Raw genomic sequence first — 248,852 nt, 5'->3', positions numbered from 1 at the left:
TCTGGTAAGGTTGATATATTAGCAGACTAGAAATACATCAAAGCTGGACATATGCTCAGGATACGAGTTTCAGGTCTGCCATAGCAGCTTGGCAATTTAAATTTACTGAATACTTCTAAAAAGAGAAATTTTTTTGTTTAAAATGATTGAATGGTGGAACAGACTAAATGGACTGAAGGGCCTAATTCTGCTCCTATGTCTTATGGTTTTATCCGTTAAGGGTAAGCACAAAATATTGAACCATTATTAGAAACCTATCTGCTTTAATTATTCCATTTAAGCAAAGAGGGATTACGCAGGTAGGAGAACTATTAAAAAAAATCTTTGACCCTCCGATTCACAGTTGGGAAGCAACCAAGGAGAACATCGAGGAGTTCTTCATCCTCAAAGGTGTTCAGAAAGCAAAGCAGAGCCAAATATAGACAGGCTTGCAGCAGCCTGTCCTTGTGAAGGCAAGGGGATGGATTGAGAGAGGACAACTAGAGGTGAAGAGCCAGCAAGCTGCATTCTTTGCTTCTGAATCCTCCAAGATCATCTTCAGATAGAGTCTGAATTGTGGAGCAAGATGAGATGTGTTCATGCTTCTTCTAAGATGTTCACAGGGGACCTTTGAGGGCTAAAACCACAGCCCCAAGGAAGAAGATCGCTCAGTAACATACTCACAGGCTGATATATTGAGGATCTGCAGATCCTCCTATGGTGCTCTGTACAACACTAAAGACCACAGACATCACAGTTTCCCATAACTTCTTGTCCTCCATCATGGAGGTGTTAGATGATAGCAAGTGAGAGAGTCAGGATTAGCCACTGACCCTGGAGGAGCTGACTGGCTCCATCTGTTCCTTCGGCACGAATAAAACTCCAGGAAGCAATAGCTTACTGGCAGAGTTATGCTCGGCTTGATGAGACTGGATGAGCCTGAACCTTCTGGAAGTGTATAGCACTATGCTTCTGGCTGGCAGAATGTCAGTCTCTATGAGCTAGGGCCTCATTACCCTCAGCAACAATCTGAAGCGGGAGAAAGAGGACATTAGGAATTGGAGACCCATTTCACTGTGGCATGTGGATTATATGATCCTGTCAAAGGCCATTGCCAACTAGGTCAAGTCTACTTTCGGACTTGTGACCCATCCAGGAATTTCTGGAATTGTCTCGCGCTATTCATCACCTGTGTGCAGGACAAAGGGGTGGAAGCTTAGACAGCATAGTTCGGGAGAAGACTTTTGGAAGGAAATCCTACACATACACGATGTTCTCCAAAACTGGGAGGGAATCAGAAACTGAATTCAACTGCTCTATACGGATATGTGTAATTCAGTCCAAATCGGTGGATCTGAGATAGATAGTTTCCTGTCAAGTCGAGAGTCAGGCAGGGTTGTTCACTCTCCTCTGTCTCACCTGTGCATTGTATAGAATATTTTGCCAAACCCACCAGGAAGAATGAGAGCATCAGAGGGCTAATGTTGCCAGGTAATGGAGGCACATGTGTCAAGATCTCCCTGATGTTGTTGCTTTCTGCCCACAGATCAGCATCTATGACCAGTTTGAGTTGGCTTTAGGGATCAGAGTCAACCACATAAACAGCGAGGCCATGTTCCTGAGCAACTGGCTCAACTCATCCAACGTCCCCTTCATTATCAGGTCTGACCATCTAATAGTCCTGGGGATCTGGTTCGGAGGGGGCTGAGGCGTATAACAAAAACTGGCTGGAATGACTGGCAAGGTCAAGCAAAAACTGGAACTGTGAAAATGGTGTTTTCTGTCAATAACTGGGAAGAACATAAGGTGCAAGTTATTTTCATGGCTGTAGTACTTGGCGTTTTTGTGGCCTGCCCCCTGTTCCTCTGTCTTAGCAATCACGTAGAATGTCTTCCAGTTTATCTGGGGGCTCCAGGATGGGTTGAAATGCACAAAATCCCTGTGTTCTGGGCCAAAAGCGTACCTAATGTGTACCCATGTGTCAACAACAACTCTTCCCACCCTGTCACTTATAAGGATGCTATCCGTCTCTCTTGATTTCTCCATTTCTGCCGCATCTGCTTTCAAGATATTCTGTTTCAGGACATTTGAAATGTTTCTTCTTTGTCAAGAAATATGGCTTCCCTTCTGTTGTGTTTGATGGGACCACTCTCACATCTCCTCTGTTTTCATACTTCTGCTCTCACCCCACCTCCCAGTCAGAATAGAGACAGAGTTCCCCTGGTCCTTTTCTTTCACCCAATGTGTCTCCATGTCCAGTATCTCATCCTTTGTCAGTTCTGCAACCACATCTTCTCCACCCACTCTTTTCCAACTTTCCAACTTCCACATGGACGATTCTTTCCATGTCTGCCTGGTCCACTCATTCTCCCCCCATACCCATCCCTCCCTTACTCAATTGTTCCTGCTCTTGATGTCCTTTTCCTTACACCCACTCCCTCACCACCATCCAAGGATCCTAACAATCATCCAAGTGAGACAAAAGTTCAGATACATCCCCTACAACCTGGGCCAAGTCCAGACTGTTTTGCAGAATACCAATACTCAGTCTGCAACCAACACCCTGAGCTTCTAGTTGTCAAACATTTCAACTCCCCTTCCCATTGCCACACTGACTTGTCCAGTCTCGGCTTTTCTCCTACCAGGGTGAAGTCTGAGCCAAACTGCCTTATATTCTGCCTGGATATATTGAGTTTTCCAATTTTAGGTAAATTCCCCCTGCCCCACCCCTTTACCCCCTTCTTCTGATCCTTCCATTTTTGTCCCCCTTCCTACCCACCCCAGACCCCTTTACCCATCTATCCTTCTAACTTCATCCACCCACTTCACACACAGGATTCCCCACCCCCTCACCACCCTTTCTGCTCCAACAGTAGTTCACCTCTCCCTTCTCCTCAAAAAGATCCCATTCTCAACTCCTCATTTCCATTCTCAGCTCTGGTGATGCTTTGTGTTCCTGCTTCTCTCCAATCTTCGCAACTACACCCCCACCCCCGCTCAACCCCACCTCGGTCCCTCTGCTTTTTTCTCTTTTTCCTCTCTCTCTTCATCCTCTCCATCTATCATTCACCTGCCACAGGTTTCCAAACCCCACTCACCTCCGCACCTAGCACTACCTGCCTGTTATCTTACACGTCTCCTTAGTCCCTTCTTGGCACTCCCTTTCGCTCTAAGCTGGTCATCTCACCTCTCCACTCTCAGTCCTGATGCAGGGTTTCAACCCAAAATATCACCAGTTTCTTTCCCGTTCGACCTGCTGAGTTCCTTCAGCAGATCTGTTGTTACCCTCTTCATGAAGACTGCCTTTGTGTGCGGCTGTGCCAGATGGTGTGTGGATCCAAAGTACGTGGGCACCAAGAGCCTGTATGTGCCGAGGCTCGACCTGTCTCTGGAGTTGTGGAGGAGGATAGTTCTAGCTCCATTACTGCACAACGTCCCAGTCAGCTGGATGTTGCTACACTATGTGTTATTTTTGGAAGAGTACTTCCAAGTAACGCACACAAAGTGCTGGAGGAACTCAGCAGGCCAGTCAGCATCTATGGAAAAGAGCATAGTCGATGTTTCGGGCTAAGGCACTTTGGCAGAACTTCCAAGTAAACACCTTTGACCTCAGGTCCATCAGGCAGTACTCAGCACAGAAATCCTTTAGCTACTGTGGGACAGGGACTCTACAGATATTGTGGATGGTTTCCTGAGCAAACTTTGCAAATCATCTGGCAATCAAATATGTACTATTAATAATAAAGCCAAAGATCCTGATGGGAGTTGTATACAGAGCCCCCTCTCCCCCAAAAGTAGTAAGGGTATGATCTACAAACTACAATGGGAGATAGAAAATGCATGCCAAAAGGGCAATGTTGCAATAGTCATAGGGGATTTCAATATGCAGGTAGACTTGGAAAATCAGGTTGGTGCTGGATTCCAGGAGGGGGAATTTCTAGAGCGTCTATGAGATGGTTTCTTAGAGCAGCTCATCAGTTCACCCCACTAGGGGATCAGCTATTCTGGATTGGGTGTTGTGCAATGTACCAGAAATGATTAGAGAGCTTAAGCTAAAAGAACCCTTAGGAGAAGTTGATCATAATATGATCGAATTCACCCTGAAATTTGAAAAGGAGAGCCTAAGATCAGATGTATCAGTATTATAGTGGAGTAAAGACATAGAGAGGAGTTGGCCAGAATTGAATTGAAAAGTACACTGGCAGGGTGATGGCAAAGCCGCAATGGCCGAAATTTCAGGAGGCAGTTTGGAAGGCCCAGAATATATACATCCCAAAGAGAATGACGTATTCTAAAGGCAAGATGATACCGTGGCTAACAAGAAAAGTTAAAGTCAACATAAAAGCCAAAAGGAGAACATATAACAGAGCAAAATTTTGTAGGAAGTTAGAGGATTGGGAAGCTTTTAAATATCTAAAAGCCCATGGTATTGCAGGAAAGATTCTAGTATGGATAAAGCAGTGGCTGATTGACAGGAGGCAAAGAGTGGGAATAAAGTGAGCCTTTTTTGGTTGCTGCTGGTGACTAGTGGTATTCTACAGGGGTCTGTGTTGGGGCCAATTTTTTTCCATTATATGCCAATGATTTGGATGATGGAATTGATGGCTTTGTTGCAAAGTTTGCAGATGATAAGAAGATAGGTAGAGTGGAAGGTAGTTTTGAGGAAGTAGAGAGGCTACAGAAGAACTTAGACAGACTCGGAAAATGAGCGAAGAAATAGCAGAGGAGTGTATGGTCATGCACTTTGGTAGAAGAAATGAAAGCTTTGAATACTTCCTAAGTGGAGAGAAAATACAAAATTGAGGCACAAAGGGACTTGGGAGTTCTTGTGCAGAATCCCCTAAAGGATAATTTGCAGGTTGAGTCTGTGGTGAGGAAGGCTAATACAATGTTAGCATTCATTTCAAAATAACTAGAATATAAAAGCAAAGATGTAATGTTGAGACTTTATCAAACACCGGTGAGGCCTCACTTGGAGTATTATGAGCAGTTTTTGGCCCCTTATCTTGGAAAAGATGTGCTGAAACTGGCGAGGGTTCAAAGGAGGTTCACGAAAATGATTCCAGGATTGAATGGCTTGTCATATGAAGAGCTTTTGATGGCTCTGGGCCTGTATTCACTAGTATGCAGAAGAATGAGGGGTGACCTCATTGAAACCTATTGAATGGTGAAAGGCCTTGATAGAGTGGATGCGGAGAGGATGTTTCCTATGGTTGGAGAATCACCTATGGTGGACACAGCCTCAGAATAGAGGGGTGTCCATTTAGAATGGAGATGAGGAGGAATTTCTTTAGCCAGAGATTGATGAATATGTGGAATTCATTGCCACAGGCAGCTGTGGAGGCCAAGTCTTTATGTATATTTAAGGCAGAAGTTGATCAATTCTTGATTGGTCAGGGCATGAAGGGATACAGGTAGAAGGCAGGAAATTGGGACTGAGAGGAAAATTAGGTCAGCCATGCTACAATGGCCAAGTGGACTCGATGGGCCAAGTGGCTTAATTCTGCTCCTATATCTTATGGTCTTACATTCTTAATAGTTTTCCTACATCACAAATTGCTAATATGTGGTTGGTATACTGATTTATATACTGATTTACCAGTGGCATTAAAGCAAGAACCTTTTAGCAACAGTTTTCTCTCTCCCTTTTCCCATTGGGCAGAAGATTTGAAAGCCTGAAAGCACATACCACCAGACTCAAGGACAGCTTCTACCCTATTGTTATATAACTATTAAGTAGCTCCCTAGTACAATAAGATGGTCTCATGACCTCACGACCTACCTCATTATGATGTTGCACTTCATTGTCTACCTGAACTACAATTTCTCTGTGGCTGTTCTACCTTATTCTGCATTCTGTTATTGCTTTACCTTGTACTACCTCAGTGCACTGTGTAATGATTTGACCTGTACAAACAATATGCAAGGCAAGCTTTTCACTGAGCATTGCTACATGTGAGAATAATAAACCAGTTGCAATTCCAATTCCAATTTTGTTCACTGTAAAGTCCTGCATTTGAATAGCTTTCACTGCATGGCTTAATTTTATGTATGATTTATATATAATTTATATTCTGTGTATCATCTGTGCCTATATGCCTGTGATACTGCTGTAAGCAAATTTTTCATTGTCCTGTACCTTATCATACTTGTGTACATGACCATTGACTTGATTAGAAAATATTAAAAACAATGACAATTAAGCTGTTGATGCCTCTCAACATAATCTGAAGTAACACATCAGTTGCCAAAAGAAGCCTATCAGAAGACAATTCTTGGCATGGCTCTCTTTCACTTGAAGTAGCATTTTGCAAGAGAATTGTGTTTGACCCAGCTTAAGTAATAAAAAGCTCTTTATTGAAATTAAGTGTCACAAACCAGATGACGTTTCCCTATCCAGACCCATTCATTTTGTAAAAAACCATGAATAGAAGGATGTAGTAGCATAACTGTGTTGCAATTTTACACATTTGAAATAATTCAAAAATCACATAGTAAACTTATGCATAAGGCATTAAAAATGTCAGCTTGGCCAAGCTTCGTGGACAGCATGAATAGTAACACACAATATTCTCTGGAGTGAAGCTTGAATCTCCCTGTTTTGTTTAAAATGTTGTTTGTAATTTTCTGTGGAAACAGTGTAGTCCACCAGGAACCACACCTCTTCCTGGATATTGTTTGTCTTTTCTCTTGCTTGTCTAGCGCCCCAGTGACGTCTGAAAGCAGGAAAGCTGCAGAATTTTCCGGTGAACAGCACAAGACAGAATATCATTTCCACCATCAACAATTGCATCAAGACGGCAACCTATTTTAGACTTTACTTCACGTTTATGTTTAAATTTCTAGAAAGTTAACAGTGTTCAGTTTCTGTCTATGGATTATGAAATCCATCTCTACCTCTTTGCAAACACCATTAATCCCTCTATTCTGTTGCACTGCTTGACTAGAGCAAAGACAAATTCTATAACAACACAAAGAAAGAAAAGTTGGTTAAAAAACTCCAATTATAATTATATGTTTTTGGGATCTGAATAATTATCTTTATGTTTTCCTTATTCTATTGTATAATGAAACTTTGATTTTTGTTCAAGCGATTACATACTACCTTTAAAATTTTAAGGAGGTAATAAACTACCTTACACCCAAGTTAACACCATATTTATCTGCAACATCAAAGGAAGGAATTTGGTTCCCATCAAGTTCATGTCAATGCACAGATCAAAACTGTTCCTTATTACTTTTGCCCAAAACCTGTTCTTTACACATTCATATCTACTCTCTGCAGATTCTACCACTCGAATCCATATTAGAGGCATTTTGCAGTAGGCCACTAATCCACCAACCCACCTGTCTTTGGGATGTTGTGGGTGAGGGATACTGGAATACCCAGGAGAAATCCTGCAATCACATGGAGAACATATAGATTCCATATTGGCAGCACCAGAAATCAGGATTGAACCCAGGTCATCAGAGCTGTGCGATAGCAGCTGAGGCACCTTACTGTCGATGCCATAAATAGTTCATATTTGATACTAAGATTGCTACTGTTTTTAATTCAGATTATCTGCCACCAAAGACTTTGCTCATAAAATATCATCAGCAGTCCCAGCCACTTCACCACCCATCATCCACAGTCTCACCTTTGAACTTATATAGTTCCAGCTCCCCAAAGGTTCTGTTTAGATTCATCCTGTCTTCATTCTACCCTGTGTATACAGTAAATGAAGTCAGTCAAAACTCTGCAGCTATTTGTTACATTACATCATTCTATTCATCCAATTTCTCTTCGTTTGCTAACCAACATTGGTTCCTGCCTAAATATTCAATTATAAATTTCTGGTTATTATTTTCAATTACCCCCATAGTCTAGCCCTTCCCTATCTCTATAATCTTCTCCAGCCACGGAACTTTCCAGATTTCATTTAACTTTCCAATACAGTATCTTGCACACCTTCAAACTTAATCATCGCTTGTGGCATGTCTTCAGTTGTTTGTGCTCTAAGTTCCCTCCCTAAATCACTCCACCTAAATTAGTCATCTTTGTTTTGTTGAACCTGTGAGGAACCTTGAAGTTTTTGTCAGTGATTATCATTAAGGTTCTCTGTTATTGTCTCAGAATTGCTGTCAATTATATTGTGTTTTTGTGTAATTGTGTTTTCCTTCACAATTATTGTAACAATTTCTGTCACAAACAGAATTCTCACAGCATTAAATATCACTTCCTCAACCCCAACATCCATCATCTCCCCCCACCTCTCCCACCAAAACTTAACATGTCTCTGATCCTTAACCCCTCATTTTTTACACATTACAGCAAAGTTGTAATTAAACTGAAGGATTATGAGGACCAAAACCAGAGTAGATAAGAAGATTCTGTTCCCCATGGCAAAGGGTATCAAAGCAGGAAATACTGGTTTAAGTCAATAGTAGGAAGAATAAAAAGGAAATGATGAAAGAATTTTCTACCATGGATAAAGAAGGGATTTAGAATCCAAGAAGAAACCTTCATCTCATTAAATCCCAATGATGCTCAGGTTTACAGAGTTAGTGCTGCCACAATTCCTCATTGAAGGATATGCAGTGGAAAGTTGAGCAATGTCAGGTCCCTGGGTGTCAACATTTACTGGGCCCAGCACAAAGATGCAACCATGAAGATGGCATGTCAGCATTCATACTTTCTTGGAAGTTTAAGGAGATCTGGTATGTCATTAAAGACTCTGGCAAACTTCTATAGATGTACAGTGGAAAGCATTCTGACTGGTTGCATCACAGCCTGATATGGAAACTCGAACAGAGGAATGACAAAAAGCACTTAGAGTGATGTACTCAGTGAAAGGATAAGGATCAGCCAGTTGTACTCAGTCATAGGTACAAATTTCCTTATCTCAGAGGACATCTACAAGAGGCAATGTCTCAAGAAAGCAACAACCATCATTAAAGACCCCCACAATTCAAGCCATGCCCTCTTATTGCTGCTATTAGGCAGGAGGTATAGGATCTTGGAGACCCACATCTCGAGGCTCAATAACATTCTCTCCCAATACCATCAAGTTCTTGAATTTTCTGAAAACCCCTCAATTTAACTATTTCTCCAAAAGTGTTTTTGTTTATTGTGTCATTGTATAATTTATGTTTGTCATTTTAGTAATATAGTGTACTGCTGCTACACAATTTTCATAGAATGTATACCCGTGACAATAAACTAGAACTTGAACTTAAATATTTTATAAAATGTAGTGGCAAAATTCAGAGCAACGAGTTCCATTATTTCTTTTTTGATCTTTAGGGCACTTATGACATGTGGCTGTGAATCTGGTGGTAAGACGTCCCCTGTAATTTCATTTAATGGGAATATTGTTGCAGCAACCGATTTGTTTCCGTATCTTTTTGTTTCATGAGATAATATTTGACAGATGACAAGAAATGATTATTTTATAGCAATAACATTTTCATTAGCAGCAACTTTGGGAAGTAGAGAGTTTGTACTGTGATTGTAATTATAATTACTCGCAGTTATTATTTTACCTGTGAAACAAACCATTTTTAGATTTAATGATGAAAGATGTAATTAAACGCATGTGTAAACAAATTATTTCTTTTTTGTTTTACCTTTCCTTAACCAAAATTGATAAAATAAACAAAAAGAATACTTCAACAAATAATTAGTAATATTCTGTCTTCAATTTTGGCATTGGATAGATTATCATTATTTTCCAAGTAAGGTGCCATTTCTAAATCCTTGAATCATACTTATTATGATTTTTTAAAATTCTAGTGCATTAAAGTTTGTGTATGCTGACATTTTTCTGTGGTTCTGAGTGACTGCTGCACTAACAGGATGGCAGTCCTTCAGTGAGAAGGCCCAGATAATACTCTCAAGAGGACCTAAACATCTACCACTTTAAAGAAGAGAGAGACGTATTGTAATAAACTGTAAGACCACACAGAATGGGTGGAAAAGTGGCAATAGTGGTTTTATACAAAGGAATGTGAAATTTCCTAGAAAGAACACGGAAACAAAATATTACTTCAAAGTCTAAAGAGTGTGCAATAATACCTCAGTTTTTAAACTGAGAAGTGCATGTTGCAAGTCCGTTTAGTAAGGCATGTGGGATCCTGCATTTCATAATTTAAAAAAAATTCACAGAATACAAAATCAGGAGGTTCATTTAAAAACTATTTAAGCAATAACTACAGTATTCCATCAACTTACTCTGTAAGGATCTGAAGATCCCAGAGAAAATGAGGAAGAGGTTTGTTTCCAGGAATGAGGGATTTCAGCTGCAAGGTTGCACTGCAGAAGCTGAAGCGCATGTCACTGGGGAAAGAAACTTGATAGGTAATAGACACATAAGGTCATGGAAGATTTACGATGGACAGGGGTTCCCTGCCTTTTCTATGCCACGGACTAATATCATTGACCCCAGGTTGGGAACTCCGGGAACAGAGAAAAACAGACCTCATTAGCAGAAAGTTTAAAAGAAACAGGGGACATTTGACTAAAGTGTATTTATGAAGTAAACCTCAATGGAAACAAAAGCAATGGAGATTTTAAAAGGTAGTTGGGTTTCCGCTTAAAGGTAAAGTTAAATAATTGTAAAGACGATGTGGACAGAATAGATTAGGCTGTGAGGAGCTATCATTGGGCCTTAAGAGGTCGAATTGCCCCTTTCTATGTTATGATGATTCTGTAATATATCAAACACTCAAAGTGAATTATCTTTGAAGATTAATTTGGAGAAAATATTCATTTCTACAGAGGAAGATAACTAATAATGAACAACAGTTGAATGCATAATGTCGAGCGCTCTGGGAACTAACCACGGTTGAATACAATGCATCATTAACTGATTTTGTTTACCTCATTGCTTAATTAACTCTAAATATTTTAATCTGTTGTACAAACAAATCGCATTGAAAAGGGTGTATCGGGTTTGATTTGTGTGCAACGGCAGCGGCTGTCTTACATTTGGTGGTACTGTCACCTTTTGTATTGGGAGGTTGCTGGTTCAAGCCCCGCAAAAGCCGAGCGAGGAGTCTATGCTGACACGGCTCCGCGGTTCTGGGTGATTGTTGCACTAACAGGATTGCAACCCTTCAGGCGAGAAGTTAATTCTCTCAGGAGAACCTAAAAATCTACAAAGACAAGCAACTGAGCTATCTTCGTGTCCTGTCTAATATTTATCCTTAATTCTTACTGCAACAAATAATCTGGTCTTTGCCACAGTGTTGTTTGTGGCAGCCCGCTGTGCATAAATCGTCTGTTGGGGCTCCGATTAAACAATGGGGACAATGTTTATGGAATCCCGAAACGGACATAGAAGTCCGGTGTCATCGGTGATTTGTCGTTGTTCACTGCCATTTCCGAGCTAGTCCTTTAAGCACAACAGAATTGAACATGTTCATGCAAAAAAAATCACATAAGCCATTTGTGTAAATATTTCCCATAAAAAGACAATAATTTATTTTCAAGTTTAAATGATGTTTTATTTGTATTTTTCCCACTGCCGTTGTTGCTACGCGGTTGAATTAATAGCATCAGTAACATTAGCGACGTCCGCATTGTGGTGGTTATTGTATTATGGGATTCGTGGTCTTCAAATGTTATCTACAGTATTTTGGAACAAATTTATCACTTTGGTTCATTGAGCGTTATTTTAATATCCCAGTAAAAAACCATAAGTGTGATACAAATATGAGAGCGAGAGAGAGAGATGTGATCTGCAAAGTAATTTAACAGGGTAGAATTCGCCTAGGAAGTGAGGGCTCGCTATAATATGAAGCGATTGAGTGGAAAATGAATGCTCAATATATTGTAGCTGACGCGGCTGTTGCTTATTTTGAATGGCTCTTCGTCTTTTAGGAAAGGATGTTTGCGGAGAAAGACAAGGCCGGCGGGAAGGCGATAAATGCGGAGACAAACAATATGCACCGTCTGGGAAGGAAGAGAGGGAAGGTCCTAACTCCGACTGGCGGAGCGCGGGGACGAGCTTCACCAAGAGATGAGTGGGGACGCGGAAACTTCACACGCCCAGGACGTTGACGGGAACGCGCAGTGCGTGGGGTGGAGCTGGGAGGCGGCGGCAGCGGATTCCCGGTGCAGCAGCCGGAGCCCAGTGACAGGAGGCGGAGGATGGGAGCGGTTGGCCCCAGCTCCTGACCGTCACTCATCCGTACCCGGAGCAGCGGAAGGTTGCGACAGGAGCAGACTTGTCACTATAGAAAAGAAAAATATCCGAATCTTCCACATAAATTCACCCCCCCACCAAAAAAACTGGTCCGAAGCAGTCGACACTTTCCGCGCTGCGGGGATGCCGTAAATCACGCAGGATTTTCCTTGCGGCAGAGCCAATTTTGAGGACGGAGTGAGCGGCTGTGGGCGCCGGGCTTCAGTGATGGGCGACACGATGGATCCGGGCAGAGAAATGAAGAAGACGTTCATTGTCCCTGCCATCAAAGCCTTCGATCACTATGATTTTTCCAGAGCCAAGATCGCATGCAGCCTCTCGTGGCTGGTGGCGAAGGCATTTGGGACAGGTAGGTGGCGCGCTGTGCGCTTCCGAGATGGGAATGCAGCAGAGAGAGAGACAGACGGCCGGCCCTCTTTCCTACGACACATCAGCACACTGTAAACTGCCGTGCCTTCTCATTACACGCGGCTAGTCTCCGCCACCTTCGAATTTTAATTATGTTAAAACATCGGACGTTTTGTTAAAAGAACCGTATAGACATTTGGCCGGTTCTGACTTAATAGGAAGGTTGCTGGGTCCTTATGCCCCAAAGTGAAGATCCCATTTGATCCTTTCCCATGTGCTGTATTCGTATGTTTTAGGAATGCATAACTAGTACATGGATATGTTGTTTCTATACAGATCAATCAACAACCGACACAATGTGTCCACAATTTTTCTTCTGAGATGGTGGTCGAGTACTCGATTTATTGACAAGATTATAATTATTCTTCTCTATGCCTGAATTTTGTTAATTGTTTGCTTTTTAATTTATCAAAACGCATGACATGTTAACTCTATGGCATTAACATGAAAATACGGTTAACATTTATTTATATATAAGTGTTTTAACTGTGCTATGTTTTATTGCAAATGCCTAAGGGCAGGTAAGACAAGGCCAAGGACGTGTAAAGGTAATGTTTCTGTATCATCTGCAATGAACATTCGCGCAGGAAAATTCATCTGCGTTATTTGCACTCATTGTTGTAAAAGTGTATGGCTATCTTGAAAATCAGTGAGGTAGAGCACTAAGTGAGAGCGAGTAGTGCCGATGTTGACCAAAAATAGGGTCAAGATTTAGTTACTTTGATGGGTTTCTTGATAAGCCTTGACAATTCAGGGCAGTGTGGACACTTCCTCCCGTAGAACTATTGTTTGGTGATCAGCTCCGCGTTGAGCGTTGCCTGATGTGGGTCAGGAGAGCTCTCTGACATGGGACTCCCTGCCACACCAGCTGCAGTTGAAGGCTGTGAACTGCAAAGCGCAAAGTTCGATGGATTTTGTTTCGTCTGGGTGGCTTTCTCAGCTAGTCAGGCTTTCCATTCTTTCTTGTCTGTTCTGAAGCTGTCTTGAATAGTTAGACTCTGGAGGTCCAGGTCATTGACAGCCTTCATATCCCTAATGACCTTGTTCCCAGGTGTCTTCATCATCAAGGTACTGAGAGGAGGCCATTATCTAGTGGTCAGTTCAACATACAGGGTATGTTTGGAATGATCAGAACTTTGTTCTGCCAAGAGTTGCCAAGAAAGTGTCTGAAACAGCAGAGGTGGACACTTACTTACAGTGTGAAGTGGTTCATTTTGGTAGGTCAAATTTGAAGTCAGAATATAATATTAATGGTAAGACTCTTGGCAGTGTGGAAGATCAGCGAGATCTTGGGGTCCATGTCCATAGGACACTCAAAGCTGTTGCACAGGTTGACAGTTTTATTGAGAATGCGTGTGGTGTGGTGGCCCTCATCAACCGTGGGATCAAGTTCAAGAGCTATGAGGTAGTGTTACAGCTATATACAGTTCTGGTCACCTCATTACAGAAAGAATGTGGATACCATAGAGAGAGTGCAGAAGAGATTTACAAGGATGTTGCCTGGATTGGGGAGCATGCCTTATGAGGATAGGTTGAGTGAACTCGGCCTTTTCTCCTTTGGAGGATGAGAATTGACTTGATAGAGGTGTATAAGATGATGAGAAGCATTAATTGTGTGGATAGCCAGAAGCTTTTTCCCAAGGCTGAAATGGCTAACACGAGGGGACGTAGTTTTAAGGTGCTTGGAAGTAGGTACAAAGGGGATGTCAGAGGCAAATTTTTCACACAAAGCCTGGTGGGTGCATGGAATGCACTGGCAGTGAAGATGGTAGAGGCGGATACAATAGGGCCCTTTAAGAAACTCTTAGGTAGGTACATGGAGCTTAGAAAAACAGAGGGCTATGCAGTAGGGAAATTCTAGGCTGCTGCTAGAATGGGTTACATGGTTGGCACAAGATTGTGGGCCGAAGGGCCTGTAATGTGCTGTAGATTTCTGTGTTAAGTCTTTTCCAATGTCCTGTATGCCAGTCAGTGGTGTAGTGGCATCAGCACTGGACTGTGAGGTCATTTGAATCTGGCTGGCTCCTTGCACCCTTTCCATCTAGTGCTGGATTGAGTGTCAAGCTAGCAACTAAGCCTTGTTTTAAAAAAAACAGACAAACTGCTGAAGAAATGGCAAGGTTGCCACCACCCAGTGTGCCACAGGGCGAGGAGAGGAATAACAACAGCTTGTGCGCTGTGTGCACGGTAGATGCTTGTACTAAAGTCACCAATTTGGTGAACTTGCAGTGCCGTTCTCTTAGTCATTTATGATCAAAACTGTATATTATCAAAGTATCTGTACTGTATACAACCTTGAGATTCATCCTCTTGCAGGCAGCCACTAAAGAAGGAAACACAATTAAACCCCTTTTATTAAAAAAAACACCTTTTGTGTGGGGGGAAAAAAGAATAAATGATGCAAACAATAGAAAAGTAAGCAACTAACAGACAGAGCATTAACCACGGAGTTGCTGAAAGTGAGTCCACAGTCATGGAGCCAGTTTAGCCCTGTGGTGAGTGCTGATGGTTGTAGGTCACGGTTGTAGAGTCACTTCAGCACTGAAACCCCTTGATCAAATTGTGCAAATAGTAAAAAAGAACACATGGAACATGAACGGCAGTGACTCCACAGCTGTGGTGCCCGTTCAGCGCTGGGGCGAGAGAAACCAGCGCAGCAGCCCAGTGGATGCAGGGCAACAACTGTTCCCGAACCTGGCAGCATGGGACCCAACACTCCTGGCACCTCCTGCCCGATAGTAGCATTGGGAAGAGATGGAAACCAGTCAAACACAGGTTCTCAAAAAGGAATTCTATTGTGTTTCCTTCCTTTGTGGCAGATGGCAATCAGCACCTGTTTGTTTTCCTCTCTCATCCTCGACGATTCTAATCTTGCTTGACGCTTTAATTGGTGCAAGGTAATGGAGACTACCACGGGTTTGTGCTCTGTCATCTGCATTGACATAGCGTCCACCCCTAGCAATGGCCACCCTGGTCCTACCTATATTCTCTGGAGTCTATAAATCATTGAATCCTTAGGTTGCTGTTGTTCCAAACTCTTTTGGAATGTGAATGGTTTAATTCATGTCACAAGATGATCCATAAATATCTTCACTTGAATTTTTTTCTTGCATAGGTAGGCTTTTCAAGGAAATTTATTGATACAAAAGTTTATTTGCTTCCAATACAGATTTTTGTGTTGGGTTAGGTGACTGTGAGGACATAATGTAGTATAACGTTTATGTTGCCATAACGTTTATGGCAACATTAATTCACCGGCTGGGTTTTTGGTTACTTCCCTTAATATCTCCTCTTTTGGTGGATTGGTGACAACTTTTGTTTCGTAATGTTTCTATGAGGTTTCATAGGAGCAATCTAGTGTTTATTTGAAAACATAAAAGAACTGCAAGTGCTAGAAATACAAAATAAAGAGAAAGAAAATGTGCTGAAATCACACAGCAGATCAGGCAGCATCTGTGGAAAAAGAACCGGAGTTAATGTTTCTGCTTGAAGCCCTTTCATCATAATCAGATTTGACCAGACTCTGGATTCCTTTCTACAGATGTTGCTTGCATTCAATTCGGTGAATGCCTTTTGTGACATGTATGAAGTTTCCATTTTCAGAACTTCTAAACTCCAAAGAGAATTCCTTTTATGGGTGGTGGGGTGGAGATGCCTCTCTACCAAAGGAGGTGTAAGGTGCCCCTTCCCTCTCCAAGTGTGTAGGTCACCCTTGGGCAAGGTGTAGCACCTGCTTAGCCCCCTGATCATGGTCACGTGAAGCCAAGGGAACAGGTGGTGGATGGTCATATCAACAACTGGTGTATATCACAAGTCCTGGTTACGTGACCACTGAAGCCAGGTAAGCTATCTCTGAAGCATGTTGATAATGGCTGGGTCACCCATCTTGCCATTGCCTTCATCAGGGCAGTGTTTTTGCAAACCACTTCTGTAGAAAAAAATTGCTAGGAACAATCATGGTCATGGAAAGGCTATGATTGCCCATGTTATACAACATGGCATGTAACAAACAAACAAATTCCTTTTTAATAGAATTTAACTATTTGTTTAAAATTACCAAAGAAGCTTGATGAATATAAGTATCCTTCAAAGGCAGTGCCCATCCTTTCCTCGATTGCCTTGTTTAAAATTTTCTTGTTACATTCTTGCTCCTCCCACAGCACTGTAATGCCTCTGATTAAGGATATAGTGTTTGATTATGATCATCTCATTTCTCATTCTTGATCATTATGTAACCAATAAGATGATTAAACCTAGCATGCTCTTTCAGTTCCTCTACACTGTCCATCCATCTGATAAAATTAGAGAATCATTTCAACCGTTCCTCCAGTTAGAGAATCATTTCAACCATTCCTCCAGCCACACCCATTTTATTTCCTCTGCCTCCTAGGGATTTTTCCTTGGCCTCTTGCTGTATCTTGTCTAAGTGCTATCCATTGTAATCATGTACATGGGCAACACCCAGTTCCACTGTACCATCCCCAACTTTGACCTTTCACTACTCACATTATTTGGCAAACACCCAGTACTGACTTTCTTGATCTTGCCAAAAACTACCTGAATGTGAAGCAATTGCTCACAACTTTCATGGAATAATTTGTTAAGGTTCAGATTTTGTATCATTACCTATTTTCCATTCTGTGATGCTCTAGACCATGGCTCTTGCTTTAGCTTATTTGCTGATGCAACCATCATCCATTGTTTTATTACATTGTTTTATGTTTTATTGTTTCCAATGGAAAGTTTATTCCAATGCAAATCTGACCAATCTCCCTCATTTCACATTCTGTTATCAAAATTTCTACTTCCCTGGTCCTAACACACTCATGTTTTATTCAGTTGTCTCCCATATGCTTGCTGATCTGTGTTGGCTCCTAGTTCAATGATGTTTTGAGTTTTAAAATTTTCATCTTCACTTGCATATCCTTTGATACATCTATCACTGTGGTTTGTTCCTCTTCTAATTCTGGGTTCTTGGTCAGCCTGAAAGTTAATTGCAGTGTTATCTTTAAGCTCTCAAACCACTCTGCTAATGGTTTTTGATTCCTCAACCTCTCTTTCCTTCTTTCTCTTTATCCCTTTAGAATTTTCACTCTGTCCAAGCACTTAACCATCTTCCACACTATTTCCATGTGTGGATTAGTATTCAGATTTGTTTGTAAAGCATTGTAGGATGTTCTGCTCTATTAAAGGAACAAAGGCTATCAATTGTTTCATTAAAATAAGAGAAATTATTTTCAATCTGTCACTCAAGTGCAACCTGATTAAAAGGTTGTATGAAGGTTGTAAAATTGGTGTTATACGTGCATAAATATGTTTGCATAAAACATTCCTGAAACTGTAATCAAGTAGGTTTTTTTCTCCTTTGCTGATAATGTTTTATTTTGCTATTTTAGTACACTTCTAACAAGTTTCTTTTCTTTCAGCAACTTGCCTGACAAATTTCAGATCACTGCATTTCCAGCCCTTGATAAACATATAATCTTCTTGATTTCCATCATCTCTGGAGTCCACATTTGAAGCAACCTCCTTTGATGGGATGGTTTTGTACCAAAGTTCTTGACTCACTAAAAGTTTAAATATTCTCAGGTTAGATCCTGAACCTAGTTCAAATTAAATTAAAAATAAAATAGACATAATTTACCATGAAGGCATCAAGTTCTGATCTTCATTTGTAGATGATTTAAAAATGAATGACTGGAAGCTTGCTTGCATTTCTGGAAATACTTTTACTCGGCAGTGTTCTTGCTTCTGAATCAGAAGACTGAATTAGGTTATTATTGCTCTAGATTCTTGAGTACAAATATGGGTTCACAGATGAAAGTGGCATTTTTCAGATGTCATTAAAGCAAGATCCGTCTGTTCTCTCAGATGGACATTAAAAGATGCCATGGCTTTAATTTGAAGGCCAGGAGAATTAATTCCTAGTATTTTAACTGATGCCTTTCCTATGTATTCGTCATTACAGATTATCTGGACTTACTGCTTGTAGAAGATTGCTTTGGGTAATTTGGATGCCTATATCATAATGTGTTGTAGATTTCTATGTTCTATGTGGAGCCTGCACGTCAGCAGTATTTCATTGGATTGAAAACCCATTGGGCATGCTGAAAATATTTTTTTTCACCTTATGACATTTTTGTTTTGTTGTTCTCCAAAAAAGTATCTGAAGATGAAATGATAACTTACTTTAATCCTTTTCGCTCCTTATGGAGCATAGGGCCTCAACAAAAGTCCTCCACTTCCTGCGATCTCTAGCAGATGTTTTTGCAGTCTCCCAAGTTTGGCCGGCGGCTTTCAGTTCATCCAAAAGCCTACACCTCCAGTTTTGCTTTGCGCAACCTCTTCTTCTCTTCCCTTGTGGATTCCATTCGAGTGGTTGTCGAGTGACATTCGGCTGGCTCTTCCTCAAGGTGTGGCCAACCCATCTGCACTTCCTCCTCCTTATCTGGAATACAATGGGCTCTTGGTTTGCTCTCTTCCATAGGTCTAGGTCCACCCTCTTTCAATGCTTCTGCGGGAATGTTGTCTTCTCCAGCAGCCTTGCTGTTCTTCAGGATTTTCAGGGCTTTTTGAATTTCTTGCTTGGTGATTTCACCTATATTGATGTTGAGTGGGTCTCCAGGCTCCAGGTCAGGTGGGTTCTGTGGTGGTGGTCTATTCAATACTTCCTGGAAGTGTTCCTTCCATCTCGCCAGCTGATCTTCAACTGAAGTGAGCAGATGGCCTGTCTTGTCTCTAACAGGTCTGTTGAAATTGCTTTTCTTCCCTCTCAGAAGTTTAGTTGTCGTGTAGAGTGCCTTGAGGTCCACTTTACTGGCTGCTGTTTCTGCTTGCTCTGCTATTTCATTGAAGTATGACCTCTTGTCCTTTCTGAGCTGTTTCTTCACCTCCTTGGCCATCACGCTGTACCTGTTGGTGGTGATTTGTTTCTGTTTCCGGGTTCTGGCCTGATTCAACTCCTATTTGAGCTTTTTCCTCTCCTCCACCTTCTGCCATGTCTCGTCCCTGATCCAAGGTTTACTGTTGACTGGTGGTCTACAGTGGCCTGCTTGAAGGTAATCCAGGCGTGTTCTGCTGTTCTCTCATCTTGTTCCTCTATTTGAAGAGCCCCAAAGTGGTTTTGCAAGGCGATGTGGAAATCTTTCTTGTAGTTTTCTAACATCAAACTTTATTTGCATGTTCTGTTGCTTCTTCTTGGCTGACAGCTTCATCTTCAGCTTTGCAACAACAATATCTGCTCCTCTTTTGGCTCTCACATCTTGCATTGAACTTCTCCAGTGCTGGTGGACTATGACGTAATCAATCTGGTTCTCTGTTTGATGGTCAGGCGAGACTCAGGTTATCTTGTGGCAGCGTCGGTGATGAAAGAGGGTTTTTCCAGAGGTCAGTTCGTTGAAGGCACTGAAGTCGGTAAGGAGTTCTCCATTTTCATTCATATTCCCCAAGCCATTCTGGCCCATCTCTCTCTCCCTGCCAGTGTTATCGCTGCCTACTTTGGCATTCAGATCTCCCATGACGATCAACATATCTTGGTTAGGTACCTTTCCAACTACTGCTTGAAGCTGGGTGTAGGAGATCTTTTTCTTCTTCCTCTGCGTTGTTAGTTGAGGCGTAGCACAGGATAATGGATACCTTCTGGAATCTGGACTCGAACCTGGCTGTGATGATACGGTTGGACACTGGTTCCCATTCTGTCAAATTTCTGGCTGCTTCTTTGGACAACATCAGGGCCACACCAGCCTCATGCGGGTCTTCCTCTTTTTCTTTGCCGGAATAGAGCAGAGTTTCTCCTGTCTGCAGTTTGGTCTCACTAAAAGTATTCCGCCTTGCTTCGCACATGCCCAGGAGTGTGAGGTGGTATCGGTTCATTTCCTTCACTGCCTATGCGCATCTACCTGTCTCCCAAAGCGATCTCACATTCCATGTTCCGATGAGGATAGATTTCTTCTGTGAGAGCAGCTTTGGAACCTCCATTATGGTTTTCCTCAGGTGAAGGAGGGTTGTCAGCCCTGCAGCTTCCTGACGGGTTTGGTTGCAGCGCGTCATCAGCCTCCTGAATGGGGCCCTGCTTTTCCCAAGGTCTGGGTTAGTGGTTGACAATCTGTTGACGGTTTCTGTAACAATTGCTTGTTTTACGTGAATGGGTTGTTAGCCCATTGCACAACCCCCAACCTGGAGGACCCGGGGTTTCTGTCGGGGTCACCTTCCCCATGAAATGATAAACATCTTCCTTTTTCATCTCAGCAACATGGTTATGTAAGACAGATAGAGGTCAATATTAGTTTTCAATTTGGTGGCTTTTTATGTATGCAAATTTTTATAAAAATGATCTTGAAAAATATTTCATCTTAGTTTTTTATATAACTGTCCTTTTGGAAAATGAGCCTCAATTTCACAGTTCTAAAAGCAACATTAAAATGTGTGATGTTTGTGAGAGTTCGTCAGTATTTCAAATATATTTAGTTATTAAGGCTCCAAAAATGCAGGTGGTAAAAGAAGCTTTGGTGCCTAATTTAACAGTAATAAATCACAAATTAACTAGGATATATTGGAACAGGATACATTGCTATATATATCTCAGATTATGTTTGCATGATATTTTTTGTTATGCTGATTAGAGAGAACAGTTGAAGGTTTATGTCCTCCCTAATCATTTGAAGTAAATTAAAGGTGGGAGTTAACAGCCTCTTTCAGATATTCTACCGCATGGAACTAGAGTTCAGGAGAGTAAAACCAGAGTTTGAAAAATTTAAAGCGGAAATATTCAGAGGTGTACATTTTAATTGCAGTAATAGAGTTATTTAATATCTTTAAATCCAGTTTAAAGAATTAACACTTCATAAGAGCTGTATCAAACAAACATATAATTCAGGAGAGATATTAGAGCAGCTGAACAAAGCCTGGTGCAAGATGTAGATTTGAATGAACATCTTAAAGGACGAAATGGGTGAAGAAGCAGAATGATATTGGAAGTAGGAGCTGGGGGTTCAAAGTTTTAAAAATCTTAGCTGCTGAAGAAATATCTCCCACTAATAGACCTATCAAGTTCTAGGAAACACAATAATCCAGAATTGGAGGAGCATAGATGCTGTGTGCTGTGATAAACTTTGGAATTGTCAGTGTTCTTGTGAAAAGTTACCTGGTGTTTGGGTGTTGGTGCAGCAAGCATATGAAAATAAGAGGGAGTCAAAGAGGAAGTGAAGGTGTGAGCAGGGGAAGTAATTCTCTGGCTATGACTGGATAGATAAGAATCGAACGAGAGAACAGACCCATCCAGCACGGTGCAAGTAGAGCAGCTTTTTTGGAGGATGGAGTGGTTGATGTGTTAAAAGGCTGCATACAAGTGCAGAGAGGGGTTATTACTGTCTAAGTTCATTGGATGTTATCAGCTCCTTTGATCAGAGCTGTACAGTAGCAGGGAAGCTACCTGTTAACAAGTGGTTCAACAAGGAGCTCTTTAACATGAGTACAAAATTGGGACACTGCGGGATGTAGGTTAAATAGTTACTCTGCTGAGCAAGTGAGACTAGCACAGCAAACAATCTGCTGCAAGACCTCAGCAGATACCGTATTTGGGAGGAAATAAATTATTAATGTTTTTTGTTGAAATGCTGAATAGTACTTTTGCAGGATTTCAACCTGAAGCCTCAAGTTCAAGTTTAATTAACATTCAACCATACATGAATATCCAGGAATACAGCTAAATGAAACAGCGTCCTCCGGGGCCAAGGTACAAGGCATAGTACCAACAGTCATACACTGCACTAAGCAGATATAAAGTGGCAGTAAACATAGTCACACAAAAACGTATATAGCCAAGTTCCTGAGTGACATGTCCTGCAAATTGACGGTGCATGGGTGTTATTGGCAAGAACAAGCAGTTCTGAGCAGCCTGCAGACGAATGTATGCATGCACACATTTAATGCAGCTTGTCTTCAGCTGAGTGAACACTGGAAGGCAGCAATGATGGGAGAGGCCAGCCGCCAGCTCAGCATGAAATCCATGCTGTAGCTCTGACATCTCCTCTGGTGGACTGCTGCAACAGGCAAGACTGCAGCTTGAGCCCTAGTCCTGGTGACAGTCAGCGCCATGCGGCTCCTTTGCCTTCGGTCTCACCAATGAACAAGGGAAACAGATTTGCAGTATTTTACATTAACGAGCAAATGCAAGAGAAATGCCCAAGAAAATCACTTGTTGTTTGACTGCACACCACCTTGGTGCACCAGCTCTGATGCCTTTCTGTAACAGGCAGTAAAACAGTCCAGCTCTCCTGCCAATAAGCAGCTTGTTAACGGGGTAAAAGCTGCTGTACTTGAAGTTCTTAATGTCTGGCACTGTCTTGTGATCATAAAAAAGACGAGAACACTTTTGGTTGGTCCTCAAGAGGCTGCTGCTTCCGACCATGCCTCCACCTTGCACATCAGCTCTTTTCCGCCAGTAATGCTGCTCATCCTGTTCAGTTTCTGCAGCAGATTGCTTGTTGACTGCTGAGTTCTGCAGGTCGTGAGTTTTTTTCAAATGTTAGTGTGACGATTATGAAATATTCAGCAAAGATAAATACCAAGAAACTTGCACTACTGGAAAGTCAAATGATTGACTTTAAGAACAGTGAGTGCTTGGATTCATTTGCTTGGCAACGTATTGAAGTCTTTTATACACTTTAGATCAAGATGAATACAATGAAGGGAAAACTAAGAGGATGAAGCTAATTGGGTTACATAATCTTTCCTTCTCTGTGACCTCTAATACTGCTTGTCTGCACACCCAATTGCAACAAATGTGCTTTAGCCAAACTGACAGGGATAAACAGGAACAAACAGATAGATTTTCAATTTATTAACAAAAAATGTAAATGGCATCATTTTAATCTCAACATTGTAATTAATATATCCTGTGAATAATTGTTCAGAAGCTCTTTTTTACAGAACATTTTGTGTGAAAATGCATTTAGTTTTTAGCAGCATATGATTTCACATTTTTCAGTAATGAACAGAATGTCTTAAAATATTGCCCTTTTTTAATATACTCTAAGTAAAATTAAGTTGGAATAACATCTGATACATTGATCACATTTGTAACTTTTGTATTCATAGAAAAGAGAAATTAGCTCATCTGGAACAAATAGGGCAGTTTATAATATGGTGTCATTGCAGTTATTGGATATTAGCAATTATTTCTTGTCATAGTTAGTCCCGTTTGAATGCAATTTTATTCTTCCATTATGTTAAGCTTCTGTATAATTGGTTTTGGCTAACTTTTCAACCTTATAGTATTTCTACATAAGGTACTGTATTTATTTTAGTTTTCAAAGTTTGCCGATGGACTTCACTTTCTCAAGACAGATTTATAACATTATTTATTCTGTTTCAAATAATTTTCAAACTCTGATGGGACTGCAACTTTCTATTCCTTATATTGGGCCTGAACCTACTGGGAAGGGCAGTAGTTCAGTCTGGAACTGCTGAAGTTTCTCCACCCACTTCCCTTTCCCTCTCCCCATCCTCTTAAGTTTCGGGAAGTTCAAATCTCAGCTCACGCACAAAAATGCAGAGCTTGCTGTCTATTCTACACTGGGGCTTTAGCCAACTGAAGTGCAGTGTGAGAGAGCTCAACTTCCTGCAACATCTGATAGTTACTTTGTGGAATTTTCCTACCAAATTTGAGCCAGATTAGATCTGCCACAAGGGAGTATCAAGTCATTCATTGTGATGCAGAGAGTAAGAATTTGGCTTGATAATTTCGTGGATTAATTGAGTTTGTTTTCAGTTGTTTAAGAGCATTATAAATATTTTAATGTATTTTTCTTAAACTGTTCAATCAATTAATTAAGTTTTACATAGGCTTTTAATGCCCAGAACTTTCAGAAACATTCATTATCTTCAACAGGTTTGGAAGTCGATTAAGCCTGGTATACGGTTACCTGGTGGTTCTGGACCTCTTGTATGATGGCATTGGGTTGATTCATATAGCATTTGACCCAGCAGTTCTGTAGAAGGTGCTGTTATTGAATGAAGTGCTTTAGGAAAATGCCATGCCCAAAGCAGAAGTGTGGAAGAATTTCACCAAATAGAATGGGAATTTGTTATTTTAGGAAAAAAACTGGAATAATTTTCAAATGAGTTGAAATTAGAGGAGATTTGGAAAAAGTCTTGAGTTTATAAATATTTTTGTCAGTAAATGTCAAAAAAAATTCTTCCCAGTGATTGTAAGTGTTGAATGTTCTTGACATTTAAAATTTACTTAAATAATTTAAATGGTTAAAGAGTTCTAAAATAAAAAAAACACAAAACATTGTTGAATCAGAGAAAATAAAATGCTTTCCAGCTTTTTTGAGTCCTTTATGCAAATTACTGATTATGTCTTTGTTTTTATTATTAAGATCATGTACCAGAGGAACTTAGAGAGCCATTTTACACAGACCAGTATGAACAGGAACACATTAAGCCACCTGTTGTCAACCTGCTTCTTTCTGCTGAGTTGTACTGCCGTGCTGGGAGCCTGATCTTGAAAAGTGATGCTGCCAAACCACTACTAGGTCATGACGCAGTTGTACAGGCGCTCGCACAGAAGGGTCTTTATGTCACAGAGCAGGAGAAACTGGTGACAGAGAGAGATCTTCGCAAGAAACCTATTCAGATGGTAAGTCTTTGAAAGAGATCAAATTGCCTTTGAGTTGTTATGACACAAATGTACTTCTTTCTTATACTCTTTGTTATCTTAATTTGTCTTCAGAGCTAAGATTTGTATGAAAAATGTTATACAGGATTTGAAGCTATGGTGTATTGTATTGTGTGAAATTAGTTTATTCCATTTGCTTTTGTTTGTATTGTTGAGCAAAATGGATTATTTATTCATGTGCATGAAATTAGACTTATGTAGTTGTGGTTTTCAGACACATGCGGAGGCAGAAAGGTTAAGGCAATGGAGATACACTTCAATTATGATGATGGTACCAGTGAAAGAAACTGCATGTGGAAAAATAATTATTTTAACTCTTTTACTGACAAAGGGTTCTTGATTTTTTTTTCAACCACATGAATGAACCATATTGCTATACTCTTTGTATGCCACCTGGTCCTCCACCTTTGGCAGAAACCCAGAGTTGAGGAAGGGCCTGCCAAAGCTTATTCAGGAGAGAAGATGGTAAAATATTGTTGCTGTCCATCATTCTTGTTTTAAATTTCTTCATGGCTTAACTATCCTGTGATTTCTTTAGGCCCTCTTTTTCTTCAGGGTATCTTATTTATGCAGTTCTGTTTACTTAAGTATCCTTAATTTTAATCACTTCATGTTGGGAGCTGTGCCTTTAGCTGCCAGGGCCCAATTCAGATGCCCTATACTATGATCCTTAAAATGTGTCAATCTCCAACCTGCCCCAAGTGGACTGGAATAAAATTCTGCTTGATGACTGTCTTGACAAATGGCTCAGGATGAGCAATTACATTCAAGATGTTGCACCATGCTTTTATTAGCACCTATGAAGCTGATAGTTACATGCTAGAGATGTAAATTCCCTATTCAGCAGGACTCACTCTGGGTTCTGTTTGAAGATCTGGAGATTTCAGTTTAACCTTGATTCAGTTGTAAATGTAAGAATTCACTTCCAGGGGTGATGTAACAGCAAGGCTGTGAGGTGTTAAGGACTCCTAAAGATAAAGTCACTGTATTAAAGGATGATATCTGGGTGTGGGAGTGTTTTTGTTCAAAGCCAGTCATTTCAGTCGAAGACACTGTAACAGATGTTTTTTAAAACAGTATCCCAGGCCCAATTATCATCAGTTGCTTCATCAAATGTTTTAACATAAGGTCAGACCATTTTAAGCTCCCCCTATAATGAAATCTAGCGAGATCTGGATAAGTTTCAGGGCAATAAATGAAAAGATATTGTTACAAAAGAATTAGACATAATCTTTTAAATAGTCATCTCCTACAGTGTTCAGCAACATAATCATCACCAGGTCTTGCATCATTAGCAGGTGCCATCATTTAATTGAAATTTAGCCATTGGACTGCAGATGTAACTGAACTTGAACATCTACAAGTGAAACTGATAAATAATATTTTCATTTATTTCTATTGTGCACAATATTTGTAAATAAATGCATTACAAGATGGTTATTTGTTTGACAGTACGTTTTATATACTCCTGTTCTGTGGATGGAGCATATTGATTCTTTGTGAATGCCTGTGCAAACCAAGCCTCCTTTGTCAGAAGTGTCATACAGCAATAGAAGATTCATACACTGTTTTACAATATTTGTGTTTGTGAAATTGTTTTCTGGTTGGTGAAGTAATCAGGTTGCACTTGGCTTATGATATGGCAGCACTGAGTGTACTAGGAAGGAATGGATCATGAAAGATTCATCTCCTGAAACATAAAGGGATTAGCATTTTATTTGCTGGATTGATTTTTGTCGTCTGTGACTGGAATATACCCCAAATAGAAAGTAATTTTGTCTTGCCGTTGTTTCATGGATTCTCATTGATTCTTATTGATTCTTTGATTCAACAGAATTAAAGACTCCAGCACAAAAATCAAGTCAGGCGCAGCTTAATTCAATCAAATGATATTCTTTTCTGTGTCACTTTAGCTAAAGTGCTGAAACCAGTGTTAAGATAGGAAATAACATCTTATATAAGTCAATTGTTTATCTGTTAATTTAGCAAACAGTAATCTTTGTAACTTCCTAGAGCCAGCAAATTAGAGGTGAAGCCTATTGAATCCATGAAGATTGTTAATAATAGTGGTCCAGTTTATACCATTCTCTTCTTTTTTGTATACCTTTCAAGTGCTGTTTTAAGAATATAATTGAATCTGCTGTTACGTATTCAGGCAACAATAAATATATGAGATCGGCAAGGGTTTCTTATAACAAACAACACGTTTATTAAACACCGAAAACAAACCCCCCAAAAGTAAACAAACACTACCGTAACCGGAAACAGCTGCTGAGCGGCTGTTCAAACAGTTCGTAAAGTGATATTCCAAAACAGTTCTTTAAAGTGGTATTGCCAAAAGTTCGATATGCTCACAGTCCATTTAAAAGGAGAGACTTTATAGGACGATTTAGGTTCTCTCTCACGTCGCTTGCTTCGATCCCCGACGTCGAACTTCCCACGAAGAATTCACGAAACAGAACGGCTTAAAGGCACTGACCTTTTCTTCTCCACTATCCTCAATCCTTTCTAGTTAAACCTAGGGATTAACACGAAGATAGTCAACGAAATCCTTCCAAATATGGATCAAACAAAGGTCGCCCCCGTTTCACCGTAGAAAGCGATTCTCCTCGATCTTTAACTTCCGAACTTCCAATCTTCACTCTCCACTAATTCTCAAACTAACAGAATCATAAAGAACCTGCTGGCAATGACCTTTTAAACTTTAGGCATTAAATAAAAACTTCATCCTTCAACTAAACTGCGTCATCACTTCAAACACGCAGTGGCATGAAGTCAACTTGGCAAATCCAGCCACGAACTGCCCCTCCTCACAGGGTGGGGTCTACCTTTTATAACCTGTAAAAAAAACCCGTCACATGATCTCTACTGGCGGGAAAATGACGTCATTCCACCATCACAAGACCATCACCTCAAGTCCAGTACAGCTTCAACCCCAGTCACATGACAAGGGCTCCACTGTCATGTGTCACGAGTACGTAACACTGCTTTCACCCATATTTATCTTATCCCATGACGTCGGGTCTCAGTAGTAGTTATAGGTGACCAAACATAACATTGGTGACGAGGTGCTGTATTACATCGATGTGACAATTTCAGAAGACTTGCATGCAATTCTACAACAGCAGCAAGCTCAATTTGAGGCAGCCCAGCTGAAGGAATTGAAACCTTGACCAGCAGGTCACCAGTGAGTCCAACAACATCGGTGTCTTAACAGTGAGCAGAACTCGTGTGAGTCAGTGGTGCATCCGTTACCAACTTTCAGTTTGATGCTGCGTTGGGAGTTATGTTTGAATCATGGTTCAAATATCACAAAGATATATTCCAGGTCGAATTTGGCAGTAAAGGTGACTCATGGAAGACACACATTTTGCTCCGAAAACTGGGAATTCCTGAACACAAGCATTATTTCAAATTCATTCTGCCTAAGAAACCACTTGGCCTTTCATTTGACGAAACTGTCCAACAACTCCAAAGCATTCTTGGAGAGTGGTCGTCTCTCTTCAGTGTTCACTACCATCGCCTGAAACTCATCAAAAAAGATACTGATGACTTCATCACATATGTATGCTGGTGTCATCAATCACAAATGTGAAAAGTTCAAGCTGGGTAACATGATGGAATTACAGTTCAAATGTCTGATTTTTTTTTTGTGTGTGGACTTCAGGCACCTGGTGATGCAGAAATTTGCAAACGGCTCCTGGCCAGTCTGGAGCAAGTTCCTGATATGTCTCTGCAAGCTGATACTCGAGAACGTCAGCATTCGATCAGCTTGAAATATGATTCCAACCTGGTCGAACAGAATCATGTCAGTGCTGCTTCTGATGATCCAGACATCATCACTCATCAGCTCTCCAAGCGGACAAACACAGCTTGTTGGAATTCCGGTTCATGGCATTATGCAGGAAACAGCCAATACAAGAAACACTTTTGCAGCAAATGCTAATGGTTACAAAGAAGGCTTTTGCTATCCTTCACTGTCTTCTAGGTCAGTGAAACACAAGGACAAGAAATTTTAAAAGCCAGCAAAATCTACAAGGAATTTAATGGTCACATTCAAAGTTGACTTTGCCCTCCCAGGAGAAGTTAAATCAACTATTTATGAACAGTTAATTAGTCAAGCTACAACCTGATATGACTTTAGACATCACCATTATTTCCAAATGCACGTGGTGGGCAGTAGGGTCCCACTAGTCAAATCAGAATCAGGTTTATTATCACTGGCATATGATGTGAAATTTGTTAACTTAGCAGCAGCAGTTCAATAATCTAGCAGAGAGGGAGAGAAAAATAATAATAATAAATAAAATAAAATATAATAAATAAATAAATAAGTAAATCAATTATATACATTGAATAGATTATTTTAAAAATGTGCAAAAATAGAAATACTGTAGATTAAAAAAAGTGAGATAGTGTCCAAAGCTTCAGTGTCTATTTAGGAATCGGATGGCAGAGGGGAAGAAGCTGTTCCTGAATCACTGAGTGGGTGATTCAGGGTTCTGTATCTCCTACCTGATGGTAACAGTGAGAAAAGGACATGCCCTGGGTGCTGGAGGTCCTTAATAATGGACACTGCCTTTCTGAGACACCACTCCCTAAAGATGTCCTGGATACTTTGTAGTTTAGTACCCAAGATGGAGCTGACTAGATTTACAACCTTCTGCAGCTTCTTTTGGTTCTGTGCAGTAGCCCCCACCCCCATACCAGACAGTGATGCAGCCTGTCAGAATGCTCTCCATGGTACAACTATTGAAGTTTGTGATCAACTCATCTCACCACCTACAATCGTCGTGGCTATCTCTCAAGGTCGAAGATGATGGTCTTCGTTCCGTTTCCATAGAGCGAAGACACCTGTGTGTGTATTTGTTTAATGTGTACTTGATGTTGCATTCCAAGAAGCACACAATACTTCACAAATCAACCAACTGATTCCAATGGCATGGAAACCACGACGATTGGAGCTGATGGATTTGTTGCAGCCTTTCTCCACTTTCACAGCCGTTGAGTTTGAAGTAACTTCGTTCTCCTGTTCCACCATTGAGGTCTTGGTTGGATTGTTCTTTGGCAATAATGTTGACCTCACCCTCAACCTTACCGCCATGGGTGACCCTACCAGGAGCATAGCTCCAGAAGGCATCTTTCTTGAGATCTCAGGACCACGCAAGCTTCTCCTCCACAACAAGGTGACAATCCACGGAGATGCATCAGTGGAACACTCCAGCTGATTGGCCAGTTGCACTGCATGGTGAAGCTGAAGAGTAACCAAGTCAATGTGTGTGTTACCTAACGGACCAGCCAGATCTGAATGTCCTTGGTATTGACTGGATGGACAAATTTGATCCCTGGAGCATTACTCTGGATGAGGTCTGTACGAAGATATTGGCCATTTGGATCATGTCATTTGATGCCATGCTACCATCAATATGTGAGACTGTACAACGATTACAACAGCACAGTGCAGCAGTGTTTCAAGAAGGTTTTGGTTGCTATACCAGACTGCAAGCAGAACTCCATCTCTGTCCAGGCACAAAGCCAGTCTTCTGTCCCAAAAGACCCGTACCATACACAGCCTTACCAATCGCGGTGCACGAGCTGGGCCGCCAGCAACAAACCGGTGTGATCAAAGCTGTCAGCTACTCGTGTTGGGCAGCTCCAATAGTCACGATAAAGAAAGCCAACAGTACTGTGAGGTTGTGTGCAGGCTTCTCAGCTGGTCCTAGTGTAGCTCTGGAGACACAGCCGTACCCATTACTGGTACTGGTAGAAGTCTTTGCCAAACTGAATGGTGGTCGCTATTTTGTGAAGTTGGATTTGGCTGAAGCCTACCCCCAGGTAGAAGTGGGGAAAATTCACAGGAGCTTCTCGCCATTACAAGACATAAATGGTTGTATTCAATCCTCCTTTTGCCTTTTTGGGTAAGGCCAGCTCCTTCAATTTTCAAGCAGCTTATGGACAGTGTTGCTGCTGACCTCCATGACTTCATTGTGGTGGGCATGGATCAGGCAGATCTAAGCAATGCCTGGTCTACACTTCAAACAAACTACAAAAGTTTGGATTGTGAGGCAGAGAAATGCAGCCTCCTGATGTCTTCAATCAGGTATCCGGTTGTCGCCCAGAAGCCGACAACATCCCTGCTATCTTAAAGATGTCTCCACCATCAGATGTCAGCACCTTATGATCAGTTTTGAACACCATCAGTCATTATTTAGCATTTCTCCCAGCAATGCACCCGCCACGTGGAAATGGTCCGTACAATGCCAAGAGGCTTTTGATCAGGTGAAGAATATGCTGTCATCCAACCTTTTGGTGCATTTTAACCCAGAGTTGTCAATCATTGTCGCAACAGATGTGTCCAGCTATGGGGTGGGAGCTGTTATATCCCATATCTTTCCTGATGGTTCCAATAAAGCTGTTATGCATGCAGCCCAATCACTGACCACAGCAGAAAGGAACAATGGACAAATTGAGAGGGAAGCTCTGGAAATCATCTTTGCTCTGAAGAAATTCCAAAAAATGTTTTATGGCAGACACTTCATTCTGTTTATTGATCACAAGCCACTGTTGTCCATCTTCGGGTCTAAGAAAGGCGTCCCACTGTACACAGTTAACCATTTGCAAAGGTGGGCAATGATGGAATTGGCCTAAAAGGTTGAAATCAAGTACACATCAACCCAGGAACTTGGTCAGGCAGCTGCCCTCTCCAGACTGACGAATCAGCATAAAAGCCCTGGCAAGATATTACGTCCTTATGCAATTAGTGTACTCAGTGCTCTATGGCAGCAAAGAATGCAAGCAGAACCTCAAGCTACCAGATCTTGGAATTGAGTACATATTGACTCCATTGGCCCAATCATGGGTGTACCTAACTTGTCCTGGTTGACACCTATTCCAAATGGCCAGAAATATTATCTATGAAGTCAACATTGACAGAGGCTACCATTCAACAGATGCTGCAGATCCTCAGTGCTTTGGGAGGTCAGAAACACCTGTTTCTGCCAATGGCACTCAATTCAATTCACAGCAGTTTTCTGCTTTCTGCCAGAACAGTGGGATTTTCTGCATTCATTCACCCCCATATCATCCACAGTCCATAGGCAAAGCAGAGAGGTTTGTAGATACCTTCAAACTGTTGCTTCCAAAACCAGGAGGGGAAGGAGCGTCCACCAAGGCTGTCAACACATTTCTGCTTGCATACTGAATTACACCGTGTCCAGGCCTCGAGGGGAAGCCATTGGCTGAAGCGCTTTTGGGAAGAAAACTGCACAGTGTTGGATGTAATGCTGCCACAGCTGCCAACATCTGAGGCAGCAGATGGTCAGGTGCACAAAGGTAGCCACACAGACCTTGGTCAGTGGGTGAAGTCATTCAGGCCTGGAGCTGCAGTGTGGGTCAGACAGTATCGCAATGGGCAAGACTCCTGGGTACCAGGTCAGGTTGGCAAACGAAGGGGGTAAGTGATCTACAAAGTTATCATAGACGGACATCACTGGCGTTGCCACATCAACCAGTTGTGACCACTGGGCACAACAAGCTTTTCAGACACATCATCAAACACAGAGCTGGATCTTCATCTCCTCCAGGAAGGGTTTGATTTAGCCCAGCTGAACTGATCACCAGCCCCAGCACAGTCGTAAGCAACATTGTAACAAGGAAGTGACAGCCTGCAACTACTAGGAAGATCTGGTCACCAGCATAAGCCGGTTGTTCCTATCCGTTTTAGCCCTCAGCTCAAATCCATCTTCAGGAGGTTGGTATTGGGGTGAGCTGGCTCAACTAACACCTATTGGTCAGAGACGACCAATTTCAGTCTGACTTTCACCGATTGGTTATTGTTTGTATCAACATTTTGAATGCTCTTGGGTAAACCATTTAAATAGTCGCGCTTTGGAATGTACTGTTGAGTTCTGGGTTTTGAGATTCTTGTGGCTTTGTGGCTTTACTGAATAAAGGTTATTTCATGTTCCAGCTTTGTTCTGTCATCTGGCTTCGGGTCTCATAAGTCGTTATAGGAAAGTGAACACAACATATAATTAGTTTTGTTAGAATAGAGTAATTTCCTGTCTTTGGATACAGGTACTCATTAGGGTGACGTGACTGCATGCCTCACCTCAAACTTCTTTTGAATGACCTTTTATCTTTATGCACGTCCATGTTGAGAAGCCAATCTTGCCTGTTTGAACTGATCAGTTTCCAGACCACTTGTCAAATGCACTGTCTTGGTTTTCACATCAGCGCCTTGTGATTCCAAAGTTGCTCACTCAGTGTGTCAGTTCATTCATTCGAATGTTAGCCAATATCATTTCCTTTTATGGTAAGTATTTAAACGTGTATGCGTAAAGATGCCTATTAATGTTTTTAAAACATTAGTCCTATTATTTAATTGGGCAGAATATTGGTTACAAAAGAGATCTTTTGTATTTCATGGGTGCTCCATGCCTTTATCCCTCATGGACAATGTACTGTTATTGCCTCATTCCGTGAGATTGCCTCTAAATATTACATACACTTTGTGAATAGCTGTTTAGTATGAAAGTGCTCGTGTGCAACTGTGCCTTACATATAATGTGAGGCTGAGACAATTTCATTAATGATGACATTCATTAGTAGCAAATGCAATGGAAATCTAAAATGGAGAATAAAGAACTATTGAAGCCAATTAAAAAAGCAACTGATACAAGTCAAGTGAATAAGTACTTGATGGGAAAATAAAACAGCATGAAACTGGTTGGACAGCTTTACCAAAGAGACAGCCGAAATATCACTTGAGAATCAGAAGCAAGAAAATGTGCTTTGCACATTCTTAAAATTAAAGTCATCTTTGCAAGCATTCTTGGCCTGAAGCTGGAATGTGGCAGTGTTTTCACTTGTAAAGCAAACTGCTGATTGAGCTGTTTGCATGAACTGATTTATGACTGCCGAGCGTACCTACCATGGATCATAAATGTGTAATGAAACCTTTTTTTTTCAAAGCATTTTAAGTTAAAGGTAACTGATCAGGGTGCTAGGGTTGGAAAGATGAATTGTGTCTGGTTAAAACAATGGCAGCTGATAAAATATTCATTCTTGGGAATTGGGTGGCCCCAGGAAAGGCACCATTCACTCTCCAGCCCTCAGTACAGCCTATGTGCCGCAGCACTTCTGATGAACAGGAGCGTGACTGACTTTGAGGAAGAGATTAAAAAATTTCCATGCCCCTTGCTTTTCTACATACAGGTAGTCCCTGAGTTACTGACATCTGACTTACAGACAAATCATACTTACGAACTGACGAAGGAGAACGCCATCCGCCATTTTAAGTCATTGCCGTTGACACTGTGTTGAGTGTGTAACTTTGTATTTGGTTAAATTTTTCTTAGCAAGATTCACCCTGACCCCGGCCCCCCATTCCGGTCGGCTGGTGGCGCAGTGAGATCAGTGCTGGGCTGGAGAGTGGAGCTTCCCGAGTTCAGTCCAATGACAGACTGCTCCCGTGCCGGGTCGATGTCGATCCAGTGACTCCCGTACCATCCGTGCTGGGTTAATGTCAAGCGCGCAACTCAACCTCATAAAAAAAACACAGCCACCTCCAGTGTAAATTCCCACGCGGAATATTGTGGAGGATCAAATACCCAAACCCAGCACAGCCCCCACTTGTCCCATTTAACCTGTTTCATTGCGGTGGTCTTTTGGACCCAGGGAATTCAGTGAGGTGGTCCTTAGGACCCAGCGGACCTCGGGAGCCGGTGCAGCTCTGGACCTGCTGCCCGCAGTGTTTCTGTTCCATTGATGGGAAGCGATCGAGATTGAAAATAAAGTGGAAATAATAAAGCGTTTGGAAAGAGGTGAAACGCCATCGGTCATTGGAAAAGCAATCAACTATCAGAACAATTTTAAAGGATAAAGTGAGAATAATGAAGCATGTGAAAGGCCCTGCCCCAATGAAAGCTACAATTATTACTAAGCAACGCAGTGGTTTAATTATTGGAACACATACGTTTCTTAAGTTTTTTTTATATGCATAGAAAGGTAAAATGTATACTGCAGTATATACTAAGACAAATGTTTGACTAACTGGCGCTAAATAATACCGGATGTACTTGTTCCGACGCGTACAAATCCGACTTAAAGACAGACTCAGGAACGGAACTCGTACGTAATCCGGAGACTGCCTGTAGAAGAGGTTGTAAACTTGAAAGGTGGCTTGGCTGTCTACTGCTGTGCATCTCGTGGGGAAAAAGTTGGTATTTTTCAGAGAAAGCACACGTATTTTTATCATTCTTGGCACAGGGCATCAAGAGGTGGTTGAGGTTTTTTCTTGATCTGTTGCAGTCCACATGGTGAGGATGTTCTGGGAACACTATGGGTAAGTAACCTTAAGGTATTGCTGTAGTAACATAGAAGGACATGTCTTCTGATTAACATGAAGATGGTTACATTATGACATTCGGGCAACGCATTTTGAAACAGCACCACAGCAGCCATTCAGACCATTGGGATTTGCTGGCTGATTGGCAAAGCTGTCCAGTTGGTTCCATGATGTTTTGTTCCCCCATCAAGGAGTTATCCAATTCACTTGTCTCAGTTATTTTTAAATTAACTTTAACAGTAGTTTGTTTCCTACTTTAGATTTCTATTGCGTTTGCTACTATATCAAGAGTCTTGTGTCCCTAAACATCATCTTTCCTTGCTTTTGTCCCTACATTTTTAATACAGTGGATTCTGGTTAATTGAGACACATTGGGACCAGTATATTTTGGCCCAGTTAAGCAGTTGCCTCAATTAGCCAGTTTCATGGAAATAGTTAAAAGGATATAAAACAAACGGAGTAACAAATTATGTAACTATAAAAACTTTGTTTGTTCCTAATAATTATCAATGGAGGAATTCATTCAGCGTACACTACCGCGTTCTTTTGATTGACCATAAATGAACAGCAGTAGTGCAGACACCCAGTACGGATGATGGACTGCCTTCAGACAATGCTCTCAGTGATTGCATCCTCCAAGTCTTCATTTTCATTGTAACATTCAATTTGGTTGTCGATACCTTCAAATTCTTAATAGTTCCTAACTTGATGAAGTGGTGAAATCGTTTCATTTTCACTCCCGGCCTTTTTTAAAAAAAAAACTTTTCCAAACACGAATGCTTGAAACCGCAATGAGAAAAACAGTTCTGATTTGTCTTGCTGCTTATTTTGTGCTAATTACGAGACAGAAGTCACTGATTTTTTGAACACAAATACACACAACTGATGCTATTTAACAACTGTTTGCTCTAAGCACAGTGTAGTGTCTAACAGTCACACAAGTGCACATGACTGATGCTAGTTAAAAACTGTTCAACAAATGTGCCCTGCCCTAATTAAGCGGAACGGTGTCCCAAATAAAGGAAGGGTATCCCGGTAATTTTCTCCATTAGCTTTTGTTCTCTTAAGAGTTTTTATAAATATTCGATTTCCCTGATTAGTTGACAGCCCAGTTAACCAGAATCCACAGTGGAATTTTGAAGGAATGGTGGCTTTTATGTACTTCCTCCTTCCCCCATTCAGTCACATCACGAGAAGGTAATTACTCAGTGAACTACCTCATTTTTCCCAAGTTCATATTTTGGATAGTGGACAGCATTGCCAAAGCCACTTACCTATTGGCCATTCCTAATTACGCCTGAGAAAATCTTGGTGAGTTGCCTCCTGAACCACTGCTGTTCAACACAAAAAGATATACTAACACTGGAGACAATCCAAAGGAGATGAACTAAATTAATTCCTGATTTAAGAGGATTGCCTTACACCAGTGGATGAAGGAATTTCATACCAAAATTCAGGATCACTTGTTCGATCATCAATCTCTTTTACATCTAAATCTGCTTATAAGAAAGCCATTTGTTTTCTTTTAACCATAGAGCGTGAAGTAGGCTCTTCTGGCCCTTCGAGCCATGCTGCCCCAGCAACCCCTGACAAACCTGATTAATCTGCCTGGTGTGTCTCTAGACTGTGGGAGGAAACCAGAGCACATGGGGAAGCCCTCATGTGCTACGGGAAGAATGTACAGCGGCTCCTCTCAGAATGACGCCGGAGTTGAACTCTGAACTCCAGAACGACGCAAGTTGTAATAAAGATAATCACGAAGCTACCACAGCGCCCATTTGGTCTATTGGTCTTTGCCTACTCTGAGCGGAACACTCCCTTCAGTTCCATTCCCCCTCTCTCTACTTTCCCGGCAGCCTTGCATCTTAGCTTCTCTCTCAACTGCCATGGGATCAAGGATGACTTCAGAATCAGGTTTAAAACCGCTGGCTTATGACATGAAATTTGTTGTTTTGAGCAGCAGCAGTAAATTACAATAGATAATTAAAAATATAAATTATAATAAGAAATATACAGTGGGTTCTCGTTACTTGGGACACATCAGGGCCAGTACATTTTGGCCCAATTAAGCAGCTGCCCCAACTAGCCAAAATTTTATGGAAGTAGTTGAAAAGGCATAAAAAAAGACAAACTACCATTTAATTGGGTAACAAATTGTGTGTTTAAATGAAATACAGAAAAGTTAGAACATTACCAGCGCTAACTGGTGGTTATCTGTAGTATCCGATGATCTGTGCGGGAGAGTTTTTAAAGTGGAAGAGCTGTAACACTGGGGCAGTTCTGCTTCCTTGACCTCAAAAGTCCGGGTCCAGTGAGATGGGTAGACGTCACAACTGGGATCTTCTCTGATTGCAGTGGATGACCATGACTACCTCTGCACCTCGTCATGCTCTTCGCTCACCGTGTAATGTTGCAGAACCACCTTCCTGGCCATTGGATCTCACTGTAGATCTCTTCCACCCAGTCCGTCAGAGCTGACCTTGCATGCTCGGACCAGCCTGTCCCTGTCTCACTGGAGTATGAGATCTGCTGGCCTGGTTGCTGTTGCATGCAAATGGCTACTTGGAGCCACAGGTGAGAGCTAGGTGTCTGGTGGGGAGTAAAGGTAACATTCAAGATGATTGTCGACACATTCAAGATCTTTGTAGTCCCTAACTTGTTGAAGTAGTGAAATCGTTTGATTTTCACTCTCAGACATTCCTAACATTTCCAAGTCTGAATGCTTGAAACCATAGTGATCAAAACAGTTCTGAATTGTCTTCATGCTTATTTCTTGCCAACTATCAGTGACACAAATGACTGCTTTTTGAACACGTAGATGCACAATTAATGTTCTTTTAAAAACTGTTCACTCGAAGCACAGTGTAGTGCCTAATGGCCACAGTAGGTGCACGCAATAGATACTATTTAGAAAATGTTTGGTAACTGTCTCCTGCCCCGGTTAGTGGCATATTGTCCCAAATGAGCTGCTGCCCAATTAACCAATGGTCCAATTAACCAATGGTCCAATTAACCAGAATACAAAGCATATATAAAAATTAAATAGGTAGTGCAAAAAGAGAGCAAAAAAAAAAGCAAGGTAGTGTTCATGGATTTATTGTCCATTCAGAAGTCTGATGGAGAAGGGGAAGAAGCTGTTCCTGAAATGTGTGTTTTCAGGCTCCTGTGCTACCACTTCAATGGTAGCAATGAGATAAGGGCACGTCCTGGATGATGAGAGTCCTTAATAACGGATGCTGCCTTTTTCAAGGTATTGCCTTTTGAGGTTGTCCTCTATGCTGGAGAGGATAGTGCCCATGATGGAGCTGGCTGTTCATAGCTTTCGGTAGCCTTTTCTGATCCTTTGCAATGACTCCCCATACCAGATAGTGATGCAAACAGTTATAGTGCTCCCCTTGGATGATGAACAGACAGGTCCATCATTCTCTCTCCCAGTCCAGCAGCATCTTCACAAAGTTCAATGAATGAGTGTACTCCCCCTCCCCAAGTCCTTAAATCATTCATAGGTCCCCAGCTCCTTGTGATCCAGTGCTGGCATGTGTTGGTGCACCTCGAGCTTGGATATTTAGGAGTCAGGAAAGAGGTGAATGGGACCAAACCACTGCTGGAGGCTCTTCCTGGGAAGGAGCGGTCTGTGACACCCTGGGGAGAGAAAACAGTAGTGTGCAGTTGGTGAGTATGACTGACTTGTCAGTTATTGCGATATCTGCCCAATTAGTATTCCCAGGACAGCGAAAGTCATTGCATAAGCAATGTCATTCCAGCTACCAAACAGCTGCTTAACTTCAAGTTACATCATTCATATTCTGTGTGTTCTTTAATAGTCCATCCATTCAAATATATTGGAACAATGTGATTATTTATCCAGTGCCTTGCCATTTACATTCAGTTGACATTAGCTGTTTCATCTTCAAAGAGAGATGTAATCAGTCAACTCTTTTAATGTTTCAGCACCTATAACATCCCCACAGACTTTATAGTTCAAAGTAAATTTATTATCAAAGTTCATCTATGTCACCCTGTACAACCCTGAGGTTCATTTTCCTGTGGGTATATTCAGTTAATCCAAAAACCATAATAGCAGACATTCCACCCTGCAAAAATTCATTTCAGGGAGGTAGCACCACCACCACCCACAATCCCATATCCCCTCCCCCATCAACCTCCAAGGGTGTATGTATACAGGACATTTGATTATGAAAGAACACAACAATTTATGTCATCACCTGTTAAACTCACCTCAACATGTCTTTTACAGTCATTTAACCCACCACAAGCAATAGAAAAGTCACTTTTGCAAACAGTGCAGCGAGCAACACTGTCATTATTTTTGACCCCTATTAGGCAGGGGTTCACTTTAGTGTAGTCTGGGGTGAAGTACATTTTATATTTTCTTTTTTTGGAACACCCTGCCATGGCGCTGCAGGACACTAAACTGAACTGATGAACAATGAAAGAGAGAGAGAGGTTGACTGTAAAGCCCGCCCACAGAGAAAACTGATAGGTCTACTTAGCACAAAGTGAGACCAATCAGGATGCTCTCTCCCTCTCTCCCCCCCCCCCCCCCCAAAAGTCAATTTCTGGGATATTGTATATAGTTTGCAGGCATCAGGGAGCGGTTATCAATATGCGGGAGACTTCTGGAACTTACGGGAGAGGTGGGATGTCTGTAATAGAAACAATAAAAGTGCACCGACTGGGCGTATAACCAATGTGCAAAAGACCGCAAGCTATGCAAATAAAAAAAGAAAAAAGTAATAATAAATAAATACGCAATAAATATTGAGAACATGAGATGAAGAGTCCTTGAAAGTGAGTCCATAGGTTGTAGGAAAATTCCAGTGATGGGCAAATGAAGTTGAGTGAAGTTATCCTCTGATATACTTTAAATGTTGTTTTTGAAATGGCATTCAATGCAGAGAGAAAAATGAACAATCATAGTTCTGGTTTTGAAGAAAAAGTGTCAGTGTACAAATGAAAACGATCAAGGAGTTTAATAATAGCCGCCAAAAGTGAATAACCATGAGCAGTTGGCATCATCTAAGAACCAACACTATTATAACTTCATGGTAGCATATCATCCTTTGAACAAATAGCTCAGTACAGGGAACATTACAGGCTCGTAGGAATGTTCAGGAGTAAGCACAATCCTTTGAATACTTTTACAACCATCATGTAATGCTGAAAAAGCTTGGCCTTGGCTGCAGTTTGGTTGATAAAATTCTCCTCAGTCCAATGGTGGAGGGTTCGAAGCTCCCTCTAGAGTTTTCAGTTCAAAAATGATTAATTTGAGGGCCTATCTGCTCTCTTGGGCAGTGCAATTTTGGAAAAAAGAGTAAAATGTTGTTATCTCTAGTGTTTTAGCAGCTGTTTTAAAATCTGTCTTTAATTTACTTTTCTAGTGTACTGTATTTGGGGAGAACGTTCAGTAAAATTGCCTTGGCTGTTTTGTTGCAGCTGAAGGAGATGAAACTACAGTGACCTTGTAGATCGATTGAATCTGCACTTTGCAGTACAAATGCTCAATACAGTTGTATTTTTTGTGTTTTTACATACCTGGAAAATCTGGACCACGGTTAGAATTTTCTTTCAGAAATATGGCCTCCAAATTTTCTGTGTTGTGAAAATAATACTGACATTTCTATTTCATCCAAATTTTGATTGCTTGTCAAATTGTTGTTAATTAAGATACTGGTGTAGAATACTAAGCTTTTGCAGAGCACACTTAGCAGTATAGAATGCATGTTGGATAAGTAATTTTATTCTTAATTTATGTCATAAGATTTCCAAAATATGTCACACATCCACTTATTCAGTGCCTTTACAATCTAAGGGTTATTTAGATAGCATTCATTCAATATGTTGAACGATGTATTGGTCGAAGGTACAGTGCTATTTTCCCAATAGATCAAAGGTTTGTTTATGGTTGTTGATTGTTGTCCAGATGCACTGGGTAGCCTATTCTGATCACTAGCTTCATTTTGGCATGAATGCCGATCACAATGCTTTGGTGATTTTATTACATCATTTGATCCCTTTTGTTGCAGGCAGCTAAGTGTTTTGATATCCTTATGGTGAAGGGAATAAGTCTTGAATCAGTACTGGAGACAAGGGAGAACAAAACTGCAAACTTGGCAGTTTGTAAACAGTTTTAACTCTCATCCCACCGCCACCATGTTTATATCCACTTTCAGGGTGCCACAGAAAGTTGAAATGGCTGACTTCAAGTGAATCTGGAAGCTCTTTGCCAGAGCTGGTGCCATGAATTTGCAGTGTTATCCAGGTCCAGAAGAACTTGATTAATTCTTTACTGTTCACTTTTTGATGGTAATGAAGGTTATAAGTTTGTTGTACTGCAGGTGCTGAGTGTGCCAGTGCCAGAGGTATTTAACACCATTGACATAGAAAGGCCTAAAACTCAGAGTGGCAGGTCTTCGCTAAGAATAGAGGTTGAATGAATTGGGAGAAAATGAGGGAGCAACGCCACAAGATAGTGAGGGAGAGGATGATAGGCCAGAGCAGAAATGCAAGTCAAAATATAAAAAAGCAGAATGTATCCAGAGTGGTAATTAACTGTAAAAAAAATGAAAGCTAAAAATTCTTTATTTTAATCCACCTAGTATTTGCAACAAAACAGAAGAGTTGACAGCCCAGGTACTAACATATGAATATGATGGAGAAGATATGGTTATAGGGTGACCAGGAGCAGATGCAGTATATTCTAGGTTATATACTATTGCAAAAGGACAGCCAAAGGGAGAGGAAGTTAGGGTTAATATGTTAATTACAGAAATGCACCTGAGCAGTGCTAAGAAATGCTAACATGGAAGTATCTCAATAAATAAATACGTAACCAAAGTAGGTCTGTGTTAACATCATGAATAGCAGGGAAGGAAGACAGCTGGGAGTAGCCTATAGACTTCCCATAATTTGATGTCTTAGTTGGTCAGAGAATAAATGGGGAAATGCCTGGGTCATTTTGAATTGAAGTGAACCGCAATTATCGTGGGAGGTTCCAAACTCATTGGATGAGCTAAATTGGCAGGAGTATTTGAGATGAAGAGTTTGCAGAATGCATCAGGAATTGCTTTTTATGGCAGCGCATTGCAAAGCAACCCAGCAATGGGCTATTTTACATTTGGTCTTGTGTAATGAGGAAGCATCAATCAGGGAGCTTGTGAAAGATCCCCAAGGGGATAGTAACCACAACATGATAGGATTCTAATATAGTTTGAGGATAAACACCATAGCTCCATAACCCATGCCTTCAATATAAATAAGAACAATTATAATGGCATGATGGAGGATTTTTAAGATGGAGTAAATGAGCTACAAGGGGATGAACACTGGCTGCTATTCAAACAGCTGGCCTGCACTGCTCATCAAGCGCTTATCTGAGACAAGAAGGATCCCATGAGAAAGAGACACAGTGATAGTGAACGAAAGAGGAAAAGGATTATGTTAAATTGAAAAGTGGGATGCCAGTTTTTTTTAGGATCTAGCACCAGAAGACGAACAAGCTCAAAATGGGAGAAAATGAAGGAATTATTAATCCAGTATTACAGGAATCAATTCTTGACCCAAAATAGTTCACTATTGACACTAACCTGGCGGAAGGAACAGTATATCAGGTTTCCATATTAGCCAATGATATCATTGAACATGTTGTGATAATGCTGTAATTCATCTATAGTATATAGATAGATTGAGTATGTGGGCAAAAGACTGGCAACTGGAGTTTAACACGTGCAACTGTGAGGTCATACACTGGAAAGAGAAATCTCAGTGGAGAGAAATTGCAGATGAGTGAAGTGCAGAGACATCTTGGTGTTCTGGTGCATGAATAGCAGAAAGCTAGGAGACATTCAGCAAGCAGTTAAGGTAATCAACATTTTGTCTTTGTTGCAAAGGGGTTGGAGTTTAGGAAGAAAGGAGGTTTTAATGCAGTTGGAATACTGTACACAGTTTTTGTCCTCTTAACTAAAACAAATACATAGTAACAATATAGGCTGTACCAGAGATGAGAAATTGTTTGGGCCTGTATTCCTTGGAGTTTAAAAGAGTGAGGCATTACCTTATCCAAAAGTATAAGATACTTTACAGAGAAGATGTTGGGATGTTTTCATTAATGGGAGAGTTTGAAAGAAGGGGAGACAATTATCAGAGAAGGGGCAGATCATTTAAAAGAAAGGAGTTGAATCTGTGGAATTCTCTGCCCCAGAAGGTTGCAGTGGCTAGATCATAAAAAAAGTATTTTAAAATAGAGGTAGGTAAAAATGTGATAAATTGACAAATAAAGGACCAAATGCCATGGAGAAGGAATTGAAACAAAGATCAGCTGTGATCATATTACTTGGTGGTCCAAGCTTGATGGGCCTAATGGCCTACCCCACTCTTATTTTCATGTATTCTTGTCTACTTATTGTATTCATTTCAAAACCAGACCACGTGGATTTAAGGTGAGAAGTTAAGGGGTTAGAGGTGATCTGAGGTAATTTTTTTCACCCAGAAGCATTCTGGAGTGCATGCCTGCAAAGGGAGCGACCAAGGACTGTCACAATATTTATGTAGTATCTAGATGAAGTCCTCGAATCAACACGGCAAAGAAGGTTGCTGATCAAATTCTCACAAATAGCATTAGTATAGATGGGTACTTGGTGCATCCAAAGACCTGTTTCTATGTGGATGACTCTAATGTAAGAAGTGGAAAATGAGTATGCAAAATTAACCTTGCTTGCTCTTCTCAATGATTGCATATGGTGTGAAAATGTAATATGCCTGCTTGTACTTTGGCTCAAGAAGGGACCGTAAATTGATCTTTCACACTACTTCCCATTACCAGCACAACGTAATTGCAGTTAATTATGCTGAAGTGATTCATCTTGCAGAACTCTTGCGATAATTTCAAACAAGGGAGAACTACAGACACTGGAAATCAAAAAATGCTGGAGCAACTCAGCAGGTCAGAGTAAGAGTAAACAGTCGACATTTCGGGCCAAGGCATTTCATCAGGTCGCATCCAGACACATCATCTTGGCCCGAAACGTTGACTGTTTACTCTTGGTATAATTTATTGAGTGACTTTCACATCACTAGCAAGCCAAACACCGGGTGGTGTTCTGGTCCTGTAAAGACCCTTACAAGGGTTCACACAGGCCTACCACGTAACTCGCTGGCCTTAGAGTCAATCTCTTTCTTGATGATATCAAGAAAATATGATCCTTGAACTGGTCGTAGTTTCCATATTAACCAGACTTATTAATGGAAGGAACAAAGCTGATGATAAAATGGTGATAGTACATGCTTAGATCTTCCAAAAACATCTTGCTTTTGTAAGGTCATTGCTTATCAGTTGTCAGGAGTGGGCACTTGATTTTACTTCCATAGCACCTGGGCCATACTTATTCAATCATCTCTCCGATCTGAATTACGGTCCTTGGTCTAGACATTAGATTCTGACTGCGTTGTCTTTTTTTTTTACAGTGCATTCAGATCAACTGTAGATTGGTAAACCAGAAAACAGGCAGTTGAAATATTTTATGTCACATTTAGTGCTACAGCGAGAATTTGAATGGCAATTTCTGGGATTCGATGTGATTTCCTGCACAATCGGAATTATTCTCCAGCCTCCATTAATCATTAGTCTGTTTTCATTCCCACCGTGAATATGTTCTGTTAAATTATGCTGGAAGGGTCCTTTAAATTTGCCTTTTTTATATACATCTATCCACATATAGAAATGAAGACCTTCCCCCCCCCCCCCCACAAACTCATGACCATTTCTGTTTCCTTGCTCCCAACTTCAACGTCACACCCTCCTGAGCATTCAAGCCTCTAGCACAATTTGTCCCGAGGTCTGCCCCATTCCTTATCTTCTCGGATGCCTGGTCCTACCCCATGATTCCTGGTCAACAAGTTTCTAATCACCTAATCTGACTAACCTCCACTTTCCTGCCATGCAACCCCCAATCATCATGATGCTCCTGCCCTGGCTACATTCGAGCTGCAGCTGTCTCTGCTTATTTTGATGCAGGTACTCTATAAGGCCTGAATAGTCCCAGGAACAGTATTCGCAGGTGCCATATGAGGTTGGACTCTAAGACAATGCAATGTTTTAATGATGGATCCATGGCCTAAAGATTTTATTCTGGTCATATACCATTGTAATGAAGTTCTCCAGTATTAGGTCCCCATTTCCTGGATCAGTGATTTGAGGAAATGTTTTTTTTTCCCACCCAGAAGAAGGTTGCATTCAGGAATACAGAAGATTCTGCGGAAGCTGAAAATCCAGAGCGACAAAATACTGGAGGAACTCAGAGGGTCAGATAGCACCTATAGAAATAAATAAACAGTTGACAATGCGGGCCGGGATCCCTCATCAGGACTGGAAAGGAAGAGAGAAGAAGCCAAAATAGGAAGGTGGGGGGAGGGGGAAGGAGTACAAGCTAGGAGGTGATAGGTGAAGCCAGGGGAGGGGAATGAATTAAGAAGCTAGGAGATGATAGGTGGAAAAAGTAAAGGACTGAAGAAGGAAATCTGATAGGAGAGGAGAGTGGGCCATGGAAGAAGGGAAGGTGGAGGGGCATCAGGGGGAGTCAGTAGGCATGTGAGGAGAAGGGAAGAGGTAAGGGAGGACCAGAGTGGGAGTCTGAAGAGTGGGAGGGGGGAGAGAGAGAAATCAATGGAAATTAGAGAAATCGATGTGTGTGTCAATCAGGTTGGAACCTACCCAGATGGAATAAGAGTCGTTGCTCCTCCAACGTGAGTGTGGCCTCTATGTGGCAGTAGAGGAGGCCATAGACCAACATGTCAGAATTGGATTGTGGATTGGAATTAAAATGGTTGGTCACCAGGAAATTCTGCTTTATCCAGATGGAGTGAAACTGCTCAACAATCTATGTTGGGTCCCCCAATCTATGTCAGGTCTTATCAATGTAGAGGAGGTCACATCAGAAGCACTGTATATAGTAGATGACCCTAGCAGGCTTGTAGATGAAGTGTTGCATCACCTGGAAGGACTGTTTGGGGACCCCAGTGGAGGTAAGGGAATAGGAAAAATAGGCAATCTAGCACTTTTTATGAATAAATGCCGAGAGGGAGATTAGTGGGGGGGGGGGGGTGGAAGATGAATGGACAAGGGAATTACAGACAGAGCGATCCCTGCAAGAAGTGGAGAGGTGGAGGGAGGTAAAGATGTGATTGGTGGTAGGATCTTACTGAAGATGGCAGAAGTTGTGGAGAATGATGTGTGGATGTGGAGGCTCATGGGGTGGTAGGTGAGGACAGGAGGAATTCTATCCCTATTAAGGCAGCGGGAAGAGTGTGGATGTCCAGGAAATTAAAGCGATGTGGGTGAGGGTAGCATCAATAGTGGAGGAAGGGAAATCCCGTTCTTTGCAGAAGAAGGATATCTCTGACATCCTGGAAAGGAAAGCCTCATCTTGGGAACAGATGTGGCAGAGGTGAAGGAACTGAGAAACGGGAATGGCATTTTTACAGGAAACAGGGAGGGAAGAGGTATAGCATTCTGGAATGCTGTGCCTGAGAATTTAGTGGAGGTAGGACTATCGGTGATCCACAGAGAGGACCCTACATTTCAGAAGTGAAAAGTCTCCAGGCTCTATTAGCATATTAGAAATATTTAAAAGTCAAAGTCAAGTTGATGTATGCATAGATACAATGAAATACTTACAGCAGCATGATAAGCACAATGTCAAACTCAAAAGCTATTTTCTGGATCGTAAGATGTTTCTTTGGCTGGTGGGGGTGGAGATACCAAAGGAGGTGGAAAGTGCTCCTTCCCTCTGCTAACCCGCAGATTGCCCTTGGGTAAGGTGTAGTACCTACCTAGCCCCCCAATCAGGGTTACATTAAGCCACGCAAGCAGCTGGTGGACGGTCTTATGAGCATTTGGTGCATGTCATAAGTCCAGGTTATGTGACCAGTGACACCAGGCAGACAATCACTGAAGAGCATTGATACAGTTGGGGTTACCTGTCTTGTAAATGTGCAGAATATAATATCAGGCCATTCATAAAAATAGGAAAATCAAAAAGTTCAGGACATTGGTATTGTTTTTCTTTGAGTATTCTTAACTGTGTTTAATATATTGTATAAATACATATATACAGCCATTGTACTTCATTTGGCAATTGTAACATAGAAGTACATCAGTGTATTTACAACTCTGAGCTACTGTATTCTGCTTATTCCCTGATCCTTTTTATTAAACCTCTGTGTGAACAGCCAGTTATAATTCCCTTTACTTATCCTCTTTTCATTTCATTCAACCATTTTTTAAAAAACTTCATTCATCCATATAGACACACGACACTGACTACAAGAATTGGAATATCATGTTGCAACTGCACATGTTGATAGAAATATATGGTCTTGTTTGTCAGAAATATATATGAGTTTGCTTCTATGCTGTATCACTCTATGAGCTGCTGAATATTTAGAACATAGAGTAGTATAGCAGAGTATGGACCTTTTGACACACTGTTGTGTCAACCTATATAAGCATACATCATAGTCAATCTAACTCTTCCCTCCTAAACAATCCACAGCCCTCCATATTTTCCACATCCACATGCCCTATCTACCAGCCTCTTAAATATCCCATTTATTAGCCTGTACCACCAGCCCCAGCGGTGCATTCCATGCACCCACTACTATCTGTTAAAAAAAATCCGCCTCTGACATCTCCCCTAAGCTTTCCCGAACTCACCTTAAATGGATGTCATCTAGTATTGGCCTGGGAAAATGGTACTGGTTATCTACTATGTCTCTCATAATCTTGTATTCTAATATCAAGTCGCTTCTTGTCTGTCACTCCAAAGAGAAAAGCTCAAGCTCGCTCAACCTTTCTTCATGAGGCATATTCTCTGGCATTCCAGTAAATCTTCTCTACACCCCCTCCAAAGCTTCCATATCCTTCCTATAATGATGTGACCAGAAATGAACAAAATACCCCCAAGTGTGGTCTAACCAACTGCAACATTATCTTGTGGCTCTTCGGAGTAATTTATTTATCACAGGTACATTGGAGCTTCATTTGCATTAACAACTTACACAGCCCAGTGTTGTGCTGGGGGTAGCCCGCATGTGTTGCCATACAGTCCAGCTCTTGAACACAATTGCCCAGTGAAGGAAGGCTAACACATCGCTGATTCTCTTAACCACCCTATCAACTTTCACAGCTCCTATGAGGGGTCTTGCACCCTAAGATCCCCCTTCTCTTCCACACTGCTGCGAATCACACCATTGACTTTGCCTTTTGAACAATTTCTAATTCTATTGGAGATTTTCAGTGTCAGTGATCTTTTATCATCACACAACAATGCTGAAAGAACTTTAACTTTCTATTCGATTTTGTAAGCTATGATTCCTCATCCTAGATCTGTCTACTGTAAAAAACATTTTTTTCATTCCATCATGTTCAGTTTTCCTTAATTTAAATATTTGTGTTACAAACCATAACTGGCTCATTGTTCTACAGATAAGAAAACAGGTTTTTCAAGTCACTTTTTGTCTGATATGAAGCTACACAAGAACAATGTTAAAGTAAATTTCTTCTGTATTAAAATGTAAATATCCTTCCCAAAGTCTGGATTACATGATTACAGGAGGTGCTCTTAAAATCAGTTTAATCTGAGGTGTTGCCCTTATAGCCTATACATTTACACACCCAAATGGAACTCAGGATTCAGAGATTGACATTCTGCAGTGCAAGCCAGTTCTGTTAGATTATGGTAGATCTGAGCCAGAACTCCATTCTCCACCCACCCACCCCGCTTCTGTAGCTCTTAGTTACTCACGCCTAAATGAAAATACACGTATCATAGTTCTCAATTTTGTTTTTGACAGAACGTTAATGTTTTTGTAATTTTCATTTCCCAATCTGGCTCTTTTATACATGGTACCCCAGAAATGAATTTGTGTGCACACCACTATCTGCATAGAACTTCTGTGAAAAATTGTCCTTAATTTTTATTGTCTGTTTCAGGCTTGCATTAATTTTTTAATTCAGTTTGCCACCATCATCGTTCTCACCCCATTCAGTATTCTCACCACTATAATGACATTCTCATTATTCTTATCAAGTAAACCATAGTTAGGAATCCACACAGTCATTTCTACAGACTATTTCATTATGCCATTTATCATGTATGTTATGCCAGGCAGGCAAATCTACTAAAAGAATGGTCCCAAATGCTGAGACATTCTTCTGCACCAAATGCAAATGCTATCTCCTTGGCAATGCTGTTAGTACCAAATTGACGTGAGTAGACTTGTTCAGAGTGAATGCTGTAGTTTGCTCAATTGCTAAAGCTACCAGATTTCATATTAGTCAGTGAACATGTCTATAAGATAGATCAATGAAAGTAAGTTCAGTGAAAAATTATCCATGTTGTTTCAAGGCAAGATTTTTTTTGTACAGTTGTTTCTACCTGGAGACCTTTATTATAGTTATGTTCAGCATTTCTGTTCTTTTCTCGTTACTTTACTCAGCCTATTCTTCTCCAAACTGCTAAGGATGTGAAAAGGAAAATGATACGTGGCCTTTATTAATTACACTCAGCTGTTCATGATGAGTCACTGCCTTCTTTTCCCTTCTTCCAACGTGTGCTTCACCAACTCACCTTCCCAGACTACTCTTTGCTGACATGAGAATTTAATCTTAAGTCAAGACATAGGTAGGATTTTAAAGTTGCCCATAGCACATCACAGTTTGACACATTGCAATCAAATCCTCAAAAAATTTCTCTTTCCTATTATATATTTTTTGTGACTTAGTTTTGAAATCTACTGCAGTGGCTTTGGCAAGGTGATGGACATTATATAAAATGTCTACTTTAAATATTTAATTGAATGAAATGTAGAGGTCTGTGTATCTGAAGGCAGAGCAGCTTACAGTAACCTGAGTACAGTACAGTCATTGTCAGACCAATGGTAACAGAATTCTGAAAGTAATTTATTAGTCTCCCTTGTATATGTATGTATACAGTATGTGGTATTTATGCACCTTTGGAATTTTATTCTGTGGGTGTCCCATTTTTCAGCAGAGAGTAATTGTAGGTTTATTTTTATAACATAGTCTGAGGTTTTAAACTGGTTACTGGGTGGAGATACTTGTCAGATTTAGTTTAAAAACAAAGAAAGGATCTGATAGGAGCTAATGAAAACATGTTTGCTTAGAGAGCTACCAAGTGCTGTTAAAATTGAGTGGTAATTAGTGAGAGGGAGGTGATTTGAGAACAGGGCAGTAATTTTGCTATGATTAAAAGATGTCCTTGTGCATTGTGCTGCCACAGCCACCTCTGATGTTTTTTTTTCTTTCAGACCAAATAAGGACACATTTGAGCTTGGCTGGGGTAAAATGAGCAATTACACTTCCTGCATGAGAAACGAGAAGGTAGATAGTATGTGTGGAAGCAAAATCTTGTGCTGTGCAATTTTTTGCCCAGTGACGACAACATGTGCACACTGAATAATTTCTTCAATAAAAACAGTATAAATAAGCCAGTTCTAAAATCTGCCTGACAAATCATCGCAAACTCCACGTTGTCAACTCTGTCTGCTTCAGAAACTGGAAAACGAAATGTGATTGTGCACCATTGTGAAACATACTTAACATGCCACTGAGATAGAGAGTGACAACCTTTTGTGCACAGTCTAAATTCCTTTGTGTGTTGGCAGCAAAAGATGTGTTTGCACGCACACCTTAGAGGGAACATTGTGTAGAACTATAATGCTGCATGAAACCAAAACTCAAGAAGAGGCGATAAAGAGAGTGTTTTTTATATATGAAATCAGATGCATCCAACTTCGTGAATCAGTGTCAAATCAAGCTGATTACAATACACAACAAGCAAGAAAGACATGTCTTGACAGACTAACCCATTAACATGCTATGGAGTACTGTACTATATGTATAAAGTTGTTTGAGTGTCTGTGTGTTTGTGTATGGGGAAAGAGTTGCTATGTGTGTGTGTTTCATATGGGATTCTTTAATTTCAGTCCATTAATTTGCATGTTGAAAGTCAACTCAGCCATGAAGTTTTGACAGTTAAATTTTTTAGAATTAAAACTTTGCAAGGTGAGGATTTGAAAAAAAGTTTAAAGAAGTTTCCCAGTTTTCCTGTCTCACAAATTAGTTCTTCACCAAAGCAGACTGCTGGACACGTGCCAGGCTGACAGCCCCATCCAGAAAAGACCTGCTTGGGTGATATAAGTGGTGGGTCTCTCAGCAGTTTTATTTGTGTGGAGAAGGCATAAAAGTTATTGCTAACCTTCCAGTCCTTCCCCACTGCATAGTGGAATTGTTCATTAATTGTTCATTATGAAATAACCAGAGAGGTTTTGAGGTGGGGGTGAAGTTGCTTCTCCAGAGAGCCAGAAGAAAACTCAGGGAAAGGGGCAGAAAATACTTTGTGAACTTCTGCGTAGCCAAGTTAGGGGATAGGATTAGCAGATGCTGTGAAACAAACTTTGGAGCCTGCATTTAGAAGCAACAATTTTAAGTGGGGGAGCAGTGGGGGACAGTTCCTAGTCTGAAGAGCTGTGAATTTTTTAAATCTTAATTCTCTTCAAATATGTATCTATCCAATATATGTAGGAAATTAGAACTGCTTTCATGTGACATAGTTACCAATGCTCATGATAGCTGAGGGAATACCTTTGACTGAAAGTAGATTTCTACATGAAGACCATTAGTAGCTGACATGCATTGGCAAAGTTGGTATGGTCAATCTGAAGATTTGAAGTACAGTGGATTCCAGTTAATTGGGACACATTGGGACTAGTACATTTTGGGTTAAATTAAGTGGCTGTGCCAATTAGCCAAAGTTTCATGGAAATAGTTTAAAAGGTATAGGTAGGAAAAGGGAGGAGGTCCTGAAAACAAACTACAGGGAGTTAGTAAAGAAGCTGAGAAGCAGGACCTCAAAGGTAGTAATCTCAGGATTACTGCCTGTGCCACGCGACACTGAGTATAGGAATAGAGTGAGGTGGAGGATAAATGCGTGGCTGAGGGATTGGGGCATGGGGCAGGGATTCAGATTTCTGGATCGTTGGGACCTCTTTCGGGGCAGGCGTGACCTGTACAGAAAGGATTGGTTGCACTTGAATCCCAGGGTGACCAGTATCTTAGCGGGGAAGTTTGCTAAGGCTATTCGGGAAAGTTTAAACTGGAATTGCTGGAGGGTGGGGAACCAAACTGTAGAGGAAGATGATTTGCCTCAGGAATTCTGCCAAGCTACTGTTAATCTGAATTACGCTGTGCCGAGTAAGAGGACATATTATATCTGCAATGACATTTCCTCCAACCTCATTATATTTCCTCCAACCTCATTGTGTGAAACTATAAGAAAGTCTTCACATCACATATGCCTCAATATGAATAGGCACCCAAAGGTCTTCTCACCTGTTCCACCCATTGTAATTAACTGCAACAGCCAATTCATAAGGAACATTGCTGGTCCAGAGCATTTTAGCTCAAACAAAATCAACCATAACCTTGGGCACTAAGCAAAAGCAGTATGACATCCAGAGTATATTGTAAGTTATATCTATCTATTGAGTCACTTTGTCTCGTGGATTTTACAAACACCACGGTGTTGGTAAAGATCTCAAGTTGTGGTGAGGAGGCGTTTGGAAGAGAGATGATTAAGCTGGTTGAGTGGTGTTACACAGCAGCCTTACATTCCATGTCAGCAACACCAAGGAATTGGTTTCAGTACTTAAGGAAGGGGAAGAAGGGGAAAGGCACACCATTCAGAGTTCAGCAATGGAAAGAGTGAACAAGTTCCTGGATGTCAGCATCTCGGTAGGTCTATCCTGGACCCATCACGTTGATGGTAAGCCAGCACCCGTTCTTCATTAGGAGTTTGAAGAGCTTTGATTAATAACCAAAGATTCTTGCAAAAATCTCTAATGTATGGCGGAAAGCATTCTGATTGGTTGTATTACAGCTTGGTATAGAGGCTTCAGTGCATGGGATTGCAAGAGGCTACAGAGGGCATTGAGGACATCTTTAAGAGATGGTACTTCATGAAAGCAGCCTCCGTCACTAAAGACCATCACCATATAAGACGTGCCCTCTTCTTTTAGTACCTTTAGGGAGGAGGTACTGTAGCCTGTAGACCCACACTCAACTATTTAGGAGCAACTTCTTTCCCTCCACCATCAGAATCAGATTTCTGAACAGTCTATGAATGCTATTTAATTATTGTTATGTATATTTATTTAGTAATTTTTAGTCATTTATGCCTTTGCACTGTACTGTTGCTGGAAAAAAATACATTTCTCATTCTCATCAGCATCATCTGTTTAGCAGTATCATGAAGGATCTCACCCGTACTGCTTATGGACTGTTTGTGCCTCTCCCATCAGGGAAGAGGCTACGCAGCATTCATGCCAGTACCACTAGATTCAGTAACAGTTACTTCTCCAAAGCCATCAGCTGATCAACACCTCCACCCATTAATTCACCCCCCAGCACTATATGCTCTATGTATATAACAGCTACTTGTACATTGTGTTTTATAACACTGATTTCAACATGTTATTTATGCTTTTTAATTGTGTTTATGCTTATTGAGTTTTTTTTAAAGTTGCATCGGATCCAAAGTAACAATTACTTTGTTCTTCTTTACATCCATATGCTGAAGAACGACAATAAGCAATCTTGAATGTTACTAATCAGTGACAATAAACCTGATTCTGATCTATGACAGAATTTTCACTGTTTATGAAACAGTATATAAAATTACTTTTTCTTCACAGTTAACTCAGAGGTAAACCATTGAGCTGCATTGATGCCCTTTCAGTTGCCTGTTTTATTAATGAACATTTTTAGCTACTGTGGTAGAAGTACTATATTCAGAATCAGGTTTATTGTCACTGACGTTAGTTGTGAAATTTGTTGTTTTGTGGCAGCATTACAATGCAGGCCCAAGTTACTGTAAATTACAAATTAAAAACAAGTAGTGCAAAAGAGAGAGAGTGAATATTCATTAATTTATGGGCTTTTCAGAAATCTGATAGCAGCTGGGAAGAAACTGTTCCTAAAGTGTTAACTGTGGGTCTTCAGACTCATGTACATACTTCCTCCATGAATGTGATAATGAAAAGAGGTTTCTGAGTGGTGAGGGCCCTTCATAATGGATACTGCCTTTTTGACGCACTCTTTTGAAGATGTCTTCATTGGTAGGAGGCTTGAACCTGTGAAGGACCTGCCTGAATCAACAATCCTCTGCAGAATGTTATGATCCTGTGCATTGGCTCCTCCATAGCAGCCAGTGGTGTAGTTTATCAGATTGTTCTCCATGGTACATCTGTAAAAAGCTGAAAGAGTATTTGATGACATACCTGATCTCCTCAAAGTTGGAATGAAGTATAGTCACTGGCATGCCTTCTTCACAATCGCCTCAATATGTTGGACGCAGGATAGTTACTCTTGAGACAGCTAGGAGCTTGGAACTGACCCCTTGATAAGAATTGGTACATGCTCACTCAACTTCCCCTTCCTGAAGTCTACAATCAGTTCTTTAGTCTTGCTGACATTGAGTGCAGGGTTATTATTGTGACACAGTTCAACCAGCAGATCTGTTTCACTCCTTATCACCACCTCGACATGATTATTCCAGTAACAAGTAATTTCTTGAACTTGTTTCATTCTGCTAATTGTATCAAATATGCATCTCTCATTTCCACTGACCTTACCTGTTTTGCATTAAGGAATCTTTGTAAAATAAAAACTTAAGGAACTTAAAGAGAAACGTCTCTGCTGGCCAGAGTCAAACATGACAGAAAAGGGTGGCTCTGGTTGTTGGTGGCTAATCAACTGTGTTCTGAATTAGGCCATTCGGGCCATTGAGTCTGCTCTGCCATTCCGTCATGGCTCAGCCTCATTCTCTTGCCTTCTCCCAATAACGTTTGACACCCTTATAATAAAGAGCCTGTCAACCTCTACTTTAAATATAACTGGTGATGAGGCCTCCACAGCCATCCATAGCAATGAATTCCACAGATTCACCGTCAAAAGCTCCTCGTATGTTGCTATCATTATCAGCTTCTGCCACCATCTCCTCTGACAGTCTATTCTGGGCCAAAAAATTTCTTCTTTAAACTTTACTGCCACAGCTTAAATCTATTTCTATTAGTATTTGCCACTTCCATCCTGGAAAAAAAGTTCTAATTATCTACTGTATCCCTCTAATAGTTTTTTATACTTATGACAGGCCTTCTATCAGACTCCAATGCTCCAGAGAAAACAATAGACATTTGTCCACCCTCTCCTTGTAGCAAACACTCTTCAATAAGCAACATCCAGGTGAACCTCTTCTGTACCACCTCCAAAGCTTTCACATCCTTTCTGTAGTGTGATGACCAGAAGTGCACAAAATGGTCCAGTAGTGGCCAAACAAAAGTTTTTCACCACTGCACCTTGATTTGCTATCTTTTTTATACTCCATACCTTGACTAGCCTTTGTAAACAATACAAAAATAGATTGGGGGATGGGTAGTGTTGAGGAACCAGGGAGCCTGCAGAAGAATGTTGACAGATTAGGAGAAAGGACAAAGAAGTGGCAGTGGAGGGTCATGCACTTTGGTAGAAGGGAAAAAGGCTGAAGGTATTTTCTAAATGGGGTGCAAATTCAGAAATCAGTGGTGCAGGATTCCCTAAAGCTGGACCTATAGGTTGAATCAGTGGTAGTGAAGGCAAATGCAATGTTAGTATTCATTTTGAGAGGACTAGAATATACAAGCAGGAAGTATTACTGAAGCTTTATTAAACTGTACTTGGAGTGTTGTGAGCAGTTTCGGGCTCCTTATCTAAGAAAGGATGTGCTGCCATTGGAAAGGGTCCAGAGAAGGCTTTTGAGAATGATCCCATGAATGAAAGGTTAAATGAGGAGTGTTTGGTGGCTTTGGGTGTGTACTTAATCGAGTTTAGAAGAATGAGCAAGGATTTCATTGAAACCAGTTGAATATTGAAAAAATTAGTGGATGTGAAGAATAGGGTAGTCTACGATTAGAGGGCACCGCCTCAGTATATAAGGACGTCCCTTTAGAACAGAGATGAGGATGAATTTCTTAAACCAGAGGTGGTGAATCTATGGAATTCATTGCCACAGATAGCTGTGGAGCCAAGGTAGGTATATTTAAAGAGGAGGTTGAAATGTTCTTGGTTAGTCAAAGCGTCAAAGGTTAGGGGAGAAAGCAGGAGAATAGGGTTGAAAGGGGTAATAAAGCAACCATGATGGAATGGCATAGCAGAATTGGTGAGCCAAATGGCCTAACTCTGCTCCTATGTTTTTTTTTGGTCAATGAAGACAAGCATGTGGTAAGTCTTCTTAACCGCTCTGTCTACTTGGGTTTGAGGGAGCTGTGTACGCTCGCCCCAAGATCCCTCTGTACATCAGTGCTCCAAAGGGTACTGCCATTTAGTGTATTTACATTTGACCTCCCAAAATACAACACCTCACATTTGTCCAGGTTAATCTCCATCAGCCATTTATCTGCTCACATTTCCTATTGATCTATATACTGTCATATCCTTTGACAACCTTCTTCACTATTTATAGCTCCACCAATTTTCCTGTTATCTGTAAAATCACTAATCAGGCCACTTACATTTTAATTCACATCATTGTACAAACAACAGATTTCTCAGTATTGATCCCGGCAGAACACCACTGGTCATAGACCTCTAGTCAGAATAACATCTTTCCACCACTGACAACTGTTGTTGTGACAAAGACCATTTTGCATCCAATCTATGAATTGCTGGGAATCTCATGTAATTCAATCCTCTGGACCAGCTCAGTATGAGTCCATGAACCACAGCTCTTTTAAACTCTGGTTAGACAACAGTTGGAGTATTGTGTTCAGTTGTGGTCACCTCATTACTAGAGAGGAATCAGAGGAGATCCACCAGGATGCTATCCAGACCAGAGAGCACACCATATGAAGAAAAGTTGTACAAGCCAGGGTCCTTCGCAGAGGATGAGAGGTGACCTGACAGAGGTGTACAAGATGATAAGAGGCATCGATAGAATTCACAGTCCTCAGGTGATTGGAAGAAAGTGTAGGGGGAGATTTCAGAGGCAGGCCCTTCCACACAGAGAGATACTTTAAGAACATTTAACAAACTCCATGACTATAGGCTTCAGCCATCAGGCTTCTGAATCAACTTCTCATTCTTGTGGCTGAGGACGCACTCCCACAGACCCTGCGGTTAATGTTCTGTGTGCTAATTACTTTTTCTGTTGTTGGCACGATTTGTTCTTTTGGTTTCACACATTTGGTGTTTGACAGTCTTTTGTGTCAAGTTTTTTATATGGGTTCTATTGTGTTTGTTCTGTGGCTGCCAGCAAGAAGATGAATCTCAAGGTTGTATGCAGTGTACATACATTGATAATAATTGAACTTTGAAACTCTTAGATAGGCTACGTGGAGGGCAATGTGGGTGGGAAATTTAGATTGATCTTGGTGTAGGTTAAAAGGTGGGTACTATGTTGTTGGTTGAAGCGCCTGTACTGTGCTGCATTGTTTGGTGTTCTGTGACCCTAATCACTGACTCAGGACGTTAAGGAATTTCGACTTGTCACTGAACACTCTCAGAATCATGATTGTTTGCACCAAATGAAGTTTATTGTCACCTGCACAAGTCCATGTGTGCATTGGTGCTGGAAGGGGTCGATGTCCACCCATTGACCCCCTCTGGTGCTCCTCCCCATCCCCTTTTTTCTTTGTTCGATGGCCTTCTGTCTCTTTCACCAATCAACTTCCTAGCTCTTTGCTTCGTCTCTCCCCCTCCCAAGTTTCACCTATCGCCTGGTGTTTCTCTCTCCCCTCCTGCCACCTTTCAAATCTACTCCTCAGCTTCTTTTCTCCACTCCTGCCGAAGGGCTTTAGTCTGAAACATCGACTGTGCTTTTATCTCATGGATGCTGCCTGGCCTACTGAGTTCCTCCAGCATTTTGTGTGTGTTGTTCAGATTTCCAGCATCTGCAGATTTTCTCATGTTTGCAACCCTTATTGTGCAAAGTAGTCACAATGTTGCTATACTGCTATAGTGATTAGGGTTGTGCCAGTTGGTTCAAACTGAATGGTTGAAGGGAAGAATCTGCTTCTGAGCCCAGTGTTGTGGGACTTTGGGCTTCTGTACCTCCTGCCTGATGGGAACTGGTCATTTTCTAGTATGGCAATTTGTATGTGCAGGAACACAAGACCCTACAGAGAGTAGTGAACTCTGCCTAATATATCACGGGCATATCCCTCTCTCTATCAATAGTATCTATAGGTGACGACACAAGAAGGCAACATCCATTATCAAAGCATTATACAAGCCATGTCATCTTCTTACTGGTGCTATTAATTCCTCTATTGAGGGTAACTTAATATAAATTATCCTTTGCATATGATTCAAGAGTTTTTTAAAATTAAAAACTGGAACATCTGCAAGAGAAGATGTTGTAACCAGTTGACCAGCTTAGAAGTCACTATTTAAAACTTTTCACTGCTTCAACAATGACAGCACATGCATATGAGACTCCTCTAGTGACTGAATTTCAGAGACCGATTGGTAGCTAGCCTATTGCATCTTCTCCATGTGCAGAGTGCTCCAGGGGTTAACATTGTTCTTGACACTTACTTCTCTCAATCAATAATAATGGCAATTATAAAATACATGTAATTGAATTTTAATAGACTGAGAGATGGAAGCCACTTTATCTGTTAGAAGCAATCCTTGTTTTGTTTCGATTCACTCCACATAAAAATGATGGGATATTTTGTGTGTTTCAGTAGTGATCATTAGGCAAGCTCAGTAGAAGTTGTGCAATGCACTGAGTTAGTGTTGTCAGTTTACCCGGTTATGGAATGCTGTGTAACTTGTGTCATGCCTACCTTCCTTATTGGAGCAGTTCTAATCTGAATCTGCTTCTGAAGCACTGCCCAAGATATCATCAATGACATGAAGCAATAATCTCTTAGTAGTGTCTTCAATTTGTTAGAACAATTATTTACACATCCTTTGAAACAGATGCCATCAAAATTGTGGTTTCAAGCCCATACTTAAAAAGCCAAACCTTGATGATGAGATACTAGCTTACTACAGGCCTATATCAAGTCTTCCCTTCCTGGGCAAGACCAGCTCAATAGCTTTCTGAATGAGAATAATATTCTAGAAAAGTTTTAACCTGGTTTCATAGCAAGCTGCAGCACGGAGATGACCCTTACCAGAATCAGCACTGATGCCAGCGGTGATCTTATTCTCCTTGATCTAAGTGGTGCTTTTGACACAGTTGACCACAACATTTTCCTAGGTCGCCTCGAGAATCGGGTTGCCCTCTCTGATTGGTTTATTTATATATCTTAGAGAGAATTTATTTTGTCAGTCTTGGAGAACAATTTTCTAAGAGATAGAACATGCCTTTAAGTGTTGCTCAGGGAAACTGTTTTGTTCTCATACTCTTCTTGTACACGGTCCCCTTAGGAGATATCATTAGACTTCTAACACAAACCAGGATGAGAGAGCATATCACTCCCATCCTAACTACTGTGCATTGGGCTTCCTGTATCATTTAGATTTGATGTTAATGTTACCTGACTTTTTAAAGCTCTCAGTGGTCTGGGATTGGAGTACATCACAGGATCACTCTTTTTATAGTCCTGTTTGAGCTTTCAGGTCTTCTGCTGATCTCTTAAATTTAAAAGAATCTCCCTCAAAAGAAAATTGGCAGGTCAGCTTTTTTTTAACTATGCTCCTAAACTGTGGAAATTAATACTCAAAATATAAGGGATACAGACTTAGTTGACGCTTTTAAACATCAGCTCAAAACCTATTTATTTAACCTTGCTTTTAACTAATGTTTTTTTTGTCTTTTATTTTCATATTTGCACTCTATCCCATTGTAAAGCACTGTGTGTGAAAAGTATTCGATAGATTAGTAATAATAATAATAGATGTTCTTACATTGTGAAAGGAGGTCATTTGGTCAATCCTGTCCTTGCTTGGATTGGAAGAAGAAGGTGCTAGCAGACAACATGATCAAGGGTGACATTCTTAAGACGGTGCACGAAACTACATCTTGTATGTCTTCTTTTTATTTCAAATGTGGTCCTGTTACTGTTGGAGCCTGTGATCTACATTTTGGTGCTGTTTTTTTGGGCCAATTGAGCAATCTGGTGCTTTGCTTTCTCTGAGAGGGTTCCATGAGATTTTGAGTGAAGCATGTGGCCTAGAGGCCAAGAATCCTGGACACTGGGTGCAAGCCCACAATCGACTTTATGTCTTGCCAATCTCATTGATTAAAGCACCGGGGAAGTTTGAAATTGTTGCGTGAGCAGAAGTCGAGCTGGTGTTCAGCATCGTCCAGCGGCCTCTTGCTAGCTGTTGTTGGAGGATGGTGTCTGTGTGTGATGGCGTCTCCCCTTCACTGTGGCTCACTGCTCCCAGGAGAAGGGCCCCGCATTCAAACGGTGTGTCTCTCCCTCGATGCTGTCGGAGGATGGTGCTGGAGTGCTGGACCTTGGGCAAGGTTTAATTGACAGGGTTTGTGGATTGGAGTCTGTAGTTCACGTTATGATGTGTTTCTGACATCTGGCTGCTCCTTTTTGTTGTTGCTATATTGGGTCATTTTGAATTGGGGTGGCCTACACTGAGCTGAACTCAATATGCCTAGACTCTTTCGATTTTAATTTTGTAGTCTGTGTTTTTTGCTCCTTTTTTTAACATTGCCATTTGCACAGTTTTTGTTTTGCAAGTGGGGGGGGGGGGGGTTGATGTTTTTCTTTGATTTTCATTGTTTTGTGCCTGTCTGTGGGGAAGAAGAATCTCAGGGCTGTATACTGCAATACACACTCCGGTATTAAATGTACTTTGAATATTTGAATCTGAGTTGCAGAAATAACTTCTGATTCATTGTTAGTAGAAATAACTTGGACATTGTTTTATCCGGGCTTTATTTCCAAAAGCAGTCCACTTTTTTAAAAATCTCTTTCTTCATACCTGCCAAAAGCTTATGAATGTAACAACAATAAGTGCACTGTCCAATCTAACAATATCAGACAGAGTGATAGAATTATGCAGGATAGAAATGGGCCCTTGGGCCTCCTGCCTTGCCAGCCGTCATGCCTACCTATACTATTTCCACTTGCCTGCATTAATTGCACATCCCCGCTGTGCCCTGCTCAGTGAAATACCCGTCGAGAAGCCATATACATATTGTTACTGTTCCTGCCTCCACCACCTCCTCTGGCAGCTCATTCCCGATACTAACTACTTTCTGTGTGAAAAATTTAAATTTCTTTTCCCTCTATGTAAACAGATGTTCAGTCAGTTTAGACACCCCTACGGACTCTGGCAATCTATCCTTTCTCTGCCTCTTGCACATACATTTTCATTCCTGATTTTAACAGTGGAAGTTCTGGTGGTGGTGTCCATTTATGTACTCGCATTAGATATTTGTACAATGCCAGCTATTGATGTTAGGTGTCATCTTCTGCTGGTATGAATTGAATGTTCAGCTTCTTCCAGTTAACAGCTCGTGAGGTCACGTGAATGGGTTTTCTTTGTGGAAGATTGAAGGGACAAGATGGGGGAAGCCGACATTGTTTATCCTATTGAATTTGCTGGAGGAACGTATGTACAAATCAACTGAATCAAAGATCAGGCAAGTTGAAAATGAGCACTGATTTTTTAAAAAAAATGACAAAGACCTGCTTCAGTATGCACTCATCCCCACAGCAACAGAAACAACCCTTTCTGGTGTTTCACAGCCCTAAGCTGAATGGGTTTGTTTCCATGGTGATTGATTTCACTACTATGAAGGAAGGCTGCCCCTAGAATCCATCACTGATGGTGTTTAACATTAAAGATGCTGGCATGTCGCACAATATCACTGTTGTTAAAGTAATACTGATTAACATTGCTTCGAAAACATAGGTTAAATTTGATTCCATGTTGTATTTTTATACAGTTTTTTTAATGTCATATTTTCATATTTCTGTGGGTAAAATGTATTTTTTGTCATTACATGTAAATCGATTTCAAATCATTCTCAGTTCATTAGTGTGGGAACATTGCAACTTCCAAAAATGTTTAATACATGTTAAAATAATTTATAAAGTTGAGATGTATTTCTGAAGAATTGATGTCCTCAATTCTTGATTTTTGTTTCATTATTGTACATCACATAACTATGAAATATTCCTTACATTTTATGTTATATAATCTCTGTAGTTTGGTTATCTCAACATATTCCTAGTTAATATAAGGTTAAATCTATTGGCATGATGATTTTGTAGCTCCCTGTTTAAATAACATATGTATGTTTTCAAAACCAAAAAAATCAAAAATAGAAATTATAAATTGAGTTGAACTCTCACTGTATTCAGGGATTTAATAGCCACTTTTTTTACTGATGTGTGACTATTTCCATTAAGATTACCAAGTTATGCTGGCAATAGCTGAGATTGGAATAAATCGCAAGTTAAGATCTCCTTATGTCATCATTGCATCTGCTAATCAAAATCGAGCATTAGGCAGAGCAGAAATCAATTAAAGTATTGCTCAAAGTAGAGTAGAATAGTTTTTACGTATAGTATGGCAGCACAGACAGCAGTCCTAGTGACGTGTAACTGCTTGCAATCCATAATGTAATCTGAGTTGTTTTTCTGTATGTGTTATAAATAGCCTTCTGTGTTTCCTGATCCAAGTTCTGAACGGGCATGTGCCTGTTAATGAAACAGCTATGAATTTGTTAATTATTGTTATAATTATTTACACAAAATTGTCTGAGTGCGTTTAAGTTAGCTGTCAGCAAGATAGAACAGCTACAGTGTCTGGAACTCTGGAAATATTGGACACATGCAGTAGTTATTCATAACCACTCCTGTATTATGTTTTAGGAGTACTGTTTGTAACTTTCCATCTGGGTAAAGAACTTTGGAATGATTATTTACTTAAAATGAGCTACGCAATTTGTTATAAATACAAGAGCTTCAATTCAAGCTGATGCTGAAAGTCCACACATAAGCTGCTGGAGGAACTCAGCAGAATGTGTGGAAGTTAATACATAGAGGATGTTTTGGGCTGAGACTCTGCATGAGGATGGGAAAGGAAGGGGGAGGGGTAAGAGTACAAGCCGGAGGTGACAGCTGAAGCCAGGTGGGTGGGGGGAGGAAGGACAAAGTAAGATGGTGGGAGGTGATAGGTGGAAAAGGTAAGGGGCTGGAGAAGAAGGAATCAGATAGGAGAGGTGAATGGGCCATGGCAGAAAGGAGAGGAGGAGGGCCACCAAGAGGAAGTGAAATGTAGATGAGGAGAAGAGACTAGGTTAAAAAAATGGGCCAGAGTGTGGAATTCAAGAAAAGCGAAGGGGAGGGGGAAAGTTACTGGAAGTTGGAGAAATCAGTGTTCATGCCATCATGTTGGAGACCACCGATGCTGAGTTATGTGAATATAGCAGTTATGTGAATTCAAGCAAGAACCAGACTTCAAAGTAAATTTAGTGTCAAAGTACCTATATGTCACCATATACAATCCTGAGATTCATTTTCTTATGGGCATTCTCAATAAATCCCTAATAGAATAATATCCATAATAGAATCCATGAAAGACCGCACCAACTCAGGCATTCATTCAGTTTGCAAAAGACAATGAACTGTGCAAATACAAAAAGAAAGAAATAATAATAAAGATAAATAAACAATAAATGTTGAGAAATGAGATGATGAGTCATTTAAAGTGACTCCATTGGTTGTGGGATCATTTCAATGATGGGGCAAGTGAAGTTATCTCCTTTGGTTCAAGAGGCTGATGGTTGAGGGTAATAACTGGTGGTGTGAGTCCTGATTCTTCTGTACCTTTCTTTCTGATGGCAGCAGCAAGAAGAGAGCATGTCGTGGATATTGGGGTCTGTCATGATGGATGCTGCTTTCCTGTGACAGCGTTTTGTGTAGATATGCTCAGTGGTAAAGAGAGCTCTACCTGTGATGGACTGGGCAGTCCCCTCTACTTTATGTCGGATTTTCCATTCAAAAGCACTGGTGTTTACATACCAAGCTGTGATGCAGCCAGTCAGTACAGTCTCCACCATCAAAGTTTGTTGAAGTTTTAGATCTCACACCGAATTTTCACAAACTCCTAAGGAAGTAGAAGCACTGCTGTGCTTTCTTCACAGTTGCACTTACATGCTGGGTCGAGGACAAGTCCTCTGAAATAATAACACTGAGTAATTTAAAATCGCTGACCCTATCTGCCTGTGATCCTCCAATGAGGCCTTGCTTATGGACACCTGGTTTCCTTCTCCTGAAGGCAATAATCAGCTCCTTGGTCTTGCTGACATTGAGTAAGAGGTGGTTGTTATGACACCACTCAGCCAGATTTTCAATCTCCCTCCTATATGCTGATTTATTACCAACTTTGTCTTGTCCAGTGACACTGGTGCCATCAGCAAACTTGAATATGGTATTGGAGCTGTGCTTAGTCACAGTCATAAGGGTAAAGCGAGTAGAGCAGGGGACTTAGCACACAGCCTTGTAGTGCAACTGTCCTCATGGAGATAGTGGAGGAGATGTTGTTGCCAATCCTAATTGCAGAAATCAAGGATCCAATTGCACAAGGAGGTATTGAGGCCAAGGTCTTGGAGCTTGTTGATTAGTTTTGAAGGGATGATGGTATTGATTGCTGGGCTGTAGGTGATACTGTTTGGTGTCATTATTTCGGATGACCTGTCTTGGGCAGTTGCGAAGAAAGCACGGCAGCACCTCTTACTTCCTTAGGCGTTTGTGTTGATTCAGCATGATATCTAAAACTTTGACAAACTTCTATAGATGTGTAGTGGAGAATATACTGACTGGCAGCATCACAGTTTGATATGTAGATACCAATGCTCTTGAATGACAAACCCTACAAAAAGTAGAGGATACAACCTAGTCCATCACAGGTAAAGCTCTCCCCACCCATGAGAATACCTACATTGAATGCTGTAGCTGGAAAGCAGCATCCATCATCACGGGCACCCACTACCCAGGACATGCTCTCTTCTTACTGCTGCCATCAGGAAAAAGGTACTCCACCAGGTTACTACCCCTGAACCACCAGACTCTAGAACCAAAAGAAACAACCTCAGTTGATCCTTCATTGAAATGTTTCCACAACTAATAGACTCACTTTCAAGGATTCTTCTTCTCATGTTCTAAATATTTATTGCTTATTTATTTATTTATTTATTTATTTATTATTATTTCTTTCTTTTTGTATTTGCACAGTTTGTTGTCTTTTGGTTGAATGCCCAAGTTGGTGCTGTCTTTCATTGATTCTGCTACGGTTATTATGATTTATTGAATATACCTGCAGGAAAATGAACCTCAGGGTTGTATATGGTGACATGTATGTAGTTTGATAATAAATTTACTTCTCATATTCAACTTTTGAACTTTAAAGTGCACCCTGATGTATGCATCTTTATTGTCCAGATAGAACCATAGAATACTACAGCACAGTACAGGCTCTTCAGCCCTCCATGTTGTGCTGACCTATATAATCCTTAAAAAAAAGCACTAAACCCACACTATCCCATAACCCTCCATTTTTCTTTCATCCATGTTCCTGTCCAAGAGGCTCTTAAATACCCCTAATGTTTTAGCCTCCACCCCATCCCTGGCAAGTCATTCCAGGCACTCACAACCCTCTGTGTAAAAAAACTCACCCCTGATGTCCCTCCCTTAATCTTGTACATATGCCCTCTGGTGTTTGCTGTTGGTGCCCTGGGAAACAGGTACTGACTATCCACCCTATCTATGCCTCTCATAATCTTGTAGACCTCTATCAAGTTCCCTCTCATTCTTCTACGCTTCAAAGAGAAAAGTCCCAGCTCTGCTAACCTTGCTTCATATGACTTGTTCTCCAATCCAGGCAACATCCTGGTAAATCTCCTCTGCACCCTCTCCATAGCTTCCACATCCTTCCTATAATGAGGTGACCAGAATTGAACACAATACTCTAAGTGCGGTCTCACCAGAGATTTGTAGAGTTGCAACATGACCTCTCTACTCTTGAACTCAATCCCCCTGTTAATGAAGCCTAGTATCCGTAGGCCTTCTTAACTACCCTATCAACCTATGCAGCGACCTTGAGGGATGTTTCAGGGTTGAGTGAGGAGCCAATAAGATGGCATCACCTGTGAACCTGTTGCCCTGATAGGAAAATTGGGTTCATCCTCTTGAAGGTTGCTTGCACATAGGCATCAGTGACTGAAGTCACAGGATCACTGGGGGCTTTGGGAGTTCGTGATGGTTCCTCCATTTTTTTGATGGTCAAACTGAGCATCGAAGGCATTCAGGCAAGTAAAACCCTATGTGGCTTGATTTAACTTTGTAAGAGGTGATGGTATTTAAGTCCTGTCACAAATCTCGAGCATCCTTTGTTGATTCAAGTTTAGCTTGCCACTTTGCCTGTGAGATGGCTTTTGATTTGGCCCTCAGCAGATTGTGGATCTGATGGTTCATCCAGGGCTTCTGGTAGGGGAAGACTGAATGATTTTGTGGGCCACACTCCTGTACAACTATCTTAATAAGGTCAGTAATAACCATGGCGTATTCATTCAGATCCATAGATGAGTCCTTGATCACAGCCCAGTTCATTGACTCGAAGGTATCCCATAGTTGCTCCTGTGCCTCCGATGACCTCCTCTTTGACCGCTAGGAGAAGGATAGCCGTGTGATCTGATTTACTGAAATGCGGGCTATGCATAGAATGGTAGGCATTTGTTATCTTAGCATAACAGTGGTCTAGTGCATTGGGACCTCTGCTGCTGCAGGTTGTATGCTGATGGTAATGGACAATTCAGTTCCCATTGTAAATTGCAAGCAATAAATTGAAGTTAAAAGCACAGGCTGTTCCACAGACCAAGAGATACAGTTTGCAAAATGGCAACCATGAGACGTTTATGTATGCTTCAGCCAAGCATGGATTGTGTTAATTGGCCTGTATCAAACAGGCAACATTGCATCATTGTGACTTGTTCAAGCTGGCAGACCAGACTTAGCATATCAAACAACATGGTCACAGTTACAGGCAATCAGTAGTATTTCTGTGTACTCAGAGACAGTCTTGACAACATTAATTTTGACCGTCTGGAATTTCTGTACCCAGAAATTTGTAGACTATTTGTGTGAATTACTTTGTGACAAAGTTATTTGAACATTAAGGGGTGTCTGTCACTGTAAATATGTAATTCAAAGGAAGCATTGTCAACCTGAAATATTGAAGTAAATGATATCATAGTAGCGACTGAAATTGTATTGAATCACCTTTCGTCTTAAGAGTATAAATGTGTAACGTACTTTTGAATTTGCGAGACTCTGTACTGTGCCACTGGAAGAATGCCTGCTTGTTGTGCTGAATAAAGACTTCTGTATCACCAGCTTCAGTGTTTCGCCGTGACTTTGTTCACAGTCACATTTAGGAGCTCATCTGAGATACATTTATAACCTGTTGTGTGTCCAGCAACTTCAGCATTTTATGGGGATGAAATGACCCCAGCAGAGTGCTACACCCACCCATTCACCACCTCCCTCACCTTCATTCAGGGTCCTAAAGAGTGCTTCCAGGCGAGGCAACACTTCACCTGTGAATCTGTTGGGGTTATCTGCTGTATCTGATGTTCCCAATGTGGACTTCTCTAGATTGATGAGACCTGGCATAGATAGGGGGACTGCTTTGTTGAGCACCTTCACTCCATGTGCAAAGAGCAGGATTTCCTAGTGGCCAACCATTTTAATTCCCATTCCCATGTTGGTCCATGGCCTTATCTACTGCCATGATGAGGCCACCCTCAGACTAGAGGAGCAACACCTATTTGGGTAGCCTCCAACCTGACAGCATGAACATCGATTTCTTCAACTTCTTCTCTGAAGAACACAGTTTTGCTTGGTGTTCCCAAATAAATTTCCTTCAAAAATAGGTTTAATATCACCAGAATATGTCATATGAAAATTTGACAACCAAAACAATGAAACAAAATCAGATTAATTGGTTGCTCATTTCATTATAATTTACAGAGTTGTCTCTTCCTCTCACTTGACTATCCCCTCCCCCTGGTGCTCTCCCCACTTCCTTTTTCCCGTGATCCACTCCCCTTTCCAATCTTGATGAAGGGTCTCGGCCAGAAACATTAATTATTTATTCATTTTCATGGATGCTGCCTGACCTGCTGAGTTCCTCCAACATTTTGTGTGTGTTGCGAAGTGATTTATTTTGACCCAGTGGTAGTTATACGTAAATCTGTATGTTTCTATGTTATACATTAATCCCTCTGCTCCTTTAACTATATTCCAAGATTCAAAGTATGTATGGATTTTGTCTTCCCCAGACAGTCTCGAAACAAAGAACCACAGAACCAACCTATAAAAGAAAAACATGGTAGTGCCATTCTCCCACCATGTGAAAAATTGCATAAATGGTAACAAAAATGAGCAAAAATAAAGCACAAACTTAAAAGGCATATTTCAGTTCTGTTCAGCTCAGTGTTCATTATCTGCAGGCCACCCCCCTTTCAAAAATTGACCATAAGTAGTAACAAAAAAGAACAACTATAACTGTAAGAACTAGAGCACATTATAAACCTGAATTAGTATCCAAGTGTACTGTCTGCATCAAGTACACTTGATGGGGTCCACCAACATCCACCATCGAGGGAGAGAGAGATCACCTGAATGCAAGGAACAAGGGAACTTATACGCAGGAGCAGCAAGAGACACCTTCTCCGGCACCAGAAAGTGAGAGGCTGATAGATGATCACCCACCTTGATGATTCCAGTCTTCTTTGGCACTTTAATCAGCGAGAGATGGAGTCGATACATGGGCTTGCAACCCCATCTCCTGGTTTCCTGGGCACCATGCTGTGCATTTTGATAAGAGCCTCGTGGCACACTCTTGGAGACAGAAAAGTGCCTGATCACACAACCAGGGGGTACATAACAGGCTCTAACAGTAGCAGAGACATATCTGAAATAAAAAGATGTAAAAAGAAGTGAAAGGAATTGTTTTGTGAACCTTGAGGTTTTTGGTAGCATTGTTCACTGGCACCATCTTCTGAATAAGAAGTAAAAATAAGAGTTACCTCTTGCCTCAAAAGCTGAAGAAAGCTCATTTTCTAATCTTGTATTAACAGATTGCTCCAACATGCAGTCAGTTTCTTTTTTAGAGAAAATGTAGCAATCATTGCATTAACACCAACTTGAAAGAAATGAATAATCAATTAATCATTTTTTTTATTTAGTTAAAGGAAAATTATTTGGGGACACCATGCAATGCTGTGCTTAATGATTATTTAGCATGCAATTTAATCAATAGAACAGAAAGGTTGGAGTTTGGTTTAGTGCTTCAGGCACATACATTTTCAACAGGGTGAAGAGATTGGAATTTGGCATAGAGGTGGAAATTGTTTTGTTATTTATGTTTTTTTAAAGGAAGATAAATACGTAAGAAACAGTGGCAGCAACCAAATCTAGAGTTTAAAGTAAAAGTAGGGAAGAAGAAGTATTATGTTACTGGAACATTGGAAATGAGGAAGTTATTTAGATGCTGAATAATGTTGATCCCATTTCTCTCTAAAGGTGAGTTTGTCCTATTTTGTACTAAAAATAACAGAAGACCATTCAATCCATTATGTTATTGTCAGCTCCTAGGCAATCATACCCTCAGTTCTCTCCCCTCATTCATTTACCTGTTCCTCTGCATTTTATTCTCCTGCACATATGCTCATTTACTTTGTTTTTTGCTCCTAACCTGTGCTAGAAGGTAAATTATTGTAGCCTGAATGCAGCATTTGTATCAAGATGGAGGAACTGATGACACAAGTAGTAATAATGAATATGATCTGACTGCTTTACAAAAACATTACTTAATGATATTTTGAAATACAGTTAATGGGGGGAGAGGGGAAGGATGACATCAAGACTAAACAGAGAAATGATTTTGAAAGATCAAGCTGTAGGATCAGTTGGGAAGGAGGCAAGGGATGCTGGGAAAAAAGTCAACACATGGGATGGTCTGCATCTCTTAATAATGGCTATTATATAACACAAACCATAGGCAAGAAATAATGTGTGGCTTTAATCACATATGCTAAATTGGCAAAGGTAATTATGTAAACAAGTATGCTGTGCATTTATGACAGATTGTAAGAATAATGCATTGTAGAGTGTATGAGAGTAGAGACTATTTTAGATCTGGTTGTGGATATAATAGAGCAGAATTTATTAATCATTTAATTTGAAGGGCTGTGTAATAGAAGATCATAACATTTCAGAATTTCATAGTTAGTCTGAAAGTGAGAAATTATGAAAGCTGTGACCCAAACTTAAATTAAGGCAGTTACCACGGTTAGAAGTCTGAGATGAATAAACTGGCTTGGGAAGATAAAGTATTTATAGAGTATTTTATAATTCACATCAAAATTATTTTGCACTGAGAACTAAAGGAATGTACGATCCATATGTAGTGAAGCTAATAAAGGAAGAAGTCATGAGATAACATTGAAATCAAGGAGAGATGAGTAAAAAGGTAACTAGGAAGGAAATAGATTTTTAGAGTAAACTGGCAAGAAATCCAAAATCAACTGGTAGTGCTTCTAAAAGCCTCTTAAAAGTTAGATATTAGCTAAAGTAAATTTTGATTCCTTTGACACTGGGAATTTAAAAAAAACTATAAGGAAGGAATAGCAGACATCTCGAACAAAGGCTCCAAATACACCTCAATGAAGCACAACACCATGGAGCAAAAGGGAGAGAGGAACTTAAACCATGGGATCCAAGGTGAATTGCAAGTTTGGATTCAGATCTGGCCTGCCCATAGAAGACAGAGAGTTGGGCTATCAGGCTGTTATTTTGGCTGGAGATCTGTGACCAGTTGTGTTCTGCAAGAAATGGTGCTGTGACCACTATTGTTGGTAGTGTATATCAATGATTTGGAAGAAAATGTTGATTGCTGGTTTGGCAAGTTTGCAAATGACACCAAGACTGGCAGAATTGTGGACAGTGTAACGGACTATCAAAGAATACCATGGGGTATACAGTAGTTCTGTTACAGAAATGGGCAGAGAAGTGGCAGATTGAATTTAATCAGGCAGTTTTGAGGTATTGAACTTCAACAATGAAAGGAGAAAGTAAACTGTTAATGGTTTAGTAGATTGAGGTATAGAGGGATCTTGGGATCCAGGTCTATAGTTCACTGAAAGCAGCTGCACAAGTGAATAAGGTGGGAAAGAAAGTGATTGCTATGTTTGCCTTCGTTGGTCAGGGTGATAAATATAAGAGTAAGGAAGTTATGCTGCAGCTGTATGAAACTTTAACCAGAACATCCTTGTAGTATTATATACATTTCTGGTTGTCCCATTATAGAAAGAACATAGAGTCGGTGAAGAGGGTGCAGAAGAAAATTACCAGAGTTCTGCTGGGATTAGAGGGTTTGAGCAATATGGGAAAGGCTGGTCAAACTTCTACCTCTTCTTATTTGCCTATCACTTTACCCTGGGCCCCCTCCTCCTCCCCCTTTTCTTTTGGTGCACTCTACTCTCCTATCAGATTAATTTTTCTCCAACCCTTTACCTTTCCCACCCACCTGGCTTCCAGGACAAGAGGTCACAGTCTTAGAATTAGTAGGTACCCATTTAAAACAGAGATAAGGAGAAATTTTTTTTAGCCAGAGAGTCATGGATTTATGGAATTCAGTGCCACATACAGCTGTGGAGGCCCAATCATTGAGGGTTTTTAAGGAGGAGATTGACAGGTATCTAATTAGTCAGGGTATCAAGGGATATGGGAAAAAAGCTGTAATTTGGAACTAGACGGGAGAATAGTTTAGCTCATGGTGGAGTGGCAGAGCAGACTCGATGGCCTGAATGGCCTATTTCTGCTCCTTTGTTTTGTGATCTTGTGATTTCCATTGATGCTGTCGGACCAGGGTTTCTCCAGTGTTTTGTGTGTGTGTTGTTTTGGATTTCCAGCATTGGCAGACATTCTCGTGTTTGAAGATAATGTTGTTACCTGTGGAATGGATGGGGCACATGGTCAGGATCTTTCCCCTGGGTAGAAATGTAATGTTGGAGTGGGGAAGTTTAAAAGTGACCTGAGGGACAAGTTTTTTACGCAGAGAGTAGGTTACCAGGGGTAATAGTGGATGTAGGCAGTTTAGTGAAGTTAAAGAAGCTTTTAGATAGACACATGAACGTGAACGGGACGGATATTGATACACAGGCAGAAGACATTTGTATGAATTGGCATCAAGGTCAGCATGAGATTATGGGCCGAGTGGCCTGTCCAGTTCTTTCCTGATCTATGTTCTCAAACTAATTATTCTCACCAAGGAAAATGCCAGGACAACTCATTGGACTAAGTGCTGAAGAGTTCCATGTTTTAAGAGAATTAGCTAAATTGTTATCTTTCAAAATGTTCTTGATTCTGAGATGAATTGATGTTAATCCTTGGCTCTCTGACCATGTCAGATTCATAGTACTGCTGACATTTCAGCAGCTCGTTTCTTCATTATTTTGCTTTCAGAACATGCTTTCCTCTCTGATTTTATCTAGTTTTCTCCAACATCATCTTCACTTCCAATATTTAAGCTTTGTTGCACAGAATTGTATAGTACGTACTGGGCAGAAACAGGCCTTTCTGGTCCACATTGCTGTTTATCCTGTAAGTGAGTTACTTCACACCTTCTTCTCAACAATTACCATAATCTAATACACCTTCACTGTCACATATGTCTTCAGTTTCCCCTCTAGTGCAGCTGCGATGTTCATCTCAAGCACAGCACCACGTTCCATATTCTCACCACACCTTGAGTTTGTCTGTAAGTTCTACTCTGATTGAGGAGAGTAACTCAGAAATTGTGGGGCAAGGGAATCCATTACTTATATCCTCAAAGGATATCCTCGAAGTACAAAAGTAGCATGGTTTACCTCACATCTGTGTGGACAAGCCTCAAGCCGATGGTGTATTACAAAATTTCTACAGGGTACATGTTCTGATTCAATGAAAATTCATGTTGGGCTTTTACCCCAGCATGGTATTTAGAGTCAGTTCACTGATGATACTGCTCAATAGCACACAGCACAGACCAGTGAATTGCTGCAGATCCTGTAGGCTTTTGTCTCATATAATGAGGTGAGCATGTTTGGAATCTCAGCAAGATTCTTTCTACGCCCATCCTTGTTGTATAAATAAGTATACTTGTTTATGTAGGCTGTCTTCCAGTATTTAACACTGTTACTGTCTCTGCAAAACTTACCAGGAAAGGCAACAGATTTAAAAGTGGAAGTAACAGCTGCACATTCACCTTCTCAAGCTCAATTCAGGACTTTTGCTGGAAGTTTCATTGTTCTTCAGCTGGTGTGAGCTGCTTTTCCTGCGCGTGCTTAAAGATGTTAATATACTCCAGCTTCTAGTGATCTCGGAACTCTGAGTGTCCTGCTGAATATTCTGTTTTCTCCAGGCTTCCCTTCAGTGATAATTTATTGATGCTTGGGAGTTATTACCCTGGTATGTTCTACCTTCTCATCACATATCAAGTTGTTTGTAATAAGGAGTACCTCTGTTCCTTCTGCTAAAAGCAGAGCTTCCCAGTGGCCAAACATTTTAATTCCCATTCCCATTCCAATGTTGTTCCATGGCCTCCTCTTGTGACAGGATGAGGCCGCCCTCAGTGGAAGAGTAACACCTGGTACTGTTTTCTGTCTAGGTTGTCTCCAGTCTGATGGCATGGATATCGATTTCTCCTTCTGGTGAACAAATTTCCTTCCCCCTTCTCTATTCTCCACTCTGACCTTTCACTTCTTCTCACCTGCCTACTTCTTCATCCTGGGTCCCCTCCTCCTTCTCCTTCTCCTATGGTTTACTCTCCTCTCCAGCCCATTAGCTTTCCTACCCACCTGCCTTCACCTATCACCTTCTAGCTTTCCTCCTTCCCCTCCCCCCACCATTTCATTCTGGTGTTTTCCCCCTTCCTTTCCGGTCCTGAGAAAGAGTCTTGGCCCAAAATGTCGACCGGTTATCCATTTCCATAGATGCTGCCTGACCTGCTGAGTTGCTCTAGCATTTTGTGTGTGTTGCTTTGGAATTCCAGCATCTGCAGGATTTCGTGTGTTTACTTATACATACGAGAAGCTGACAGTACAATATGCAGATTGATTTTTATTAGTGGCTAGTAAATATTGCTGTAAATGTGCAGGACTGGTTCAAACTAGTATAGTTATACAGTACGCATTTTAACAATATTTTACTCAGAAATACAAATTAGTTCTTGTTTTCTCACAAAGGACTAGATGTTTCATTTGATGAACATTTTGGCCAAACTCATTGTGATAGCATTTAAATGTACAAGGTCCTGTTGCCATTAGGGATTCTCAATTAACGATTACTTATGCTTTGCGGGTTAGCCTTGGGGGAATTGTGTTAAGGGAAAGATTAGATTTTGTGTATTTTCCACAGGTTTGTGGACACTGGAAGAAATTCTGGGCCACAACCACTTTTTTATGTTTCCAAATCTTCTGCTTCAGTGTATCTACAGTATTTTCCTCGTGTGATACTGTCTGAGTGATGTCTAATGTTTCCAAAACAATTTTGATGCATGCAAGTCTTCTGATCTTTAAGGTATTAGGTCAAACAAAGTACCCGAAAAGTCTAATCCTAGTGGTAATCTATTCTGGAAATAATAATGTGCAATCTGTACCCTGTAAGGATTTTGTTTGTTTGTGTGTGCGTGCGTGCGTGTTTTCTTCTTCTTCTTGGAAGTCCGTCGGGAACGATGATGACATCAGTGATGCCTCTGATGAGAATGAAGCCTGAATTGGGAAGCATAGGTGTGTGCCCACAGATCGGTTACGTTATGGCCATTGAAGGGTCAGATCATCTCTTCTTGCGGTCCTGGTGCTTTTGATTGAGGTCCTTTAGATGCTGCTCTTTGAATGTGCTGGTGCCTTTGTAGATTGCCAGGCGTGGGGTGTTGCAGTCTTTGGCCAAGACCTCCCGACCAGTCACAGGGATACCACTTGCCTTCACGGACACTTTCACACAGTCTTTACAGTGTTTTGTGGGGCCTCCCTGCTTTCTGGTGCCAGCTCGGAAAAGAATACCATCTTGGGAAGGTGGTTGTCTTCCATCCGGACCACATGTCCAGCCTATCGAAGATGAGCTTTCATGATCAGTGTCTCTGTGCCAGAGCTTTCGGCCCTTTGTAGCACTTCTGTCGTGGGGACGTTGTCTTGCCACGAGATGCCCATGATCTTGTGGGTGGAACTGGTCAAGCACCTTGATGTGCCTGTAGTATGGGATCCATGTTTCACAGCAATACAGCAGAGAAGTCAGGATGACTGCTCTGCAGACTGCCACCTTGGTTTTCAGCCAGATGCCACGTTCTCCCCACTCACATGCCCATAGCCTGCCAAAGGATGCCCCAGCTTTTGCAAGTCTGTTTGAGATCTTTCGATCTAGACTGCAGGAGGAGGTGAGGCGGCCCAAGTAGCTGAAGGCTGCCTCATCTAGCTGAGGTAAAACTTCTGCAGGCTGATGGTTAGGCTAAATTTTCTTGCTGCCACAGCGAGGCAGTCAGCGAGCTGATGCAGGACTCTTTCACTGAGCGCTGCAAGAGTGCAGTCATCTGCAAAGAGCAAGTCTTGTACTATTGCTCCAGCACTTTGGTCTTGGCCTTGTGGTGTTGCAGATCAAAGAAGTGTCCATCAGTCCTATAGCAAATTGTTATTCCCGCATCAGTCTGTGAGAGAGCTGAGAACAGCATCATGACAAACAGCAGGTTGAACAGAGTAGGCACGAGGACACAGCCCTGCTTGACTCCGTTAGTTACTAGTAAGGGGTTTAGAGGTGCAGTCGTTTTTGATGACCCTGGCCATCATGCCGTTGTGGAATGACCTGACAATGCTGACCAGCCTTGGGGGACAGCCTGACTTAATAAGGATGAGCCAAAGGTCTGATGGGATCAAACGCCTTTGTCAGGTCCACAAAGAGGATGTTGAGATTCTGGTTCTCTTCCTGGCACTTCTTCTGGATCCATTTGACAGCAAAGATCATGTTCACTCTCCCTCTGTTAGATCTGAAACCACACTGGCTCTCTGAGACAAGGTCATCATGGAGGTGAGAAGTAATCCTGTTCAGTATGAAACAGTCATGATTGTCCCGGCTATGCTCAGGAGAGATTTGCCTCTGGTTGTCACAGGATGCCCTATCCCCCTTGTTCTTATACAGGTGGTTGATGTTTGCATCCCTAAAGACCTGTAGTAGACAGGTTTTCTCCCAGAACTGCTGCATGACTTCTGTCAGCCTCTGAAGAGGGGTTTTACCACCATCCTTGAAGACTTCTGGTGGGATCCCATCCAGGCTTCCTAGCTTCTAATGTGTGGGGACCATCAAGGGCCTCTAACAGTGGGTGCTGGGGCATGTCTTGTGTGGCCTGGTCATCTATCTGGTCTTGTTCAGCAGTTGGTTGAAGTGGTCTGCCCAGCTTCGGACAATGTCGCCTTTGTCAGTGAGGAGTGATCTATCCAAGGAGAGGACTGGTGCCATGATGTTGGAGGAAGGTCTGTACACTGCCTTTAGACCATCAGAACACTTCTTTGTGTTGTTCTGGGCAGTGTAGTGCTGAAGCTCTGCCGCCTTGGCCTCCCACCACTGATCTTTCATCTTACGTAGCTCAGCCTGGACATAACTACGGTGGTGCTTCAGGCAGTCATGTTTAGAGGTTCACAAACATGAGGAAATCTGCAGATGCTGGAAATTCGAGCAACATATACAAAATGCTGGTGCAATGCAGCAGGCCAGGCAGCATCGACAGGAAGAAGTATAGTTGGTGTTTTGGGCCGAGACCCTTCATCAGGACTGTCCATACAGGATTAAAATGTATGGACAGTAGAGGAGGCCATGGATTGACATATCAGAATACATTTTAATTTCACGTCCCATTCCCATTCTGATATGTCTATCCATGGCCTCCTCTACTGTCAAGATGAAGCCACACTCAGGTTGGAGGAACAACACCTTATATTCCATCTGGGTAGCCTCCAACTTGATGGCGTGAATATTGATTTCTCTAACTTCCGTTAATGCCCCTCCTCCCCTTCTTACCCCATCCCTGATTTATTTATTTATTTATTTATTCTTTCATTCATTCGTTCCCCCCTCCCCTTTTTTCTCTCACTCTCTGTCCCTCTCACAATCACTCCTTGCCTGCTCTCCATCTTCCTCTGGTGCTCCCCTCCCCCTTTCTTTCTCCCTAGGCCTCCCATCCCATGATCCTCTCCCTTCTCCAGCTCTGTATCCCTTTTGCCAATCACCTTTCCAGCTCTTAGTTACATCCCTCCCCCTCCGGTCTTCTCCTATCATTTTGCATTTCCCCCTTCCCCTCCCACTTTCAAATCTCTTACTGTCTCTTCTTTCAGTTAGTCCTGACAAAGGGTTTCGGCCCAAAACATCGACTGTACTTATTCCTATAGATGCTGCCTGGTCTGCTGCGTTCCACCAGCATTTTGTGTGTGATGTTTGGAGGGTGACTGCTTGTCACTGAGCCAGCTTGTAAAAGCTTCCTGTTTCTGCTTGAGATGGATGACGATATCAAATTTGTTCTCATCAAACCAGTCCTGATGCCTCCTCTTGGGGTGCCCAAGAACAGCACTTGCAGCACTGTACAGGGGGTCTCTGAGGACAGCCCATGCTGTTTTAGGGTCTGTTTCCTCAGACCGTTGCTCAAGTTGTTCCTCCAGTCTGCTGATCAGCTTTGATGCTGGGGTCAGTGAGCCATTGAATATTCGTTTCTGCTTAGTGTCAGCTTGCTGGTGCCTGTATGCCTTGCCAATCTGAAGTGACAGCTTGCTTCTGAATGGGATGTGGTCAGTCCAGCAGTCTGCACCCCTCATCGCTCTGGTGATGATCACATCCCTGATGTCCTGGTGCCTTGTGATCATATTATCAATCAGGTGCCAGTTGTTGGAGCGTGGGTGCATCTAGGTTGCCTTAGGAATGTCTAGAAGCTGAAAGAGGGTGTTGCTGATTGTCAGCCATTTTCTGCGCAGAAGGTGAATTTGAATTTCTCTTTCCAAGGCCATGCTTGCCAATGACTTCTGGTCAAAACTGATGGTCACTGCCTACTTGGTCATTAAAGTTGCCAAGTAGCAGGATCTTGTCGTCTTCGGGGACAGAGTGTGGTAGCTGGCTGAGCTCCTGGTAGAACAATTCCTGCTGTTCAGAGGTGTAGGTCATGGTGGGCGTGTAGACCCTGGTCAGAGTCAGATGAGTCTTGGCTTTCAATGGCTGCCATCGTTGATGCCTCTGGGGAAGGACTCCAGGCTCCTGACAATTGTGATCCAAGAGACAAAGCCAACTCCGGCTTCTCTAGCCTCATCCTTTCCCTTGCCAATCCAGAAAAACGTGATGGGGCCCTACTTCTGTGATTTCAATAGTTTAGGCCAGATGTGTCTCACTGAGTGTGGCAATGTCGATATTGTACTTCTGAAGCACGTGTCCTACAAGTGCAATTTGCCTCTCTGGTCTGTTATTGCTCTTGCCCATGAGTGTCCTGGCATTCCAGGCTCCAACACAGTGTTTGCTCAGCTCTCTGATGGTCCTTCTTTCTTTTTGAGGTAGTTTGATCACAGAATAGATGTCCAGTCAGCTGTGGTATGATGACAGGATAAGGAGAGGCAAGCTCTCTTTAGGTCACCTGTTGCAGACCCTTTCCCGTGAGGGGGGAGCAGTGCAGTCCTTGAAGAGGGTTGCTCCGTCACCGAGGTGGCTGCCAAACACTGCCCTTGCCTCGTGAGAAGAAAGCGATATCCTACCTAGCAGCCTGAGAGCAGGTCCGTGACTAGTGGCACCCAGCACAATCTTGTGCCTGTAGCTGTCACCCTTCACCCATCGCCCCAGTTGGTTGTGGAGGTTCCAAGAATCCAAGATGGCAGCATGACGCAGATTGCAGCAGCTGCTCCGGATCTGATTATCTGTTACTTGTGAAGCAGGGTGCCGTGCGCAATCATAATTGGATGAAAAATGAACGTGGGAGCACGGAGGAACATCTAGAAATCTCCAGGAAGACCCTCTTTGTTGCTGCTGCTGCTGCTGTGAGGTCCGGGACTCTGCTGGGAAGAACAGGCCCCCAGTCCTCGGGGTCGCATTGTTGATGGCCATTGGCGGGGGGCGTCTTAATACGCTCGACAAAGGATGGTGCTCAGAGAAGCTGTGCCGGAGGGGATGGTCGGAGGCTCGGAGGTTCAACGGACTCGGAGTCCGCTGTGGTCGAAGCACTTTCACTGTGTGCTGTGTCTGCGAGGCGGGTTCAACGGAGCTTTCATTGTGTGCTGCATCTGAGAGGCTGAGTCGGGCGGCACCATGGAAGTCCATTGCGGGGTATTCCCTTCTGCCGCCTGCGTGGGATGATGAGTCTGTCGGGACCCTGGGGACTTGTGGAAAGTGTGTGGTGATTTCTTTTGAACTTATAGTCTTTTAACATCTTTGGACTGTTTTTACTGTGCCTATGGTCTGTTTTTTTATCAATTATGCTATTGTTTGCTCTGTTGTAACTGCAAGTTGTGACTATGTGGTTTTGTGCAAGTCTTGTAGCTTTAGTTTTTGGTCTTGTTTTGTCTGGTGGGTTTGGAGCTTCTTTCCGGGGAACGCGCTAAGATGGTAGTGCGATATTAATACGCAGCAGCCTCTCTGGACTCTGGATTGGGGATTGCCAAACGTTATGTGGATTTTCTGGTGTAGTCTGTTTTGTCATGTGCTTTTGTGATATTCTGGGGGAACATTGTCTCATTTTTTAACTGCTTTGCATTTGTGGTTTCTAAATGACAATAAACTCAATCTGAATCGAATCTGAGATTGGCATCACAGAATCTGGGCAGGAGATGTTTGAAGACCATGAGTTGCCCAAGCATCATGATCCTCTTGGTCCAGATGTTGGTGTCAAAAAGGACGCCACGCATAATGTTTTGACGACGGCTGAATCAACATCAGATTGCCCTAGGGGCTCCGACTCCGGATTTCTTCTGGGTTTACTCCCGAAGCCTTTCCCATGAGTATAGGAAAGGTATGGCTGCAAGGCAGCGGAGGTTTTAAATCAGAGTTTTCCTTCTCCTAGGTGTGCTTCCCAGGCTAAAAAGCCCCACCTGCCTGAAGCAATTGATTTTAAAGCGCCAGTGACCCATCTTCGCCTCATCTCCTGTCCATGTAAACAGTTCTGCCACATGAAGGCCAGGGTATGAAATTGGTTATCAGAGAACACACACAAAATGCTGGTGGAACACAGTAGGCCAGGCAGCATCTATAGGAAGAAGCACTGTCGACGTTTCTCGGCCTGAAATATCGACAGTGCTTCTTCCTGTAGATGCTGCCTGGCCTGCTGTGTTCCACCAGCATTTTGTGTGTGTTGCTTGAATTTCCAGTATCTGCAGATTTCTTCGTGTTTGGTTATCAGAGGCTCATTTGAGACACATGCATTTGGGAGCACTTTATCGAATGTTGGAGCTTATCCCTACTACCACCCTGGCTATGATACACACACACATATATAATTTATTAATGAATAATTTATTTGTTTATTATGAGGTCTATAAATGATACATACAAAAGTCATAGGGAGAGAGTAAGAAAGTGGTATCAAGATACAGAATCAGCTGTTGTCTTTTTGAAAGGCAGAAAATGCACAAAGGGCTAAATTTTCCACTTCTATTTCTCTAGCTTTATTTTGTTCTAAAGCAGAGCAGGGATATCTTCCAAGAAAGAGGCACCATCAGTGGTTATCTTTGATGTAGTTTCTCCAAGGTCTCTCACATGCAAGGGATCCTCCACAGATTTATAGGTCGTTTCATAAGTTTTGTTTTTCTAACCATCTCTGCCCTTTGTGCCTCTATTTATAGAGTATACAAACAAAGAACCATTATCAATCATTGGTCAGAACTTGAATGGATATTGTGTCCATTTCTGGGCACAACGTTGTTAAGGAATGTAAGGGTGGAGAGGCTTTGTGCTGAAATGTTTCTGAGGGTAGAGGACTGGAGTTCTTTTGGGAGATGGGAACAACTGGAATCGCACTCCTTAAAAACAGAAGAGTTTATATGATCTGAGAGGAGTGTTCAGAGCTGAGAGGGGTTATGAAATGTTCAAGAAGTTATTTCCATATCATAGTGACTTCAGAACCAAAATTTAAGATGGCTGGACATAGAGAGTAAGTAGAAAGAGTAAATGTTGGTGGTCTCTAATGTATTGCCTAAAATATTGCAGAAGCAGATTCTGTTATAACTTACAAATGAGAACTGGGTAAATACTTAAAAATAAAAAAATAAACTGGCTGACTATAGAGAAGGGAGGAAATGGAAGCAGCTGTAATTTGGTGAGAGTGACCAAGTTGACAGAACTTTGTGCTAAATGCAAGTACCAGTAGGAATTTCTGATGCGTACAAGTCTTCGTACGTTAAAGATGTCAGAAGAGATAATGCAGCAGATCAATCTGTGCAAGACCATATACTCCTTGATTGTGACTCAAGGTAGCTGTACTCTTGTTTGATGGTAAAGTCTGAACGCTTTCAATGTGTCAAGATGGTCAGCTGTGGTTCATTGGTGGCATTCTGCTATGGGTTAACCATATTTATTTATTCAGGCACACGGTCTTATCTGGCCTTTCATTGCAACGCTGACGCAGTGTGCTCCACTGCCTGAGATGCCATCATCTGACTGGGCTGTTACATAGAAGCCCTGCCAACTTTCTCAAATGAGCATAAAAAGTATCCTTCTGCATCTGATAGTTGTACTCAAATTAGAATGAAAATATTGTTTTGACACGGATGAAAGACATTTATGCTACTAAGTTTGTGCCAACCCCGAGTATGAAAACCTTTTCAAAAGAAGACTGTCAACCACCCAATGTGAAGGAAAAAATTCAAATTGTGCAAACAGCAGAAGAAAGCAAATAACATTCAAAACTGAAATTCAGAAAAGAGAGTCCACAGCCATAGCTGACCCAGGAGCCCATTAGTTGCAGGCCACAGTTCAGCACCGAGATGAGTAAACCTCATGAGCAATGAGTCGAACACTGGCTTGTCCCTTGCCTCCAGCCCCAATGTACTAGCCTTTGTAATAATATGTCAAGTGGTTCTCTACCATTGTATGAATTCCCTTCTTACCCTCTGCACTTGATGGAAGCTTCATACTCTGTTAGTGGAACTCTTGTTCTGTGAGAATCTCACATTCTGACTCCACGATAGTAATTCAGCTTCTTGCTAATGGCCAGCCTAACTGTGAAACTCATTGGCAATTTATCATTAGTAACTTAAGGCTGAGAAATTCTAACAGCAAAACTTCAATCAATCTGGTAACAGATATCTTGCTCGTAAATTTCCTGTTGGTAGGTACTGACCTCCATAGAAACTGAAACCTTCACTCTGCTTAAACCTCAGATAACAAAAAAATATTCACTCACAAATTGCATTTACCTTTTGGGATCTGTAATCTCAACTAAGTCAAAATAACATTTAAAAAATCCTTGGGTGATTTGCAGACCTGTTGATCTATATTCAAAGCTACATGTGTAAGTTGTGCTATGATCTGAAGTAAAGTTTACCTAATTTTAGATGAATGCATGTGCAGTACCATTTGAGAGTTGTTAAACCGAAAGATGGAAACTGGCATCAACTCTGCTGCTATTATGGGATGTGTGTTTTTCATCATTTTTGCCGATGCTTTATTCAAACATTTGGGGCAGTTGAAACAAACCTAATTTGCAACCTGCCAGGAAATAGTACCAAAATTAATCCCATGAGTCACTGTTTCTTAGTTTTCTTTAACTGACGCCAACAGCTGCTGAATTGAATATTGGGGATTACTCAGAAAATTTTGGTGGGGAATATGATGAAATCTCACAAATTGAACAACAAGAATTTAGTTTTCCTGCCCATTCTTGTGCATTCCTTATTTGGTTTTCTCCATTTCTCTGTACATTTTTAATACTCCAGTGTCTTCACCACTGTCATACCATTGAGCAGAGCAACCAAAATCTGTTCTGCATGCATGTTTTGAAACCTATGTTCAGCATTCTGAAGACAAAATATACTTTTGCAAGACTGTCATTTTTAATAGAGTATTGTCTTGAAGGATAAGTAAAACTAAGCTACTTTTCCGAGTATACTTCTGTAATTATTTTTACCTTTATTATGGTAAACTACAAAATAAATTTAAGCTGTACATTTTGGAAATAGAGTGAAGATCCTTGCTGGAGCTTCAGTTTTCTTTCTTAGTAATTGCAGTTTTTATCTTTATTGTTTTAATGGGTATCCACATACACAAATATCACTTCATTAAAAGGCTATAACACAGAAAATTGAGAATTCTTGTTTAGTTTTCCTGGGTTTGAGTGTTTATAATAAATTTCTGTTGCAACAGATATTCTAATGACTAAATCTTTTAAACAAGCAATAAGGTGCACAGTTTAAGAACAATAAGAGTCCTGAAGAAGAGTCTTGGCCTGAAATGCTGACTGTTTATTAATTTCCATGGATACTGTCTGACCTGCCGAATTCCTCCAGCATTTTGTATGTGTTGCGTTGGATTTCTAGCATCTGCAGTCCTTCTCGCATTAAAGATAAGATTGTGACTTTTTTACTGCTCACTTTACTTCACAAAGGTATACTTTATGTGCAGAAAATACTGTACTAACGGTCTGTGTTTTTACTGTTAGTCTCCCACTATTGAGTTCTAGTTCTTGATACAAGTTTATCTGAAGTACAGCGTAGATACTGGATTGATACCAATCCTGAGGGGAATATTGGGAAACAATTTAAGAGTTATACCAATTTATGCTGCCCAGATTTGGACTAATCTCTCTGCATTCTAAATGAATGCTAGTGTGATTCTGTTTTTCCTAGTCTTATTGAAGATTGCTTTGACCTTTTATCTTTCTGTGGCTTTACTGAAAATTTATTGACATTTTGCCAGAGTTCCTGCTTGGAATAAAGATATATATTTGAATACTAAATACTTTATATTGAATATTGAAATTAAAATACTTTATGGAGGTTGTCTCTGAAATTGAATTATGCACAAAGAAAACAGAGTTGTAATGACATGGGGAAAAGTTGAGAATCAGGTTCACTAACTTGCTCTTTTGAATGGCCACGAACTGACCTACCTGATGGACTGTATGTTTTTATTTGGTGTTCTACTATGCAATGATTGTATTTTGTGAGCCAGCTTAGAGTTACTTTTCTGATTCGTACAACATAGGAAACCGGTAGTGTCACTGTAAACCACACATTAAAATCCAGCCTAAAATTTGTTTATTGGCTATTAGTTTGTTCTTAAGCTTAGATTTCAGCCAAATAAGAGCAAAACTAATAACTTTTGAAATGTAATTGATAAGAGTTGGATAAAAATTTTTTGACAAAATTAGTGAAATCAAGAGGTAACTTGCCCATTTCTGGAGATCTATGCTTGTCTATCAATGGCAGCCTATTCAGCATTAAAAAAACAGCCCACTGTTTTTCCTAAGCTACTTCCTGTCAAAAGTGTAACTTGGCTATGTTTCAAAGCAGGAACTGTCTATAGCTTGTTCTCAGGTAGAACCCGTTTTTTACTTGAGAGAAGGTAGTGTTACTGAAACTCCACCAATGCCAGGATATTTGCCGTTACGTAGTGCTGATATTTATTTTAGCTTTAAGTTAACCTTGCAAGTCTGAAGCAGAGGGAGCCCACATTCTGCTCCCTGAATTGCTGCAGGTATGGATATAAACCTGCTGTTGACTTTACTAAAGCTTTATAACCATTTGTTCACAGGATGTCATTTTTGCTGGCCATGCCACCATTTATCCTCCTTCATGGATTGACTGCAAAATTTATTGGCATGCTAGGCTCCTTCACAGGGAATCTGTCAACCACATTGGGGAACTCTTCATTACTGAGATTTATCCAGATTTAGTTCATTAATTGAACCTAAGTTCCCTGGTTGCTACATCTTTGTTTTTGATCTGTTCTGGTACTGTATCTATAGTGTGTCACAGTGTGTATTCTGAACTTAAAGGAAAAAGTTAGTAGGATAAGTATTGACATAGTTATCAGTTTGGCCCATTTGCGACTTTCGGAATTAAGGATGCAGGAAGTCGCCATTTTTTGCCTTTTTCACCATTTTTGTTTAAAATACATTTTTTTGAATAGTTGTATGCATACATCAATGGTAATGTTACTAATGTTGCTACAAGCTCCTGTGGTAGGCACATTAAGCGTGCATTGTGTGACGGGGACTGGGAGTACAGATAGATCATAAAAGCTTAAGAAATATGAAAGGGAGTGTGCCATTTGGCACTTCCTTCACAACCATTCATCAAGACCATGGCTGATCGCTTACCACAGCTCTGTTTTGCTTTACTCTCCTCATCGCTTCAATAACTCTTAACTTGCTGAAATCTGTCAATTCCTGTTTCAAATAAATAACTCGATGACTGAGCCTGAGGATAGAGAATTTCAAAGATTCACTACTTGGAGAAGAAATTACTCAGCTGAGTTTGGTAGGTTTCTGCATTTTCTTATTGAAATACTCTTGTTGTTACCTACTGATATGGTTCTCCTTCTAAAACTTATTGTATGACATACGTATGTTATTATCATGTCCCGACAATGAAGCTTTAACAGCAGTTACTATTTATCTTAATTCTGTCTGGTTTTAGTGCCTTTGCTTCCTGCCTTTATACTTATAGAAAGTAATAACCAACTGCATCAATTGTCAGAGAGTTGAAAGTTTCTCCTACCTTTTCATGTGGAAGTCTTAATACAGCAAGTCTTCAAAGGCCTCATCAATCGTTTAGGCCTTAGCCATAGATTCTCTAACCTACAGTTTCTTCTTCCTTATCTGTTCCCCTTACTGTCTTTTAAACCTCAGCTGAATCATCTTAACTTTAATTCAGAATCAGAATTGGGTTTAATATCACTGGCATATGTCATTAAATTTATAATTTATTCCTATTGGAACCTCTGTATAATCTCCAATGCAATCCATGGACTCCACTATCTCTCTGGTATATGTATGCATTCCCTTCAAAGTCATAACATCCTATCAGAGATCTGTTGTCCAAAACTGAATACAAGGAAGGGAGAGGACTTTCAAAGTAAGGAAGTATTTTGAGGACATAAAATCTAAGGCCCTACCTGCCATCCTACTAAATCTTCACTAGTAATACAATTCTGACAATATTTTGCTCTCAGCAGATTTTTGATTTTCTGTTTCTAACTCAACTTGAATGATTTAATACAATAGAGAAAAAATTAATCCTAGAAACAAGTTATTTTTCTCTGATCTCCCTTGTACTGACATAAAGCAATCATAAAGATCCAGCAGTGACTGCAGATGCTGGAGAAATGTAATGAGTCAAGCAACATCTATGGAAGAAAATGAATAGTCGACATATTGGACCGTGGCTCTTCATCAGGAAACTAGTGGGGGCAGAAGCTAGTACAGAAGAATAGAGAGAGGGGAGGAGCAGGAGCTAGGTGAATCCAGGTGAGAGGAGAGATGGGGAGGGAGAGAGTAATGTGAGAAGCTGGGAGGTGATAGATGGAGGAAGGCAAAGGGATGAAGAAGAAAAAATGTGGTAAGAGACACCAGACTATGGAATTATTTTGAAACCACTTCTGAGCAAAAGCTGCTGCTCAATATTTTCTGGGTTGATTTTGAAGGAGCAATGTAATGCTTAGCCAACTTGTAATTTCAATAACTTAAAAATTAAAATTAAGATGAAATGAAATTGCAATGAATGGTCTGTCAAGACATTGTTTTCCATTTTATTCACAGTTAATCCCCATCTACATGGCAACTCATGCACCGCTCTCTTCCCCTCCTTTAATCACCTGATTGTAGCGCCTCATTTCCTAGCGTATCCGAACCGACTCACAATTAGATAGCCTACGGGGGTTTGCGAGCACAGAGCTTTGGAGCCTCTTCGCCATGGGGGGCCGGTTGACAGAGGCTTAAAAGTGAGGCTGAAGTTTTCGAATAAAGTTTTTTCCTTCGACTGCAGTACCGACTCCGTGTCGTAATTTTAGCGCTGCTTGTAGCACACCGCTACAATTGGTGACCCCGACGGTCCAAACGATTTTTGGACCAGAAATGACCGACGCCGCCTCTGTTCATGCGGTTTCGTTGAAACTGCCGGGTTTCTGGACACAGCGCCCGGACCTATGGTTCCAGCAAGCCGAAGCCCAATTCCACGTTCGCCGGATCACCTCAGAAGACACCCGCTACTACTACGTGGTGGGCTCCCTCGACCAGGACACAGCTGCCCAGGTCGCGGAGTTCGTGCAGTCGCCCCCGGCAGACGGCAAGTACACGGAATTCAAAGCCCTGCTCCTCAGGACTTTCGGACTCTCACGGCGCGAGCGGGCTGCCCGTTTACTGCACCTGGATGGCTTGGGCGCCAGACCTCCATCGGCTTTAATGAATGAGATGTTGTCTCTGGCCGAGGGACACACAGGCCTCATGTTTGAGCAGGCATTCCTGGAGCAGCTGCCCGAGGACATACGCCTGCTGCTGTCCGACGCGGATTTCAGTGACCCCCGGAAGGTGGCAGCCCGGGCGGACTTGCTGTGGAACGCCAAAAAGGTGAGCGGGGCGTCCATCGCACAGATCTCCCAGCCACGCTCCCGGCAGCAAACCAGTCCAGGCCCGGCCGCAGAGCCCACTAACCCCCGGCCCAATGACCACTGGTGCTTCTACCACCAGCGGTGGGGCGCAGAAGCCCGCCGTTGCCGCCCGCCCTGCAAGTTCCCGGGAAACGCCAGGGCCAGCCGCCGCTGATGGCTACGGCGGCTGGCCATCGGGATAGCCTCCTGTATGTGTGGGATAGAAGGTCGGGACGCCGGTTTTTGGTCGATACTGGGGCTGAGATCAGCGTTTTACCTCCGACGAGTTACGACACCCGCAGCAGGGCACCGGGTCCCCCCCTGAGGGCCGTGAATGGCAGCACAGTAAGGACCTATGGCACCCGTCAGGTGCAGCTACTGTTCGGCCCCAGCCAGTTCACGTGGGACTTCACACTGGCCGCCGTAGCCCAACCGCTTCTGGGTGCGGATTTTTTGCGAGCTCACAGCCTGTTGGTTGACCTGCCCAGGAAGAGACTGGTACACGCCGAGACCTTTCAGACGTTCTCCCTGGGCGCGGCCCAGTTGCCAGCCCCTCACCTCGGCTCCATCACGCTGTCCGACAACGATTTCACCAGGGTCCTGGCGGAGTTCCCATCGGTTCTGGCACCGCAGTTCACAGCAGCCATGCCCAGGCACGGCGTACAGCACCACATCCCGACACAGGGACCACCCCTCCATGCCCGTGCTCGGCGGCTTCCCCCGGACAAGCTCCGACTGGCGAAGGAGGAGTTCCAGAGAATGGAGGAATTGGGGATCGTCCGGCGGTCCGACAGCCCCTGGGCTTCCCCCCTGCACATGGTGCCCAAAGCGACGGGGGGCTGGAGACCGTGCGGCGACTACCGCAGGCTGAACGAGGCTACCACACCGGACCGCTACCCTGTGCCGCACATTCAGGACTTTGCAGCAAACCTGCACGGCGCACGGATCTTCTCCAAGGTCGACCTTGTCCGAGGGTACCATCAAATCCCGATGCATCCTGACGACGTCCCCAAAACGGCTCTCATCACCCCGTTTGGCCTCTTCGAGTTCCTCCGCATGCCGTTCGGCCTGAAGAATGCCGCACAGACGTTCCAGCGGTTAATGGACGCGGTGGGACGGGACCTGGACTTCGCGTTCATCTATTTGGATGACATCCTCATAGCCAGCGGCAGTCGTCAGGAGCATCTGTCCCACCTCCGTCAACTCTGCGCCCGACTGAGTGAGTACGGTCTTACAATCAACCCTGCCAAATGCCAGTTCGGACTTGATACCATTGACTTCCTGGGCCACAGGATTACTAAAGACGGGGCAACCCCTCTGCCCGCTAAGGTAGATGCGGTCCGCCACTTCCCCCGACCCACCACGATCAAAGGCCTTCAGGAATTCGTAGGTATGGTCAATTTCTACCGCCGCTTCCTCCCTTCAGCTGCCCGGATCATGCGCCCCCTGTTCGCCCTGATGTCGGGTCCGAGCAAGGACATTACCTGGGACGAGGAGTCCGCCGCCGCTTTCGTTCAAACGAAGGAAGCTTTGGCTGACGCCGCAATGCTAGTACATCCCAGAATGGACACCCCTACCGCCCTCACAGTGGATGCATCAAACACGGCAGTCGGTGGGGTGCTGGAGCAGCTCATCGCAGGTCGCTGGCAACCCCTGGCGTTTTTCAGCAAACACCTGCGGCCACCCGAGCTCAAGTACAGTGCTTTTGACCGGGAACTGTTGGCGCTCTACCTGGCAATCCGGCATTTCAGGTACTTCCTAGAAGGTCGGCCCTTCACCGCGTTCACGGACCACAAACCGCTTACCTTTGCGTTTACGAAAGCATCCGACCCCTGGTCATCCCGCCAGCAACGCCACCTGTCCTACATCTCTGAATACACAACGGATGTCCGGCACGTCTCGGGTAAGGACAATGTCGTGGCGGATGCGCTCTCTCGCCCTACCGTTCATGCCCTTTCCCAAGGGGTAGACTTTGAGGCACTGGCAGAGGCACAGCAGGTAGATGAGGAGATTCTGAGTTACAGGACTGCAGTCTCTGGTTTGCAGCTCCAGGACTTCCCCGTGGGCCCAGGTGAGAGGACCCTACTCTGTGACGTCGCCACCGGCCAGCCCCGTCCGGTCGTCCCCGCAGCCTGGCGGCGACGTGTTTTCGACTCCATTCATAACTTGGCGCATCCCTCCATCCGGACGACTGTCCGGCTGGTTTCCAGCAGGTTCGTTTGGCACGGTCTCCGCAAACAGGTCAGTGAATGGGCCAGAACGTGCATGCACTGCCAGACGGCCAAGGTTCAGCGGCACACCAAAGCCCCACCGCAGCAGTTCCATCCCGCCCACCGGCGTTTCAACCACATTCATGTGGATATCGTGAGCCCCCTGCCAGTGTCGCGCGGAGCGCGTTACCTCCTGACTATCGTGGACCGGTTCACAAGATGGCCAGAGGCGGTCCCGCTCACCGACACCACCTCCGAATCTTGCGCCCGAGCCCTGCTCGCCACCTGGATATCCCGCTTTGGTGTACCAGCCCACATTACCTCCGACAGAGGCGCCCAGTTCACCTCCAGCCTGTGGTCAGCTATGGCCAGCCTTTTGGGGACTCAGCTGCACCATACCACTGCCTACCACCCACAGTCGAACGGGCTAGTGGAGCGTTTCCACCGTCACCTGAAGTCGGCCCTCATGGCCCGCCTGCGAGGAGCCAACTGGGCGGACGAGCTTCCCTGGGTCCTTCTCGGCATCCGCACAGCACCCAAGGACGACCTGCACGCCTCGTCGGCCGAGTTGGTATACGGCGCGCCCCTGGCCGTCCCCGGGGAGTTCCTACCAGCCCCGAGGGGGCAAGAGGAAGAACCCGCTGCAGTCCTGGGCAGACTTCGCAAGAAGCTCGGTAACCTGGCCCCCATACCCACTTCACAGCATGGGCGGCACCCGACCTGCGTACCCAAAGACCTACGGAACTGTAAGTTTGTGTTTGTGCGAAGGGGCGGGCATCGGCCACCGCTGCAGCGGCCATACGAGGGGCCGTTTACGGTGCTCCGGAACAACGGGTCCACGTTCGTGCTGGACGTTGGGGGGAAGGAGGAGGTTTTCACGGTGGACCGCCTCAAGCCGGCCCATGTGGACCTGGCGCAACCGGCCGAGTTTCTGGCGCCTCGGCGCAGAGGCCGACCCAAGCAGGTTCTGGCCCAGGCTGTGGACATTGGGGGGTGTATCACCGGTTCTGGGGGGGGGTTATGTAGCGCCTCATTTCCTAGCGTATCCGAACCGACTCACAATTAGATAGTCTACGGGGGTTTGCGAGCACAGAGCTTTGGAGCCTCTTCGCCATGGGGGGCCGGTTGACAGAGGCTTAAAAGTGAGGCTGAAGTTTTCGAATAAAGTTTTTTCCTTCGACTGCAGTACCGACTCCGTGTCGTAATTTTAGCGCTGCTTGTAGCACACCGCTACATGATTAAATTTTGAGCTCTGCTCAAGACACCATTAGCTTTAATGATTTCCAAACTATTTAAATACAAGGTGCGATTTGGGACATGGCTATCAAGGTATACCCCTCCTGCTCTTTTATTAGGCAATGCAAAAGGATCTTTTTACTTTTGGTAAATGGGTCATCAAATTGAGGTCACAAATGTGAGACGTTACATACAATTGTGAAGAGATTTGAACCCATAATGGTCAGATTTAGAAGCAAGAGTGTTACCAGTTGAGCTGAAATAGCATCTTTACTGTTACCTTAGCTTACTAACTTCCCCCTGAGGATGGCAAAAAATAGTATATTGAATAAATTCACCATTTATTGTGATTCTGCAAGAAGAATACAGGAATAGATGTAGTCTGTTCCACCTTTCTTTCAGTTTGGCTAATTGAATCGTATCTTGAAGTTCGCCAGACAAAAATTTCAATTGACACAGCCTGAGCAATTTTTGCTGTGGTGATTTGGATCTAATTTTATACTGCTTTTTGTGTGAAGGATTGCTTATCTCTAATTCTATGATTATGTTTCCTTGCTCAAGATTTCACCAATATAATTGTTTCTCCCTATCTAGAAAAATCAGCTCCTTGAAGTACTTGACAGGTCTTGAGACTGCAGTCCTGGAGCGAGCAAAGGTCAACGTTACATCAAGGCTTGCAGCATAGTTGTCCTTCATATGTCCAGCCGAGAAAGGGAAAACTTGTTCAAGTTCAAGTTTGTTATTGTAGGCATACATACCCAGGGCAAAAGTGCCATGAAAATTCACTTTTTGCAGCAGCAACACGGTACTTTATAATGATTAGATTATTTTTAAAGAAAGACATTACAAAGATCAATTACATAAATAAACATAAAAACTTATGCAATACAATAAACAAAAATAACATAATTACATCAGTGCAAGTTGAGGGAAATATAGACCAAGATAGAATCAAGAGTTTTCAAGTCTGTTCAAGAACTTGATAGGAGTGGGAAAGAAGTTACTGTTGAACATTGAGGTGTGGGTCTCCAGGTCACTGAACCTCCCGCTTGGTAGTAGCAATTAGAAGAGGGCATTGACAAGATGGTCAGCATCCTTGATGATGGATGTTGCCTTCCTTAGGCATTGTCTCTTGTAGATGTCCTCAGTGGTGGGGAACGTTGCACCTGAAATGGATCTGGTTGAGTCCACCACTCTCTGTAGCCTCTTATTTTCCTGTGTATCGTACCAAGCCGCGATGCAACCACTCAGCATGCTTTTCACAGTGCATCTGTGGAAGGTTGTCAGTCTTCAATGATGTGTCAAATCTCCCAAGAAAATGGAGGTTCTGATTTGTCTTCTTCATGGTTGCATCTATGTGTTGGACCTATGATAAATCCTCCAGAATGTGACACTCAGGAACTTGAAGCACTTCACCCTTTGCACCATAAGCACTTCAGTGAGGATTGATACAAGTTTACCTGACTTCCCCTTCCTGATGCCCAGTCAGCTCCTTATTTTTGCTGATTAGTGCAAGGTTATTGTTACAATACCATTCAACTAACTGACATATCTTAATCCTGTATGCTTTCCAGATGCTATTCCTATACATCTGTGATGAACAAGAAAAGCTAGATGCTAGATCAAGGTTCATCAAATTCATTTGTATGATTAGTGGCGTATGCAAAATTTCAACTTTTATTCTGGAACTTAACTTATTAAGTAGAATTAACAAGAAGGTTTGACTGAAGTGATGGTTAATTGAGCAATAACACATAGGCTATTTGTGAGAATGTTGTCCAGGGTATGCTTTTAACTATTTGCTGGCTGCTGTGTGCCATTAGCGTTGTATGTAGTGTTGCTTCCAAACAGGTAAAATTCATTAGAGTAAGTAAATGGCAGAATGAAAATACCAAGTGGTCTCTGGTTGTAAAAATGTTGAGAATTATTTCTGTCAGAAATACTTAGATCAGATTGCATCTGAAATATGTTGTCCTTTATTAAACAGTGATAAATAAATATGCAGTGATTAGTTGTAGAGATTTTGACCTGTGGCAAATTTGAGTCATATGCAGGGCTGCAGAATCTTCTCCCACCAGTGTATCAGCTCACTTTGTTTCTCTAGTGGCAGTAAATGGCCAGTGCAACAGATTTTACTTGCCTCCAGATTGGTCACCATGGAAATTACAAGATATATTTTCTTCATTGTTATTACAGATATAAAAATGTGAAACTTGGAGAGATTGGTGGGGGGGGGGGGCAAAGCATAATTTATATAAATATTTTTACAGCACAAGTTAATTTAAAAATAATACCAATGCACAGGTTCAATATGGTTGAGAAACTTACATTGTAGTTTTCCAACATTCTGTGTTAGTTTGTTCTCTTACAGAACAAAAACTAATTGAGAAAATTGTGGTGACTCCCTACATTTACTTGGGACACTGTGCTGCTTAATTGGGGTAGGGGATTGTTGCCAAACAGGTTCTAACTAGAATCAGCCACGTGCACTCGTGTGGCCATTATATGCTACACTGTGCTTGGAGTGAACAGTTTTTAAATAGCAATGTGTGTTGTGTCCAAAAAGCATTGATTTTTGTCACTGATAGTTGGTGTAAAATAAGCAATAAGACAATTCAGAGAAGTTTTATTCACCGCGGTTTCAAGTATTCTGGCTTGGAGATGCCAGAAATGGCCGGAAGTGAAGATGAAGAAGTTAGGAACTACAAAGAATTTGAAGGTATCGACAATCATCTTGAAGGTTACAACGAAAATGAAGATTTGGATGATGCAAAGAAAGTACTGTACGAAAGCAGTTCATCATCTGCACTGGGTGTCTGTTCTGATTTTCTTAATTTACAGTCAATTAGAAGAACATGGCAGCATACAATGGATGAATTCCTCCATCGATAACTATTAGGAACTATACACAGTTTTGTGATACTGTAGTGGTATTGTTAGTGTTCTGATTTGTTTTGTATGTCATTTAAATACATAATTTGTTACACCGTTTTTCGTTTTTGTACCTTTTTAACTATTTCCATGAAATTTCAGCTAATTGTAGCAACTGCTTAATTGGACCAAAATATACTGGTCCTGATGTGCCCTAATTAATTGGAATCCACTGTACTAACTTCAATTGAACTGCTTTTCACAGATCCCAGTTACATGAATATCAGTGACTTGAGACAATACCTCCCCTCAAGTTTTAGGCCATATTTTTACCAATACAGTCGGCCCTCCTTTGGGACCCGGGGGAGCTCCAAACCTTAATTAACCTGTCTCAATGCGGGTGGACTTTAGGACCTGGGGAAGCTCAGGACCCGCCGCCCACAGCTGCTGCTGAATCCGCAGTGTTTCTGTTCCCTTGACGGAAAACGATCACGATTGAAAATAAAGTGGAAATAATAAAGCGATCGGAAAGAGATGAAACACCATCGGTCATTGGAAAAGCGATAGGCTACAGTCGGTCAACGATCGGAACAATTTTAAAGGATAAAGTAAGAATAATGGAGCATGTGAAAGGCCCTGCCCCGATGAAAGCTACAAATATTACTAAGCAATGCAGTTGTTTAATTATTGAAATACATATGTTTCTTAAGTGTTTTATATGCATAGAAAGATAAAATATCTACCATATACTAAGACAAACATTTGACTAACTGAGGCTAAATAATACATACCAGATGTACCTGTTCCAACTTACATACAAATCCGTCTTAAAAGACTGCCTGGACTTTAAATCATCTCTAGATTTCTTATAATACCTAATACAATGTAAATGCTATGTAAATAGTTGTTATACTGTATTGTTTAGGGAATAATAACAATAAAAAAATGTCTGTATATGCTCAAACAAGTGCTGGAGAGAGAGCTTCTGGGTTTTCTGGATCCGTGGTTGGTTGAATCTGCACATGCAGAATCCATGGATAAGGAGGGCCGACTGTATATTACCAACAGTGTGAATTGTGTACTTTTTTGTATACTCAATTGTTTGAACCCAGGGAAGTCTTGATGTAATAAACCTTCACCACTGAAGCCAATTATCTAATTGTTCAGTTGGTGAAAATGTTGGTTACTGTTATTTCTTAGCATGCCATGGGTTGGCTCACTTGGAAGGCAAATTTTTGACAGAAACCTTATAATATTGTTCTAGCATAAAAACAAAAAAATACAACTGCAGATGCTGTGGATCAAAGAATACATACACAACGCTGGAAAAACTCAGCAGGTCAGGCAGCATCCGTGAGAAAAGAGTAGCCAATGTTTCGGGCTGAGACCCTTCATCAGGAAAGAGGGTCTCGGCCTGAAACGTTGGCTATTCTTTTCTCACAGATGCTGCTTGACCTGTTGATTTCTTCCAGCGTTGTGTACGTAATATTGTTCTAGCATCACTGCCTGTAGCATTCCTTAACTATAATAATTAATCCAGTTCATGAATTGATCTCCTTTTGATCATATACTATAGAGACTCAAATGCAGAATGATGAAAGAACAGAAAATCTGAATTGAAACTATTAATTAAATCGTTAATCATCATTTTGGCTTTAATAACACTATCTTCTATTTAGGTTGTTCTGATACCAGTTCAAAAACAAATCTACCTGTCAACATTGCAAAATAATTTGTTGCTTTTGAAACAGTATACCATTTACAATGTTCTCAAGAAGTACTTTCATACTTATATTTGGTGGCTAAGGTGTCACTCATACAATAGCCACAACAAATCTTGTAGGATGAATTTTTAATTCAATAAAAAGAGTTACCAGAGGTTTCAAAGTGTGTCTGTGTAAATCTAGCAGGTACTTATAAAGTTGAAACTGAACATGTCTTTGGCACAACGGTGACATTTCTTGCAGGTAACTTAGAATTGTTTCTTTTTTGCAGTCTGCCCATTTGGCCATGATTGACACACTGATGATGGCTTACACTGTAGAAATGATCAGCATTGAGAAAGTGGTCTCCTGTGTCCAGCAGTTCACCAACTTCTTCCCAGCCACAGAACTTCCATATGACATTGAAGATGCCATTGTCTGCTGGATAAATAAGGTAAAATGTCACAAATCTGATTAAATAGCAATGGAAAATGTGATAACTGTAAAAAGTTTGGAAATGTAATGAACGATATGAGTTGTCAACAGCTGGCTATGCCATAGCTTACAGCAGTGTACAAACAGCATACAAATCTACACTTACACTTGTATCTCAATTTCCTTCTCACTTCATGAATTCCTTTCTCTCTGTTCTTGTGCCCCCACTTCCGTTATCTTTCTCCATTGTTCTCTAAATGTATTTCTTTCCTTTCTTCCATCCCCAGTGTTAGTGTGTACCAAATTTTTGTTGAGACACCTAGAACTCTGGCACCAAGGTGTGAAGTTCGTCAGATACTTTCTAAAACTGATTTATGAAATGAGGTGAGAATTGAGCTTGAAATTACCTTGTGTTGATTAGTTCACACAAAGAGTTCACAAATTTGGGTAGCAGTCTGCCGGAGAGTGTGAGGGGACAGAAGTGTGTATAATTGCTATTACTATAGAGAAGGTGCTTGGGAATCTGAAGGTAGAAAAGCCACCTGAACCAGTTGTATTTGACCCTGTATTCTGAAAGAGTTAGCTGAAGAGATCGTGGTGGCATTAAGTGGTGATTTTTATAGTATCACTGGATTCTGGAATTTTTAGCCTAATTGGCAAGATGTTGGAGTCCATTATTAAGGATGAGGGTACTTAGAGGCACACAATTAAACAGGATGAAGTCAACATGGTTTACTTAAAGGGCAATCTTGACTGACAAAGTTCAAAGTTGTTGAAATTCTTTGAGGAAATAACAGACAGGATTGACAAAGGAGAGTCAGTGAATGTTGCTTTCTTGGATTTTCAGAAGGCCATTGACAAGGTGCCATGCATGAAGCTGCTAAACAAGATAAGAGCAAATGGCATTACAGGAAAGGTACAAGTGTGGATAGAACATTGGCAGAAGGCAAAGAGTGGGAATAAAGAGGACCTATTCTGGTTGGCTGACAGCGACTAGTAGTGTTCTGCAGGGGTTGGTGTGGGTCTGCTACTTTTCACGTTATATGTTAATGTTCTGGATAAAGGAATTGGGAGCTTTGTGACCTAGTTTGTGGATGGTACAAAGTTAGGTGGAGGGGCATGTAATGTTGAGAAAGCAGGAAGTCTGCAGAAGTTATGAACTGGTTACGAGAATGGGCAAAGTACTGGCAGATTGAATACTGTGTAGGGATGTGTGATGGTCATGCACTTTGATAGAATAAAGCTTTAAATTACTTTCTAAATGGGGAGCAAGTTCAGAAATCAGAGGTGCAAAGGAACTTGGGAGTCCTTGTGCAGGATTTCCTAAAGATTAACATGATGGTTGAGTCAGTGGTAAGGAAGAAAAATGCAATGTTAGCATTCATTTTGAAAGGACTAGTATATAAAAGCAAGGACGTAATGCTGAGATTTTATAAGGCATTGGTCAGACTACCTTTGGAGTGTTATGGGCAGTTTTGGGCCTTGTATCTAAGAAAGAATGTGCTGGCATTGAACCGGGTCCAGAGGCGTTTCTCAAGTATGATCCCAAGAATGAAAGGGTTTACATATGAGGAGAACTTGGAGGCTCTAGACCTGTACACTCTGCAATTTAAAAGAATGAGATCTCATTGCAACTTGCCAGATATTGAAAAACCTAAATAGAATGGACATGGAGAGTGTAGGACCAGAGGTCACAGCCTCAGAATAGAAGGACATCTTTTTAGAACAGAGATGAAGAGGAATTTCTTTAGCTAGAGGGTGTTGCATATGTGAAATTTATTATCACAGACGGCTGTGGAGGCCACGTGATCGGTATATGTAAAACAGAGTTTGATAGGTTCTTGTTTAGTAAGAGCATCAAAGGTTATGGAGATAAGGCAGGGTAATGAGGTTGAGAGGGAGATTAAAATTAGCCAAGATTGAATAATGGAGCAGAGTCAATAGGCTAAGAGGCCTAATTCTGCTCCTATGTCTTTGACTTATGAACAGACCTGTGTTTGTGACACAATGTCCTCATCCAAATTAATGATATCAATTGTGAATAACTGATTTGTGCAGCACCTTATAATTACATCTTCCCATCCCAAAACGACCCTACTTTGATTTCTGTCTGCTAACCGATCCTCAGTCCATGCCAGTATCACACAGTGTCCAGATAATGTTTTCTGTGATGCTTTAACCAAAGCCTTCTGAAAAGTCCAAAAGAGATCGTCTCCACTGGTTCTCCTTACCTGTTCTGCTAATAACAACCTCAAAAACTTGCGACAAATTATACATTTCCGATGCTACATGTTGTGTGTGTTGCTCAGGATTTCCAGCATCTGCGGAGTCTCCATGTAACAGATTTGCTCAAATTGATTTTTCTTCCAGAAGCACATATTGACTTTGCAGTCCTATTGTTACTTTCTGAGTGCTCCTTAATAATAGTTTCTAGCATTTTCTCTACTGCTGATGTCAGGTTAACTGTGGTCAATGTTTTCTTTCTCCTCCATTTCTATGATTAAATATGACTTCCAGTTTGTGAGGATCATTCTAGAATATTCAGAAATTTGGAAGTCTTCTCAGTACTATTAATTTATCCCAAACAATTTTTTTGATTTACAGTTATCTTTTTAAGCTGTTAATTGATTTTAGACTAGTTCTGTGCTTTTACCAGGAGGTCCTCTGTGTCTTCCATGAAAATAAATATAACATCTGTTTTAATTTCTCTGGATTATTATTATTATTATTATTATTATCATTATTCCCAATGTATTTTCCACTGTCTCTGTCTACAAATGTTCCATGTTAACTTTTGCCTTTTCTTGCCTTTGTACCTATCTATGGAGATTTTTTCTTGCTTACTTTGTGTTTCTCTATGCTTTTCTCTGACATTCTACTTTTCCTTTCCTTGTTTATGTCATGTTGAGTTCTACCATGCACACAGATCTCAGATTTAATGACAGTTCTAGTGCAGGACTGCACCATTTGTGTAATTGGTCCCTGGGTCGCATGAAATATTTCCATGTTTCGTGAAAGTAACATGTGTTCTTCATTCAGTATCTTTCAGAGATCCAGTTGATACAACAAAAGTTTAACGTAGTTGTAGTTCTTTCTAGCAATTATATCACTCTGTGAAAGGATCATAATGTTGTTCTGATTTGATACATCCAAGCTCAGTCCAAAATGGAAACCCAACAGACAGGGCTCTGAAAATCAAAGAAATCATAGCTTGCATGTAAAATATTTACATGTTCTCATTGTTTCTCTGATACTGCAGCCTTTTAACACGTTCTAGTCACGTTCTTTGTACTGTTCTTAACCTAAAATTCTCAGAACATAAGGCTGTTCTGTGTTCAGCTGAGCAGAGTTGAAAGCAGGTTTCAGACTCCTTTTTCCAAAAAAATTTGTAAGGGCACAATAGGCATTGTATAATTCACAACAGTATAAGTATTTTAATAATCATCAACTAAATACTGGTCATAATTATCGCCTTTTTAAATGCAGCTTTTCATAAATTGAGAGAGATGTTCTTGAGTTCCTCTGTGGTTATCTGTCTTTTAGTAGTAAGCAATCAGAGCTGTTTACATATTCTGCTGATAATCAGGTGAAATAATTAAAGGCCATTTGCTTAAGAATTTACTTTGAACTCAGAGTAAGAGAAAACATCTACTCTTGAGCTTAATGCAGGTTGATTTTATAAAGCAAAGAGCCTCAACAGTGAAATGATCAAGAATCTGTTTATTTTTCTCTTTGCTTCTCCTCCTGTTGCTTCAGCCCACTCTTTCTCCATTTGCTATCAACATTAATTCTGGCATTGGCCTGCTACAGTTGTACCTGAAGACAGGGCCTTTCTGAAGTTTAAGATCAGTATTCTGGTACAAAACCATAAGACACAGGAGCAGAATTAGGCCATTTGGTCCATTGAGTCTGCTCCACCATTCCATCGTGGTTGATTTATTATCTCTTTCAACCCCATTCTCCTGCCTTCTTCCCGTAACCTTTGACACCCTTTCTAGTCAAGAACCTTTCAACCTCTGCATTAAATATTCCCAATGACTTGGCCTCCCCAGCTGTCTGTGGCAAAAAAAAATCCACAGATTCACAGGCCCATTGGCCAAAGTAATTCCTCCTTATTTCTGTTCTATTGGGACGTCCTTGTATTCTGAGGCTGTGTCCTCTGGCATCACAGCTAACAGATACTGATGCACAGTGGGAACTTTGGAGACTGCACATATCAATTCAGATTAGAGCACCACTGAGCTGGAGATGAGGTCATGCCATAGCCTTTAGAGGACAAAGCAGCCTTCAACTAAAACTTATTTATAGTATTGTAAGACATAGAAGTGCATTGCAGCTTTTATATATCACTCTGATGGAACCAGTGCATTACAAAAGCACTTCCAGGGAGCACTTCCAAATAAAATTTGGCACAGTCATAGCGATATGGCAAGGCTGTAACTGCAGTCAGCAAAGAAGAGGGGTTTAAGGAGGAAAAGAGCTGAGGGCAGGGAGGGTCAACAATGGAATTCTAGAGATTGGTTCTTTGGCACCCAGTAGATGAATGACTAAGTCTGAGAAAACTCCAGAGGCCAGACCTCGCCCAAAGATTAATCGGCCGGAGGACATCGTAGAGACTATAAGGGCAAGGCCATGGAAGGACTTAAAAGGAGGATAAGAATCTCAAAATTCACGTGTGGTTCACTTGAAAGTGTTTACTGCATAATTATTTGAGGCTTGTATTGTCTTGCAGGACGTTTTCAACACTCGAGGTTCTTCACTCTGGCACAGACTTCAGAGGACCATCCATGTCATGTTATTCTTCTGCCCTTCTTTCATCTGTTGCATTTTTAACAATACTTTAACACTAATGATGAGACGGCTAGCAGCATTTGAAACATCAACATGCAGTTGTGCATTCTTGCTAAGTCATTTGAATAGATAGTCTGGACCTAATTTATTGATATTCATAAAGGAACTTACCTGGTATATATGCTGCACCGTGCTTTGAAATCTCAAACCTTCATTTCATATAGTAAATGAAACAGGAATATCAATACTTGCTGAACTTATTACCTTAAAGCTAAAGAAAATATCTAATTTCTTTTTAAAAACTGTAGCATCTGTGAATGATTGTAGAATTGTGATTTTAACTCCAACAAGTTACAACAGTGATAGCATTTTTGTTGCTAACAATCTCATCTACTTACTAAAGATCAGTCTTTATCATACTCCTTTGTTTGGTTGTAGACTATCCTGACTTATTATAACTTCTTGATTGTGTGGAGTCTTTTGTGCATGAACCTTAGTATGTGTTCAGATTTACTTTTAACACTAATCATGAATATCAATTTTAAGCTTAATTTTGATGACTTATCTAAAAATATATCTGACTCTAAGCTGTTTTATTGCTGAATTCTCTATATGTACAAGACACGCTTAAGTAAATGCAACTAGAATGTTCTTAAATTTACAAAAACAAAACATGCAATATACCTTTACACAAATATAATCAGGTAATATCAAGGGTTATTGATGCTTGAATGTTTAGAAACAGACTGGAAGAGATTATTGAAATTCAGTTAAGATATATGACACAAGAATAAATCATCTGCCTCCCCCTATGCAAGGAGAGACTTTTTTAATTTCAGGTCATAACTTGTTCAGAAGCATGACTTTTAAAAAAGAAGTGCTATTGTATATCAGCAGCATATTTAAAGAAATCTATCTTTTCCAAAGAAGGCATCCTAATCAGTTTCATTATCGTGACAAAGTTAGCTAATTAGACTTCCTGCTATGATTTGCAAAGAAAGTTAGCCAATAAAGAAATTAATTTAGTCTTTGTCATGAACTCAATTTGCTCAAGCTTCTTTACAATTGATTAAATTATTATGAAATGTACTCACTTCCACATGAAGGAAACTCAACAGCAATGTGTGGATTACAGGACAAACAAACTGTAGTGTAAAACTGTTAAGACAATTTAGTGATGTTGACCTGCTCTTCTTCAAAACTGTGCATAGGATATTTTCTGTGCATAGATGAAGTGCCAAGTGAGATCTAAGGCTCTGATTTCTAAAATATACATCAAAATTGAAGTAAAAGGTGAAAGAATAAAATGCAGCATTTATGTTTCTATAAATGTGAGGTGTTATCTACAACAACTGTACTCTGATTCTGCATTGCCTGTTAATTTACCTTGAAATCTTACCTGCCAGGAAACATGAACTTGTCAGATCCTGCAGTGTTTCTTATTCTCCTATAATGAAGCTAATTGCTGCAAAAATGTGCAGGTATTTTACATGAATTTAAAACCTAGAATTGAATCTTATACCTTCATATCAAAAGATAAGATAACCACCATTGGAGCCAAGCTCAAAGTTGCTGAGGTCCTAAACCTAAAACTTCAATGCTCTTTTAATTTTGTAGACTAACTTGAAGAAGCATCTATGAAGTAAATTTTCCAAAATAACGTGACTTAAGTCCAGATTGATAAAACAGGATTTGAGTTTTTAATACGTTTGACGGGGTAATTTCAATGTCAATAATTCAATTCAAATTTTAATTCAAAAATTCAATAATTACAATAACTGAATGAATGAATGAATAAATAAATAAATAAATTTGTGTTATTTGTATCTCCCCAATGCAGCTTCTAATTTAGAATTTGACACAAAAATACAGGCTTCTGAACAGCACACTTTGAATTTCAGAACTAATTACACCCTGTTCCCCCTTGCCTCATGAGCAGTAACTGTTGTGTTTTAAGTACACTTTTCAAGATAGTTATGCAACAAGCATTTTTGTCAAGACGAGAGGCTGCAGATGCTGGAATCTAGAGCAACAAAGAAAAAATGTTAGAGGAACTCACCAGGTTGAAGGAGAATCTGTAGAAGGAAAGGCATTTTCTATGATTCAGGTTGAAGCCCTGCCTTTCTCTCCGTAATCTTAGTTAATGGGTCAAAATTTCCCTAGGAGTTTCACAAAAATGAAGCTTGAATTACCTCATTCCATTTCCTGCTCGTTAATGAGCCCACAGGAGCAAACTGATAAAATAATTCAAGGGTCTGTAAAGGTAGTCTTCACATCAAATAGGCACATAAGGGATCTTGTCTTGAAGCTGAGGTAGGTTTTTTGAGGACAATTCAAGACTAATGAGGACACAGTCTAGGCAACTTTACCAGTTTCTAATCATTTTGGAGGATTCTGATTGCAGACATAAGGTGAATAAATAAATACAGACCATGATTTTGAGTATATTGGGAGAAAAGTGGAAGAGAATGTTGAGAAAATTGGTGAAACAGCAGAAATATTTCATGAGATCTGTGCTGCAGTCTTCTGTGAGGCAGACCAAATGGTATATAATTAATCACTATCTGATTATTAATTGGATATTTTTAGAAGTCAAAACATGGGTAGACCAGAGATATAACACTGATACACTGAAGCAGATACATTCTCTTGAGTTTATATATTTACAGTGCATTATTTGTCATGGCAGCATGAAAAAATGGCTCCTTTTCTTATGTGGACCCCTCCTCACCATTTCCCATCCCCTTTTCCCTCTTGTCACCTAATCTCCTTGCCCGCCCATCGCCTCCCTCTGGAGCTCCTCCCCCCTTTTCTTGCTTCCATGCCTTCTGTCTCTCTCAGTAATTAACTTCCCAGCTGTTTACTTCATCCCTCCTGCTCCAGGTTTCACCTATCACCTTGTGTTTCTCTCTCCCCTCCCCCCACCTTTAAAAACAACTCCTTAGCATTTTTTCTCCAGTCCTACCGAAGGGTTTCGGCCCAAAACGTCGACTGTACTCTTTTCTATAGGTGCTGCCTGGATTGCTGAATTCCTCCAGTGCTTTGTGTGTGTTGCCTTGGATTTCCAGCATCTGTAGATTTTCTCTTGTTTGAAATCGGTTTCATAATGTTTTAGTTTCACCAATGCTGTTAACGTTTTGACTACATTTTCCCCATGACAAATGTGTTCAGTGAAATCCTTACAATTCAGTACTTAGTCTTGAGTGCATTATTTAAAATATTAAAAAGAATGAAACTTCACCCTCCACTTGCTCCCCCCTTACGTGTTGCCTTTCACTTCCTGTTAGATATGAAATGAACATGAAATCACAGAATAATGGTGTAAATGACACAAAGAGTCAGAAGTTTAGAACATAGAAAACTTACAGCATAATACAGGCCCTTCAGCCCACAAAGCTGTGCCAAACATGTCCTTACCTTGGAAATTATCTAGGCTCCATGTATCTATCCAAGAGTCTCTTAAAATACCCTATCGTATCCGCCTCCACCACCATCGCCGGCAGCCCATCCCACGCACTCACCACTCTCTGTGTAAAAAAAACACCCCTGACTTTTCCTCTGTACCTACTTCTAAGCGCCTTAAAACTATGCCCTCTCGTGCTAGCCACTTCAGCCCTGGGAATAAGCCTCTGACTATCCAATGCTTCTCATCATCTTATATACCTCTGTCAGGTCACCTCTCATCCTCCATCGCTCCAAGGAGAAAAGGCTGAGTTCACTCAACTTCATAAGGCATGCCTCCCAATCTAGGCAACATCCTCATAAATCTCTGCATCCTTTCAACACACACAAAATGCTGGTGGAACACAGCAGGCCAGGCAGCATCTGTGTGTGTTGTTTGAATTTCCAGCATCTGCAGATTTCCTCGTGTCTGCACCCTTTCTATGGTTTCCACACTCTTCCTGTAGTGAGGTGACCAGAACTGAGCACAGTATTCCAAGTGGGGTCTGACCAGGGTCCTATATAGCTGCAACATTACCTCTCAGCTCTTAAACTCAAACTCACTATTGATAAAGACCAATGCATCATATGCCTTCTTAACCACTGAGTCAACCTGCGCAGCAGCTTCAAGTGTCCTATGGACTTGCCCAAGATCCCTCTGATCCTCCACACTGCCAAGAGTCTTATCATTAATACTATATTCTGTCATTATATTTGACTACCAAAATAAACCACCTTCACACTTACCTGGGTTGATCTCCATCTGCCAGTTCTCAGCTTAGTTTTGCATCCTATCAGTGCCCTGCTGTAACGTCTGACAGCTCTCCACACTATCCACAGCATCCCCAGCCTTTGTGTCATCAGAAAATTTACTAACCCATCCCTCCACTTCCTCATCCACGTCATTTATAAAAATCATGAAGAGTAGAGGTCCCAGAACAAATCCCTGAGGCACACTACTGGTCACTGACCTCCATGCAGAACATGACCCGTTTACAACCACTCTTTGCCTTCTGTGGGCAAGCCATTTCTGGATCCACAAAGCAATGTCCCCCTTGGATCCCATGCCTCTTACTTTCTCGATAAGCCTTGCATGGGGTACCTTATCAAATGCCTTGCTGAAATCCATATACACTACATCTACTGCTGTACTTCCATTAATGTGTTTATTCACATCGTCAGGTAATCCAATCTGGCTTGTAAGGCACAACCTGCCTTTGACAAAGGCATGCTAACTATTCCTGATCATATTATACCTCTCCAAATGTTCATGAATCTTGCCTCTCAGGATCTTTTCCATCAACTTACCAACCACTGAAGTAAGACTCACTGGTCTATAATTTCCTGGGCTATCCCTACTCCCTTCCTTGAATAAAGGAACAATATCTGCAACCCTCCAATCCTCCGGAACCTCTCCCATCCCCACTGATGATGCAAAGATCATCACCAGAGGCTCAGCAGTCTCCTTCCTCGCCTCCCATGGTAGCCTGGGATACATCTCATCCAGTCCCAGTGACCTATCCAACTTGATGCTTTCTGAAAGCTCCAGCATGCCCTGTTTCATAATATCTATATGCTCAAGCTTTTTGGTTCACTGTAAGTCATCCCTACAACTGCCAATATCCTTTTCCGTAGTGAATACTGAAGCAAAGTACTCATTAAGTACCTCTGCTATCTCTTCCAGTTCAATACACACTTTTCCACTGTCAAACTTGATTGGTCCTATTCTCTCATGTCTTATCCTCTTGCTGTCCACATACTTGTAGAATGCCTTGGGGTTTTCCTTAATCTTGTCCGCAAGGCTTTCTCATGGTCCCTTCTGGCTCTCCTAATTTCATTCTTAAGCTCTTTCCCGCTAGCTTTATCATCTTCTAGATCTCTATCATTACCTAGTTTTTTGAACCCTTCATTAAGCTTTTCTTCTTGACTAGATTTATAGCAGCCTTTGTACACCACTGTTCCTGTACCCTCCCATCCTTTCCCTGTTTCATTGGTATGTACCTATGCAGAATTCCCTGAACATTTGCCACATTTCTTCTGTACATTTCCATGAGATCATCTGTTCTCAATTTATGCCTTATGTTTAAAAATGTGTTGGATATTCTGGGCATGATCTGAAATTTCTCTGTTTTATGATTGATTTAGGTAAATGAACATTTGAAGACAATAGTTAGCCAAGAGCAGAAGTCGAGGCGACTACAAGGGCCAGAAATACCTGGAAGTCAAAGGGTAGGAACTCAGAATTAACTTTGTCTCTCAAAAATAATTCAATATGTGAGAATATAAAAATATGGGCTTTATAGTGGTCAGAATGTGTCAAATAGCAGAATGAATATTTATCTCTTACATTTAACTCACTGACAAGTCATTTTCTCGAGGTTGCACTTTTCTGCGGATAAAAATGTGAGACATGTTGACAGTATTCCTTGGTGTCGTAAAACATTACCATACGATCAGGCTGATGGTAAACTAACTACCAAAATGGAAGGTAAACTGTGCACTTGAAACAGCACAAAATCAAAGGTGCAAATACCAAGAAAGACTTCAATATTTCATTAAACAAAGCCCAAATGTCATTGATGGAATGCAAAAAATGTAGGTCGTTTCAACTGAATGATCTGGGTTGGAGTATTTGGGTGGATTCCAATTGAGTTCGTGATATGAATTAGATTGCCATCAGAAATAAATAGTTATCATTTTAAACCTATTTCCTGAAGTCACTTTTTTTCATACCAGTTCAGAAGCAAATGTAGAGTTTATATCAATTTATATCATCTTGGTCTAGTATTCTACAGTCAACTGGTGAAAGGCCTCAAATTTTTGACCAAGATATAAGAGTTACATTTTCCCAGCCAAAACTCCACGGCATTTAGCAGCAGATCATACTGGTGAAGATTGGCTCTTGTTGACTTTGTAACAGCTGTAATGGTGTGTAATACTGATTTGCATTCAAGAAATCGACCTGATACAGATTGTAGTTACTTAAAATGCATAAATGAAGATTATATGACAGTGGTGCACAGGACTCGGAAATGTACAGAACTGCCAAAGATATCAGAATCAGGTTTAATATCACCAGCATATGTCATGAAATTTGGTGTTTTACAGCAGCAGTCCATTGCAATAATTGGAAATGAAAAGTATAAATGAGAATAAGAAGTGTATGTATGTGTGTATGTATATGTGTGTGTGTGTGTGTATATATATGAAATAGTGCAAAAAGAGAGGGAAAATATTTTGGAAGTGTTCTTGGGTTCATTGACCATTCAGAAATCTAACGGCGGAGGAGAAGAAGCTGTTCCTGAAATGTTGAGTTTGTGTCTTCAGGCTTCTGTACCTCCTTCGATGGCAGCAATGAGAAGAGGGCATGTCCTGGGTGATGGAGATTTGGCAGACAAAAACTGTGTAGTCACTTTTAAGAATTTATGATTTTTGAATGGAAGACTTTTATATTTAACAGTGGAATGTGAGAATGACAGAGAAAGCAACATGTTGCAGAGCTATGTGACAAGCACAGATATTCTTGGCCTTACTGGTTTTTGCATTTCAATAAACCCATTTAGCTGCATTCCTTGTTTTCTTTCAAGATATCATTAACTGACAGTAAAGCACGTTAGCCCTAATTTTAGTTGCTGCCCACCGAACCACAGAAACATGATTTATAGATGGAGTTCTGTCCAACTAACCCTCTGCACCAGAGTGTCCTCCTAGAAAGCAGGCAGCGAATCTTGAGACTCCCTTCTTTCCAGCTCCCAGAACTCTCTGATGATCTTTTGACAGTTTGCTATTCAATGTCCCGAGCTAGTATGAGATGCCTCCAATGAGTGGATACATCTAAAAGCACCTCAGATAGGCTTGAGTCATCAAATGAAACATATAAAGTAATTCAGAGCATTTTAAATTCCAAGAAATATAATTGAAAAGATAAAGAAAGAATAAGTAAACCACTCAGAAGTTTGGTAGGAGTTAGTATCTCCAATTAGGTGAATGGGGTTGGATGACTTTTGCCTGTCTTGAGAGTTAGAAAGCTGTGAGGCCCTGGTGTAGGATGGTCAGCTCAGCAGTGGAGCAGGAATCCTATGCACCAGCATCTTTGTTATGGGAAAGGTCAGGTGACAGGGATTGACATCTGTTTCTGGCTAATCCATGTTTTCCACATTTCAACGCAGTCCTAGAAATCTGAGATGAGCAAGAATTGAGCAAAATGTAGTCTGCTAATCAAGAGTTACATCCTGCATTCTTGCCTTTATTTAGAGCTTCAGTTTGTATTTTATTAGAGAATAAAGCATACTCAAATTCAGGTGTGCACAACTCTTGTTATGGTTAGTTTTGTTGGCATCTGGTTATGTCAGATTGTATTTGTTGCACTTGTCATTCACGTCAGCAATTGCCAAGAATTAAAGTGAATAAACAGCTGGTCGGGCAACATTGTTGGGTATCAGGTCCGTCATTAGTGAAGCTGCTTGACCTGCTGGGTTCCTCCGGCAGTTTTCTTTTGCTCCAGTTTCTGCGGTACCTTGTCTGCCAACAATTAAATGGGTACTGAATGTAGCTAGTCATAACTTGCTTCACTAATAAATTAAAATTTTGCACTGCAGTGCCACTCATCTGCATTACAACTGAATGGGAAAAAACAACTCAGCTGGCAGTTTATGATTCTGAGTAATTGAAGGGAAAAATTATAATAGGTGCATTTCATGTGCATGTATTTTGCATTTCTTGCTCATCTCTTATGTGTTAGGTATAATCCTGCAAATTTTTTTGCAAACAAAGCCTGCTAATTCCTGTTTTGTTCTCTGAATTATTTGTTTCTTTTTGTTTGCCAACTTTAAGGCATATTTTGTTTGATGTTCTTCATTTGATTGTTTTGTGCAAAAGTACATTATGTAACAGGACAGGTAAATCTGAGTTCCACCATCACAGTCCTATTTGAATCATTGGGAGACAGACTGGCAAAAAGGATCAAGTAAAATACTCATACACTAATCTTCAGTTTGCAAGCAAATGAAACTAAAAGTGTTGATAGACTTTATTAATATTAAGAGTTTGAACTGAAATTGAAAATTATGGAAATTCTCAGCAAGACATTCTGGAAATGTGAAGAGAGCAATGAATTAATGTTTCAGAACTTTGCACATGCCAATCTGTTTCTGTACAGCTACAACAATGAAATCTTCCTGACCTGCCAATGTAGAAAGTTGCCCAAAGTGCAGAATACAAAATTGTGATGTTCAGTGACGTGTACGATGTTCAACAGCATTCGTGACTCCCCAAATAATAAAGAGTCCACAACCAAGTGCAGCAAGACAAGCCAGGACTGATAGGTGGCAAGTAACACAGGTTCCAGGAAGTGATAGTAACAAGAAAAATCCATCTCTCACTTATTGCCATTAGCATCACTGTATCCACCACTATCAATATTCAGGGATGTGATGGGGGGGGGGGGGTGTTACCAATGCACAGAAACTAAATTGGAGTATCCATACACACAGTGTGACAGGTAAGAGGCTCGGAATCCTGTGGCAAGTAATTTGCCTCCCATCTCTCCTAATCCTGTCGATCATCTACAAGGCTCTAGTCAGGAGTGTGATGGAACACTTCTCACTTGCCCTGATGAGCACTGCTTCAGCAAGCTCAAGAAGCTCCACACAGGGCAGAGCAGCCCACTTGATAGGTATCCCATTCGCAATTGTTCATGCACTTCACCAATGCACAGTAGAGGTGGTTTGTACCATCCACAGGGTGCACTGCAGCAACCTGCCAGCACCTTCCAAACAACTTCTGCAAGCGAAAAGGACAAAAGCCTCAAGAGCAGAGGAACACCACCACATAAGCCACACACCATTCTGACTTGCAAGAATGTTGTTCCTTCAACATTGCTGGGTCAAAATCTTGGAACTCTCCTTCAGAGCATTATGAGCGTGCCCATACCTCAAGCACTGCGGCGGTTCAAAAAGGCAGTAGACTGCCATGTTCTCTAGAGCAACTAGAGATGAGCAATTAAATGCTGACTCAGCCTGTGAAGTGCACATCCCTTGAATGAAAATATATTTAAAAAGCTGTCATTTTAATGTTTATGTGTAATTTAATGATGTTTACTTAATACTTAAAAGAACTGTTTTAGAGGTTTCATATGTTATAGGTGCAGTATAATAATAATATCTTGGGATTCAGATCTTAGGCAAATATAATGGGTAAAAAATTCAGTGACATTAATGACTGGATGTGTATTTTCTGGAGACCTTGATTGGTTACACCTGGTCTGTATTTACTCATTCCTTCTGTTTCTGAAATCCTGCTGGTGTACATGGAATCCACCATTACAACCACATTGTTGAATTTTAACAGCATGTCATTAATTAAAATTCATTTGTTTATTTATTAAAAGCATTATTTTCCTTAGGCAACATTGCGCAGGTGTATTGTTTCCCTTGCCTGTGAGGGCATTTATTGGTGCAACAAGTAACAGAATATTAATTGTTCCCAACTATTTTTAAAGCGGTTGAATACAATCGTTCTGTTTTGAAGAAATACTGTCAGATGAATAGTTTCTCTCCTGATATTGTAGATTTTGAGATAATTGCTGAATTATACTGAAAATGGTCTTTAAGTGTATTTCTGAAAACAGCTGGACAGCACCTGACAATCTCTGTATGTGAAGTGATGCATTCTACATTGGAATTGGACTGCAATCTTTGTGAGTCCATATTTAAAGCCCTACATGTAGATGCAATGCTAGTAATCTGGTGTGATTAAGATGTTTTGTTATGAATGTTGTTACTAATTCATAATAAGATCATGAGGTATTACAATTATTTTTGCTTTTTGGGCCTCATTGGAGTTTTTAATCTCCTCAGTTAACAAGGCTTTCAAACACTTCAGTATTCCAGATGATAGTTTTTGATCTGTGTCTGTAAATTGGCAGATGGTGCAATGTTACCTGCTCTTTATGCAGTCGTTCCCCATGGTATTTCCATTCCATACAGAGTCCAGCGAGTAGATACACTTTTTAATGTTTCTGCAAGTAGGCCAAACTAGGAAAGGCAGTTTTAAGAAACTAAATTCAGTGGTGCCTTTTTACATATTTTTACTTAAGATTTCAGAAAATACATTTCTGCCCAGTTTGCCTGAATTTCCTTCAGCAAATGTGTCATTGCAGGAGCTCTCTCACTCAGCAATATCTGTGTAGTTTAGTTTTGGAAATACGGAGGTCACTTATTGTAAACAAATATTTTGTAAATTTTACATTTTCATTTGCATTCAAAGCAAGAACCAGCCTAAGAGCAGAAAAATATTTAGAATTCCCTTGGCGGGAAAAAAAAATCGTTGGCCATCATATTAAAACATGTTACAGATGTTGCAACAAAGTTAATGTTTCAGTTTAAAGACCAGTCAGTAGAACTGGGAAAGAGAGAAAACAAGTCATACCGCATTTCAGAGGAGTGAGAAGGGAAAGGAACACAAGGGGAATATTTATGATAGGGTGAGAGCAGGGTTGCTATAGGGATAAGTAGTGATTTATTGTCGATGGTGGCATTAATAATAAAGACAGAGTAAAAGAGAGAAAAATATTGCAAACTATGTGGCTGCCAGCAATGTTCATGCAACTGCAGGAGATGTCAAGACCTGTTCTTTCACCGTTTTCCTTCCCACTTTCCAGGGACCTCACATTCCTTCCAGACGACACAGAGATTCACCTGCACTTCTCGTGTAGCACAGTCATGTTCAGAATTTGTTCTCCTCCAACACCCAGACTCTGACCGCTTTGCAGAGTAGCATATCAGCAAAATTGAGTGTCTTGTTGCCTGTCACTAAAGTTCTCCATCACACTCCACTTGTACATAACCTGTACATAACACCATAAGGTATAGGAGCAGAAATAGGCCATTCAGTCTATCGAGCCTGCTTTCATCATGGCTGATCCACTTTCTCTCCCAACAGCATTCTCCTGCCTTCCCCGTAACCTTTCACGCCCTGACTAATCAGGAACCTATCAACCTCCACCTTAAGTACGCTCAATGGCCTGGCCTGACCCAACAGCCACCTGAAGCAACAAATTCCACAGACACACGACTCTCTGGCTAAGGAAATTCCTCCTCATCTCTGTTCTCAGTGGACGTCCCTGTATTCTGAGGCTGTGCCCTGTGGTCCCAGCTCCCCCACCACAGGAAACATCCTCTCCACATCCACTCTGTCTAGGCCATTCAACATGAGATTCCCCCTCATTCTTCTAACTTCCAATGAGCATCGATCCAGAGCCATGAAATGGTCCTCATATAATAACCCTTTCAATTCCTCAATTTTTCTCATGAATCCTCTCCAATGCAACACATCCTTTCTTAGATAAAGGGCCCAAAACAGCTCACAATACTCCAAGTGAGGCCTCACCAGTGCCTTATAAAGCCTCAACATTATACCCTTGCTTTTATATTCTAATCCCCTTCAAATGAATGCTAACATTGCCCTTGCCTCCCTCACCAGCAGCTCAACCTGCAAGGTAACTGTAGGGAATCTTGCACAGGATCTCCCAAGTCCCTTTGCACCTTGGATTTTTGAATTTTCTACCCAGTTAGAAAATCATCTACACTTTTGTTCTTTCTACCAAAGTACATGACTATACACTTCGTGACACTGTATTCCATCTGCCACTTCTGTTATCCATTCTCCTGCTTGCTCAACACATCCTGAGCCTCCACTATCTTTATATCGTCTTCAAACTTGGCCACGTAATCATAAATCCCATCCACATCAGTGACAGAAAAAAGAAGTGATCTCAACACTAATCCCTGCAGAACACCACCAGTCACTGATAGCCAAGCAGAAAAGGTTCCCTTTATTCTCACCCTTTGTCCGTGGCTTTCTGCACTGTTCCAGAGCATCCTCTATCCATCTGAACACCTTTAATGCCCAGTATTGAATCTGACATCTCTGGTAATGCTCATTCTCTGCCTGTATAAATACTCTCCAATCTATGCTGTAAGTCATCTACCTAAAATACAGTTTCTGTTTTTTTTCTCTGTCCATGAGCAGACTGGTCTGCTGGATATTGCACAATATTTTACATTCTTTTATCTGTATTATTGCTCTCTATCTGTGGGTATTAACCCATCAATCACTACTTATCCCCATGGTAAACGTGGCCTTTTTTCACGTCTATCCCAACTTATAATTAATTTGTTCAATTTTCCCAGTTCTGACAAGAAACTCTGTTTCTGACCTGCTGAGTGTTTCCAACATTTTCTGCTTTTCTTATAGTTCATTTAAACCGTGTAACCATTTCTTCCTTCATAGTTTTGCATGTATATGCAGTGCATTGAGAGACAGAGTTATACTTAAAATTGTGAATGAGACAAATGTACCTGGAATATTTCACAAAACTGTTCAAATCATTTTATCTTTTCATCATTCAGTGAAGAACAGTAAAGGATTTAGAAATAATTCATATGAATCTTGACAAAATTGTGACTTTCTTTTTTTTCCCCCTCATTGCTTCCATCCTTTCTCTCTCCTTGATGCTGCTACGTGTGAAGTCTCCAACCAAATGGTATTGGAAACTGGTTCCTGTAAGTTAATTCAATGAGTAGTGATCCATTATATTTGTGATTTTTTTCACCATATTAATAACCCGTGTGGATTAACGCTCTTATTTGCTTTCTGTCTGCTGTGATCCATTATCATTTTCTGCCATTTACCTTCCTCTCTGCTATTCACTTGTTTAAAGATGAATCATTCAGTTTTACCACTTACATTCCTGTCTTACCCTTCCATAGAATGTTTACTGTTTAAGGAGCTGCCTTTGTTTGTGTGAAAAAGTTAGCATTGGGCATGTACAGTATGGGTGTGTGAAGAATTAGTTATTTGATCATTGGGAGCTCCATTCCTGTTATAAATGGAGTGCAGGTGATAATCAGGGTTATTTTAATCATCACTGACACATGGATATGTCGCATATGCTCAGTCCAAATGTGGCCCACAACATCTCAACTTTGAGCAGAAATATCATGATCTAGCTTCAAGATGGGAAGAAGGCTTATGCCGTTTTCAGTCAATTGCTTAGCAAACAAAAATACATTCAGTCTGGGGAAGTATTGCATCGTCTTTTTTATTCCTGTATTGATTCTTGGAAGATAATTTGGAGAAGCAAACCCTGTGGTATATATAATTCAGCTGCATCGTTGGTAGGAAGCACCCTCTTAGTAAAACTGAACTAAGAAATTATCAAGTGTGACGTTGAATGAATGTTGAAGGATAGCCAGCAAATTTACATAGGAAGCTGCCATTATGATTGTAACTAAAATTTGACATTGTCAAGGTATCATAAAGGCATCCCAAGCTCTTCGAGGCCAGGAAGGAGAATATTTGCAAGAAGTAAACAGACATGTTATTTTGGAAATATTATAAGGGGATGAAGTGAGTTGTAGGCATTTTAATAAGTTACATACAGCTGGTTTAACATTTAATTCAAAAGGCATGTTCTTCTACAGTGTAGTATTTGCTCAGGTCTGTTACACAATACCAATCCAGAAGGCATCCCAAGTCCCCGAACCAGTAACTTAAAATCTGTTGGAAGAATGAATCTCACAGCCTCAACATTGGTAAGATGTGTCCTTGCCTAAGTTGCTGGAAGTGCAGCTGAGGGCATCATTGTAAAATGAACAATACCCAGGACTATATTGAACAAACTAAGCCTGCTGGTTTACCACTGGGGGAAGATTTTTTGATTAACAGCACAAGGCAGAAGGTAGAAAGGAAAGTGTAAATTGAAGTGGAACAAATCAAATCAGACACAGAAAGTGAAATCAAGAAAGAAAAAAATGGTTGGATTAGGAGAGAATAATAAAAAGGAAAAAGCTGCAAAAACAAAAGTAACAATTTAAATAGTCAAAACAGAAGGAAGGAGAATATTTCTGCTTAAGTAGTTTAAAATAATTAGCAACAGTTATTTTAACAAACATTATTTTTGAACTATTATAAAGTGATGGTAGCGTTCAAATGATGCTGTACAGAACAATAGGTTTGGTTCTTGTTTAGAGCTCTTAGCTGTAGATCGTACTACTTATAGAGTCATAGCATCATGACAGCACAGAAAAATGCCATTATTTTCATTGTATCTGGTACATATGACAATAATAAACCAATTCAAATTCAAGTTCATGTCAGTTCTGTGCAGAATAATCCATATATCTTCTTTAAGTTTATTTCCCTAAGATGCAGGTGTTAAATGTAATATCAGCAAGGGAGGGAAATCTTGTGGCAGCAAATGGTTGCAAGGTTGTATGCATCTTATTGTTAGAAATAATGAAATTATAACACAAATGACATTGCAGTACAGTAATTTAACACTTAAACTTTGGAGCAGAAAAAGAAACAGATGACCATATGCAGGAATGACTGGTAAAGCTTTGGAGAAGGTGCTATTTCTGGTTGGAGATGCCTGGGTTGAAACATCTCAGGCTGAAAGATATCATCTAGAACTCATCTTGTCCAGTGGAAAAAGTTCTAATTTATCAGGAGGCAGCAATCAGAATGTGATAGAATTCGCCCTGCAGTTTGAGAAGGACAGCTGAAATCAGATGTAATGGCATTACAGTTGAGTTAAAGGTAACCAGAGGCTTGAGGAAGGATGTGCCAGAGTTGATTGGAAGGGAATTCCTCAAGGGAGGATAGTGAAGCAACATTCTGGGAGTAATTTAGGAGATGCAGTAGAATTTCATCCCAATGAAGAAGAAGCACACTAATGGGAGGACAAGGCAACTAGTGTTGACAAGTGAAGTCAGGGACTGCATAAAGTCAAAAGAAGGCAGACAATATGATCAAGGTTAGTGTAAAGCCAAAGGATAAGAAGCCTTTAAAAACCAATGAAGGACAACTAAGGAAACAATAAGGGGTGGGGTGGGTAGGTGATGAATGAGAGTAAGTTATCCAATAATATAAAAGAAGATTGCAAAAGTTTTTTTTAATAAAGGGTACGAAAGGGCAAAGTAGATATTGGATTGCTGGAAAATGATGCTGGAGAAGTGTTAATGGGAACAAAGAAATGGTGGGGGAACTGAATTGATAGTAGAAAATACCAATAACATGTCAGAAATTCTAGAGCAGTGTTTCCCAACCTTTTTAGCTCATTGCCCCCTGAAAGCACCTTCATACCTGCCAATGCCCCTCTTAGGCACAGTATACTTTCCAGCATCCCCATAGTGTAAAAACATGTCTACCAAATGCTAACATAAGAAAAATGATTCTGCTTTAAATTTTTATTTGTCTTTAAACCTAGCTTATGCAGTACCTTTATGCGGTGTAGCAGCTTTGATATCAGTGTAATCCTTGAGCTTGACGGTTTTTGGGAAGAGTTGAAATATCTGGTTCAAGTTGTGACAGTAAAAGACTTAAGTCCCCAGGCGTAACACAGTCCAAGCAGTTTCTGTTTTTTGTGAGCCTCTTTCAACAAATTAGGAAATGCAACAAAGAGCAGCTTGGCTCTTCTCCAAAGACCAGGAAAATTCGTATGATAGTGTAGGCACATACCACTAAAGCCAACGTTTTTGAAAAACATTTTTGCTTTTTCATCATTCTGTATTTCAATAATTTCTTCTTGCAAGCTCTCTTCCTATTCTTCCACCTTCCAAAGAAATGGGTTAATTACTCAGTCCAGAATTTCCAGATCATTCAAATTCTGAAAATCCTTCTTCAGTGACTGTAGGTGTAAGCAGTACTCTTACAAATCTTTGCCTTTGAAAGAGTGCCATACTTCCCATGCAGGGAAATTGTGAGAACATTTTTCTCCCAATGGTTTGTTTATATATTTCTAATTTTCCAATAAAAGTGGACACTGAACTTTCTGCCTGGATTAAATTGAAATTCTCACCCTGCAGGTTCATACTTGGAATTTTCATTCTGTCATACCAATTGGCTAGGTTGCCACATCTCCACGTAGAAGTTCAGTCTTGTTTCCCAAGCTCTTGTTGACTTAGAGCAAAAATTCAATCACAGTGTCAAAAAGATCAAAGAAATGTTTTAAGTAGCAGCCTTTTGACAGCCAAGCTCATGAAGAAGCAAGAGTTCAAACTATTCATTGTTACCTTGGCATAACTGGCAAAATATTCTGCTATTTAATGGATAAGCTTTAATTTTGTTGACAGCAGATACTACAAGGGTCATGCTTGAAAAAAGTCACTGGCTGAGGTTTTTAGCTGTGAGATGTTGATGATGAATTATGCAAAAAGACTCAGAATTTCTTTTTTCATAAATGCTACTAAACCAGCATGGCGACTTGCTATATATGGCACTCCATCTGTTACACAAGAAATCATATTCCTAATCACAATACTTTTATGCTCAATATACAATTTGAGCTTGTTGTAGATTGATTTTCCATTGATATTTGTTTTTAACTTTTTACAAAAGAGGACCTCTTCATAAAATTTTCCATTTTTGCCAAATCATATATATGCCGTTAGGAATGCCTCATTGTCTCGCAAAGTTGACTCATCCAATTGTATCCCAAATTCTTTTTTTTTTGTAGCTCTGTGCATAGTTGATACTCAATGTCTTCACTCAATTCATCAATATGATAAGCTACAGAGTTATTACTCAGAGGAACTGATCTTAAAATACTGGTATCCATTTTGAGAACAGTGGTGAGCACTTCTGATACAGCAGACATTATTAATCTTTCACCAATTGTATGAGATTTTCCACACCACTATCATTTTGGAAATGTTATAAGAAGCATTGAGATCACTATCAAGGTCATTTTTAGCTTTCATGGCAAATGGCTCGAGTGTGCAATGCTTTTCAAATGTTTCTTTCACCTTCTGGAACTGAATAATACCATAAGAAGCCTTTTCAGGGTGTCTTTTACAGAAGTGTTCCTGCAACCTTGACGGTTTCGAGGCTTCATTAGACAGTACAGTATTACAAATAAGACACATGGGGTGTAATATCTGTAATATCATGTAATATACCTGTAATATCATGAGCTCATATAAGCAGCCTTGTGTAACACCTTGTCCCAATCCAAGTACACAACATCAACTGATTCTCTGTGTCTATCCTGCTTGTTAATTCAAAGAGTTCCAACAGAATTTCCCTTGTGGAAACCATGCTGACTACGGCCTATTTTATCATGCGTCTCTAAGTACCCCGAAACCACATCCTTAATAATCAATTCCAACGTCTTCCCAACCATCGGACAAACTGGCCTACGATTTCCTTTCTTCTGCCTCTCTCCCTTCTTGAAGTGTGGAGTGATATTTGCAATTTTCCAGTCTTCTGGAACCATTCCAGAATCTAGTGACTCTTGAAAGATCATTACTAGTGCCTCCATGGTCTCTTCAGCCACCTCTTTCAGAACTCGGGTGTACACCAGCCCATCCAGGCAGCTTGTCCTCCATCAGATCTTTCAGTTTCCCAAGAACCTTCTCTCTGGTTATGGTAACTTCACACACTTCATTGCCTCTGACACGTGGAATTTCCACCATACTGCTCATGTCTTCCGCAGTGAAGATAGGTTAGGAGAGTGAACAAAGAAGTAGCAGATGGAACACAAGATAGGGAAGTGTAGTGTTATGCACTTTGGTAAGAAGAATAAAGGTGTAGACCAATTTCTAAATGGGGAGAGAATTCAGAAATGGGTGGTACAAAGGAACTCGGAAGTCATAGTTCAGGATTCCCTTAAGGTTAACTTGCAAGTTGTGTTAGTGGTAAAGAAGGCAAGTGGAATGTTAGTATTAATGTACTGCTATGGTTTTATAAGATGTTGGCAAGACCACATTTAGAACACAGTGATCATGTTTGGGTTTTGTATCTAAGCAAGGTGTACAGTATTGAGATTGATAGTTTTCTGATTGGTTAGGGGTTACTGGGGAAAGGTGAGAGAATGGGGTTGTAAAATAAAAATCAGCCATGATTGAATGGCAGAGAGACTCAATGGGCTGCATGGCCAAATTCAACTTCAGTATATTACAGCCTTATCAGCTTTTCCTGAAACTCATCTGAATTACCCCTTAAACCATGACAATACTAGCCTAATTTGTACAGAATATTTTTTTACTTTCCAAAATAAATGATCGGAAAATTGCACAAGTTTTGTCAATCATCCAACCAGTGCTTTATAAGGTTGTATAAAATTCCCCGTTGTATCCCAGCTTTTGAGTTTTAAAGGCTCCTTTTCATTTGCTATTTTGATTTGTTTTTATTTGATTGCTACATTTTGGGGGGGGTGAAAGGTTGGGGATGTTGTGGATAGTGTGGAGGGCTGTCAGAGATTACAGCGGGACATTGATAGGATGCAAAACTGGGCTAAGAAGTGGCAGATGGAGTGTGGGGTAGGTCACTTTGGTAAGTCAAATATGATGGCAGAATATAGTATTAATGGTAAGACTTGGCAGTGTAGAGGATCAGAGGGATCTTGGGGTCCGAATCCATTGAACACTCAAATCTGCTGCGCAGATTGACTCTGTGGTTAAGAAGGCATATGACGTATTGGCCTTCATCAACCGTGGGATTGATTTTAAGAGCGGAGAGGTAATGTTACAGCTATTTAGAACCCTGGTCAGACCCCACGGAGTATTGTGCTCAGTTCTGGTCACCTCACTACAGGAAGGATGTGGAAACCATAGAAAGGGTGCAGAGGAGATTAACAGGGATGTTGCCTGTATTGGGAAACATGCCTTATGAGAATAGGTTGAGTGAACTTGGCCTTTTCTCCTTGGAGCAATAGAGGATGAGAGGTGACCTGATAGAGGTATATAAGATGATGAGAGGCATTGATCATGTGGATAGTCAGAGGCTTTTTCCCAGAGCTGAAATGGCTAACCCGAGAGGGCACTGTTTTAAGGTGCTTGGAAGTAGGTACAGAGATGTCAGGGGTAAGTTTTTTACGCAGACAGTGGTGAGTGCGTGGAATGGGCTGCCGGCAATGGTGGTGGAGATGGAAACAATAGGGACTCTTAAGAGACTCTTGGATATATACATGGAGCTTAGGAAAATAGAGGGCTGTGGGTAACCCTAGGTAATTTCTAAAGTAAGTACGTGTTCGGCACAGCTTTGTGGGCCGAAGGGCCTGTTGTGCTGTAGGTTTTCTATGTTTCTAAACTTGACTAAATTATTCAGTTCAAATGTTTTCTAAGGTCAGGCCCTTGTGGGACACAGTAAAGCATTTCCTATCCATTTCTAAATAACCCATCACAAACAATGTGATACATATCCCTAGCACTCTCCACTGAAGTAGGTGTTGAAAACCTTGTCATCATGGTGATTTTTAATCGGGAACCCAAATGTACTGAGGCTTGTGGCACCTCAGTGGGATTGATTAATTTACAACAGGAAAGGGGTTCTAATCAAGCCATCCCATTTGTTGTTGCATGGAGTCCATTTACCCAGAGTTATCTGTGATTGAAATCATTCTTCTCCTGCACCCCTCAGAATGTTATCAGAGCAAAACAGAAGAGGGTTTCATTATCATATATTGATTGCCATCACTGTGTTGTAGAACCCTAAGAATACAATGATTGTCATGAATTCTTATGTCATAATGTACACAAATGTATTTTATGCTCATTAAAAATGTTTACTTTCATTCAAGAGTATATTTTGATTCTGCATCAGGTTCTAAGATGTACAGAAAAGTAAATCTGAAATCCTGTGGCAATTTGTCTCATTCTCTAGTATTGGTTGTGTGGATCTACAGGAAAGAATCATTTCTCATGTACATAGGAAAAGAAGTGCGTGGAAATTCTCTTTGGGAAGCATTTCATCAAGTCTTTTTTAGCCCTGCATTGGTTTTTGGCAAATAATTTGGAGGAGTGAACCTTGCAGTGTATATAATGTGCCTGCATTGTTGATGGGAAATGCCCTCATTCGGACCCCAATCATTTGTTCACATAAATGAGTATTTCAACCAGGGATTTTGATCAATTTAACTGAGAATTTTTATTTGTAAATCACGTGCTCTTTTTTCACAGTAGAGCCAAAAAAAAGAGGAAAATTGTAAAGTATGAGAAACTAAAAATTCAAAAACCGAAATGTCAGCAGTTCAATAGTCTTCATCTCCCTTAGTTCAGGACTTAATTGAACCAGCTCTCGCAGCTATTACAGCCTGTAGTCTTTTTGGATAAGTCTCTATTAGCTTCACACAATGGGATGGAGCAAGATTTGCCCATTCCTCCTGCATTGCTCAAGCTGTGCCAGGTTAGTTGGGGAGTGACAATGGACAGCAATCTTGAGGTATTATCAGAGATTTTTGATCAGGTTAAGGTCAGGACTCTCAAGTCAAGGACAATCAATTTTCTTCATTTGAAGCCGCTCCATGGTTGCTTTGGGTTGTGCTGCTGAAAGACAAACTTCCTCCCCAGTTTAAACTTTCTGGCGGAGGCTATTGTCGTGGTTTCTCGTGCCCCACAAACGACCAGGAGACACAGAAGATTCTTCAAGAAGTATTAAACTTTAATTTGCAAATCAAAGCTGAGACAGTCATTGAGCTAGTTGCTGATTGTCCACCGATCCTTGTACATAGCATTTTTTATAGCAATCTCCTGGTTTAGTTGTATTAGCATATCCAATCGGTCTATAGGTGCGTATCACAAGTACATCAGCCACTATTGTTTCTACCCATTGACTTAATCATGTTCTAATCCACATCACTTAGCTACCTCTCATTAACACACCATTGTCTTCTACATTCTTAAGATTTCATTCTCCTACTAAATTGGATACATGTATAGCAAATAGCAAACTCAAAGCTGACTACATAATCTACATCTCTTCTTCCTCTCATTAACACACCATTGTCTTCTACATTCTTAAGATTTCATTCTCCTACTAAATTGGATACATGTATAGCAAATAGCAAGTTCAAAGCTGACTACATAGTTTTGGTTACACAGCAAACAATGCAACTTTTAAACTCCAATACCATCAGGTTTTATCCAGGATCTCTCTGTATTTAACAGTATTTCCCATCAGTCCTGACCAGATATCCAGTCCCTGCTGCTGAAAAGCATCCCCATAACATGATGCTACCTCTACCAAACTCTACAGTAAGGATGTTGTTACCTGGCGCTTGTGCAATATTAGATTTACGACATGTAAAGCTTAATATTGAGTCTAAAACGTTCCAGTTTAGTCTTATCCGACCACACGACCTTCTTGCACAGCTTTATCTTCTAAGTGAGGCTTTGCAAAGTCTTTATAGGCATGGATATACTTTTCTTTAGCCTAGACTTCTTCCTTTTCACCCTTAAATAAAATACCTGTTTTATACAAGGCCTTAGAGATAGTGGAGTCATGAACTTCATCTCCAGTTGCAGCCACGGACTTTTTGCTGCTCATTCAGAGTGACTGCTGGCATCACATTAGCCTCTCTTCAAGTGTCATTTTCCACTAGCGACTAAATTTAGGGGTGTGACCTGATGTGACAGTGTGGCTGTGGTTTTGTATTTTTTCCACTTTTTTTTGATGGACTGTACTAAGCTCTGAGGTCTGTTCAGTGCCTTTGAGATGGTCTTGTACCCTTCCCCAGATTTGTACTTCCCTATTATCATTTCCCTCACTTGTTTTGAATGTCTTTTGTCTTCATTTTGGTTTGGTCTGTTGAAAATCTACCAGATCGTCGGACATTACAGAGAGAGGGGGTATTGATTCAGGCGATGCTCCAGTTTTTCTACATCAACAAACTGGATGCGTTGGTAAGGTAATAAACAGTATTGCACCTGAGGGAAGTTCACATTGTAATTATCAAGGGGATGAATACTTTTTCAGCCTCAGAATTTTGGTTGTTAATTTTCAGTAAATTGTGGACAGGTTTTGCAATTTTTCTTTTGATTTGACATGATACACAATGCTTTACAGATTAGATCAAAACTTCAGTATATTTTAAGTTTAGAAAATGTGGCAGTAAAATGCAAAAACAGTTGTGGGGCTGAAACCGAGCTAAGAGAGGATGGAGTGTGACACTGAATAAGTAGTTCTTAGTTACCTTCCGTGTCATAATGAAGTGTTCTGTAGTGTGCGGGTTATTTTAGTAAAGGAACTATCAGATTTAACTATTCTTCACAGTTAAAATTCTTAGTTATTTTAAACTAACTAAGGGAAATATTGTGGATATTTTAAAACATCAGAAGATTCTTCTAAAATGCAGTTTGTTCTGGCAAGTGGGAGGTGTGAATTTTGAGCTGTCATATGCAAAAGCCAAGTGAACAATAAACCGATATGCAGAGGAATCTTGGAGTGCTAGTCCTTAGCTCCTGAAAGTGGCAACACCAGAAGTAAAGAAGGTGTATGGCATGCTGGCCTTCATCAGCTGGGGCACTGAGTATAACAATTGGAAATCATATCTGAGTAAAACTTTGGTTAGTCACAAATGGAGTATTGCAGAAAGGATGTGGAGACTTAGGAGAGAGTGCAGAAGAATTTTGCTTGGTTTGGATTGGTGTAGCTATAAGGAAAAATATATGGGGCAACAGGGTAGCCTAGTGGTTTATACAGTGCTTTACGGTACCAGTGACCCGGGTTCATTTCTCACCACTCTTTGTAAGAAGTTTGTATGTTCTCCTTGTGAAAAAGTTGGTTTCCTTTGGGTGCTCTGGTTTCCTCCCACAGTCCAAAGACGTACGAATTGGTAGTGATTAGGCTATGATTACATCGAGGGTTGTTGGGCAGCATTGCTCGAAGGGGTGGAAGGGCCTATTTCACACTGTATCCTGATAAATAACTAAATAGATGTTGTTTCTTTGGAACACCCCAGGCTGAGGGGCATCCTGATAGAGGTAACTAAATTAATGAGAAACAGAGATGAGGAGATTGTCAGAGACCTTCCCCCCCCCCCACTGAGAATATCAAACACCAGAGGGCACTGATTAAAGATGGGGGCGGTGGGGAAGGTTAAAGAAGATGTGTGAGGCAGTTTTTTTTCATAGAAGAGGTAGCATATTACCTGGAAAGTGGTGGAGCAGGTGTGATAACAACATTTATGAGATATTTAGACCAAACGATGAACCTGGCAAGGAATATCAGGGTGTGGACCACGTAGTTTAGTTTGGAATTATGGTCAGTACAGGCGTGATGTCCCAAAAGGCCTGTTCATGGCTATACTGTTCTGACAACAGAGTTTACTGGGAAACAGTTATGCACTCTGTGTCACTTCTTTTTAATGTGTGGCTGTGTTTTCACCACCCTCACTGTATGTCAGTGTTGGGACTGTGATTGAAACTGGCTGACCTAGGTCAGTGTCAAAAATCCACAGAAGATATTGAAAATTAGGATTTTATTTTACCTCTACACATGTCTGTCTCATTTTTGCCTATTTTCCATTAGCAAATGCAAAATCATGTGTTGGTGTAAACAAAGCCAAATATTCTATGGATACGAAAGTTATTGCTAAAGAAGTTACAGTGGTAATTTACAAGAGTTTAATAATAAATAATTCCCCATTGGAATAATACTTTCTCAGATGTCATTAAATTAGCAGATTATATAGCTTCATTAAGGTTATTATCCTCTAGGTTTTAAAACAAATATTTTATCCTTATATTCTTTATAACGATAAAATTATTTCTTTTATGTTGTTGAGGGGGTGTTGTCACCAATATATTTATGCAATCTAATTTGAGAATCTTGTTGTTGCGGACATAATTTGCACTGAATAATTTGCTATGGAAATTATGTCAACACTTGGTAATAGATGCAACTGTTGAGCGCAGTGCCTTGCCAACAAAATCTGTTGAGCTGCTTTGGTTAGCTATCAAATTAGGCAATTTAAGTTTTCTATGTTGTTTCTAAATCTTTATGACATTTTTGATTTATTCATCTTAAAATATCCAGCATTTCTTAACCTGTTCTGGGGAGCAGGTAATATGAGGAGGTCATTTTCTCTGGTACCCAGGCAACTTTTCCTTCAAAGTTTCCTTGCTGTTATTTATTTTAGCAATATTCTTAAATAGGATTGGGATCTTACAGAAAACTTTTATCTCAAACCACTTTAATATATGTTCATATACAGTAGATTCCAGTTAATTGGAACACATTGGGATCATATGTTTTGGCCCAAATAGATGAGGTTTTATGGAATTAATTTAAAAAGGTATTAAAAAGACAAACTGAGTAACCAATTATGTATTTTAATGAAATACATAACAAATAAGAACATTACCAATACAACAGTAGATTAAAACTGCATAATAGTTCCCAATTGTTATAGTATACAGTATTGCTATTTTCTTTTGATTGTAAATTAACAAAATCAGTGCAGATACCTAGTGCAAATAATGGATTACCTTCATACAATACTTTCAGTGGTTGTATTTTCCAAATCTTTGTTTTCATTGTAACATTCGAGATGATTGTCAATACCTTAACTTCTTTGTAGTACCTAAACTTGTTGAAGAAGTGAACTTGTTTCATTCTCACTCCCAGCTGTTTCTGACATCATCAAACCTGAATGCTTGAAACAGCAGTGAGCAGAACTGAATAGTCTTATTGCTTATTTCTTGCCGACTATCAGTGACAAAAATCGCTGCTTTTTGAACACAGGCATATGTAACTGGCGCTATTTAAAAATTGTATGCTTTAAGCACAGCGTAGTATCTTAACAGCCACAGCAAGTGCACATGAATGACACTATTTAGAAACTGTTCAGCAACAGTCTCCTGTTCCATTTTAAGTGACATAGTGTCCCAAATGAACAAAATGAATCCCAGCTATTTTCTCAATTCATTTTTGTTCTTTAAGAATTGTCGCAAATAACTAGCTGCCCCTATTACCAGCGGCCCAGTTAACCGGAATCCACTGTATTGAAATACTGTACTCAACAATATTGTTGGAAAGACATGTTGAGAAGAAGACATTGTTTTTACAGATCTGCAACACTTCCACCTCATATACCAACCGGTATTGAGCCTAACCCAGCCAGCATTATAGTGACCTCAATGAAACACATACTGCAGTTCATTTATAGTGAGGAATTGTCATCCATTGATCAATTGGGAAATCGGGCAGTTCTCAGCAGGCATGTAATAGACTGGTTCATTGCAATTCATAATCTGATCCAGAGAGAAATAACAAGTTGGTAGGCCTCTCATGTCACAAAATGGAAGCCACTGGCGCAATCGAAGTTCTGCTTGGCACTATATTTCTGTATCAAAGTGCACTTAAGTCATTCTCAGATCCCAGCTTTCTCAAACATTTGTGCATTTCAGTGATTGACTAGATAGGATAATAAATGGTGAATGAAAGAAAGCCTGTGTCAAGTTAGAAGTAAACATTTCAAAACATAGGCCTGCTGGATGAGTATTTCAGTTTAAGTTTTATTTCCAGTTTGTTTTTTTTTAAAGTTGGATACAGGTTTTATATTGCTTATATCAATGAAATTCTGCTTCCTTTACATAGATTTTTATTGTTTATTTAATTCTCAGTGTAATTTTGTACATCTCAGTGTGCGGATACACTTTAAAAAAATATATTTCTGTTTCGGGTTCTGTACCCTGTAGCAGGTACATTGGATTGTATAATGGGACGTATATTATACAGTTAAAACAATACTTTCTGATGCCAGGCACTTAATGATTATGATTTGCCTTGGATACTACATTATATTAAACCATTAGGTAGGGTTTAAACTTATCTGCAGGATGACTGAATACAAACTCCTGTATTCCTGTCGGAACTCTCCACCAACTTTTTCTACAGCTCACATTGTCATGTATCATATCAAAATTTGCTTATACTGTAATACCAGGTGGTAATGTTGTTGATGCAACACTAGGTGGCAGTGTTGACTGTGAAAAGGATGCTGTCCTTTTCAAGCTGAAGTTTATTGTCATGTACACAAGTACCATAAGACATAGGAGCAGAATTAGGACTTTCTGCCCATCGAGTCTGGTCCGCCATTCTATCATGACTGATTTATTATCGCTCTGAACCCCATTCTGCTGCCTTCTCTCTGTAACCTTTGACACCTTGACTGACCAAGAACCCATCAACCTCCAATTTAAATATACCCATTGATTTGGCCTCCACAACTGTCCACAGCTATGAATTCCATAGATTCACCAATTCTAAGGCTGTGTTTTCTGGCCTTAGACGCCTCCACTATAGGAAATGTCTTCTCCACATCCAATCTGTGTAGGCCTTTCAGTATTTGAAAGGCTTCAGTGAGATCCTCCCTCATTCATTGAAACTCCAATGAGTATTGCTGTCAAATGCTCCTCGTGCGTTAACCCTTTCATTCCCAGAATTATTCTTGGGAACCTCCTCTGGAATCTCCCCAGTGGCAGCACATAGAATCTTTTAAGAAAGATAGGGTCTTTCAAGAGCCTCTTGGACAGGTACACGGAGCTTAGAAAAATAGAGGGCTATGGGTAAGCCTAAGTAGTTCTGAGGTAAGGACATGGTCGGTACAGCTTTGTAGGCCAGAGGGCCTGTATTGTGCTGTAGGTTTTCTTTGTTTCCTTCACATCTTTTCTTAGATAAAGGGCCTACAAACCTGTTCACAATACTCCAAAAACAGTCTGACCAATCGTTCTAAAGCCTCAGCATCCCATCCTTGCTCTTGCATTCTTGTCCTCTCAAAATAAATGCTAACATTACATGTGCCATCCTTACCACCGACTGAACATGCAAGTTAACATTTAGGGAATCCTGCACAAGGACTCCCAAGTCCCTTTGCACCACTGACTTTTGAATTTTCTCCCCCTTTAGAAAATAGTCTATGCCTTTATTCCTTCTACTCATGACTATACTCTTCCCTGCACTGTATTCCATCTGCCTCTTCTTTTCCTGTTCTTCCAAAACCTTCGAGACTTTCTGCAGACTCCCTGCTTCCTCAACACTACCTGTCCCTCCCCCTATCTTTGTTTCATCTGCAAACTTGGTCACAGAGCCTTCAGTTCTGTCATTGGCAGCGAAGCATACTAGGCCACCTTTATTCTGACTCTTTGCCCCCTGCCAATCACCAGTCTTCTGTACATGCTTGTATTTTTCCTGAATACCACAGGCTCTTATCTTATTAAACAGCCTCAAATGCGGCACCTTGTCAAAGGCCTTCTGAAAATCCTGCAGCAACGTCACAGTCGCATGGATTCAGACAGCAGCACACGGAACAGAAGTTATGTGTAAATTATACATGACAGTGAAGAAGGAAAGGAAGTTGCAAAACAAGGCAAAAATGCAAAACAAAAATACATTCATGGGATGCACAGAGGCCATGAAGAACTTTTAGACAAGTCAAAGGGCAGATGGAATATAATGCAGTTGGATGCGAGGCCATCCACTTGGGCAGGGAAAAAGGAAAGCTGGAATGTCTTTTTAATTGGTGAGAAATCAAGACGTTTGTATTCAGAGGGACCATGTTGAATTTGTACATGAAATACTAGAAGTTAACATCCAGGTGTATCAAGCAATTAGAAAGGCAGACAGTATGTAGAGAATTTGAAAACAGAAGTTGTGACTTCTTGCCAGATGTCAAAGTAAGCCAGCAGAGGCTGGTGCAGCTTCTGTTAAGAAATTGGCCACCCATACAAGTGGGTTAACGCATGGATGTTGACAATGTAACTGTACCAGTAAAATTTTGTTACTTGCATTGCACATGTTGCTCTAATTATAGAATGGTGGCTAGTCTGCCTGTAGAATATTGTGTGCAGAAGGATGAGGAGAGATCCTTCCAAGTACCTGTCAAGTACTGAAATGTTTGCAGAGTGGACTTGGAGAGGATGTCTAGAATCTTAAGTCAAGGCCTCAGAGTAAAGTGGCATTTTTCATTCTGACAGTGAAATGAGGAGGAATTTTCTCAGCTAGAGAGTGATGAATCTGTAAAATCATTGCCATGGAAGCCAAGTCACTGGGTGTATTTAAGGCTGAGATTGATAGGTTTTTGATCTGTAAGGGTCTTAAAGGGAGAATGGGGTTATGAAAAAAAATCAACCATAATCAAAGAGCAGGGCAGATTCAAATGGTTTAATTCCGCCTCTGTGTCTAATGACTTTTGTCCTTATGGTGTATAAGTCTGGAGTTCCTGTTCAAAGGAAAGATGTAGTGAAGGTTCACTAGTTTAATTGCAGTGTTTGACAGCTGAATCAGAATCAGCTTTAATATCACTGGCATCTGTCCGGAAACTTGTTGTATTGTGGCAGTAGTACATTGCAATACATATTATTTTAAAAAAACTATAAATTACAATAAGATTTATCTATAAAAATTAAATTGAATAAATAGTGCAAAAAGAGAGGAAGAATACTGAGGTAGTGTTCACAAATTCATTATTCATTCAGAAATCTGACAGTAGACTGATCCTGAAATATTGAAGAAGGATTAAGCAGGTTCTGCCTGTAACAGAGTCTAAAAGGATGAGAAATGTTCACGTTTCATAAGAGAGTTGACACATCAGATGTGGGTCCCCCTTTCTATGGATTTCCAAAACCAGTTATCACAGTCTCAAAACTGGGGATCGGCTACTATAGACAAATAATTGGAAATCTTTTCACCCAGTGGGTAGTGAATCTTCCAAATTCACTCCTAAAAGAACCTTGCTCAGTTGTTTAGCTTATTCAAGAGGACAGTAGGTTTTTATACATATTCAGGGAATCAGCAGATATGGGCCAATGTAGAAAAGTGTTAAAATGAAAGATCTGCCAACAAGCAGAGCAGCCATTTGACCAACTCCTGTTTCTGTTTCTCATGTTCTTGTGTTATCCACTGCATTTGTTAGTCCCTGAAAACTTTGTATAATAGGTGATAAATGCTGGGGAATTGCACTGGAGTTATTGTGCCAAATGACAAGAAGTACAAGCATGGTTTGCAATAAATCTTGCTAATTTAGGAAAATGCACACTTTATTTTAAATACCTGCTCATTTGCAGTATGACTTAATTGACTAATGCCTCTATTTGGTGATAGGCTCGCTACAGGAAAGACCAAATGTTACCCAAGCAACTGCCCTGCATCCCACCAGTGGAAAATCTGCTGAAGGATACCACCGATGGCTGTGCACTGGCTGCCCTGATCCACTTCTACTGCCCTGATATTATACGAATGGAAGGTGAGGCTTTGTTTTGATCAAGGCATTTATCCTGATACCTGTAATGGATTCACTTGGGAATCAATGCGTTTGGAGACTGCTGTAATCTTGCTTACCGAAACTGTTTTTTCTCATCTGGGATCCACATCATCGGATTCATAAATAAAAGCACCAGTGGCCACTGGAGATCTTATTTGTCAGTTCTATCAACATCTAAGCTCCTGCTCTAAGAGCCAATCTGAATTCCATTTTTAAACAGTTTGGGTATATCTTTGTAGTTCAGACATTGAAGAGTATTGGAGAAATTGTATACTACACTTATCATAAATAAAGACAGAATGTCTGTGTGAGCAAGATCGGATGATTAAATCACATGGCAACAGTGAACTGGTTTTGTTCAGTGGTGTAAAACTCCAGGTGGTGTGAGGATTGGGGTGAAGGGGAGGTTCTCAATCCTGACATGTCTGTAACCACTCAGGAAGTCTTAGCTTCTACCTTTTGAATTTCAGCCACATCCTCTAAAGCTTTTACAGCAAAGAAACGGGCCCTTCATCTCGTACTTGCTGACAAGTTGCCTTGCTGAGCTAATCCCATCTTCGTGCATTGGGCCCACATCCCTTCAAACCTTTCCGCTCCATGAACCTGTCCAAACATCTTCTAGGCAACGTAATTATATTCACCCCAGCTACTTCCTCTGGTTGCTCACTCCTCTCTGTGTAGCAAGACCTCCCCTTCATCGCGTCTTTCAATCTTTCCCCTCTCACTTTAAGCATACGTCCTTTGGTCTTAGATTCCCTGACCCTGGGAAAAAGACTATGACCATTCACCCTGCCAGTTCTCCTCATGGCTTTATAATGTCCATCACACCAATCAATCACCATTTATCAATTCCACAATTCCTCAACCTACTTTACTGTAAGCCCCAGCCTATCCTTATAACTCAAGCCCTCCAGGCCTGGCAACAGCTTTGAATATTTTAAACACATTTTATTGTTTCATCACCTTTGATACAGGGTTTCAACCCAAAACATCAATTCCTTTTCCTTCACAGCTGCAGTTCCACCCACTGAGTTCCTCCAGCAGACTGGGTTTTACTCCAAATTCCAGCATCTGTGGTTTCTTGTGTGTCTCATTTATTATCCAAGTTGCTAACTCACCTGGATCCTATGTGATTACATCATTAGAACAAGCCTATCATGCGAGACTTTGTCAATGGCTTTGCTAATATTCATGGAGCCAAGACCTACCTGTCCTATCCTCATCAATCCTCTTGATCATCTATTGAAAAAACTCATATTAATTTGTGAGACACTATTTCACACACACACGAAATCATGCTGACTATCCCTAATCCTTGTTTTTCTAAATGCACATGGGGTCCTATCTTAGAATCCCCTCCAATAACTTTTCTACTGCTAATGTTGAGCTCACTGGCCTGCAGTACTCTGGCTTCTCCTTGCAGCCCTTCTTAAATGAAAATACAACATTAGCTACCTTCCAGATTTCATTTACCTCACCTACAGTGGAAGAAGATACAAAACTTCCCACAGGACCCTAATTGTTTCTTCCCTATTTCCCACAAAGTCCTAGGATTCACATGGCCAGGCCCCAGGATTTATCCTCTTTGCTCCTCAGGTCACCAACACCTCATCTTTAATAATACCAATATGTTTAGGATATCACTGTTTCCTCCTTTCATAACCTATTCCACAGTACGTATAGATAAGAAGAATTCTTTTAAGATTTCACCCACCCCTTTTGGTTCTACACATAAACAACCACACTGATCCTTAAGAGGATCTGTTCTCTGCCTGATTACGCCTTTGTTTTTAATTGTTTATAGAATCTTGTTGGATTTTTCTTTCCCTTTTCTAGCAAAGGTATCTTCTGTCCCTGATTTCGTAACTGTACTCCTAGATCTCTTGTAGCCCTCAAGGGATTTGCCAATTGCCTATTCCCGATAATGCCTTAATTTTCCTGATAGAGTCTTGATATTCCTCTTCAGCTAGAGTGTCCTAATCCTGCCAGCCTTGCCCTGAACTCTTCAACTCTCAATGTTAAAAGCTGCCCACTTGCCAGACAGCCCCTTACCTGCAAACAGCCTCTTCCACGGAACATTTATGAATTCCTGTCTGATGCTATCTAAATTAGCCTTGCACCATTTTAGGATTTAACTTGTTGACCAGTATTACTTTTTTTCCCCACTGCTATTATAAAACTAATAGAATTATGGTTACTAGTCCTAAAGTGCTTAACTTAACAATATTAGGAAACCTGCCCCATCATTAAAAAAATTCTGCCTTGTCTAAGCCTGTAATGCTATGTCTCTCTGTCCCTGTAAATATTAGTGAACTTAGAATCACTACCATTACAACCCCGTTAGTAATACAGTTATCTACATATGTTAACTTCTCTAATTCCCATTGATATTGGGACCTTTCATACAATCCTATCAAAGTGATGACTCCCTTCTTATTTCTATGCTCTGTTCATGTAGTTTCACTGGCCATTCCCAAGGAATATTCCCTCTTAAGTAATGTCGTGATGTCCTCCCTAATTTAAAAAAGCCCAACTCCCTCTCTTTTGCCTCCATGACTATCCAGCTTCTGTAGCCCAGAACGTTGAACAGCCGGTCTTGCCCATCCCTGAGTCATCGAACACTGAACAGGAACAGGCTTACAATGTCAATGTCACCTTTGATGCCACTCCAAATTAATCCCATCTGTCTGCTTATGGTCTACATCACTCCGTTTCGTTCTTGTTTATGTGCTGCTTAAATACTTTTAAAAGGTTATTGTTGTATCTCTTCCACCCCTTCCCCTCGCAGCACATTCCAGGGCTCCTGCCACTTTGTGTAAAATCTTGCCCCTGATCTCTTTTAAACTTTCACCCTTCTCACCTTAAAACTATGCCCTCTGATATTTTAAATTTTTACACTGGTAAAACGACTGTTATGCCTCTCATAATTTTATATACTTCTATTAGGTCATTTCTCAGCCTCTGATACTCCAGGGAAAGCATTCCACATTTGTCCAAGCTCTCTTCGTTTCTGTAACAGTTATAATATCACAATCCTGTGGGCTTAATCTGCATATTCTGTGAGGTTTCTTGTATTAAAATAAGCACAGCCTAACCTCTTGGACAATTCTCCCTCTCTCCCCTGCTCCTGCCTAGTCTGCCAAATGAAGTTGCTTTCAACATTTTCATCTGCTGTACTACTAACTTGGGTCCATCCCCCGCCAAACCATTTTAAATTCTCCTGTCGCAAATCTCCCTGCCAGGACATTGCTTCCACTTCAGTTATCTATTTGCCAACGAAGTAAGTAAAAAATAAACAAACCTTATAAAAGGTTGGCTTTCAGATTTCACTTAAAAACTTCTCAATGTACAACCCAATTTTGTTTTAAAAACACCAGGAGTAACTTGGAAAATTTGAATGAACCTGGCAGCTGGTGGGGTATTTTGTGCTTCAGTCCAGTCTAGATGTTGCACAAAATCATAGACAGTGTGTTAAGGATCACTCTTCAGTTTGTTCCTGAAGAGGTTCTTGCCAAAATTGGTAGAAAGAATCAGTGATACTTAATTAATTTAGTGTGTAATTTTCTTGTCCCAGATATATGCTTGAAGGAGACCATGTCATTGGCTGATGGCTTGTATAATCTGCAATTGATTCAGGAATTTTGTGAAGGTTATCTGAACCAGTGCTGCCACTTTCTACTCGAGGACATGCTCTATGCATCTTCATCAATCAAGGTAAAACCGACATTGCATGTTGATTTCCTTCACATTTGAACTCTGCAGTTGTTAGAACCACAGAAAATCAGTGTAACAAGACAGATGGCTGGTCTAGGTCAAGGAAATCCAGTTGGCATTCACGCTGATAGGTAAGGCTGTAAAATGGGAGCCATTTTGATTTAATACAATTGGTCATATCTAACTCAGTAAAATCTATAGATGCAATGGAAAACCTGAAAAATTAGCAATGCTACCTGAAACAGATGCATCATATATGGGTTGCATTATTTTATATGCAATGTGTCTGATTCCTTACCAGCTAATGCACCAGATAAGAGTGTACAGGTGTTGGGGATACATATTGTCATGGATAAGAGAATGGCTAACTAACAGAAATTAGAGTTGGGATAAAAGTGTAATTTTTAGTTTATCAGGGGGCTACCACAGGATCATTACTGGGGCTTCAAGTATTTATAACACATAATAATAACTTGGATGAGGTCTGTGTATATTGCCAGCAAACTTGCTAATGGTACTAAGATAAGTGGCTAGTTATTTGTGAGGAAGGTGCAAGAGCTTGCAGAGGTTGCAGATAGGAAACTGAGCATGAAGGTGGCAACAAGGTACGGTACAATTTGAAAAAAGTGATATTTATTTTGAACGAATTTAAAAGAAAATTAATATTTAAATAGAATAAGATTATAAAATATCTATAGGAAAATGAACACTTTTTAGGTAATCAGCATTATATAATGAATAATAAATAATACCCTGTGGCACTGCAGCCAAGAGATTGATCCCAAGTCTTGTCTTCAGGTAGAATGGGGTTAGATTATTTAATTATTCCAAGGAACATGGATATAATTCTGATTTTTTTGTAATATAGTGGGTTCTGGTTAAATGACCATTGGTTAATCAGTCACTTATTTGGGTGAATTCTTAAGGAATGAAAACTAATCGAGAGAATAGCTGGGATTCCTTTCATTTATTTGGGACACTATGCCACTTAATTGGGCCAGGAGAGTGTTGCTAAACAGGTTCTGACCAGCGTAAGTTGCGCACAGTTGTGTGGCCGTCAGACACTGCACCATGCTTAAAACAAACAGTTTTTAAATAGCATCAGTTGCATGTGTTTTTGTTCAAAAAGCTATGATTTTTGTCTCTATAGTTGGTGAGAGATAAACAGTAAGACTACTCAGAACTGTTTTACTCACTGCGGTTTTAAGCATTCAGGCCAGAAACAGCCGGGAGTGAAAATGAAATGATTTCACTACTTCAACAAGAACTATGAAGAATTTGAAGGTCTCAACAATCAACTTGAATGTTATAATGAAAGTGAAGATTTGGAGAATGAAATCGCCAAAAGTATTGTATGAAGGTAGTCCATTATCTGCACTTGGTGTCTGTGCTGATTTTGTTCATCGTGTACGCTGGATGAATTCCTCTTAAGATAAAACTATTAAGAACTAATACATAGCTTTTAAACTGTATGACATACTTACCATGTGACATACAGCTTAGGCTGCTGGCAATCAGCTAGAGCTCAAGAAATGCAGCTTTGAACTGTGCAAAGCTGTCAAGGCTGCGAAACAAAAATACAGGGACAAGATTGAGTCAAGATTCACAACGATTAGCATGCGTGGCAGGGGCTGCATACCATTGCAGACATCAAAGCCAAACATTGTGGTGCCACCAACATCGCAGCCTCTCTCCCAGATGAGATCAATCGCTTTTACGCTCGGTTCAATGTCGCTAACTCTGAGCCTCTGAGGAAAGCCACCACTACAACCTGCAACCTGGTCATCTCTGAGGCTGCAGTATGCAGATGTTTCCAATGAGTGGACAGTCACAAGGCTGTGAGACCAGATAGCACCCCAGGACGAGTACTCAGGATGTGCACAGCACAACTGGCAGGTGTGTTTACTGACATTTTTAATCTCCTCCTCTCCCAGTGGAGAGTGCCCTTCTGCTTCCCAGTATCCACCATTGTCCCTGTACCAAAAAAGACCAAGGTAACATGCCTGAACATTTGGCGTCCTGTCACACTCACCTCAATAATAAGCAAACGCTTTGAGAGGCTGGTCAAGGACTACATCCGCAGCTTGCCACCACCCACACTGGACCCCCTACAATTCGCCCATCGACATGGCCAATCAACAGACGACACAATAACCACTGCTCTACACACTGTCCTTACACATCTGGAGAAGGATGCTTATGTGAGAATGCTGTTCTTAGACTACGGTTCAGCATTCAATACCACAGTCCCATCCAGGCTTGACAAGAAGCTCAGAGACCTTGGCCTTGACCCTCCTTTGTGCAGCTGGATCCTTGATGTCAGATCGCCAGCAGGTTGTAAGAGTGGGCTCCCTCACCTCCACCCCCCTGACTCTCAATACAGAAGCCCCTCAGGGCTGTGTACTAAGTCCCCTCCTTTACTCCCTGTATACCCATGACTGTGTCGCCACCCACAGCTCTTAATCTGCTAATTAAACTTGCTGACAACACTTCGTTGATTGGCCTAATCTCAAACAATAATGAGGTGGCCTACAGGGAAGAAGTCAGCTCTCTGACACAGTGGTGTCAAGAAAACAACCTCTCCCTCAATATCGCAAAAACACAGGAGCTGGTCGTGGATTACAGGAGGAATGGAGATGGGCTAACCCCTATTGACATCAGTGGATCTGGGGTTGAGAGGGTAAACAGCTTTATGTTCCTCGGCATCCAGATCACCAAGGTCCTCATGTGGTCTGTACACACCAGCTGTGTGGTGAAAAGGCACAACAGTGCCTCTTCCACCTCAGATGGTTGAGGAAGTTTTGTATGGACCCCCAAATCCATACAAAATAAGAACTTTCTACAGGGGCACAATTGAGAACATCCTGACTGGCTGCAATACTGCCTGGTATGAGAACTTAATTGCAGGACTCTGCAGAGAGTGGTGCGGATAGCCCAGCACATCTGTAGTTGTGAACTTCCGATGATTCAGGACATTTACAAAGATAGGTGTGTAAAAAGGGCCTGAAGGATCATTGGGGACCCGAGTCACCCCAACCTCAATCTATTTCAGCTGCTACCATCCAGGAGATGGTACCACAGCATAAAAGCCAGGACCAACAGGCTTCAGGACAGCTTCTTCCACGAGGCCATCAGACTGATTAAATCACGCTGATTTGAGTGCGTTCTATGTTACATTGACTGTTCTATTTATTATAAATTACTATGATTGCACATTGCACATTTACACGGAGACGTAACATAAAGATTTTTACTCCTGTATGTGAAGGATCTAAGAAATAAAGTCAATTCATTCGTTCATTCATTTTATAGGAATGTACTATTAGCAGTATTCTAATTTGTTCTGTAATTCATTTGAAATACCTAATTTGTTACTCGTGTTTGTTTTTTTTTAATACCTTTTTAACCATTTCCATGAAACTTTTGTTAATTGGTGCAGGTACTTAATTAGGCAAAGTTTTACTGGTCCCAATGTGTCACAATTAACTGGAATCTACTGTATAACTCTGTCTTTACTTCTGTAAGATTGCACCTTAGATAGGTGCCAGTACTTAAAGAGGAAGCAGGAAAATTGAAGTTTTCATTAAGAAGTTACTACAGTAAAATTAACAGAATTTTATTTTTCTATGCTTCTTTCCTCATCTGTGGTCTGATTCTCAGCATCACGAAGGTGAGCAGGGTATTCTGCATAGCAGATCATCGGTTTGTGCCTAGTTTGAGATCTTTTCCTCAAGTGATCAAAGGTTTGCTAGTCATTTGAGAAAAAGTGGTGGTGAAGAACGTTATGATTATAATCCTGGGCTCCCAAAGTATGGGAAGTAGTCCAGGTTTCTCCAGAGTCCCCCTGTGAATGTTTTGTTTTGACTCTGGGCAGTGTGATGAAGCAGTGCTGATACTTAATTATTTAGTGTGGCCATCTTGTGCATGGAGGCTAAAGGTAGAAGAAAGTGAAGAAGCAGAGTTGATTGACCAAGAAGTCTTGTCAAGAAAATTATTCCTGTTCTTGTCGAGCCTGTTCAGAATCGGGTAGCATCCTGTAGTTCTCTTGCCGTTCTGCCTCAGAGCTTCTGGAGGCAGTCCTGCTGAGCTGTTTGCCTCACCTCTGCAGCCATTTCCACTCTATTCCATACCAATCTCCAACAGCAATCCTGATGTCAATATCCTCTCTATATTTCATTATCAGAGGCATGCCTCTTGCAGTGGTATTTGTTTGGTGATGCTGAAACAGCTTTTTGTAGGGCACTAATCTGCAGTTTGGCTGCTGGATAAACAGCCAACAGGTCTTTGCTATTGTCGTATCACTGCTGTTCCATAGCATTTGTTATTTGTCACAGGAGGCAGTGCATGTTATTTCAAACAATGTGATCTTAAAATCCTAGCCACTGAACTATAGTGAGAGAAATTTTGACCCCACTATAATTACAGTTCAGATATGCTACAGTGATTGAACAATGTTTTTTCCAGCTGTATTCAATAAATAGGCTCAGCTTTCTGAATTAGTTCCAGGACACATTACTCCACGATTCTATCTAAATGCCTTCATGCTTGGTTGCATCTGTGTCACAACTTTGCTTTTGAAATTTTTGCTGTAGTTTTTGCACTGATGATTCACAGTTATCTTCAGATTTTATGGTATTTTCATCTTTCTTAATATCAAATATAAACGGTATCAGCCTCAATTTTATCTGCTCATTACTTTATCAGAGCTGCTTTGCAAACTCCAAGTACATAGGCCATCTACCTTGGAGTTACCAGCACAACTTGCATCTTGGCCTCTCTTCTTCTCCCAAGTAATTTAAAATTACAATGCAAAGCAAGTTCCCGATCCCTCAGGCCAGTATGGATATCTAACTCTTATTGTTATTCAATGTTAACCTAAATGCAAATGATAGATATTATTGGAGATAAACATCATGCAGATAAGCACATGATACTATAAGGACACTTTTAGCAACTTGTCCATGCCTGCTCAACGCATGAAGTCTGCCTTTAGAATATCATAAATGGCCCCCATCAATTTGAGGAGAGTACATGGATTCCTAGTTAACTTTCAAACACGAGGAAGTCTGCAGATGCTGGAAATTCGAACAACACACAAAATACTGGTGGAACACAGCAGGCCAAGATGAAGCCACACTCAGGTTGGAGGAACAACACTTTATCTCCTGGCTGGGTAGCCTCCAACCTGATTGCATGAACATTGACTTCTCTAATTTCCATTAATGCCCCTCCTCCCCTTCTTACCCCATCCCTGACCTATTTAATTATTTGTTTTTTTCTCTCTCTCTGCCCATCACTCTACCTGTTCTCCATCTGGTGCTCCCCTCCCTTTCTTTCTCCCTAGGCCTCCCATCCCATGATCCTTTCCCTTCTCCAGCTCTGTATCACTTTTGTCAATCACCTTTCCAGCTCTTAGCTTCATCCCACCCCCTCCGGTCTTCTCCTGTCATTTCGCATTTCCCCCTCCCCCTCCTACTTTCAAACCTCTTAGTATCTTTCCTTTCAGTTAGTCCTGACGAAGGGTCTCAGCCCAAAACGTCGACAGCGCTTCTCCCTATATAGATGCTGCCTGGCCTGCTGTGTTCCACTAGCATTTTGTGTGTGTTGCTCCTCGTTGTCTACTGACTTGCTGTCCATGGGTCCTTGCGCTGGTGAATTCAGCTTTGGAGCCCATCTCATATGTTATGAATGAATGCATCCATTCATTCATCCAATGTACACACACACATTGGGGGACTAATCACTGGATATATAAGGTGACCAATTTCCAGTCCACTTGTGTCAGGTAGTTCCCTGCTGTGCACTGCTCTAATAGAGAGCAGTCTTACATGTCTTTTGAAAGCGATTCAACATATTTTGCTGTTTCAGTGGATTCAGTGGATGTTGGCTGTTAACTAATACCGTTTCTTCCATTACATTTAAATGTTTTAACATGTTTATTAAAGCATATTGATGTGTGTTAATTATTTTAGAACATGAAAAGTATGCTTATTTATTGGTGAAGTTATATCGGGCACTTAAGTGATTGCTATCTACAGGAAGCTGGTGACCCTATTCCTGGTAATGTATTTGACTTAAGGCAACTTTATCCTACAAAATAATATTTTATTATTTGCTTCAGGTTATGGTGGTTTTTCCATTTTTTTTTCAAATATAAAATTTGGATCCATTACTCCTTAACTTTAGATAGATAGGTAGATAGATACTTAATTGATCCCAAAGGAAGTTACAGTGTCACAGTAGCATTACAAGAGCACAGATATAAACATTAGAAGAACAGTAGAAAGAATAAAAAATAGGTTACCACAAGCAGTCTAAAAGGAGGGGGTCATCAGTTCCTCGGCTTTAGGTTGACTTATGAAAGAGCTTAATGGCCGAGGGTAAGAATGACCTCATACTGTATAGCGCTCTTTGGAGCAGCACAGTTGTCTTAGTCTATTACTAAAAGTAATAGTCTATTACTCTGTTCAGCCAAGGTGACATGGGAAACATTGTCCAGAATGCTCAGGATTTTCTGTAGGGTCCTTTGTTCTACCACAACCTCCAGTGTGTCCAGTTTGACTCCTATAACAGAGCCAGCCTTTTTAATCAGTTTATTGAGCCTGTTGGCATCATCCGTTGATGCCTTTGCCCCAGCACACCACCACATAGAAAATTGTACTGGTTAATAAACAACCCAGATAAAGTGATTCGAGCCCTTTTAGGCTGCTCCAACATCACTAAACAAATTTTATACTAAGAAATGTGTTTTTGCCTGAAGTGCTGGTGGAAGGTAATTCCAATCATAATTTTCAAAGAACATGACAGATAGTCAAGGATGAGCAGTTTACACAATGTAAGACAAACCACAACAGATGTTCTAATAAGTATCTCAGAAAGGCAGGACTGTTGTTTGAAGAGAGATTAGGTTGGCCATACCTGTATTCACGAGAGTCTGGAAGAATAAGGCAGAATCCAATTGAAATTTACTCTAATATTTACAGGGCTAGAAACACTGGATGATTTCCTTCCCTGAGTGATTTGGAATGAGGGGTTAAGTTCACAGGGTTTGAGGTGAGACATTGGGAACTGAAATGAGGTAAAATTACTTCACTCAGAGGGTGGTGACTTTACCATAAAAGGCAACGGACGTCATTATGCTGATTATATTTAAAAGCAGATTGATAGACAATTAGATGCATCAAAGGGCATATTGTGAGAGCAGGCATACCGTGATGGTATTGAGTGGCAGAGTTGTCATGTACCACTGAATGGTCTATTCCTGCTCCTGCTTGCTATGCTTCCCACCCATCCCATCTCCACATCATCTGCCTAAACCTTTGCCATCATTTGCTTGTGCAGTCAAACACAGCATTAAAAAGCTTATTTGGCTGGCTGTTGATAATTTTATTTCCTTTCTATACATTGCAGCTGATACATTTTACACATGGAAATCATCAAAGATAGAATACTACATTGACTTCTGGACGCTTATTTGTCTGTGTATGAGCTGGGACTAAACTGATATAGAAGCTTCCTGATTCTCCTCTATTTCTGCTCACTCAACTCTTAGAAATGCAACAACACCAGGCATATTCACATAACACAGAAATGATCTCTTGCCCACTATGTCTATGACAACCTTTTGCCCATCTGTACCATTCCCAATTGCCCTCATTAAGGCTGTTTCCTTCTTGGCCGTGCTTATTTAAATGCCTGTCTAACTGATTGTATCCATGACCTCTCATGGGCATTTTGCCCAGTCATGCTTGAATGTGGGAGAGAGTTGAAGATGGTTTATCTTCTTGCTACAGTTTGGACCTTTAATTCCATGGAGTTGAAATAAAAGGTGTTCAATTTCAATGCAAATAAATTTTCCAATCAGTTGTCCCTAGTTTGAACCCTGTGGATCACACTTCACTATTCATGTTGTCAATAGCACATAAGAAAATTTCCTGTTTCTGAAACCCCAGATGTCATTGAATTGTTCAGCATTTCATGACATTGTTCTACACTACCTGAAATGGTACAGTTATCATACGGAGCCTTTCCATTACTTTTGACACAATTTCTGTTGAGCTCTACAGTTCCTGTTCTTCAGAAACCCCGGATGCTATGTTTCCTCCTTGATGAAGACTGTGGACAGAATATCAAAGTGAGCCATTTTGCGTGCATAGCTTTGGGAAAAATGTGGTTACTTGGCATGCCTTTTGTAAAGTATCAATTTTACTTTATTATAGTACATTTTTCACAATCTCCATGGTTACTTGGCATGCCTTTTGTAAAGTTACTGTATTACATTTTTCACAATCTCCATTTTGCCCTTCCTTTACAAAAGAGGTTTATCTGCAGATAAACCAAGGGGACTTTTAAAAATTGTCTGTCCTGACTGAACTTGAGATATGTCTTGTTTTAAGCATGCCACATAATTATATTTACATGTAATTTGTAGCTCAGCTCATCTTTTTAAAAGTTTTTCCCAAATGAATGTTAGAAGTCCATGGACAGTTTATCCTGGTAACTGCAGAGTGCTGTTCATTCACAGCTGACAGCACCAGATGGAACCTTTTAATACTTTTCCTGCATGCCCCATGTTTGTTAGATGAGATTTTCCAAAGAGTGTGAAATTGAGTAGAGACCATTTCTTTCTGAGCTTTGCTTTCTAATTCTGCATTTAATTTAAAACAAAATTACGGTTCTCCTGTGTTAATGTTTTGTTCAAGTTATGCTTGAAAATGATTTGAAAGTGAGTGTGAGCTGGAATCAGTAGATTTAATTAATGACTGCAGACAGAAATTAAGGAGAAACTGCATTCCACTGCCGAACTTCACTGCAAATGCAGTAATTGGATTCTGCTGATGTCTTCATTGGTTGTGTTACCACCTCATAAGCCCAGCTTTCTATCTAATCCTGAGTTGCTTGCCTCATGCTTTTTTGTTTCCTATTCCCCTCCCATTTTAATTATGTATATTAATTGAATTTCTACATTGTACATTGAAGGATAAGGAGCCATAGGAACAATCTTGTCAGTAAATCTTAAGGAATTGATTTTGCACAGGAAATCTTACCCATTCTGTCTTATTGGTTCTTGCTTTGTTGGTTGTGCAATGAGCTAACCTTATTTATAGTTGTTGTTGACAAAGCTCTGTTTCTGAGAGCAGATGAGGTGACATGCTGAAACCTCGTACCTCCCATCTGCTGCTGAACAGATTGCAGGTCAGATGAATCTTGAAAATCTTAAAGGCACAGAATTGGAAGGGCAGTAAAATTATGACAAGAATTTCAGATCTGCTACAGTAAAACAGTCTTCCATAAATGTTTCATTAAGCCAGATGATGCAAATGATGTATTATGAACAAAACATCATTTGGTAAAATCATGTTGAAATTTTGTGCATTTTGAGTAACTGCAATATGGCTTAAAAGGCATTTGTTACGGATATTTCAGAACTACCACGAATATAAGACTGAATGAACGTTTTACAAGGCACAATGTGGCATACTAATTATACATGCCCAGAAGGAAATTGCCCCATATTTGATCTTGAGTTATGTTATATAGTGAAAATGAGGTGAAGTATGCCCATTAAGCTATTTTAAAAATGTACGGTCAGCTTTACTCAACTTCCTCATACCCTCCACCAGTCCTTTTTTAAAACCCAAAATGTATACAAATCTTTTTTGAACCAACTATGTATACAAAACCTTTTAAACCAGAAAGGATTATTTCCAGTCCTTTTAGGATAAAACGACTATGGCTCAAAAAGTAAATATTGAAATACACAGTTGTACAAAATCATAGTATTAAAACACGATAAAATAAATTATAGGATTCTGACCAGTTTATTAACTGGTTCCAGTAATAAATCATTTCTGTCCATTATTGTATTCATTATTAATGTCATAACATTGCAGCAAAATTTAAATCTTTTCAGTCTTAATAATGTTATATTAAATCATTTGGTAACAACAATTTCTTGTGATGAATTACAATTATTTATGCATCAAAATAAAACCAGTAACTGTGCATTAATAGTGGTGTTGTAAAAGAATAGAGTTCCAATATTTTTGAATATTGTATTGTCTTTGAGAGGGAGGGGTAGGGTGGGGAAGAGAGTGAGTGAGCAGAGTAAAATGTGTGTGCTTGGATTGGAGGGTTCAATTAAGGTAGTAGAGTGGGGACATGTAATTAGTCTAGTAGTAAGTTGGGATACAGCATCGATGGAGGGCAGAATGAAACTTAGTGCAAGGCAGGAGTACTTCTCTTGCCCCTCTCTTCCTCCCACTGCTCTCACACACCCTCTGCACTCTCTGCATCACTCGCCCTCGCTGCCCTCTCATTCACCCCCCACACCAGCCAGCTCTTTCTTTCTTGCCCCATACCCCCGGCCCTCTTTCTTTCCATCCAAGCCCTCTCTCTTACACACCCATCACTATCTCATTTCCACCACAGTCCCAGTCCTTGTCCTCTTCACCCCTCTTCCACACGACCCTCTCACTCTCTCCCAAATCACAAGCTTTCTTTCTTTCTTCCTCCACTCCATGGTTCTCTCTAATTCTCTTTCTCTTCCTCCTATCTCTTCAGTTTTATCATACTTCTTCTGGTGTTCCTTTGTCAGTCACCTTCAAATACCTATCTGTGTACTCTGTCGACAAAACTCCCTGCAAAGCGAAACCCAACAGTATAATTGGCAGTGGTGCTTCACTACCAGATGAGCTCAACTCCTTCTGTGCCTGCTTTGAAAGGGACTATATGATGCACCATCAATAACTCACACTGAGACGTAAGGCGAGATATCGGCTTTTATTGACTGGAAGAAGGAACCAGGAGTGAGTGTCCATCATACTATGTCCTGGAGACTGAGGCCGAGCATCAGGCCTCAGATCGCCTTTATACAGGGGCCTGTGGGAGGAGCCACAGGAGCATTCAGCAGGGGGCGTGTCCAGACAGGCACATAGTTCACCACACTATATAACTACAGCTGTTAACATCCCTGCTGCACCCTGTGATCTCTGTCTCGGAGGCCAGTGTCTGGCTGTCTTTAAGGAGGGTGAACCCTCGTAAGGTGGCAGGCCCTGATGGGAATACCTGGTAAGGCTCTGAAAACTTGTCCCAACCAACTGGCAGGAGTATTCAAGAACATTGTCAACCTCTCATTGTCGTGGCTACAAGTTCCCACCTGCTTCAAAAAGGCAACAATTATTCCAGTGCCTAAGAAGAGCAGTGTGAGCTGCTTTAATAACCGTCTTCCAGTAGCACTCGCATCTAAGGTGATGAAATGTTTAGAGAGATTGGTCATGGCTAGAATAAACTCCTGCCTCAAGAAGGATCTGGATCCACTGCAATTTGCCCAATACCACAGTAGGTCTACGGCAGGCACAATCTCAACAGCTCTTCATGCAGCCTTAGATCACCTGGACAATGTCAAGAAGCTGTTTATTTTCTGTAGTTCAGCGTTTAAATCCATCATTCCCACAATCCTGATCAATAAGCTACAGAACTTGTGCCTCTGAACCTCCCTCTGCAATTGGATCTTCGACTTCCTAACCAGAAGACCACAGACTGTGTGGATTTGTGATAATATCTCCTCCTCACTATCAACACTGGTTCACCTCATGGGTGTGTGCTTAGCCCACTGCTGTACTCTGTCTGTACTCATGACTGTGTGACTAGGCATAACTCAAATACCATCTATAAATTTGCTGATGATACAACAATTGTTGGTAGAATCTCAGTTGGAGATGAAAGGGTGTACAGGAGTGAGATAAATTAGCTGGTTGAGTGGTGTTACAGCAACAACCTGGCACTGACATCAGTAAGACGAAAGAACTGATTGTGGACTTCAGGAAGAGTGAGACAAAGGAACATGAACAATCCTCAGAGAGCAATCAGATGTGGAGAGAGTGAGCAATTTCAAGTTCCTGGTTGTCAAGATCTCTCAGGATCTAACCTGGTCCCAACATATCGATGTGGCTCTAAAGAAGGGAAGGCAGTGGCTATATTTCGTTAGGAGTATAAAGAGATTTGGTTTGTCACCTAAAACACTCAAAGACTTCTGTAGGTGTACTGTGGAGAGCATTCTGCCAGACTGCATCACTGTCTGATGGGGGAGGGGGGGGAGGAGGTTGGGGCTGCTACTACATAAGACCAAAAGAAGCTACAGAAAGTTGTAAAATTAGTCAGCTCCATCTTGGGTACTAACCTCCTGAGTATCCAATATATCTTCAAGAAGCCTGAGAAAGGTACCATCCGTTATTAAAGACCCCCATCACCCAGGGCATGTCCTCTTCTCATTGTTACCATTTGGAAAGAGGTACAAAAGTCTGAAGGCACACACTCAGTGATTCAGGAACAGCTTCTTCACCTCTGCCATACAAATCCTAAACGGACATTGAACCCATGAACACTACCTCACTTTTTAAAAAATACGTATTATTTCTGTTATTGCACTATTTTTAGTATATTTAATATACACATATATATATACTTATATACTTATTTGTTTTTTCTTTCTATATTATGTATTGCAATGTACTGCAGCTGCTAAGTTAACAAATTTCATGACACATACCAGTGATAATAGACATGATTCAGATTCTGAACTCTACTTCATTCTAAGTACCTCTATCAAAGCCCATAAAGTATAAGAGCAAGGAAGTCATAACTTTAAAAATACATATTCTGGTTCTGCCACAGCTGAAGTATCACATCCATTTCTGAGCATCACACGTTAGGGCGATGGAATGCCCTTAGAGAGGTTGCAGAAGATACATTCACGGAAATGATTCAATGGCTGAAGGACTTCATGGATATACTGGAGAAACTGCAAATTATCGGAATGAAAGAGGGTGAATAGGGATCTGATGGAGATGTTTAAATTCATGAATGATCTACATAGAACACTTTGAGTGAAGCTGTCCCTACAAGCAGGACCATCAAGGACTATATGATGTTGGCATTGGTCGCATTCCTGGAGGATCTAATAAGTTCTTAAAAGGCTGCAACATGTCGGGCAGGAGGAAGAGGAGTAGGAATAGATGGGTTGCACTTGCATAGAGCTATCAAAGATTTAATGTCTCAAACTGCCTCTTTTTCTGCTGTGACTTCTCTGACTCTTAAATGTGAGGATGACCTAAACTGTATGATTACACTGCAAAATGCCAGAAGGTTGGAACATGCTTCATGCCTTGCTGTTCCCTAAATATCTGTATTCAGAATCATCAATGTGAAATGAATCACAAGAGAGTTGAGAAAGATGCATCTGTGTGAAACTAATTACTGCATAGAGCTGTAATTTCATTTCTTTTGCAAAGGCTTCATGGGGACATTAGAACCTGACTGTTGTTGTCCTCAAAAGTGTGATCTTAGATGTGTAATTGTATGGAATGAGGTGCAAACGGGCTGCTGTGTTTCAAACTTCTGCTGCAATTTCAAAAGAAGGTGTTGAGTGTATTTCTAGAACAAGTGAAATTACAGCTATTTGCAACTTTAAATATTCCATTGAATCAAAGGGAAACTATTTGGTACTCTGAACATTGCTGCTAGGTATTATTAAGGTTATAAACTTGTATCAGTGCACTTGACAGCAGCTGTTTCTGTTAGCATTTGATATGCATCTATGAGGTCTGCATTTGGGAAGGGCTATTTGCCATGATATATTCAGCCTTTGAACAAATTAGTTCTAGACGCAGCAAGTACTATATAAGGGGAATATACAAATGAGGAATAAAATTGATATTGGTATTAGACTTCGCTGTAACAATATTGGCATTATTCTGAGTAAACCTTTGTTGTAATATCTTGCTAAAATTGAATTAGGGGTTTCAGTGGGTTGTTTATTAAAGAGAAAGATTGTGTTCATCCTATGATTTGCTTGAACTAACCGCTGGAGTATAATGTAGCACTAACTGATGGTGTCGCATTAATAGAAGACTGTTCCTAAGATACTGTTTTAAATTACCTTGCATTTATCTGAGTGATTTCTGATTGAGTGTGTGGGAAGTCCTGGATGTTACGGGGATGATGAAAATGCTTTTCAGGATCAAAGTTGCCTTGCGGTACAATCAGAGTGGAGTTCTCTTTGGGGAAGCTTGGCATGGGGCTCTAGTTGCTGGTTTGGACTTGGTGGCTCTTCACCCTCTTCATATTCCTTTTCTTCCAGCTTCTGATCATTCTGGTGTTGGGCTTTGCCCTGGTGCTTTAGCTGTCTTGTCCGCTGGACCTTCCCTTTCTCCCCCAGGAGGCAAAGGCTGAGCATGTCTAATGGACTAGTTATGAAGATGTGACTATATGGAGACTTTGGCTGCTGAGTACAATAAAAGGCAGCTCAATAGTCACATTGACTGAAATGTTAGTAACAGTGTGGCTGTGAGTGTAGCGCTGGTCAGGTGGTGTGTATGGAGCTGTAAACAATCATATGAGCAAGGGATAACGTCTGCCCAGCACAATTCAATCTTTTGAAAGAAATGATGAAAATACATCATTTCTATGTATTCGCCCAGGACCAAATTTTCTATCATATGTTAACCCTTTCATTCCCAGGATCATCTTCATCGGTTTCTCGAGATAAGGAGGGAGGTAAAGTCAGGTCTCTTAATATTAATGTGGATAAGTCACCAGGGCCTGATGGAATTTACCTCAGATTGTTGAAAGGCAACAGGTGAGATTGCTGGGGCCTTGACCAATATCTTTGTCTTCCCTAGCCCAGACCTGGTCCCAGAGGATTAGTGAGTAGTTAATATTGTTCCATTATTCAAGAAGGAAAACAGGGATAATCCTGGAACTATAAACTGGTGAGTCTCACGTCAGTGGTAAGAAAGTTATTGGAGAGGATTCTCAGGTATAGGATTTAGCAATTGCAAAATTATGGCCTAATTAAGGATACTCAGCATAGCCTTTGTGTGGGGTAAACCATGTCTTATGAACTTGATTGAGTTTTTTGAGGAGGTAGCAAATGTGCTTGATGAGGATGAATTTGTGGGTGCTGTCCATATGGATTTCAGTAAGGCGTTTGACAAGGTCCCACCTAGGAGACTCGTCCAGAAGATTAAGATGCTTGGGATCCACGGTGAATTGGCATAGGAATGGTCCTAGGAATGAAGGGGTTAATGTATGAGGAGCATTAGATGGGTTTGGGCCTGTACTCACACTAGTTTAGAAGGATTGGGTGTGGCATAAGGGAAGATTTTCTTAGAAACTTACCAAACATTGAAAGGCCTAGATAGAGTAGATGAGGAGCGGGAAACAACAATGGGAAAGTGTAGGGCCAGAGGAGACAGTCTCAGAAAGGACATCCCTTAGAACAGAGATGAGGGGGAATTCCTTTAGCCAGAGGGTGGTGAATCTGTGGAATTCATTGCCACTGATGGATATGGAGGCCAAGTCATTGGATATATTGAAAGCAGAGGTTGTTGATAAGTTTTTGATTGGCAAGGGCATCAAAAGTTACAGGGAGCAGGCAGGAGAATGGGGTTGAGAGGAAAAATAAACCAGCCATGATAGAATGACAGAGCAAACCCAATCAGCCAAATGACTTAATTCTGCTCTGGTATCTTACAGTCTTAAAGTCTAAATCATTTAAAATAAACTTTGTCAATGAGATGCAATGCATTTTATTACTGTATTTTAATATGTCTTACTTAACAAATGTGCAATTCTTCTCTTATATCTTATAAAAATAATTATATGTATTATACATAAATCTCCCGTTTGAAACATTTTAGATTGCAATTGAAATTTAAGATTTAACATTTTACATTTAAGTTTATAATGTGTTTTAAGTGGAAACTAAACACTCATTTAAGTAATTCAGAAGTATTATTTCAAAAGAGTTGCTTTAAAGTTATGTCAAGTGTATATAAACTGGGATGTGTTCTACAACTTGATGAGTCTGCAGAAATTTGACACGAAAAGGCAACTATTTTGTTAAAGAATTAGAGGTACTATATATTCCAATGTTGACACAAAAACAATAGATGCTTAAAGTAGGAGTTGTATTAGTAATGTGGTCCACTTTAGACTATATTCAGACATTTCTCCCTCCTGATGATCCTGTCATTAACGAATGTTGTTAAGAAATTTCACATGTGTGCCGGTGATATTAAATCTGATTCTGAATTCTGGATTTTTTTCCCTATCTCCATTTTGTTATTCCAGACTTGTAACATTTTTAGAATAACACATTTGAAGCTAAAATGTTTCTCTTTGGAGAAAAGTAGTTGTATTAATTTTGACTCTCTGGAGCTGAACATTTGCATGTATCTGTGAATCTGTAAAAATTTCCTGATTATAAATTTTGACATTATTTCCTTTAAAAGGAAAGAGCTGATTACACTTGGCTACTCCTCTCTAGAGGAATGAACTGTATTACCAAGTCTCAACTGGCTTTTGAGTGATGTCATCTGATTCTCTATATGAAAATACCCTTGGAAATTCATTCATTCTGTGTCTGTGCACAGAACAATTGTTTGGTTGAATCATTGATTAAATAGAAAAGTTGGGAAGTGTTTTAATTAGTTTAATAACCTGTTGCCATCTTGGGAAATGTTAAAGTGTTTTTATTGTCGATGAATGACTGATTCTTCAGCTATCTCCTGATGTTTGAGGATCTTATGCTTAGATGAATGTTTGTGATGAACAAAAGCCAAACCAAGTATTTCATATTCCCCTGTGGGCAATGGATGTACTTTAACAGAGAAAGGCAGCTGTTTCTTTATAAAATGTGTAATCTTTACATCTGTATTCTTCTGAGCTTTAATTTTTTTTTGCTTTGCAGAATAACTATCTGGTATTTATGGCAGAGCTGTTTTGGTGGTTTGAGGTCGTGAAACCTCCTTTTGTACAGCCCAGATTGGTTTCTCAGTTAGAAGGTAAATATTACTGTTTGAGGCTATTGTATGTTGATGGTGTTTTCAGTCGTCATTTTCTGGAGATATTGTCTAATGCAAAGAATACCCAATGGTAGAAATTTTCTTTTCAACCTGTTTATCTGATATGGTCATACATGGTTTTGCCTGTTTTCTGTTACCATCGAGATGTATTGATCTTGGCTGTGGAAAAATAACACTGTCAAGCTTATTAGCATTCCCAATTTAAATGCTTTTGTGTGACAGACCTATTAAAATAGAGATAATGAAGATTCTCCCAATGTTACACAAGTAAACTATGCAGGGAGTTAACCCATGAACAAGATCTCTGCAAATCTAAGAAGAGATAATACCTTTATTGGTAACATAGAGCAAACACATGTTTACCATCTGTATATTTGTCATTCATCTAGAGGCCCAAAAGCTCATCAGTCCTGAAGAAGTGTCTTGGTCCAAAACATTGAATGTTTACTCTTTTTTACATAGATGCTGCCTGACCTGCTGAGCTCCTCCAGCGTTTGTTGTGTGTTGCAAAAGCTCATCTTAGTATTATGTGATTGTTTCTGCTTTCCAAGTATTAATTATGTAACTTTATTCCTAGCAGAACCACTTCACACAACAAGAAATAAACCTGCTGCTTTCCTGATATCAAATGCTACCAGAAAAAGCTTCTTAGAAACTTCTCCCAACTCTGAGTCTGACTGCAGGTAGAATTTTGCTGAATTATTTAAAAGCATATATTTCCAGCAGGGAAATAAAGTTATCTAGTTTTAACAGATTAAATTGCTTCAGCAGAGCTGTCAAATTAGATGATGCACACACAGACTAATTTCTTAGTGTGTGTATATATAAACAAAGAAATTGAATTCCTGTAGATGCTTCAAAAGACAAAATCCTTTACAAGTGAGCAAGATGATTTTTAATTTTTTTTATTTTTTGTTTGTAGCTTCATTGAAATAATTTTGTCTTAAAGACCATATTTTTGGATCTCATCATGGGTGTTATGCTCAATATTTGGCCACAGCTCAACAATACTTAAGTAATATTTAATAGACAGGCATTAATTTTGTGATTGATGAGGTGTCACTGACCAATGTAATTGCATCTGTCTTGTAATGGACACATCATTCGTATTGACTGGGAAGATGCCTGCCAGTACACAGACCTATCTTGTATAAAACTGGAGTCTTAGTTATCACAGTGAATGTTCTCAACCCCGATAAAACTATAATCTACAAACTATATAACTATAAAACTATAATCACTAAAGTTAGTCCATTTTGGATGCCTAATACTCCAAATATGTATGGTTCAGGATTGTGCAAAATCAGACATCTTCATGGCCATCAGATAAGGTATGCGACTATAGTACAGAAACAAGCTGCAATCTCATCTCCTTCACACAAATGCAAATTTGAATCCGTTGAACGGAATCTTACTATAATTTGACCCTCCGTAAATTTGTTCTTATAAAAAGTTGGGTGATCTTTCAAGATCTTCAGCTCAGATCTTTTAAGCTCACTCAGAGCTTAAAATATTATTTTGCAGTAACATAGCCTTGTAGTTGATTTTCATGCAGTACTAACAAATTCAACTCCTTTTTGATCTTGGTTATAGCAGTGATTGAATTGGTAAGTTGTCAGGATGCCTTATTATTTAGTTAACCGACAGTTTTGTGTGACACAAAATTAGCAGACTGTACAAAAAGTCTTCTGTTATATAATGAATATAAATTATGTATTTATAATTCTGTTTGCAATGAATGTATTGGAAAAACTTGCTTCTACCTCAACAAATTCATAGTCTCATTAAGAAATTGCTTCTTTTTCAGCAAAGGGAGTCCAACATTTTTGCCATCACAGCCACTTCTGCCTCTGCGGCATACTCAGCACCGTCCACACCCTTCAGATTCAGGTACAAAAATGTGTTGCATACTTTGCATTATACAATTGAATTCCTTTTGTTGGGTTCCAAATCTATAGTACCATCAGTAATTTTGTTAAACTCCATATTTTACACTTCCAGCAGATATAACTGGATTAAATCAGTGACAGGAATTGGGTTGCTCAATGCTCCTCAATTGGAGGCATGACTGAGGTTGAGGCGGAACAAGTGTTTTTTGAAAATTGGCAAAAATTATTTTCCTTTGCACATTTTGTTCCCAATTACAAAGTCCAGAGCCCTTCACTATTCTTGACTGATTCTTCAGCTTGTCCTAAACTCTTATTTACTCTTTAATTTATATCAACATTTTCTCATTGTTTACTCACCATTTGTCTCAAATCTCCCAGCTTCTGCCCCTTTGCTGACATGAGCCACCGTCTTAACCTTCCCTAATACATCTACTTCTAGGGATAAAAATAAAGTGGCAGAAATGGGCAGTATCTGCAGAGAGAGGAGGGGTGGAGAGAGTTAATATTTTAGGTTGTGAAGGATCATTGACCCGAAGTGTTAAGTCTGTTTCTCCAAGTGTAGCCTGATCTGCTGAAAATTTCCAGGTTTTTACTTCAAATTTCAAACATCTATTTTCCTTTTTTGACTTACTATTTCCTGGCATCTCCTCACTTCCCCCAGCACATCTAGTGGAGTATTATGAATGATATGAAATTTTTTGACATTCTAGAAATTACTAACTAACTATATCACAACTGCCAGGATCACCATGTTGGCCAGCCATTGTAAGCAACAATTGGCTGACTTTGTTATGGATGTTAAACAGTCTTAAGCATCTGTTTCTGCTGCGGTTCAGATATCCCGGCTGAAACTGATTAGTTCAAAGAGCAAATTTCACTGATTTTAGTAACACTTGAATGCTAAGTAATTGTACCACTATTTGCTTCAATTTAAATTTGATTTTAAAAGTAAACTGGCCCATCTTTGCAGAATAATGCATAATGCTTTCTCATATTAAAGTATCATTTCAACTTGCTGTTTGTAGTCTCTGGAGTTTATATTTTTAATGGTATTCCTGAACAAACAATTTGTATCAATGATAAGTATTGAAAATTATTTGCAAGGAAATATTTTAACCAGCTTGATGTTGTATTGTAAAATTTTCACTTTTAATTCATTCTCTTAGACCATTTGGACTCTTCTGCAGGAAGAGCTAAGTCTGAGATCTGCTTTATTTGTACAAGTGAAAATATATGGCAAGTCATTGTTGAAACATTGCTTTTTACTTCATTCTTCAACTCCCTGGAGTTTTTCAAATTCAGGTGTACTCGATCATGTCTTTTGTACAAGTAAAGTACTGGCACTTATTGATTTTTTTTAAAAAGCCATCCAAGAACAATGTATGACATGCAACCCTACTAGTGGCTTATCCAGTATTGCCACAGTATGATACAAGGAGAAGGAGAAACCATTCAGCCCATTTTGCCTTTCAGTTAGCTCATGGCTGAGCTATCCTTCAATCATAACTCCAGAAATGAAACAGAATGTAGCAACCATATCTATTTATATAACTACTTGACTTTATACAGTAAAAGCCATGCTATGAAGATATAATCAGGATTAATGGTCATTGAGCCAAAGTGAGAGATAAAGTGCCTGTTAAAAGTATTCACCTCTCTTGTAAGTTTTCATGTTTTATTGTTTCACATTGAATCACAGCAGATTAAATTTGGCGTTTTTGACACTGATGAACAACAGAAAAAGACTCTTCAGTCTCAAAGTGAAAACGGGTCTCTACAAAGTGATCTAAATTAATTACAAAGATAAAACATAAAATAAAAAATTGCATAAGTATTCACCCTTTCAAGTCAGTAGTGAGTAGATGCACCATTGGCAGCTTTGAGTTTCTGTGGATAGGTCTCTATCAGCTTTGCATATCTGGACATTGCAATTTTTCCATATTCTTCTTTACAAAACTGCTCAAGCTCTGTCAGATTGCATGGGGATTGTGAGTAACAGCCTTTTCAAGTCCAGTCACAATTTCTCAATTGGATTGAGGTCTGGACTCTGACGGCCACTCCAGGACATTAACTTTGTTATTTTTAAGCCATTCCTGTGTTGCTTTGGCTTTATGTCTCGCTGGAAAACAAATCTTCTCCCTGGTTGCAGTTGTCTTGCAGACTGCATCAGTTTTCCTCCAGGATTTCCCTGCATTCATTTATCCCCTACCTTCAAAAGCCTTCTGGGGCCTGCTGAAAAGTTGTTCTTTCTTGGACTAATAATAATATGGAAATAGTAGTTGTTCCAGAAGACATTCAAATTTTGAGGTGCGATAGAGTCTTTTTCTATTTATCTGTGTCAAAAAGCCAAATTAAATCCACTGTGATTCAATGCTATAAAACATGAAAACTTCCAGGGGAGGGGGTGAATATTTTTAAGCAGGATTGATCAAATTAGGTCAAAGAGAAGGTTTTAATAGGGTGAAGAAATTATTTATGCAGGAATAAGAGAAACCTGACAAAGTATTTGCAGCAAATCATTAAAGGTGACTGAACAATTTGAAAAACTATCTTGTTTTGGAAACAAAAGTGAATGAATCCTGGGATTTATTTTCACAGTGCAAAAGCAAAAGTGTGTACTAAACTTGCAATGGAGGATCTATTAGTCTTTGACAGAAGTATTGCATTGAGACATTCCTACTCTAATTTCTGTCTTTCATCCATTAGTGTTTCAGCATAAGCTCTACAATTAGGGCTTAACATTGAATTATATAACAAGCCTGACCAGTTTTAATGAAAGGTTGTTGACCTGAAATATTGTCTCAGTTTCCGTCTTCATAGATGTTGCCTGCTCTTTTGAGTTCTTCCAGCATTTGTGTTTTTATACTGCAAAGGCCCGTGTGTTTGAGGGTACTTAAGATAATGGAGAATCAACAGCTCAAGTGTTCCTGACAAGTGCCCAAAGGGACCTGACAACTAGAGTTAGTGGAACATATTGTTCTGTGCAGAACTGTTGGGCTGCTAGAGGGTACCCATGTAGGGAGTAAGTGGGTTTGTATAGACGATTCAGCATGAGAATAAAAACTGGAAATAGGAGGCATTAGGGAGCCAGAATTGAGGAGTGTCAGTGAGAAAGGTGATCAATTTGGTAACTCTGTGCTAACTTAATGGAACTTTTCTGGACAGAAGAAGGACCAATAAGATTGACTACAACAGCCTTGATTCAGAAGTAGTAGAATCACAGAGGTTTGTAGACAAACTGGGATGAGTTAAGTTGTGCAGAGGGAATTTGTATCCTGCACAGAGATTCACGAGGGATGTATTTTAAATTAATACTTAATTTATTTTGGAATAAAATACAATGCATATTACAAAGGGTCATAAGTTCTCTCTTGGACTAATAATAATATGGAAATACTGGTTGTTCCATAAGCCATTAAAGTTTTGAGGTACAATTTGGTATTTTTAACAAAGATCGAGATTCTGACATTGTCTATGAAAGAGGCATTGCACCTATAGTAACAATCTGATAATCAGCTTTTGTATTGTTTGGAAATCTGACTGAGATCAGGCTTGCTTAGATCTGTATCTCATACTTCCTTTAAGTTCAATGGGGCCCTGGTTTCCATGCTCCCTTTGAACACCTTAGTGGAAATTTATTACACTTCTGTGTAACATCGTAAATAAGTTAAAAGTGTATTGGTGTATTAATAGGATTTATATCTAATAGTATAAAGCACTTGTCTTTCCAAGACTACCAAAGTCCTGAGAGTGTCGGATTATTTTCAATTCATAACTAAGTTACTTAAATTTTTTCCTTTTAGGAAGCATGCGTCGATCTACCTCCATGTCTTATGTGGAGGGTTATGCTGGGACTTGGCCTGAAAAGAAACAAAGGTTAGTGACATTTTAAAAGGCGTTTTACTGAGGATTTCATGTGTGAAATTGATCCAGTGGGGTCTTGACATGGTAGATGCAAAGAAAGTATTTTGTCCTGTAGGAGAATCGGGAAGTACTGGTCATAGTCTAAAAATAAGGGATTGCCGATTTAAGTTAGAGATGCTGTAATATTTTCCAAGGATTATGAGGCTTTGAAACAATCTTCCCTGAAAAGTGGTGGAATCAGAGGCATGACAGATACTTGATTTAAAAAAAGGAAATGAGAAGTTATCATGGATACATTGGATCAAAGTTGCAGGCAGCATTTGGATCAGCTAGGATTGAGTGATCAACCAGATTTAAAGAACTGAGCGTCCTTTTCCATGTGTTCATTTGGTTATCAACTTCTGATAGCAGCTCCATAAAATCCTGGTTAGACTACACTTAAAGTACTATGTTCTTTTCTGGCCTCTTCATTTTATGAAAAATCTGGAAACTTTAGAAAGTGTGCAGAGGAGATTTACCAGGAAGAAACCTGGATTAGAGAGCATATCTTATAAGGACAGGTTGACTGAGCAAGGGCTTTTCTCTTTGGAGAGATAGAGAATGAGAGGTGACTTGATGTGCAAGATCAAGTGGACAGCCAGATATTTTTTCCCAGGATGGAAATAGCTACTTAACTTTAAAGTGTTGGGAGGAAAGTTTGGGGTGATGTCAGGGGTAGATTTTTTTCCCACAGAAAGTGATAGACGCATGGAATGCACTGCCAGGGTGGCGGTAGAGTCAGATACAGTACAGACATTTAGGAGGCTCTTGGGCAAATGGATGAAAGAAAAATGGAGCACTATGTGGGAGGGAAGGGTTGGATTGATCTTGGATTAGGGCTTGGACTATATTGTTATATGATCAATTTCTTAAAGTAAGAGTATCTAATATAAGGTCTTTTTCCTTCAACAGATCTTTTCCCCAAGCAGTGTCATTCAATATCTCCTTTGATACAGACAACAACATTGATTCATCCACCAAAAATAACCTGACGATTATTCGATCAATTAGTAATGACAGTCTAATGTCAAACATTAACAACACTCCCAAACATTCAGTTAGAAATGATTCTGAACAGCCAATAAATGGACAGAGCAATGGAACAGAAGAAACTCATCTGTCTGATCACAGTCACGAGAAGCCAGCTAAAGGCTCGGCCAAGAGACCTGGCTCAGCAATGGACACTCTGCAAAGACGATTCATGCGGGATGCAGTATCAAACGGACCAAAGGAAAATTGCTTTGATGTCAGAGACTATGGTAATCACAATGGGCCACCTAGTATTGAAGAAGCTCTACAAATAATTCATGATGTAGATAAGCCTTATCTAGAACTTGAAAATGAGCAACTAGTTGATGGTTTTGTGCTACATGTTCAAAATGCTAATGATATTTCCGTGAAATCCACAATGAATCAAACATGCAGCTTAGATTCTATTACAGAGCTTAAGGGTGGTACAAGTCCCTTGACTGATAATACTGAGGTGGACACAGGGATCCATGTTCCATCTGAGGATATTCAGGAAACGAATGATGAAGACTTTTCCTTGAGAGATTACACAGTTAGTATGGATTCAGACATGGAGGATACTTCCAAACTTCATGACTCTGATTTAAAGAGTGATGATCCCAACATTTTAATTTCAGGTTCAAACTGCTTGGCTCTACAAGCTGAAAATAGCATTTCTTCTGGTTCTGCTGTTAAAATGACCAGCTTTGCTGAACAAAAATTTAGGAAGTTGAACACTCCTGATGCCAGGTTGAGCAGCAGTAGTTCCCAAAAGACTACTCCAGAGAGTTCAGAGCTCTGCACACCAGGTGTAGTTTCCAACTGTCAGATACCTGAGTTAAGTCCCAACAAGCTAACCAGAGATCCTGCTCAGCTGCTGGCATCTGAAATGATTCAACTTAAAATGAAACTTGAGGAGAAACGTCGAGCCATTGAAGCTCAAAAGAAAAAGGTCGAAGCTGTTTTCACAAGACAAAGGCAAAAAATGGGTAGGACAGCTTTTTTGAATGTAGTAAGAAAGAAGGGTGATGACATTTCTACAGTGAAAGAAGAACCTGTTGGTGAACAGGAAGATAGATCTGAGTCCGGTGAGGAGAAAGACTATTTAAAACCTGAAGCAATTAGAATGATGGGCAACTCTGCAAATGGTCAAAAAGAGGGTGTTCAGTCTTCAACTTCCACAGCTGGGTCAGAAAAGCAAGTTGGCTGGAATTTAAATAGCCCCACAGAAGAAGCGTTGGGTGATGTTGACATTGTGGAATATAACAGACTAATTGAGAAAATGAATACAGCTTTGCATGCCCTACAACAAGAGATGCAACGCTTGGCAAACCAGCAAGAATTAATAATGCAGATGAGAGAACAACAGCAACAACAACAAGCCTGGGTAATTTCTCCTCCTCCTCCTCCTCCTCCTCAATCATCATCACCGCAAAAGCATGTAAGAGAGCTTCGGTCTTCTTCACGGTCAACTGGGTCACAATCTCCTTCTCTTTCCTCTTCTGGTGAATCGCCTCGTTCTACTCAACGATCTCCTCAAACTGTTCATAGAAGGTCTTCATACTCTCATGTTAAGAACTCAAAACCAAGGCCAAATGAGTTGAAGATAACAGCATTAAATCGTGTGCTCACACCCCCCTGTTCTGTTGACCGTCTTCCTCATCTCAGGAAGTTTGCTCTCAGCCAAACCCAGACTAGATCATTCATTTTCCTAGGCGATGAAGAACCTGAGGACTCTTCAAAAGCAGCATGTGAAAAATCAACTAATGAGGTGCCAGTGCCACAGAAAGAGGAAGGTGAAGCGGTAAATGAAAAACTTTTAAAAGCTGAGAAAGAGGATTGTGAGCAGCCTGCAGAACCGGAAACTTCACAAGTGCCCATAGTGCCAAAAGAAAATTCTGAATCTCTTAAAGACTCTCCAACCAAAAGAAAACATCCTGTTGACCGGACAGTAAAGGCAAGCTTAATTGAGGTTTCCCTTTCTGAACTGAAGCTGTCAGAGGAAGAAGCAGAAGCAGATGAAGCAAATAATGGCGATGCTGAAAAGGAACACTGTGAGGAACAGAAATTGTGTTGCGGATTCTTCTTTAAAGTACGTGACAAATAATTTTGCTTATTTAGATTAAATCGTATGAATTAATATTAATTGAAGCAGGTGAGGATTGATAGTTTTCCACATGTTTGACACTGTGGTACAACTCCAACAGCAATTTCTTTAATCAAAGATCAACTTATGTCTGAAGTTGCTGTGGTGTTTTGCATGAATAACAGTCCAATGTATTGGTTGAATAATTTCAGTAACAAATGTTTACTGGTTTAACAACATTATTGTTTTTTGTTGTATTTTATTTGTTTATAATTATTACAATTACTGTTTTGCAGCCATTAACTGTTGTAATTTCATTAAATATTATCTATTTTTGGGGCTTCTTTCATCTGTAAAATCTCAATTCAATTCCACATAATGTTGAAAATCTCACAGGGAATGTTCTTTTTTTACTTAATCATTTTCTGGTTGTGTGCCTTAGGATTTCCAATGTTCCCTCACATCATCCACATTCTGATTGATTTTTTGTTTGGTCAATACTTACATTATCTGTGCTGATCTTGAAAAGTGAACGAGTACTCAATTCAATAAGAGCCTTGAGTTCAAATGCATAAGTTCATCATCTTCATTTAACCCTTTACAACATCGGTTGGAATTGATGAGGAGTTTCAGAATCCAAGACGAAAAAAAAAGACTTTTGCCTTAAGCTGACAAGCTTAAGTGCACAATTAGGGATTTCTCCAATTAATTTATTATTATTATTTTTAAAAAATCTGGTAGAGAAACATTTCCAACCCCCTTATATTCTGAACAACCAATTTCATTCCCATCTCCTGTCTTGCATTTATCTTGTATGTTTTTTTAAAACCAGTTACCTATTGAAATGATTGTTTTGTAAATGTATGGTTAATTGAACAATCATAAGCAAATACACATTAGATTATCTGCCTTTCTATGATCCAATGTTCCAGCAATCACTCACTGAGGATGAATCATTATGTGCTTTTGAGTAATCTTTTCAAATAACTGTAAATTAACAACTGTCTTTTCTAATTAGCAGCCGTCATTGTTCACGATTAAAACGTAAAGCAAAAACATGTTTTTTGAAATGTTCTCAATACCATTTTTTATATGGTGCAATTGCAAAGTTGCTCTAGTGTCATTAATAGTTTACTTGAATGGAATAGATCCACCCATCACTACAGTTGGAACTAGAATTTGTCATGAAAACTTTGGGCTTAATCGCGAAACAGCAAAGCTATGTTTGCTCCAAATCTCAGGAAAAAAATGAAGTAGGCACATTTGATTGTTTGTTTGTAATGAGAGAAGAATTTAAATTTAGCAGTCCTTTGCCCACATTTTGGTAGCAATAGTAGTAGAATCAGGGTTATGGTAAAGACTCCCTCAAGGCATTGTAACCATGCTAGTTTGAAATATATCAAAAGGGAAAATAACAGCCATGGAAATCATCAAAATTTACAGACATGATCAAAAGTCATGATATCTATTACTTCATTACCAAATCTTAACCTTGATAGCAAAATGATCTTCAGAAACAGGTTTAATATCACTGACATATGTTGTGAATTTTGTTGTTTTGCAGCAGTAGTACAGTGCAAGAAATAATAAAAATCTACAAATTACAATAAGAAATATATATAAATTAAATTAAATAGTAGTTCTAAAAGCGAGCAAAAAGAAAAGAAAATGGTGAGATAGTGTACATGGGTACATTGTCCATTCAGAAATCTAATGGTGGACAGCAAAGAAGCCTTTCCTGAAACATTGAGTGCATTTCTTCGAGCTCCTGTACCACCTCCTTGATGGTAGCAATGAGAAGGTGATGGGGATCTTTAATAATGGATGACACCTTTATGAGGCATTGCCTTTTGAAGATGTCCTCTTTATGGGCAATGTTCTGCAGCTTTTTCCTGATTTTGTGCAGTGGCCCCTCCATACCACTGTTGAGCTGCAACCAGTTAGAATGCTCTCCACAGTACAGATGTACATGAGTCTTTGGTGCCATACCACGTCTTTTCAGATTCCTAATGAAATATAGTTACTGTCATTCCTCCTTGTAATTGTATCAATATGTTGGGCCCAGGATAGATCTTCATTGTTTTATTTATACTTATTGATATACAGCGTAGAGAAGATCCTTTGGGCCCTTCGAGCTACACCACCCAGCCTAGATTTAACCTAGCCTAATCATGGGATAGTTTTTATGACCAATTCACCTACCAACTGGTGTGTCTTTGGACTGTGGAAGGAAACCGAGCACCCAGGGGAAACCCATGGAGTCATGGGGAGAACATACAAACTCTTTATAGACAATAGCAGCAAACGAATATGGGTCGCTGGTACTGTAAAGTGTTGTGCTCACCTCTAGGTTATACCCAGGAACTTAAAATGGCTCACCCTTTCCACTGCTGATGCCTCAGTGAGGACTGGTGTGTGTTCCCTCGATTTCCCCTTCCTGAAGTCCTCAATCAATTCCTTGGTCTTACTGATGATGAGTACAAGGTTGTTGTTTTGACATCACTCAACTAGCTATTCATCTCACTCCCCTTGTCACCATCTGAAATTCTGCCAACAATAATTCTGCTGTTGACAAATTTATAATGGTGTTTGAGCTGTGCCTAGCCACACAGACATAGGTGTAGAGAGACTAGAGCAGTAGGCTAAGCACGTATCCTTGAGGAGCACTAGAGTTGATTCTGTGATGAGGCGATGTTACTACTGATCTGCAGTGACTTTTGTCAAGGATCCAGTTGCAGAGGAGAGCACAGAGGCCCAGGTTTTGGAGCTTGTTGATTAGTGCTGAGGGTATGATGGTGTTGAATCTTCTCAGTTGAGCTGGTTTACATAGCTGTGGCATTAATCCCCACACTTTCAATTCTCAGCCTATCTTCTGGAACCATTATGTAAAAGCTGAGATTTAATATGAAAGGATGACATTTACCATTATAGGTTGAGGCACCTTATATTTTTATGAGATACCAATACTGTGTACTGGTAAACTTATTTCTTCCAGAATCAAATAGTATGAACTTGATCTGTTTAAGTGAAATGGAAACTAAAACTCATGAATTCCTCATGAAACCCTCTTTTTGAAGGATGATCAGAAAGCTGAGGAAATTGCAATGAAACGAGCCGCACTCTTGGAGAAACGCATGAGGAGGGAGAAGGAAAAGCAGATCAGACAACAGCAGTTAGAAGCCGAGTTGGAAGAGAAGAAGGAAGAAGCTAGGTATTGCATAGTCATAGGTTTAACATGGAAAATTTAATAACATAGATTTAAATGTAAATGTTTTATCATCATGTTTAATTTGCAGAACAATAGTTAATTAAGTTGATTATGTTAATTTTATTTTGGAGAGAAGTGTGCGTGCGTGTGTGTCCGTCTGTCCCCTTTAGGTCTTCCCAAATCACGAGTTACAATATCACTGAGGCCACATTTGGCCAGTCATGGTGCCAGTCATTGTTGGCTCCACATCTGTCAACCCCCTGTCAGACTAATATCTTCCTTAATGTCAAGCCTCGATAACCAGATTTTTATTTATTTAGAGATACAGCGCGAAACAGTCTTTTCCCGTGCAACCCACCTTTTTAATCTTAACCTAATCAAAGAACAGTTTGACCAATTAACCTACTAGCCAGTCTGTCTTTGGACTGTAGGAGGAAACTGGAGCACCCAGAGAAAACTGACACATTCACTGGGAGAATGTACTAACTCCTTATAGACAGCATCGGAATTTAACTCCAAACTCCGACGCCCAAGCTGTAATAGCACTGCGTTACTTGATAATTTCTCTTGGGCAAGAAATCATTGCATTATCTCATAATAATACAATGATTTCTTGCCTGAGAGAAATGCTGAAAATAAATGAGAGGAATTGCTTATTAAAACTATAAAACTGTAGAAGTCATTCAAATTTGTAAAACCTGCGAACAATACAAACTAATAAAAATTTTAAAAGAAATTCAAGGGCATTATTTCTTTTGGAATCATTGGCAGGTTTCAGTTAATTACTCTGCTACTATCTGATTTAACTGTATTTGTAACTAGGGTTACACTAATTATGTCCATTGCAGCTCTGATTAAGTGGATCTAATTTCCATAGTTTTTGTTTCTATGATTCAAAAAGGTGGAGAACTGTACTGAATACAATGAAAGAACTAGGCAACAGCAGACCATTTCATGAAATTTTGGCCCACTGTTAACAACTGACTGTACTGTTAATGTCACCTCAATGGTAATAGTCCTCTGGGCATTATTCACATCATCCAGGATCAAAGCTGATCTTCTCTTGAGTACTAAGAGATTGGTGTGCTTCTGGAAATAGCATCTTTGGTGTGAAATGTTAAAAGAAAGTTTAATCTTATTTCTTGGGTATAATATCCCATGGCAGTTTCATTGGAGTGTTCACAAAATACATTTTTTTAAATGCTCGCTGTAAATATTATTGCTGATTTGTTGCATCCATATTGGCTGCTGTGGTTCCTTGTTTGATGAGTTGCCTTAATTCAGAAGTATGTCATCGACTGTGAAGAACTTTGAGGTTTAAAGTTGTGAAGAGAATGCTTACAAATATGAGTGTTTTGTATCTTGAACATTCCACAGACTCAAAGCTGAAGAAGAGCGGCAAAGGAAGGAAGACGAAAAGTCACGCAGAGAATTCATTAAACAAGAATATCTAAGAAAAAAGCAGTTGAAACTGATGAAGGACATGGATAATGTGATAAAACCTCGTCCTACTAGTCTGAAACTGAAGAAAGCTCGTCCAAGATCTTTTCGAGAGGATCCATCAAGTCCACGAACACCTGTTAGGTCATCAGCAGGTAACTAATAGCTTTTATTTTTAAGGACCTTCCTCCATTGGAGATGGAGTCAATTACTTGTAAATAATTTTTAGAGTTTATTAATGTCATTGAGTACAAATTCCAAAGTAGAAAGGTAACAGGTCACGCAAAAAAGGCCATACATCAACATAAGATCCATTAGAGTCCTGGAGTGAAAAGATAGGTGTGATGATGGGTTTTGCATTCAGATTCTTACTGTCTCCCACTCTCTCTCTTACCCTATCCCTGTGTAAATGAAAATGACATTAAAATTCGTTATACAGGCAGTCCCCAAGTTACGAACGTCCGACTTACGAACAATTCGTACTTACAAATGAAGGAAGGAGAACACCGTCCGCCATTTTAAGACTTTTTAAGACTGTGTTGAATGTGTAACTTTGTACTTGGCTTAAATTTTTCTTAGCAAAATTCACCCTGATCCTTTTCCAGTCAGCGCTTGTCCCATTTAACCTGTCTCAGTGCGGGTGGACTTTAGGACCCGAGATGGCACAGGACCCGCCACCTGTGGCTGCTGCTGAATCCGCAGTGTTTCTGTTCCATTGACGGAAGACGATCACAATTGAAAATAAAGTGGAAATAATAAAGCGATTGGAAAGAGGTGAAACGCCATCGGTCATTGGAAAAGCCTTAGGCTACAGTCGGTCAACGATCGGAACAATTTGAAAGGATAAAGTGAGAATGATGGAACATGTGAAAGGCCCTGCCTGATGAAAGCTACAATTATTACTAAGCAACACACTGATTTAATTATTGAAATACATACGTTTCTTAAGTGTTTTATATGTATAGAAAGGTGAAATATATACTATATACAAAGATAAACATTTGACTAACTGATGCTAAATAATACTGGATATACCTGTTCCGACTTATGTACAAATCCGACTTAAAGATGGACTCAGGAACAGAACTCATTCGTAACCCGGGGACTGCCAACATGTTCTTTCCTGGTTCAGCTTAGGGTATTCGCAAACAAATTTCAAGACCACAAGAAAACACCTTGTTAGAATTAGCACAAATGTAATCCAGAAAGAAAAAATACAAATGTCTATAGTAGTAGCAGTACAGAAATCAAAATAATACATCATTCACTCCCTCTCTCTCTCTCTCTCACTCTCACTCTGTCTCTGTCTCTCTCTGTCTCTGTCTAACTGACTCAACATACTCTGACTCTTGATGAACTGTTATTAGCCATCAGCCATGTCCTAGTCTAGGACAAAAGTCTCTTCACCCTTGCACCAAGAAGGTGCCCTTTATGCCCCTTCAGAACCCCTTACACTGGTACTTTTCCATGTATTTGGTACCTGCACCTGCAGAATGACCTCATCTTCCCGTGAAAAAGCATGTTTTTCACCATTTTCCACTGTTATGGCTGTGGACTTGTACTCCCTTAACTTTCTCAAAACATGGCTTTGGACTGGTTCTCTTGTCCTCTCTCAATTCCACTCCACTGTTTTGTCTTACTGTCTTCCATTTTATTTTAGCATATAACAAGGAGGAATCACATTAAGTTTTTCCTTACACCCTACCCCTCAGATAATACTCTTTTACAGAACCAAGTGAATATTACTTTAAAGAAGTTAACATTAAATTTGCTACTTAGCTATTTTATATTTGTGTTGACTCATGTGCTTACTGTTTTCTAGTGTCCTGCCTATCTTTGGCATCACTGAACACAACAGACACTGACAGTGTACATTCAGGAAAAAAATCTCCCAGGTAAGAATAGTCATACTAGGCACTTAATTCTTTAACATTAAGGCAATTGCTTGCTTTCATATTTGGGGAACAGATTTTAGTAGCTCTGAGAAAATGGGTCGCATGTCTTAATTTGCCCACTTGTGGCTTGGCATATAATTTTGTTTGATTGAGTCTCTTGTGAGGCTTCATAGGACTCTCTCACTAAAAATAGATGTATGTGATCAGGTATTACATTGTTACTATTTAAAACATTCCATTAATATATTAACCTAATCCCTAAAGTGGACTTGTGACAAAAATTGTCTGAAGAAATAATGTCACAAAGAAAGACAGCTAAATTACTACTAGAAAACACTCCAATCTTAAAATCTTGGAACAGGTAAATATCAGGTCTAGTAGTTGGAATCTTACAAATATTAAATCAGAAGCCCTTGAGCTATTTGACACAGATATAAATGCTAGGGAATTCAAACATATATTCCTCTTGTGGTCTGTAGCCATTTAGATGATAGTATTTCATATGCTCATTAAGGTACTTTTAAAATCTGAGGCCTTTGGTATCTTCCACATTTTTGACAGTGCTTCAGAACCCCCAGTTTGTTTGCCTGCTCTCTATTCCTTACCTAAAATTCATGACCCCTGTCTTTCAACAGAAATGGACCCTCCCTCCCACCTGGGTCTGTTGTTGTTATTACAATTTAAATTTTCCCTGACTTCCTTTTTTTCCGAGAAAAGCTAATTCAGTGTAACTAATCTCTCTGTTTTTGCATAAACACTAGGACTAGCATAGAGTGAGATTTCATTAATTGTGCCATCCTGTATTAACTGTGGTGCCATCATTGGAAACATTTGAAGGGCTTGGTATTCCAAAACTGCATTAGGATTTTTTAGCCAGTAATCACCAAGAGAAGTGGATAAATTGATTCATATGCACCAGCACCAAAGTAAAAAATGACTGGAAGGTTATTTTGGAGCTGTCACTTCCACCCTTAATTATTATAAGAGCTTGGAATGCACTTTACAGACAGACAGACATACTTTATTGATCCTGAGGGAAATTGGGTTTCATTACAGCCGCACCAAGAATAGTGAAGAAATATAGGAATATAAAACCATAAATAATTAAATAATAATAAGTAAATTATGCCAAGTGGAAATAAGTCCAGGACCAGCCTATTGGCTCAGGGTGTCTGACACTCCGAGGGAGGAGTTGTAAAGTTTGATGGCCACAGGTAGGAATGACTTCCTATGACACTCAGTGTTGCATCTCGGTGGAATGAGTCTCTGGCTGAATGTACTCCTGTGCCTAACCAGTATCCATGTCGGTGATTTGATGTAGATATTCTCTCATCATTTTTGTACATTTTTCTTTAATTAACAAATTGATGAAGGTAGAATAGTAAATGTGCTGTACTGTATATGGATTTTAGTACGGCATTTGACAAGGTTCTCCATGGTAGGCTCATTGAGAAAGTTAGGAGACATGGAATACAGGGAAATTTTGGTTATGTGGATTCAGAATTGAGTTGCCCACAGAAGGCAGAGGGTGGTCATAGATGCAGTGTATTCTATCTGGAGGTCAGTGAGCTGTGTTGTTTTGCAAGGATCTATTCTGGGACTTCTGCTCTTTTGATTTTTTATAATGACTTGGTTGAGTAAGGGTGGGTTAGTAATCTACAGAAGACACAAAAGTTGGTGATGTTGTGGGTTGTGTAGAAGTTTGTGGTAGGTTACAATAGACATTGATAGAATGCAGAGTTGGGCTGATAAGTGGCAGATGGAGTTCAGTCCAGAATAGTGTGAAGTGATACACTTTGAAAGATTGAAGTTTAAGTTAGAGTACAGGGTTAATAACAGGATTTTTAGCAGTGTGGAGGAACAGTGCCACACAAGTTGATAGCATGATTAAGACGATGAATGGTGTATTGGCATCCATTTTAGGGGGCTTGTATTCAAGAGCTGCGAGGTAATGTTGCAACTCTATAAAAACTCTGGTTAGACCACACTTGTGTTCAGTTGTGCAGTGTTATGTTCAGTTCTGGTGTCCTTATTGGAAGGATGTGGAAGCTTTAGAGAGTTTGCAGAGGAAACTTACCAGGATGCTGTCTGGATTAGAGCATGTCTTATGAGGGTAGGTTGAGCGAGCTAAGGCTTTTCTCTTTGGAGCAAAGGATGATGAAGGGCAACTTGATAAGTTGTGTAAGATGGTAAGAGGCATAGATAGGATGGATAGCTAGTGATTTTTCCCAGGGCAGCAACAATTAATAAGAGGAGGCATAATTTTAAAGTGATTTGAGGAAAGTATGGGAGGAGGGAGAGGAAAAATGCATCTGAGGTAGGCTTTTTACACAATGGTAAGTGCATGACATGCACCTCCATGGCTGGTGGTAGAAGCAGAACATTAGGAACATGTAGGAGACTCTTAGATGGGCAAATGGATGAAAGAAAAATTGAGGGCTGTGTGGGAGGGAAGGGTCTGACTGAGTTTGCAATAGGTTAAAAGGTCAGCAGAATATCATGGGCCGAAAGGCCTGTATGGTGCTGTAATGTTCTATGTTTTAACTGGTGAAGCAACTTGGATAAATACATGCAATAATTTCAAAGGTGTAGTTAGTCACCTGCTTCCAAACATTCTCATGTTACCTTATCATTATTCAAGTGAACAATATAATTACCTGACTATCTTTAAGGGCAAATAATTTTTATTAATGACATTGGAGTGCTGAATTCTGATAAGTTAAACACTTAAAGGCATAGAATGGTCTGTAGAAAAAGACGATATAGAATGTCTCAATGTTTTGCAACTCATCCTAAGGCAATCTTGTAGCGATTTACTACATACAGAGCTAGAAACAATGACACGCAGTCGGTAAGTCGTTTTGAGAATAGTTTATTCAAACTTTGTGGCGCTGGCTTTTAATCCGTAGTTCCCACCCTCTCCGGGTGGAAATGACGTCAGAGGTGCATTACTAAAGTCTCTCCCCGCGTGCAGGCTATTTGTGAGCAGGTTCACCTGTGCAGAAAGTGGGTCACCACAATCTAATCAATTGTGTAAAATTTATTTCATTATGTACAATGCTTGATTATCATTGTACCATAGATGCAATGTATTATGATAGTGAGAGGAATAAAAAATAATAAAATTACAACACACTTGATTACTTTTTCACTGTAATAAGTCATCTGCTATTTGTAATGTGTTGCATTGGTGGTAAAGATGTATGCTGTATTGATTGAAAGCAATTCTTTTCCTAATTTAAATATCCAGAACAGAATCAGTTGATGGATTTATGTCTCCAGCTTGCTCTGTCAATCGGAATGGTGAAAAAGACTGGGAGAATGACTCAACAACTTCATCAGTTGCTTCTGCAACAGAGTACACAGGTATAGAGTTTGGTAATGTTTTCCCATTGCAGCCTTTTACTTTCAGTCATTCAACATGTGAACAGGTTGTCAAAGTGAGTTTGCAGAGAATCACGCAGAATAAGTAGCCCAGAATAGGATGTTTGACTCAGCTGATCAAGCATTAGCTATCCAGACAAATGTTGTCATATATTGTACTGTACAGTTAAATAAGTAAAAAACATCCCTATTCTCAAATCATGGTGCAAAAATTGCAGATGCTTCATTCTTCCTTGTCTTCAACTAGAAATGCAGAGTGGATTAAGTATCTCCAACGCCTTTGCGATTCCCTCCATGCTCTTAGCCGGACTTCAATCACAGAGATGACAACAGAGATCAGTGCACTGAATACTTAAACTAGTATCATCTCTAACAATATGCTGCTAATGGTGATCCAGAACCAGAAACATATGCAACCAATCTTTTGATACAGTTATGTATCAGTGTGCAATGTTATCTGTCTGTGATCTGTCCACAGAAGAACAAATTCAATCTGGCCAATTACAACTCATCAATTTACTATTTTCATTAGCAATATGACAAATAAAGTTCACGAAAGTCTGGTTGAGCTCAACTTGCTAATAACCAAAACATAGACTTAGCTTGAATTTCATCAGCACCAATCATAAGCAGTCCTCATGATGGCTTTGGTCCAAATGGTGTGAATTCTTAAAAAGAAGGAAGAGTAATAAGTGACTGCCTTTGAATCCAAGTCAGATTTGCTAGTTAGTATCATGCTGCTCTGTTATTGCACTTTTCTTCAATGGCTTCAGTGATGTCAGATGTGAGAATATTCCTTCTTGATTTGACCATTGTTCATTTCCATATATTTACTAAGTGATGATCCTCTTCCTTTTTAAACAGAAGCTTAAGGACTTACACTTTTCATTCAACTAGCATTGCCAAAATCCCCAATCTTGCTTATCCTGGGGGTGTAGTTTGGAGGAATGGGATGGTTGAAGATCAGAAGTATTAACTGGGGAGAAAATTGTGGCCTTGAGCAGTGCAGAAGTCATGTATTCTCCAGCCAGTGGTTAATTAGCTGACTTGCAAATGTTTACCATTATTGACAAAATAGAAATGAGTTTCTTTGGTAAACTCATTTATATTGTAACTATTATGTATGTTTTTTTTTCATATGTAATGGAATGTGTATGTTGGTAATTTCTTTATCAATATATCATCTGTATTCTGTCCATATTACTAATATTAATAAAAAGATTTAGGAAAAAAAAAGAAATGAGTTTCTTTGACCAGATTAGTTTGAAAAATGCAAACTTGATTACATCTGAGATTTTAAAAAAGTAACCAGTTGGACAGATGCCCATCATCAACGTTAACAATTTATTCATTTTGCATCTAGCACAACATAACTGCAGAACAAATGGTCTGAAAAACGGACTTTAGTAACACGTGGCTTCTTAGCCACCTGCTCCCAGTTACTCCCTGTAATATTGTAAGAACAAGAGAAGCGTACTTCATGATACATTACCACATACAAATTCTCCTCCAGGATGTACATCAGTCTGAACTTGGAACGTATCCAAGCAACACACACAAAATGCTGGAGGAACTCAGCAGGCCAGGCAGTATCTATGGAAAAGGATACACAGACGACATTTCAGGATGAGTTCCTCTAGCATTTTGTGTGTGTTGCTTGAATTTCCAGCATCTACAGATATTCTCTTGTTTGTGATCGGAATGCATCCAATGCCTTTTTGGGATTAAGGCATCACATTTCATTTAAATACTCGGCTTTCAAGAGAGACATAATTATAAATGAATATTCTTTTTATGTAAATTATATTTTTCTAATTAAAATGTGGTCATTGGATAATTAAAACAAGAAGCTAAGTTTAAGAAGCATAATTACTTACTTTTATCATCATACAGTACTAAATTCACCTTTTGGCTTAACGTAAGGAGAAATTTGATTTGTTCTTTTGGTACATTAATTTGTCTTGTTTACTTTTACAGGACCAAAATTATATAAAGAACCCAGTGCAAAATCTAACAAACATATAATTCATAATGCAATCTCCCACTGCTGTTTAGCTGGGAAAGTCAATGAAAATCAGAAGAACAAAATACTTGCGGTAAGATTGGAATTTCAAATTTTTTATTTTATATATTTTAATAGCGCAAACTCCTAGATGCAATAACATCATAGTTAACTTACTGGACTAGCAATTTACGGACTTGAGTTTAAATTCTACTGAAATTTATATTAATAATTTTTGAACTGGAAAAATTAAACTAATATCAATATGATGGCCATCAAATACTCAATTGTCATTTAAAAAGAACTGTTCTAATAGGGAACAGGCTAGTATGTAGCTCCAAACTCTCAACAATGGGCTTGATTCTTAACTCCTCTCTGAAAAGGCCTCACAAGCCCCTCAGTTCAAGTGCCACATTGCTATTTAGATTCATATTTCCTCACTGAACTGAAGTAGTGTATCATGCTCAAATTGTATCTTCTTTGGTCATGGAAAAAGCTTATTCATTTTACTGCAAATCATCATAACGTGAAAAATGCAGTGGGTGGAGTACACTATATATTGCTAGTTAGCTATTTCCCATGATTTGCCTTTCCCAAATTTCATCAGTCTGTTTTTTTGTCTGATCTTTGAATTGAAAATCTTCAAAGTGCAACTCCTGCGCCATTCTAGCTAAGGCATATATTTAGTTTAATGTGAAGACAGGTTCCTCTTAGTACAAAGACCATTGTTGTGTGACCTTCCCTCACTTGTGTATGTAGAAAAAGTTGATCAATATTTTTGTAATACAATATATTCAAAGGTCCTTTCAAAAATGTATTCTTATGGCTATATTTTTGTATTTTTAGGAAATGGAAAATTCTGAAGCAAATAACTTTTTGATCCTTTTCCGGGACGCCAGTTGCCAATTCCGATCACTCTATACCTACAATCCTGAAACTGAAGAAATCACTAAGTTGGCAGGAATAGGACCCAAAAACATTGGAAGGAAAATGATTGAGGGACTCTACAAATACAACTCAGATCGCAAGCAGTTTAGTCGCATTCCTGCCAAATCATTATCTGCCTGTGTGGACGCAATAATCATCCACGGCCATCTGTGGCAGCATAAAAGACCCAACACTCCCAAAAAGCTCACTCCAAGATCCTAGTGAGGACAGCCATCATGAAAGTAGTAATGGCATTAAGCAATTGCACTTCATCGTAACTGCTTGAGGACAAGGCGTTTTCTAGTTGCCAGAGCATTCCTTATGTTTATAAATTAGTACATACAGTTGAAACTGGACACCAGACTCTGCTTTTAATGTGCACAACTGGAATGTATAGGTTAGGGGTCTTAGATGGACATCACTGTTACAAGTAGAGGTAAAATGATTCGTTGTAATTTTATTTTAGCATGATCATGCAAATTGACAATTTGTAACATCACTACCATAACTCGTTTGGTACACTGGAGAATCGTTAATCTGAATGATACATATTTAAACTAGTCAATAACACTTTTTTGCCTTGTTCACATTTTTTATGTTTTTACAACTGTCATACAATTTGGCTCCTGTTTTAAAGGGTAGGTCTTTTATATCATTCAGTCGTTAATATTTGTTGTTGTTCAGTATTAGCCACATCTGCATAAAGGTGCTGATGTTAGCTGATTGGTGCAAAAGAGTGCTATATTGCATTGATTTACTTAAATACAAAGCTACTGGCCTGGCACTGATCCAGAATATATGTTTGAAGCAGGTTTTATAACAGTATTACAAGGTAACCCAAAAAATCTTAGGTTTTCAGTGTTAGAAGTACAGCATCATTGACATGACAAAGTAGAAATTTCTCCTCTGTTGAAGGCAATAAAGTCATGTGTACTCACATTTGGCTCCAATGATTTCAGTGGAACTGAATTTCTTTAAGTGGAGTACAACATGCATACATTACTATATTGTGATGTAGGACACATTTCCACTCCAGTGCATTAAAGATATGGCAAGAATCCTTAAAATCTGTGCTAGCAATCCCAGTGCTTCTGCTACGGATATGCAAACCAGTTGTCTCATGAGAAATGGTATTTGCTTGCTAGTTCTGCTTTTTTACTTGATTTTAACAGCCACAGTGTACCCTGTACATCCAGAATGGCTAGTAATTGTTATTGTATTGTGAGTAATGAATAGATGTAGAGGCTAAAATCTAACATCAGATCAGTTGTAGTGGCATTAGATGGTGAGTCAAAATAAGTTGACTTGGGGGAAAAAGTAATGAAAATGGTAAAAGAAGTAGACTTTTTAATTGTTTAATTACATAGTTAGAGAAGTAGTTAGACTATTGAACCTTGTGTCTTTTTTGAGTGGTAAAAACTTACAGCTGGAGAAGCACAATTCACATTCCCATCTTTTCAGAATTCATTCCATTTGTAAATTGCATGTATTGTTTTTTAGTATATTCCAGCTAATTTTATTTTGTTGGGAAGTAACACCATGTTACGTTTAATTATTTTTTGTGCACCACTGAAATTGGAGGCTATGCACTATGGTGACGAGCCATATGCCATTCCAAGGTAAAAACAGAACATGCTGGAAATACACTAGATCAGGCTATATTTGTGAGAAGGAAACATTGAAGATCCACAATTGTTTGTTAAAAACAGTTTGACCTGAAACATTGAATCAGTTTTCTCTTTCCATACAAAGACCACCAGAACTGTTGAATTTCCTGGTATTTACTGATTTTTATATCAGATTTAAATTTCCCGCAAATGGAAAATTTATTGATTTTCACATGCCATTCCAAATTGCTCAGCTGTTGTAACTTCTAAAATGGGCTGCTTCAGAATATTGTGGAGTAGTAATCTATAATCTTGTTTCTTTTGCACAATATGCCTCAGCATCATTCCAGAAAAAGCAAAATCTTTTTTTTTGTCTGCTGAGCCAATTGTACACGAATACTCTAATGCCCACATCCCCAGCCAAAGAAAATTATCACTGCATTTTCTTCAGCCATATAATTTTTTTCACTATACCCTACTTTCCCTAATAATAGAACTTGTTAATTTCTATTTAGTATAATTCTTTTAGTGGAACAACTTTTTCAACATACTAAGTGTTTCTAAATTTTGACCAATTGTATAAATACTGTTCTTAATTTTTTTAAAATTCAATAATGCAGAGTAATTGCTTATAAGGTTTTTTATATTTTACTGTCAACAGCTTCAGAATTCTTGCCACATTCCCCATGATTGGGTTATCCTGACCATTTTATTTCATGTCTGTATCTCGGTCCATCTTGATGAATGCCATTAGATTCCTCATGCTGTGTTTTATTTACAGTATTGTGCAAATGTTTTAGGCACATATTTAAAGGGTGCCTTTTGTATTTGTCAAAGTGGAGCAGAGAGCAAGTCTGTAAATCTGGCGGGAGTAAAGGATGTTGGGAATGGTGAAGGTGGAGTGCAGAGGGAGGGGTGTGGGACAGGTGGAAGGTAAGGAATGCCAGGGGTGAGGTGTGGCATGGGTGCAGACACAGCCCTGAGACATATCAGACAAGGTCATTTGAATCCAAACAATCGGTTTATTGACAATTACAGAATGTCTCTCTGGTGCTTTCTGCTCCCTCCCATCATCCTTTTCCTTTTCCCAAACATGATTCCCCTCTCCCTGCCCCCTTCCCTGTTCCAGTCAACAATAGAGACCCAATCAGAATCAGGTTTATCATCATTCACATATGGCATGAAATCAGTTTTTTTTCTGCAGCAGTATAATGTAATACATAACATAACACACCGTATTACCCACAGTCAATGCTCAGTCCATATCCACGGCCTTATTACTGACAGTCAATGCGAACTCAAAATCCACGGCTCAAAATACTGTATATATAATATGTGCCGAAGACTTTCACAATACTGTCCATCTGGTATAGATTTGAGGTCTTAGTTTATTTCATTTATGACAACAACACTTATCATCCCTTTTGACAAACATGCTGCTATTCTTTTTCCCCCTTCCTTCAATCTCTTTGCCATGTATTGTGACCCTCACCTATGCTATAGACTAATTATATCTCTCCCTATGTGTTATCAACCGGTAGCCATCTTTACCCCTCCCTATAATGTAGACATTCTCTGCCTTGTCCCCCTTGCAGTTGTGTGTTCAATTCAAGGTTTCGCTTTATTTTCAGTCTAATGTATTTGAAATCTAAGAATTAGAAATGATGTGTCTTGCTTCAGTTGATTTCAAAATATCACTGTAATAGATCTTATATGAAATTACATGCATCCTGCATGAAGAGGCTGTGATTTGATCACGTTTCCATGGAAACTCACTACATTCTCCTATAATATGTTTTTTCCTGGTATGACAAGTTATTTCTGTGCCTCAAACCCTTTCTTGAGTTCATCTCCTCACTTATATATATCAGTGTTGCTGCCCAAGACAATGGAAAGATTTTACCAGCGTCTATTTCTTGAATAGCTTCATACCTTTCTCGAAGTTTATGGAGCCATGGAGTGCTATTCTGACAGGTATACATTTTCATGGCTTGCTTGATCCTAGCTTTTGCCTTCAAGCACTTGCTTTCTTTCTCCTGCTCCTTTTGACTACCTTTCTATCAGACCATGTTAGGTTTTTCCATAAATAAATTAAGCAAATCTTTCTCGTTGCAAGTAGTTTATGAAAGTTTGCCATGTATATAGGTTATAACAAACAATCACTTTAAACCTAGCAACAGAAGTAATTTGTTGAAATGGCACTGATATAATAAAATTCTAAACTTTGTTCTCTGGTGTAGTTCATGACTATTTGGCCGGTTAGATTAGCAAAATGGTTTCTGTTAGTTTTCAGTGCCAGCAAATCCTGGCAATTTCAGTCACATTGAATACTGTCTCTATTCATCAATTTTCCAGATTTGTTTCTTTTATAATTATGTATTTGTACATCTTACTAAAAGGTCTTTGGAGATGTTATATTAAAATATACAGTCATAAACTATTTAAAAATAAACATTAGGAGTCTTTCTTCTTTTCCATTTACCACTATTTTCCTTACTGCTGTTTTTGTGTAATTTTAAATTGCCTATATTCTACGTGTTACCTTTATTTCCTAAGTATCTCAAATGCCCATTATCCTGCAGTAGTCCATTTTCACAACCAAATGAGTAAATCAATCATTTAAAAAAAAGATGTTGTTAGTTAACCAGAAAAATGAACATTAAAAGTTTGAATCAGTTGCTCTAGTATCTTAAAAAAAAATTTAAACTTTGAGTTTTTGAATGAAAGTAAGAATGGTCCACTCAGTGAGGGAACCAGTTGGGAGACTAGATGTCAGGTTTTAAGGAAAAGGAATACAGTAATTAGTTCCTAAAAGTGATCGTTTTTAATTGGGAGCCATATCAGCACAATTAGGAGATTCTTGGAGAAAGAGAGAGAATATGTGAAACTTTTAATTTGTGTTGAACGTGATTAGAGCAGCATTTTGTAATGCTGAGATTATACTTGTGCTTGACTGTTTGCATTTCCAATTTATTGCCGCTTTCCATTTCTGCCATTTTTGTAGTGATGGTTTCTTTTGCTGCAGTTTTCATCTGCAGGTTCTTGCTAAAAGCTGGTAATTTATCTGCTACCAATTTTTGCCTGAAAACAGGAGTCATTATCAATTGTGATTAGGACAGCTTTAAATTGACATGCATGCAAACAATTTTTAGTGCCGCTATCCTGTACAACCTTATTTAAAATGCAGTTACATTTTTCGACTGGAGAGGTTTCTTCAGAAATTCACTTTTATCTTTTAATGGTAACTCTTATGATGTATTGTTTTCCAAGAATTTGTTTCCCAAGGACAACAAGGAATAGAATGGGGACAACAAGAGAAAAATCAAATTTTGTACATTTAGCTTCTCAGCTAAATTTGAAGTAATGTGTGGCATTGATTCTTTTTTTAATATCAATTTATTTTTAAAAGTCATACTATCAGTGCATATAATTAAAGGTGACTGTTTTGGAACTGATCACAAAACATCTGGGAAATCTGCTTTTTCTCTGTTATGGATGATGCTATATCATTCAGTCTCCAAACATTCCACGTCCCACATTTACTAAGCTAGAATTTGTTTTCTTTTGTTTGTCCATGCATGGTTATTAAAAGTGAAATGTATTAGGTTGAATGAGTCTGTGAAAATTCCCAATGCCAAATCCGATGTTCTATTTTCTAGGAAGATTTGGATGGAAGCAGAAAGGTGAAGGGGCAACTTAATTAACCATCATACACAATGGTATATTTTCCCAAAATATAGGTTACAGAGTCATCTGGGTTTGCATTTGACTCTCAATATTACCTTGCACTTTAGAATTCTTGCCCACCCAACACTTAACTGGTCTTTCTCATGTGCTGGATTAGTTTCATAACTCTGCCAGATCACAACTCCACTCCTACTTCCTTGATGGTGAAAGCCTACACCCATGTTTTTCAAAACTTGCAATCCAGACAGCAAGTTCTCCTTGACTGAATTAAAAAGATGCTGGGTGTATAACAAAAAAGGACTTTTCTCTAAAAATGAAGTCCTTCTCCACCCCGCCCCATAAAAGGGAACAATTTCACAGGGCTGCTGAGACAGATTTACAATGACTGACAATTTATTTGATTACAATTGCTGTAGTTTTTCTACTACTTGTCAGCAAACCTTTAGGTATATTTTCAAATCCAGCACAGTTACATGAGAAACTGCAGACTGAGTGATTTGATATTTGGTTTTCTTCTTGAACGATAGGATTTGTCTGGCATTGCACTGATTTCTCTCAAATTCTAACATACTAAGAGTATTGGGAACAGAATAAATTGGAAAACAAAGATTTAAAAATTTGCATTAACTTACATGGCATTACTTAACAGTGGAGGGCAAGATGCGCTGCATTGAACTAAGCAGAATGGGAAAGTAATTACCATTGAACATCAATATTGCAGTGTGAATGAAAATTTAAATAGGATTAATATATACTACATGTTCATTCTAATTTCATATTTCAAATATATTGTTTTGTGGATAAGGAAATGCATGCTGGTAGAATTAAAAAATCTGTTTTTTTGAAATTCTAATTATGTTCTGTACTTGTGTGATATGACATGAAGAGTTTCCATATCATTTTAGAAATGCTTCCCTGCTGTCCAACAGTAGGGAAAATATTCAGGTGAAGACACTCTTTGATTTGTGCACTGAAATTATTGTCAGCCAAAATTCTGGTTTCACCTATGTGAAGCGTTTTAAAATCTCAAACTGCATGTGCTCAGCATAGCTGATAATTGTGCTGCGGCAGTCATTGTAGCAGGGAGGAAGGGGGAGACTCTCCAGTTCCTGTGTGTGATCTGAGATAGTGATTGTCTTGATTTTTCTCCCATCCTCTGCAATTTGCTTAACCATTGCCCAACTGTAGTCAACGTCTGCCAGTTGAAATGCTATACATGCTAGAGAAAGAATGCTCAGTGCTTCAGCATTTTATCACTTAGCAATTTCTCTTCTATTTGCTCAGAGGCTTTAAGTCTTTTAGATATAAAATTAATATGCAAAACATCTTAATATTTAAATATAATTTATGCATTCATTTTGTACTTATGTTAACTATATGTAAAACCCTAGTTATTGGACCTATATCAATAACTGAGAGTCTCATTTAATTTTGGAAATTGCAGTAAATAACACTTCATAATACAGTCTGCATGTTACCAAAGTTGAGGTTGTATGTAAGGCATAAACTGTGTATTGATTTGTATAGCTGAGCTTGTACATAAAACCAACATTAGGAGTTTGCTTTGATCAGCACATTTTGCAAGTTAATCATGTAGTTCTAAGCCCACAAAAAAGCTCCTGGATGGCAACTGTTTCTCAAAAAATAATTAGTACCATTAATCAAATTTGATCAACGCTTTTAGGAACTGAATTAAAACAAAAATTGTCCAAACCTTGGAATTTTTAACAAATCTGGTTACAAAATCCAATAATTTATGTTCTTTCTATCTTTGCACATTCCTCTTTCTGTTGAGTGACTTTTTTTAATGTTAGGAGTAGTTACAAGTAATCTCCTCTTGGATCTTTAGTCCAAAACCATTCAGTTACTGGGTGCCAGAGGTATTCAGAACCATTTCAAGATGTTTTCTCTTTTGATGTCTGCATCATTATGCTGTTTATGGGTCTCCAAATCTGGATGTTAATGCATATACTGTATACCACCCAAATATACTGTTTCCTATTATCAAATGTTAATTATATTTAAAAGAATGCTTTCAAAATAACTTACTTCTTAAAGTGTAGCTGTCAAACCAAAAGCTGTTAATAAGAGGTTTAGGAGCAATAAACTGACAAAGGGGCAAGACTTTGCATTACTACTGCAATTCACATATGATAATTATTGTACTTGGAGAAAGCTTGAGCAGTGTGTTCACAAACAAGAATAGTCATTTTTAATTTAATGTCTTTGTTTAATAATTTTATTTTATGAATTATGGTCTAGGAAAGAAATGGAAAGAGGTATATGTCCATGCCTTAGACTTGTAGCTTTTTTATTCAATTACAGTTGTTATTGGAACAGCGCATTTGGGGATAGTGTGGTTTTCCATCCTGTCAGAAACACTGGTGCTTTCATCATGGCTATATTTATAAAACATGAAATCCAAAGTAATTTTAGCAGTCATTTAAGTTACTGAAACCTTTTGGTTTCTGTCTTTGTAGTTTTATCTCAGTTGACTGTTACAGGAACTTTTGGCTTTTTAAAGCCAGAATGAACTATTAAATTTTTCTTAGCCTTCATTGCTAAATGTACAGTGTGTTCTATGTTCAAACTTGGTAATCTGTCCACTTTAATGGAGCTCTGCTTCAATTTATTAGATGCTGTGCTGTCTAATTCTGTCATGCCATCATTTAGTTTGCTAGACAATAGTACTGTGGAATATTTTTTCTTTGAATAAAGTAAATAAAGCATGAGATCTTGGAGATTATTTGGTCTTATTTGGAGAGCGTAAATTATGACTGGAATAGTCTTAAGAATCTACTTTTAGCTGTGTGTTTGCTTCTGTTATGGATTTAGGTGTACTCAAATTTAGATTTACTATTAAGTTTCAATTTAGTGCTGCAACATAAATAATAATGTTCAAATTCTGCCATACAGAATTGTGCTCATTTGGAGATTTGCTGGGTCTTTCAAAGAAACAAATAATTAATTACATCAATATTTTCTTGTACACTTGGTTTTTCCCTGTAAACACAATTGTCAAAACTATATATATATCAGTACAAGCTGAGGAAAATGGAGCCTGAGGAAGAACCAGACTGTTTCATGTCACTCCAAGGACCTGATGGCAGCAATAAGAAAGCATGGCATAGTTGTTGGGGTTCTTAATGCTGGTTGTCACTTTCCTTAGACATCACTTCTTATAAATGTCCTCAACAGTGGGCAGAGTTGTACTGTAATTTAAGTAGCTGAGTCCACCACTCTCTGGAAACTTTTGCATTCCTATACACTAAGAGTTCCCCTATAGACCATAATGCAACCAATCAGAATACTTTCCATTCTACATCTGTGCTATGCCATATTTCTTCATACCTATGTGCCATCAGTCGTGCACTCCAGCAAAAGCATCTTGGGCACTGCTCTAACAGAAAAATTGTAAATCTAAATTTTGTGAATTTATACTAATCCAAAACAGGATGTTAGGTGCAATAGAAAACATTTTATTTTGTTTTCTTAATGTTATTTCTATTATTAAAACTCATACCTTTGGATATTTTAAAGCATTTTTATAACATCAATATAAGTAGGTAAAATTGAAAACCCTCCTTGATTGCATGCTCTTCATAATATGCATAAATGATAGACACTTTGAAGTTTTAGTTTTTATACATACAGATGGAATTATGCAATGTGAGGTCAGACTTCACCCAGGTTGTAATTATTTAAGCGAATTTCCAATTGTTTACACTTATTACCGTTTGGCATTTTAATGTACAACAGAATTCTATTTTTTAGGAAAATTAGCCATTAATAGTCATTTTCAAAATAGGAAGCAGAATGAGCACTACTTTGGATAACCTAAATTTGCCCTCATAGAAAATTCCAGTGTCAATTCACTATACTGTTGTCCATTTGGTGCAGAATATAGCTCTTTAATTCAGATTGTTATTTGCTATTTTCTTTTTGTGGGAGCAAATTTCCATTTAATTAAAGCTGAAGAAATTCCAGGAAGCCAAATTTCTGTTCTTTTTTTCAGGGTGTTGAACAGAAATTAGTGCAACATAATCCAAGCTGGCATTTCATTGCAGCTGCTAGGCAGAGACACGTTATCTTTTGGTTGAGGTATTAAATCTGTCCACTCTCAGAAGGTGATAAAAGATCTCATGTCACTATTTTGAAGAGCAAAGGGAAAAACCAGAGTCCTGGCCAACATTTATCTCTCAATCATTACCACATAGATTATTTTGCCATTATTACATTGCTGTCTGTGAGAGCTTCCTGTGTGCATATTTAATGTCAGATTTCCTGTAACTATTTGTGATTCCACTTCAAAAAAAACTTAATTGGTAATAAATGTCCTGAGTACGCCATATGTCTTTGAAAGGCACCACTTAAATCCGTCTTCTTTAAAAGGCATGTTCTTGACGAATTATTGTGATTTCTCCTGGATGGGTCCTAAATTCACTGTCCAAAGTTGAATTCATTCAAAATTATTGTCTGTATCCTAACTTTTGCTCAGTTATTTGATCCATTTCCCCACTATTCACACTGGCTCTTGGTCCAGTAATGTCCCAAATGTAAACTTGTGTTGGAAGTCCAACCACGGCGTTACCTTTACTATCTCTGTAACCTACCACATACCTGCAGTATAACACTTCACAATGTCTGCCAAGTTCCACTTATGGCTTTTTATTAGCCCTTATTTCCTTCATCTAACATTAACAATCATGCATTCTGCTACCCAAGACCCAGACATTTCTACATCCTTATTCTCCCTCAAAAACCCTTGAAACCCAACATATGACTATATTATGTGAGTCTAATTCAAATTCAGAAACAGAATCAGGTTTTTTATCACCAGCATGTGACATGAAACTTGCTAACTTAGCAGCAACAGTTCAACGTAATACATAGCAGAGAAAAAATAAAAATAATAACAAAATAAACAAGTAAATCAATTAAGTATATTGAATAGATTTTATAAAGTGCAGAAACATACTGTATATTTTAAAAATTTTTATGTGGATCTAATAATTGTTCAGCATCTGTTTAATCATTACAAATTTCCTATTACAAATTTCAAGTATAATTACAGGAGAGTGATGGTGATGTATGTTAGATGGGGACAAAAGTATCTTTGGTTTCTCCTTGTGTTCGGCTTTGTACAAAGATATGTATTAAAAATACTGCCATGAATTTCAAATTAGATAAGCAGAATTTTTTTTAAAATCAAGAAGTAAACCAGAAAATTCTGGCTTTAGGAGAAAAAACAATGTTCTGGTGTATTAATTTTTCATATGAGTAAACTTCAGAATGAAATTTATTCTGAGCTTCAGAGAATGGCACATACGATCGGGCTAAAAGGTATGTAAATAGAAACAATGAAAGAAGATTGAATGTGATATTAAAAAAAACTGGATCTGTGAGGTACAAGCTGAAGAAACAAAAGTTAGAGACCATAGCAATCTGAAAGAGAAACAGTGTAGGAAATACTCATACGTCTTCTGTGGAGATGGAAATAAAGTTAATGTTTCGTGTTGATGGTCCTTCATGGACAAACCGATACTGTTAAAATTAATGTGAAGTCTTTAAGGCTATTATGTGCCCTAAAAAGCATATTAACAGCAGTAAACAGAGCACAACACATGTTTATGCAAAGGACAGCACGAGTCAAGCGCTGTACTGTACAAGTTACTGGACACGGTATTTTATCTGTGCATTCATCTTCGCCCGAATTCATTCACCACCTCCCATTTGTATAGCTTGCCGACTGAACATCTGCCCTAAACATTTCGTTTGATGAAAAGCTGGCAACCCGAAATATTAATGTTGTTCCCAATGACAGGTGCTGTCTAACCTGATGTATGTAACCATCATTTTCTGTTTTAATGTATGATTTGAACATACTCTCCAGCCATCACACACGCACACACACACACGCACACACACACACGCACACACACACACACGCGCGCGCACACGCGCACACACTCACACACACATTCTAGGTGTCTCGGCCCGAAACGTTGACTGCTTATTCCACTCCATGCTGCCTGACCTACAGATTTCCTCCAGCATTTTGTGTGTGTTGCTTGGATTTCCAGTATTGTAGTATCTCTTGTGTTTATGATTTATTCTCTCCCAACCATTACATAATCACTTCAGGTCATTCATTATTATGTATAAATTAAGAAATCTGGACCCCGCATGGGCTGAAAAAATGGACATGCTACAAGCTCAGATGTTAAGTAAAAATGTTGGAAAATACACTAGATTACGATGAGACTTTGAACAGAACACAATAGAAAGACTAACCATTTAAAAGACTAACGCGGCGTTGCGAGAAGCAGCGCCGAAGTGCGGACAGCCGGATCACGGGGGTGTCATGGATCCAGTCGGCATCTGATGAGTCAAGGTTCGCCCGGGCGGCCACCCTGATTGGATGCGAGCAGCGCGGGCGCCAAGGCAACGGCGCCGCCAACCCAGTGCGAGCTCGAGCGGCAGTCTGCGCGACTCATCGGGTAAGCGGGGCCCATCTGGAACGTTCTTTATCCGAGTTACGTCTCGCCGCTGCCGTGTCCATCCGCGCATCGCCGGCTTTTGTTTAGCCGCCGCAGCGGGGTGGCCGATACCCGGTCGTCGCCACCCGGCCCGGCTCATTCCCTTCTCCACCCAACCGGCCGGTCCGCCCTCTCCTACCTGTCAAGACTGGCCGCGCTGCTTCGTTGCTGCGGCGACAGGCGCGCAGGCGCACTGCGCGTTTCCTGCCCTGCTGCTGGGCCGTGGCTGTTCTCCACCGGCGATGGGGAAAGGAATAACGGTCGGCAGGGAGTGGCGGTAAACCGAGGCGAGGTGGGCGAACGAAGGACACCGCTCGCCGGGCTCTTCAGTCATTTGCCAGCGGACGGGTATGAATTGCAGCAGTTCATTGAAGTTGTGAGTGCGTTGTGCGAGGGCGATGGTCTCGGTCGCCCAGTGGCCCAGTACTCCCTCTTTGTGGGAATCTCATATATAAACCCCACCCTAAACCCACTGCCGGAATAAGTTAGCGCGGCGGCGACTTTGTGTGGCCCCGATCTATTCTGTTGACAGTTCCCAAGCCCCACGCTCCGGGATTTGGGGAGGGCTAATGCCCCTTGAAACCGTTAGAGATGCCCCAGTGGGATGGTGGGAGTGAGGCCGTGCGGTCCGTAACCTACGATCTACGACTGTGGCGAGGAGATCGGTCTTTGTCCCGCCTAGTCACAATAACGAAGCTAAATTTGGTCTTTGTTTCAATTTGCAATTATTTATTTGGACCAAAACAAACAAGAATCACGCTGGGAAGTCACACTAAAGTAGCCCGGCTCAATAACTCGCTTACCATCAACCTCTTGCCTCCCAAAATAAACAAACAGGTTAACATTTTAGATTTCGTATTAGCATCGGGGAAATTACTGCAATAAAGTAGAAAACTGAAAACAAAAACTGACAACACTGGATATCTAAAGTAAAAACCACGTCAGGCCGCATTTGTCGAAAGAGAAACAGCTAATGTTTCAGGACTGCTGATCTAAGTATTTCCAGTATTTTCTCTCTTCATTTTGTGTTGCAACGAGACTCAACCTCTAGCATATTTGAAAGCAAAGGATTTTAATCAGGTTATCAGGACCAGTTGGTTCAGGTTGAAAAGATGGAAGCCATAACCAGCAGCACTAAATTTAGGTTTAATTCTATTGTAGAGTAGTATTTGAGCATCTGAAAAAGTTTGAATTGATCAAAGAAAAATAGTGTAGAACTGTATGAAATAACAGAAGGTGCTGGAATTCACTCAGCAGGCCAGGCAGTATCTGCTGAAGAAGCAGGTGTTGTTTCAGGTCAGATAACCTTGATGATACCCTTTGACCTGGAAAGTTAACAGTATTTTTCTTTCCAGAGATGTTGTTGGGCCTGCTATGTGTTTCCAGCATTCTATATTTATTTCACATGATCAGATCTGAGTTGTACTGTACAAATTTAATTGAATACTTTGAGACAGTCACGATACTGATATTGTCCATGTTGATTTCAGTCATTTCATCTTTCCTGGAGCGCTGTTCCTAACAGCACTGGGAGCACTCTCTATAAATGGATTTTAGAAGAGATGCTTGCTGAAGGTATACTGGCCAAAATTTGTCAGGTCAATATATCATTACCAACTGTGGGAGCTTTTTATGCCAAATTGGCTTTCTGCTTACTGTATTTAAAAAAAACAATAATTTTCAAAGTACCTAATTGGCTGTAAAATGCTTTGGGACATTTGGAGTTTGTGGAGGGGGTTAATTAGAAAGCATTTTGTTTTTTTAATTGTTGATGGGCAAAACATTGACTTTTGATCACATAGTGTAGAGAAGTGGTGTACTTGGATCAGACACATTGAAGTTTGGCTGCAGTGGGAAAGGAGAAATTGAACAGAAAGAGAAATGATTCCTTTGAAACAAGGATTTTTAGATCTTGGAGTTGACACTGAAAGCTTTTTCCCTTGACAAGATGTCCAGGTTGATGGGGAGTATTTACAGCATTTTGTTTTTGTTAGATTTCCAGCATTTTTTGCTTATTTGATTTTACATTCTCCTTTGTTATCCTGAAGGTATATGATTTGTGTAGGGTATGCTGCCTTCAGCTTATGCCCACTGTCTTTGGTGAATCTTTGTTAATCAGTAATGGCACATAAACCGGGTCAGAGAATTGCCATCATACTCAACATTGCTTAACTGAAAGTTAAGAAAGTGCAGAAGGACTCCACCAGGATATAGTCTGTGAGGCAGCGTTTTATTTATGAAGAGACTGGATAAGCTAGGTTTGTTTTCCTCTGAGTTGAGGAGGCAGAGCAGGGTGCTGATAGATGCATAGATAGAATGGATTGTAAATTACTTTTACCAGTAACTGAAGCATCAAAACCTAAAAGATCTAAGATACTTGACTGGAGGTGTGTAGGTAGTCAAGAATGATCTCACAGCACTGAAGAATTATCTATGCAAGCACTCAAATTGCCAAGCTATAGAAAGCTATGGACCAAGTACTTGGCAAAAGCAATTAGTGTGGATGATAAAGAATTGTTAAACATCAATAACTGCTCCTGTGCTGCACAGCTTTAAGATTGCACTTCAGCTTGTCAGAAAGTTGTGGGTTGAAAACCCACTATAAAGACCAGAGTAATCCTTCTAGTGTTGGCGCGTGTCCTAGTGGACAAGGCATCGGACTAGTAACCTGAAGGTCACTGGTTCGAGCCTCAGCTGAGGCAGCGTGTTTGTGTCCTTGAGCAAGGCACTTAACAACACATTGCTCTGCGACGACACTGGTGCCAAGCTGCATGGCTCCTAGTGCCCTTCCCTTGGATAACATCGGTGGCGTGGAGAGGGGAAGGCTTGCAGCTTGGGCAACTGTCATTTTATCAAATGATTGATCTAGAAAGGGTGCAGAAAAGATTCACAAGGATGTTGCTTGGGTCACAAGGCTTAAGTTATCAGAGGTTGGATAAACTGGATCTATTTTCCCTGTAGTAAAGGTTGAGAATTGTCATTTTAGAGGTGTGTAAAATATGAGCGACAGAAATAAGATGGATATCCAGAGTAGGTGTCTCAAGCTGGGGGGTAGGTTTAGGTCAAGGAGGAGCTGATTTAAAGGAGATGTGAGAGGTAAATTTTTCAGAGTGTAGTTAGTATCTAGAATGAGCTACCAGAGGAATTGATGGACCTAGGAACAGTAACATTTAACAAGCATCTTGACAAGTATTTGAATGAGTAAGGTATAAGGGAATATGAGAATAAAGCAGGTGTGGGATTAGTATAGATAGGCATGATAATCTCAGTTATCTACAAATCTGTGAATCCACCCACTTTCATTTTCATCCAAAGTATCGCTATTTATCAGAGTTGTACTGCATACATCTCTGTATATGCTGTATGATTCTGACGTGAAGTATTTGTAATTTTCTCTACCTTGAGTGAGGTGGATCTTGAGTTAGTAAGTATATTTATGAATTTGTTAAATATATCAATTTAACAATTAAGAAAAAGACCAGCTTCAGTGAATGGTGGGGCAAGGTCAATAGGTAGTATTTGTCTTATTGCTATATTCTATGAATTTTTAAGAAGGCTCCAAAACAAAGCATAGCAGAAAAAATGTAAATTTTGACATAATTGCTAATTCAGGACTTTAAAATTAGTTAAGAGAAAGGACACAAATTTGAACTAGGAACAAGAGAAAATCTGCAGACACTGAAAATCGAAGCAACACATGCAAAATGCTGAAGAAACTCACAGGTCAACTCTAGGAAAAGAGTACTCTTTTCTTAGATGCTGCCCAGCCTGCTGAGTTCCAGCATTTTGTGTGTGTTGTTTGAATTACAAATGTATGATTGTCAGAATATGATTTGGGCTATATCCTTGGGAAAACTGCTGGAAGCTGGATCTTTGATTGTTTTTAATGAAGAGGCACATAGATACTTAATAAGCAAAGGGTGAAGGGTTTTTGTATGTAAAAGGGAATACAAAGTTAGCTTATTATCAAATCTGTCATGATCTCATTAAATGGAAGAGCAAGCCTGATGGGTCAATTGTCCTATTCCTGCTCTTGATTTCTAAGTCAGCATTCTTTTTAGTGACATTGAGGGACAAATAGTACATCACTGGACAGGCCATTTGGACTATAATGTGCCAGTGTTGTTGGCAATTTATACCAAATATCCTCCTCCTCTGTATCATCCCTTCATATTCATGTGTCTATCTAAAAGCCTCTTAAGCTCTACCAGACCACTGTTTCCATTACTGCATGTGATAACCCATTCCAGGCACTTGCCACTCTGCATAAACAACTTGCTCTCACATTGCTTATAAACTCCCCTCCCTTCCTCCACCTAACTTGTTTCTACCCTGGGGAAAAATATTCTGCCCACCCTATCTATTACCCTTCATAATTTTAAAAACTTCTATGAGGTCTTTCTTCAGCCTCCAAGCTCTAGGAAGAACAACACAAGTTGGTCCAACATTTCCTTATAAGGCTTACTCTCTAATCCAGACAATATCCTGCTGAACCTCTTCTTCATTCTTTCCACAGTCTACACATTCTTCCAATATTGGGGCAATCAGAACTGCACACATTATTCCAAATGTGTTCTGATTAGTTTCATACGGCTGCACCATGACTTCCTTGCTTTTATAATAATCAACACTACTACAGGGGCACAATTGAACATATCCTGACTGACTACATCACTGCCTGTTATGGGAACTGTACCTCCCTTGATCGCAGGACTCTGCAGAGAGTGATGCAGATAGCCCAGCGCCTCTGTAGTTGTGAACATCCCATGATTCAGGACACTTACAAAAACAGGTGTGTAAAAGGGGCCCATAGGATCATTGGGGACCTGAGTCACCCCAACTAGAACCATCCAGGAAACAGTATCACAGCATAAAAGCCGGGACCAACAGGCTCCAGGACAGCTTCTTCCACCAGGCCATCAGACTGATTAAATCACGCTGATTTGAGTGTATTCTATGTTACATTGACTGTTCTATTTGTTATGAATTACTATGATTGCACATTGCATATTTAGATGGAGACATAACATAAAGATTTTTACTCATGTACAGTTGAAGTCAGAAGTTTACATACACTCAAGTTGAAATCATTAAAACTCATCGTTTAACGACTCCACAGATTTCATATTAGCAAACTATAGTTTTGGCAAGACATTGAGGACATCTACTTAGTGCATGACATGAGTAATTTTTTCAACAATTGTTTACAGACAAATTATTTCACTTTTAATTGACTATTATCACAATTCCAGTGGGTCGGAAGTTTACAAACAAAATCAAAAGAGGTCAGCCAAGATCTCAGAAAAAAAATTGTGGACCTCCACAAGTCTGGTTCATCCTTGGGAGCAATTTCCAAACGCCATGTACCACGTTCATCTGTACAAATAATAGTACACAAGTATAAACACCATGGGACCACACAGCCGACACACTGCTCAGGAAGGAGATGCATTCTGTCTCCTAGAAATGAACATATTTTGGTGCGAAAAGTGCAAATCAATCCCAGAACAACAGCAAAGGACCTTGTGAAAATGCTGGAGGAAACAGGTACTCGTCTATATCCACAGTAAAACAAGGCCTATATCGACATAACCTGAAAGGCTGCTCAGCAAGGAAGAAGCCATTGCTTCAAAACTGCCATAAAAGAGCCAGACTACGGTTTGCAAGTGCACATGGGGACAAAAATCTTACTTTTTGGAGAAATGTCCTATGGTCTGATGAAACAAAAATTGAACTGTTTGACCATAATGACCATTGTTTGGAGGAAAAAGGGTGAGGCTTGCAAGCTGAAGAACACCATCCCAACCGTGAAGCATGGGGGTAGCAGCATCACGTTGTAGGGGTGCTTTGCTGCAGTAGGGACTGGTGCACTTCACAAAATAAATGGCATCATGAGGAAGGAAAATTATGGGGATATATTGAAGCAATATCTCAAGACATCAGTGAGGAAGTTAAAGCTCGGTTGCAAATGGGTCTTCCAAATGGACAATGATCCCAAGCATACCTCCAAAGTTGTGGCAAAATTGCTTAAGAACAACAAAGTCAAGGTATTGGAGTGGCCATCACAAAGCCCTGACCTCAATCTGATAGAAAATTTGTGGGCAGAACTGAAAAAGCGTCTACGAGCAAGGAGGACGACAAACCTGTCTCAGTTACACCAGTTCTGTCTGGAGGAATAGAACAAAATTCCAGCAACTTACTGTGAGAAACTTGTGGAAGGCTACCCAAAACCCAAGACCCAAGCTAAACAATTTAAAGGCAATGCTACCAAATACTAACGAAGTGTATGTATACTTCTAACCCACTGGGATTGTGATGAAATAAATAAAAGCTGAAATAAATCATTCTCTACTATTTTGAATCGGGAGCAAGTTACAGCTTGTGATTCAGCTGGGAGCTCAGAGAATTCGACCGTGTAGGTAGGATTTAAGCCTACCTGGTCAATACCTGTGGAGGAGGGGGAACTGCGCAGGCGCGAGTGACGTCAGCGTCGAGCGCGCACTTTAAAAGGCAGGACTTCTTGTCAGAGCGGGCAGCGGAGTCCGTGAAAGCAGAGTCCTGGGCTTTGGCTAAGTGGGCTTTGGCGTAAGGGGACTTCGGTAAGCTTGTGTGATTGCTCGCTGAGGGGAAGAAGGTAGGGTCGCTAAGTGCTTTTTAGACTTATTCTATTAATTCAGTTCAGGTATGGGGGAGACAGTCAGAGCAGTGGTGTGCTCCGTATGCAGTATGTGGGAAGTCAGTGTCAACACAGTTGTCCCTGATGACCACACCTGCAAAAGGTGCATCCAGCTGCAGCTCCTATCAGCAAAAGTTAGGGAGTTGGAGCTGGAGCTGGATGAACTACGGATCATTCGGGAGGCAGAGGCAGAGATAGATAGGAGTTATCAGGAGGTAGTCACACCAAAAAACCAAGAAACCAAGATGGGTGACGGTCCAGAGAGGCAGAGAGAGCAGAGCACCCCTGCGGCCATTCCCATTAACAATAAGTATACCGTACTGGATACTTTTGATGGGGATGACCTACCAGGAATGAGTTGTAGTGGTCCTGCCTCTGGCACAGAGATTGAACCCTTAACTAGAAAGGGGAGGAGGGAAGAGAAGAGAGCGATAGTTTTAGGGGATTCTATAGTCGGGGGCAGATAGGAGATTTTGTGGGGCAGATCGGGAGTCTCGGATGGTATGTTGCCTCCCTGGTGCCAGGGTCCGGAACATCTCAGATCGGGTGCAGGCTATTCTTGAGAACGAGGGCATGAACCCAGATGTAGTGGTCCATGTAGGGACCAACGATGTAGGTAAGGTGAGTGAGGGGGTCCTGCTTAGAGAGTTCAGGGAGTTAGGAGTGAAGTTGAAAGGCAGGACCTCCAGGGTGACAATCTCGGGATTGCTACCTGTGCCACGTGCGAGTGAGGCGAAGAATAGAATGATTATGCACATTAATACGAGGCTGAGAGCATGGTGCAGGAAGGAAGGGTTCAGGTTTTTGGATAATTGGTCTTTGTTCCAGGGACATTAGGATCTGTTTCGAAGGGACGGTCTACATCTGAACCGGAGGGGTACTAACATTCTTGCAGGAGTGTTTGCCAGTGCTGCTCGGGGGGGGGGGGGTTAAACTAGATGTGCAGGGGGCAGGGATCCAGATCCAGAGGGTTGGTCAGAAGTAGCATGGGGTTAAATGTGTAGAAGGTTTGGGTGATCTTGAGAAGGTCATCAAAATTCAGGGTGCAATTAGCCCGATGGAAGTTCAAGGAGCTGGGTTAGGTACAGTAGACAGTGGTTTAAGCAAAGAGAGGAGGAATGGGCTAAGAATTCTATACTTGAATGCGCGTAGTGTCAGAAATAAGACAGATGAGCTTGAAGCTCAGATGAAATTGGGTGATCTTGAGAAGGTCATCAAAATTCAGGGTGCAATTAGCCCGATGGAAGTTCAAGGAGCTGGGTTAGGTACAGTAGACAGTGGTTTAAGCAAAGAGAGGAGGAATGGGCTAAGAATTCTATACTTGAATGCGCGTAGTGTCAGAAATAAGACAGATGAGTTTGAAGCTCAGATGAAAATGGGGAACTACGATATTGTTGGGATAACGGAGACATGGCTGCAAGGGGATCAGGCCTGGGAATTGAGTGTACCAGGGTATACATGCTATCGTAGAGACAGAAATATGGGAAGAGGGGGTGGGGTGGCCCTGTTGGTGAGGAATGAGATTCAGTCCTTAGCAAGAGGTGACTTGGGAACAGGGGAAGTAGAGTCTGTGTGGATTGAGCTGAGGAACAGTAAGGGTAAAAGGACCCTAATGGGTGTTGTGTACAGGCCCCCAAACAGTAGCGTGGATATTGGGTACAAGTTGATTAGGGAGTTAACATTGGCATGTGCTAAAGGTAATGCAGTTGTTATGGGAGATTTCAACATGCAGATGAACTGGGAGAATCAGGTAGGTGCTGGACCCCAGGATAGGGAGTTTGTGGAGTGTCTATAAGGGATGTATTTTTGGAACAGCTTGTGCTTGAGCCAACCAGGAACGAGGCTATTTTGGACTTGGTGATGTGTAATGAACAGGATTGATAAGTGATCTTGAAGTACAGGAGCCATTAGGAAGTAGTGATCATAACATGATAAGTTTTTATCTACAATTTGAGAGGGATAAGGGCAGATCAGAGGTGTCAGTGTTGCAATTAAATAAAGGAGACTACGGAGCCATGAGGGAAGAGCTGGCCAAAGTTAAATGGGCGGATGCCCTGGCAGGAAAGACAGTGGATCAGCAGTGGCAGATTTTCTTGGGGATAATACAAAAGATGCAAAAGCAGTTCATTCTAATGAGAAAGAAGGGTTCAAAGAGGGGGAAGGGGCCACAGTGGTTGACAAAGGAAGTCAGAGATTGTATAGCATTAAAGAAAAAGAAGTATGACAGGGCTAAGATGAGTGGGAATACAGATGATTGGGAAAGTTTTAAGGAACAGCAGATCTTAACCAAAAAAGCAATACGGAGAGAAAAAATCAGGTATGAGCTCAGTCTAGCCAGGAATATAAAAGGGGATAGCAAAAGCTTTTTTAGCTATGTGAAGAGAAAGAAGATAGTTAAGAACAATGTTGGCCCCTTGAAGAATGAATTGGGAGAAATTGTTATGGGAAACAGGGAAATGGCAACAGAATTTAATGCGTACTTTAGATCTGTCTTCACCAGGGAGGACACAAGCATTCTCCCAGATGTATGAAAGGGCCAGGGTCATAAGATATCAGAGGAATTGAGACAGATTGACATTAGGAAAGAAACTGTGATGAGTAGACTGGTAGGACTGAAGGCTAATAAATCCCCGGGTCCAGATGGTCTGCATCCGAGGGTTCTAAAAGAGGTGGCTCAGGAAATTACGGATGCATTGGTAATCATTTTCCAATGTTCCTTAGATTCAGGATCAATTCCTGAAGATTGGAGAGTGGCTAATGTTATCCCACTTTTCAAGAAGGGAGGGAAGGAGAAAACGGAGAACTATTGCCCTGTTAGCCTAACGTCAGTCGTGGGGAAGATGCTTGAGTCCATTATTAAGGACGAAATAGTGGCACATCTTGATGGCAGTAATAGGATTAGGCCGAGCCAGCATGGATTTACCAAGGGCAAATCATGCTTGACTAATCTGTTGGAGTTTTTTGAGGGTGTAACAAGGATGTTAGATGAGGGTAAGCCAGTGGATGTTGTGTACCTAGATGTTCAGAAGGCATTCGATAAGGTGCCACATAGGAGATTGGTGAGTAAAATCAGAGCTCATGGCATTGGGGGCAGGGTTTCAACATGGATAGAAAACTGGTTGGCAGATAGAAAGCAAAAGGTAGCAGTGAATGGGTGTTTCTCGGACTGGCTGGAGGTGACTAGTGGGGTACCACAGGGCTCTGTATTGGGACCACAGATCTTTACGATTTATGTCAACGATTTAGATGAGGGCATTGAAAACTATATCAGCAAGTTTGCTGACGGTACTAAACTGGGTGGCAGTGTGACATGCGAAGAGGACGTGAGGAGAATACAGGGAGACTTGGATAGGTGAGTGGCAGATACTTGGCAGATGTCATTCAATGTGAATAAATGTGAAGTTATCCACTTTGGAAGCAGGAACAAGAGGGCAGAGTATTGTCTGAACGGTGTAGAGTTAGGTAAGGGAGAAATGCAAAGAGACCTAGGAGTCCTAGTTCACCAGTCAATGAAGGTGAATGAGCAAGTGCAACAGGCAGTGAAGAGGGCAAATGGAATGTTGGCCTTTGTTACAAGGGGAATTGAGTACAAGAGCAAGGATGTCCTTTTGCATTTGTACAGGGCCCTGGTGAGACCACACCTGGAATACTGTGTACAGTTTTGGTCTCCAGGTTTAAGGAAGAACATACTGGCAATTGAGGAAGTGCAGCATAGATTCGCTAGGTTGACTCCTGGGATGGCAGGGCTGTCTTACGCAGAGAGATTGGGCTGGTACACGCTGGAATTGAGGAGATTGAGAGGGGATTTGATTGAAACGTTTAAGATAATTAAAGGATTTGATAGGATTGAGGCAGGAAATATGTTCCAGATGTTGGGAGAGTCCAGTACCAGAGGGCATGGATTGAGAATAAGAGGTCAGTTATTTAAAACAGAGTTGAGGAAGAGCTTCTTCTCCCAGAGAGTTGTGGAGGTGTGGAATGCACTGCCTCGGAAGACAGTGGAGGCCAATTCTCTGGATGCTTTCAAGAAGGAGCTAGATAGATATCTGATGGATAGGGGAATCAAGGGATATGGGGACAAGGCAGGGACTGGGTATTGATAGTGAATGATCAGCCATGATCTCAGAATGGCGGTGCAGACTCGAGGGGCCGAATGGTCTACTTCTGCACCTTTTGTCTATTGTCTATTATTCTGACATTTCTCATTCTTAAGATGAAGTAGTGATCCTAACTAACTTAAGACAGGGAATGTTTTCTAGGATTAAATGTCAGGAATTGTGAAAAACTGAGTTTAAATTTATTTGGCTAAGGTATATGTAAACTTCTGACTTCAACTGTATGGGAAAGATGTAAGAAATAAAGTCAATTCAATTCAATAATGAAAGGAATTGTGCCATATGCCTTTTTTACCACCTTATCTGCTTGCATAGCCGCTTTCAATGAACTATGGACCCAAGCCCCGAGATCTTTCTATACCTCAGTGTTGTCACAGATTATACTGTTAATTATATACTTTCTCCTTTCATTTGACCTCTCAAAGTGGAACACCTCACACTTTCCTAGATTACTCTTTCTGCCAAGAGCTATAGGTGATCTATATCCCACTGTATTATCTGATTGTCTTAAATCACAAATGAGAAAGTCTGCACATGCTGGAAATCCGAGCAACACACACAAAATGCTGGAGGAACTCAGCAGGTCAGGCAGCATCTATGGAAAGGGGTACAGTCAATGAGTTGGCCCACTGAATTCCTCCAGGATTTTGTGTGTGTATCACTGATAGTCTTTTACACTATCCACACCTCCACCAATCTTGGTATCAATTACAAATGTTTAATTCATCTACCTACGTGTTCATTCAAACTTATTGAAATACACTCAATAATCATTTTATTGGATATCCCCGGGCCTAATAAATTGGCCAGAGTGTGTGCATTTGTGGTCTTCTGCCCATCCACTTCAAGGTTTGATGTGTTGCATGTTCAGATATGCTCTTCTACAACTTACTGCGTAGGTTGAGTTATTGTCACGTTCCTGTCAGCTTGAACCAGCCTAGCCATTTTCCTCTGATTTTTTCTCATTAATAAGGTGTTTTCACCCACAGAATTGCTACTCATTGGATTTTTTTTATTTTTTCCACCGTTCTCTGTAAATTATAGAGTGTGTTGTGGGTGAAAATTCCAGGAGATCAGCAATTTCTAAGATACTCAAGCCACTCCCTCTGGCATTTCCACAAAGTCACTTAGATCACATTTTTCCCCATTCTGGTGTTTGGTCTGAACAACAACTGAACCTCTTGACCGTGTCTGCATGCTTTTATGCATTGAGTTGCTGCCACATGATTGGCTGATTAGATATTTGCAATAATAAGCTGTTGTTCTTAATAAAATGGACACTGAGTGTATATCACAAACAAGAAGTCCCGGCACCACTCCTTGTGGATCAGCACTGATTACAGACCTCCAGCCAGAGTAACAGTCTTCCATTCCTACTTTCTGACTTCTATGGCCAGTTCTGAATCCAAATTTGCACTCTGAATCCCATGTATCTTTATCTTTTGAATCAACCTACCATGAGGGACCTTATCAAATACCTTACTAAAATCTATACAGTAGTGTCCACTGCCTTACCTTCATTAGGCTCTTTTGTCACCTCCTTGAAAATCTCAATCAAATTTGTAAGGCATGACCTGCCTTACCGAAAGCCAAGCTGACTGTCCATAAGCAGGCGTTACTTTTACAGATACATATAACACATATCCCTGGTGTTTTCCCTACCACTGACATGAGATTTTCTGCTCAATAATACCTAGATTGTCTCCATTGTTGAAGAAAGGTACAACATTTTCTACTGTCCAATCTTCTGGGTCGTCATCAGTTGCTAGTGAGGAATCAAAATTTATTGTCAAAGCCCCAATAATCTCCTCACTTCTTTAAATGTTCTGGGTATATGGCATCAAGCACTAGAGACTTAGCAACCTTAAATGTTTTTCAGAAGACCCAGCACTATCTCCTCCGAAACCTCAAAATGTCAAAGCACATTATCATACCCCACTCTGTTTTCACTGTCTCCCAAATCCTTCAGTAATGCCAATGAAAAGTACTCATTTAGTACTTAGCTCATTTAGTACCTCAGCTACATACTCTCTATCCTCTTTTATCCTTGAGTGGGCCTCCCCACACTTCAGTTATTTCCTTCTTCTTAACGCAAGTTAAAAATGTCTTGGGATTCTCCTTGATCCTGTTCGTGACATTTCATGGCCTTTTCTTGCCTTCCTAATCACCTGCTTGTGTACTTTTCTGCTAGCCTTATATTCTACGTAAGCCCAGTTGGATTTTAGCGTCCTAAACCTTATGTGTGTTTCCTTTTCCTTTCTTGTTGAATTTAGAATCTTTCAGATCATCCGATTCCCTACCTTACCATAGTTGTCCTTACTCCTAATCGGAACATGCCAATCTTTAGCTGTAATCAGCTAGTCTTTAAACAACTCCTACATAGTTGACATGTCCTTGTCCAACAGCAGCTGCTCCCAATCAATGCTACTTAGCTGTTGTATCATCTTGAAGTAATTTGCCCTCCCTCAATTTAGTATCTTCCTACAAGATCCAATTACATCCTTACTCATAACTACCTCAAAGCAAAACAAAACATATTCTCAAAATGTTCTCCTGGTCTGGCTTATTTCCCAGAACTATGTCCAGTATGTTCTGTCTTCTGGTTGGACTTTATACCTTCTGTTTGAAGAACCCCTCTTGGATGCACAGAAGATGTCCTGTTCCATCTATGCCTTTTGTAGTAAAGAAATTCCGATCAGTACCAGGGAAGTTAGTCTCCCGCTATGACAACCCTGTTGTTTCTGTGCCTTTCCAAAACCTGTCTATTTTGTTCCTCTATCTTTCAGAGATCATCAAGGGGCCTATTGTATAATGCCATCAGAGTGATTGCACCATTCTTATTTCTGGACTCCTCCTCTGGATATATCCTCTTGTATGTTCTCTTTGTGTACTGCTGTGAAATTCTCCTTTATCAGTAGTGCAACCCTTCCACTTCTTTTACCACTCTCTAAACAGCAAAACCTTGAATGTTGAGCTGCTATTCCTGTCCATCGTACAACCAGGTCTCTAGTGGCAACAACCTTATAATTCCATAATACTCCTAACATTGAAATAAACACATTTCAGCCCATCAGTTCCACCACATTTATTAGCCTGTCCATTGCTATCCTTCCTTTCAGTTTTCCCCACAACCCTACCACTTGTTGCCATGCTGTTGTGGTTCCCAATTCCATGCCATTCGAGTTTAAGCCCTCCTGAGTAAGAAACCTCCCTGTGGGGATATTGGTTCCCCTTGAGTTCAGATCCAAACAGTCTTGTTTGTATAGATCCCAACTTGACTAAAAAGAGCCCAATGATCCATAAATCTGAAGCACTCATCCTGCACCAATTCCTTAAACACATATTGAATGTTATTTCACTTCACTAGCATGTGGCATGGTTAGTAATCTTGACATCATAACCCTGGAAGTCCTGCTTTTAACTTTATACCTATTTTCCTAAAATCCATTTGCAGGATATTGTTACTGTTTCTACAGATTGTTATTTGTAGTGGCAAAACTAATCCAAAATCAAAACAAAACATTTGCTGTTTGTCTGTGATCGTACAGAGTTGCCTGACGTGCCCATAGCTCCTTGTGTTTGCTCCAAAAGTTGAACCCTTTAATCGATCTTTTATTAACACTTAGTAATCATGCAATTAAGCATTATTGAGTGTTATTTCAGTGGTCAGCAAAAGATACAACCTCCGCCAATCCCAAACTGCAGCAAATAAGAATACATAACCTATTCCCTTCACTTTTACCAAGGCCCCATTCGTGTGGCTAATTAACATAATAAATATAGTGTATGTGCAACACAGGATGCAAAGCAGATATAGAACAGATACATGGCTCTTACAGTATCTGTATAGATCACAACCTCTTGATGGTCACTCTCACCTAACCAAATGTCCCGTACATGCTACAACACAACATTGAAGTATTGATTGCAGCCACAGAAACATATATCTGTTCCCCTTATTAATGAGTCCCCTATCCCTACTGCTTTGCCTGACTTCACCCTTCCCTTATTTGCCTCAGAGCCAGGCACAGTGTACTGACCTAGCTACTGCTGCTGCCCTCTGAAAGGTCATTCCCCTACCCCCTCACTCAACAGTGTAAAATGGGGTGTACTTGTTACTGAAGCAAATGTCCAAAGAGGAACCTTACACATGCTGCCTACTTACCTTACTTCTTCTGGTGATTGCTCATCTATTTGTAACCTGCATCCTAGTTGTGACTACTTCACTAAAACTGATCAGCATGATAGATGATCCTGAGTAAATCCAACTGCATTTTTAGTTCCTTGATCCAGTCTGTCAGGAGGTGCAAATTGATGCACTTTCCACAGATGTGGTCATCAGTGAGATCATGAGGTTCTTTGACTTGCAGAAGAAGCATTCCATTGCCCTGGCTACCATTTTGTCTACAATTCAAAGATCACAGATTAACAGGACTTTTACTCGGTCCTCACCTGTGCTTTATTGGCAAAGCTCCTTGAGCCAAATGTTCAGCTTCCCACATCTACACTGGGCCACTCCCCCACAGACCACTCCAAGAAAAATATTCTTTATGTATACTAAAGGCCTACTAAATTATTTAATATATTCTTTGAAGTATTTTAATCCACTTGGGAAGGCAGATAGAGAGCCACAGTTCAATATTTTTTCTGAAAGATTGTACAGGTACCTCAACTGTTCAGTTGACAGTGCCAGCCATGATAAGTGCTCTGGTTTCTGACTGAGAAAGATTTATCGGCATACGTACCAGTCTGTTAATACTGCTGTTTACATAAAGCTGAAGTGTGGTGGTTAGAACTGGAGATAGGCTGAGTTGTTATGCTTGGTAAATTTTAGTTCTTTATAATAAAACAAAGAATTAAAATTTTCTTTTTAATGGGAGTCAGGAATTTGTTTCTTCAAGAGAAAGAACCAACATCTGCAACTGAGGCTCTAAAGAGAGATTGTTTATTTTTAATTGGGTAAAAATGTTGATGAATATTGAACAAAGCAGGTAAATGGAAGGCTTAAGTTCATACACTTTAATTAAATAAAATGTGTTTTTTGAATGTTCAGAAACAGATAGTTTTTTGGAACTTTAGATATGAAACTCTAGGAATATTTTTATATTTAAAGTCATTTCCTCTGCATGACTGAACTTTGGCCAGTTCAAATGGAGCACTTAAGTATAAAGTGACTTCCATTGTCAAAGTCTGTTTTTCTTTAAGAAAACTGCTATGCCAAGACTTTGGGGCCATTGATAAAATAAGATATAATACTTCAGTGCTGTTTGACTAATTATAGTTTATGATTTGGTTATTTTATTTGTATAATGGTGTGTTTATTTCAGTATGGTAAAGGTAATGGTTAACTTAAGTAAAATATTTTTTGTGGAGTATAAGATTTGATCTTAGCTAGGAGTGACTTTCAATCCTACACAAAAACATTTAAGAACAGTTAGTTTTAAGTTGTAAAAAAAAAGTAACAAACATTCTCATTTGAACACAATAGTTATCAACCAAAAATAAACAAGATTATAAAGGGTAGATATTTCAGTCTATTTTGCTTGCATGGAATTTCCAAGGTTGCTCACTCCTGAAGAAATGATGATGCTTCTGTGCAAAATTGCTGAGAATGCCCAGGTTGTAGCATGCTTAGCTAATATTTGCATCTGATCCACAAGGAAAACATGAAGATAAAAGGGTTCGTCAACCACAGCAACATTTGTATTTATTAGAACGTATTACTATACAGCACAGTACAGTACAAGCCTTCAGCCCATGATGTTGTGCCAGCCTTTTAACCTAATCCAAAATTAATCTGGTTCTTCCCTCCCGCATATCCCTCATTTTTCTTTCGTCCATCTGCCTATTTAAGACGGTCTCAATGTTCTTAATGTATCTGCCTCTACTACCACCCCCAGCAACACATTCCATGGATTTATAATTCTCTGACATCTCCCTCCATTTTCTCAATCTTTCTGTCTCCATCACTGGAGACAAACTGTCAACCAATATTTCTTTATAAACCTACTGATTCCTACAGTTATCTTAACTATACCTGTTCCTACCCTATCCTGTGTAAAAATGCTATTTCCTTTTCTCTGTTCCTGCACCATCACTGTATCTGTTCCCAGGATGTGGCTTTCCTTTCCAGGATATCAGGCAGGGTTTTTCTCACTCCACTATTGATGCTGTTCTTACCTGCACCTCCTTTTCCCGAACATCCGTGCTCACCCCATCTTCCCACCGCCTTAACTGTGATGGAGTTCCTCTTGTTCTTACCTACCACCGCATCAGCCTCTGCATCTAATGCATCATACTTCACAACTTCTGCCATCTCCAAAAAGATCCCTCTGTGATCCCCTTGTTCATTCGTCCCTCTCCACTAATCTCCCTCCCAGCACTTATCTCTGGAGGTAGCCCAAGTGCTACACCTGTCCCTTCACCTCCATTCAGGGCCCCAAACAGTCCTTACAGATTGATGCAGTACTTCATCTGAGAACCTGCTGGTATCGTCTATTGTGTCCAATGTTCTCGATGCCGCCTCCTCTGTTTATTCATTTCTGTGGATGCTGCCTGACCTCATTTCCTACAGTGTTTAGTGTGTGTTGATTAGGATTAAGAGTAGTAAGGAGGATGTAAGGAATCTTCAAGAGGATATATGCCACCTCAGTGATTAGGTGAAAATACTTCAGACAGAATATAACCTGAGAAAGTGAGAGGTAGAAAAAAAGAAAAAAAAGGGGTTTTTTTTTTGTCTGGTGCCAGCCTGGGAAATAGGTTTTGAAAGGGACCTGATTGACCTTGTATAAAATATTACTGAAATCTTACATGCAGCTGGAGCAAGTAGTTAGGAGGGCAAAGTGAATGATGGTTTTTAATGCAAGGGGTGAATATGAGGTGAAGAAGTCATGCTGTAGTTAGTGGAATTGAGTTATTATAGTCATTGTACTGAGATATAGTGAAAAGCTTGTCTTGCATGCTATTCATACAGATCATATATAACATGCATTGAGGTAGAGCAAGGTAAAAAAAAAATGCAGAAAAAAATGTAACAGGTCAGAAAAGTGCAGTGCCAGTAAAAAGTAAGATGCAAGATCCATACGGAGGTAGATTGTAAGGTCAAGAATCAAATTTATTATACTAGGGAATTATTTAATAGTCTTATAACAGTAGGGTCAAAGCTGCCCTTGAGCCTATGAGTATGTGCTTTCGGGCTTTTGTATCTGCCAGAAGAAGAAAAAAGGAGAATTTCAAAGGAAGGTGGGGTCTTTGATTATGCAGGCTGCTTTACTGAAGCAGCTAGAAGTACAGATAGAGTCCAGAAGCTGGTTTCTGTGGTGTGATAAGCTGCCTCCACTACTCACTGCAGTTTCTTGTGGTCACGTGCAGAGCAGTTGCCATACCAATCTGTTAATGCATGCAGATAGGATGTTTTTCATGGAACATTGATAAAATTGGTCAGGGTCGATGGGGACGTACTAAATTTCTTTAGCCTCCTTTTGTACCAGAGATACATGTTAGGCCAGGTAGATGACATTCACTATAGTCATGTTACCATAAGGTATTGGAGCAGATTTAGGCCATTCAGCCAACCGAGTCTGGTGTGCTTTTTGATCATGGCTGATATAGTTTCCCTCTCAACAGCATTCTCCTGCCTTGTCCCCATAAGCTTTGATGCCCTCATTAATCAAGAACCTATCAATCTCTGCTTTAAATATACCCAGTAACTTGGCCTCCACAGCTGATTGTGGCGATCAATTCCATGAATTCACCACCTCCTAGCTATTAAAAAATATCCTCCTCATCTCTGTTTTAAAGGGAGACGCTTCTGTTGTGAGGTTGTGTTCCTTCTGATCCTACGTTCTCCCACTATTGTACTGTATATAGGCCTTTCAATGTTCAGTTGGTTTCAATGAGGTCTCCCCTCATTCTTCTAATACCATCGCGTACAGGCCTAGAACCATCAAATATTCCTCATACATTAACCCTTTAATTCCAAGGAAAATTTTTATAAACATCCTCTGGAGCCTCTCCATTGCCAGCACATCCTTTCTTAGATCTGGGGCTCAGCATTGCTTACAATATTCCAAATGTTGTCTGAGCAATGCTTTATAAAGTCTCAGCATTACATTCTTACATTTACATTTCAGTACTCTCAAAATGAGGAGGTTACCAGAAGATGCTCACGGAGTGAGCATTGTTTTATATTCGCTCCATAGCCTTTACTTTTTTAACCTATGATCACCCTTATTTAACTTATTTTTACCTACACCAGAAGATTCTTGCTACTTTTTTGGACTTATCTTTAAGAGTGTACTGTGAATTTTGAAGAAGTGAGTACTGAAATGGCTTTAAGATCTAAAGGGCGAGACCCTGGGAAAGATTCTAACGGCAATGGAAAGAAAAAAAAGACTGATCCTAAGCGTACTGAATTGACTTATGATACGTTATTGGAGCTCTTGAATGAAAAATTTGAAGAACAATGACAAACTTTCAAAGAAGATTTAAAGGCTTTTCAGGATTCTCTGGATAAGATTGATCATGAAGTTAAACAGCATCAAACTCTAATCGCAACTCTGCAAGAGGACGCTCGGAAGCAAGACTTGAAAATCGAGAAACTGGAGCAGAAATTATCTTCAGCGATTAAACAATTGGAAATACTTAAAGCCAAGAGTGTCGATTTTGAAAATCAGTCTAGAAGACAGAACTTACACATTCTTGGTCTCCCGGAAGGTATCGAACGAAGGGACCCTTGAAGTATTTTGCTCAACTTTTAAAGGATGCGTTCCCTTCTGTATTCCCAGATAGTCCTCCGTTACTTGGTCGTGCCCATAGAATTATGCACCAATCACCAAGTTCTTCATCTAAACCACTGATTGTAATTGTTCAATTTCATTATGTGCATGTTAAAGAGCACCTTATTCGTTTGGCTCGGCGTTTAGGGATGGTTAAATTGAGAGAATTCCAATTCCGGCTTGGGGACTATTTTAGCCCAGAAGTGATGAAGGCACGGCTTGCTTTTAAACCTTTGATGTCCGAATATTATGAGAAAAACCTAAAACCAGTGCTTTTATACCCTGCGAAACTTAGAATCTCGCCTTTGAATGCACCACGGCATGTTTTTCTCTCTATATCTGATGCTCGAAGCTTTCTGGATGAGAATTATCCTACTGCTTTGGATTCTTGTTTCTAATAAATGTATGATTTTGATCATTACAAGATAATTTTTGTTTCCAAAACCAGATTTTGTTTCTGGCTATTGGTGTAGGTTTACTTTACATTTTATATTCCAATTAAAGTTTTTCTTTATCAACATACTAATCTTTTTAATTTTCTTACTTTAACCATTGTATTTTATTTTTGGTCATTTTTATTAATCCTTTGAAGGTGATTTTTTTTAACGTTTTGATATATATCTTTTTCATTTTTTGTGTAACTAAGATGGTGGTTTCTTTTCTAAAATATTTTTTGCTCTTTTTAAATTTTGCCATTTTTTTGTCGTCATCTTCCTATAATGCCTTTCTTATCACATCCTAACTTTTATTTGTTCGGGTTTTAACGTGAATTATAAGTTACCAGTGTTTATATTCTTTTTGTTTTTTTTACTAGCAATTAAGAAGTCTGTTTTAGTATAGTGTTAATTTCTTTTTAGGATTTTGGGTGGATCTTTTTTTTTCTCCTTTATATATCTGGAGTCGCCTTCTGGAGACATGGTGGTAGATTTAGTCTCACACTTCTTTTTCCTGGCCTCCTTTAGGCTCAGGAGAGTCTTTTTTTTGTGGGTGGTGGGTGGGTGGTTCCTTTCTAATGCTATTGCTGTTTTTATTAGTTTTTCTAGTTTATTCATTTGGGCTGATTTCAAACTACTAAAATGTCCGCCGTGTCGTCTTTTCCGGGTCCTCCCCTTATTTTTGTTCCGGGTGCATGAGTTCATACTTTGGTTAACTCTTTATATACTAAAGGGTTGATTGTAGAAATATGGCTCAGACCATTAATTTTGTCTCTTGGAATACTAATTTTCCAAAGACTGAATGCGCATATTATTTTTGTACAAGAAACTCATGTGAGGAAAGAGGATAATCAATGTTTTTTAAGGTTTTGGAGGGGTCAATAGTACCATTTGAATTCGAATGCCAAAGTAAAAGGAGTTTCAATATTTATTGACTCCTCTATTACATTTGTTCAACACAATATTATTTCGGATCCGAGTGGTAGATTTTTGTTAATTACTGGGTTACTTTTTAATAAGAAGGTTGCTATGGTTAACGTATATGCTCCAAATGTGGATTATCCTGATTTCTTTAAGTCTTTATTTACTTCTCTACCTAATCTAAATGAATATATGTTAATAATGGGTGGTGACTTCAACTGCTGTTTAAATCCTTTGCTGGATAGATCTATATCCATTCAGACTTTACCGAATAAGTCGGCCACTTACATCAATTATTTTTTGACTGATAATGGAATTTTCGATATTTGGAGATTTCTGCATCCTAAGGACAAAGAGTTTTCATTTTTCTCACATGTTTATCATTCTTACTCGAAAATTGACTATTTTTTCATCGACTCTCATTTTATTCCATTTGTAACTGGTTGTAATTATGACATTATAGCCATCTCTGATCATGCTTCAATGAAACTTTCTATTAAGTTAATGGATACAGCTAATACTAAGCAATGGTGATTTGATTCTACCTTGCTACAAAATCCTGATTTCATTAAACTTATGAAGGAACAGATTGATTTCTTCTTTTCAACTAATTCCACGGATGAAATTTCCTGCAGAATACTTTGGGACACTTTTAAAGCATATATACGTGGACAGATTATCTCCTATTCTGTTGGTTTGAGAAAACATATTAAGAAGGAAACTCTTTTATTGGTTGATAAGATTAAAGAAATTGACAAGAAATATTCGATTGCTCCTAGTAAGGAACTTTACAAACAAAGGGTTGAGCTTCAAATGGAACATAGTTTATTATTTACATCTTTGATTGAAAATCAGTTAATGAAAACCACAACTGATTTATATACATTGTGATAAATGGGGTAAACTGTATCTAACCAATTGAAGAATGCTTTGGTTAAATGTCAAATTATTAAGATTCGTCAACAGAATGGTGAACTGACAGTTAACCATGATGAGATAAACAAATCTTTTCAAGATTTTTATACCTCCCTGTTCATTCAGAATTTCCTCATGATCATAATACCATGCATGATTTTCTTGGGAAATTGAATTTTCCAAAATTATCATCAGAAGAACTTTTAATATTAGAAACTCCTATTACGGATGCAGAAATTAAAGGTGTTATTTCCTCTATGAATTCTGGGAAGGCGCCAGGTCCAGATGGGTATACAGTGGAATTTTTTAATTCCACTCTACTCTTTCTCCTTGGTTATGCAAGGTTTTTGAAGAAGCAATTAGACTAGGTAAATTGTCACAATCTTTTTATTGAGCTTCCATTTCTTTAATATTGAAAAAAGATAAAGACCCTACTGACTGTACATCCTATAGACCAATATCCTTAATGAATGTAGATTCCAAGATCTTTTCCAAGTTACTGGCGACCAGGCTGGAGAAGGTATTACCTCAAATTATCTTGGAGGAGCAAACTGGTTTTATTAAAGTCGCTGTTCTTTTTCAATATTAGGAGATTATTGAATATTGTTTATACTCCTTCACACAGCACCTCAGAATGTGTCATTTCATTAGATGTGGAGAAAGCATTTGATAGAGTTGAATGGCCATATTTATTTACTGTGCTTGAGAAGTTTAATTTTAGTCCAACATTTATATCCTGGATTAAATTGATATATCATACTCCAGTAGCCTCGGTTTTTACTAACAATCAAAGATCTCCCTTTTTTCGTTTATTTTGGGGTACCAGGCAAGACTGTCCTCTTAGTCCATTATTATTTGATATTGCTTTAGAACCTTTGGCAATTGCTATTAGAGAATCACCTAACGTTTTTGGCATTACTCGCGGGATGGATATACATAAGTTATCATTATTCGCAGATGACTTGTTATTATATATTTCTGATCCTGAGAAATCCATTCCTGCAATTATATCATTGTTGGTTCAGTTTAGTAATTTTTCCAGGTATAAATTGAATCTTAATAAGAGTGAATTGTTCCCCTTAAATAGACAGGTTCCAATTTATGGAAATTTACCTTTTAAATTAGTTAATGACTTTTTTATATACTTAGGGATTAAAATTACAAAAAATCATAAGGAGTTATTCAAGGTTAATTTTTTACCCTTAATTGATCAGATAAAATGTTTGTTCACTGAATGGTCACCCATTATCTTTATCTCTGATAGGTCGGATTAATGCTATTAAGATGATTATTTTACCCAAGTTCTTATATATATTTCAAGCGGTATCAGTTTTTATTCTGAAATCCTTTTTTGACAATGTTGATTCAAAAATTTCCACAAAAATCCTACATTAGGTAAAAGATATTTACAGAAGGCAAGGAAGGAAGGTGGATTGGCATTGCCTAATTTTAGATTTTATTATTGGGCAATTAATATTCGATATTTGAGTTGGTTAAGGGATTGGGATTTATCTCCTAGCCCTCATTGGGTAAACCTGGAAATTAAATCTGTACAAGGATTTTCATTGGGTTCTATTTTAGGGACTTCTCTTCCCTTTGCTCTTTCTAAATTGCATAAACGAATTGACAATCCGATAGTCAAACACACTTTATGTATATGGTTTCAATTTTGGAAATTTTTTGGGTTGAATCAATTTGTTTTAACTATTCCTATTGTATCCAATTTCTTTTTTCATCCTTCTATTATGGACCAAGCTTATTCAGCTTGGAAGACTAAAGGAATACTATGATTTTCTGATTTATTTTTGGATAATTGTTTTATGTCTTTTGAACAATTATCTAATAAATATAATTTGCCTAGATCTCATTTTTTTTAGATATTTACAGATTAGGAATTTCTTAAACACTGTACCTCCTACCTTTCTAAATCTTGATTCTTCGGGTATTTTGGAGAAATTGTTAGAACTAAATCCTTTTCAGTAAGGTGTAATATCAAATGTTTACAATATAATTATGAAAATACGTTAAGAGGCCTTTTATAAGATTTAAAATGATTGGGAAAGAAAACTTTACTATCCCTATTGAGAATTGGGATAAAATTCTTCAATTAGTTAATTTGTCCTCTATATGTGCTAAACATTCATTGATACAGTTTAAAGTTGTGCACAGGGCTCATATGTCCAAGGATAAAATGGCTCATTTTCATTCCCATATAAATCCTATATGTGACAGATGTCATTCTGAGATAGCTTCTTTAACTCTTATGTTTTGGTCATGTCCGCTTTTGAAAAAATATTGGAAAGACATTTTCAATATTATTTCCACGGTATTGAACATTGATTTACAACCTCATCCTATTACTGCAATCTTTGGTTTACCAATGATGGAGTCAATCCATTTATCTTCTTCTGCTTGTCGGATGATTGCATTTCTTACATTAATGGCCAGAAGATCTAGTTTGTTGAATTGGAAAGAAATTAATTCCCCTACCATATTACATTGGTTTTCTCAAACTATGTTATGTCTAAATTTGGAGAAAATTAGAAGTGTCGTATATGACCCTTCTATTAAATCTGAAAAGATTTGGAGGCCATTTATTCAATATTTTCACATGATGTAATTTGGCCCTGTTCCAATCCTCCTTGTTTTTCCAGTTTGATTACCGTAGATTCCGGACTACAGAGCGCACCTGATTAAAAGCCGCACGCTCTAATTTTAGAAAGAAAATCAATTTTGTACTTGTACAAGCCGCACCGGATTTTAAGCTGCAGGTGTCCCACGTTGTAATATGAGATATTTACACAGAAAGATATTACACGTGAGGATTTTTTAACTTTTAATTAAATCCGTATGGTAACATAAACAAATACATATTGCAAATGCTTTTTTTCGAACAGTGCCTGTAACACAGCTACTTTTAAATATACCTACGTATCTGTAACACACAAATTACGTTGCGTATACTTTTTTACTGAACAGTGCACAAACAACATTCCAATGTCTCCTAACGACTGGTAAAAAAATATATATACTGCAGCCTACCAGGAAAAGTTATTGATCGCCTTTAACTTAAAAGCTGCATCATATGCTTTTCTTCGAGTGTTTTCCATGTTGATGAGGGTGAGTACAAGACATCAGACTTCAACGGACCTCTCTATCTTTGCTGGTAAGTTCTCCAGTTACGGGATTCATAACAGTCTACTGTTACGAGGCAAAATGTTTTTGGCGGCATGAAAAAAGCATGCATTAGTTGCACCGTAGTATAGGCCGCAGTGTTGCTGCAGTGTTCAAAGCGTGGGAAAAAAGTAGCGGCTTATAGTCCGGAATTTACGATATATATATGTTGAGAGGATCGGAGTTGGGGACACTGATGATTTTGTATTTTTTTCATATAGATACTATAAACAGCCCTTTTTTTCTTCTTTTTTTTCTTTATTAGTTAGTGGTTAGTTCGTTAGATTAGATGTTCTTAGGGTACTAATATTTTTTTTCTTTTTCTCTTTTCTGTTTTTTTTCCAACATGATTTACCTAGTTTTTTTTGTTTCGTTTATATGACATTTGTATCATTCATGATTTGGGAAGACTTAACTATATTGTACGTCTATCCTTTTATGTTCATTTTAATTTTGTAAGTTTGTAATCCCATTATCTATGTACTAATCTTATCATGTTGATATTAATAAAAAGATTGAAAAAGAACAAAATGTATGGTAGAATTACATTTGCCTTCCTTACTACCATCTCAACCTGCAAGGAACCTTGCACTATAGGGAACCTTGGACTAGAATTCCCAAGTCCTGTTGCATCTCCAGTTTCTGAATTTGCTCCCCATTTAGAAAATAGTGTACACATTTATTCCTTCTACCAAAATTTATGACTGTACTCTTCTCTGCACTATATTTTAGCTGCCACTTCTTTGCCCGTTCTTCTAATCTGTCCAAGTCCCTCTGCAGATCCTGCTTTCTCAATACAGGTAGTTCCCGAGTTATGAATGTCCACTTATGAACAACTCATACTTATGAACCGAGGAAGGAGAATGCTTTCCGCCATTTTAAGTCATTGCCGTTGATACTGTGTTGAGTGTGTAACTTTGTATTTGGCTTAAATTTTTCTTAGCAAGATTCACCCTGAGTCCACCCCCACTTTTCCAGTCGGCTGATGGCGCAGTGAGATCAGCGCCAGGCTCGAGACCAGAGGTTCCCAAGTTCCATCCAGTGACAGACCGCTCCCAAGCACACCAGGTTGACGTCGAGCTCACAACTTGACCTCGTAAAAAAAACACTGCCACCTTCAGTTTAAATTCCCACGCGGAATATTGAGGATCAAATACCCAAACCCAGCACAGCCCCACTTGTCCCATTTAACCTGTCTCAGTGCAGTGAACTTTAGGACCTGGGGAAATTAGTGCGGTGGTGCTTAGGACCCAGTGGAACCCAGCAGTGGAGGTCGGGACTCGCCGCCCGCAGTGTTTCTGTTCCGTTGACGGGAAGTGATCGCGATTTAAAATAAAGTGGAAATAATAAAGCATTTGTAAAGAGGTGAAATGCCATTGGTCATTGGAAGAGCATTAGGCTACAGTAAGTCAACGATTGGAACAATTTTAAAGGATAAAGTGAGAATAGTGGAGCATGTGAAAGGCCCTGCCCCGATGAAAGCTACAATTATTTCTAAGCAACACAGTGGTTTAATTATTGGAATACATACGTTTCTTAAGTGTTTTATATGCATAGAAAGATAAAATATATACAATATACTAAAACAAATGTTTGACTAACTGATGCTAAATAATACCAGTTATAATATAATATAATATAATATAATAGTTAAAACAAGCTGCACTCCTCAAGTACTTTAATAAAGATGTCTGTTGGCCTGTAGGTGCTTTTCCAAGTATCTGCTGCAAACCTATGGATACTGTGATGGGTGCCTGGAGTCAACCTACACCCATCATTTACGCTGTTGCAACAATAAATTTGTCATAGTTTTCTGTGGAGATACGATTTGTGTTGGGTTGGCTCAGGTGTGTGGTGTGACTGTTAGCATTGCAAAGAGGTGCTCAGCTCCATCTTAGCAGGCACAGCATACTGGCAGCATCTGCTTCATGTGCTATCAGACCCATAAGCTTCATCTGTGGTTATGTATGATGGAGGTAGCTGTCACCAACGGAAAGAGCTCTTGTGGTTCCAGGAATTTGAGCTTGTAGAATCAGAACATTATGTTCACTTGTGGAGCAATCACTGCTGTTTCCCGACAATGGCCCTCACTCACCATACCAGCCAGGGCTTGGCATTAGAGGCCACACAACTTGCCCAACATCTTCAGGCAGCTTCTCCATTATGAACAATGTGTGATTCTTTGATAAAGAACTTCAGGCAAGGAATAAAGCAGATTGCTATTGCAATAATGGGAAGAGCAAAAGTTCACATTAGATTCCCAGCAGTGCGACACTGTCAATTACACATTGCTGTATGTTATAATGCTTTCTTTTAGTTTTGATTATGTTTAGTGTTCTCATTCCTGAGAACACAATTAAGGCATGCAACTTGGTAGTTGTATATTGTGCACACTTTTGGTGGTCTTAATTGAGAAAAAGATATACTTGCCATAAAGGGAGTGGTGTGGGAATTCATCACATTTTGCAGGGTTGGCAGTGTTGCCATAGGAAGAGGGAATAAATAGACTAGGTCTGCATTTAGATCCCATTGGAACTTTAATTTAAAAAAATCCAGGCATGCCAGTGTTGTTGCAAAATGGACATTCTTCTAGCTGAAGAGTCTGGAACTGTGGGCAGTGGGTTCAGAATATGGAGCTTGCCTGATTTCTTCAAACTGCTGAATCTTTGGAATTCTCTATCCCAAATAACTGTGGGGACTTATTCACTGTGCTCATTTAAAACTGATGGATAGATTTCTGGATGTAAAAGGAATCAAAGGATATGCAGGAATATAGTACTTAGAAAGAAAATCAGACATGATTTTTGATGAATGACAGAATAGGTACAAATGGATAAACTGGGCAATTCTCATTCCCAGTTCCTGTGTTATTGTAGGAATTATTTTTGTATTGTAGGAAATATAGCTTTGATTGGTGCGCAGCATGGTTCCATGAAAGTGAAGTAATAATGGCATAAAAGTCTGTATCAGGAATATTTTAGCTATCATCATTGTATAGAACATTGCATACATCATTAACACTTTCAGCTGCTAAGACAATTATTTCAGATACTGAAAGGCCTGGATAGAGTGAATGCGAAGAGGATATTTTCATTAGACAGTCTAAAATCCCAGGGCACAGCATCAGAACAAAGTGACATTCCTTTGAAACTGAGATGAGGAGAAATTTTTTCTGTCAGCTGGTGATGAATCTCACAATTTCATTGCCACAGAGAGCAGTAGAGGCGAAGTCATTGGGTATATTTAAGGCAGAGATTGATAGATTCTTGATTAAGAGGTTAAGGGTTGCAGGGAGAAGGCAGGAGAAAGGGGTTGAGGAATAAAAAATACCCATGATTAAAAGGCAGACCAAATTCAGATCTTATAAATTTTATTGTTGTAACACAAAAATGCTTTTATAAGAACATCATTAGATCAGTTAATAATAATGTTTCTAATGTTCACACAGTGAATTAAGGCAAACAAACAATTTAGATGGTATTTGCTGGGCAGGATATATCATCCGTAGCACTTCAACCAACATGATAGTGTACTTCCGATTTACTCAGTGATGTATGAATGCCAATGAAGACTGGAGTTTTATAAATGTCTTCTTCTGGGAAAGAGAGAATTGTGTTTTATTGTTAAATCATAAATGACATTAAATGTAACATAATTGGAAATATAGTTTCATGACACACTTGTGAATAAGCAAGATATTTTAAGAGCTATGATATTCTTCAGAGGGGGGCCGTTGCAGCTATTGACAAATATGAAAATATTTTCTTAGACAAGTATGTTGAACTTTCACATTCAAATTTGGATGTGCTTGTGAAATTGAAAGACCATTTTGGTATTTGTGAGTTAAAGACTTAATAAATCATGTAACTTAATTTTGGTGAAGCACAGTAAAACTTCTAAAAACTTCAAATTATATGCTTTATTTATAGGTTATCCTCTTTGGAAACTGTAATCATGACAGCGGAGGAGACTATCAATGTTAAAGAAGCAGAAATAATCAAGCTAATCTTGGATTTTCTTAATTCAAGGAAACTCCATATTAGCATGTTGTCTCTTGAGAAAGAGAGTGGGGTCATAAATGGACTCTATTCAGATGACATGCTTTTTCTCAGGTATGTGGTTTAGTTAAGAACTTTATTTTACATTGTGGATGAAATAACATTCAAAAAAACAAAACCATTTGTACACTTTCTGAATCAAATTTTTTGTACATTTCATTTCACTTTGCTTTGTATCATCATGTCTTATTTCATCAATCCTTTCCTGTGTGCTTCATCCACTGTTGATATTTTTTAGCACCTTTCTTTATTAAATGACTTGTTAAAAATACTTATTTTATGAATATCATTCAGTTCTACTCATATTATTGCCCTGAAACAGATGGCTCCTTTCGTGCAGCTTTTACTTAAGTTTTCTAGCCTGTGCATGTTCAAGGATTGATTATTTAGAGAGCTTTTTTTGTGCTGAGTTGGGAATATCTTTGTTGGGTTTTGTTTTTGTATGTATTATACACTGTATTCACATTACCCAAATTCATTTTATGGGTTGTTCAAAAAATGGTTTGCTTTTATCATCCTGAACTCAATATTTAGAAGTACTGCATCTAAGTTAATTTAATTCATAAAACCTCCTGGAAATACTCAGCAGTGAAGAATAATTTCCTGGAAATGTTCCATATGAATTGATTCACATGTGACCACAAGTCATCACTGATAATTTGCTTAACTGGAGTCTTTCCAATAACATCCCTTATGCCACCTTGTGCTATGAAATTATCAGATTCTGTTCTGCTCCAAGTGCAGAAAACCCTGATAATCCAGTATCTAATTAGTTGAACATCCCTATGGTCCGTGAGTCTATCTTACTAGAACACTAGTTCTTGTGCTCCATGCATACTGAGTTCACTGGAAATTTTGTTATACTACTTTGTAATTATTTGGTTTTAAAGTGAACTAAAAGTGTGTTAGATATTTATAGGGGTAATAGCTAATTGGTCTTGAAAAACTGTTAGTCCAACATAACGTTGTCCATCACAAGCAAAGCTCTCCCCACTATTGAGCACATCTACACAGAGAGCTGTCACAGGAAAGCAGCATCCATCATCAAGGACCCCCATCATCCAGGACAAGCTCTCTTTTTGTTGCTGCCACACCACCATGATCAGGAACAGTTATTACTGCTCAACCATCTGGCTCTTGAACCAGGGGTATAGTTTCAGTTAACTTCACTCTCTCCATCACTGAACTGTTCCCACAACCTAAGGATTCTTCATCTCATGTCTCTACTTATTGCTTATTTCTTTCTTTTTGTATTTCCACAGCTTGCTGTCTTTTATTGATTCTGTTGTGTCTCTTGTATTTACTGTGACTGCCCACAGAAAATGAATCCCAGGGTTATATATGGTGATCTGTGTGTACTTTGATGATAAACTTACATTGAATTTTGAACTTTGAACCAAAGTCTTAGGGCGTTAGATGTTTTGCTGTATCTTCTCATCGTATGTTGGTATCTATCAGTCATTTATTTTTCTCATAAAGGTTCTAAATAATGATAATATATTGTGACTTCGCATACTATTTTCCCCTTTTAAAATTTAGAACTTCAGTACTGATGTTCTAAGATCATTTAAAAGTCAAATTGGCCAATATGATGAAAGTGTGTGTCAGCTGGCTGTTATTTTGCCCATAGAAAGCTAAACATTAACATTAGTTGGTCCTTTTTAATTATCTTTTGCACATTAATGCTGCAAGTTCATATTTAAAAGTTATTGGAAAAAGCTAGTTTTCATGTATTGATTTAATCAAAATAGGCAACAGAGGACACAATCAGGTAAAATTGCACACAAGCACAAATATATTGGGATGAACTTTGCAATAAATCCGGCTAGTATGCAATTATCATACATTTATTTTGGAGTAAAATATGGTGTAGAAAAATTGTTTTGCATTTCTAAAAAAAAGGTTCGATTTAAAGACTCTCAAAAGATTTAGAGACACATCAGAGCCCAATTTCTATTCTGTTGTGGATAATGCAGTATAGCCTGTTAAGCCAAAATTATTCCTTTCTGTCCATTGCTGAAGATATTGATTATGAAATGTTTCTATAGTGGTGGATACAATACTGTTATTTGTGCTGAACTGTTACCTGGTTGACTGAAGCAAACAAAGTAACCAAGTGCAATCCTTTTGCTTGTTAAAGCATAAACAATGTTTAATCATGCTTGAGCACAGAAACCAGTCATTCTTAACACTACAGGCAGTTCTGGGTTACATATGAGTTCCATTCCTGAGACAATCTTTAAGTCAGGTTTGTATGTAAGTCGGAACAAGTACATCTGGTATATTTTAGCGTCAGTCAAACGTTTGTCTTAGTATATATTTTACCTTTCTATGCATGTAAAACACTTAAGAAACGTATGTATTCCAATAATTAAACCACTGCGTTGCTTAGTAATAATTGTAGCTTTCATTGGGGCAGGGCCTTTCACATGCTCCATTATTCTCACTTTATCCTTTATCTTTTAAAATTGTTCCGATCGTTGACCGACTGTAGCCTAATACTTTTCCAATGACTGATGTCGCTTCACCTCTTTCCAAATGCTTTATTATTTCCACTTTATTTTCAATCATTATCGCCTCCCGTCAATGGAACAGAAATACTGTGGGCGGCGGGTCCCAAGCTGCACTGGCTCCTGAGGTCTGCTGGGTCCTAAGGACCACCGCACTGGGACAAGTTAAATGGGACAAGCGGGGGCTGTGCTAGGTTTGGGTATTTGATCCTCCACAATATTCCACGTGGGAATTTAAACTGGAGGTGGCAGTGTTTTTTTTTACGAGGTCGAGTTGCAAGCTCGAAATCAACCCGGCATGAATAGTATGGGAGTCACTGGATCGACATCAACCCGGCACGGGAGTGGTCTGTCAATAGATCGAACTCGCAAACCTCCATTCTCCAGCCCGGCGCTGATCTCACTGCACCACCAGCCGACCGGAACAGGGAGGCAGAGTCAGGGTGAATCTTACTAAGAAAAATTTAAGCCAAATACAAAGTTAAGCACTCAACACAGCGTCAACAGCAATGGTGGACGGCGTTCTCCTTCCTTGGTTCGTAAGTATGAGTTGTCCGTAAGTCGGACGTTTGTAACTCAAGGACTGCCTGTATATGGTTTTAATATGAGTTTGTGGTGAGCTCCAGTTAATATCTACACAGGTCTATGTTGGAACCATCCTGGTCAAGATGATCTGAGACTCCAATAGTACAAATACACTGACCTGTTAGATCAAGTACAATTGTACAGTCTTAAAACAGTTCCCTTTCTACTTTTGCTCCATCAGCTAAAATGCAGGGATAGGAATGGTAACGTATGTGGCAAAAGATTTTAGTTCAGTAAGTATGCACTGGGTTCTTGGTTTAGTTAGATGAGAAAGCATTAGTTTTGTTATGCTATTAGAATATATTTACTTCACTTTTAAAAATTTTATCTTGTAGGCAGCTAGTGCTTGATGGCCATTGGGATGAAGTGCTTCAATTCATTCAGCCTCTGGAGTGCATGGAAAAATTTGATGGAAAAAGGTGAGATTTTCTTTTCCCTACTACTGTTCACCTCCCATACATTTATAATTCCATGCACACCCCATCCCCCACAGACACAGCTCAGACCTTGTTGATCTAGGGTTCCACATTTGCAGTCTCTTGTGTCTGCATCTTCTATTTGTCTACTGTGGTTTAAGTCAACTGCTCTTTTTGGGATGGATCCAGTGATTGCTCTTTTCTCTCTTAAATGAAGAAATGGACTAGGGAAATTGGTTACCAAAGCAACATAGTTAAAGACAACAAGTTACACTTTCTTTGCATTTATATAACTAATCATTTGAAATTTATTAAATCTGCTGGAAGAACTTCAAAAATATTGCAGCTCAGTTACAAACAAGACAGGCAAAACTGGAAAAAGTATTTGAAATTTAGTTTATATTGATTTCAATAAGTCAGCAGGCAAATTTCTTTCTTAAGAGTGAAGGGGAAATTGTTTAAACTTTAAAAAAAAACAGCTTTTTACTACCTTTTTCAGATGTATTTTCTACAGTTCTAAATAATACTGCTTAAAGTGTCTATTAAGACTATGGAGCTGGTAATGGACCTGAGGAGGGCTAAGGCACTGGTGACCCCTGTTTTCATCCAAGGGGTTAGTGTGGACATGGCGGAGGGTTACAAATACCTGGGGATACGGATTGACAATAAACTGGACTAGTCAAAGAACACAGACTGTCTACAAGAAGGGTCAGAGCTGTCTCTATTTCCTGAGGAGACTGAGGTCCTTTAACATCTGCCGGACGATGCTGAGGATGTTCTACAAGTTTGTGGTGGCCAGTGCTATCATGTTTGCTGATGTGTGCTGGGGCAGCAGGCTGAGGGTAGCAGACACCAACAGAATCAACAAACTCTTTCGTAAGGCCAGTGATGTTGTAGGGGTGGAACTGGACTCTCTGACTTTGGTGCTTGAAAAGAGGATGCTGTCCAAGTTGCATGCCATCTTGGACAATGTCTCCCATCCACTCCATAATGTACTGGTTAGGCACAGGAGTACATTCCGCCAGAGTCTCACTCCACTGAGATGCAACACTGAGCGTCATAGGAAGTCATTCCTGCCTGTGGCCATCAAACTTTACAACTCCTCCCTTGGAGTGTCAGACACCCTGAGCTAATAGGCTGGTCCTGGACTAATTTCCACTTGGCATAATTTACTTATTATTTAATTATTTATTGTTTTATATTGCTATATTTCTACACTATTTTTGGTTGGTGCAACTGTAACGAAACCCAATTTCCCTCGGGATCAGTAAAGTATGTCTGTCTGTTAAGAACCAGTGCTGTCTTTTCTCACACTTGCATCATTCTGAACTGAAAATCTGGGAGTGAGTATAACTTCATATGAGTAAACACTGATAGGCCAGAAACTGAGGGTAATTGGCTCCCATTCATAGCTTGGGTTGGGAAAGGTTGATCTAGTGCTCTGCCTTATCAGCTCTGGAAGTACGTTTGCAAGAAATAGTTTGTGAACCCTTAGCAATTATCTGATTTTCTGCATTAATTACTCATAAAAGGTGGTCTGTTCTTCATCTAAATCACAATAATAGGCAAACACGATTTGCCTAATAATAACACACAAGAAATTGTACTTTTCATGTCTTCATTGAACACGTTATTTAATCATTCATCGTTCAGGCTGGAAAAAAAGTATGTGAACCCTTGTATTTAATAGCTGGCAGAACTTACTTCAGCTGCAATAACCTCCACCAAATATTTACTGTAGCTGCTGATCAGACTTGCACAAAAGCAAGGAGGAATTTCAGACCATTCCTCTGTGCAAAACTGTTTCAGTTCATCAGTATTTCTGGGCTACCTTGCATGAACAGCCCTCTTCAGGTCATGCCACAGCATTTCAATTTGGTTAAGGTCTGGACATTCCAAAGCTTGAATTATCTTCTTCTTAAATCATTCAGTTTTTAAATCATTCTGTTGTTGATTTACTCTTATGTTTTAGGTCATTGTCTTGTAGCATTGTCCAACTACTATTAAGCTTCAGGTGATGGACCCTGACATTCTCCTGTAAAATGTCTTGTTACAATTTTGAATTCAGTGTTCTTTTAATAATTGCAAGCTTGGTCCTGAGGGAGCAAAGCAGCACCAAACCATGATGCTCCTCCAACCATACTTCACAGTTGAAATGAGGTTTTGGTGTTGGTGTGCAGTACCCTTTTCCTCCAAGCTTAGCAGTGTGCATTTTTGCCAAAAAGTTTAATTTTCATCTCATCTGTCCTCAGAACATTGTTCCAGAAGCATTGTGGAACACTCAGGTGGTCTTTTGCAAAGTTGATACGTGCAGCAATGTTTTTGTTTGGAAAGCAGTGGTTTCCTCTCTGGTGTCTTTCCATGCTTTTTGGAGTCATGAACAGGGACACTAGCAAGTTCTAGAGATTTCTGCAGTTCTTTTGCTGTTATCCTTGGGTTCTTTTTCACCTCCTTCATCAATGCACGTTGTGCTCTTGGTGTGATCTCTGTGGGATGCCCACTCCTAGGGAGAGTAGCAACAGTGCTAAACTTCCTCCATTTGTAAACAATTTCTCTTACAGTAGACTGATGAAGACTCCGGTCTTTAGAAATGCTTTTGTAGGTTTTTCCAGCTTGATGCATCTTTACAATTCTTCTAAAGCCCTCTGAAGGTTGTTTTGATCAAGGCATGGTGCACATAAACATCTTTCTTGAGAAGAGCAAGTTATTTCAGTAACCTGACATTGTGTGTCTTTTTTATAGGGCAGGGCACCTCCACAACCCACACCTCCAGTTTCTTTTCATTGATTAGAACACCTGACTCCAAAGAGCTTTTGTAGAAGACATACCTCAGAGGTTCACATACTTCTTTTTAACCTAGACTGTGATTGTTCAAATGGTGTACTGCGAAGTACAATTGTTTGTATTATTTAGACAGATTGTGTTTGTCTATTATTGTAACTTAGATGAAGATCAGACCACATTTTATGAGTAATTAATGCAGAAAACCAGGTAACTGCAAAGGGTTCACTAACTTTTTCTTGCAACTGTTGGTCCCAGTAGTTTTGTGATCACCTTGCATCAGCAAAGTGGTCTGATTCCTTCAGTATCTCCTGTCAGGTCAATGTATCTCCTGATACATTTAGTCCTGACGAAGGGTCTCGGCCCGAAACGTCGACAGTGCTTCTCCTTATAGATGCTGCCTGGCCTACTGTGTTCCACCAGCATTTTGTGTGTGTTGTAGGTCAATGTATCTACCATTTTTCCATTTTTTAATTGCTAACCCCTGTCCTGGCCCTCCATGGGAATCCAACAACAGGTTCCTTTGTCATATTGCCACCACTGTGTCTCCTCTCTGGTTTCTGTTCACTGCCATTTGTAGAACAGTTTCAATGATTACTCTTCAGAGCTTCAACAAAATGTTTTTCTGGGCTTCTTCTCTTTAAAAAATTTTCATCAGTGATCATTTAAAAATAGTGCTGCTTTTGATATAATTAGTACATGCTGCTGCCAAATGTTTAAACTGCTGTGTTAATTTTGAAGAGAAAAGTATTTAATAATAGACTGAATTGTTGCAATGTATATGGTTACAATTTTACATTTTATCAGTAAAACCTCAATTGCAACTGCAGTTTCCATCTTGGAAATAGATTGCCTGGTTAATTCCTTTGATGCTGTGAGGGTGTCAGACTAACAGTCAAATTGAGAAGCCTATGTACAAGTTGAACTATGTGCTGTGAATTTCATAACTTCAAATATTTCTTATTAGAAAAATCATAGCTCAAGTGTAAAAGTAAAATAAATATTAAAATACTGGAGATGCTCAATGTGTCATGCAACATCTTTGGAAAGAGGAAGAATTGAGGTTTTGGATTAGAGACCACTCATCAGGTGTATTCACAGCTTTTCCTGTTTTAATTTTAGATTTCTAGAATCTGTATTTTTTTCTTTTCTATTTAAGAGAACTGCAAGAATGGTTGATCTATTAATTTCCAGTATTGTCTTATTTATGAACAGATTTCAAGGAGATTCTTCTGTTTGTTATGAGAATACCCTGGTACTTGTGTTTAACCTGTTAAATAGTATAAAATCGGTTAATGATTTTAATCTGCTTTTCCAGGTTCCGGTACATTATATTAAAACAAAAATTTTTGGAGGCCTTGTGTGTCAACAATGCAGTGTCAGCAGATGATGAGCCTCAACATGTGAGTACTTAAACAATTGAATTTGCTGTTCTAATGCATTGTTCTATAAAGTAAGTTTAAGTGCTTGACAGTTAAATCCATATTACGTATGTAACCCTCAGGTTTGGCCAGCATGCGTTTGTCTAGGGGAAGACAGCCTCTGGCTCAGCCAAACTGAGAAATCATTGTTTGTGTGGATGCTGTGTGATGTGTTGTCTAGTTACAATTCCGAACTGCAAAATATCAGACAGTACACTGTGTGCAATTAAACAATTGAACTTTATAAATCTTAATCTGACTATACAGTTAGTAAAGAAAAAGGGCCCATTTTAATGAAACAGTCTAATGTGCAGTTTGGAGAGCTTATGGATTCATCCATTTGATCCCCATTGATCTCCGAGCGTCATTGATCGTCAGACCCTCGCTCCAAGTCCACTCCATCTGCTAGTCTACCAACTCCTTCCATTCGTCTCTTCTCTCTTCATCTCTTGCGGACAAAACACCGCAAAATCCCTACTCCCCACCCCACAAGAAAGAACAACGTGCCTCTCATTGGATAGCATTGGATAGCAAAGCCTCCATTATCTCAAGTCATTATCTAAATATTGCTGCTACAGAGAAACCATTACCTTAGCAGTGAAACCTTACAGCACATTGCACACAAAGTACTTGTACTATCTGGTCTTTATAAAGATGTTTTTACAGATTATTTAGTTTCTAATGTACCATTGGAGCCTTTCAAAGCTCTGTTTTGGTTTCATGACTTTGTTTTTATTATGACAAAGGAACATATTCTCAAATAACATGGACCCTGCAAGAAATTTCTAAAGAGTCAGAGTACATGTATACATCATTGCCCATCAGTGAACTATCATGACATCTGATTTTCAAATTTAACTATTAATATGTTTTTTTTATCTGATGTAAAACCAATAAAAACTGTGGGTTAAATTTCTTATCTGACAAAAGCCTTGGAAAAAGTCTGAGTAAATGCTTTCTCAATTCCTGTACAACATGCTAAGGATTATACTGGTTTGTGACTTATTCTGAAATCTCCTTTACCTCATAAAATTTGATTTGCAACTTCTAATTTATATGGTAACAAATTGAGTAAACATTGCTGCTTGATTCATTCATTTTTCTCAAGCCTTTAATCTTTTATGGAGGTAATTTCCAGGTGGACATTATATATAGCGTGTTTTTCCCATTGTGGTTTGTACTTCTATTGAGAAGAATATTGCTTCTAATGGTAAATTTCAGGTTAAATTTTATAAACTATGATAGATTTGTATTAAAATACTATATCTGGAACATTCTTTGTTACAGCTGGAATATACAATGCAAGAGGCTGTGAAGTGTCTCCATGCATTAGAGGAATATTGTCCCTCCAAGGAAGACTACAGCAAACTCTGCTTATTGCTTACCCTTCCTCGGTTAACAAACCATGCAGAATTTAAGGATTGGAACCCCAGCACCGCTCGTGTCCAGTGCTTTGACGAAGCCTGTGTTATGGTGGCAGAGTTCATCCCTGCTGACAGAAAGCTGAGTGAAGCTGGTTTCAAAGCCAGTAATAACAGACTATTTCAACTGATCATTAAAGGTTTACTATATGAGTCATGTGTAGAATTTTGTCAGAGTAGAGCCACTGGTGAAGAGATCAGCGAGAGTGAAGTACTGCTTGGAATTGATTTACTCTGTGGAAATGGATGTGATGATCTTGATTTGAGTCTTCTCTCATGGCTTCAAAATTTGTCACCCAATACTTTCTCATGTGCCTTTGAACAGAAGGTTTTGAATATCCACACAGATAAACTTGTGAAACCCACAAGGTCATCGTACACAGATATTTTAACACCTCTAATTAATAAATTGTCTCCTTATCCATCATCTCCAATGAGGAGACCACAGTCTGCTGATGCATACATGTCACGTTCCTTGAACCCTGCATTGGATGGGCTCTCTTATGGACTGACTAGTCAGGAGAAACGTAATGCTGATTTAGTTAACAGAAGTTCTCCAATGTCTCATTCATTTGCTAATTTTCATTATCCTGGCACACAAAACCTTTCCAGAAGTCTCTTGCTGGAAAACACAGATTGTCACAGCATATATGAGGAATCACCAGAAAGGTTAGTTTAATTCTGAATTAATTCAAATAATTATTTATTTGGTAAAAGGTGTTATGTATCGTGATGTGTTTACAATTATGCTGTTAAAGTTCAGAGAAGACCACAGAAATGGGATGTTTTTATGCTCTGTATTATATACAACTAGAAATTTCTTACGTGAGTAGTTAAAATAATATTCCTAGCCAAGCATTTAAGAAATGAAGAGTAAATAATTACTCCAGGTGAAAATTTTTCATTTGATTTATTGGATAGTGACATTTAATCTAGGATGCTTTTAGTAAGGATCACAAAATTAATGTGATTGAAGGTGGTGCTTTAATCCTTTGGCATCTTTATTCTCACTTCCTCTCCATTTCCTCTCTCCTCCTTGATCTTCCTGTTTTTGATAATTCCCATAATTCAAGTGCCTAAATTTAATTTTGGTTCTGCACATCAATGCACTGCTACTGCTTGTTAAATAGGGGCAATCAATATGTTCACTAAGAGGTGATTGATTTGAGGCAAAATTAAACCATAGATTTCCTTATTGGTCTGTATGTTTTATAGAGAGAGTCATACCATTCAGTTAGATTGTTTGTCATCCTTGAATTCATTCATGTTTCTGTCCTTCCCTGTATACCTTGATTTTCTTTGAGTCCAAATATCTATTGATCTCCATTTTAAACATATTTATTTTCTGTCCATCCAGAAATTTTAAGACAATATAATTACAGCGATTCACAACTCATTAAATGAAAAAACAATCTGCATTTGCTTCTCATCATAGTATAACTACAATTGTAGTATGGCCCTTTGACTGCAATACCTTTACAATATTTAGTTTGTCTTAGTAATTGCTTGCTTTAATTGCATCTAAGCTTAGTATTTTGTGTTACTAAGGGAAAATAAGTTTTTTTCTGAAAAGTCATATCTAGATTTGAAGTTTTAACTAAATAAATTATAATATAGTTTGTGAACAACTAGGAAAGCAAGGTCAATATTGAGTCTATCATTATAAAACACTTTTGACTCCTTATTTCCACTTGGCTACTTTTTAATCTAATAGTATTGACATCTTCAGTGAGCCAAAGGTGTATCAGATTTCCTATTGATCTTTGATTTCTAATGGAAAGTATTCTGGTAAAGTATCTTGAATTTTTCTATTTAACTTTTTTCAGATTTTTAAAAATTCCAGCTACCTTTCCCTCATGTCTTTTATAAATGGATTAATTTAACTTCTTCCTCATTGTAAGATTATCATCTTATGATTACTCTTCCCCAGAGGATACTTTACTGTCATATAATGAATTAATAAGTTTACAGAAAGCAAGACCTAAAATAGCATATTTCCTGTTTAATTATACAAGTTACTGCTCTGGATTGTCATCTTTAGAGTTTGTCTACCAAACAATGGGCAAAATATAAAGATTACAGTGATGGCATTTTGATTTATGTTGGTAGGAGATAAACTAAGTTGCCTAAAAACATCTTTATATATACCACTTTAAAGCCATGTTTTGAAAAGTATTAACATTTAAAAATATGTCTTTTAAAACTACTATTTTCCAAATTTGGACGTTGTAAACTTAATCTTGTTCAATTATTATATTGCCCTGTCACATTTTAAATAAAGTCCATCATATAGCTACAATATATTGTCTTGACGTTAGTCTCTCTTCGAAGTTATTTCTATTCTCTGCTTTGTAAATATAATGCTTCCTGCCTTTAGGTCTAGTAATTGGATTTCCCAGGGCAATGGTTCCAGTCTCATTTATTTGGAGATTATAACATTTTTATGTTTTCATATTTCCTTCCAACATAGGAGGCTATTCAGCTGGCTGAATCTAAGCCAGCTGTCAGAGCAACCTCATTCCCTCCTCTTATTTCTCTGTAACCTGTTTTCTCACAGATGCCCATTCCACTCACATTCTTCTTCCTTCCACTTACACTAGATGCAATTTATCACAGCTAATTAACATAACAATCATTATGATTTTGATATGCAGGTGACAATAAGAGTATCCGGGGAAACCCAGACAGTTACAAGAAAATTCTACAAATTCCAGATACTCTTATTGTCACCTTCTAAACCTGCAGCACTTATGTGCTAGCAATGCATTGCTCTATGACATTTTCAGCTATTCCAACTGAAATTCTTGTACTGTTTCCGCAAGTCTATAACCAAAGTCTTATGAAAATCTGGTAATTAAATGTGATGTTCTACATGGTAGTTTTGACCCCAGCTCATATCTAATCCCAAGTTTAGTTATGTTAATTCTCCATGTGGATGATGACAATGGTATTCTCCCTCTCCTAGACTAAGTTTGAAGGCACAAATAAATTTTCTTGACCTAGCCATGAAATAGAGGATTCCGTTATTTCTTTCTATGGCAATAGAGTATCTGCTTTCTTGACTATCATATCTGATTCTGTAACTATGCTCCTTTCAACAGCTTCCTTTATCACAGTACTGTCATCATATTGCCCATCACCCTAGCAGTCTTTGTAGAAACAGTCTTTGCCCATATGTTAAAGAGAGCCTCATTGAACATAACCAGCAGAGCTTAGCTGCAGTTTAAGCCCTCAACACTGTTTGATTAGCAGAATTTGAAGAACTCTGAATCACGTCAGAAAAGTAAAGAAGTAGTTTTAATTGATAGATAAGGATAATTCAGTGTAAAAGAAAGATGCTCACAAGGTTAACATAGGTGTTGACATTTCATGCCAAGTAACGCTTAGGTGAATTACAACTCACGTGAGTCTTTTACTGTGAGTTTACTCAGCAGTAATTATGGTATACCATCCCATTTAAAATACCTTGTATTTTATTCAGAGAGCATTACTTTCAAATTAATATGCAGTCAAACCTTGGGTACTTACAAAGTATTATAATCAATTCACTGATTTTTGATAATTGCACTGAGTTTAGCTACAAAATAGCATGGCCGTTTATGTGATTCTGCATGCATCTATGCATGCTTCACTGTCACATCACCTTGAAGATTAGGGGAACTTTTTAAAATTACCTTCTCAAACACATGATATGAAAAATTTGTGCAATATGCAGAATATGTATCAAAAGAGAATAATTCTGTTTTCTAGTTGTCTTCTCTTGAGGTAACTATTTTGCTTAATAAGCTACTTTTTCATTTTCTTGCTAACTTTGCACCATTTGTTATCAGGACAGATTCCCCAGTGCCAAGGGTTCAACATTCAAGTGGTAGTGGTGAAACTTCAATTCAGGATGAAGCATCCCTATGCAATTCGATAGGTGCTACACCAAATTCAGCAACCCCAAAAGTGGAGAAGAATGAGGTAAGTATCAAATTTTGAGTATTGTTTTCAGTCTTACAAAACTAGCATATTTTCATAGAAAAATGGTTTTAAATCCCATGAAGCCAATTTGGAATGGATCAGACGATGAAAAGTTTGCATAGAACCAGAGTAAACAGACCCGATTAAAGGTTTTGGCCCGAAATGCCGGCTGTTTGTTCATTGCCGTAGATGCTGCCTGACCTGCTGAGTTTCTCCAGCATTTCATGTGTGTTGCCTTGGATTTTCAGCATCTGCAGATTTTGTCATGTTTGAAATTATAGACCAATCACTTTCACAAAGCCCCACTTCAACCCCAAAGCAGTGTTCCTTAAGCTGCTGCCATGAGAGTTCACATTATTTATATCTGGAATGTTGGTGGGTAATAGTGCAGTGAGTCAAACAGCTTAAATGGATTTATGAAGTTTTGCTTCTTTTTCTCTATTACCATGTTTATACAGGTGACTAAAACAACTGACATTTTGCAACGTTTCCCTTTTTGATTATCAAATATACAATTTTAAGGATCATCTTCAATATTTTGACAAAAAAAAAGTCATGCTTGAATCAGAAGTGCAAGCCACATTGTGAATAGATGGCCTTCCCATTTTTGTTTCTGATCTTAATCAATGTGGAGTTTGTTGATATTGTTTTCTAAGGAATGATGCCTAACACTCTTAAGTGCTTCTAAGCATTCTTGATAAACTACCTCTATCAAGAGCCTAAGTCAGGAAGCTAAGCCGGAATTAGTCATAAATCTGTTTGCCATAATATTAGCATCTTGTTTCTGAGAATGACATTATCAACACCTTTCATAGTGTTCATGTGGTCAATAAAAGACATGTCTTTTAATTCAATTTAGAAGGTAAAATAGTTCAAAATGTCTATAACCGACATATACCTTAAAAATTAATGTTTTAAAATCTGAAGTATTGGCATATATATTAAAAATATCTTCTAACGATATTTTATTTCTTATATTTCAAGAGTCTCAGAAGACAGGATTGTTGCATGTGTTTTGAACTATATATTAGGGTCTGAAATTTAGAACTTGCAAATCTTATTGCTTCTGTTGATTATCATCTGTAATCTAGCAGATAATGCTTTACATTCAAAATAGTTCATAAATATAAGTTTTTTTGTCTGTAGCTGTTCTTAGGTACCCATTGGCTTGAAGTTTAATGATCCAGTACTACTTAAGGATTACGTTTTCTGATCTTCAGTTACCACTGAATTCTTAAGTAGAATGGAATTAGCAATGGTATTGAATGTGGATTAGAAAGTCTGATTTGTGTCATTTATACCCTGTGTGCATATGCCTATAACAATAAACTTGAAAGCTGCTAGATAAATTATTTGGCAGAATCATTGCACGGCTCAAAATTTTCTCGTGATTATACTGATTTGGTTGAAATAGAAAACTAAGTTTCAGGTAAAGCCAGGATTATAATAAATCCAAATATTTTCAGATATAATTTTGTTTAATCTTAGCAGAGGGAATCTACTGATCAATTTCAGGAGTACTGTCGACAGCGAATGCGCTACCAACAACATTTGGAGCAAAAGGAGCAACAAAGGCAACTATACCAGCAGATGTTAATGGAAGGTGGAGTCAATGAAGAAGATGGAGCAGGCCAGCAACAGAACCTTACAGAGCAGTTCCTCAGCAAGTAAGTTACAACTCTGGTACAAAGTCATTTTTCTTACCCTCTTAAGAATAGTCAGTTTAAGCACATACTGGTATTTTGGTCTATTTGTTCCTGAGAATATCTTGTGAAAACGTTTTTAAAGAAGAGCTACAAATGAGATTTAATAAATCTATATAATAGAGTTTTGCTTAGATTGCTGTGTTATTTGGTGATGTTAATGGCGTGATTTGTTTTTTTTATTCAGATCAATGCAAAAATTGGAAGAATTGAATCTAGGAATGGACAGCGTTAGCACAGAGGCACAGTCTCCTAATCAACAATGTAAAGGAAACCAGCCAAGTGCACAAAATGACTCTTCAGCTGCCAATTCGGTAACACCTCTTGAAGTTCGTCAGCAAGGTTCAGGACTACCTAACAGCACAAATACTCCAATTAAATCCAACACAGGAAATGCATTTTCTCATAACGAGACAGCTTCATTCTTTTCTAAGTAAGATGTTTATGTTGTTGCTGTGGAATAAATGTTGATTTTTAAACTGGCAAATGCTGAGAATGTAAAATGAGAGGATTTGCACCATCATATATTGGATGTTAATATGTTCTTTCCCTATCATCTTGCCATAATTAGAAGAATAGTCACGTTATTGATCTTGAAAGTGTTGGATTCAAAGTAACTAACTTAACTGCTGTTCCAGCTGATTCACTCTTGTACATCACAACTGCCCCTTGATGAAGGTTGCTTTTCCAAAAGTGGGCGTATTAGGATTTTGCATAACACAGACATCATTTATTTACTTCTTTCACCCCCCTCCCAATATAAATTTAGTACAAATGAATTTTATTCTACATCTCTAATTTTGGGTCATGACCTGTTAATCTGTAAGGACAAATGTCCATAATGTGGGGTCACCTGAATGTGATCATATATACAAAAGAATTACAGAAGGATGGAGTGAAGGAGGAGGAATGCTCAGGAAAGTGTTCTCAGTGCCAGATAATGTTCCCCATTCAATCTCTTGCCGATTACAAAATCAAACTTGAAATTGACATTGCTCCCTGATTCTTTTCTAGTTGTGTTACTCATGCTAAACCACACTGAACTAGTACAGGATGATACAAAATGATTTCACTAAACCCAAACCAGAATCTTCTACCAAAACTTAGGTATGATATAAACCTAGTATATATAGATATGCCCCATCAGGCTAATGCTATTATGTAGCCAGGCTCTAATGTAATTAACAAAAACATTTTGTTTGTTTTTTTTAATATAGGGCAGATTCTTCTGCTTCAACAGATCTTGCAGTAAGTCCACCGATGGCAGAAAACGTTTCTGTCAGTGGAACAAAGAATGAAGAGGTGCAGTTCATTTGTGTAGTTTTATTAATGGTAGAATTTGTTGGTTCCTGCTTTGTATTGTAGGCTAACAAGATTCTCTCATTAGCAAATTGTTCATGGAAGCAAGTTCACATTCATAATCCAAACTCTTCCCTAAAATTTTTGTTTACTAATAGATCTTTGTAGCTTTAAAATATATGGTAATCCTTCTGTTTCTCACTTTCTCTGAGAACCACTGTTTCTTATTGGGTTCTTTTGTTTCCAAGATATCAAGATTTCTTCCCCGAGACTTTTTTGAACTATAAATTCCCTTATTTAGCCTTAAGCATATTTCCTCTAAATTCATTATTTCTTTTTCTTTTTAAGCTGACTGTTCTTTCATGCAAGGATATTGTTATTAATGCCGATGAATTATTGTTATGAGTCTTTCCATGTGGTTTACTTTCTTTAGGTTAAAGGTTACTTGGGATATATTTAACTGATGAAAATTTCAGATAAAATTTTAAAAGCCTCTGTGGTTGTCTTTAGTAAAGTGGACTATATAAAAGTATTAGAGGGGAAATAAAGAAAAAAGTATTTAATGATGGGGGGGGGGCGGTTTGGAAGCAGTTGCTTGAAAAGTTGGTGAAAATCTTTCTGTGTTTATAAACTACCTGGTTAAATACTTCAGGGGCCATAACCAACAAGGCTGTAGATCATTCCACACAGCCGACAGTCTACTTTAGATATTTACTGACACCTGTTTTACTGTTTCCTCCCATATCAGAATGACTTTATCCCTAAAAGCTAAATTTACCTCTTTCCTCATTTTTTCCTACGTTTCTCTTCCTTTTTGTCCATTTTCTGTACCATTTTATTTAATGTTTCTTTTCCTTTCATCTCTATAGGCCAATTTACATTTTATCCTTTTAGGCTTTAGAATTCTGTAAGCATCCATTCTGTCCTGAAGCTCAGGTTTTTTAAAATTAAAGTCCATTCAATGTGGCTTCTCCAATTATCTCAGCTAATAGTTTTTTTTTAAGAATCAGGCTGTCTGAGGAAGCCAGAGCTACTCATGTGACCTTGCAAACCTTCTTGAAGCAATCTAGCAAGGAAAAAGTGGAGCACTTGCCATTGTTGTATGCCAATAAATTGTTGTTTTGCTCATTAAAGAGTCATAGCTCTGTTAATATTTCTTTACTCTATATACCTTTGTTCAATTTGTATTATCTAAGTTTAGAACTGAAATCTAATCCAAGATGCAATTAAATTCTTAATGACCACTGTGAATTTTTTTACATGCATAAATCTTATATCAATTAATTTGGTACAAATCTGTTTTTGATATTATGCATAAAAGTGCTTTGCATGAATTGTATTTATTTTGGAAGCCTCAATGTGCATTTGTGTTTTCTATTGCATTAATAGGAAGATAGATCCAAAAAGCAGTTCATTGCCATTAATACTCTTGAAGATACTCAAGCCATAAGAGCAGTAGCATTCCACCCAAGTGGAACTCTCTATGCAGTTGGTTCAAATACCAAAACTTTGCGTGTCTGTGCGTACCCAGACATTATTGACCCAAGGTAACAGCACAACTAACTTGTAAAAATATTAAGAACTTAAATTGTTAAAGTAATAAGTGAAGCTTATCCAGCTTCTTTCTATTACTGTTCAGCTGCTAACAATTTGAGGGAAAAGAGCATGTCATATCTTTTCAGAACTTTATTAACCAATAGCAAAACTATCTACATAAAAGCACTATTTATGTATATTCTAGTTTCCTTGGATATTAATCTTGATCAGGGATATAACCTGTAAATCATTATTATGATGGTGATTACATACTTTATGTGAAATAATGAGTACATTTATTTTTACTTAGAATTTGTGAGAGGGCTGAATTATAATGATGTTATCTATCACTTAATAATGTTTTTAAAACCATTTTCCTACTTTTATCCACTTGCAACATTCCACCATCTATAGTGCATACAGTTCACCTAAGCAACCTCTAGTAAAGTTTAAAAGGAACAAGCACCACAAAGGTTCAATTTATTGTGTGGCCTGGAGTAAGTGTGGACAACTATTAGCGACTGGATCAAATGATAAATATGTGAAAGTGCTGCCATTTAGTGCAGAGACATGCAATGCTACAGGTATGTGGGAGATATGTGACTATATGGTTCCTTTTTACCTTAGCATATTCTTACATGTTAGCAGTGTTGAATTTAATGCTTGATTTCTTGTTTTTCTAATTATATTGAAAATTAAAAGCCAATATTTTAATGGTATAACACAATGAACAAAATATTCAAGATTCTGCAACAAAATTGAAGTAACAATATCGTGTATTTGATTTCTTTTTGCTTAGAAATCAAAATAGATATCAAAATGAACCATAAGGCCTCTGGTTATTTACAAAAGGTTATGAAATCTTCTGGGGATGTTGCGGTTTTGGAATATAGTCAAATGAAACAGTGGGCAGAAGTCATAGAGCTGTTTTACTACAATCTTAATATCAGCCGATACTTGTCCACAGCTGGGGCAGCATTGTGGTCATCAAGAAATGCTGCCAGTAAATCCATGCTATGTTTGTCTTATTCTGGTAACAGGTCAATTTGATTAGTCTTTATGTAATACAATGTTAGCAGTTTTCTGCCTGAAAGTTCATTCCCATCTTGCAGCCAACTGTTAATACCATGCAGGATGCTGGTGTGATCAGTCATGGCCTTTATCTAGGCAATAGCCAAAAAAACCGGAACAACCTTCCCTCTGATTTTATCAGGCACTTAGATGCACGTTGTTTGATAATGGACTTCGACGCTGTTACATAAGCTCGATTGGTTGAAAGGATGGAAGAAGTCTAGAATGATAGTTAATACATAACAGCCTCTTAAGACCAAAAGGTATACTTTGCTTTCTCAAAGACAAATGAGTGGAAAAAACAAATGTTGTGAAAAATGCATATTGAAATAGATTGCAAAATACACTTAGATGCAGGCCAAATATGTCATAAGTTGATTATACAAAAATGTTTGGTTCTATTATCGAAAGGAGCAGAGCGAAGCTATAGTACTTAACTGCTTGTGAGCCATGACAAAAAATGCCCCACACAAGATGTCACCAGCTAATGGACAGACTTTTGTAAAGCGTTCAGATTAACCATCAGGAAAACTGTATTGGCTTAGGATGTGATCATTTCATTGTTAATATATACTGAATGAACAGATTTGCTGATGATACGAATATTGGACAGAGAGGAAGTGTATCAAAGTTTGCATTGTGATCTGGACCAGCTGGAAAAATAATCTGAAAAGTGGCAGATAAAATTTAATGCAAACAAGTGTGAGGAGTTGCATTTTGAGAGAAAAACCACGGAAAGACTTACACAGTGAATGTTTAGGGGTCAGAGCTATGCAGAAGAAGAAAGGGACATGGAAATACCGATCCATAGTTCCTTGCAAGTAGCATCACAGGTAGATAGGGTTGTAAAAAGAGTTTTTGGTACTTTCATAAATCAGAAGTTATAATGTTATGTTGAAGTTGTATAACATGTTGTTGAGACCAAATTTGGAGTATTTTGTGCAGTTCTGGTAATGATTCCTACAGGGAAGATATCAAAAAGCTTTAAAGAGTGCAGATAAAGTTTGTAAGGATGTTACCAGGACTTGTGGTCCTGTGTTATAGGCAAAGGTTGAATAGGTTATTTCTTGATTCCCTGAAGTACAGAAAAATTAGGGGAGACCTTATAAAAGTATACAAAATTATGTGGGCTATAGATAGGGTGAATACATGCAGGCTTTTTCCCCTCAGGTTGGGTGAGACTAGAACTAGGTTTAGGATGAAAGGTGAAATATTTAAGATGAATCTGAGGAGGAACTTCTTCACTCAGAGAGTGATGTAGGTGTAAAACATGCTGCCAATGGAAGTGGTAGATGTGGGTTCAAATGTACAAACTAATGTACATGGTAATTATGTAGGAAATCTGGGCAATAATTTGATCGTAACTCTCACAAATGGCAGTGCAATATTAACCAGCTGAGCTGTTTTTGCAGTTTTAATTAAGAAATAAATATTTTTGAATTGGAGCCATTAGCAATTTTGCACCAATTGAGAGAGTAATTTACATCTTGATTTATTATCACTTCTAAAAGATACATATGTTATGGCATCCCTCTCTAATGTCCTTAACTGTTGGCATAGATCATGTTTGTGAGAACATGAGAAATAGAACAGGAATAAGTCAGATGGCCCATCAAGCCCTCTCTGCCACTCACTATGATCTCGGCTGATCCATTTGTGGACTCAACTCCATCTAATGTCTTTTTCCCCATAATCCTGTTTCTATCCAAATGTCTAGCTGTTTCGTCCTGAATGACAGCTTCAAGCAATTTCCCCATTGTGCAAAAATATATCAAACCATGCATTAAATATATTTAATGAAGTAGCCTCTACTGCTTCACTGGACAGAAAATTCCACCCTTTGGGAAAACCAGTTCCTCCTCACCTCTGTCATAAACCTACTCTCCCTCCCCCCCCCCCCCCCGGGAAATCTTGAGACCATCTCCAGTTCTGGTCTCAATTATCAGTGGAAACAACTTTCCTGCTTCCATCTCATCTGTTCCTTTCATTATTTTATATGTTTCTATAAGATTCCTCTGAATTCCTGCAAAAATAGTCCCAGGTGACTCGATCTCTCTTCATAGGTAAACCCCTTCATCTCCAAAGCAACTTGGTGAACCTCCTCTGCACCACCTCTAAATTTCTAAAATTAGTAAGTAGTTTCTCAAGTAAGAAAACCTGAACTGCACATGCTGCTCCAGGTATGGCCTCACTAGTACCTGGACAATTGCAGCATAACTTCCCTGCATTTTCTTCACCACAATCACATATTTTTTATAGTTTGTCATTCAGAAGTGCACAGTATACTCCAAGTATGGCCAAACCAGTATTTTGTAAAATTGCAAAGCAACTCCCTGACTCTAGTATTCTATGCCCTGTCCTGTCAATGCAAGCATATCATATACTTGCTTTAACACTCTATCCACCTGTGTTGCCACTTTAAGAGAACTGTGGGCAGACCCCTAGGTGTCTCTGTTTGACAGCATTTCTTTGTGTCCTACTATTTACTGCAGATATTATACTTCCATTTGACTTCTGGTTTTGTTTATTCAGAGAGCATAATTTTTGTTTATAAAAAAAAAAGCTCAGAAAACTTATTTCGATGAGACATTTGGAAAATCAAGTTATAATTGAAGTTGAACACAGGTTCATTTTATTTCAGAAATTTGGGTGTGAAATTCTTAATTGCCTGTATTCTGGTAATTGCAGAACTGTCATGTGCAATGAAGTGCCATCCATTTATATGATAAAATAAAAAATCTTAGGAACATGACAAGGATATTGTCACAGGTTGCAGAATAGAGGTAGTAAATTTCTATCAGAAATTGCTGGAAATGCTCAGCAGGCTAGGCAGTGTTTATGAAAGGCAAGTCAATGTTTCAGATCGAAGGCTCTTTATTATTTAAAAAACTCACAATGTTACGATTTAACTGCAAAAGTTGTGTGTTTTTTTTCCATAGGTCCTGATTTGGAGTTCAGCATGCATGATGGTACAATCCGCGATCTTGCTTTTATGGAGGGTCCAGAAAGTGGAGGTGCAATCTTAATCAGTGCTGGTGCTGGAGATTGTAATATTTATACTACAGACTGTCAGAGAGGCCAGGGATTGCACGCACTCAGTGGTCACACTGGTATGGAATAGACTAAAAAGTTTTTAAGTTGATAACAGTTTTGTAACTGGCAAGAAACTGTAAGAAAAAAAATGGCATTTCTCTGTAATGGCAATTGATAGATATAGACCTATTGTTTTATTTAATACAACTGCAATATAGTAGGTTGAATAGCTAATCTGTAGTATTCCAGGGGTGGCACAGTGCAGCAGAGCTGCTACCTGATGGGTATCATAACCACATTCAATCCTGACGTTTTGATGCCGTCGGTGTGGAATTCTCAATGTGATCTCATAGATCTCCTATGAGTGCTACAATTTCCACCTGCATCCCAAAGGTGTTCTGGTTATTACGTTAAAGACCATAATACATGGGAGCAGAAATTGGGTTATTTGACCCATTGAGTCTGCTCTGCCATGGCTGATCTATTTCCCTCTCAACGCCCTTGTCAAATTCTTTCAAACCATGACTTTTCGAGAATCTTATCAACCTCTGTCATAAATAGGCTGAATGACCTGGCCTCCACAGCCAGCTGTGGCAACAACTGGCTAGAGGATTTCTTTAGCTAGAGGATTCACCATCCTCGTTCACGCTTTCTAAGCTTTTTAACATTAGATAGGTTTCAATGAGATTCCCTCCCCCCCCCCCCCCACCGTTCTTCTAAATTCCAGCTAGTACAGGTCCAGAGCCATTAAATGCTCCTCATTATGATAAGCCTGTCAATTCCAGAACCTCCTTTGAACCCTCTCTAATTGCAGCACATCCTTTCTTAGATAAGGGGCCCAAAACTGCTCAGAATACTCCCAAGTGTGGCCTCATCAGTGCCTTAAAAACTCTCAGTATTACATCTTTGTTTTTATATTCTAATCCTCTTGAAATGAATGTTAACGTATTTGCCTTCTTCACCACCAGTTCAACCTGCAAGCTAACCTCTTGGAAATCCTGTATAAGGACTCCAGAGTCACTTTGCACATCAGATTCTTTTAATTTTATCTCCATTTAGAAAATAGTCTACACTTTTATTCCTTCTAACAAAGTGCATGACCATACACTTCCTGACACTGTATTCCATCTGCCATTTCTTTGTCCATGTTCTCTCACAGTCTCTCCTCAACACTACATGCCCCTCACCTATCTACAAACTTGGCCACAAAGCCATCAATTCCATCATCCAAATCATTGATATACAATGTAAAAAGAAGCAGTCCCAATACCGACCATTGCGGAACACCACGAGTCATCAGCAGCCAATCAGTAAAAGTTCCCTTTATATCCACTCTTTGCCTCCTGCCAATCAGCCAATGCTCTATCCATGCTAGTATTTTTTTTGTAATACCATGGGCTCTTATCTTGTTAAGCAGCCTCATGTGTGGCACTTTTTCAAAGACCTTTTGAAAATCCAAGTACACAACATCCACCAATTCTCCTTTGACTAACCTGCTGGTTATTTGCTCAAAGAATTCCAACAGATTTGTCAGGCAAGATTTTCCACTAAGGAAACCATGCTGACTTTGGTACCGGCTGGTGGTGTAGTGGCACCAGTACCAGACTTTGAGGTGAATGGTCTCGAGTTCAAATCTGGTCAGCTCCTTGCACTCCTTCCATGCTAGGTTGAGTATTGAGCTAGCAACTCGGCTTAGTAAAAACAGTCAAGTATTATGGAAACAGCAAAAATTCCACCCAATGCACCACAAGGTATGAAAAGGAACAACAACAACAAGGATTGAGGTCATGTGAGAGGTCTGTTGGCAAAATGAATGGCTTATGTTCTGAATGCACTGCCTATCAAGGTGAACAGGAGTAGTTCATTTAGCCCCTTGGGCCTGCTCTGTACCTCAGTGGAGTGATGGCTAGAACAGAGAACAGTACAGACCCTTCATCCCTTAATCTTGGACCAGCCTTTTAACCTACCCCATGAACAATTTAATGATTTCCTCCCACAGAGCCCTCCATTTTTCTTTCAAGCAGGCTAATCTAACATTTCCAAAGCCTTTCTCCTCATAACTTTTGATTCACTTATTCACCAAAAGTCTAGTTATTTCAGCCTTGAATATACTCAAGAACTCTGTCCTTACAGTTCTCTCTGCCAAGAAATTACTAAGACCTGCAACCCTTTGAGAGTAGAATTTTTTTCTCATCTCAGTCATTAATAAGTTCTGAGGCCATGCATTCAGGTTCTAATCTTGACTGTCAGATGTGAGAAATATTCTCAATATTTACTCTCTCTAGCATACTACAATTGTTTGTTTCAATAAGATCATCATATTCTTCTCTAATGACTCCCAAATTGTATGGCCTTTCCTCTGTATATGGGCTATTACTCATAAACTTGTTCAGACCCATCTTCAGTGAAACAATATTTTATGTAGGAAGATCAGAATTATTTACAATACTCTAGGTTCTTTAAAGTTGTCATAGCTGGGGGAAATAATGGAGATGAGCTCCTACTACCTACTAAGTGCTCCCAATGGGCATGTGTCTGAACAGCCAAGTCCAACTCCTGCCCTTCATATGTGACTTAGCTACTAAGCTCAGCAGAACAGTTTCTTCCGACAGGAGAAAGGGCAAAGGTGGGTTACTAGCAACTTGAAACCTGTTGCTTCAGCAAGATGGGGCTCATTAGCCATGGTTGGTAGCTCACCCTGGAGAAGGAAAAATCTGATCTCAAACCTCTGCTGCCTTGTGGTTATACCCACTAATGGGGAAGGCTTTGGGAGTAAACCCCAAGGTAAAATCTGGAGCTCGAATCCCTGAAACATCTATGTAGAGTTCAGCGTTGACTAGCAACTCCCGTGACTCTGCTGGTGCCAAACTATGTTGGTCTTTATCGTTCCTTTGGATTCATCAGCTGCATGGAATGGGAGTGAGCGCCTATTGTACGAGCAGCAGTTTTCTCTCCATATTGTATAGACAACTATGACACAATATCCGTGGCTGACCCTGAGCAACAGAGGGCTTCACTCTAGATGTAGTTTCACCTATGTCTTGTATAAATGCATGACACTTGTCTGTTTTTATACTCCAATCTCTTTGGAAAAAAATCTAACATTCCATTAGCCTTCCTTACCACCTGATGCACATGTTGGCATATTGATATAGATTTTCTTTGTTAGATAATACTTTCATGACTTATGAATTCTTATTTTATGACTTAACCTTTTGTGTAGCTTGTCAAATAGTTTATGGAAGTCCAAGTATAGTCTATTTACCGTCAACAAACCTTTTTCAAAAAATATTAATGAAATTTGTCTGTCACTATATTTCCTTCATAAAATTGTGCTGACTCTGCTTGATTGGATTATGATTTTCCAGGCGTTCTGCTACTACTTGTGTATTCCAATCTATTTTTCCAACAATATATGTTAAGACTAATCAACTGTAGTTCCTCCATTTTGGCTCCCTACCATGTAAAATAAGGATATTCATATTGGCTCTTTATAAATCCTCTGGTATTTCTCCAGAATCTGAATACCTTTGTAAGGCTACAACTAATGCATCCTGGTACCCAGTTCTTTTCAGCTCCTAGACTCCAAACAATCTGGACTAAGCTGCTTATTAATCTTTAGACCCATTAGTCTCAAGTGTAGTAAGTTTATTTGTTTCTTTTTAATTTAGAGATGCAGCATGGTAACAGGCCCCTCTGGCCAAACAACCCAGTTACACCCATGTGACCAATTAACTTACTAACCCATAAGTCTTTGAAGTGTGAGAGGAAGTTGGAACTCCCAGAGAAACTCAAGTGGTCACAGCAAGGAAGTGCAAATTTATTACACACAGAGCTGAATAGAAGCCTGCAAAGGGAACTTGGATATGTACTGTATTTCAAAAAATGAGTAAATGATGTATGAGATTACTGCTTGAAAGAGCTGTTGCAGACACATAAGGCCAAATGGTAGCATGCTGTATTATTTTATGATTTATGTGAAATAGTTCCGTAAGCACTTGTGAGCAATATAGAAAATGTTGGATCTCAACATTTGTATTGTAATTTCAGGTCATATTCTTGCACTGTATACATGGGGAGGATGGATGATTGCATCTGGCTCACAAGACAAGACTGTAAGATTCTGGGACCTGAGAGTGCCCAGTTGTGTCCGTGTTGTTGGAACAGCATTTCATGGATCAGGTAAATATATTATCTCTGCTATTTGAATCAATTTGTTTCAAGAATTGTAACAGCTAAACAAACTTAAATTATGGCAGTGTAAGCTGTTGCTCAACTTGTAGCAAAGTAGAAAAGTTCATGTCGTACTTAAGCAAATTCAGCAAAAGGAATGTCGGCTTGCTTTATTATGAAGCAGTGAGTTACGCTATACGTATCCCTTTGTTTCTAAAACAGGTTTTGAATCTTATTCATGAACACAGCTATTTCCTGTCAGGTTGTCTGCCATCACTGCCATCTTTCCATTTATATTTGAGTACAGTTACAAGAAAAAGTTTGTGAACCCTTTGCAATTACCTGGTTTTTTGCATTCATTACTCATAAAATGTGGTCTGATCTTTGTCTAAGTTACAATAATAGACAAACACAAACTGCCTAAACTAATAACACACAAACAATTGTATTTCTCATCAATACTGAGTACACCATTTAAACTATCACAGTCCAGGTTCAAAAATGTGCGTGATCCTCTGGAGTAATGCAGTCTACCAAAGCTATTTGGAGTCAGGTGTTTCATTCAATGAGATGAGACTAGAGGTGTGGGTTGTAGAGGTGCCCTCCCTTATAAAAGACACACACAATCAAATTACTGACTGCTCTTCTCAAGAAAGATCTGTTTTTATGTGCATCATGCCTTGATCAAAACAAATTTCAGAGAACCTTAAAAGAAGAATTGTAGAGATGCATGAAGCTGGAAAAGACTACAAAAGCTTTTCCAAAGACCTGAATGTTCATCAGTATGAGAAATATTCCACAAATGGAGGAAATTCAGTACTGTTGCTACTCTCCCTAGGAGTGGGCATCCTGCAAAGGTCACACTACGAGCATAACATGCAAAGTTGAAGGAGGTAAAAAAGATCCCAAGGGTAACAGCAAAAGATCTGCAGAAGTCTCTCATACTTGTAAAAGTCTCTTCCACTATAAGAAAAACAGTGAACAAGTATGGTGTTCGTGGAAGAACACCATGGAGGAAACTACTGCCCTCCAAAAAAAACATTGCTGCACATCTCAAGTTTGCAGAAGGCCACCTGGATGTTCCACAATTGTTCTAGGACAATGTTCTGTCGACAGATGTCACAAAAGTTGAACTTTTTGGCAGAAATGCACACTCCTATGTTTGGAGGGAAAATGGCATCGCACACTAACACCAAAACCTCATCTCAACTGTTAACCATGGTGGAAGGAGCATCATGGTTTGGGGCTGCTTTGCTGCCTCAGTTTGTGGACAGTTGGTAGTCATTGAGAGAACAATGAATTCAAAACTGTATCAAGACATTTTACAGGAGAATGTCACGGTAACAGTCCATCACCTGAAACTTAATAGAAGTTGGATGATGCAACAGGACAATCTGTAACACAAGAGTAAATCAACAACAAAATGGCTTAAAAAGAAGAAAATTTGGAATGGCCAAGTCAGAACCCAGACCTTAACCCAGTTGAAATGCTGTGGCATGACTTGAAGAGGGCTGTTCATGCAGGACATCTCAGAAATATTGATGAACTGAAACAGATTTGTATGGAGAAATGGTCTAAAATTCTTCCTCGCTGTTGTACATGTCTGATCAGCAGCTACAGGAAATGTTTGATGGAGGTTATTGTTGCTAAAGGGAGGTTCTACCAGTTATTAAGTACAGGGGTTCACATACTTTTTTCCAGCCTGGACGGTGAATGATTGAACGATGTGTTCAATAAAGACATGAAAAGTATAATTGTGTGTTATTAATTTAGACAGATTGTGTTTGTCTATTATTGTGATTTAGATGAAGATCAGACCATATTTTATGAGTAATTCATGCAGAAAACCAGGCAATTGCATAGGGTACACAAACATTTTCTTGCAACTATACCTCATTGAGTGGAAATGCATTGGAATATTCTGAAAGTGCTATATAAAATCTGATAATTTTAGTGATAAGGTCAAAAGGTGTAGATTTTGCTGTTTGGTGTTAATTTCTGGATACAGACTGGAGAGTTAATGAATAATCATACAAATTGCAATAAATTTTGTAAGGGACAGTGATCATGCCACTGATGATGGAATGATAAGTAACAAAATCATTAACTACAATTCCTTACACAATGAATTCTTAATATTAAGTGTGTTCCAACAATTAAGACAATCCTTCGCTAATGACGAATAACATGGACCTTAAGTCACAATGGTTGAATTTGGTTTATTTTGGCTTATTCTGTCCTAAATAAACAATGACAAGGTACGTGCTCTTTTTTTTTACCATTTTGATCATCTGTTAATTTAAATCGAAGTTCTGATTCATATGAATATTTCAAGAATATTTTTGGACATTTATTTATCATGAAGATTATTTACCTACAAGCATTTTTTGGGAATTAAATAAAATAGCCCCTGAAACTGCTTTTGTATGAAGTTCTGATGTAGAAAACTTTTATTCCACTATTCACCTTACCATTTTGCTAACAAATCCAATAATATTTAAGTTCATAGTATTGAATTCACTTGAAAATAATTTTTCAATTTCTATCCTAAATTTCCATTAGTCACATGATTAATAGCTAATGTATTGGTCAACAAATTCTGTGGTTTCCAGAATGGATGTTCTCAAAAATGTTGGAAATGGCAGGTTGGTTAATATGAAGTTTGTTTTACCCGGAATGCATATGTATAGTAAAACAAATTCTATCTTCCAAATAATGGAAAAAATCTTAAGTCTTTTAGCTATAGAATTTCTATTGTATTAAAAGGGAAAACTGAGAAATGTAGCAGAAATAACTTAGAATTTTTATTTTGAAGTTGCTGTCCTTGGAATAAGGATTCTAATGTTGTTTACTAGGATTTTAGTAATAGTCATTCAAGTAAAATCAGAACAGCTTCAATAAACCCATGTTAATGATTAGAAAATAGCCTGTAGAAATTATTAAATCAATTATTTTGTGACCCATATGCTCACTTTCATTTAGCAATTAAACAGTTCATGACTATTTGTGATATGCTTCACATTGAATATGCTTGATAACATTATCACCAAGTCCACTGCTAGTTTTATAAAAATGTTAGAACCGTCACTGTTATATCAATGTGTAACTTCCATTATCCAGGCAGTGCTGTTGCTTCTGTGGCTGTAGATCCAAGTGGACGACTTCTAGCTACAGGGCAGGAAGATTCCAGCTGCATGCTGTATGATATTCGAGGAGGGAGAGTGGTACAAATTTACCAACCACATAGTAGTGATGTACGTTCCGTGAGGTTTTCTCCTGGAGCTTACTATCTACTTACAGGATCTTATGACACCACTGTAAAAGTTACAGATTTGCGAGGTAAAACTTGTTAACTATATTCTGAATATTTTGACTCTGACATTCCATTTATTTTTATTTTTAGTAAAGTTCCATGGTTAGGAGTAAAAAGACATCCATTTAACCCTTGCTCCAACTGTGATGTTTAAGTTTTTAAGATTGTGAACTATTAAAGCCATGTTAAATCTGCATGCTTTCTTAGTATGCACAGCTGTTCAATTTGAGTGTACTATACATTACTAGATAACAAGCTTCACTATCTTTGGACTGACTGACATAGCTAAAACAGACTTCAAATTGATCTAGTATCTTCCTAAGTAACAGTTGTCCACTAAACTGTTTAGCAGCGTAATAATTTATCACATATGCAGTCAAATTCATTTATTTAACATTTATCCAAATAGTTTATACATTATTATTTCATTACAGTGAAACTGAAGAATTAACGTATGTATCTTGCAGCTTTATTGCACTTTAAGGGAATTATTTAAGTAATAGGTTAGATGCTGGCATTTTGCAAATGGATGTTTTTTAAGCCATAATTTCATACAGTTAAATATTTTCTAAATAAACTTGTGTAACCTTAAACTATTGATCCACAGGAGATCTAATAAAGCCACTTCCTACAACAGTAGTATCTGAGCATAAGGACAAAGTTATCCAGTGTAGATGGCACACTGAAGATCTGTCCTTCTTATCTTCATCTGCTGACAGAACGGTGACCCTCTGGACTTACAATAACAGTTGACTAGTTGATATCAATGCAGACAAAGCACAATTGTAACTGTAATTTGAGAAATAAAATGTTGGCAATCAAATTGATCATTATGTAACTGACCAGTCAAACATATAAAAGAACACAGATCAATATGCGCTGCTGTTGAAATTAAATGGAACTGTTGTCTGTGTTTGTATTATGCTGTGCTTAAGTCTTCCACATGTGATCATACTGTCACTGAAGTCTGTTACCAAATGCACACAATGACTGAATCAAGTGAGACAGATATTCATTTAGTATTTATAATACATCTTGTTCATTGTGCCAGTGACTAATATAAAATGCTGCCTGAGTATTATAGATTGAATTATCGGTTGTACAGTTTAATTTTACATGAACTGACAGCTAATCATTTAAACACTAATTTGTTGCTCTGATGTAAGAGAAATTAAAATTCATCGTATCTGATCACAACAAAGTGAACTTTTTATGCAGAACATTTTGGACATGATTACCATTTTATTGGCAGTAGCATGGCATTTTGCATTATATGTGCGTTTACTTGTGTGGGTGTGCTTGCACACAGGAAAATAGTATTGTACATGCCCATGAAAACTAATGCTTGCGTTGCGGTTAGTATTAAATAAGTAAATTTTATTTTTCTGTTCATATATGTAATTCCTTATTATATTTTCTATTGTACAGTTTAATATAAATATTCAGCATTGGTTTTATTAATATTTAACTTATGTATTTGCATTTTGGTTACAAGGAGCTAGATGTACCTGCAATAGTGTGCTCTTTTAAGTTACTAGACTTTTATTCAGAAGCCTGGACTTACTGATCTAGAGATATGAGTTTGGTTCCCACTAGGAATTTTAATTTACTTGATTTAAATCTGGAATAAGATACTAGTGTCATTGAAGAGGCATGAAATGATTGGATTGTTGTACAAACTAATGTTGTCACTAATATCCTTCAGGGAAGGAAATCTACCACTTTTACCTGGTCTGGCTAAATACATGACTCCAGATCCAACAATGTAGTTGACTCTTAAATGCCTTCTATGTTCACGGGCAATTGGAGATGAACCACGTCTGTGAGTGAATGTGAATAAAAACCTCACTTTTTGTCCTAATTGAAATTATACTGAGAATTATGAAGTGTGATCGTGCAGTGTTCTCAATAAAATCATTTATTTGATGAAAAGTTTTAGCTTCCAGTTTTGCTATGCAACAGTTTAGCTTCATCTGACTTATGTTTTATTGTGCAATATCCCTGTAACTACGTGGCAGCCTCCTAGCTAACTTATTGATCTACAACTTTCTCTACATTTCTCTACAAATGACTCACTTGTCAAGAGCATCCCAGCAATACCACCCACACTTCTTGGCAAGCCTTAGTAGAAGAGCAATCAACATTTGCTTCTTGAATCTCCTTCCTCTGGGTAAATTTTGTGTCCTCTGACTGTAATATTTGTTTTTCTTTGATGGAGTCCCATTCCATCATGTATAAAAGTTAGTTTTGAGAAAGTTAGTTTTTTGTCTAGGATATGAAATCTTATGTAGCCATATGTTATGGGAAATAGTTTGTTTTTCAAGCTGTAAGAGGCATGCCATTGTTACCATAAGCAAACTATTTTATACAAAAGAACATGTTTCTTCACATTCTTCACATTCTTGTAATTGAAACTTGTCGCTTATCTAGGCCAAAATGAGATAAATTCATCTCTCTTCATTGCAACTTTCTGTGCACCTTTGCCTTCATTCTTTTCCCATTCTTGGAAATGGTGAACTCGATCTTGTTGAGCCCAACTAGCTACTAGAGCTTGAACTTTTTCCAGGTCAGAGGGCTAGATAAATGATTTGGTAGGCATCCCATTATACAGAGCACCTCAGCTCCAAGTGATAAAAAAAACCTCTGATACTATGTTTGGAGGCCTCACATTCAGAATATTTTGATACCTACTAGAGCATGATTTTATCTGCAGCAACATTACTAGATGAATATATAGATAGAAGCCATATATGCAGTTTATCTGATCACCTTGAGTAACCTTTTTAAAGGTCAAGCAACATCTGTGAAGTGAGAAATGGTCAAAATATTGACTTGATAAGTTGCAGACATTATTTTCGGGATGTTCTACAGAGTCAAGGTAAATTGTCTTGCACTATCCAGTTCCAGTACAGTGAGGACAATCAGTCATGCAAAATGAGTGACTCTGACTTAAGGCACTATACATTAGTTGGACAATGATCTATAGCACCAGCATGCAAATAGTAAATTGGCATAAGCTTTGATTGCATGTTTTCATTATGTTTACTATTGTGATAAAAGGGCCACATCAGCATTAGTCTATGATCCAAGTACACTTATTGTGTGCCTGGTACAAGTGGAGGAGGAGTTGTATAAATAAAAAATTGGTGATGTTCCAACATACTGATTGGACAAATCTGTTAGTAGTGGTTCCTAGAGCAGACAGAATGAGATGCATTTACAAAGTTAAAGGTCATTACAAGTGGAGATATTGATGACGTACAGGATCTGCTATATCTTGCAATATCATTTTCCAAAACTGGATTTGGAATATTTCAGTAAGCCGCGCCTGTTTTATGCAGGAGTAAAACGTCTCGGGATCCCCAGACATCTAGGCGAACAAGATACTGTTCTCGGTTATGTACATATGCACAAAGCAAGAGCAACAAAGCAGTATGATTGAACAACTTACTGAATCATGTTAGTAATGATACACGCTGGGCAACTTAGTGTGGGAAATAAGAACCGCCCCCACTGAGATGAAAATATATGCGCACTCTAAAGCCTACGCCAAAAGGGAGAGCCTTCTGTACATAGGAGGCCCTATTAATTCACTGCACTATCAAATGGCTGCATGAGTCCCTGCCACATTCACGCCCAATTGAACTGATACAGTACATTTCACACCCCCCCCCCCCCCCCCCATAGCTGGGAACCATAGTGGATGGGAATAAGTGAGGTAAACTGCAAAAAATGCTGAAATGTCTATACTGCCTGGGTCTGGTCAACTGGCCACACTACTGGATCACCACGGGGGTGGGGTTCAGCTTCTATTTCTGTGCCTGGTTTGCTGATGTCAAGGGCAGTGGGCTGTGAATCTTCTCTTGATGGTGTCCATTGGTTCATCTGCTGGGGTGCTGGCTTCATTAGCAGAGGACACTATTGTAGCTTACCTGGGTCGCTGTCAGTTTGCAGCCATATATGATCCAGATCCCCTAACATTTCATTTATTTGTCAGCTCAAGTTCTGATACTTGACTGTGACAATGCTGGATGACAGCCAGTAGCTCATTTTCTTGATGCTGCTACCATCAGGAAGGAAGTACAGGAGTCTCAAGACCCACACCACCCAGTTCAGGAATAGTTATTACCCTTCAACCGACAGGCTCTTAAACCAGAGGGTATAACTTCACTCAACTTCTCTCACCTCAACACTGAACTATTCCCACAACTTTTGGACTCATTTTCAAAGATACTAAATCTCATGTTCTCTATATTTATGTATTGTTTGCTTATTTATTTATTTTTGTATTTGCACAATTTGTTGTCTTTTGCACATTAGTTGTACATCCATCTTATGTCCGGTCTATCACTGATTCTATTGCAACACATACAAAATACCGGAGGAACTCAGCAGGTCTGGCAGCATCTGTTGAAATGAATAAATAGTCGACATTTTGGGCTGAGATCTTTCTTCAGGACTGGAAAGGAAAAGGTTGTATTCCCTGGAGTTCAGGAGAATGGGGGGGGGTCTCATAAAAACCTTCTAAATGTTAAACAGCCTGAACAGATTAGATATGGCAAAGTTATTTCCTGTGGTAGGGGAGTCTAGGACAAGAGGGCAGGACTTCAGGATTGCAGGACGTCCATTTAGAACAGATGTGGAGAAATTACTTTAGTCAGAGGGTGGTAAATCTGTGGAATTTGTCACCACGAGCAGCTGTGGAGGCCAAGTCATTGGGTGTATTTAAGGCAGAGATAGATTGGTTCTTGATTAGCTAGGGCATCAAAGGGTATGGGGAGAAGGCGGGGGGGGGGGTGTGGAGATGACTGGAAGAATTGGATCAGCCCATGATTGAATGGCAGAGCAGACTTGATGGGCTGAATAGCCTACTTCTGCTCCCATATATTATGGTCTTATGGAAAAATACTACACTAAAAAGATGGAGAGATCAGAAATATCCTCTTTCTTCAAAGAATGGGATTTCCCTTCCTCCACCATAGAAGCTGCTCTCTCCTGCGTCTCTTCAATTTCCCAGACATCTACCCTCACCCCATCTTCCCACTGCCTTAACAGGAATAGACTTAGTCTTGTTCTCATCTACCACACCATGAGCCTCCACATCCAATGCATCATTCTCTGCAAAATCTGCCATCTTCAATGGGACCCTACCACCAAACACATCTTTACCTGCCCACTCACCCACTCTCTACTTTCCACAGAGATCACTCCCTCTGTGATTCCCTTGTTCACTCGTCCCTTCCCACTAATCTCCCACCTGGCACTTATCTCTGCAACCAGAAGAAATGCTACACCTGCCCATTCATCTCCTCCCTCACCTCCGTTCAGGTCCCCAAACAATCACTCCAGATGAGGCAACACCTCACTTAGGAATCTTT

The 248,852-nt window shown here is 39.6% G+C and overlaps 2 protein-coding genes across 7 annotated transcripts; both read left to right on the top strand.

Moving 5' to 3' along the window:
• The first annotated feature begins 12,049 nt into the window (after positions 1-12,049).
• camsap2a (calmodulin regulated spectrin-associated protein family, member 2a) lies at positions 12,050-181,381 on the top strand. Of its 3 annotated transcripts, none has more exons than XM_059984671.1 (17): positions 12,050-12,516; positions 24,959-25,218; positions 96,604-96,765; positions 107,124-107,207; positions 130,863-131,004; positions 134,597-134,736; positions 151,490-151,583; positions 152,182-152,287; positions 153,412-153,494; positions 157,297-157,369; positions 158,309-160,496; positions 163,568-163,701; positions 165,076-165,293; positions 166,961-167,033; positions 170,284-170,399; positions 172,395-172,513; positions 173,266-181,381. In XM_059984671.1, exons 1-17 carry the CDS (start codon positions 12,375-12,377, stop codon positions 173,566-173,568), a joined length of 4,437 nt encoding a protein of 1,478 aa, XP_059840654.1. In that variant the 5' UTR covers positions 12,050-12,374; the 3' UTR covers positions 173,569-181,381. The 3 variants fall into 3 exon arrangements, with proteins under 3 accessions (XP_059840654.1, XP_059840653.1, XP_059840652.1); XM_059984670.1 differs by having other exon boundaries at positions 134,576-134,736; positions 152,185-152,287; XM_059984669.1 differs by having other exon boundaries at positions 134,576-134,736.
• A 3,721-nt stretch (positions 181,382-185,102) lies between these two features.
• On the top strand, positions 185,103-244,622 carry LOC132402097 (WD repeat-containing protein 47-like). 4 transcript variants are annotated; one of them, XM_059984675.1, is made up of 15 exons: positions 185,103-185,140; positions 214,121-214,303; positions 217,680-217,763; positions 221,860-221,944; positions 223,250-224,052; positions 227,214-227,346; positions 228,835-229,013; positions 229,237-229,482; positions 230,267-230,351; positions 231,738-231,895; positions 232,299-232,468; positions 235,895-236,065; positions 240,039-240,170; positions 243,282-243,500; positions 244,082-244,622. In XM_059984675.1, the coding sequence occupies exons 2-15, from the start codon at positions 214,146-214,148 to the stop codon at positions 244,225-244,227; spliced, it is 2,769 nt and encodes a 922-aa protein (XP_059840658.1). In that variant the 5' UTR covers positions 185,103-185,140; positions 214,121-214,145; the 3' UTR covers positions 244,228-244,622. The 4 variants fall into 4 exon arrangements, with proteins under 4 accessions (XP_059840658.1, XP_059840657.1, XP_059840656.1 ...); XM_059984674.1 differs by lacking the exon at positions 185,103-185,140 and adding an exon at positions 185,376-185,527; XM_059984673.1 differs by lacking the exon at positions 185,103-185,140 and adding an exon at positions 185,389-185,555 and having other exon boundaries at positions 228,838-229,013.
• Positions 244,623-248,852: the final 4,230 nt, after the last annotated feature.

This window comes from Hypanus sabinus, chromosome 11, assembly GCF_030144855.1.
Source record: "Hypanus sabinus isolate sHypSab1 chromosome 11, sHypSab1.hap1, whole genome shotgun sequence".
Taxonomy (NCBI): domain Eukaryota; kingdom Metazoa; phylum Chordata; class Chondrichthyes; order Myliobatiformes; family Dasyatidae; genus Hypanus; species Hypanus sabinus.
Note: the sequence above shows the minus strand (reverse complement) of the source record. Positions and strands in the feature narration are given on the sequence as shown.

Coding starts and splice junctions, on each gene's coding strand:
- camsap2a (XM_059984669.1), top strand. CDS start 12,375: ATGGGCGACACGATGGATCCGGGCAGAGAAATGAAGAAGACGTTCATT. Junction 107,208..130,862: donor AAATACCTGGAAGTCAAAGG/GTAGGAACTCAG, acceptor ATTTGGTGATAG/GCTCGCTACAGGAAAGACCA. Junction 151,584..152,181: donor ATTGGTTTCTCAGTTAGAAG/GTAAATATTACT, acceptor CTTTATTCCTAG/CAGAACCACTTCACACAACA.
- LOC132402097 (XM_059984672.1), top strand. CDS start 185,530: ATGAATTGCAGCAGTTCATTGAAGTT. Junction 185,556..214,120: donor TGCAGCAGTTCATTGAAGTT/GTGAGTGCGTTG, acceptor CTTTATTTATAG/GTTATCCTCTTTGGAAACTG. Junction 231,896..232,298: donor CCAGACATTATTGACCCAAG/GTAACAGCACAA, acceptor CACCATCTATAG/TGCATACAGTTCACCTAAGC.